At 37.7% G+C, this 264,733-nt stretch overlaps 17 protein-coding genes and 3 long non-coding RNA genes across 44 annotated transcripts; 9 read left to right on the top strand and 11 right to left on the bottom strand.

Annotated features, from left to right (window-relative positions):
• Positions 1–15,228: 15,228 nt before the first annotated feature.
• LOC127521577 (calpain-2 catalytic subunit-like) lies at positions 15,229–27,598 on the top strand. Its single transcript, XM_051910933.1, has 21 exons — positions 15,229–15,491; positions 17,455–17,524; positions 19,036–19,154; positions 20,222–20,355; positions 20,566–20,734; positions 21,811–21,894; positions 21,978–22,063; positions 22,142–22,216; positions 22,298–22,458; positions 22,539–22,708; positions 23,337–23,348; positions 24,122–24,333; positions 24,594–24,630; positions 25,707–25,772; positions 25,862–25,919; positions 26,049–26,113; positions 26,526–26,594; positions 26,774–26,852; positions 26,967–27,083; positions 27,205–27,263; positions 27,352–27,598. The coding sequence occupies exons 1-21, from the start codon at positions 15,255–15,257 to the stop codon at positions 27,373–27,375; spliced, it is 2,103 nt and encodes a 700-aa protein (XP_051766893.1). The 5' UTR covers positions 15,229–15,254; the 3' UTR covers positions 27,376–27,598.
• Positions 20,683–30,356, bottom strand: LOC127521578 (uncharacterized). The gene is made up of 3 exons (XR_007932404.1): positions 30,218–30,356; positions 27,388–27,443; positions 20,683–20,796 (listed from the first exon to the last, which is right to left on the bottom strand). It is a non-coding gene; the product is annotated as an uncharacterized LOC127521578 (long non-coding RNA).
• Positions 30,357–34,849: 4,493 nt separating this feature from the next.
• capn8 (calpain 8) lies at positions 34,850–46,735 on the top strand. The gene is made up of 21 exons (XM_051910932.1): positions 34,850–35,133; positions 36,285–36,354; positions 39,004–39,122; positions 39,288–39,421; positions 39,632–39,800; positions 41,149–41,232; positions 41,316–41,401; positions 41,480–41,554; positions 41,643–41,803; positions 41,897–42,066; positions 42,533–42,544; positions 44,207–44,418; positions 44,647–44,683; positions 44,819–44,884; positions 44,974–45,031; positions 45,161–45,225; positions 45,738–45,806; positions 45,927–46,005; positions 46,120–46,236; positions 46,360–46,418; positions 46,507–46,735. The coding sequence occupies exons 1-21, from the start codon at positions 34,897–34,899 to the stop codon at positions 46,528–46,530; spliced, it is 2,103 nt and encodes a 700-aa protein (XP_051766892.1). The 5' UTR covers positions 34,850–34,896; the 3' UTR covers positions 46,531–46,735.
• A 3,889-nt stretch (positions 46,736–50,624) lies between these two features.
• On the top strand, positions 50,625–64,247 carry capn2l (calpain 2, (m/II) large subunit, like). The gene is made up of 21 exons (XM_051909099.1): positions 50,625–50,889; positions 53,321–53,390; positions 54,306–54,424; positions 55,679–55,812; positions 55,901–56,069; positions 56,223–56,306; positions 56,387–56,472; positions 57,284–57,358; positions 57,481–57,641; positions 59,173–59,342; positions 59,509–59,520; positions 59,665–59,876; positions 59,969–60,005; positions 60,088–60,153; positions 60,243–60,300; positions 60,726–60,790; positions 60,918–60,986; positions 61,100–61,178; positions 61,266–61,382; positions 61,463–61,521; positions 63,416–64,247. Exons 1-21 carry the CDS (start codon positions 50,653–50,655, stop codon positions 63,437–63,439), a joined length of 2,103 nt encoding a protein of 700 aa, XP_051765059.1. The 5' UTR covers positions 50,625–50,652; the 3' UTR covers positions 63,440–64,247.
• Positions 64,248–68,054: 3,807 nt separating this feature from the next.
• On the bottom strand, positions 68,055–97,006 carry b3galt11 (beta-1,3-galactosyltransferase 11). 8 transcript variants are annotated; one of them, XM_051909085.1, is made up of 3 exons: positions 96,358–97,006; positions 72,453–72,489; positions 68,055–69,401 (listed from the first exon to the last, which is right to left on the bottom strand). In XM_051909085.1, the coding sequence occupies exon 3, from the start codon at positions 69,380–69,382 to the stop codon at positions 68,363–68,365; it is 1,020 nt and encodes a 339-aa protein (XP_051765045.1). In that variant the 5' UTR covers positions 69,383–69,401; positions 72,453–72,489; positions 96,358–97,006; the 3' UTR covers positions 68,055–68,362. The 8 variants fall into 8 exon arrangements, with proteins under 8 accessions (XP_051765045.1, XP_051765048.1, XP_051765041.1 ...); XM_051909088.1 differs by having other exon boundaries at positions 68,055–69,398; XM_051909081.1 differs by lacking the exon at positions 72,453–72,489 and adding an exon at positions 69,716–69,833 and having other exon boundaries at positions 96,320–97,005.
• LOC127520226 (beta-1,3-galactosyltransferase 1-like) lies at positions 73,213–75,462 on the bottom strand (the record flags this gene model as incomplete). The annotated part of the gene is made up of 1 exon (XM_051908167.1): positions 73,213–75,462. A coding segment is annotated over one exon (867 nt), but the record flags the coding sequence as incomplete, so codon positions are not given.
• On the bottom strand, positions 75,263–90,714 carry LOC127520676 (beta-1,3-galactosyltransferase 2-like). Of its 5 annotated transcripts, XM_051909073.1 has the most exons (4): positions 82,998–84,718; positions 75,873–78,130; positions 75,501–75,534; positions 75,263–75,397 (listed from the first exon to the last, which is right to left on the bottom strand). In XM_051909073.1, the coding sequence occupies exons 1-2, from the start codon at positions 83,105–83,107 to the stop codon at positions 76,993–76,995; spliced, it is 1,248 nt and encodes a 415-aa protein (XP_051765033.1). In that variant the 5' UTR covers positions 83,108–84,718; the 3' UTR covers positions 75,263–75,397; positions 75,501–75,534; positions 75,873–76,992. The 5 variants fall into 5 exon arrangements, with proteins under 5 accessions (XP_051765033.1, XP_051765034.1, XP_051765035.1 ...); XM_051909074.1 differs by lacking the exon at positions 82,998–84,718 and adding an exon at positions 88,739–90,714 and having other exon boundaries at positions 75,322–75,534; XM_051909075.1 differs by lacking the exon at positions 82,998–84,718 and adding an exon at positions 84,732–84,910 and having other exon boundaries at positions 75,322–75,534.
• On the top strand, positions 83,091–88,148 carry LOC127520686 (uncharacterized). 2 transcript variants are annotated; one of them, XR_007932179.1, is made up of 5 exons: positions 83,135–83,225; positions 83,691–83,745; positions 84,827–85,826; positions 85,915–85,994; positions 87,305–88,148. It is a non-coding gene; the product is annotated as an uncharacterized LOC127520686 (long non-coding RNA). The 2 variants fall into 2 exon arrangements; XR_007932178.1 differs by lacking the exon at positions 83,691–83,745 and having other exon boundaries at positions 83,091–83,225.
• Positions 97,007–98,522: 1,516 nt separating the features above from the next.
• Positions 98,523–100,480, bottom strand: LOC127520680 (beta-1,3-galactosyltransferase 1-like). The gene is made up of 2 exons (XM_051909092.1): positions 100,032–100,480; positions 98,523–99,685 (listed from the first exon to the last, which is right to left on the bottom strand). Exon 2 carries the CDS (start codon positions 99,673–99,675, stop codon positions 98,722–98,724), a length of 954 nt encoding a protein of 317 aa, XP_051765052.1. The 5' UTR covers positions 99,676–99,685; positions 100,032–100,480; the 3' UTR covers positions 98,523–98,721.
• Positions 100,481–100,678: 198 nt separating this feature from the next.
• On the bottom strand, positions 100,679–104,563 carry b3galt10.1 (beta-1,3-galactosyltransferase 10, tandem duplicate 1). The gene is made up of 2 exons (XM_051909079.1): positions 104,052–104,563; positions 100,679–102,266 (listed from the first exon to the last, which is right to left on the bottom strand). The coding sequence occupies exons 1-2, from the start codon at positions 104,105–104,107 to the stop codon at positions 101,129–101,131; spliced, it is 1,194 nt and encodes a 397-aa protein (XP_051765039.1). The 5' UTR covers positions 104,108–104,563; the 3' UTR covers positions 100,679–101,128.
• A 140-nt stretch (positions 104,564–104,703) lies between these two features.
• glis2a (GLIS family zinc finger 2a) lies at positions 104,704–124,339 on the bottom strand. 2 transcript variants are annotated; one of them, XM_051909071.1, is made up of 7 exons: positions 123,926–124,339; positions 115,085–115,230; positions 113,440–113,579; positions 112,368–112,538; positions 111,540–111,673; positions 109,104–109,222; positions 104,704–108,238 (listed from the first exon to the last, which is right to left on the bottom strand). In XM_051909071.1, exons 2-7 carry the CDS (start codon positions 115,218–115,220, stop codon positions 107,604–107,606), a joined length of 1,335 nt encoding a protein of 444 aa, XP_051765031.1. In that variant the 5' UTR covers positions 115,221–115,230; positions 123,926–124,339; the 3' UTR covers positions 104,704–107,603. The 2 variants fall into 2 exon arrangements, with proteins under 2 accessions (XP_051765031.1, XP_051765032.1); XM_051909072.1 differs by lacking the exon at positions 123,926–124,339 and adding an exon at positions 122,079–122,226.
• Positions 122,424–139,759, top strand: LOC127520674 (sarcalumenin-like). 6 transcript variants are annotated; one of them, XM_051909065.1, is made up of 8 exons: positions 122,424–123,366; positions 124,382–124,494; positions 125,204–125,465; positions 132,551–133,468; positions 134,748–134,846; positions 135,225–135,539; positions 135,660–135,893; positions 137,281–139,759. In XM_051909065.1, the coding sequence occupies exons 3-8, from the start codon at positions 125,408–125,410 to the stop codon at positions 138,084–138,086; spliced, it is 2,430 nt and encodes an 809-aa protein (XP_051765025.1). In that variant the 5' UTR covers positions 122,424–123,366; positions 124,382–124,494; positions 125,204–125,407; the 3' UTR covers positions 138,087–139,759. The 6 variants fall into 6 exon arrangements, with proteins under 6 accessions (XP_051765025.1, XP_051765028.1, XP_051765026.1 ...); XM_051909066.1 differs by having other exon boundaries at positions 122,740–122,758; XM_051909070.1 differs by lacking the exon at positions 122,424–123,366 and having other exon boundaries at positions 124,366–124,494; positions 135,225–135,320; positions 135,423–135,539.
• On the bottom strand, positions 135,224–142,721 carry LOC127520685 (uncharacterized). 2 transcript variants are annotated; one of them, XR_007932176.1, is made up of 4 exons: positions 141,200–142,721; positions 140,090–140,243; positions 135,629–135,857; positions 135,224–135,536 (listed from the first exon to the last, which is right to left on the bottom strand). It is a non-coding gene; the product is annotated as an uncharacterized LOC127520685 (long non-coding RNA). The 2 variants fall into 2 exon arrangements; XR_007932177.1 differs by lacking the exon at positions 140,090–140,243.
• A 7-nt stretch (positions 142,722–142,728) lies between these two features.
• Positions 142,729–182,260, top strand: adcy9 (adenylate cyclase 9). Its single transcript, XM_051909063.1, has 10 exons — positions 142,729–144,846; positions 167,434–167,597; positions 167,749–167,847; positions 168,950–169,191; positions 169,283–169,385; positions 172,827–173,035; positions 173,849–174,008; positions 174,826–174,974; positions 175,465–175,491; positions 177,844–182,260. The coding sequence occupies exons 1-10, from the start codon at positions 143,094–143,096 to the stop codon at positions 179,120–179,122; spliced, it is 4,185 nt and encodes a 1,394-aa protein (XP_051765023.1). The 5' UTR covers positions 142,729–143,093; the 3' UTR covers positions 179,123–182,260.
• A 726-nt stretch (positions 182,261–182,986) lies between these two features.
• On the top strand, positions 182,987–225,958 carry crebbpa (CREB binding protein a). Of its 3 annotated transcripts, none has more exons than XM_051909061.1 (31): positions 182,987–183,804; positions 195,225–195,871; positions 202,752–202,916; positions 202,993–203,236; positions 205,357–205,470; positions 207,573–207,827; positions 208,354–208,444; positions 208,554–208,691; positions 209,921–210,038; positions 210,159–210,330; positions 211,838–211,900; positions 212,018–212,127; positions 212,460–212,639; positions 212,750–213,001; positions 215,269–215,415; positions 215,793–215,973; positions 216,124–216,242; positions 216,382–216,621; positions 217,939–218,027; positions 218,819–218,899; positions 219,060–219,116; positions 219,558–219,635; positions 219,733–219,800; positions 220,148–220,298; positions 220,603–220,749; positions 220,867–220,980; positions 221,066–221,231; positions 221,366–221,533; positions 221,676–221,837; positions 222,012–222,293; positions 222,563–225,958. In XM_051909061.1, exons 1-31 carry the CDS (start codon positions 183,558–183,560, stop codon positions 224,816–224,818), a joined length of 7,302 nt encoding a protein of 2,433 aa, XP_051765021.1. In that variant the 5' UTR covers positions 182,987–183,557; the 3' UTR covers positions 224,819–225,958. The 3 variants fall into 3 exon arrangements, with proteins under 3 accessions (XP_051765021.1, XP_051765020.1, XP_051765022.1); XM_051909060.1 differs by having other exon boundaries at positions 212,747–213,001; XM_051909062.1 differs by lacking the exon at positions 212,750–213,001.
• A 272-nt stretch (positions 225,959–226,230) lies between these two features.
• Positions 226,231–231,522, top strand: slx4 (SLX4 structure-specific endonuclease subunit homolog (S. cerevisiae)). Its single transcript, XM_051908166.1, has 6 exons — positions 226,231–227,087; positions 227,917–228,082; positions 228,196–228,423; positions 229,191–229,423; positions 229,506–229,799; positions 231,512–231,522. The coding sequence occupies exons 1-6, from the start codon at positions 226,679–226,681 to the stop codon at positions 231,520–231,522; spliced, it is 1,341 nt and encodes a 446-aa protein (XP_051764126.1). The 5' UTR covers positions 226,231–226,678.
• Positions 231,523–237,186: 5,664 nt separating this feature from the next.
• On the bottom strand, positions 237,187–241,057 carry mcrip2 (MAPK regulated corepressor interacting protein 2). Its single transcript, XM_051909098.1, has 5 exons — positions 240,457–241,057; positions 240,214–240,283; positions 239,216–239,349; positions 237,880–237,981; positions 237,187–237,553 (listed from the first exon to the last, which is right to left on the bottom strand). Exons 1-5 carry the CDS (start codon positions 240,509–240,511, stop codon positions 237,483–237,485), a joined length of 432 nt encoding a protein of 143 aa, XP_051765058.1. The 5' UTR covers positions 240,512–241,057; the 3' UTR covers positions 237,187–237,482.
• Positions 241,058–241,540: 483 nt separating this feature from the next.
• Positions 241,541–248,457, bottom strand: gde1 (glycerophosphodiester phosphodiesterase 1). Of its 3 annotated transcripts, none has more exons than XM_051909091.1 (7): positions 248,021–248,457; positions 247,739–247,867; positions 246,085–246,312; positions 245,877–245,982; positions 245,661–245,753; positions 245,374–245,585; positions 241,541–242,445 (listed from the first exon to the last, which is right to left on the bottom strand). In XM_051909091.1, the coding sequence occupies exons 3-7, from the start codon at positions 246,189–246,191 to the stop codon at positions 242,298–242,300; spliced, it is 666 nt and encodes a 221-aa protein (XP_051765051.1). In that variant the 5' UTR covers positions 246,192–246,312; positions 247,739–247,867; positions 248,021–248,457; the 3' UTR covers positions 241,541–242,297. The 3 variants fall into 3 exon arrangements, with proteins under 3 accessions (XP_051765051.1, XP_051765050.1, XP_051765049.1); XM_051909090.1 differs by having other exon boundaries at positions 246,085–246,260; positions 248,021–248,456; XM_051909089.1 differs by having other exon boundaries at positions 246,085–246,260; positions 247,739–248,457.
• A 536-nt stretch (positions 248,458–248,993) lies between these two features.
• tmem186 (transmembrane protein 186) lies at positions 248,994–250,175 on the top strand. Its single transcript, XM_051909095.1, is given in 3 exon segments — positions 248,994–249,141; positions 249,433–249,745; positions 249,748–250,175. Coding segments are annotated over 3 exon segments (666 nt in total). The 5' UTR covers positions 248,994–249,138; the 3' UTR covers positions 250,098–250,175.
• Positions 250,176–251,212: 1,037 nt separating this feature from the next.
• hmox2a (heme oxygenase 2a) lies at positions 251,213–254,359 on the bottom strand. 2 transcript variants are annotated; one of them, XM_051909093.1, is made up of 6 exons: positions 254,237–254,359; positions 253,831–253,911; positions 253,125–253,242; positions 252,532–253,023; positions 252,273–252,396; positions 251,213–252,150 (listed from the first exon to the last, which is right to left on the bottom strand). In XM_051909093.1, the coding sequence occupies exons 2-6, from the start codon at positions 253,884–253,886 to the stop codon at positions 252,023–252,025; spliced, it is 918 nt and encodes a 305-aa protein (XP_051765053.1). In that variant the 5' UTR covers positions 253,887–253,911; positions 254,237–254,359; the 3' UTR covers positions 251,213–252,022. The 2 variants fall into 2 exon arrangements, with proteins under 2 accessions (XP_051765053.1, XP_051765054.1); XM_051909094.1 differs by having other exon boundaries at positions 253,831–253,914; positions 254,237–254,326.
• Positions 254,360–264,733: the final 10,374 nt, after the last annotated feature.

Here is a 264,733-nt window from a genome sequence, read left to right as displayed (position 1 = left end):
TCTATTAAGGCCCGTACACACCAAGAACGATAACTATAGCGATAACTATATTTGCGTCCACACCAACGAACGATAACGGTCTGTTTATTCTAAGCTCGCGCGCTGCGATTTCAAAATGTGTAGCCTACAACATGTGTTTGCTGTTTTTGTTGCATTTACACGGCTTTTACCAGCAGATGTCCTCAGCATGCTGTTTCGAGTGAATAGCCAGTGCAGGGGTACTCAAGTTCGGACACCAAGAAGGCCGTATTTAAACCACATAAAATGCAAAGGACCACAAATTACTACTTGCATCGTAAGATTTTTATTTAGGCCTATCTTAAGACAATATTTGTAGTTTTACCGAGTATTTACAAGTGCAGTTTATTATCTAGCTATGTCTTACCAGTTCTTTAGTGGTTTTCCTACTTAAAGTGTTACTGAACATTTAAAAAAAAATAGCATTAAAAAAGATTAAGATTAAGACAAACTATTCATAATGCAAACATGCGTTCATAAAAAGAGTATGAAAAAAATGCATTAAGTAAAACATTCTTGAGCAAATAAACTTAACAAGAATTGATGAAAAGAAGTCCTTCCTAGTGAAAAGTCTGCAGTTTTCACAAGTGAATTCAGGTCTGGCTGTTGCTCACTGGCTGATGAGACAGACTGTCAGTAAGACGAAAACCTTTTTTTATATATATACTTTTTATACTCCGTTGCACCTTTTTTTTTATAATCCGTTGCACCTTTTTAATACTTTTTATAGTGCATATTTATACCCCAGGGTCGCTTTGCAAAGGTTTCATTATTATTAAGCTATTTCTTCTTGCTTTCTGTTTATAATAATGCATTGACATTAAGAATAAAAGTTTTGTTTTTCATGCTGCTAAGAGGACCATTGGCCACTTACACACTGCAACTGTATTAAATGACGCAAAAATAAAGTTACATTGTTTTTAATGTACAAACCCGATTCCAAAAAAGTTGGGACACTGTACAAATTGTGAATAAAAAAGGAATGCAATAATTTACAAATCTCATAAACTTATATTTAATTCACAATAGAATATAGATAACATATCAAATGTTGAAAGTGAGACATTTTGAAATGTCATGCCAAATATTGGCCACACAGTGGTAAACATGGCCTTGTCCCAACTTTTTTGAGATGTGTTGATGCCATGAAATTTAAAATCAACTTATTTTTCCCTTAAAATGATACATTTTCTCAGTTTAAACATTTGATATGTCATCTATGTTGTATTCTGAATAAAATATTGAAAGTTGAAACTTCCACATCATTGCATTCCTTTTTTATTCACAATTTGTACAGTGTCCCAACTTTTTTGGAATTGGGTTTGTATGAGCAGCACTAGAAAGATTCATCCTTGTCCAGTCTCAGCGCTTTTTCGCTCAAAGTTATGATAAAAATGTCTTTGTACTCGTTTAAAATAGAGTTGCTGGTATTTTTTAAAAAATTTAAAAATTTTTTTTTTTTTTGGTATTTTAGAACGATTTTTAGAACTATCTTTATCAGTATCTTTATAGTTATCGTTCTTGGTGTGAACAGGCCTTTAGGTTTTGAATCTGCATAAATACATAAAATGCTTGGCCATGTCTATGCACACCCTTTTCATGGTTTTGCCCAGACCCCTTAATTCCAGTGAAGACAAATCTTGTTTCCTTCTCTGTCAATCCACAAATCAAGGTTTATATAGAAATGGTTACTGAGTCTGGAGTCAAGAAAAAACATTTTTGATAGACCTGCACAAAGTCCAGACCTGAATCCCACCAAATATCTTTAGTATGAGCTGCAAGTAGAAGCTGTTAGGAAGGACTAACTGTCATGCCTGTGGTTTTGACTTTAAATGCTTCACAAATATGGGTGTGATGTTTGGGTGTCTGGCTATAGTGTAGATCCAAACATAGTTCCATAATTTTTGCTAGTAATTGGGTAAACAAGGGAACACAGTGCTATTCGAGTTAACTATATAATGAAGGTTTTAATTCTAAAATGACAATGTTTTATTAAAGGCAATTTTACAGGTAACAACTCAATTACAATATCTGGTTTTATATTTTGATTGGCTATCATGAATTCTTGTGTTTCATATATTTTATTTTATGGTTTTAACTGGCATAGCCTATAAGAAAATATTTCACTATTTATCTTTAATGAATGAATGAATGAATAAATAAATCAATTTTAATACATCTATAATAAATAAGAATTCAAGTTACTTCTTCCGGTTCCAAAATATTGAAAAGCCTTTATTCAAACGTGGCTCATTCTTGAAACATTAAAAAATGACTAAAATACTGCACACTGATGCATTTCAGCCATCCAGCCTTCCTCAGAGTGCATCAGGTACAAAATTAGTCACAGGTTATAGTTTTATAATATGCTGTTAAAAGTCAAGCAAAAGCAGTTTGAACTTGGGGATAAACCAGACAAATTGCTTTCTCGCTAGCAGAGGAGGCTACAAACCACAAGAGCAATTCATAAAATCAAGAACAAGAATGGTGTTGTTTTAACAAATCCCAGTGAAATCAATAATACATTTAAAGAATTTTACGAAAAACTATACAAATCAAAGTGTTGTCAGATGACACGTTTTATTCATATCAGATACACATTGTGTAAGTAACTTTAAAGTTTACTATATTCTTCTCCCAGTTCACTGGCTCACTTACATTCATGTACTTCGGGAGAAGTGGATGAATTTGCATGTTGTAAATCCAACAGATCCGATTCTCTGTACTGCTGTATAATGTATATAGAATGTATATTTTAGACTTACGTGTGAAAGGGTTAAATAATTTGATATGGGTGATACCTTTGCCCCTTTTGTGAAGATGGTATACGCCCATCCCACGTCTTCAGTTCTTACTAATTTTAACAAGTCAGCTCAATTCCAGTTACACAGAGGCACTAGTCAGGGCTGTCCTCTCTCACCCTTGCTTTTGGCAATCGCAATTGAACGTCTTACCCTCGCAATTAAAAAGAACCCTCTAATTTCGCCCCTGAATTTAGGTCGAATTAATCACCAAATTTCCCTCTACGCAGATGATATTATTCTTTATCTCAGCAACCCAGAAAAGTCTATTCCACCCTTACTAAATCTATTGGAAATGTTTGGTAAACTCTCCGGTTACTCACTAAATTGGCAAAAAAGTGAATTTTTGCCTGTGACGCAATTTTTATGCGTACTCTACCTTTTAAAATAGCCATAAATAGTTTGAAATATCTTGGAGTTAATATATCTAAAAACCTTAAGGATATATATAAGCTTAATTATTTAACAATACTCGAAAATCTAAAGAACAGTATAAAATGCTGGAGGACCCTACCACTGTCAATGATGGGGCGTGTGAATGCTATTAAGATGGTGACGTTACCTAGATTCTTGTATCTTTTCCAGAATCTACCGATTTATTTGCCCAAAAAGTTTTTCAAAACTTTAGATTCTATTGTGCTGCCATTTGTCTGGGGCTTCAAAGCACACAGAATATCTAAAATACACGTGTACAAGCCTAGGTCGCTGGGTGGTTTGGGTTTGCCAGTTTTTCAACATTAAAAAATGCCAATTGTAGAGCCTTAACTTACTGGCAGGACCCACACCCGGACAGTCCTTCTGCTGATATCCCTTCATGGCTTATGATTGAGCGGGGCGCTTCAAATTGGTATTTTTTCTTATTGCTTTTTGCTGCCCCAGAGACATTTAAAGCTTTAGCAGGATCCCACTTTATGATTAACAACTCTCTTAGGATATGGCGTCAGATTGTTAAGACATTTAAATTGCCAAATACCTCCTTTTTCGCTCCTGTCGTAACCATGCCTTTAAACCTTCACTATTAGATCCAGTGTTCACAGGTTGGGCTAGAAAAGGAATCCTTACCTTGAGAGATTTATATTTTGACAATAATTTCGCCACATTCACTCAACTAACAGAGAAATATGACCTTCCAGCATCACACTTCTTCAGATACTTACAAATTAGAAATTATGTTCGTTCCACTGTGCCAAATTTCGAAATATTATCAGCCGATAATGAATTACATAAATTGCTCCCAACACCCCAAAGTTAGTTACAAAATGTGTTGACTTTTTCACGAGTCAGCTAGATATTTCTACTACCTGTCTGAAAAACGATTGGGAAGAGGAACTAGATGTTCAGATCTATGAGGAGGACTGGGGAAAATGTCTTAAAAATATATACACCTGTTCTATTAATGCTAGGGACTAGCTTATTCAGTATAAGGTGTTGGACAGATTGCATTACTCTAGGATTAAACTCAATACTTTCTATCCTACTATCTCTCCTCTCTGCAATGAGTGTGTATTTGCTGAGGGCTCACTTGGTCATCTTTTCTGGGCATGCCCAAAAATTGGTGAATTCTGGTCAGAAGTTCTTTCTGAAGCTTATACATGTGAGCTTCCAGTAGATCCTGCGACTGCCATTCTTGGCTGGTCAGCATCCCTGCGGCGCCTTAATCATGCTACCCGATTGCCTATACAGTATGGCATGATGATTGCCAAAAAAACTATACTCTGTGTGTGGAAGAAAAATTTGAAGCCACTATTCAAGATCTGGTTGTCAGAACTTTCCTCCACTCTGCATGTGGAAAGACTCAGATATAGTATCTCTGGTAATATAGATACATTTGAAGCTTTTTGGAGGCCTCTTTTCAATCACCTGTTAAAAACCAATAATAATGAAACAATTTAAAATTTCATTTTTTTTATTGGTATTTTTTTGTCATTTTCGTTAACTTCTGTCTTCAATTTGAAATCTAATTGTTCTCTTTTATTATTGTCACTCCCCTTATATTCCACCAGCGTTTTCCTGGTAAATTTGCCTATGCGTTTTTTTTTCTTTACATATTTTATGTCTCATTTGGTCCATTTGTACAACTTCACCTTATCCATGTCACGCTGGGCAAAAAATTGTTTTGACATCCCTTGCCTGTGTTTGCCGTTGTCAGTAACTGCAAACATGAATCTAAATGAAGGAGGGTTTTTTTGTGTGTATGTGTGTAGTTGTGTTAGTTTCTGTCATGTGATTGAACTGTCCATCTGTCTGTAAATCTGAAAATAGTACAATAAATATTATATAAATATATATATATATATATATATATATATAAAGAGACAACATCAGGGTTAGTGGGAAAAGCATATATGGCAGCAGGTCAGGCTGGTGCATGTCTGCATACTATGTCAATACTGCAGGCTTATCAGGCTGATCTGTTGAAGGATATGGATTTATCAGATTTATCGAGAACAGCCACAGATTTATCTCTTAGGTCCACCAAGGAGACCGCCAGAGCGATTGGGTAGTCTATGGAAGCCTTGGTGGCAACGGAGAGACATTTGTGGCTTAATCTGTCTGAAATAAACGATAAAGATAGGGCTTTTCTCCTTAACGCCCTGATTTCTCCCACTGGCCTCTTCAGCGACGCCGTTAACTCGGTCGTCGAGAGGTTTCAAAAGAGCAAGAAGCAAGCGGAGGGGTTCAAAAAATATCTACCATGCCGCCATCCATCTTCTGGGGCTTCTGGGTGTGAGCAGCCCCAGCCGTATGGCTCCTCATATTGAGCACAACAAAAAGAGAGTGTTGCATCTCATGCTCTACCACAGAGATACGGAGGGCCGGGACGACACTCTCAACCCAAGCCTTCTAAGCCGAAGACTGATCTGAGGATTGTGCTTCACGCTAAGAAGGCTTTGGGTCAAAAGAGGTCCTGACGCCAGTGGCAGCCCCCGCGGGGTAGAGCAGTGTTCACCTCAGTATACGGTGCCCGCACCACCTCGTTGTCCTCAGGGGACCGTTCTGCCAACCTCGCCACCTCTGGTGCCTCGGGACGCAGCGGTTTCCAGCGAGCTCGAGATGCAGTGTTCACAAGACACTGCATCACACTCACATCCTCTGAGGAGGCTAAAAATACAGTCAAATCGTTTGGTTCCTGTCAGTACGCTTCAGGTCATCGAGATGGCTGTTCTCAATACACCAGAGGCCAGCCTCGAGAGGCTGGTTCCCTTAGTAGATTTTCTGGCAGAATGGAAACGTCTACCAAGTGTGTCGCTATGGGTCCTGCAGACTATAGAAAAAGGCTACAAAATCCGGTTTGGGTTCCGACCACCTCTATACAACGGGGTGCTACTAACATTAGTGCGTCCCGAGCAGGCTCTGGTAATGGAGCAAGAAGTAAAAACCCTGTTAGCGAAGGAGGCTATAGAACGGGTCACTGTAACCGCAGAGAGTCAGGATTTTACAGCCGTTACTTCATAGTTCCAAAAAAGGATGGAGGGTTGCGCCCTATATTAGATCTAAGTCATCTGAATCGCGCAGTCAAGAGACTAAAATTCAAGATGTTGACATTAAGTCAAATCATGACTCAAATCAGATCCGAGGACTGGTTTGTCACGATAGATCTAAAGGACGCATACTTCCATGTCTCCATCCTTACACACCACAGGAAGTTCCTGAGGTTAGCTTTCGGGGGCAAAGCATACCAATATCGGGTTCTTCCTTTCGGCCTAGCTCTTTCACCCCGCACATTCACGAAGTGCGTAGATGCAGCGCTGGCCCCGCTCAGGCATACGCATTCTGAACTACATAGACGACTGGTTAATATTAGCACAGTCAGAAAAGATGGCGGTTCAGCATCGAGATGTCGTTCTCGTCCATATACAGAGATTGGGGTTGAGATTGAACGCCAGGAAGAGTGTGCTTTCTCCACTACAGAGGACCACCTTTCTTGGTGTGGTGTGGGATTCAGTGACGATGCGGGTCTGTCTTTCGCCCGCTCGCATCACTGTTATTCTCTCAGTCATGAAAGAAATTAAACTAGGCCAGTCACTCACTGTAAAACATTTTCAGAGACTGTTGGGTTTGATGGCAGCTGCGTCCAACATGATACCTTTTGGCCTGCTGTACATGAGACCCTTAAAGTGGTGGCTCAGGAGCAAAGGGTTTTCCCCGAGGGGGAATCCACTTCATATGATCAAGATTACGCGGCGGTGTCTCCGCGCCTTGGTTATATGGAGGAAAAATTGGTTCCTTTCCCAGGGCCCTGTGTTAGTAGCTCTATGTCATCGAGTTACCCTGACGACAGACACTTCTCTCACAGCGGTAATGGAAGGCCGCTCAGCTCAAGGGCTGTGGAGGAGTCATCATCTTTCGTGGCACATAAATTGCCTGGAGATGATGGCAGTTTTCAATGCGTTGAAATTCTTCCTCCCAGACCTGAGAGGTCATCATGTGCTTGTCCTGACAGACAACACATCAGTGGTCTCTTACATAAATCGACAGGGGGTCTGCGTTCACACCCACTATGCAAACTGGTGCACCAGATCCTCCTGTGGTCCCTGGGAAGATGCTCTCCTTGAGAGCAATCTATATTCCGGGGACCCAGAATATAGGAGCAGACAACCTGTCGAGACAGGGGCTGAGGCCAGGGGAATGGAGACTTCAGGAGTTCTGGAGATAAGTCTATTGCTAGTAGCTCCTTACTGGCCTAGCCGGATATGGTTCTTGAATCTTGTGTGTCTACTCGACGGCTCTCCCTCGGAGATTCCGATCAGGAGGGACCTTCTATCTCAGGCGGGAGGAATGATATTTCACCCCAGCCCAGAAATGTGTAACCTGTGGGTTTGGCCTCTGAGGGGGCTCAACTCATAGAATCTGGTCTCTCAACCGAGGTTGTAGAGACCATTCTTCACTCCAGAGCTCCTTCCACAAGGAAACTATATGCCCTGAAGTGGAAACTTTTCACTTCATGGTATGATGTCCGACAGCTAGATCCAGTGAACTGCCGATTGGTACAGTACTAGAGTTCTTACAAGATCGCTTTTCATCAGGGCTAACCCCATCTACACTAAAGGTCTACGTATCAGCTATTTCTGCATACCATGTCCATGTGGATGATACAACGGTGGGGAAAAACCCTTTAATGTCTAATTTCCTTTGTGGCCTGACCCTGAGGCTGAGGCCTGCAATACACACTAGGGTTCCTGCTTGGGATTTGGCCATTGTGTTGGAAGGCTTATCTACAGCTCCATTTGAGCTGCTTGATTCTGTCACAGAAAAATTTCTGACATTGAAAACTGTTTTCCTCCTGGCTATTTCTTACCTTAAAAGAGTAGGAGACCTTCATGCCCTATCTTTATCCCCTATGTGTCTTGAATTTGCACCAGGGATGGTCAAAGCTTTCCTTTACCCTAAACCGGGCTATATACCTAAGGTTCTGACCAATATTCCACTGCCTATAGTGCTGCAAGCTTTCTGTCCTCCTTGGTTCTCAGATCCAGACCAAGAAAAGTTGAATCTTGTGTGTCCAGTGCGAGCACCTATGTCCACAGAGCTGCCCTGTGGAGAACTTCAGATCAACTATTTGTTTGTTTTGGACCGCACAATAGAGGACGTCCTGCATCCAAACAGAAAGTGAGCAAGTTGATAGTTGAGGCTATATCACTTGCTTACGAGGTCTCTGGTCAGCAGTCTCCACTATCTGTCAGAGCTCACTCTACTAGGAGTATGGAGGCCTCCAAGGCTTTAAACTCGGGGGTTTCCCTCAAAGAGGTCTGTGATGCGGCAGGCTGGTCCTCGCTACTCACGTTTATGAGATATTATGATCTCGACCTGGAGGCAGCTCCAGGTTCTTCGGTGCTCTCGTCTTAGTGTGCCTCAGTTTCACATGGACAGGCATTTTGGAAGTACAGCGTTTTAGTATATAATTCCCAAAGCATCCTGACAGACGCAGCGCAAGTTCCCTCGAAAGGGAATGTCTCAGGTTATGACTATAACCATAGTTCCCTGAGAAGGGAACGAGACACTGCGTCACTTTACCATACTCCCTGCATCCCTGTGATCGATTTACTTCGGCTATTGAAGCTAAAGCCGGCCTTACCAGATGTGTTTTTATCCTTTCCTGGCCGTGACGTCACCAGACCTGTGACGCTCACTCTCGCCACTAGACTAGTTGACATACGTGCATCAGACGCAATCACGCTGAAGGCGTTCCCAAAGCGTCCTGACGGACGCAGCATCTCGTTTCCCTCTCAGGGAACTATGGTTATAGTCATAACCTGAGACAATTTCTCTGTCCAACCATGTTGTCCGTTTCATAGCAGGCAAATAACTTCTCACAACTCTGTCTTTAATTGTAAGAGCCTTTCTATAGCTCACAATTGGAGGCTCCTGAAAAATCTCACGTAGACTTGGATCACTTTGGATAATTCCCCAGTTCTTATTTATTATACGCTTGATCTCATGTGAGACAGTACTAAATTCCATAACAAAATACGGTCGTGTGGAGCTGTACTTCTTACTTTTCTTTTTGAGTAGGTCATCCTGTTGTAGTAGTGTCACTTTATTCAAAGCCTGATCGACCACTCTTTTTTGATAATCTCTCTGTTTAAAACGATATTTCATTTCCATAGCCAGATGATTAAAATCTGATCTTGAGAGTCTTGATCGCATATCCATCTTAATCTTTAGAATTGACCCAGTGGAATGCTTTCTGTCAGATGTTTGGGATGAAAGCTCTTTGTGTGAAGGATGGTGTTACGGTCTGTATACTTTGCATACAATGTATGCAATGCATGTATTTATGGAGTTCAAAAATGCATGAAAACTTTGTAGTTCGGTTTCATTTCCTTCAAAAATCATACAGATGTTATCAGTATATCTGGTCCACCATTTTATTTTCATAAAAATGAAAACAAAATGGTGGACCAGAAAATACCATAAAATGGTTTGTGAGTCTTGATGGATATGCCATCAAGACTCAGAATTTAATCGTCTGGCTACGGATATGAAATAATGTTTTAAACAGAGAGATTATCAAAAAAGAGTGGTCGATCAGGCTTTGAATAAAGTGACACTACTACAACAGGATGACCTACTCAAAAAGAAAAGTAAGAAGAACAATTAAATGGAGGTCCTTTCAGCAAGTAGTGCCCCAAGATTTTTTCCTTTAAATTTTAATACATATTTAAATAAAACATTAAATACATTTGTGTCATGACAACTCTTGAAGTATTTGGCATGGCAATGGGTATGACAGTGTTGATATGTTTGGTCTTGGTGGAATAGATCTGCTATGCTGCTGCTGTTGTACAATATACATGAATTACCCATAGCAGATCTATACAGGTGGAGCTGGGGAGGGTGGACGGTTTCTGAAAGCATGCTGCAACTGCTACAGCAACTGCTGACCAGTATTTGAAGGTTGAGCAGCAAGATCATTGGCTACTAATACAGCAGGAACCAATCAGCTGTGCCCTATAGACAGGGCCACGTTATCCTAATGGGCAACATTGGCTGCTGCCCAGGGCCCCGAACACTAGGGGGCCCCTGAGACAATTATCTTTTGCGTTTTAAAATGCATCGTTGTCACACACCCTAATCAAGAGTCACAGGAACAGCGGACACGCACGCAGGCATACAACCAGGACATTGTCGAAAATGTAAGAAAATATGACAGTGGCACAGCATTTGAAAGCCGAAAGTTTGTTAATCAAGACATCAAGAATCAGCATATGAACCTCAACAATGGTGATTAAAAAAACGTTTCACGCTGCAATGCATGCTGAGTATCACCATAGGACAAAACTCCCATCATGCACTGCAGTATGAATAATTATTGTCACCACTGTTGAGGATTGTATGCTATGTTTTCATGTATAAGCCTGAGGAGTAATAGTTGCTCATTTTTAGCACTGAAGCATTACGTTGGAATTTGTTTGATGGATTTTTTTTTTTTTTTTTTTTTTTTTTGTGCAATTTTGTAATAGCCAAATCTCAATGAAGAAACCAAAGAGAAAGAGACCTCTTTGTTATGTTCATTTGAAATGGCTTTCCAGCAGAAAAATTAAGCTGATCTGCTCCTTCAGTCTTTTGATTCAGCAATGTACATGTCACGATCACCGTCTGTTCCTGTCAGTTCCTGGACTCCATTTCCCATAATCCTCCCTGCCAATCACATGCACACTCCACACCAATCACCAATTGCCACACACACCTGTAGATCATTACCTGGACTATAAAGGACTTACACACACACCACCTCATTGCGAAGTCTTGTTAACCCTGTGTTGCAATTCTGAGCGTTTCTTATCCTGTCTGTTCCTGTTACCCGTTATCGACCCGTTGCTGCCTGCCTTTGATCCTTGCCTGGTATTCTGTTCTGTGAGTGATATCTGCCTGTCCTGACCATTGCCTGTATCCTGACTACGATTCTGCCTGTCCCTTGCTGTTCCTGTTTGTTCCCGTTTGACCCTGCCTGTACGACCACGCTCACTTATATTAAAGCTTTGCATATGGATCCCTGCCTGAGTCCTGCTTCGTTACAGTACAAGTGTTTGCTGTGAAACACTATTGCAATTGCTCAAACGCAAATTATTTTAAAGATAAAAGGGTCAAGAGCCCAACTAAAACAAACCCTGACCACCATGATGGGGGCATAATTTTTTGCCCAATAAAACACCAACATCTAAACCTCTTTTAATTCTCAATAAGAACTTCTGTAGATGTGTGACAGAAATAAAGTCAATCTGGTTAGTAATAAGTGAAGCTGGTAATGATGTTTCTGTGATCTTGAGATATTTAATGTCTTTTATCTTCAGTTGAATTTATCTAAGGCTGTGGCTGAAGTCAGTTGTAGTTCTTGTGTTTCTCTTTTCTTCAGTGATTCTGCTTGTTAACAGCAGGTGTTCATCATTAATGTTCAATAATCACTTAATTAATTGCTTAATTATCTCATTAACTTTAACTTTGCTTCAGTGTTACTTTAACACTATTTAGAGAGGGACCATATGTACTCTGAGCAGAGTTGATTTAACTCTGGGGATTTTACTGTGCATGTCCTGAAACCTCAGGTCATTCAGTACAACCGCTATAAAACATGGAAAATGTTGTAATATTTTAAAATTTTATTTTAAATGCTAGATATCAGCCTGTTAGCACTGTTTGAAAATATTGGCATTCGGTATAACCAAAAGTGTCATTTGGTAAAACCAAAATTTTGGTTAAACCGAATTGGTGACAAATTTTGTAAAAAATGACAAAAGCAGTGTTAATTGCTTTTGTCATTTTGTCAATAATCTCATTATTAACACTTAATAAAACTTCAAAATTAATTATAACTCGATTATGTTTTTCTTACAATTTAAAAAAAAAAAACTTATTTGTCAATGACCCATGTATAGAAACTGCATTTCCAAAAAAAAAAAAAAAAAAAAAAAAAACGAAATATTCACTGAACTAAAATTGTGAAAACCAGCTCTGGTCTCCCAACGAACAACGAAGAAGAGGCGTCCAACCAGAAGAGGTTCGAGGGGGAAAAAGACGTGTGAGGTAAACCACATTGATACCAACGACAGCCACGAGAGTAATGCACTAATCATTCTGTCTGATAAAGAACTTTTAAATGAACATATACAAGTTTTCAGCAAAGGTTTGTCCTTTGTTCCATCTTCAAGAACTGATCCTTTTTTGGTTAAGGCTGAATTATTTAAGTTTATGAGGAATATTAAATTAAAAAGTTTTTTTGGTCATAAAAACATCAGTGACACAGTTATCAACCGTTTTAAACCAAAAAGTACTTTTACACCTTTTGTTTCCAATTCCTCTGTGAATACATTTTGTCGGGTGGTGGAAAATGATATTGATAATATGTTAATTGAAAAATCTAAATTTAATATAAACAACTTGGATAAAAGATGGCTTTGGAGGATTTAAAGAGTGATAAATCAATTATTATTCAAAAAGCAGATAAAGGGGGAGCAATCGTTTTACAGAACACAGACAATTATATCGCTAAAGTAAAAGCAATGCTTAGCGACCATGTGTGCTATAAAAAATTAATATTCAATCCCACTATAGAATACAAATCCCAGCTAGACAGAATGTTGAACCGAGGTTTTGAAGAAAAATGGTTAACAGAAAAAGAATTCAGATGTTTAATTAATCGTCACCCAGTTTTTCCAGTGCTTTATGCATTACCAAAAATACATAAATCAACCTATTGTCTCTGGTATTGGTTCACTTACTGAAAAGCTATCTGAATTTATAGATTTTCATTTACAGCCATTGGTGAAATAATTACCGTCCTATCTAAAAGACACAACAGATTTTTTAAACAAATTACAATTACATTCAAATTTAGATAACCAAGATTGGTTAGTAACATTGGATGTGTCATCTTTATACACCTCGATTCCACACAAAGAAGGGTTGGAAGCTTTGGACTTTTTTCTAAAAACTCTTCAAAATTTGACTTTACCCATACAATTTATTTTGGATTTAACTGAATTCATATTAACCAAAAATTATTTTTTGTTTGAAAAAGCTTATTATCTTCAAACACAAGGTACTGCTATGGGCACCCCATTAGCACCAAGTTATGCAAATCTCTTTATGGGTAAATTCGAATTAGATTTCATTTATAATAGCAACCCTTTTGGGCACTGCATCTGGGCAAGGTATATCGATGATTGATTCCTCATTTGGAGGGGAAGTGAAGAGGAGTTGCATAATTTTGTTTTGTTTTTGAACTCCAGATTAGACTATCACATTTTCAGTTGAAAAAGATTTGTTTTCTATTCATTTTTTTTTTTTAGATGTTTTGATATCCAAAATCAACAATACTGTCTCCACCATGGTATTTCGAAAACCAACAGATAAGAATACTGTACTTTCCGCTGAAAGTTATCATCCGTTACCATTGAAAAAAGGTTTACCTTTGAGCCAACTTTATAGATTTAGATGCATTTGCACTTCAGAAGAATTTGATGAACAATCTGAAATTCTTAGCAATCGCTTTAGTTCAAGAGGATACCCACATACTTGGTTTAAATCAGCGTTTGATAAAGTTAAAAATTCCAAAAGAAGTCAATTATTAAATAAAGACCAAAGAAAACAAAAAAAAGCCATTTTCAGTAAATTATATCCTTACTTATACCAAACAAAGTTACCAGATAAAATCCATTGTTAATAAATATTGGTTCATTCTGGCTTCAGATCCGTCATTACAATCCTCCAATGTTCACTTATAAGAGATCTCAAAATTAGTGACTAAACATGTTAGTCAGATCAGATGTCATATGTGATGACAAAAAGCATACAAGGTTGTTTTCCATGTCGAAATTGTACATCATGTTCTTCAATTTTAAAATGCAAAAGTTTCACCTGCTCTTCCACACAAAGAGTATTTCATATAAAATCATGTATAACATGTTCAAGTAAGAATGTGAAAAACATCAAGACCTTTAAGGATTCAGGTAAGTGAACATAAATCAGCCATTCACAGATTGCTAGACATTTCATTGAATTTAATCACTGTATTGAACAACTCACTAGGTATAGAGAAAGTAATGAATTCCCGCCCCGTGGTGGTGACACTGATAATAAACTCTTGAGAAGAGAAGCTTTTTGGATGTTTAATTTAAAAACCATGTCTCCTGTAGGTTTCAATGAAGATTATGATCTTTCTTGTTTTTTATAACTTTTTTTTTTTTTTTTTTGGGTACAATGTTTATGAACGGCAATGTTGCCTAGTGTTATTGTTCCCAATTATCTATTAATTATTTATTGATCTTCTTTTTTTTTTTTTTTTTGATGGAGCTATTCTGGAGTCCTGGGAATTATTTGTCCTTTTTTCAGAGTTGTATCTTCTATATGGTCGTTGTTGTTGTGATTTTTTTTTTTTTTTTTTTTTTTTGCAAGATGTGTGATTATTTTTAGTATTCTCTTTAATTGTGATTTGTTGTTTCAGACTGACTTAAACTGGAGTCTGTGGACTGATTATCTGATTGCCTTATTATGATCATGATCACCTGAGGATTTGTAGAGCATTTTCTATATTATTCTTGAGAGTGAGTGAAATTGTTACACTGATGAAGGCGAAGAGCCGAAATGTTTGTCATCTTATCTCCTGTGTACCATGATTAAAGTGCTTCAGAGTGCAGACCTTTTTTGTATTCTTAAGTACTAAAGTAGTGAAATGAATATACTTTGAAAAACATATGAAGCAATAAAGTAATGAAAAGTATATACTTAAATTGCTTAAGTTTCCTTCGCAGGGTTACATGATGCTAAACCAGCGTGAAAAGCAACACCTGCCCCGATGCGCTGACAGGTGAGTGTGACTCCGCCCTCACGTTTATCATACAGCGGCTCTCAGTATAAAATCAGCATCAGTTACACACAAACACTCACACACTATAGACAAGCTTCAGACACACTTGAGGACGACTACGGGACAGCATGTCTAATATTGCAAAGGTTCTTTCTAGGAGGCAGGACAGAGGAGAAGGAGTGGGAACAAACGAGAATGCGATTCCCTACAACAAGCAGGACTATCAGAGCCTGAAGAAGGAATGTCTGGCGAAAAGAACCCTGTTCTGTGACCCGACCTTCCCTGCTGAATCTGACTCTCTGGGATACAACGAACTCGGGCAGTCCTCCTCCAAGGCCAGAGGAGTGCAGTGGAAGAGACCCAAGGTACTGTGATGTCCTCTGTATCTGTGTGTGTGGTTCTGGTAAAGCCTATGTTATAGGGGACAAAATGTCCCCACAAAGATGGCAATAGCTGAAATCCTTGTCCTTGTGGGGACATTTTTTTTTTTTTGTCATCCTTGTGTTTTATAGAATCTAACTGATTCACATTCACAAGGAACAATGGGAAGTGTTTTTATAATTAATAATACTAATAAATAAATAAAATCATTTTAAAAATGGTAAAATTGCATGTTTAATTGCTGCATTTAAATTTTAATAAACCCAAAGTGGAACAAAAATTCCAATAACTTAAAGTAAAAAGTTAATTGCACTTTTTTTAACTACTTAATAATAGAATAATAAAAAAGAAATATAGCTGCAAGCAGCAATGACGGGCCCAAGCCCGGTGGCACCGCCAACCCGTCATTTGAATACACCACATTTAGGTCACCGTCTCCTCTCAAGATCCATAAAGCTACTAAAAACATATTTAAAACAGTAATAAATAATTCATTTAAAGACATATTTCGTACATGATGTTCGCAAACACAGACATTCTGTAACGCCCATGTCTAGAAAACACACACTCTCCTCTGTAAAAAAAAAAAAAAAAAAATGTTCGTCTTGTATAAATCAGTACATGAAATCACAGGTGTCAGGTAATAATAATTGTAACTCAAACAACATTTAGAAAACTAGTCCTGTCTGAATAGTGATATAGTGTCATGGTTCAATTTCAAATCAGTGTGAAGTTATCATTTGCAGTTCAAAATTTTTTTTCAAAAAAATCCACATTCAAACCAAAATATCTGCCTTCCTTTTGGTCGGAGCTAATGACTGTAAATTAGAAAGTTGTCCGGCTTAATGAGAACAATATGTGTACCAAGTTTGGTGACTGTAGGTTAAACTAACCCCCCACTTTTGTCAAAAGGTGGCACTATAGAGGCCCTCCTCCCCACCCGTTTCTAAGGCTTTGCCCATGTCTACTGGATGACAATCCTGACATGTGTGTCTAATTTCATGCAATTTGAAGCATGCTAAGAGTCCAAAACAAATATTGAAGTTTGATCTGTTGCTATGGCAACAGTGTTTGAAAAATATCAAATCTTTTCACAGGTCTACATTCGCCATGTCTTGACATTATATTGATGAAGTTTGAAGCAAATCGGATAAAAATAAGAGGGTTATCTCAAAGCATTTTGAAAGTGACACACTTCCTGTTGCCAGTTGGTTGCACTATAACTTTGACTCACAGTAGTCACATCCATGTGATCAGCCTCGTACAACGAACACACAGCTGAAGTTTCATAAAAATCAATCAATGTATGCAGAAGTTATAACACACTTCCTGTTTCCCTTTTCTCACCATAAATTTGTTGCCTCGCCACGGCCAAACCTGTTCGAGATATCAAAAATCTGCTCACAATTTAGCATCATCAATGTCTTGACTTCATGCTGACCAAGTTTGGTGGTGATCGGATTAATCGCCTAGGAGGAGTATATCAAATTCCAGAGCATGCGTTTTTCAAACAACCCATAATAGCCGACTTCCTGTTGAGCTGGTGTATAACTTAGAGCACTAAAGTTGTTAGCCCGGATGAGGTCTATGTGTACGGAGTTTCATACTAATACATGCAAGTGTGTTTGATATACGGACCAAGATTTCGGACCCCGTTCAAGGGGGCACCGTAAAGCCCCTGTGCCACGCCCGGGTACCAGCCTCTGTGGCGTCCTAATGGCCGCAGATTCCAATGTGTGTGCCAATTTTCATGAGTTTGAGCATGTTTAGGCCCCCAAAAAGCCCCAGATGGTTGAAAAAAAATAATCACCCTTAGAAAAACAATAGGGCCCTGCGCCTTAGTGGCTTGGGCCCTAAAAATGTTGATGCGATATGAAACATTTTTATGAAACATTGCATAATGTAATAATATCAGCTCTAATTATGCTCAATTTTCTGTTTTTAAAGGAGCTGTTCTCAAACCCTGAGTTCATTGTGGACGGCGCCAAGCGGACGGACATCTGCCAGGGAGCTTTAGGTGAGAAAAGACCCTTTTGGTCACATTAGTGTTCGGGTGTGGCCTGTAGAGAAACACAATGAATCATTTATGATTTTTGTTAACATGATGGGCAGCATAGGTGAAGATATTATTACTGATTTCAGCGTCAAAAAACAAGCTGAATATGGCATTTCAGGATCAGTTTAATTATGCATTATGATATCAAATGAGGTGTTTAGTTACCTGTATCTGCTGGTGTGTCTGCTTTATGTTGACATGAGTACACTGTCTTCTACCCCGAACTCACACTCGTATTGTGCGAAGCTAACCACCATGACACACGAATATAAACACTATATCAAAAAAGATGTGACACATGAGCCATTAACACTATAGACCTATTTTGTTTGTCTATAAACAAATTGTAATTTGTACAGAGCCCCCATGAGGACATGGTCATGGAAGAAATCAATTATATTTCAATGCATTTGCATTCGCTCACAAAACTTTTTTGTTCCCCCAAAGAAATTCCCAGCGAATTAAGTTTCTCCAGGAAACACAACAGAACTCGTTTAGCTATAGATATCTTTTTGCAAGAGAACGCAAAAGTTGCGTCAGTGAATGCAACGTTTTTTCAGGGGAACACAGTACTTTTGCAAGAGAACACAAAAGTATGTAGCCCCTGAAGGGACATCATGGTGGATGAGAGGAAAAAATATATGTCAGTGCTTTTGCGTTCTCTTGCAAATGTTTGCATTCCCCCGAGAAAGAGCTCAAAAGTTTTGTGTGCAAACAAAGTTTCTTGGGGGAATGCAAACATAAAATTTTTCCTCCCATCTCATTTTTTTTTTTCCATTACCATGTGCCTTTAGGGACTTACAAAAGTTGCACGAGCAAATGAAAAGTTTCTCTGGGGAACATAATTGTTTTACAAGAGAACACAAAAGTTGAATGAAAAGCTTCTCCGGGGGAATGCAATTTTTTTTTTTTTTTCAAAAGAACGCAAAAGTTGTGCAAGCGAATTAAAAGTTACTTTGGAGAACGCAAAATTTTTGCAAGAGAACGCAAAAGTTGTGCGAGCGAATGAAAAGTTTCTTCGGAGAAAGCATTATTTTTGCAAAAGTTGTAAGAATGAATCAAAAGTTACAATATTTTTGGGCAAGAGAACACAAAAGTTGTGCGAACAAATGCAAAGTTTCTTGAGCGAACATAAAATCTGCAAGAGAATGCAAAAGTTGAAATACATGCTCAAGTTTTAGTGGTAAGTGGTTAACAACAAAGCATGAGCAACAATAAGAGTGATGCTAGCTTTAGTAACAGCTAATTAAAGTTACCTCACACTACAAGTGCTGTGGAAAAACATGGGAGTGGTCAAGTCTTAAGCTTGAAGGTTGTAGGTTCAAACCCCACAATGGTTGATCCATGAACCAACACCATTGAGCAAGACGCATACGCCCAGAATACTCATAAGTGTACTAGAAGTTAGTTTGCATAAAATCATCAGCTCAAGCCATAATAAATAATTATAATTATGTTTGATACATTGGCAGGTGACTGTTGGTTGATGGCAGCCATTGCATCTCTGACTCTGAATAATGAGATTCTGGAACGTGTAGTTCCACATGGACAGAGTTTTACGGAGGACTATGCCGGCATCTTCCACTTTCAGGTCAGAACATACAAACAGACTGACTCACACTGAAGATCTGGGATTTAATTTAAACCTGGGGGGAAAAGTCTTAATTTAAGGATTAAAAAAAACAAACAAAAAAAAACAAACATTCAAAGTGCTTTAAATCATTTTAATCACTAATTTTAAAGGATTAGTTCACTTCAGAATTAAAATTTCCTGATAATTTACTCACCCCAATCTCATCCAAGAAGTTCATGTCTTCATCAGTCGAAAAGAAATTATGGTTTTTGAGGAAAACATTCCAGGATTTTTCTCCATATAGTGGACTTCAATAGCTATCAACAGGTTGAAGGTCCAAATTACAGTTTCAGTGCAGCTTCAAAGGGCTCTACATGATCCCAGCCGAGGAATAAGGGTTTTGTCTACAGAAATGATCTGTCATTTTCTAAAAAAAAAAAAAAAAAAAAAAAAAAAGTTATATACCTTTTAACCACAAATGCTCGTCTTGAACTGCTCCGCGATGCGCCCCGCATTACGTAATCACGTTGGAAAGGTCATGCGTGACGTAGGCAGAAGTACCACGGTAGGGCGAAAATCTCATTTTCTCCTCCAACTTCAAAATCATCTGACATTGTTGTTTTACCTTTTTTTGTAAAGGCCGTTTGACTTAGTTTTGCACGTTCGCTTTGTAAACACTTGCTCGGTACTTCCGCCTACATCACATGTGATCTTTCCAACGTGATTACGCAATGCAGTCTTTTCGACTGAAAAAAGAAAGACATAAACATCTTGGATGACATGGGGGTGAGTAAATTATCAGGAAATTTTAATTCTAAAGTGAACTAATCCCTTAAATATAATTTTAGCTAATAATATATTAAATATAAAATGTTAGCTAATAATATATTGTAATAATTTTATTAAAATAAAAAATGTAATTCAATTTAAAAATTGTATAATTTAAATTTAGAAAACTGGTAGGCAAGTCTGGTTGCAGACTTTTGGACTTCATTCAAGTACTTACGATGCAAAATATGATCATATTATGATTTCAATGATAAAGCTACACTGTCAGACTGATGGTGTTGTTCTTGTCTCTTCAGTTCTGGCAGTACGGTGAATGGGTGGACGTGGTCATTGATGACCGTTTGCCCACCAGAGATGGGAAGCTGCTGTTTGTTCACTCCGCCGAGGGCTCTGAGTTTTGGAGCGCTCTGCTGGAGAAGGCCTATGCAAAGTGAGTGTGTGTGTTTATTCATCATAAATTACCTGCTACTACTTACCTGAACTGCATTGCTGAACAATATGATACTGAGTCATCCGAAACGCTTGGTAAACACTGTGCTTACTGTACAACCACAGCCTTCAAATCACACAATATTCATACAACATGTCACATATCCATGACATACTAACCGGTGACGCCGATTTCTACCGTATTTTGAAGGGTAAACGGCTCGTATGAAGCTCTGACAGGAGGTTGGACCACTGAGGGTTTTGAGGATTTCACCGGAGGCATCGCTGAGAACTATGATCTGAGCAAAGCTCCTCCGTACCTGTTTAAGCTCATGCAGAAAGCACTGACGCTGGGCTCATTACTGGGCTGCTCCATTAATGTGAGTCTTATTCCACTTCTGTTGGCTTTCATTTTGTTGCATTTTGAGCTGCAATAGCTTATCTATGGCAAGAAAAAATAGTGATTAATACATAATAATGCACAAGTCTTCAGATAAATGTTTTGTACTTAACAAACACACTTTAGAGACCTAAGCTATTTACAAATATCCAGATTAAAGGATACTAATTAGTTTATGAGACAGAACAATTTGCATGTGCTTCAAGGATGTTTTGCAGGCGACTTACTAAGAATACTTGCCACATATGCAAATAGGTTGGACTCACCCATATTTAAAGGAGGAATTTTTGTGTGGAAATATGAAATGTTAGCTTACTTGTGGCTCACACTAAATACCAGGAGTTTCAAGTGTGACTATTGATATCATTGCTGTAATACATAAGGATGCACTGATAATAATGAAGGATGCACTGATATGAACATTCGGGCCATGATGATAATACCAATATATTGTCTAGTATATGTACACACACACTGCTGTTCAAAAGTTTGGGGTCTGTCAGATTTTTTAATGTTCTTGAAAGAAGTCTCTTATGCTCATGAAGGCTGTATTTATTTGATCAAATTACAGTAAAACAGTCTTATAAGAAGTAGTCTTATAATTTAAAATAACTGTTTTCTATTTGAATATATGTTAATGTAATTTATGCAAAGCTGAATTTTCAGCATCATTACTCCAGTCTTCAGTGTCACGTGATCATTCAGAAACTATTCTAACATGGTGATTTGATGCTTAAGAAACATTTCTGATTATTATCAGAAACTGTTGTACGGCATAATATTTTTGTTTGGACATTTTTTTTGGACTTTTTTTCAGGATTCTTTGAATAAAAAGTTCAAAAGAATGACATTTATTTGAAACAGAACTATTTTGTAACTTTATAAATGTCTTTCTGTCACTTTTGATTCGTTTAATGCATCCTTGCTGAATAAAATTATTCATTTCTTTAAAAAAAAATCTTATGGTAGTGCCATTGCTCTCATGTGGGAAATACAGGTTTGAACCTGACTAGCTACAGTTTTTATCATTAAAATCATATTTTAATTATTGAGCAGAATACCAGTTCATGTGAGACGGAGGCGGTGACGAGTCTGAAGCTGGTGAAGGGTCATGCCTACTCCGTCACGGCCGCAGAGGAGGTCAGACATCGCCACTGATGCTGAAATATGGATTTGATGGGAATAATAAGAAGGAGCTCTAATTATTGTCACCTTACATGCAGGTTCACTTCAGAGGCAATCCGGTTCAACTGGTGCGTATCAGGAACCCGTGGGGTCGGGTGGAGTGGACGGGCGCTTGGAGTGATAAGTGAGTTCCCTAAACAGATCGTACTCCTTCAACATCGGTCTTAATAGCCCTGTAAAATGTTTCCCATCTCTTCCTCAGTTCCCAGGAATGGAACAGCGTCCAACCAGAGGAGAAAGCGAAACTGAATCATTCAGCTGAAGATGGAGAGTTCTGGTAAGAGAACTTGAGCTTTTTAACCTTTTTAACCCTCAAACTTGTAACAAATAACTTGACTAATCTTCCTCGTCCTGTCAGGATGGCGTATTCTGACTTCATACAGCAGTTCTCGAAGTTGGAGATCTGTAATCTGACTCCAGACACTCTTTCAAGTGACGATGTGAGCCACTGGAGCTACAACCAGTTTGAAGGAAACTGGAGGGTGGGCTCCACCGCAGGGGGCTGCAGGAACAACCCAGGTATATCGAATCAACATGAATGTGCTTGAAACCAAATTGTTTTAGTTCCATAATACAATCATTTGGTTTCTCCTCTCCAGCTACATTCTGCTCAAACCCTCAGTTTGTGATCAAGCTGGAGGATGCAGATGATGATCCCTATGATGGCGAAGATGGATGCACGTTTCTTGTGGGTCTGATGCAGAAAGATGGTCGTAAAGACAAGCGGTTTGGACGAGACCTGAACACCATTGGCTTTGCTATCTATAAGGTAACTGGTCACATACAATCAGTAATACCATTGAAACCAGAAACAACTTTACTCTCAACACCAAAAACAACTTCACAACCAACAGTACCACTAACCTTGCAAACACTTTTTCAGCAGTCTTGGATCTAGAAGTGTCTTTCAAAGTCATTTTCTCCATAAAGATTAAAAACAAGTTCAAGAAAGATTCATTAACCAAACCAACCTGTTAAGATTAATCGCAAAATTACAAAATTTGAAACTGTAAAATAGGCCTATTTGAAAAGCATGGGTAGTGCAGTTCTTCACCTGTTTGAGTACTAAAGATTTTTTTTCTTAAATGATGTTGAAATATTGATTAATAGCCTCTGAGCTCATGGTAGGTCTGTCTGGAAATATATATATATAAAAAAAAAATAAAAAAAAATCTCTATGGAGGATGTGATTTTTACTTCCAGAACCCGATTACTGTACAACACATTATACAACACATTTTTCTATTAACATAACCATCAACATTACAACATTACCACAGAATAATATATATATATATATATAATATATATCTCTATATCTCAAAATAATTTTTTTTTTTTTTGGTGAAAATGTCTGAATTTGAACATTGAATAATACAATATTCTTTGTTTTTCAGGTTCCAGATGAGGTGTGTATGAGCTCTATATGTTTTGTACATAAGAGTAGCTGGACAACACAAATGTAAGGCAAGGTGATGCTAAAAAAAAATGAGATTGGAGGAAAAAAAATTATATTACAGTGCCTTTGTATCTCAGTTCGTTCTTTTCAAAACTCTCTCCTTTTGGAGAGAATACAAAGTTTCTTGGGTGAATGCAATCCTTTGGAAGAGAATGCAAATTTTTTTGGAGGAACACAGTCCTTTGGGAGAGAATTCAAAGTTTCTCTGGGGAATGCAATCCTTTTTTCAAGAGAACGCAAAGTTTATCGGGGGAATGCAATTCTATTGAGAGAGAACGCAACGCTTCCCAGGGGAACGCAATTCCTTGGGAGAGTACTCAGAAGTTTCTTGAGGGAACACAATCCATTTTTCGAGAGAACGCAAAGTTTCTATGGGGAATGCAATCCTTCGGGAGAAAATGCAAACTTTCTCGGGGGTGTGCAATCCTTTGGGAGAGAACGCAAAATTTCTCGGGGAACGCAATTCCTTGGGATAGTACTCATAAGTTTCTTGGGGGAACACAATCCTTTTTCGAGAGAATACAAAGTTTCTAAGGGGAACGCAGTCCTTTAGGAGAGAACACATAAGTTTTGTGAGCAAACACAAAAGCACTGAAATATAATTGTTCATCCCATTTTATATTTTTCCATCACCATACATTTATAAGGAACAAGCTTTGCAATTTTTTTTTTTTTTTTTTTTAGATATTTCCAGAATTTTATCCATCTGTGTTTGTGTTGCAGTTAAAGGGTCGCAACAATATTCATCTCGGTCCTGACGTACTGCTGCATCAGCAGCCCGTTGCAAAGAGCAACACCTTCACCAAACTGCGAGAGACGAGCGAGCGCTTCAAACTGCCTCCTGGTGAATACGTCATCATCCCCTCCACTTTCAAGCCGGATTACAATGGAAGCTTCATACTCCGTGTGTTCACAGAGAAAGAGGCTGCTGCCAGGTTAGTTTCAAGTGTGTAAACAAACATGGGTTTAAATAGTTCTAGTTTTACACCACATGGTGGCGATGTTGCACAGGTTCTGTTTTGTCTACTCTACTTTGTCTACTTTTGTCGAGTTAATAGTAACACTAAAACATCTGTTTTCTCTGTGTTTGTGTCTGTGTTTAAATCATAACAAATAAATCATAATTGTTCCTTAAACATTCTTGTATTTGCACCCAAATGCATGATGGATGTAATTCTGACTCTCGTCCCTGCAGCCCAATGGATACAGAGATCAGTGCAGATATAAAAAAGGTGAAATTAATTTATCATTTACAAACATAGCATATTATATATATATATATATATATATATATATAAACATAAGTCTTACTGATTCCAAAATTATGAACGGCAGTTTTGGGATCAATAAGATTTTTAATGTTTTTAAAAGAAGTCTCTTGTGCTCATCAAGGCTTTATTTATTTCATTAAAAAAATAAAAAATAAAAAGTAATATTGTGAAATATTTTTACAATTTGATTTATTATTACATTTGAAAATATTTTAAAATGTAATTTATTCTTGTGATGGCAAAGCTGAATTTTTTAGCATCATTACTCCAGTCTTCAGTGTCACATGATCCTTCAGAAATCATTCTAATATGATGATTTGATGCTCAAGAAACATTTAATGTGTACAATTGTACATAATATTTGTGTATAATTTTTTTTTTCAGGATTCTTTGATGAATAGAAAGTTCAAAAGAACAGAGTTTATTTGAAATATAATCTTTTGTAACATTATAAATGTCTTTACTGTCACTTTTGATCGATTTAATGCATCCCTGCTGAATAAAAGTATTAATTTCTTTCATTTCTTTTCAAAAAAATAAAAATAAATATTCTTACTGACCCCAAACTTTTGAACGGTAGTGTATAATGTTACAAAAGCTTTGTATTTCAGATAAATGCTGTTCTTTTGAACTTTCTATTGATCAAGGAATCCTGAAAAAAAAAGTACACAACTGTTTTCAACAGTGATAGTAATTAGAAATGTTTCTTGAGCAGCAAATTGGAATATCAGAATGATTTCTGAAGGATCATGTGACACTGAAGACTGGAGTAATGATGCTGAAAATTCAGCTTTGCCATCACAGGAATTAATTACATTATGAAATATATTCAAATAGAAAACAGTTGTTTTAAATTGTAATAATATTTCACAATATTACTGTTTTACTGTATTTTTAATTAAAAAAATGTGAGCAGATGAAACTTCTTTTAAAAACATTAAAAATCTTACTGATCCCAAACTTTTGAATGGTAGTGTGTGTGTGTGTGTGTGTTTATTTATTTATTTAATTTAAAGAACACTTTTTTTCTTTTCCAGCAATACATATCTAAGAGTGATGTGGACCCTCATTTCAAACTCCTTTTCAATGAGGTTGCTGGAAACGTAAGTCACATGACATCATTTTCAGTTTTGGGTCATTATCAAAAATTATATATTTTCCCAGTATGCATGATCTTGTCTTTTCTCTGCAGGACTCAGAGGTATCTGTGACTGAACTACAGCAGATCCTGGACAGTGTTATCTCGAAACGTATGAAAACACTTTTTCACTTTTATTCACATAATTATATAGATATTTGCATTTAAAAACCCCTTGAAATAGTTTAACAATCTGTTCTGTGCCGGTCATGCTCACAATGTTTTGTGGTATTTCACACAGGAACTGATCTGAAGACCGATGGATTCAGTATGGAAACCTGTCGCCAGATTATCAGTCTGCTAGATGTATCCTTACCTCACTGGATGATATGAATAGATAGATACTACATGGATTCATGTTTTTATCAGCCAAACCTCTTTGTCCCTAAATATTTTCTTTAGGTACCCCCTGATATTTTAAGTTGTATTTCAATAATTCTTATATTCTTATATTTCAGCACATTCGCATGTTCACTTTTCTTTGATTTCGGATGACTATTTTCTTTCTTGATTATTTTCATATAAAATATTTTAAAAATATAGTTATTTTGATTGTTATTATTTAAAAAATGTTTATTCATTTTCATTGTACATTTTATGATTTTAATTATTAGCTTTTCATCAACTCACAATATGCCTGTGATTTGCAAACCTTATTTTGGAATTTAAAACACGGATTATCATCATAATCCTGCTATAACCTTTGACCTCAGTTCAGAGAGATGGCAGTGGCAAACTTGGCCTTGTGGAGTTTCACGCACTGTGGACAAAGATCCAGAAATATATGGTATAATATATATTTTGGTAAAATATTTCAGATCAATTAAAAAAAAATCTCAAATAACCGACAAGGTACAGATATATTGTGCATCCCTATTATGACAGAGCAACAATTTTGTTCTGATCAATTCTTAATTTTTAGTGATGCTTATTAATGAATGTGGATTTTCTGTCGTACCTCATCAGGAAATTTTTAAGAACCGTGATGCAGACAAATCAGGCACTATGAGTTCCCATGAGATGAGAGATGCCGTGAAAGAAGCAGGTAATGTGTCTATGGTTAGACAGTGAATAAAGAATACATTTCTTCTAAGTGTATAATAGTATATAGATCATAATATAGAGTGAGATAATGCTTGTATTGTATTTTCCTCTACAGGGTTCCAGCTGAACAACGAAGTACTTCAGGTGATAGTCTCACGTTATGCCAATCAGCAGTACGCCATTGACTTTGATTGCTTCGTCAGCTGCCTGATTCGCCTGGAGATGCTCTTCAGTAAGTTTTACTGGAGATTATCCAGAATGTTTTAAATTACCGGAAATAAATAGCTAGAAATGAAATTGACCGTTTGTTTATAAGTGGTTTACTGTAACGTTTTCACCTGTGCTCTACACAGAAATGTTTAAAACATTAGATAAGAAGAACACCGGGAAAATCGAGATGGATATCCTGCAGGTGATGCACAAGTGTGACCATGGATGTTGATTTCTGAATCTTCTCAATGTAGCGTTATCATTTACAGATGTGTTGTTTTGTGTTGCAGTGGCTCTGCTTGGCTCTCAATTGAAAATCCACTTACCATAATTACACCAGATGTCTATTTCCAGCAATTAAACTGAGGAGGACACAGCAGACCTGGAATAAAATAGTGTAAAGAGGTGTTGCTTGAGTAAAGTCAACTAAAGATGGTTATTAGCTAAACTTTAAATTGCTTTCAATATGCAATTTGTTTATGGTGCTTATCTGCTGAAAATAAAACCATTTGCAATAATAAAGATGACTAAATCACATTTTGCATATTCACAAAGTCTGATGATTTGATATCCTGTTTACAAATAATTACCATAGTTTCCACCAAAATAACATTGTTTTTAAACTAATAGGTATCACATTGAATTACAGGTGCTGGTCATATAATTAGAATATCATCAAAAAGTTGATTTATTTCACTAATTTCATTCAAAAAGTGAAACTTGTATATTATATTCATTCATTACACTCAGACTGATATATTTCAAATGTTTATTTCTTTTAATTTTGATGATTATAACTGACAACTAAGGAAAATCCCAAATTCAGTATCTCAGAAAATTAGAATATTGTGAAAAGGTTCAATATTGAAGACACCTGGTGCCACACTCTAATCAGCTAATTAACTCAAAACACCTGCAAAGGCCTTTAAATGGTCTCTCAGTCTAGTTCTGTAGGCTGCACAATCATGGGGAAGACTGCTGACTTGACAGTTGTCCAAAAGACAACCATTGACACCTTGCACAAGGAGGGCAAGACACAAAAGGTCATTGCAAAAGAGGCTGGCTCTTCACAGAGCTCTGTGTCCAAGCACATTAATAGAGAGGCGAAGGGAAGGAAAAGATGTGGTAGAAAAAAAGTGTACAAGCAATAGGGATAACTGCACCCTGGAGAGGATTGTGAAACAAAACCCATTCAAAAATGTGGGGGAGATTCACAAAGAGTGGACTGCAGCTGGAGTCAGTGCTTCAAGAACCACTACGCACAGACGTATGCAAGATATGGGTTTCAGCTGTCACATTCCTTGTGTCAAGCCACTCTTGAACAACAGACAGCGTCAGAAGCGTCTCGCCTGGGCTAAAGACAAAAAGGACTGGACTGCTGCTGAGTGGTCCAAAGTTATGTTCTCTGATGAAAGTAAATTTTGCATTTCCTTTGGAAATCAGGGTCCCAGAGTCTGGAGGAAGAGAGGAGAGGCACACAATCCACGTTGCTTGAGGTCCAGTGTAAAGTTTCCACAGTCAGTGATGGTTTGGGATGCCATGTCATCTGCTGGTGTTGGTCCACTGTGTTTTCTGAGGTCCAAGGTCAACGCAGCCGTATACCAGGAAGTTTTAGAGCACTTCATGATTCCTGCTGCTGACCAACTTTATGGAGATGCGGATTTCATTTTCCAACAGGACTTGGCACCTGCACACAGTGCCAAAGCTACCAGTACCTGGTTTAAGGACCATGGTATCCCTGTTCTTAATTGGCCAGCAAACTCGCCTGACCTTAACCCCATAGAAAATCTATGAGGTATTGTGAAGAGGAAGATGCAATATGCCAGACCCAACAATGCAGAAGAGCTGAAGGCCACTATCAGAGCAACCTGGGCTCTTATAACACCTGAGCAGTGCCACAGACTGATCGACTCCATGCCACGCCGCATTGCTGCAGTAATTCAGGCAAAAGGAGCCCCAACTAAGTATTGAGTGCTGTACATGCTCATACTTTTCATGTTCATACTTTTCAGTTGGCCAAGATTTCAAAAAATCCTTTCTTTGTATTGGTCTTAAGTAATATTTTAATTTTCTGAGATACTGAATTTGGGATTCTCCTTTGTTGTCAGTTATAATCATCAAAATTAAAAGAAACATTTGAAATATATCAGTCTGTGTGTAATGAATGAATATAATATACAAGTTTCACTTTTTGAATGAAATTAGTGAAATAATACTGTATACGATGGTATTTATTTACATGGTAGTACAATGGTACTTTATTGTTAGCGCATATAAACGGTAACTTAAATTCACAGATTAGCCTAATTTATGACAATTTTTTTTTTTATGGCCTGTGAATGTGCGACTTCCGATTCATTAGCCGCTATAGGTAGCCTAAATAAGAATAACAAAGTGCACTAAACACAAACTATTTGCGATACAAACCATGTTGTTATGATTACGACGATAAATTAAAATGATATAATAACAAAAACCAGTTTGCTACATCAAGCAGCATAACAAACTGTTTTTGTAGGCTAGCTTATAACTGAAGCGGCTGACGCCAGAAACTTCACATTCAAGCTTAAAATGGCCTAGTGGATAAAATGTTTACTTAAAAATACGTTTGACAATGGGGATTGCCGTACAGACCTGATAATCACTTTCTCTGCCTTCACAATAATATTTCAGCAATCATGTCGCATGCGCGTTCCTGTATTTTCTGTTGACTTACTTGGATGTTTATGCCCTGTCCAAATACCCACACTTGCAGTCTTTGCACTTGGCCACTTGTCTGCTTACATGATGTATTTCCTGTATTTGGCTCAAGTGTTCAAGTATGTGTGAAGACTGCAAGTGTGCATAGAACTTCTGATTACCCGATGGGACACACTTATAGTCTTGCAAAAAATGCAAGAGTTTACAGAACTTTTTTTTATTATTATTATTTTCAGTACTTCGCATTTTAAAATACACTTCTAAATGTCTGTTCAGTGGTCGCTATGTAACTAACAGAAGACACAATTTTAAAATTGTGGTGCTTCTTTAAGTGATAAAAATCAATTGCAATTGTTGTACAAAATACACAGCCTACTCATCTTTGCATCAATAAAATGTGCAACACTTTATATTTTACTACCAAATTATATGTAATATATAATTAATTTAACTTACAGTCGTATGTTTTCCTTTACATCTCGCGATTTCAGGGCATTTGAGTTCCCGAACATAATGCATGATGGGATACGCTTAGCCTAAAATACTGCTCCGAAGCAGTATTCAAGACAGTGTGGGTTTAGTGTGCATTAAGGGCACTGCACTTGGGCATTTTAAGACATGGGACAGTCTTGCGCACTTACTTCCTGTGATGGGATATCAACCATCTCATGCACTTCCTGTCCAAAAACTACAGTGAATCAGGATTGACTAAAGGTGGGCTACAAATAGATGGTATGACTCCGAGCTAAATTGTGGCTACGCACAGCCAACGCACAGAACATGTCAAAGATATGAAACCAAACACCTTGTAATCACTGTTGACTTTGCTTACATGATGGAATATCATACAAATCGCAAGTTATTTTGGCAAAAACGAAACATAACCAAATTAAACCTTTGTGAAAACTCGTTCAGCTACACAAAAGCGCCACCTGTCGGATTTTAAAGGCGGTGCAGACAGAGCGTTGAATTATACACATGATCAGACGTAACTGCACAAATGTTTTGATTAATGTTTATAAAATTACATGTCAATTAAGCAGTTTTATTTTATTGCTTGAGCACCGAATTATATTTTTTACATATAGCACTCCTGGATAGACCCATAGACTGTAAAAAAAAAAATAAAAAATAGGACAGACCATGAAAATTCTCAAATGAAGTTTTGCTTTCCCTTGGGTGGAGCTTGAAGTCCTGCCCCCCCCCCTCGCTGGATGCAATGGGTGGAGCTAGACAGTCCAACCACAACCTAACCCTACCCATAACCCTATAGCTAAACATAACTCCACCCATTAGGTCGACAGAGGTGGAGCTGGACATCATTTGGCTCTGCACTGAGTGAGCGCCACTTCACAATCCCAACAAGGAAATGAAATTAGACTATGACAACACTTTATGCATCTATGTGGGAGGGGAAGTTAGTGTCTCAGCTGTAAAAGTAGTTAACCTTATACCAACAAAAATGCAATATGCATAAAATAGACTATAAAATAATAAAACCCAATTGCAAAAACGTTTGGTGATGTAATTTAAGCATATGATTAAGTGTTTGGAATTTGTTAGGACAGCACAATTTGTAGTCTATTAGGTTTTGAATCTGCATAAACACATTAAACGCTTGGCCATGTCTATGTACGCCCTTTTCATGGTTTTGCCCAGACCCCTTAATTCCAATGAAGACAAATCTTGTTTCCTTCTCTGTCAATCCACAAATCAAGGTTTATATAGAAATGGTTACTGAATCCCACCAAATACCTTTAGGGTGAACTGCAAGTCAGTGTTGCGAACTAATTTTCAGGGGAAGTTGCTAAAGGAGGGTTGATTTGTTGCAAAATGACGTTGTGATGTCATTGCCTGATGACGTCAAACCACGACGCAAAACTGCGTTATTGCGTAGAATACACATAAAAATATGATTTGAAATATGTTAATATGGATTTGTTCATAAAAAATAATATTAACATATTTTATTTGTAAAAGTAATATAAACAGATCAGATATTTTTGTTTTTAAATAGAATGTTGACTTATTGAACAGTTACACGTTTTTTAACAATTACATTTTATGTGTAGGCCTATTTTCTTATTAATTAGTAAAACTACACATTTTTAAAAAAATATATAGTTTTAAGCAGTGTATTGGTAGTTAGTGTGCTACACTCTAAGAAAAGTCTGTAAAAATAGGGCACATTGTACTGTGTTAACATGAAGGAATTATCCGTATTGATTTTTCACAAGTGTTTTACCTGTGTTTTAAATTACACATTGCATTTTGTGTTTTAGGGTTACACAGGGTCACAACTTAATGGATAATGTCCTGGCAGAAAATTACCAGTAGCCTACATTTTCCGTTTTTCTGCAGTTTTTTTCTTAAAGTGTACCAAACTGAACAACAATTAGATACAACTTAATAACATGCTGTATCATAAACAATTATTATTGAACAATTGCAACTATCAACTTAATTCACGTTTGATGTGTGTACTGTTAGGCATCTTTCTTCAGCTCTCTCCAGGCTGATGTGCTGCTTGGCCTGCTATAGCTGTTCAGTGGTTTCCTCTTTTTGTTTAATTTAGATGAAAATATGTGCCTTTTTAATAGTTTGAGTCACAAGTTGCCAAATTTTAGAAATAACTAAATTTGTTGGTAGGTGCTTTTTGGGGAAAAAAAAAAAAAAAAAAAAAAAGTTGCTAGGGTAGTCTGAAAAGATGCTGAATCTAGCAACAAAATTGCTAAGTTGGCAACACTGCAGCAAGAAGAAGCTGTTAGGAAGGACTAACTGTCATGCCTGTGGTTTTGACTTTAAATGTTTCACAAACATTTATGGGTGTGATGTTTGGGTGTCTGGCTATAGTGTAGATCCAAACATAGTTTCATAACTTTTTGCTATAGTAGTTGGGTAAACAAGGGAACAACAGTGAAGCCATGGAGTCAACTATATGATGAAGGGTTTGATTCTAAAGTGACAATGTTTTATTAAAGGCAATTTGCATGTTACAACTCAATTACAATATCTGGTTTTAAAGGAATAGTTCACTTTCAAATAAAAATTTCCTGATAATTTACTCACCCCCATGTCATCCAAGATGTCCATGTCCTTATTTCTTCAGTCCAAAAGAAATTAAGGTTTTTAATGAAAACATTCCAGGATTATTCTCCTTATAGTGGACTTCAATGGTCTCCAAACGGTTGAAGGTCAAAATTACAGTTTCAGTGCAGCTTCAAAGGACTTTAAACGATACCAGACGAGGAATAAGGGTCTTATCTAGCGAAACGATCGGTCATTTTCTAAAAAAATAAATAAATAAATAAATAAATAAATAAATCAAAATGTATATGCTTTACAGGCACAAATGATCGCATCATAAGTGCTTCCACCAGAACGCGATTCCGTATTCTTCAAAAAGCTTACGCTAAATGTCCTACGCCTTCCCTATTCAACTTGCGGAAAAAACGGAACTGGCGCCGCGTTCGTTCCGTAAGTTGAATAGTTCACTGAAACTGTAATTATGACCTTCAACCGTCTGGAGACCATTGAAGTCCACTATAAGGAGAATAATAATTATGGAATGTTTTCATCAAAAACCTTAATTTCTTTTGGACTGAAGAAAGAAGGACATGGACATCTTGGATGACATGGGGGTGAGTAAATTATCAGGAAATTTTTATTTGAAAGTAGACTAATCCTTTAAATAAAACAAATACATTTCTATCATGACAACTCTTGAAGTATTTGGCATGGTAATGGGAAAGGCCGTAACCATGTCTTGAACATTGGAGGGGACCACAACAGAACAGTGAAGCAAATTCTAGGTCTAATTCTAGTTGGAAAATAATCAACTATTTGCAAATAAGATTTGCATTAAAATATGCAGACATGTACTTTCATTTTTTAGGCCAATGTCGAAGTCAAAAACGTTTCTTGTCTCGCCACACAACGGCCATATTTGAGAAAAAGTTGGAGTCGTTTGCATCACTGGATGTTTCTGTCAGTCCTTTAACATTTCTATCGCAAAACAGCTGACATGTATTAAATGTTTCGCTATTTACATCTTACCTCATTGTCTTTCAAAGTAACTGACGCTTCGTGCTGGAATTCACGCTCTGCTTCTGTGAACAGTAAACCCCGCCTTCTATGATTTGATTGGCCATCTCAATCATTTTGGCATTGATGAGCGCTGTTAGACTGCTGAGGCAGACCAGTCACCATACTAAAAATGCAACTTTTAAACCTTTTTGTCATCCTAACAACATACAGAGCGCTGCGTAATGAAGTTCAGCAGAGCAGTGCAAGAATTTCAGATATTGGGGGGATTGAATAATTTATAATTAGTATGACAATGTTGATATGATTACCCGTTGCAGATCAATACAGGTGGAGCTGGAAGGTGGAGGGTTTCTGAAAGAGCGCTACAAATGCTGACCATTTGAAGGTTGAGCAGCGAGCTCATTGGCTACGGATACAGCAGGAACCAATCAGCTGTGCTGTGCCCTATAGAGAATGATGTGATTGCAAGCAGGTCAAGGACCTATCAGCCAGCGCCATCTAGAGTTTCATGACAGAACTTTGTATTTATCTAAAAAATATTTATATAGCCTAATTAGTCACAAAAGGTCATTCAATAAACTGTATGTTTTAAGGAGGAAATAATGCTTTTTTTTGTAGCCAAGATTTTAAGGTATACATAGAAATTGCATTTCCAAAAGAAATCTATTCGCTAGACAAAAATTGTGAAAACCAGCTCTGGTCTCTCAAATAATAAAAAAAGAACAATAGAAACAAAAGAGGTCTGCATTTAGACTGTTGTAAGGGTGTATTGAGTCACACTTCAAAGGACTCATGTTACAGTGCAATTACATTGGTAAGTACTAAAGTAGTGAAATGAATATACTTTGAAAAGCATATGAAGGAATAAAGTAATGAAAAGCATATACTTAAACTGCTTAAGTTTCCTTCACAGGGTTACATGATGCTAAACCAGTGTGAAAACAACACCTGCCCCGATGCGCTGACAGGTGAGTGTGACTCCGCCCTCACGTTTATCATACAGCCGCATTAAAACCAGCATCAGTTTCACACAAACACTCACACACTCGACAAGCTTCAGACACACTTGAGGACGACTACGGGACAGCATGTCTAATATTGCAAAGGTTCTTTCTAGGAGGCAGGACAGAGGAGAAGGAGTGGGAACAAACGAGAATGCAATTCCCTACAACAAGCAGGACTATCAGAGCCTAAAGAAGGAATGTCTGGCGAAAAGAACCCTGTTCTGTGACCCGACCTTCCCTGCTGAATCCGACTCTCTGGGATACAACGAACTCGGGCGGTACTCCTTCAAGACCAGAGGAGTGCAGTGGAAGAGACCCAAGGTACTGTGATGTCCTCTGTGTCTGTGTGTGGTTCTGGTAAAGCCTACGTTATAATGGCAATTACAAAAATGGCAATATTCAAAATCCTTGTCCTCGTGGGGACATTTTTTGGTCCTCATGAGGAAAACAGCTTCTAAATCATACAGAATAATGTAAAATGCAGAAGGTTTTCTGTGAGGTTTAGGGTTAGGTTTAGGGGATAGAATATACAGTTTGTACAGTATAAAAATCATTATGTCTATGGAAAGTGTCCATAAAACATGGAAAACCAACGTGTGTGTGTGTGTGTGTGTGTGTGTGTGTGTGTGTGTGTGTGTGTGCTTTCTTTACACAGGTGGAGTTTAGGTAAATATAAAGGCGTGTAATCTTTGCTTGTTTTATAGAATCTTTTTTATAGAATCTTAAAAAATACTTTTGTCATATACCTAATTTTAAAAAAAGTTAAAAAAAATAAATAAATAAAAAAAAAAGTAGTCGGGTTAATTCAAGAGTATAAAGGTTAATTGAAAATATTAATATTAAATAACATTAAATATTAATAAGAATTTTCATATGGTTTTTGTCATCCTTGTGTTTTTTAGAATATACCTGATAGGACCTTTAAAAATTAATAATATTAACTAAAATCATTTTAAAAATGGTAAAATTGCATGTTTAATTGCTGCCTTTAAATTTTAATAAACCCAAAGTGGAACAAAAATTCCAATAAGTTAAAGTAAAAAGTTCATTGCACTTTATAATAGAATAATAAAAAGAAAAATGTTGATGCAACATGAAACATTTTTTCAAGTTTATGTGAGATACAAAACATGTATTGTTCTGTACATGTGCGTGCATAGATATGCTCACTATGGTAACTGACGGAAGCTCGGGTTACTCTCCAGGTGTGAAGAGGATCTTTGTGTGTGTTTCTGTGCGTTTCTGTGTGTGTGTGTGTGTGTGTGTGTTGATACTTACAACAAGCATACTCTCTGCTCATTGGTATCTGTATTTTTTCTTTTATGAATACACTAGCCACCACACAATTGTTCAAATGAACCGTTTACATGCGCTGTTTGCTAAGAGCAAATAAAACGTATTGTTACTCATGTGTATCATTGCATAATGTAATAATATCAGCTCTAATTGTGCTCAATTTTCTGTTTTTAAAGGAGCTGTGCTCAAACCCTGAGTTCATTGTGGACGGCGCCAAGCGGACAGACATCTGCCAGGGAGCTTTAGGTGAGAAAAGATCCTTTTGGTCACATTGGTGTACGGGTGTGGCCTGTAGAGAAACACAATGAATCATTTATGATTTTCGCTAACATGGTGGGCAGTATAGATGAAGACTTTATTACTGATAAAAAAAACATATATGGCATTTCAGGTTCGGTTTAATTCAAATATTAAATGAGGTGTACCTGTATATGCTGGTGTGTCTGCTTAATATTGACATGAGTACACTGTCCTCCACCCCAAACTCACACAGACTCGTATTGTGCAGAGCTAACCACCATGACACAAGAATATAAACACTATATCTGAAAAGATGTGACACATGCAGCTTCAATGATATTCAAAACTATTAATATGACAAATCAACACCATAGAGCCATTTTGTTTGTTCAAACAAAAAGAGACGTAAAATTGTACAGAGCCCCCAAGAGGGCACAGTCATGGAAGAAATATGAGGTGGGAAAAAAATTATATTTCAATGCGTTTGCATTTGCTCACAAAGCTTTTTTGTTTCCCCAAGAAATTCCCAGCGAATGAAGTTTCTCTAAGAAACGCAACAGAACTCTTTTCGTAACAGATCTCTTTTTGCAAAAGAATGTAAAAGTTGTGTAAGCGAATGCAACATCATTTTGCAAGAGAATACAAAAGTAGGGCTGAAACTAACAATTATGTTGAAAATCGATTAGTTGGCCGATTTTCTTTGATTAATCGATTAATAAAGAGCCCTGTTTTCTTTTTAAAAAAATTTATTGACAGAACACACATCCACACATATTCCACATCCTGCCCAATGTTGTCGTTCAAACAAACATGCAAAGTGAATGCTATGAAAACATATTGGCTACAGTGAATATATCTTTATCTATGCTATATGCAAAAGAGCTATAAAGCAAAAAGACCTACATTAAAAATGAAGATAATAATAAAGATAATAAAGAAAAATAAAAACACAAACTCAGTGTTAACAGATAAGAGGAATGTTCTGCAGAAACACACATTTACACTGGACACAGTACCTGTTACTGTCATTTCTTTATCCTGTAAATGTAAAAAACGTCTTACAATTATATTCAATTACACAGTTATCCCTTTACAGTTACCACTCTCAAAAAATACTTGAATTACGTATTGACTTCTAAACCTAAATTTAACATCCAACAACAGATATTGCAGCAAAATGTATTTCGCGCTGAATCAAAGACTATAGTATAGACAGAATAACACAAGACGGGTCACTGTTTTGATGGGAGAAAGTGCAACGCGCAATATGACGGAATAAGTCCCGCCTTCTAAATAAGAGCCAATCGCCGATTGGTAAAGTCATTGCGTCACTGCAGCGGCCGTTAGAAGCTCCGGTTTCTATAGAAACAGTCAGACGTGTGCCTCCGATTTTCGGGGTCCGAAATGAGTCACGAGACGCGCATTTAGCTTGATCCATCCTGAAAAAATGAATTTTTTTGTCGTGATTCGAGCATTTAGAAACAAAATGTATAAGACAGTTGTTGTCAGATTTCATTGGTGATTTGAAATATGAAATTTAATCGAAAGCTTGGCAAACAGCTTTGGAGAAGTTGATGTTTCCCCATTCAAAGAGATAGGAGCTGCACTTGAATGCCCGAGAGGCGTTTCAAAGATGGCCGCGTCCGGTCTGTTTGACGCACAAACACATTAAACAGCACACGTATCTGTCAAAGCGCCTGACAGGGCAAGCCATGTTTAACATTAAGCTCATGCATTAGCTTGAAACTTAAAAAGAATTCTCATGTTTTAAACAGCTTGGATCACGTACCTTTCCCACAGCAGCTCACTCCGTTTCCTCCACTATTTTTAGATGCATTTTATCCATAGAAATGCCTTATTCAGTGCTGTAATTTGACGCGACTGGCGGAAGTTTTCCGTGTACGGTGGGCAGACACAACCATAATGACATACGTTGTCGATGATTTTCATTATCGATTATTATTGCATTTAGGCTGGAGTTGCAGCCCTACACAAAAGTTGTGCGAGTGAATGAGAAGTTACTCTGGAGAACGCAAAATTTTTGCAAGAGAACGCAAAAGTTGTGCGAGCGAATGAAAAGTTTCTTCGGGGAAAGCAATATTTTTGCAAAAGAACACAAAAGTTGCGAGAACAAATGAAAAGTTTCTCCAGAAAACGCAATTTTTTTGCAAAAGAACCCAAAAGTTGTGCGAACAAATGCAGAGTTTCTTGGGCGAACGTAAAATCTGCGAGAGAACGCAAAATTTTTGCGAGTGAATGCAAAAGCATTGAAATATGGAGAATGTGATGTGGGAGGAAATACAGTTTTAGTGGTAAGTGGTTAACAACAAAGTATGAGCAACAATATGAGTGATGCTAGCTTTAGTAACGGCTAATTAAAGTTACCTCACACTACAAAGTGCACAACTCCTGCTGTGGAAAAACATGGGAGTGGTCAAGACTTAAGCTTGAAGGTTGTAGGTTCAAACCACACAATGGTTGATCCATGAACCATTACCATTGAGCAAGACACATACACCCAGGATACTCCTTGAGCAAAAAGCCCAGGTTGATCCTGCAAGACTATCACTGTAATAAGCGTACTAGAAGTTAGTTTGCATAAAATCATCAGCTCAAGGCATAATAAATATCTAATTATGTTTGATACATTGGCAGGTGACTGTTGGTTGCTGGCAGCCATTGCATCTCTGACTCTGGATAATGAGATTCTGGAACGTGTAGTTCCACCTGGACAGAGTTTTACAGAGGACTATGCCGGCATTTTCCACTTTCAGGTCAGAACATACATACAAACGGACTGACTCACACTGAAGATCTGGGATTTAAAATCAAATTTAAACTTGGGGGAAAAGTCTTAGTTTTAGGATTTAAAAACAAACATTCAAAGTACTTAAAGTAATTTTAATGTCAGACTGATGGTATTTTTCTCAACTCTTCAGTTCTGGCAGTATGGTGAATGGGTGGACGTGGTCATTGATGACCGTTTGCCCACCAGAGATGGGAAGCTGCTGTTTGTTCACTCCGCCGAGGGCTCTGAGTTTTGGAGCGCTCTGCTGGAGAAGGCCTATGCAAAGTGAGTGTGTGTGTTTATTCATCATAAATTACCTGCTACTACTTACAAGAACTGCATTGCTGAACAATATGATACTGAGTCATCCGAAACGCTTGGTAAACACTGTGCTTACTGTACAACCACAGCCTTCAAAACACACAATATTCATAGAACATGTCACATATCCATGACATACCAACCGGTGACGCAGATTTCTACCGTATTTTGAAGGGTAAACGGCTCATATGAAGCTCTGACAGGAGGTTCGACCACTGAGGGTTTTGAGGATTTCACCGGAGGCATCGCTGAGAACTATGATCTGAGCAAAGCTCCTCCGTACCTGTTTAAGCTCATGCAGAAAGCACTGACGCTGGGCTCATTACTGGGCTGCTCCATTGATGTGAGTCTTATTCCACTTCTGTTGGCTTTCATTTCCTTTCATTTTGAGCTGCTATAACTTCTCTATGGCAAGAATAAGTAGTGATCAATACATAATAATGTGCAAGTCTTCAGATAAATGTTTTGTTGGACCTGCGGTCTACTCAACAAACACACTTTAGAGACCTAAGCTCTTATTTATGAATATCAAGATTAAATATCATTGCTGTAATACATAATAATTAAGGATGCACTGATATGAACATTTTGGCTGATAATGATGATTATACTAATATATAGTGTAATATATGTACACACACTGCTGTTCAAAAGTTTAAGATGTAAGATTTTTTAATGTTTTTAAAAGAAGTCTCTTATGCTCATGAAGGCTGGTTTTATTTGTTCAAAATATTTAAATAGTATTACAATTTAAAATAACTGTTTTCTCTTTGAATATATGTTAAAGTCTCCCTGTGGTGAAAATCAAGTTTTTAATGTTGTTTATATGTCTATGTGGTGTTTTTAATATGCTTTAAGAAAAACCAATTCATAAGTCAACACCATTGCTTAGTATTTTGTCTTTAAAACTGCAGTGATCTAAAGACAGTTTCAAAAATGCGGTTTGAAATCGCTGGTGTTTCTGACGTCACAAACTCCCATGTAACCAGTCATGTCAACGTGATCATTAACTATGACCGCTCTGAGGCAAGGGAGTCGTGTAACATTAGCAACACATTATTATCTGTTTGATAACATAGTCAAGCAAATGATGTTACTTACCGTTATGTGTCCGACGTTGTAAAAAGCGATACCATTGTGCAGCGTTTACCTCAGTAAGTTGACCAAGTGGATCTCTGAGAGTGAGAGGAGGAGGGGCTAATTAGCATATTCATTTAAAAAACATTTAAATATGTCATTTTGGTGATCAAAGATGAGTTTTAAGGGATAAAATTATTGACTACAGGGGGACTTTAAAATGTTATTTTTACTCTAGTCTTCAGTGTCACATGATCCTTCACAAATCATTTTAATATGCTGATTTGATGCAAGAAACATTTCTGATTATTATTAATATTGAAACTATTGTACGGCATAATATTTTTGTTCAGACGTTTTTTAGATTATTTTTTCAGGATTCTTTGATGAATAGAAAGTTCAAAAGAATGACATTTGTTTGAAACAGAACACTTTTGTAACTTTATAAATGTCTTTCTGTCACTTGTTTAATGCATCCTTGCTGAATAAAAATATTCATTTCTTTAAAAAAAAAAATCTTATGGTAGTGCCATTGCTCTCATGTGGGAAATACAGGTTTGAACCTGACTAGCTACAGTTTTTATCATTAAAATCATATTTTAATTATTGTGCAGATTACCAGTTCATATGAGACGGAGGCGGTGACGAGTCTGAAGCTGGTGAAGGGTCATGCCTACTCCGTCACGGCCGCAGAGGAGGTCAGACATCGCCACTGATGCTGAAATATGGATTTGATGGGAATAATAAGAAGGAGCTCTAATTATTGTCACCTTACATGCAGGTTCACTTCAAAGGCAATCCAGTTGAACTGGTGCGTATCAGGAACCCGTGGGGTCAGGTGGAGTGGACGGGCGCTTGGAGTGATAAGTGAGTTCCCTAAACAGATCGTACTCCTTCAACATCGGTCTTGAGAGTCCTGTAAAATGTTTCCCATCTGTTCCTCAGTTCCAAAGAATGGGACAGCGTCCAACCAGAGGAGAAAGCAAAACTGGATTATTCAGCTGAAGATGGAGAGTTCTGGTAAGAGAACTTGAGCTTTTTAACCTTTTTAACCCTCAACATTTTAACCCGTAACAAATAACTTGACTAATCTTCCTCATCCTGTCAGGATGGCGTATTCTGACTTCATACAGCAGTTCTCGAAGTTGGAGATCTGTAATCTGACTCCAGACACTCTTTCAAGTGACGATGTGAGCCACTGGAGCTACAACCAGTTTGAAGGAAACTGGAGGGTGGGCTCCACCGCAGGGGGCTGCAGGAACAACCCAGGTATATCGAATCAACATGAATGTGCTTGAAACCAAATTTGGTTTTAAAGTTGTTTTTGTTCCACCACCCAATCATTTGGTTTCTCCTCTCCAGCTACATTCTGCTCAAACCCTCAGTTTGTGATCAAGCTGGAGGATGCAGATGATGATCCCTATGATGGCGAAGATGGATGCACGTTTCTTGTGGGTCTGATGCAGAAAGATGGTCGTAAAGACAAGCGGTTTGGACGAGACCTGAACACCATTGGCTTTGCTATCTATAAGGTAACTGGTTACATACAATCAGTAATACCATTGAAACCAGAAACAACTTTACTCTCAACACCAAAAACAACTTCACAACCAACAGTACCACTAACCTTGCAAACACTTTTTCAGCAGTCTTGGATCTAGAAGTGTCTTTCAAAGTCATTTTCTCCATAAAGATTAAAAACAACCTGTTAAGATTAATCGCAAAATTACAGAAATTGAAACCAGTAGTGCAGTTCTTTACCTGATTGATTACTAAAGATTTTTAGTAATTTTAAAGATTTTAGTGATGTTGAAATATGGATTAAAAGCCTCGTAGGTCTGTCTGGAAATGTAAAAAAATGGAGAATGTAATTTTGCTTCCAGACCCCGAACACACTATACAACACATTCCATCATTTATTTATTTATTTTATTTTTTTGGGGTGAAAATGTCTGAATTTGAACATTGAATAACACAATATTCTTTGATGTTTTTCAGGTTCCAGATGAGGTGTGTATGAGCTCTATATGTTTTGTACATAAGAGTAGCTGGACAACACAAATGTAACCGGTCGTTCTTTCATTTATCCATTACTACGGAGCCCCTGAAGGGGCAAGTTGATGCTAAAAAATGAGATTGAAGGAAAAAATTATATTTCAGTGCCTTTGCGTTCTTTGCAAAACTCTCTCCTTTTGGAAGAGAACACCAGTTTTCTTGGGGGTACGCAGTCCTTTGGAAGAGAATGCAAAGTTTCTTGGGGGAATTCAATCCTTTGGGAGAGAACGCAAAGTTTCTCTGGGCAATGCAAAGTTTCTCGGGGGAGTACAATCCTTTGGGAGAGAACGCAAAGTTTCTTGGGGGAGCGCAATCCATTGGGAGAGAACGCAAAGTTAATCTGGGGAGCGCAATCCATTGGGAGAGAACGCAAAGTTTCTCTGGGGAATGCAAAGCTTCTTGGGGGAATTCAATCCTTGGGAGAGAACGCAAAGTTTCTCTGGGCAATGCAAAGTTTCTCGGGGGAGTACAATCCTTTGGGAGAGAACGCAAAGTTTCTTGGGGGAATGCAATCCTTTGGGAGAGAACGCAAAGTTAATCTGGGGAGCGCAATCCATTGGGAGAGAACGCAAAGTTACTCTGGGGAATGCAAAGCTTCTTGGGGGAATTCAATCCTTTGGGAGAGAACGCAAAGTTTCTCTGGGGAATGCAAAGTTTCTCAGGGGAGCACAATCCTTTGGGAGAGAACGCAAAGTTTCTCTGGGGAATGCAAAGCTTCTTGGGGGAATTCAATCCTTTGGGAGAGAACGCAAAGTTTCTCTGGGGAATGCAAAGTTTTTCTGGGGAGTGCACTCCTTTGGGAGAGAACACAAAGTTTATCGGGGGAGCACAATCCTTTGGGAGAGAACGCAAAGTTTATCGGGGGAGCACAATCCTTTGGGAGAGAACGCAACATTTCTTTGGGGAATGCAAAGTTTCTCGGAGAAGCGCAATCCTTGGGAGAGAACGCAATGTTTCTCTGGGGAATGCAAAGTTTCTCGGGGGAGCACAATCCTTTGGGAGAGAATGCAGTGTTTCCTGGGGAATGCAATTCCTTGGGAGGGAATTTTCTCGCGGGAACACAATCCTTTTTTCGAGAGAATGCAAAGATTATCGGGGGAATGCAATCCTTTTGGAGAGAACGCAAAGTTTCTCGGGGGAGCACAATCCTTTGGGAGAGAACGCAAAGTTTTTCTGGGAAACACAAAGTTTACTGGGGAACGCAATTCCTTGGGAGAGTACTCAGAAGTTTTTTGTGGGAACACAATCCTTTTTTTTGAGAGAACGCAAAGTTTCTTGGGGGAGTGCAATCCTTTGGGAGAGAACGCAAAGTTTCTTAAGGGAGTGCAATCCTTTTTTCGAGAGAAACCAAAGTTTCTCGGAGGAGCGCAATCCTTTGGGAGAGAACGCAAAGTTTCTTAAGGGAGTGCAATCCTTTTTTCGAGAGAAACCAAAGTTTCTCTGGGGAACGCAATCCTTTGGGAGAGAATGCAAAAGTTTTGTGAGCAAACGCAAAAGCATTGAAATATAATTGTTCATTCCATCTTACATTTTTTCCATTACCATACATTTATATGGAACAACCTTTGCAAGTTTTCAGATATTTCAGAATTTTATCCATCTGTGTTTGTGTTGCAGTTAAAGGGTCGCAACAACATTCAACTCGGTCCTGACGTACTGCTGCGTCAGCGGTCCGTTGCAGGGAGCAACACCTTCATCAATCTGCGAGAGACGAGCGAGCGCTTCAAACTGCCTCCTGGTGAATACGTCATCATCCCCTCCACTTTCGAGCCGCATCGCAAGGGAAGCTTCGTACTCCGTGTGTTCACAGAGAAAGAGGCTGCTGCCAGGTTAGTTCCAAGTGTGTAAAAAAACATGGGTTTAAATAGTTCTAGTTTTAGACCACATGGTGGCGATGTTGCACAGGTTCTGTTTTGTCTACTCTAGAGTTGATAGTAACACTAAAACATCTGTTTGCTCTGTGTTTGTCTGACAAATAAATCATAATTGTTCTATAAGCATTCTTGTATTTGCACCCAAATGCATGATGGATGTAATTCTGACTCTCGTCCCTGCAGCCCGATGGATGCAGAGATCAGTGCAGATATAAAAAAGGTGAATTTAATTTATCATTTACAAACATAGCGTGTGTATATATATATATATATATATATATATATATATAAAATGTATATTTATTTATTTATTTATTGATTGATTTCATTTACAGAACACTTTTTTCTTTTCCAGCAATACATATCCGAGAGTGATGTGGACCCTCATTTCAAACACCTTTTCAATAAGGTTGCTGGAAACGTAAGTCACATGACATCATTTTCAATTTTGGGTCATTATTAAAAATTATATATTTTCCCAGTATGCATGATCTTGTCTTTTCTCTGCAGGACTCAGAGGTATCTGTGACTGAACTACAGCAGATCCTGGACAGTGTTATCTCGAAACGTACGAAAACACTTTTCCACTTTTATTCACATAATTATATAGATATTTGCATTTAAAAGCCCCTTGAAATAGTTTAACAATCTGTTCTGTTCTGGTCATTTTCACAATGTTTTGTGGTATTTCACACAGGAACTGATCTGAAGACAGATGGATTCAGAATGGAAACCTGTCGCCAGATTATCAGTCTGCTAGATGTATCCTTACCTCACTGGATGATATGAATAGATAGATACTACATGGATTCATGTTTTTATCAGCCAAACCTCTTTGTCCGTAAATATTTACTTGAAATACCCCCTGATATTTTAAGTTAAATTTCAATAATTCTTATATTCTTATATTTCAGCACATTCGCATGTTCACGTTTCTCTGATGTCGGATGACTATTTCCATTCCTTATTATTTTCATATATCTTATATATTATTTATTTATTTTTTTAATATAGTTTTTGTAAGTGTTATTTAGATTTTTTTTTTTTTAATATTTATTTATTTTGATTGTGCATTTTATCATTTTATTTATTAGCTTTTCATCAACTCACAATATGCCTGCGATTTGCAAACCTCATTTTGGAATTTAAAACACGGATTATCTAAATGTTTTAAGTGTGCTTTAAGATTCTCAACACTAGCGTTCTTCCATTGTACAACCGCAGCAAACAAACTAATCATCATAATCCTGCTATAACCTTTGACCTCAGTTCAGAGAGATGGCAGTGGCAAACTTGGCCTTGTGGAGTTTCATGCACTGTGGACAAAGATCCAGAAATATTTGGTATAATATATATATATTGGTATAATATTTCAGATCAATTTTGGTATAATATTTCAGATCAATTCCTCATTTTTAGTGATGTTTATTATTGAATGTGGATTTTCTGTCGTACCTCACCAGGAAATTTTTAAGAGCCGTGATACAGACAACTCGGGCACTATGAGTTCCCATGAGATGAGAGATGCTGTGAAAGAAGCAGGTAATGAGTCTATGGTTAGACAGTGAATTAAGAATACATTTCTTCTAAAAGTGTGTAATAGTATATAGATCATAATATAGAGTGAGATTGCTTGTATTGTATTTTCCTCTACAGGGTTCCAGCTGAACAACGAAGTACTTCAGGTGATAATCTCACGTTATGCCAATCAGCAGTACGCCATTGACTTTGACTGCTTTGTCAGCTGCCTGATTCGCCTGGAGATGCTCTTCAGTAAGTTTTACTGGAGATTATCCAGAATGTTTTAAATGACTGGAAATAAATAGCTAGAAATGAAATTATGACAGTTTGTTTATAAGTGGTTTACTGTAACGTTTTCACCTGTGCTCTACACAGAAATGTTTAAAACGTTCGATAAGAAGAACACCGGGAAAATCGAGCTGGATATCCTGCAGGTGATGCACAAGTGTGACCATGGACGTTGATTTCTGAATCTTCTCAATGTAGCGTTATCATTTACAGATGTGTTGTTTTGTGTTGCAGTGGCTCTGCTTGGCTCTCAGTTGAAAATCCACTTACCATAATTGCACCAGAAGTCCATTCATTTCCTGCAGTTAAACTGAGGAGGACACAGCAGACCAGGAATACACTAAAGCGGGGTTGCTTGAGTAAAATCAACTATACGGGTATTAGCTAAACTTTGAATTGCTTTCAAAATGCAATTTGTTTATGGTGCTTATCTGCTGAAAATAAAACCATTTGCAATAATAAAGATGACTAAATCACATTTTTCATATTTACAAAGTCCTGTTTACAAATAATTACCATAGTTTCCACCAAAATAACATAGTACATTGTTTCTAAACTAATAACTCAGCCATGGAGTGGCCCAGATCTGGATTAAAGACAAGGGGCCACACATGAGCCATAATTGGCCCGAGTCTCAGCCAACTACTAACCCATAACTGGCCCATAACAAAAGGTTTGATTATTGGTACTGATTCTAAGCCTTAAGTAAACCAGAACCCCCAAAACTGAGCCACACCTGAGCTTCATCTACTGTTAAAGGGGACCTATTATGCCCCTTTTTACAAGATCTAATATAAGTCTCTGGTGTCTCCTGAATGTATCTGTGAAGTTTCAGCTCAAAATACCCCACAGATCATTTATTATTGCTTGTCAAATTTGCCCCTATTTGGGTGTGAGCAAAAACACACCAATTTTGTGTGTGTCCCTTTAAATGCAAATGAGCTGCTGCTCCCAGCCTGCTTTCCAAAAGAGGGCGGAGCTTTAACAGCTCAAACTTTGGTTGCTCAACAACAACAAAGCTGGAGAATCTCATGCAGCCAAAATGAAGATTGTCAGTAACGGTGTTCAGCCTTACATTGTTCAAACCGGAGTCGGACACTGATGGAGAGACTCAGGAAGAAGGTACAACTTTTAGAATACATCTGGACATTTCTGAACGGTTAGTGGATACATGTATGTAGTTGCTGTGGAGTTGATTCAACTCATTGACTAGCATGTGCCGTCATGTTAATCTTTTGTGCAAATCCAGTGTTGAATTGACTCTCGTTTGTGAAGCAGTCTGGCGTAAAATGACAGCATGGCAACAACACTCTACTACAACAACTCTTCCTCTTGCAGCATAACATGGTCTCACCCCCTTTGCCGCATGTTTCCGGGGGCAGGGTTTATGTAAATTTTAGGGTTAGTGATGTCACAATTATTTAAAAGAAAATACCTCACATTGCATTGAACTTTGAGCGTCGTAACTTTGTAGTTGTTGTTTATGTTCTAACAGCAACATTACACACTAACTAAAGTTAAAAAAGTGAAATCATAATCAACCACCCCTTAAAAAAAACTCAGACAACAGAAATCCTTTAAATCCCAACAGAACATTAAACACTCTCTCAAGATCTCAGCATCTTCACTTATTACATTATTACATCTTCACTTATTACATTATTACAATTATTAATTACACTTATTACTTTATGTCTTTCATACAGAAGTTCTTATTGAGAAGTAACAGAGGTTTAGATGTTGATGTTTTATTGAAAATAATAAAGTTTGAAGTCATCGTTATGGTGGTCAGTGTTTGCTTTAGTTGGGCTCTTGACCCTTTAATATTAGGGTTTCTCTGGCTGCAATGGCAAAAAAATATCACTTTTTAGTGATGGTGTAGTCATCATTTAGTGGCATGATTCACTGATACTAGAGTCTAATCTCTAATTTCACATGCCAATACTACTGCAGAAATTCCTGCAGTGACAGATTGTCATAATAGTGATCCCACAATATCACAAAACTTCTGTAAATAATGTGAAATGAACTGCTAATGTACTTAGAGATTTGACTTTAAGTGATATCAGTGAATCAGGCCACGTAATGATGACGATGTCATTACCAGTACGTGACAGACATCATCTGATAAGATTTTCTCTTGCATTTTTTTATCATAACAAACGTGTATCAGAAACACCCACAGTTAAAGCAGGAAAAGAAAAACTTATGTTAAAAAGTCAAGAGTCAAGTGCTCAACTAAAGCAAACACTGATCACCATAACGATGACACAAACTTTACTTTTTTTCAATAAAACATCAATACCCACCTATCAGTAAGAACTTTTGTATAAAAAAGATTTAGTCAAACTGGATTGTAATAAGTAAAGATGCTATGATTTTGAGAGATCTGTTAGTGTGCTGTTGCTGCCAGTCATGAATTTATTTATTCAGGAAATATCTTTAACATAACATTGTTGTTCTGTAAAACTTTTAAGGAAAGGTTTCTCTTAAAGTTTTTTACACTTTATTTAAATTAGGATATTTTACTTTAATTTTATGTTTTTTTTTGTTTGGCAGTCACATTTGATTGTGACCAGTCATTTGATTTTTTTTTTTTTTTTTTTTTTTACAATCAGTAGCGAGGACGGAGATAAATATCCCAGAATAAAAGTTTGAATTTGGATCTGTTTCTGTAATAACTTAAGAGAGATAGGTCTGAAAATTAAGATTGATCGTTTATTGAGTGAGTTCAACAGCAAGCAGTACAATCAACCACATCACAGGTGGACTCCACATGCACAAACAACAGCTTCTTTTTTGTTGAACTGCATTAGACTCATAAATATTCACATACAACTTTTAAATCTCAAACAAAGCATCACATCCTGAAGATTTGGATTTCAGCACAGGAATAAAATATGGTGTATTTTATGACAGCATATGAATAAAATTATGCCCCGTAATAAACAAAATTAATAAACTATTGCATGATTATGGTTAAATGATCACAGAAATTTTAGTGAATTCAATATATTAAACTGTAGTATGGTTTAAAATTAATCTTTGAAATGCCAAGTCATAACAGATGAAACGTTTACATTTCAAATTAAGTAAATTGCAAGTCAACTGCATTAAAGTGCACTTAATTGGCCGCAAGGTCACAATCCAGATTTGGACCAGATGATCATTGATCTGGGCCACACTCCTTCCACCAACAGTCGGCCCTCATGTTTGCCGTGATCCATGTTGTGCCATCATTGCCACACATGGCCCAGCTCTGGCTGACAGGATACATGCCAGAGTGCCAGCTTGAGGCCACATTCAGGCCAAGATTGTTTGCTATATGCCATTTAATCGGCTCTTTTTAATTAACAGGCCAAATGAATGTGCAAATCCTAATTAATCGCAAATCAATTCAGACAGATTTCCAATTTGAACAGTCCACTTACACTCCAACTCGTTTAGAGCAGTTTCACAATAAAACAGGATAGTTTATAACACGTGGTAAACATTTAATATAGTAACATCTCAGTACCATAATAGGCCTATATCAAAATATTAGCATCCATAATGCCACCACAGCATATTTTTACAAGATTCTGAAGCTGGCTAAAGCCTGTGAAATGTATTTGGATAGATTCAGGGTTTTTTGAAGCCTATTAGCCTACAGTCACATTATTAACAACATTAGCTAACATTTTCAGTGCTTTTAAAACACCAGCCTCCGTGTTTTACAGTGATTTGCTTGTTTTTTTGTTTTTAGCTTGTTACAAAAAATTTATGTATTATTTAAAATAATTTATAAAAGACTTATGGTTTGCAAAAAGCCCACTTCTTCTTATGCTTTATGCTATTTCACTAATAAAATAAATAATTGCATAATGTAGGGATACTTATTTTTATTTTTTTTTTTACATCTCAAAATGTGATTCTAAAAATAAAAACACAACAAAACATTTTTTTTTTTTTACACATCAACTATCATCATAACCATATGATTTTTTTTTTTTTGTAGGATACATCTTTAATTTTGTTAGTGATACAAAATTTGTTTGCCATTTTCCATGGCTTTGTCCCAGTTATGTGTAAAAAGTTGTCATGACATCAAATGCTTTATTATTATGCGTTCATCAAAGTTAAGGTGACCTTTAGCTTGTAAATTATGTTTAGGTAGCTAATAGTTACGCCGAAATAAATAGATTTATCTAGTGAAATCATATAGGCAAATTCCATAGTTGGATTAATGCAAAACAATATAGGCTTTAATAAATATATTTTATATATTTTATATAATAAATTTAATACTGACAAAAGGCTAGTAACGCCCCCTGGCCACGCCCTCTACATTTAACGTGTTGTGAGCTAAGGTGTGCTGTTTGTTGTGAAGGACGTGCAGAGATGTCAGGAATTGCGGCAAAGCTCCAGCAAAACAGGGCGCGTGCAGCGGGCATCGGTACCAACGCTCAAGCGGTCAAATTCCTCAATCAGGACTATGAAGCGCTCAAGCGAGAGTGTCTGGAGAGCGGACGCTTATTTCAGGATGACATGTTTGAAGCCAATACATCTGCGCTCGGGTTCAAGGAACTGGGACCAAACTCTTCTAAAGTGCGCGGGGTTGAGTGGCTGAGACCAAAGGTGGGTGTAATGCAATCGTTTTATATTTAAAATATTTAATTAAGCATTATGGTCTAAACTTAAAGACTGAAATAGTATCTATCTAACTACTGAATTTTTATAAAAAATATATATATTTCCCTTATTTGCCTGTTTGAAGTATTCATACCCATAGTGACACATACTGTACATTCTTCTCAGTCCAAGTTCACTTTTTTTCTTACTCTTTTGCTCTAGGCCATCTTACCTTGCTCATCTTGTCTTAGATTAGTTGTTCTGTGTTCAGTAATTACTCTGAAGCTCCTAGATCTGGGCTCACCATCATTTGTTTTTGAGGCACTATGATCAGGAAGCTGCACTTGTCCGTAGTTATTATAGGCCAGTCAGATCATTGTAAGGTAAATCTGATTTCAGACAAACAAATGCACATCAGTGTTTTAGTGTGTTTTCAAACATCATCCAGGCAGCCAATAAAGAACAAAAAGTCTACACTAATGACTATGTAAAGCTATTGCATGTACTGTAAGTCTTAAATTGACAAACTGCTTCAGTGCCAGACTGACCAGGAAATTATGGGAACATATAGCTACTCCCCCAGGAGCATTATCACTTTAAATGCTGCATACTTATGCTTTGTGAGCGCCATTCTGCATTACTCCTTACCAGAAGACCTTTTAGAGTCAATTAGAGTGAATATGATCCTTACAGCTGGTATGATGAATGGTTATTGTTGTATTCAAGAATGGTGTCAGTTGGACTCACAGCTTTTTTCACAGGTATTCAAACAATTTTAGAACAAATATACTGTAGGGTATGAGTGATAGGAAAACCTTTGAGATTTCTTGAGCTCTCTGGCTATTAAGGGAACAAGATGTAATTGGCACTTTCCACAAATAGAGTACACTTTCGTGTCCATATAGGCTACTTAAGAAAACTCTCATATTTTTTTGTAAAAACTATTAACATTTATTAGACAAACTATTATATAACAAACCTAGCCTGAAAAGTAGCTTGTCCATCAAAGGTTTTGACCTTGATGGTATCCAACAGTTAAAATCAAACAAAAATATAATACATTTGACACATTGTTGGACTGGTATTCAATGATAGGACTGATATTCAATGAGTTGAATATCTCAAAGAAAAAAAAAATCTTACATTTTCCAACATTTTTCAACCCTGTTATCGCATGATTTGTCCAATTATAGAAAATGTAATATTCAGTAAAATCAAAACACTCAAGAATAAACATCATTTGGACCCTTCTCATGGTAGGAGGACAAAATAATCTAATTTTCATTGTCAATTTTTACACAAATTTCAGTGTTGACTGCTTAACCATTCAACCCTGTTACTCTGGTTATTGTAATAAAAACTATCAAGTAAATATCTTTCTTTAAGGTTAATCAATAACTATACACCAACAAAATAACCACAAAATTTCTTGCTCCTACTGAGTTATGTTTTGTTTAAGCTAATTTTGCAGCCCTGTTACTGCATTTGCCCCCGTAATAGATGTAACTTACTTGTAACCCCCAAGAAGAAATATCATTTGGACCCTTCCAGTGGCAGGAAGACAAAATAACTTCATTTTCATTGTCAATTTTTACACAAATTTCAGTGTTGACTGTTCAACCATTCAACCCTGTTTCTCAGGTTATTGTAATAACAATAATCAAGCAAATATGCTTCTTATGGTAAATATAGGTTAATCAGTAGCTACAAATCAATAAAATAACCACAAAATATTTAGCGCCTACTGAGTTATGTGTTATTTAAGCTAATTTTGCAGCCCTGTTACTGCATTTCCTCCGTTATAGAAAATGTAACTTAAAATTGTGACCCTGAAGAGGAAATATGTTTTGAACACTTCCAGTGGCTGGAAGACAAAATAACATCATTTTCAGTGTCAGTTTTTACACAAATTTCAGAGTTGACTGCTTAACTGCATTCATCCCTGTTACTCCCTAAAAAAAACCCCAAAAAAACAAAAAAAACAAGCAAATATATGTTTTTAATTTATGGTAAATAAAGGTTCAAACAGTAGCTACAAACCAATAAAATAACCACAAATTCTCTAGCTCCTACTGAGTTATGTGTTATTTAATCTAATTGTGCAACCGTGTACTGCATTTCCCCCCTGTTATGGATAACTTCATTTTCATTGTTAATTTTTACACAAATTTCAGAGTTGACTGCTAAACCATTCAACCCCATTACTCAGGTTATTGTAATAAAAATGAGCAAGAAAATATTAAAACAACCACAAAATATCTAGCTCCTACTGAGTTATATGTTATTTAAGCTAAATTTTCCAACCCCATTACTTGGCCCTATTTTGTATATTGTATGGAAAGAGCCATGTGTTTGATCATGTTGGTTCAGCAATTAACTCATCTCTTGTTAAGGTAAACCTGTGATTCATGTTTCTGGAATGTGTTTTGTCATCCAGCAACTGACGTCCAACCCAACGTTCATTAGTGGAGGAGCGACCAGAACTGACATCTGCCAGGGTGCTTTGGGTGAGTCTATTTACCTGTAATATTAGCCCATTGTTGAGCTGGTGAAACTTTAGAAATATTGATGACAAAAGATGTTGTATAGAACTGTCCCATATAAAATGGCCATCAGTTGTCAGCCATTGAAATACTGAGACACAATAGCAGTTTTTCTGGTTGAGGGAGTTTCTTTGAAGGGCGGATAGAGGACATTGAAAATCATTACATTTGTAAAGGGAAACACCCTGTTTGAACACACTAATTCATTCTGATCCCTTTTTTTATATTATTAGATTGTCCATTTTCTCATATCTGGGAATTTTATTAATTGCATATGTTCTTAAAGAACTATTCTGAAAATGACTACCAGGCTCATTAGAGTCTGTGGAATGGAATTCCTGTTGTAGAATATGGAAAAAGCAAAACCTGTCTAGGTTACAACTCTTAATCCCAAACAAACACGTATACACATCCTGTCAAACCTGCTTTGCTCCATACAACCCAAACACTGGTGTGCTTTTATCCTGTCCTGATTAAAACACAATTGTTTTCTCACATGCAAACATGTCCCAGGGGTCTACGGTTTTCCACTGTAGCTGAAAATGTTTGGTACAAGCCCTGATCAGAATCACAATCACTATTTGTTGAGTTTTGGATGCCATTGACTTGACTGGCTATAAAGGAAACGTCCGTGATGCAAATGAGTTTGCAAAGTAAGTAGGAGCAGGAAAAATAGGACAGGTGGTGTCCTGAAGCATGGCAGAGCAACTTAAAGCATAGGTTGATAGGTATTTATGTTTTACCCAATGATACAGTAGAATGTCATTGTTGAAGTTTTGCTTACAATAGTAAGTTGTAGGTAACATGATGTAGTGCAGTAAATCAGCTCATTTAGATTTGAAAACACAATTATACCACATTTTCTTACTGGTTTCCCAGGTGACTGTTGGCTTCTAGCTGCCATCGCTTCTCTTACCCTGAACCAGGACGTGTTCGCCCGTGTGGTCCCACCTGGTCAGAGCTTTGACGGTGACTACGCTGGAATATTTCATTTCCAGGTTAATAGCCTCTCATTTACATAAAAGCCAACCAACCAAAAATATTACAAATAGTATGAATGATATTGTGTTTTTATGGCCACTACCAAGACAGATTATTTTAATGTTTAAGTGCCTGCTAAAATTTATTTCTTTGCAGTATTACTATCGTTGTATTTTATGCAAAGTTGTCTTCCGATCTAAAAGTCAGGTTTATTTTAATTGTTATTTTGGGCTCATTATTAAGCTATAAATTTCTCTCTTAAAAATTAAATGTATTACCATACATTCAGAAACAGCATTGCTGTAATATCTAATTGGCATTTTGTCAAACATTAACCATTAAAGGGTTAGTTCAAACTTGTCATCAATTACTCTCATGTCATTCCAAACTCGTAAGACTTTCATTCATCTTCAAAACACAAATGAAGATATTTTAAATGAAATCTGAGAGATTTCTGTCCCTCAAATGACAGCCTACGCAACTACCACATTGTGGCTTTAAAAAGTTCATGTAGGCCCGGTTTCACAGACAGGGCTTAGCCTAAGCCAGGATTAGGCCTTAGTTCAATTAGGGCATTTAAGTAGCTTTTATAAATGTTCATTAGAAAAAAACATTAGTGCTGTGCATCTTGAGACAAAACAATGACACTGACATATTTTAAGATCTGTCAGTGCAAGTTACTTTCAGTTAAAACAGCTCAAACATGCATTTTAGTCCAGGACTAAAGCCTTGTCTGTGAAACTTGGGGAAAGAGATTGTAAAAGTAATCCATATGAATCAATTGGTTTAGTCCACATTTTCTGAAGAGACACGATCGCTTTATTTGATAATCAGATTGAATTTCGGCTTTTTTTTCACATATAAACATTGATTAGCGAACATAAACAGAAGCTCAACCGAACCTGCTTGACACTCAAGAGCAAACCTCTTGCAGAAGCTCAAACTTATGATGCGTAACACACAAGAACGAACCTCATTGGTTCTCGCACATCAAGCAAAGATGCTTGAGCTTCCGTTTACCAGATCTGATGTGTGCATGGATAAATGTTTGTGAACAAAAGGTGAAATTCAATCTGTTGAGTTGTATGATAGTTGGGTGGACTGACAGAAATCTCTCAGATTTCATCAAAAATATCTTGATCAATCCAAATCCAAAAATATCATTCCAAATATTGGTTTGGAATGACATGAGGGTGAGTAATTAATGACAGAATTTTCATTTTTGGGTGAATTAACTCTTTAATGTTTACATACATTGACTGTCTCTTCAGTTCTGGCAGTATGGTGAATGGGTGGATGTGGTCATTGACGACCGTCTGCCTGCAAGAAAAGGAGCGTTGCTGTTTGTCCACTCCGCCGAGGGCTCTGAGTTTTGGAGCGCTCTGCTGGAAAAAGCCTATGCAAAGTGAGTGTTTGCTTATCAGTTCTGTAGATTAAAAGACCTCAAACACTTCCTTGCAAATAATAGTGCAAAACTACTTCCTTGTCCTCAGGCTGAACGGCTCATATGAAGCTCTCTCTGGTGGCACCACCACAGAGGGTTTTGAAGATTTCACCGGAGGCATCGCTGAGGTCCATGAATTGGCGAAAGCAGGTCCACATCTCTTCAAAACCATCCAGAAGGCTTTGAGCTGGGGCTCACTGCTGGGCTGCTCAATTGATGTGAGAAACTTCATATTAATGTGTGTTCAATTGTTGCAGCTGTAATTACTAGCAGTTTGTAACCGGATCTGTTGTGCAACCGTCAGTGAACTATAAAAAATAGTCTTGTATAACCGGTTCTGTTGTGTAATGTTTTATTTTGGTTTGCATTAGATTACAAGCTCTGCTGATTCAGAGGCAATTACTAGTCAGAAACTGGTGAAAGGACACGCCTACTCGCTTACAGGAGCCGAAGAGGTCAGTGTTGACTAGTATTTTCAAGAATTTATATTTTATTGGTTTGCTTAGATCATAAATGTTACCTGGTGTTTGCACAGGTGGAGTACAGGGGCGAGTTAACCAAACTGGTCCGAATCAGGAACCCCTGGGGGCAGGTGGAGTGGACTGGACCCTGGAGCGATGGGTGGGTAAGCCTTTGTTGGCTTCAAAACACATGTCTGCAAATTGATTAAAGCTATAATTCTGAGATACATTTGAGGTTACACAGGTGGTGTTACAGAAAGTAACCACACCCACCTGTGGCTCCTTTCAAACATGTTGCCTGGGAGAGAGACCTGAGTTGCTATAGGAACTCTGTTTAAGCCCTTATGCCCTCAGGTGTAGGAAGAACAGGTTCAGTACCACCCATCCTCCTTGTCACGCAGTCTACGCCTAACAAACGCAATAAAGCTGTTCCTCGTTTCACAAAAAAATCAACAGATTTTTAACATACTTAACCTATTCACACTTAACCTATTCGTATTATAATAAATATATATATAATGTTGTATTATATATTGTAATATATATATAAGAAATTAAGCAAGGATGCATTAAATTAATCACAATTGACAGTAAAGATATTTTATATTTTAAAATAAATGCTGTTCTTTTGAACTTTCTGTTCATCAAATAATCTTGAATGTTTCTTGAGCAGCAAATCAACATATTTGATTTCTGAAGGATCATGTGACACTGAAGACTGGAGTAATGATGCTGAAAATTCAGCTTTGCATCACAGAATAAATTATATTTTAAAATATATTCAAAAAGAAAACAGTTATTTTAAATTGCAATGATATGTCACAATATTGCTGTTTTTACCGCATTTATGAAGAAAAAAAAAATATTACAGACCCCAAAACTTTTAACAGTAGTGTATATAAGAGCAAATTAAACAATTTAGCTATATAATGACCTGGAAATTCAGTGAATGTCATGTGATTGGTCTGTAGGTCTACAGAATGGCGTCAGATCAGTGACAGTGACCGTGAGAAACTGAGCTCAAAAGCAGAAGATGGAGAGTTCTGGTAATCTGCGAATGTTTTATTTATTCATTTTTTTTCTACATTTTTATTTAGCATTTTTCCTACATTGTAGTTTTGTGTTTTGCTTTCTAAGATCACTGACAAGATATTTCTCTGTATCCCAGGATGTCATACTCTGATTTCCTGCGTCATTACTCGCGGGTGGAGATCTGTAATCTGACCCCTGATGCTCTCACAGATGAAAGTGTCAATAAGTGGGCACTGTCCAAGTTTGATGGCAACTGGAGGAGTGGATCTACTGCTGGAGGCTGCAGGAACTTTCCAAGTAATTATCTAAATCGACTGCCTGATTATTATATTACATTATATTAAAGAAAAATGATTATATTAAAGTAAATATTTTACTAAGCATACAAAACAAGAAATAATCAAAACAACATCTAAAAACAAAATAATACTAAACAAAGACAACAAAAATGAAATAAAAAACACCAAACAAAAGCAACAGCACAAAACAAAAGTATACTAAACAAAAACAACAGCAAAAAAAAAGGATAGTAAAAAAAAAACAACAGCACAAAACAAAACAGAAGTATACTAAACAAAAACAACAGCACAAAACAAAAGTATACTAAACAAAAACAAAGCACAAAACAAAAGTATACTAAACAAAAACAAGAGCACAGAACAAAACAAAAGTATACTTAACAAAAATAACAGCACAAAACAAAAGTATACTAAACAAAAACAACCGCACAGAACAATAAAGTATACTAAAGAAAAACAACAGCACAAAACAGAAGTATACTAAACAAAAACAATAGCACAGAACAAAACAAAAGTATACTAAACAAAAATAACAGCACAAAACAAAACAGAAGTATACTAAACAAAAACAGCTGCACAGAACAAAACAGAAGTATACTAAAAAACAATAACAAAAACAAAAGTATACTAAACAAAAATAACAGCACAAAACAAAAGTATACTAAACAAAAACAACCACACAGAACAATAAAGTATACTAAAGAAAAACAACAGCACAAAACAGAAGTATACTAAACAAAAACAATAGCACAGCACAAAACAGAAGTATACTAAACAAAAACAATAGCACAGAACAAAACAAAAGTATACTAAACAAAAATAACAGCACAGAACAAAACAGAAGTATACTAAAAAACAATAACAAAAACAAAAGTATACTAAACAAAAATAACAGCACAAAACAAAAGTATACTAAACAAAAACAATAGCACAAAACAAAACAGAGTATACTAAACAAAAACAAAAGCACAAAACAAAAGTATACTAAACAAAAACAACAGCACAAAACAAAAGTATATTAAACAACAGCATAAAACACAAGTATACTAAACAAAAGCAGCACAGAACAAAACAAAAGTATACTAAACAAAAACAATAGCAAAAAACAAAACAAAAGTATACTAAACAAAAACAATAGCAAAAAACAAAACGAAAGTATACTAAACAAAAACGACAATACAAAACAAGAGGGTTACACTTTATTTTAAGGTGTTATTGTTACAGTGTAATTATATATTTAAGTACAGAGTAATATTAAGTAACAACATATATATAGGGTTAGGGTAGGAGAAGGGTTTGGTTGAGGGTTAGTAGCATGTAATTATGCATAATTTACTGTTATTACTATGGTAAGTACATGTAACATATGTAACAAGGACACCGTAAAATAAAGTGTTACCAACAAAAGGATAGTAAACAAAAGGATATCTAAACAAAATAATACTAAACAAAAACAGCATTTTTTGTTTAATATTACTATTTATTACAACAAAAGCCATGTTGTTTGACCTTCGTTTTGTTCCTGGCAGACTCGTTCTGGATGAACCCTCAGTTTTTGATCAAGCTGGAGGAGGAGGATGATGACCCGGCTGATAATGAAGCGGGATGCAGCTTCGTTGTGGGTCTGATCCAGAAGAACCGTCGCAAAATGAGAAAGATCGGAGAGGACATGCACACCATTGGCTTCGCCATCTATGAGGTAAGCAGCCTAATACTGTCTACACACTTGAAGTACACTCACATAGCCAGACTTTTGATTTTCATCATAATCTATCTCATTCTAAGAAGTGTCAGGAGTGATAAGAATTATGTTACAAATGTAAATAAATTATAAATATCTATATCTCTCTTATTGTCATCCACAGGTTCCTCAAGAGGTATGGACTGCTCATACTAAAGCACAAAATGTCCAGAAATACAGTGCAAATTCCACTAGTGTCTTCATCTGTTCCTCTTAAAGAGATATTTCACCTCAAAATTAACACTAATAATCAAATTCCTATTGAAACATTCTGTTGTAGTTTGTTGGGAAGAGGAATGTCCATCTGGATCGTAACTTCTTTGTGCGACATGGCTCAGCGGCCCGCTCCGAGACCTTCATCAACCTGCGGGAGGTGTGCTCTCGTTTCTGTCTGCCCCCCGGCGAGTATCTCATTGTACCATCCACCTTTGAGCCCAACAAAGATGGAGACTTCTGCGTGCGCGTCTTCTCTGAAAAACAGGCAGAGTTCCAGTGAGTTCCTGGATAGATTCTGGCCCACAATAAGTAGATTAGTCCTAATAAGAAGTTTATGTCTCCTCACTGAAATGTGTTTGTTTTTTTAGAGAGCTTGATGACCCTGTCGAGTGCAAGGTTCCAGAGGTATATTTCTCCACCATGTCCAATATGAATATAATATTGTATTATGACATAAACATGCATTATTTCAATTCTAATCTTGCAGATTGATGTGAAAGAGAGTGATATTGATAGCCGGTTTAAGAATCTGTTTGGACAGCTTGCTGGGGCTGTGAGTATTACAGGATAATGATTTAATTATGCTATTTTTGTTCATATTAATTTTAATAAACCATATGCAATCACTTTTCCTCCCACAAGGACTGTGAGATCTCACCATTTGAACTGCAAAATATCCTGAACAAAGTGATATCTAAACGTAAGGGGGCCATTTTTACATGCTTTTATATCACACACAGATTACATTTTTAAAATATATAGTAAATAATTTAATTAATATTTTAGAGATATTATCAATAAAAAACAATAAATATAACAATTTATAACAATAAATGTAAGTAAATAATAATAATTTACGTTAAATTGCTGCTGCTGCATGAATAGACATACATAAATCCTGTAGCAGATCTAGGCAGGTGGAGCTGGGGAGGTGGAGGGTTTCAGAGGAACTCTGATAGCGCTGCAGGACTAGCTTAAAGAAAACACTGAACCAGACTATTTAAATGTTGAGCAAGCAATCTCATTGGCTGCAGGATCAGCCAATCAGCTTGTGCCACACAGTAATGATGTGATTGCTTGCAGATTGTATGTAAACAACCTATCAACCTATCTTTTTTTTTAAAGGCAAAGACATTAAAACTGATGGATTTAGTTTGGACACTAGCCGCAACATGGTCAACTTACTGGATGTATCCTTTTGAAGAAATACACAAGACGTGATGGACCAAATGACTCAAAGAATATTTAAACTATGTATTTCTGCTCTATTCTGCTCTAGCCTTGTCTGTTCTATTCTTTCCTTTATTGATGTCTCAGAAAGACGGCAGTGGAAAACTGGGCCTGCTTGAATTTAAGATTCTCTGGACTAAAATTGAGATGTACCTGGTATGTTTTCATGCTTCTGTCATTTTCATTATTTGTACAATTCAACTTCAAAGGTGGTAGATAGTTATAAAATGTCATAACATTGCAGTCCTCCTGTGTTTGTGTTCTGTCAGGACATCTACTGTAAAATTGATAAGGACAAGTCAGGCACAATGAGCTCTATGGAGATGAGAGAAGCAGTAGAGAAAGCAGGTCAGATCTTGTGTCTTAAGTTCAACCAAAAATGACAATTCTGTTATCATTTAATCACCCTTATGTTTTGTTTTGTTTTTTGTACAGGCTTCTCTCTGAGCAATCCTCTACACCAGATCCTGGTAGCACGCTACAGCGACTCCAATCTCACCATCGACTTTGACAACTTTGTGGGCTGTATTATGCGTCTTGAATGCATGTTCAGTAAGTGTCCAAAAAAGCGCTATTTGAATAAAGACTGATATGTAAATTGTGCATTTACATATCTAAATTCTCATTTGCAGAAACATTTAAAATGCTGGACAAGGACAAGAATGGCACAGTAGAGCTGAACATGGCGGAGGTTAGTGTCTTAGTGAGAATGTTAGTCATGCGACCAACAGTGAAGCTTGAATCATGGCATGTTTATGAAGAAAAAACTTTTTTGTTCAGTTATCATCTTGGTGAATTTCTATTTTTGAATTGTACTTTGTGTAACAAAATGTAATTTCACCAAATGATCTCAAAAATAGTCAAAAAGGACAATTATTTTATAACTTTATGACTGCAATTCTGATTCACCACAATACACTCTTAGAAAAGAAGGTTCAACCCTAGGGTTCTTGACTCAGTTTTAAAGAACCCTTTATGCCAAAAAGGTTTTTCCTTTTCCATGCCAACGGGTTATTTCAATTTTCCTAGTTTTCAGGTATGTTTATAAGCGGCTTAATTTATCAAATTTAAGTTAAAATTGATTAATTAAAACCAAATCCTTACAATGATCCCATGATGGAACCCCTAAAAGGCTCTATATATGAAGTGCCTTACGGAACCCTTTAAGGTTCTATACAAAACCTTTTCTTCTAAAGGCCCTTTCACACCAAGGACGATAACTATAACGATAATGATTAAGATATAGTTCTAAAAATTGTTCTAAATATAAAAGAATAGCAGAGTCCACACAATAACTGTAACAATAACGGCACAGAGAAACAATATAATTGGAATCACTTTCAGAACTTTTTTTTTTTTTTTTTACAGCTGATGAGTGATAAAAACATTGACAGCCAACTAGAATCCATCCTGCTTTAAGAGCTCGAGCATGTAAAGCAGCAGACGACAAAACTGCAGCGCATGCTTATAATAAACAGAACGATGTCTTTCGCTGGTGTGGACGCTAATATAGTTATCATTATAGTTATCATTCTTGGTGTGATTAGGCCTTAAAGGGTTAGTTCACCCAAAAATGAAAATTCTGTCATTAATTACTCACCCTCATGTCGTTCCATACATGTAATAACTTTGTTCATCTTCGGAACACAAGATATTTTTAAGATATTAAGATATTTTTGATAAAATCCGATGGCTCAGTAAGGCCTGCATCACAAGCAATAACACTCCCTTTTTCAGTGCCCAGAAAGCTACTAAAAACATTTTTAAAACAGTTCATGTGACTACAGTGGTTCAACCTTTCAATTATAAAGCGACTAGAATACTTTTTGTGTGCCAAAAATAACAAAATAGCGACTTTATTCAACAATATCTAGTGATGGGTGATTTTAAAACACTGCTTCATGAAGCTTTGAAGCTTTACGAATCTTTTGTTTCGAATCAGTGGTTTGGAGCATGTATCAAACTGCCAGAGTCACGTGAACTATTGAAGTTTCAAAACACTTAAGATGTAACAAAGCCTCTTTCATCAAAATCATGGGATTTTGGCACTCTGAACCACTGATTCGAAACAAAAGATTTGTTAAGCTTATCACTAGATATTGTTGAATAAGGTCGCTATTTTGTTATTTTTGGTGCATAAAATATTCTCGTCGCTTTATAATAATAAAGTTGAACCACTGTAGTCACATGAACTGTTTTAAATATGTTTTTAGTAGCTTTCTGGGCATTGAAAAAGGGAGTGTTAGTGCTGGTGATGCAGGCCTCACTGAGCCATTGGATTTTATCAAAAATAGCTTAATTTGTATTCCGAAGATGAACGAAGGTCTTACGGGTTTGGAATGACATGAGGGTGAGTAATTAATGACAGAATTTTCATTTTTGTGTGAACTAACCCTTTAAGAGTTTAGAAATGGAAGGTCAAGTTGAGCACGCTGCATCATGGGATACAGTATTCCTACTGTTTATTGTCCATACAGAGACCAGAATACATACTATATACTGCAGCAACCATAAGAAAATTATGCTTTGCTCTTCCTTTCTTCACAGTCGATTGACTGTAAAAAATGTATTTTGTCTCCCTCTAGTGGCTGAATTTTTCCATGCTTTGAGGAAAATGAGCAGATTCCGGACTGCTGGGAGAAGATCTGATTAGTTTCTTATGCATTGCACTAACAATGACATTGAAAGACAGAAGGAAAAGGAAAACTGATGTCGCTATTTGTGTCATAATGTGAAACACATTAGCATGTCATGCTACATGTTCTCCAGACTCGGCCCTGCATCAAACTGATCGCCTATCTTTATATGCTAAATAAATAAATAAATAGGTTCCTGAGCAGTAAAAAGAATTCATATATTTGTGGTTTAGCTAGTTAGTTATTGCTTTTTTTGTTGTACAGTTCATAGAAGGGTATCATAAAACAGTACAACAGATGACAAAAATATGTTAGATACAAACAAACCATTTTATGTGGACAAAAATGAATTGTTTAATTTAAGGACACTGTTAATGACAGCAGTGGCAGGTGTGTGTTTTCTTTCTTTCTTTCTCTGTATGTCTACACTTCTTTAAAAAAAAAAAAAAACTTATTTATAATACTTATTTTTGAGAGATGAACTAAGGATTTTGAGTAAGTTACAGGCTTTTGCAGGTAAATATATTGTGTGGTGCTGTTTGTATGAATTGTTTCAAGAAATGCACTTACTGGTTTGCAAATCTTATGATTCAAGAAATATACCAAAGCGACTGAGGGAAAACTGTAAAATTTAAATGCCAATTACAGTTTCAACAGATTGTAACTGTAGTGACCTTTACTTGGTTTAAAAGGTTCGTTGGTCACTTCTCGGGTCCACTGGGGAAATTTTAGACACCTCTTTGTTGACTCCTTTATATCTATTAAAGTCCAGGAAAATGAAGTTGATCACAGTTCATTTATTAATCTTGAATATTACAAAAAAAAACTGACGCAACTTAACGTTGAAAGTAAAAGACAAAATAATTCAAGCTGTAAATTATAAGAGCACCAGAAAGCATGGGAAAAAAAGAAAGAGGGTCTAAAGACCGTGTGCTCCAGCAGACCACACTCTCATTACACCTGTGGCTTTATCCTGTGGTTCGTCCAGTAGAGGGCGCACACAGACTCCAGAAAACATTCAAGATAAAAGGTAAATCATAAAACAATATGGCAAAACCTATAAATGGCTCCTACAGTAACATTTTCAATCGATTGTAATTACAATCTAAAATCAAAAGCCATCCATCCAATCCTCTCTAGAGTCACAGGAGGCTGGAGAATATCTCAGCATCTCGCGCTGCAGGTGGGGAAACACCCTGGGCTGCGTTTCTCAAAAGCATTGTAAACCATTGGTGGCAATTGTTCTACGATCAACTTCGAGTACAGGTCTCTGCAGGACAGTAAATAGGAGTTACCAGATCAGTGGGCGAGGCCATAAACAGAGGGGCGCTTTTGAGAGCGTTACCTGATTTGTCCATGTCAGAGTGTGGGTAGGGTGAAGAGGATCATTTTCAATGCATGATTTATAAACACCCACCAGTTTAAAAACACCCACAAATTAAGAAACGCCCACATTTGTTCCGCAGATACCTAATTTTCATCAATTTGTTAATGAAAATAAACTTGGAAATTTTCCGCAGTTTTCTCTACGGGGGTGAGACGGCATTTAGAACTGCCATGAATGACCCGAGGAGATCCTGTACTTGTTTTTTTTGTTTGTTTTTTTTACCAGTTTTTATTGATCTGTCAGTGTAATGAAAACTAGTTTAAGCAACATGAGGCCACACCCACATCGGGGGGGAGCGCTGGATGTAAACAACGTATGAGAATGACACAGAAGGGAAGATATTGTTGAAGTCATTATTTTTGTTTTGTTTTTGTGCACAAAAAGTATTCTTGTCACTTCATAAACTTCTCTACATGTTCCAGGTCTGGTGATAGGTCTTTCTTACAAAACTAGTTCAGGCATGTTTGCTTTGTAGCTGCTCTCACAAAGAGGTAATTCCCGTTTTTTCTGTTGACAGTAACAGACATTTAGACATACCGATGTTTAAACACCACCGTCGGGCCAAACCATTCTCATTAATTATTTGGTATTTCCATGAATAATCGAGCTGATAACAATTTACTAACATACTCTAATTAGTCCACTGGAGGCGAGTTGTAGTTGAGAACCCATGTGCAGTTTATTTACAAACGTGAACAAATACAAAATAAACAGAACTAAACAATGACCTGAGCAAACTTGAAACTTGGCTTGAGCATGAACAAGAAAACTAACTAAACAGCAGTTACACAAAAGCTAGACAATGTTAACATGAGGGCTATATACACAAGAACTAACAAGATAACAAGAAAAACCTGAACACAACCAATCAAAACGCGACACATAAGACAAGAAACCAATCGGAATATAACATGACAGGATCACATAACAAACAGTAACCATGATTATGAAAACTACAAAATAAAAGACAGAAAAACATAAACGTAAACCAAAACCCAAAACCAAACGTGATGCATACAAACCTGAAATGGTAGAAAATTAAATCAGATTAATCAAAATCAATCAGTCCAGATAGCAAACATTTAGTTTCTTCATCAGTTAAATAACGGCCATGAAGTAATTTAAGTAGTTTAAACATCTTGAAGGTCATATTTTTAAAAAGTTTAATTATTTAGTAAAAATATTTCAGAGTCAGCTACTGTTCTAGGTGGATGAATGTCTGGTTATTTAAATCCTGTGGGAGTTTCCATGTAGGTTTATATGACACATGAGATGAAGGAAATTGAAATTAGCACAGGCTATTCAGACAGCGACTGTTCAGAAAAGATTTTATCATGTAAGTTAACACTTCATATTTAAAGTTACCATGAAATCAAAATAGACAATTCTCATTTTTGATGGAATATTGCAGAGTTTATAATAAATTATTTATCTTAAATGATTTATCTGTGCACTTCTTTTTTTTAAATTCATGCCTCTCAAGAGGGGCTGCATGAACTTTAATGATGACACTGCTTTCACGATTGGCCAGATTCACCGAATGACAATGATCATGTGGGTTTCGTGTTTCATGACACCTTCGCTGCATCCGAAATCGAACACTTCTCTACTATATAGTATGCGAAAAACAGTATGCGAACAGAGTAGTATGTCCGAATTCATAGTATTCGAAAAACAGTAGGCGAAAAGTACCCTGATGATTTACTACTACCGGCGAGATTCTGAAGTGCACATTCGATGGACACTTTACTATCCCATGAGGCCACGGGAGAGGATTTGTGAATGGAGTTGAAGGGACGCTGGTAGATCATGTGACAGTAACAACATGGCGGATGTAGTACGTCTGGATTTCATTCGTACTATATAGAATGTACTTTTTCAACGGTCGTGAAGTAAATTTAAATTCAAATGTAGTACCTACTCAGCTCTTCAGTTCCACTAATGCTCACAAATATTTTTATTTTTATAACAGTAAAAGCTCTTTTCATGTTGACGCAATGTTATATTGTGTCATGTTTATCAAAATAAAACGAATAAAAAACATAGACCGCACTTCTATGATATTTGCACTCACGAGCACCCTTCTTTAAGCTTAAATGACGAATGATACCCTACGGTCTTGTGGACTTAACAGACACGCGCACGCAGCGGCCACTGTAAGTCCACAAGACCAAAAGTGCACATGAAGTGTGCCATTTGGGACAGGGCCATAGCCGTCAGGTCGGACACTTCGTGCTTTCCGTATGTCGTTCATGGCAGACCGCGCAATTTTTGCGTTGATTCTAGCGAAGAAGTGGATGCGACTAAAATTCCCATGTTTTGAATATCAGATATTCAATATCAGGATTGCTTAAATACAGGAACTTGTCTAAGAAAAAACACGCAACACACGTCGTCCTTGTCATCACAGAATCCGACCAATGAGAATAAAGTGTGTCGTCATCAAGGCTTTCGCAGTCGATTTTGAGCAACTGCAGCGCCTGACCTAGGCGGTTGGTCACGTTTTGGTACTTTGATGGTACATGTGATCATAAGGTGGCTGCAGTGCCAATCAAAGTCAGACAAATTTTCTAACCAGAAAGCATTGGTTTAGTCAGGCGGCAGCCGATATTTGCAGCGCCGCATGAAGTCAAACAAGCCTACTATCTCATCCCTGATGACGTCTTTACTGCCGTGAGGGTGGGACAACCTCTCACTCACATGAGACTGACTAACAGCAAACCACAATCATTCAATCAATTCCAAACAATTAGACAAAATCAAGTCCTTTGTTCTTGTTCGACAAACATTTGTTCTTGTTCGACAAACATTTGTTCTTGTTCGACAAGCTGTTTCACTCAGATATACGTCACAGTTGGAAGAAAAGACTATCGCAACTTCCGACATTAATAGTGATTCAGTTTAATCTTTTTAACATTTATTCTAGTGCTTTCAATTGCGAGACCTCCATTGTAAAGTGCATTACTGTAAACTATAGTTTACAAGAAATAGTTGTTTTTTTGTTTGTTTTTACAAATGAAGAATGAGTCTAGAATATTGAAAAAATGTTTTACAGTTTTCAGTTAATGCTGATTTAAATAAAATTACATAATTTTTTTTTTTACTTAAGTAAAAATTATTGTATTACAGCAATGAAAATCTACTAACACTACCATTGAGAATAATGGGAATTACAAACAAACAAAAACCTCAAATGTTAAATAGACGTATTAGAGTAATTCATTTTTCTCTGTCAAGCATGACATGGGTGAGGTTGAAAATGCACATTTCTTTGCAGGAAATCCTTTTACATGTTTTTATATGTAATACTCATTACTCATTAATGTCATTGTTCCTAAGCAGGATATGTTCATGATGCAAATGGTTTCAATTGCAACAAATAAAATGCTCACATACACACACACAAAAAAGGAATAATTAAATTTTGTAAACTGATGTAAAGTGAACCCGTACACCAAATTAACAAGTCTTTTATTGAGGAATATTCTTTTAGTTGGGATGTTTCCACCTCAGCATGGTTGGCTGGATGAATGAATATCTAACCAATAAGAAGTCATCTGATTTGTGTTTTCTGTAAGTACTGCTATCAGTCCAGAATAGTAACAACGATTGTACTGCGGTGGTTTCACCACAAACTGTTCGATATTTGGTGGTTTGATAGGGACGATACCCAAACGCTCCAAACATATTCCAAGATATGCATCCTCAATATATATGGGCTTAATTTGCTTTGATTCCTGTAGGAACTTTTGTGGGAGGTCCACAGAAATAATGTAACACATGCCCAAAGGATATGGAGGATATGTGTTTTTGGAGTACACATCATATGGCAGGAAAAACTTGCTGGATGGGTCTCGTATGACAGGGCTTTCATACCACACTAACCCAGTCATATAGTTGCCTTGTACTGTGTTCAGACTCACAAGCATTTTTATTAGGTTGTTCATGTTGAGCAGCACATCAGCGTCCACTTTCATCGCGTAGGTTGCCTGTTGACACTTTCTGCTGAGCCATTCCATCATCACCATAGTTTTAATGGTCAGATTCCTGTAGGAATCCTGAAAGTTGCTCTGCAGAAGGTCTTGGTATTGTTGGCTCTCATTCCGGAGTCGCTCCTGCAACATTTCTTCATCGTTTCCACTGTGTAAGCCCAAAAGAAACAGAACCAGCACCATTTTGTCGCCAAAAACCTTTTGTTCACCCCACGTTTTCCTGATGCCATTGCGTGCATCAACATCCCAAGGGGGCACAGGGACAATAACCACCAAATAGGGCTTTTGTTGTTCACATATCTCTGGCTGATCAATGATGAATTTGTATTTTCTGGGGTAAGCAACATGGTACATCCCTGGTTCTTCCTGAAAAGGTTCCTCAGTTGGTGCTTCTGTACTTGGTCTTTTCGCAACAGGGTACCTTTGTGGTTCTTTCTCCACTTGGAACCACTTTGTCATAGGACTATAAGTGAGATAGAGTGCTAAAAAAACTCCTGAAACCAGGAGACAAACCAGTAACCACTTCTTACAGGACATCTGTGTGAACGAGGCACTGCTGAAAGAGCACAAAAAGAGACTGGGTCAATGACAGCTTTAACATTTAATGAAATAAAAGTTAAATTTAATGACTCGAAAATGTTATGTGGCGTAACCATCAAGTAAAAAGAAACAAGTTATTTGCATATTGCACCTTGAATACATGAGTGTCCACATTTTAAAATGAAAAAAAGTATTTGTTGCAAATATCATTAGAATTCATACATACCATTGCGTTTTGGGGAAGTGCCACATGATATTTTACAACCTGAACTAACCTTGCCTTGTCATAAAAAAAGTCAAATTATCTGATATTTTAAGAAACTAACTGACCTTGACACACAGTCATGAGGGTCTGCAGGCGTCACACCCCGAAACTTTATCTTCTGAAGGTAGACATAAGACTGCCAGGTGTTAAGCAGTAAACTTACTCCTGCATGTGAGATGATGGCTGAAATTCAATGCCTCTCATTAAAAACTCAAGGTTTCGAGTATGATGACATAGACCTTATTCACAGCAGTGCCATCTTTGAATTTAAATGTGAATGAAAGCGAGGCTGTGAAGGATAGACATACATCTCTTCAGTGGGTTGTACTGTTAATTTGTTTTTGGATTGTTCTGCAGACAAAAAATATATTTCCAAGAAATTTCAGTTGAGAAAAAACTCCAGACAATGTGAGCTGTGGAAAATTATAAGTGATCTAGGAAATTTATACAGCTTTACACAACTTTTTACACCGCTAAGTCTATCCCTCACAACCTTTCATACCTGCCATGGTGCTGCTCCAAATAAGGTATGTATGTTAAATACAGGAAAAGTGGGACATTTTCTCATACAGGGTTATTCCGTGTCAAATCAACCAAATTTCGGAAACTTCCCCAGCTCAAATTTTTGATTTTGTTAATATTTTTTCTGTTTAAATATAGTAATCCACTATTTTGTGTAAAAATGGGGGTGTAAAAATCACTTTATAAAGATGGCAGCATCATTATTTTTACATAGAGATCGGTAGGTCTATTACTAAACTACTAAAAACTAAAATCTCACTTTAGCCATCTTTGTTGCTTTATGTGAAAGAAAGTGAAAATGATGTGACATAGAATTTGTGCTCTGCATTTCACCCATCCAAGTGCGCGCACACACACACGCACACACACACACACACACACACACACACACACACACACACACACAGCAAGTACTGAACACACCCACAGGTTCATTTTCTTCTTCTTTTATAAAAATTGTTCACATCAGCCTCAAAACACAATTTTTCAAGCATTTCATGCAAATTAGGACACCTATAACCTTTACTGTCAAAGTGGGACATCTAGCTCTTTTAAATATTAGTTGTAGTCCAGGTGATATCACTTTTTCATAAAAGCATGAAATTTGGTACACTTGTACAGTTTGGGGCCCTGAACATTTTCAGAAATGGAGCCATCACAAAAATGACCTCATGGTTACCATGGCAACCATTTTACTTTCCGCCATAACCAAATTATGGCAGAAAGTAAAGTATTTTGTATCATTTCTGAATCAAACATTATAACACAGAAAAGGTGATGTCTACCCCGATGTTTTGATGGTCAGGGATTACAATGATACCATATAAAACATCATAAACTGTTCAGGTGAATAGTTAATGGTGAATTCAATGATGTGCGAAGGAAATCACAGTATCTGAGAACCTAGACACGACCTCACAATTTCACCAGCTGACTGAAAACTAGCTAGATCGCAAAATAATCATGACAGAAGTGAACGTTTGGCCTTAACTTAAAGACTTAAGATTCCAACATCAATATTTGACCAATGTTTTACAATAAAAAAATGTTACAGTAACAGTAATTTATTAATTTGTGTTCACATCAATCATGCTGAATCAAACTGGTTTTTACCATTTCACATAAAAAGAGAAAGCATACCTATTCGGTTGCACCTTCCATTTATTTACGAGCACAAGAATGCACAAAACAATTCCATTAAGGCTTTTAAATTCAAAGGTAAACTTGCTCATTTAAAAAAATACTGATAAAATATCATATGTTTATGTCACATTTATATTAATTTTTCTCAAAATTATGTGATGATTGCAATCCGAGGAGGTTTGAGCGATCTCTCTGTCGCTCTATACTGTTATCCTTTCAGCCAGAGCAACAGAGGGAGCTCATGAGAAGAAAACAGGATTTTTTTTGGTGAGGTCGTGTCTAGGTTCTCAGATACTGTGATTTCCTTCTCACATCACTGAATTCACCATTAACTATTCCCCTGAACAGTTTGTGGTGTTTTATATGGTATCATTTTAATCCTTGACCATCAAAACACAGGGGTAGACATCACCTTTTCTGTGTTATCATGTTCGATTCAGAAGATATGATACAAAATGCATAATTTGGTTATGGCGGAAAATAAAATGGTTGCCATGGCGACCACGAGGTGTTTTTGTGATGGCTCCATTTCTGAAAATGTTCAGGGCCCCAAACTGTACAAGTGTGCCAAATTTCATGCTTTTATGAAAAAGTGAACATTTCACCTCAAAATTTGCACATATCACCTGGACTATTGTAAATATATTAATCTTTTACAAATAAACATTGTATTTAGAAGAACAAATGTATAACACAAAAAAGTCAATTCTTTATAAAATATATTAATTTATCTTTTTAGACTTTAACATCTTGCTGCTATTGTCTTTATTACCTGGATTCTGAAATGGTTTATTATTAGCAGTAGTAGGCTAGTAGTAGGTGAATACAATAAGCGAAAAAGACATTTTAAGAGCAAATTACACATGCAATTAACCACGTAAACTAACTTAGACTGAAATCTTTTTCGTATTTTGACCAAAATTCTGGCGTAGGCTACATGTCCGCAAAATCCGCCATTTTCCCATAAATTCTCACATTTTTCGCGATATTAGTTCAAAGCGCTGTAATCCTGACAACCCCGCTACTTAAGCCAGACCACATGTTTCTTCATTACTAATGCACACTGTAAAGTAGGCCTACGGCAAAGTACATGTGAATCAAACTCTCGAAATGAGGAAAATAAACTTATCTGCTTACATCAGCTGCGGTGACGGCAGAAACACCTGGCGAACAGCTAGGAATCACGTATGATACCTGATGGCTGCGTTTCACTTTCCTGCCGTTTCGACAGCACAGCAGCACATCAACACAAATATCCAATAAAGTATAGCCTACCAATCGATTTTTACGCCAGAAAACAGGAGAGGCTCTATCTGTTTAAAACAACACAACAGGTGTCTGTCTCCTCACCCCTTGCCACACCCGCGATCGAATATCTCTTCCACCTCAGTCTCCTTTTCATTCAGCCTATGTCAAAGAAGGACTCCTGGCTAGTTCCTTCAAATGCGTCATTTAATTGTAAATATGAATCTCTTTAAATTAATATGGGATATGCTATCCTTCGATCACTTTATGCCTTTAAAAAATCGCCTGATTTTAATTAGCTAATTTTTCATTTAAATCATTTACTTTCTTTTTTCTTGACAGCTTGTAGGCTGTCACAATGTTTTGCAAAAAACGTCTAAAACTGCAGTATGTTATTTGAAATTATATTTGAGCATCAAATTATGATCATCATTATTAACACAATCTCTACATTAACAGAATCATCAGAGTTGTCAGTAAATATTTATTTTTCATTATCAACAACCACTTAAAGAGATTAGATAACGTCCTGTTTGTTTAGCAGAGCTTTGCTGCCTTCTAGTGGCTTTAGAGCAGCTGATAGAAAACGCTGTCAAGTGTGTGTGTGTGTGTGTGTGTGTACATTTTTATATTACATTTTAGGGACCAAACAAGGAAATCACCTACATTGTGGGGACCAGCCAGCAGTCCCCATGTGGGAAATGGATTAATAAACATACTAAATGATGTTTTTTTTGAAAATGTAATAATGCCAAAAGTTTTCTGTGATGGGTAGGTTTAGAGGCAGGGGTAGGGGATAGAATATAGGCTACAGTTTTTTTTACAGTATAAAAACCATTACGTCTATGGAGAGTTCTTACAAGGATAGTGAACCAGACGTGTGCGTGTGTTTAAAGGTTTAATAAACTGTACTATTTCAAATGATTAGCTACATTTCTGACTATTATTTCATATATCAGGCTTAACCAGGTTGAAGAGTTAGTTCACCCAAAAATGAAAAGTCTGTCATCAATTACTCACCTTAATGTCGTTTCAAACCCACAAGACTTTCGTTCATCTTCGGAACACAATTGACCCTTCGCAAAGACCCGCCCCCCTTAGTTACTGTTGCTTTGTCCGACAAGCCATGGCGCTCTCACGCCAAACGCAGTGAAAAATACATCACGGAGCAAAGAGGACACTGACAACACGTCGACAGACAAGACAGAGCTGGTTAATGATATTAAACAATGTCCCAGCTTTCAAATTGTGTATTTTTTTTTTTTTTTTTAGAAATTCGAACAATAAAAACCGTTTTGTGGCTCTTTAATGTGTCGTGACAGATTGCTGTAGTGCCTCAGCTCAACGGCTCGTGAACCAATCATCTCTTCCTACTAGTTAATTTATAGCATCAAATAAACATGAATGAACATGAGAAGGAATGTTGTTTAAAACGCGGAAAGACATAAATACACACACCATTTTTCAAGTTCAAGTCCACTGAGGTTAATCTTCTAACTCCTGACTGCTTTGTCGGACAAAATGGCAGATTCGGCGTTATGATTGGTTAGATCGCTTGTCAATCAAACTCCCGGCGAAGGGTCAATTGAAAATCATTTTAATGTCCCTCCATTGACAGTTTATGCAACTACCACTTTCAAGTCCCAGAAAGGTAGTAAAAACATCATTAATGTGACTCCAGTGGTTTAACCTCAATTTTATGAAGTGACGCGAGTGCTTTGTTTGCGCAAAAACATAATTTACCACTTTATTTACAAAACATTAATCTCCAATGCATGTTCATGAGAACATCACAACACGTGTTGTGTTGACACGAGAGTAGACGTTGTGTAAACGCATGTTGGAGATTAGATGTTGGAGATAAGATGTTTTAAAGACAGCCTTGTTTTACATTTCAAATTCATAGAAATAGTGTATCATTCAGGATGCAAATGTATCAAACAATTGTCACAAGCGTGCACACACAGCTATCAGGTAAAACAAACAGCTTTTGTAAAATTAATTAAACTAAACCTTTATGTAGATATTTTGCATCTCAGCAAGGTTTGCTGGATGAGTGGATATCCATCCAAAAGGAAATCAGCTGAGTCAGGCTTTCTGTAAGTATTGCTATCAGTTTAGAATAGTAACAGCGATTGAATTGTGGCGGTGGTCTGACTACAAACTGCCCCATATTTGGTAGTTTCTTAGGGGTAATTCCCAATCCCTTCAAGCACATGCCCAAATACGCATCCTCAATAAAAAAAGGTCTGATATGCATTGATATTTGTAGGATCTTCTCCGGCAAGTCCATAGAAAAGATATAACACATTCCCAGAGGATATGGAGGATATCTGGATTTAGGATACACATCGTGAGGGACATAAAACTTGTTGGATGGATCTCTCAAGACACTGTTTCCAGACAAAACTAGGCCGGTAATGTAGTTATGTTGTAGTTTTTTCAGATTCACAAGCATTTTTATTAGGTTGTTCATGCTGAGCAACACGTCACTGTCCACTTTCACCGCATAGGACGCCTGTTGACACTTTCTGCTGAGCCATTCCATCATCACCATGGTTTTAATGGTCAGATTCCTGTAGGAATCCTGGAAGCTGCTCTGCAGAAGGTCTTGGTACTGCTGGCTCTCATTCTGGAGTTGTTCCTGGAGTGTTTTGTTTCCACTTTGCGAGCCCAGAAGAAACAGAACCAGCACCACTCTGTCCCGGACGAGCTCCTCGCTGCCCCACGTTATCCTGATGGCATTATGTGCCTTGAAGTTCTCCGGAGCCACAGGAACGATAACCACCACAAAAGGCTTTTGTTTTTCACATTTGTCTGGTTGGTCGAGGATAAATCTATAATTTTGAGGGTAAGCAACATGGTAGTTCCCAGGTTTCTTTCGAGGGTAGTAGCAGTAAAATACAGCAATAAAACATTAAGTAGGATGAGGAGACTAACCAGTAGCCAACTCTTACAGAACATCTGAATGAGGCTGGGAAAAAAAAATTAAGTTTCAGAGTCAGTCAAGTTTCAAAAGACATGAGGGCGAGTACATGATGACAGAATGTTTTTACGTGAACTATCTTTTTAAATTTAAGTGGGTCCATTGTTGCACAGTTGATAAAATGCAAAAACGCTGTGCTTCTCTGAGGTAAACAAGCAAATGTCTTTGACCACTGTGCTTAGAGGCTCTAAGGCTTTTCAACAAAATCATATTAAATTTCCCTGATGCAAATTCAGTATACTTTCTCCCCTCTAAAAACCTGAGATGCCATTTATGCTTAAAGCCATTACAAATTCAAATCTGTAAAATGTTTGCACATAGCCTACCTTATCTTGTCTTGAGAGTAACAGCGATACTGAACATGTGTCCTCAGAGTCGCTCTATCCAGATTGCTCCTCCTCTTGTTTTTTTTCCTAACCTATTGGATCCTTTAAAAACCACCTGGTGAGGCTGTCAAGCATGTCACAGTGAGCTGGCAAAGAATCATTTTGCTACTCAAAAGGATCATGTTACCCCCATCTCTCAAACATTCTCCTCCATCAGAAAGAGTGTTTTCCAACTGGCACTGAAAAATACCAATAAGCATCTTAAGATAACTAGTGTTTTTTAATGTCTAAATGTCTTGAAGATCTATGGCATTATAATAGTCTGGAAGCTGCTATCTCACCTTACCAACGTTATTTGCATGACATGCAAAATACAAGCTGAAGGTTCCAATGCGACCTTGTCAACAATCGAGTTTTAAAGTACTGAAAGCAACAACCATCAAATAAGATTAACTTTTTTTGTCGCCGTATGTTGCTGTGTGATTTGTGGACTGGCAGATGGTCCTAAATAGTGACATCAGTATTATTTTATTTGAAACCTTTATTTTTAAAATTGTTTTCTAAATATTTATAGTCAACCATAAAAAATTAAAGTCTAATAAAATAAATCGAGATTCAGTTACAAATAAGTCTTGTATGAAACATAAGAGACATTCACAGATACCACAAAAAAACTGACATTTTTAGAAAATTATTTTATACTTTAATAAATCGAAATGTAAAATCGGAATGACAGCTTCTGTTATAAGGAAGTACACTACTGTATTTATATGCACCATATGGAATATTCTAGAATGTGTCTCTTGAAATTGAAAAAATAATCATTTAAAATATTTTATGCGTGTGATACACATGCACACACACAGACATACATCATTATATATATATATATATATATATACACACACACACACTTTATAAATATTTAATATGTATGTGTGTGTGTATATATATATATATATATATAACAATCTAAAAGGAAAAAATAAGTTAAAATATACATTTATAAATAACTATTTCATATAACTTCATAACTTCTATTTCAATAACTTCATGACCTATACATGCAAATAGTCCTTTAAAATTCAGGCAACCGATAAACACTCAGCTTTGATTCCTTTTATGTGGGCCTCTTTACGTCCTTCCAGATGTCTATTAGCTGCTGTGGGGATCCCAATATTGTTGTAATGACCCCAAAAAAATCCTCTCGTTTATATTGTCCCATGTAGATTTTAAACTGTGAAGGGTTTGGGGGGGATGAGGGTGCAATGCCCAACTGTTTCAGACAAGCACCAACATATGCGTCTTCTATATTGAAGGCCTTTATGACCTTGGAAGCCTCAACTATTTTTTCTGGCAGGTCATTGGAGAAAACATATCCCATTCCCAGCAGGTACGTGGGGTATTTCGGTTCGGGGTACAGCTCCTCTGACACGTACCATTTTGAGTTCTTGTCTCTAACGACAGGCCGGTCCCACATCACCACTCCAGTGATGTAGTTCTGTCTGGGTGTGTCGGGTGCCAATAGAAGGGTCATCAGGTTTTCCAGGTTTAAGTACATGTCAGAATCAACCTTCATACTGAAATTTGCTTGAGGGCAACGAGTGGCCAGCCAGTCCATGATTACCATCGTCTTTATAGTCAGGTTAAAGTACGAGTCCACAAAGTTGCTCTGCAGTAAGTCTCTGTGTTGTCGGCTCTCTTCCTCCAGCTGCTGTTGAGCTTTTTCAGAGTCGGATCCTCCAGTCAAAGCCACCAGGAACAGAGTAATCACTGCTTTTCCCTGGACTGTGCTCTCATTCCCCCACGTGCTCCGGATGGCGTTACGAGCTGCTACCTCATTGGGCGCCACAGGGACCATCAAGACCAGGAATGGATTCTGCTTACACTTATCAGGTTCATCCAGAATGAAATGATAGTTGCTTGGATGAGCTATGTGATAATGTACTGAAATGTCTGTGGTTTGTGTAGGCATTTGTGTAGTTGTTTGTTGGACTTGTTGATTAGCTTTGGGTGCAGGTGGAGGTGCTAAAAATATTGTTTGGTTATCACGGCCAGAAGGAAAATCAATACCCATGTAATAGGAGCGTATCCGATTTACCACATTTTTATACAAGGTGTGAGGAGGCACAGTGGACTTGAGAAAGAAATCAGAGAAGTAATTAATGGCAGACAATAAGAATGTCAATGTGAGCAGCAAAATGAACCCTTTTTTAATGTGACACCCGTGCGAAGCTCTATCCTGAGCCAAACTGCATCTAAGAGAGACAAAAAACAATAAAGGTATTCAATAAAATACATTTCAATGATTTAATTAAGGCTTATAATTTTATCAGAACCATATTGGCACAACATCAAAGAGGAGAGTTGAATGAATGAACAGACAATCAAAGAGTCTGTATCGAAATTGAACAGGTACAGTGCCTGTCAAAAATATTAGAATGATTTCTGAAGGATCATGTGACACTGAAGACTGGAGTAATGATGCTGAAAATTCAGCTTTGACATCACAGGAATAAATTACATTTTAAAATATATTCAAATAGAAAACAGTTCTTTTAATTTGTAATAATACTTCTTGATATTTGTTTTTACTGTATTTTTGATTAAATGCAGCCTTGGTGAGCATAAGACACTTCTTTCAAAAACATTAAAAAATGGTAATGTTTTCAAACTTTTGACAGGTAGGCTACTGTACATTTATACCAAGTATTAAAAATCATGCCCAAATATAAGCTACACATCCGAGCTGAGAACATAACATTAATTCGAATTGGTGAATCGTTTTTTTTTCAAACTGATCGCCCGAAACGAACCGATTCTCAAGAAATATATCTAATACTAAATACAATGTTATAAAAATATACCTACATTTAAAAAAAAAAAAAAAAAATGAAAATATAAAAAACTTTGCTGGATTTGCGATATTGCAATAGTTATGGAGCACACTAGCTGTAGATAACAACAAGACTATCATATTCATACTAAAAGCCAAAAAACTTACATTTTGATTTCATGGCGACGTTTGAAATCCAGTCATTTTAAAGGGAATCCACGCGTACAGGAATTTCGCGTGAGGGAAAAATATTTCCACGCAGAGTTGACAAGCAGAAAGTTACTTGGTTTTAAAGTGACTTCTGAGCTGTGCTTCTTGCTACACTATTGACAATAAACAATTAACCTTTTTGCCTCGAAATTTCAATGAATTTTTGGTAATGTACGTGATCTCTGTCATGTATAGCGTCTACCCAACAAACACAGAACGTTGGCACAACGTAGCCAACCTTCTAACAACGTTTTAACAACGTGGCCAAAAGGTTGCTATAACTACGTTGCGTTGTGAAGGTTGTTACAGCGTTGTCAAAATGTTGACATCTGACCACCGCTCAGTTCCCCAGCAACAGTATTAACATCAAGTGACATGGCATCTGACGCAGTGGCACTTCCGGTCTTCATTGGCATGTGTCACTTAAAAGGTGTGACACGTGCCAGTGGATAGTGGCATGTGTCAGTGGATAGTAGCATGTGCCACTGACATTGTCGCAAAACACTGACAATGACATTGTGTCGCGGTCTCGCGGACCATGTCGCCGTATGTTGTGACGCCTGCAGGAGTGACTGACAGATGAATTGAGCAGCTATACTGATGTAATTGCTCAAAATCCTAAATAAAAATAGTATAACTTAGAGACATATGTTTTTTTTTTTTAATCCAATTAAACGTATTAAAGTCGGTCATATTTTTTCAAACGTCAGGTTTGTGGAAAAAATACTATAGTAAATACTATAGTGTTTTTGAATCATAGTACTATAGTAAAGTACTTGAATTAATTTGTTGTGGTAATTCTATAGTTGCTGTGGTAATATAACAACTATAGTAATGTAAACAAATTACCCAATACTGTACTAACTTTTCTACAAATATAGGGTATATTATACTACAATACATTACAGTTAACTGTAGTAAAAACTAAAGTATACTACAGTATCTATTACAGTTTATCAGTTCACTATAGTTAATACTACAGTATGCTGTAGCATTCATTAACAAATTGTTGTAAATACTATAATATATACAGTATACAACAATTTACTATAGTATGGTTCAAAAACACTATAGTATTTACTATAAATTATTATAGTATTTTTTCACCGGGGGCGCCACAGGTTTGCCAACTCTCAGGTTCTGTCTCGCTCTCACTCTGCCCAAGTAAACCTCAGGCCAAACTGGCAAACCTGCTTTGATACGAAACAAAGTCTCAGCTTTCAAATTTTGTAATATTCTTCCAAACAAACCAGCGCTGTCCTGTCAATGTATTTGAATGGGCTTAAGCAAAATAGACGACAGCTTCACTATAATTGCAGAAATTTAATTGGTAAACATTACAGCATATGGTGCATTAATCATTCTGTTGACGACATTTAGCTACATTATCATTTTTGTTTCTAGAGTGATGGAGAGGCAACATTAATATGTTTTTCTTGTATTTAACCCTCAGGTATTCCTTACTTATGGGTCACATTTAATATTCCTTGGTGGGCAATGTGTCTGTACACCTTAGGTGTAACTATTTTTAATTAAATTTTCTGTATTTTACAGAAAATATTTCTCATATATTTTTTTATTTATATTACAATTAGTGCAGCATTTAAGGTTAAATAGAGAAAAGGTTTATAGATTCCAATGCGAAGAGGCAAATATTTTGTCTAGAAAAATAATTTTCATTTGTAATGCCATGGTTTACCCACTAGGTGCCTGTATGGCTATATATGTATCTAGTCTAGTTGCTCCTAGCTACCGTCCTAACCGATTACTTATTTTTAAGTTTTGCATTTGAATAAATATTTAGACATGATCAATCACTTGATTTTTTTAAATGTTAAATTGTGAAGTTTTACTGACTTGAAGTATGCTAATGCATATCTATTAAAAGAAAAAAGCCATTGCTTTAACTTACATATTTGTTGAGCCTCCTTTCTTTCTTTGCTTACTGAAAAAGGTTTATACATTTTTTCATGACTTCAGTTCATGACTTAACTGTGGGGATTACTCTACAATAACCACAAATTCATTTGAAATATAGATATAATTTAATATGTGGTAAGTAGTTCTCATCTATGGTTTTAATATTTCACAAATAATTTTATGGAATTATGGAATTAGACAAATGCATTTTTAACAATGTGAACATGCATTCCTTCTGGAGATAACCACATGCTTTGTAAAAAGATTTGACTTGCTGTAGCTAGTAGCCACATTGTAATATCCAGTTTCTGCAGTATCTACACACCTACATTACTCTGCAGTATAAGAGCCATTGTCAAGGCAGCACACTTCTTGAATGGTGCCAGTTTTCACAATTCATTTCACAATGGTAAGTGTCACTTTGTAATGGTTTGTGGCATTTTCTCTCATGCTAATTTAAAATTATATAAAATACCTGACTGATAGTGGTATAGTGTCAATTTGTGGTGGCACATATGACATACTTTTGCTGGTTGGTACCACTTTAATTAGAAAGATTATTATAAAAAAATACATATTTATAATATGTAGTTAAATACACTGTCAAAACTAAAAAAGTAAATATAAATACATATAACAGGCCACAGTTTTAAACATAAAACATATAACAACCTAATGGTTGATGTAAAAATTAATTGATATAAAAAAATCCCATGTATGCAGGACTATGCATAATGTATGCATTAAGACTATAAGGGGCCCCTGGGCATTACCTCTTGAGAGGGCCCTTCATCTACCAGAACCAGGGGCGCCTGCAGGATTTTAGCACAGAACTTCGGTGGGAAGTTGGTGGGAACGATCTAATGCTGTACAAATTGACTGACGTGGTTAATGAAAAACGAAGCTCATTTTCTTTCCAGTCACGTGAATGCTTCACTTTGGTTGTCGGCATGTTTGAACCCAGACCACTATATGGAAGTTCAACATTTTAAATATATAAGCCTGTAGACTATATTAGGCTACATTATCATATGTTCTGTCATATAAACAGTATAAAAACAGTAAAATAACAACACAATTTACTTGCCTCAAACAACTCAGAGGATATTAGTATTATTATAATTGTTTTTGTTGATCCATTTAATTTATTGCCACACTTTAATATGTTATTTATTTTGTCAGAAAAACTAAACACATTTAGCGTCGTCAGGCTTTTGTAATGGATAAAACAACAGAGCTGCTCACTCAGGTTTATGGCTGCTGTAAATTTTACCCGCCACAAGATGGCACTGTTTTCGACACTGGTCGGAAAAGTCTAAAATAAAATACACATTTTCGTTATTTTATGCCGCTTCAGATTTGGTTTCTGTGCTGGTTTTTTTTTTTTTTTTTTAGTGTAAAGATGCCCATTGAACGTTTTCAGAAACTGTAAGCGATTTGTATTTTTTTTTTTTTTTTGGGGCTGCGACCGAAAACCTAAGAAGCTGACTTGTTGCCTCACTACCTTCTCAGGCAATGACTTTTTTGGCAGCGTTTGTGCATGAAGGCACCTCACGAAAACGGATTTCAGACAGACTTCTGAGCCAGCGTAACAGTTTAATGATCTAACGCAAAATAGCGCGAGCTTTGTTGAGAACTAAACAAATATTTAATAACTACACTAGTAGCCTAATTTCTCGCTAGAAATGACATCAAAAGTGGAAAATGTTGGTCAAAAACGTACATTTACACAAACTGACCAGCAAACTCAACTTTCGGACGCCATTTTCGCCATTTCGTTCGGATTGTGGGATATCAAAGGCAACAAAGGATACATCTATGCTGCCTTCAAAGGTCGATCAGAAGAAGGGATCTCAGGAGACAGGAAGCGAAGCTAACATTGGATTCGGACGTGCCTTGATGCCTTCCTACCTTGAAATGTGTCCTCCGAAGGCAGCATTTTCCAGTTTTCGGACGCAGCCTTGGACTTCATACAGAACGTTAGGCTACTGAAGATTTGCAGGGTTCAGTGAGTGAAGGGTCGCACCTAGGTCGAGAAGCGCAGCGCCGCACCACGTCTTTAAAATTCGAACACATTGTTTTTTATGAAGCCGTCTTTTGCAGCGTCACTTTTTTTTTTTTTTTTTTTTTTTTTTTAAAGGTTCATGCAGATCACTCACCTCACATCAGGTATCACAGAGCCCGCCAGAAAGCTTGCCTGTGACAAGATGGCCGCCGGTGATGACGTTAGAGACTCCGCCGTAAGACATGTAGCCTTTATTATGTACATCTACGGTCTGGACTACCACTGGACGACGTGTACTCGTCACTGCTCCGATTCCTCTGGAGCGCGGATTTTAAATTTCCACGACGGTTGAACCGTCTCTTCATCGAGCAAGGAAGGATATGTGAGTATTGCTTTTATTTTATCCCTAAATAAGATATGCAAATATTCAAACACAGCATACACTTTCCGTGTCTAATGTGACATTTATTTGTCTACAAATTGAACGAAATAGAACAGAATAGTCGATAATTCCGGAGTGTTTGCGATCTAATGTAAAATTTACCAGTGTAATGCTACCTATTTCTTTTAAGTATGCAGATAAGAACGTTAAAACGTCTTCTGGTCAGGTAAATGACAAATATTTCAACATCACGCCAAAAGTTATAAGCCATAGTGAAGAAAAAATGACTTGAGTGATGAATGGTTGACATTTTAGCACTTTATGAACAGCGACTCCACTGTTAATGTTTAACGTTAGTCCTTTTTTGGGAAACGAACATAAACGTTTGTAACCTCGCACACAGAAACCATCTTAACTGCTATCCATCGAGAAACACGGTATTGTTTACCTTGTTTATTATTACAGAAGCTGCTCGTCAGGCCAACAGTGAGCATGTCACATTATCGATCAAAAGCTTGGGGTCAGTAAGATTATTTTTTTAATGAATGAATGCATGAATTTATACGTATATTAATAAATACATTAATCCAAGGAAGGACACATCAAATTGATCAAATATGACAGTAAAGATATGTAATCCAGGTCCGTAGCCAGCCTATTGAAAGGGGGGGGTTCTTTTTTTCAAAAAGTGGACCTTTTTGCAGTTTTTCTCCTCCTTTTGTATTTAATTATGAGGTTCAAATACTTCATTTTGGTGACCTTTTATGCACTAATTTGTGCTGGATTAGCTTGTCTGCTGGTATCTTAACGAGCACGCTTTTTGATGCACCGAATATCCCACTATGTTTTATTATTATAATTACGCTACGTTTATATGGCTATTATATTGTAGACTATTGAGTGGATAAAATATAGAAATCCTTTTAATTTAAAAAAAAAAAATATATATATATATACATCATTCAGAGGCGATGCTTCTTCACCGTTGCTTTGAAAAGTGTATTGCGAGAACTCTCTCTGAACTGCACGCGCGGCACACACACACGCGTCCAGCTACAATAATGTATTATATTAATTTGAAACAACAACCCAGAATATTTGTCACAAGCATTGATTAAAACAATGATGACAATAATCACATAAAAAAAAACGACTTAAATTCTGGACCTTTGGCAGTGAGGGGGGGCATGTAATCCACGTGAATATGCAGCAGCACAACTGTTTTCAACAGTGATAATAATTAGAAATGTTTCTTGAGCAGCAAATCATCATATTAGAATGATTTCTGAAGGATCATGTGACACTGAAGACTGGAGTAATGATGCTGAAAATTCAGCTTTGATCACAGAAATAAATTACAAATTGTAATACTAGTTATTTTAAATTGTAATAATTTAAGTATTACTGTTTATATTGTATTTTTGATAAAATACAATGAATGTACCCTTGGAAAGTAAGTGAAGTCCTTCAAAAACATAAAAAAAAATCTTACAGACCCAAACTTACGAACGGTAGTGTATGTTATGCATGTACATTTTTGCTAGGGTTGAAATCAAGCAATTATTCTTATATTGATTTTCTTTTATTTCTTTACTCAACAGGCTATTTTCTTACTCATAGCTTTCAGTCAGGCGACTGGAGGGCAAAACACCCACAGAACTGCAGGACAGGCCTGACAATTTTCCATCTCTTTCAAACAACAAATATTACATCGCGTCTCAAAAAAGGGTAAACAAAATATGTGAGTAAAATGCACGTCCATATACAGCACCTGCTGCAGTATTTCAACCACTAAACAATAGAGCTCACTTTAAGTACCTTAAAAGTAATAAAACAGTAAGATTAAAAGATAAAATTCTTTATACAGCTTATTTATGATGTATACTATATACAGACGAGCAGATGAGCCCAGAATATGAACGCCACACGCTGACTGGGCAAGCAGATGAGCCTAGAACATAAATGCAATGCCTAACAAAAAACTGTATGTTGCATTTATGTTCTAGACTCATCTGCTTGCCCCCCTGTATATATAGTATGCATCATCAATAAGGTGTATATTGAATTTGGCCTCGTTTTACCCTCCAGGTGGGTGTTATATAAAAACTAGCAATGAAGGTAAGCTTACACTATTTTAAGTATTTTCTTGTGAACAATCGAATGGGTCTATTAATGAATCTGTTAAATTTAATACAATTAAAGATTAAGTAACAATAAAAAAGTAAGTAACACTTTCAGAATGTTTACATTTGTGGAATTCACCTCAGATCAGTGTAGCTGTAGTTCCTGATGCATGGATGCAGCAGATAACGTAAGTACTGTGTGAAAGTGATGTTAGATACAAAAATCTCTCTCTTTTTTTTTTAGGCAATATCAACACCATACAACAGGCCCTGCTTTCCTCACCAAGAACAAGAATTTATCTAAAAAGATTTTTATTTTATTTTTTATTTTTTACTGTGAACTATAACTTTGTTGTCATTTGTCTATAACAGCAGATAGTAGTATTATTAACAATATGATTCTGAATACTATTTTCAGCACCCGAGCCATCACGGACATGGAAAGGACTTGACAACTTGCCAAGAACTGGATTTTTTGGTAAGCATAAATAGATAAGCAGATTTACACAATACACTATATATCATAAATGGTTGTAATTTACTAATACTGTATGTCATTGATCCAGAGATGCTAGGGAGGACTATGGAGCAACTATACATACATTCAGTGATGCCACAGCAACATTTAAGTAATTTCTCCTTTAAGGTAATCTTTCTTTTGATAACACTTTAAAGGGTTAGTTCACCCAAAAATGAAAATTATGTCATTAATTACTCACCCTCATGTCATTCCACACCCATAAGACCTTCGTTCATCTTCATAACACAAATTAACACACTTTTTATGAAATCTGAGGGTATCTGATCCACACATAGGCAGCAACGTCACTGGATCTTTTGACGTCCAGAAAGGTAGTTAAACATGGTTAAAATAGTCAACATGACTATAGTGGTTTAACCTTAATGTTATGAAGTGACGAGAATAACAAAACTAAAATAACTTTATTCTACAAATTTGTCTGTCCCGTCATCATGCTACGTTGTTTACATTCAGCGCTTCCGTGTTTACGTCCGAACGCGGGCTCAGTATTGGCCCGGCTCTGGTCACGTGAGCAGCACGATGCATGTGTGTGATGCTGATGTAGAAGCCTGCCAATAATGAGCCCACATTTGGACGTAAACACTGAAGCTCTGCAACGAAAATAATGCAGCAGAATGACAGGGCACAGACAAATTTGTTTAATAAAGTTTTTATTTTTGTTTTGTTTTTGCACACAAAAAGTGTTCTCGTCGCTTCATAACATTAAGGTTGAACCACTGCAGTCACGTTGACTTTTTTAACCATGTTTTCAACTACCTTTCTGGACCTCAAAAGATGCAATGACGTTGCTGCATTCGTGTGGATCAGATACCCTTGGATTTCATCAAAAATATCTTCATTTGTGTTCCAAAGACAAACGAAGGTCTTACAGGTGTGGAACGACATGAGGGTGAGTAATTAATGACAGAAATTTCATTTTTGAGTGAACTAACCCTTTAAAGTCTCATTTGTTAACATTAGTTTATGTAGAAGTAACTAACATAAACAATGAGCAATACATTTGATACAGTTTTTATTATTCATCTTTACAAATGTTAGTTAATAATATGTCTGTTCGTTGTTTTTTCTTATTTGTTCACAGTGCGTTAACTCATGTTAATAAGTACACCAATTGATTTTAAATATGAATTTGTAAATGTTGAACTTAACATTAACATAAAAATGTTGCAGAAGTATTGTTCATTGTTGCTTTATTTTAACTAATTTAGTTAATCAATGTTATCTAATGAAACATTAGATAATATTGGTTAACTAATTGGTTAACATTTTTTAAGAATGGTATACAATGGTGTACAATTTTACAAAGTCGTAATTTGTAAGCCATCTACTAGTCATTTAACATCTGGCTTTGACAGCTAGTAGAGTATAACCATTAGATGTAAAATTATGTTATTGACACAAAATAATTCTTTTAGATTTCTGCAACACACCAAACATGGATGACAAGAGTGAAGGACAAGGTTATGGCTCATCAATTTGAAGGTAAGATAAATTGAGCCTTTTACGAAAAATAATCAGAATTTTACCATTTTGAGATCACGCGCACAGGACCTTTTGAGAAGACTAATTTCTCCTGTCTTCTCACTAGTCACTCTGGTCAGTCCCGGTCTGTCATGTCAAGCTCCGATCTGCTCTGTTCTCTGCCCAGTTTACCTGTGCCTGCAGTTCAACTCTCTCTGGTCCCAGATGTCTACAGGTTTCGGACTCATGCTTCAAGGTTTCTGCGCTTGCATCTCTCCTGGATTTGTTGATCTTTCCTGGACTCATTCTGGTTACCAGTCTTTTCACCTGTCCTTCGACTATGCTCACTTGTCAGCCATGTACAGAGCCCACTTTTGTTCAATAAATGTTCTGAACTGCATTTGCTGTTTGTTTGTTTTTAATTTATTAAACTATATATATATGCTGTCACATATATTACATGCTTTTATAAATGCATACCTTTTGAAGGATAATTAGAATATCGTATGCAGTTTTAATAAAGTTGAATTATGTAACCTTGTATGTCATTTTTATGCTTCAAAGTGTACATTTGCAGGTGTTGGTTATAATTAATTTAGTGCCCATAAATAATAAGTATAAACAATATATATAAAAAAGTATTATATAGTGATCTAATATCGAGTGATTAAAAATTAACCACGAAATAAAATTAACGCGCAGAATGGGAAATATTTATAATCTAAATAAGTTGTCAGAACGTCGTGTCGCAGTTGCCCAATGTTGCGTAATAAAGTTGCTACAGCCCTGTGGCGTCTTACACTTGAGCCCCTGCCCCTTTGATCATGAAAGTGAAAGGCCCTTGCTAACCCCCCCCCCCCCCCCCCCCCCCCCCCTCCCATACCATTGGCTACGTTGTGCCAACGTTCTGTGTTTGTTGGGTTCAAGTTACACTCAATAACCATTTTTTATTGGCATCACTGGTGGAAAAAGATTCTTTTTATTATTATGTTCTTCACACTAAGAAAAAACTGGTTCTTTTAACTAAACTGTTTACTGAAATGCTCTTTTCAGTAAACAGGGAAAACATGGCTCTTTTATGGAATTGCTACAAAACCCCTTTTGGGAACCTTTATAGTTAATGTTAGTTAGTAACTTCTCAACACTGTTATCATAGCCCATTTTTTCTGAGGTTTAGGCTGTATGATTTAACTAAATTACATTTACACATTTAGGGTAGTATAGAGTTATCTTCAATTCAGCATATTTGTCATATCCATTCAGTTGAAGTTTACAAAATTACCACACCCAGTGCATTTTTAAATATCAGATGACCATAAACTGCCCACAATATTAAATAGACACAAGTTCATGGTTTAAATGAAAGACAAAGGCAAGAGTGAGCTTACCTCTTCCAGCCATATCTGTTGGAGAGTTTCACCTCCATGTCTTGGCGTGTGTGCATCTGGATTCAGGGAAATCAATGGCCCATTTAGCTGAAAACCTGAGAGTTAAAGCTGCCTTAGAATTATAGGTGGCTCCGCCCCTTCCCACCTCATACAGGTGTTCAGTGACACTGAGGAAGGGGGTTGGGCTAGTGGGCCAGTGTTTTATGATTATTTTCAAATAGGCTGCAATTCAAATATGCAATTCAATTCAGTTCTTTTTCAGGTGAAATATTAAAAATATATGCACAAATATGCTTCTGCTGATTGATGTATATAAACCTTACATTAAACTAACCAAACATTTACTTTTGTGACAATAAATGTAAAAGCCTTTAAACGGTTAGTTCGCCCCAAAATGAAAATTCTGTCATTAATTACCCCCCCTCTGGGGTAATCTCTGGGGTCTTTTAAGTTTTCATAATGTGACATACAAAAACATATGCTGTTGGCTCGAGAGTTGACAAATGTTGCATTATGTGTGTAGGTGAACATGGGTTCTGGGGGATAGAAGCATTGTTGTGTGTAACTGACAAAAATGAAGACAGTTAGGAAATAAATGTCTAGCAAGGTACAAATCTGATAAAAAAAAAAAAGTGTGTATTGCTTAAGCCATTGACACAAATAGGAAATGCATTGATGCAAGTAAAAAAAAAGGTGATAGACAAGTAACATAGCAATTGACACATGCAGGTAATATGTTAACGCATAAAATGAGAATGAGGACTGCCCTCAAACTCTGATAGTATTGTCTCAGTCTGTTTATTGTTGTAGAGTGAGAATCCATTTGGGGTATCAGAAGTGACTGTCTGAAAAAAGATAGATTTTTATAAAGATATCCCGACGGACTTTACAAAGTCAGTCAAGGTTGCCAACCAGTCGCAACAGAGTGGGCCGTGGGAGTGCATTAGCAGGCACAGCTGTCCTCTGAGGGCGAAAAGCCAACTGTGGTGCACTGAACGGAAGGCTAACCCACCCCACCCAGGTAGGCTTGGTTGTGTGGGATTACAAATTTAAGAATCTGTTTAAGATCTGCTGATCCTACATCCTGACATAACCTCACATGAAATATTAAGGTGAAGTATATTGTATTTAACATTTTGAGGTAAAGATAATGACAATTTAAGGAGATCAAGGCAGGCAGCCCAGGTGTCTGTAACATTAACCTTTTGTCTTCATGCACTTCCTAACCATTTGGCAGGACAAAGCTCAAGATACAGCGGTGCCTTTGTCTCTATGATAATGTAAAGGTATGGGCGATACTGTCAGACTGAGTGGATTAGCACCTATGCATTTGAATGACACCGTTATGCTGATTAGATCATGGCTGGGAAATGTAGGGAATGGGCTGATTCCTGCACTGCATTTGCATGCTTTGTTTAGATTGTCTCCACCTCTACTCTATGTATCCCTCCCCCTTGAATGTATATGAACTACCAAGTACACTGCCTTAGTTAGACTTGGATGACTACAGCGACCCACAGCACGTTTCTCAATAAAGAGTAACTTCTGCTTGAAAGATATCCCAACGTCTCCTGGTCTCTGCTTCGACGAGGAAAAAGTTTCCTACAGTTGATATCTGGACCGTAGGCCTAGGAGGTACAGTAGTAGTAGACCGTGAGATAATATAATCTAAGAAGAAAATATTATACGCCTACCTGACTCCTCCTGAATCTATGAAGGTAAATCTTTTACAGGAGTTGAGTAATATGAATAGAGGAAGTGGCTCGTGACCAAGATGGTGTTGCGAGGTCACGGTAGAAACCACCCAGGGGGTGACGTGGCACAATACATCCAAATGTACTTAATACATTGTATTTTGTCAATAACAACCTTACAATAGAAGGCACTTGGTACTGGTAAAAATATGTTCGATAAAATATCCTGTGCAAATACATTTCATTAAAATACTCACGCAGGCCGTGACAGGCCAGTCTTAGCATTTATCCATTGTGCATGGCAGATATCAAATCAGCGTTTGAAATGATCAAATTACATTTAAGTGAAAAAGGTCAGCCATGCATAAAGGTTTAACAATTGGTTAATGAATTGGTTCATTTTTGGATGAGAGAGACATACTGGTATCAAAATTTACGAATAAGACACACATCTGATTTCATCAACTAGTTGGTTTGATACACATTCTACAATAGGGACCATGTCCGTTTTAAGACATTCGTAATTTATATTAATTTATAAAATTAATCTTTTTAAAAGATATTTAATTGTGAATGCTCATTACACCCTAATTTTTCAGATTAGATTATATTTGTTTTCTTCTAACACTCATTTAACAGTTAATTAAATGTTAACAACACTAATAATTTAATAACACTTTTAGAAGTGATGAATATTTATTTTTCATATTGTACATTATAATGCCTAAAGTCACTTGATTGATTTTAATGTTTTATTTTGTATTTTTTAATTGAACACATCCGGCCTACTCATTGTACTAGTTGTGGAACAAAAGCGAGTGTAATGATGGGTCGACAGCATGGAGATCCATTTGCAGCTTTTATTAAGAATAGTGTATACACAGGTAAGGGCAGAGGCAGAGACGTAAACGGGGACAGGCAATGGTCGAGGCAGGCGGCAGACAAACGGTATCAGGAAGCAGGCAGAGATCAGGGCAGGCGGCAAACAAACACAGTCCAGTAAACAGGCAAGGATCAAGGCAGGCAGCAGAGAATCACAAGAGATAAACAGTCCAATCGGCAACAGTATAACAATCCACAGAAAACGCTTAGAAATGATCACCGGGGCAAATCAAGACTTCGCAGTGTGTGTGTGTGTGCGTGCTGCTTAAATAGTGTGAGTGTGATGTGGTGCAGGTGTGTGTGCAATCAGTCCCAGGAATGAGGGCCTATGGGAAATGTAGTCCGAATGATGGTATCAGTATTCCGGTGAAGGCTCCCTCCGGTGGTGCGGGGAAGGAAGTGCGGGAGCCTCACTTGTGACAGCGAGTGGTTTAGTACATACTGCATTGTTAGCTCACAGCAGTGTATATATGGCATAGTTCTATAGATGTGTGTGATTTAAAGATGTGTATGCTCTTTACATCACATCCTGTTCACTTTGTTTGTCCACTGTGAGTCAAAGCAGCTGTCAGTAGTCTCCAAGAGACTAATCTGGAAAATCAAGGTGCATATTATGAATTATGAAGCTCCGCCCACTAGGCATATCACAACAGACATCACATTACGTACATTCTGACGTCTTTGATGACATTAAGATTTATAATGTGAACAGATGGTTCATGAATATTAGTCACTGTGCCAGGAAGTACTGAAAAATCAATATTTGAATTTTGCCTGTAAGACTTTCGTTCATCTTCAGAACACAAATGAAGATTTTTTTTATGAAATCTGACAGCATTCTGTCCCTCCATAGACTGCCTTTGCAACTTGATCTTTGACACTTCAAAAAACTTCATAAAGACATCAGAAAACTTGAGCAGTTTAGTCCAAATTTTAACAGATGCAGATTTAACATGAATTTAACAACATGAGGGTTAGTGATTAATGATTACCTTTTCATTTGGCGTGAACTAAATTTATATACCTCATAAATAAATACACTGTACACACTTCGGTCATTGCACTCTTTATTGGACTTATGTGTCACAGTCCTCGATTTTATAAATCTCATTCCGGTCACATTGACAGACGTCCTGTTGTATGGTAAGACTTCATGAGACATAAGCCTCAACGTCAAGAAAACATGTAAAAAAAAACATTTACAATAGAAGCCTATTGAGCTAAATTTGGTAAAATACACATAAATGAACTGACAATATAATATACTGTCAAGAGAAATGGAGTGTTCTCTTCCAAACAATTTGATAAAGATTTTAAAAGATACAATAAAAAGCAGAAAATTGCTGAACTTGGAAAATCTCTGGGGTCTTTTAAGTTTTCATAATGTGACATACAAAAACATATGCTGTGGGCTCGAGAGTTAACAAATGTTGCATTATGTGTGTAGGTGAACATGGGTTCTGGGGGATAGAAGCATTGTTGTGTGTAACTGACAAAAATGAAGACAGTTAGGAAATAAATGTCTAGCAAGGTACAAATCTGATAAAAAAAAAAAAAGTGTGTATTGCTTAAGCCATTGACGCAAATAGGAAATGCATTGATGCAAGTAAAAATAAAGGTGATAGACAAGTAACATAGCAATTGACACATGCAGGTAATATGTTAACGCATAAAATGAGAATGAGGACTGCCCTCAAACTCTGATAGTATTGCCTCAGTCTGTTTATTGTTGTAGAGTGAGAATCCATTTGGGGTATCAGAAGTGACTGTCTGAAAAAAGATAGATTTTTATAAAGATATCCCGACGGACTTTACAAAGTCAGTCAAGGTTGCCAACCAGTCGCAACAGAGTGGGCCGTGGGAGTGCATTAGCAGGCACAGCTGTCCTCTGAGGGCGAAAAGCCAACTGTGGTGCACTGAACGGAAGGCTAACCCACCCCACCCAGGTAGGCTTGGTTGATATCTGGACCGTAGGCCTAGGAGGAACAGTAGTGATCAGAAGTAGACCGTGAGATAATATAATCTAAGAAGAAAATATTATACGCCTACCTGACTCCTCCTGAATCTATGAAAGTAAACCTTTTACAGGAGTTGAGTAATATGAATAGAGGAAGTGGCTCGTGACCAAGATGGTGTTGTGAGGTCACGGTAGAAACCACCCAGGGGGTGACGTGGCACAATACATCCAAATGTACTTAATACATTGTATTTCGTCAATAACATCCTTACAATAGAAGGCACTTGGTACTGGTAAAAATATGTTCGATAAAATATCCTGTGCAAATACATTTCATTAAAATACTCACGCAGGCCGTGACAGGCCAAAGTCTTAGCATTTATCCATTGTGCATGGCAGATATCAAATCAGCGTTTGAAATGATCAAATTACATTTAAGTGAAAAAGGTCAGCCATGCATAAAGGTTTAACAATCCACTAGCCACAGAACTTAATAATGGATAAAAATAGTGGAGTCCAAGTGGACTCATGTCATCATATGACACAGATTTGTCATAGTCAATGTCTCGTCTTCGAAAACGTACAAAACATAAACACAGTTGCACCATTAAATGGCTAATAATAAAAAATACAAGCTAATGATTACTTATAGCAATCACAGATTTTGGCTGACAAAATTATTCAAATGTAAATTTTCCTATTTGTCCTGAATTGGTTCAGAGAGACATACTGGTATCAAAATTTACGAATAAGACACACATCTGATTTCATCAACTAGTTGGTTTGATACACATTCTACAATAGGGACCATGTCCATTTTAAGACATTCGTAATTTATATTAATTTATAAAATTAATCTTTTTAAAAGATATTTAATTGTGAATGCTCATTACACTCTAATTTTTTCAGATTAGACTATATTTGCTTTCTTCTAACACTCATTTAACAGTTAATTAAATGTTAACAACACTAATAATTTAATAACACTTTTAGAAGTGATGAATATTTATTTTTCATATTGTACATTATAATGCCTAAAGTCACTTGATTGATTTTAATGTATTATATTGTTTTTTTTTAACTGAACACATCCGGCCTACTCATTGTACTAGTTGTGGAACAAAAGCGAGTGGTTTAGTACATACTGCATTGTTAGCTCACAGCAGTGTATATATGGCATAGTTCTATAGATGTGTGTGATTTAAAGATGTGTATGCTCTTTACATCACATCCTGTTCACTTTGTTTGTCCACTGTGAGTCAAAGCAGCTGTCAGTAGTCTCCAAGAGACTAATCTGGAAAATCAAGGTGCATATTATGAATTATGAAGCTCCGCCCACTAGGCATATCACAACAGACATCACATTACGTACATTCTGACGTCTTTGATGACATTAAGATTTATAATGTGAACAGATGGTTCATGAATATTAGTCACTGTGTCAGGAAATACTGAAAAATCAATATTTGAATTTTGCCACATAATAGTGTATTTAATCACTCCTTATGTAAACTCCCTCACAAGATTCTCCTAAAAAGCAGCATCTTAATGACTAACATCCAAATATTGCGTGTGACTGCCTAAATCTGTTTACACTAAGAACTGTATAAAGATCACTATAACTATATGTGTCCACACCATTGCACAATAAGTGTTTATTCTATGCGCGCTCCAGTTTGTCAACTGCCGCTTTAAAGGATTAGTTTACTTTAAAATGAAAATTACCCTATGATTTCCCACTCTTTAAGCCATCCTAGGTGTATATGACGTTCTTCTTTCAGACGAACACAATCTGAGATATATTAATAATAACCCTGATGCTCCTAAGCTTTATAATGGCAGTGCACGGAAACCACCTGTTTGAAATTCAAAAAAAGTGTATCCATCCATCATAAACGTACTCCACACATATTTAACATTATAAAGTACAATATCTAGCTTCCACCAGACCGTATTCAAATTAAGAAGAAAGTGTAACTGACGTCGCGTCAGTCACGCTAGTTTCATAAGTTGAATACGGAAGGTGTAGGAGACCTTCTTCTTAAGTTAAATACGGAAGGCGGTCTGGCGGAAGCTAGTCATTTTACTTTATAATGTGTTAAATATGGATATTTTTCTTACACAAACGCATCTCTTCTCTTTAGAAGGCATTTATTAACCCCCTGGAGCCGTGTGGAGTACGTTTATGATGGATGGATGCACTTTCTTGAGCTTCATACTCGTTGGTCCCGTTCACTGCCATTATAAAGGTTAGGAGCAACAGGGTGATTATTAATATAACTGTGATTGTGTTCATCTGAAAGAAGAACGTCATATACACCTAGGATGGCTTGAGGGTGAGTAAATAATGGGGTAATTTTCATTTCAAAGTAAACTAATCCTTTAAATGCTCCAGCTCTTTAAAGCAGGATGGATTCTGATTGGCAGTCAATGTTTTTATTATTTATCAGCTGGAAAAAATCGTTCTGAAAGTGATTCCAATGACATTGTTGCTCTGTCTCATGCTTTTATGAAAAAGTGAACATTTCACCTGGACTATTGTAAATATATTAATCTTTTACAAATAAACATTGTATTTAGAAGAACAAATGTATAACACAAAAAAGTCAATTCTTTATAAAATATTTTTATCTTTTTAGACTGATTTAAAATCTTTCCTAAATGCTGCTATTGTCTTTATTACCTGGATTCTGAAATGGTTTATTATTAGCAGTAGTAGGCTAGTAGTAGGTGAATACAATAAGCGAACAAGACATTTTAAGAGCAAATTACACATGCAATTAACCACGTAAACTAACTTAGACTTAAGACTTTTTCGTATTTTGACCAAAATTCTGACGTAGGCTACATGTCCGCAAAATCCGCCATTTTCCCATAAATTCTCACATTTTTCGCGATATTAGTTCAAAGCGCTGTAATCCTGACAACCCCGCTACTTAAGCCAGACCACATGTTTCTTCATTACTAATGCACACTGTAAAGTAGGCCTACGGCAAAGTACATGTGAATCAAACTCTCGAAATGAGGAAAATAAACTTATCTGCTTACATCAGCTGCGGTGACGGCAGAAACACCTGGCGAACAGCTAGGAATCACGTATGATACCTGATGGCTGCGTTTCACTTTCCTGCCGTTTCGACAGCACAGCAGCACATCAACACAAATATCCAATAAAGTATAGCCTACCAATCGATTTTTACGCCAGAAAACAGGAGAGGCTCTATCTGTTTAAAACAACACAACAGGTGTCTGTCTCCTCACCCCTTGCCACACCCGCGATCGAATATCTCTTCCACCTCAGTCTCCTTTTCATTCAGCCTATGTCAAAGAAGGACTCCTGGCTAGTTCCTTCAAATGCGTCATTTAATTGTAAATATGAATCTCTTTAAATTAATATGGGATATGCTATCCTTCGATCACTTTATGCCTTTAAAAAATCGCCTGATTTTAATTAGCTAATTTTTCATTTAAATCATTTACTTTCTTTTTTCTTGACAGCTTGTAGGCTGTCACAATGTTTTGCAAAAAACGTCTAAAACTGCAGTATGGTAGCCTATTTGAAATTATATTTGAGCATCAAATTATGATCATCATTATTAACACAATCTCTACATTAACAGAATCATCAGAGTTGTCAGTAAATATTTATTTTTCATTATCAACAACCACTTAAAGAGATTAGATAACGTCCTGTTTGTTTAGCAGAGCTTTGCTGCCTTCTAGTGGCTTTAGAGCAGCTGATAGAAAACGCTGTCAAGTGTAAGTGTGTGTGTGTGTGTGTGTGTGTGTGTGTACAGGTTTATATTACATTTTAGGGATCAAACAAGGATAAAACCTGAAATCACCTACATTGTGGGGACCAGCCAGCAGTCCCCATGTGGGAAATAGATTAATAAACATACTAAATGATGATTTTTTGTAAATGTAAGAATGGCAAAAGTTTTCTGTGATGGGTAGGTTTAGGGGCAGGGGTTAGAATATACAGTTTTTTATTACAGTATAAAAACCATTACGTCTATGGAGAGTTCTTACAAGGATGGTGAACCAGACGTGTGCGTGTGTTTAAAGGTTTAATAAACTGTACTATTTAAAATGATTAGCTACATTTCTGACTATTATTTCATATATCAGGCTTAACCAGGTTGAAGGGTTAGTTCACCCAAAAATGAAAAGTCTGTCATTAATTACTCACCTTAATGTCGTTTCAAACCCACAAGACTTTCGTTCATCTTCGGAACACAATTGACCCTTCGCAAAGACCCGCCCCCTCTTAGTTACTGTTGCTTTGTCCGACAACCCATGGCGCTCTCACGCCAAACTACATCGCGGAGCGAAGAGGACACTGACAACACGTCGACAGACAAGACAGAGCTGGTTACTTATGATATTAAACAATGTCCCAGCTTTCAAGTTGTGTATTTTTTAAAGAAATTCGAACAATAAAAACCGTTTTGTGGCTCTTTAATGTGTCGTGACAGATTGCTGTAGCTAGTGCCTCAGCTCAACGGCTCGTGAACCAATCATCTCTTCCTACTAGTTAATTTATAGCATCAAATAAACATTAATTAACATAAGAAGGAATGCTGTTTAAAACGCGGAAATACGTAAATACACACACCATTTTTCAAGTTCAAGTCCACTGAGGTTAATCTTCTAACTCCTGACTGCTTTGTCGGACAAAATGGCGGATTCGGCGTTATGATTGGTTAGATTGCTTGTCAATCAAACTCCCGGCGAAGGGTCAATTGAAAATCATTTTAACGTCCCTCCATTGACAGTTTACGCAACTACCACTTTCAAGTCCCAGAAAGGTAGTAAAAACATCATTAATGTGACTCCAGTGGTTTAACCTCAATTTTATGAAGTGACGTGAGTGCTTTGTTTGCGCAAAAACAAAATTTACCACTTTATTTACAAAACATTAATCTCCAGTGCGCGTTCATGAGATCATCACAACACGTGTTGTGTTGACACGAGAGTAGATGTTGTGTAAACGCATGTTGGAGATTAATAATTTGTAAATAAAGTGGTAAATTATGTTATTTGCGCATAAAGGTTAAACCACTGGAGTCACATGGATTACTTTAATGATGTCTTTACTACCTTTCTGGGGCTTGAAAGTGGTCAGCTGTTTTGATTTATTTTTATTTAATTTATTTTCTAGAAGAAATATTTGATCAGCTTTGAAGAAATTAGAATATTTACATTTTGAACATATATATTTTTATGCACTTAAAAAAAAAAGTCCTGAATTAAATAGTGTTTATTTACATAAGATGCTGTAAAGACAGCCTTGTTTTACATTTCAAATTCATAGAAATAGTGTATCATTCAGGATGCAAATGTATCAAACAGTTGTCACAAGCGTGCACACACAGCTATCAGGTAAAACAAACAGGTTGCTTTTGTAAAATTAATTCAACTGAACCTTTACGTAGATATTCTGCATCTCAGCAAGGTTTGCTGGATGAGTGGATATCCATCCAAAAGGAAATCAGCTGAGTCAGGCTTTCTGTAAGTATTGCTATCAGTTTAGAATAGTAACAGCGATTGAATTGTGGCGGTGGTCTGACTACAAACTGCCCCATATTTGGTGGTTTCTTAGGGGTAATTCCCAATCCCTTCAAGCACATGCCCAAATACGCATCCTCAATAAAAAAAGGTCTGATATGCATTGATATTTGTAGGATCTTCTCCGGCAAGTCCATAGAAAAGATATAACACATTCCCAGAGGATATGGAGGATATCTGGATTTAGGATACACATCGTGAGGGACATAAAACTTGTTGGATGGATCTCTCAAGACACTGTTTCCAGACACAACTAGGCCGGTAATGTAGTTATGTTGTAGTTTTTTCAGATTCACAAGCATTTTTATTAGGTTGTTCATGCTGAGCAACACGTCACTGTCCACTTTCACCGCATAGGACGCCTGTTGACACTTTCTGCTGAGCCATTCCATCATCACCATGGTTTTAATGGTCAGATTCCTGTAGGAATCCTGGAAGCTGCTCTGCAGAAGGTCTTGGTACTGCTGGCTCTCATTCTGGAGTTGTTCCTGGAGTGTTTTGTTTCCACTTCGCGAGCCCAGAAGAAACAGAACCAGCACCACTCTGTCCCGGACGAGCTCCTCGCTGCCCCACGTTATCCTGATGGCATTACGTGCCTCGAAGTTCTCCGGAGCCACAGGAACGATAACCACCACAAAAGGCTTTTGTTTTTCACATTTGTTTGGTTGGTCGAGGATAAATCTATAATTTTGAGGGTAAGCAACATGGTAGTTCCCAGGTTTTCTCGCCACCTTTCGCCACTTTCTTCTTTCGAGGGTAGTAGCAGTGAAATACAGCAATAAAACATTAAGTAGGATGAGGAGACTAACCAGTAGCCAACTCTTACAGAACATCTGAATGAGGCTGGGAAAAAAATGTTAAGTTTCAGAGTCAGTCAAGTTTCAAAAGACATGAGGGCGAGTACATGATGACAGAATGTTTTTAGGTTAACTATCTTTTTAAATTTAAGTGGGTCCATTGTTGCACAGTTGATAAAATGCAAAAACGCTGTGCTTCTCTGAGGTAAACAAGCAAATGTCTTTGACCACTGTGCTTAGAGGCTCTAAGGCTTTTCAGCAAAATCATATTAAATTTCCCTGATGCAAATTCAGTATACTTTCTCCCCTCTATAAACCTGAGATGCCATTTACTCTAAGATGCTTAAAGCCATTACAAATTCAAATCTGTAAAATGTTTGCACATAGCCTACCTTATATTGTCTTGAGAGTAACAGCGATACTAAACATGTGTCCTCAGAGTTGCTGTATCCGGATTGCTCTTCCTCTTGTTTTTTTTTCCTAACCTATTGGATCCTTTAAAAACCACCTGGTGAGGCTGTCAAGCATGTCACAGTGAGCTGGCAAAGAATCATTTTGCTACTCAAAAGGATCATGTTACCCCCGTCTCTCAAACATTCTCCTCCATCAGAAAGAGTGTTTTCCATTGTTTCTGATGCCAACTGGCACTGAAAAATACCAATAAGCATCTTAAGATAACTAGTGTTTTTTAATGTCTAAATGTCTTGAAGATCTATGGCATTATAATAGTCTGGAAGCTGCTATCTCACCTTACCAACGTTATTTGCATGACATGCAAAATACAAGCTGAAGGTTCCAATGCGACCTTGTCAACAATCGAGTTTTAAAGTACTGAAAGCAACAACCATCAAATAAGATTAACTTTTTTTGTCGCCGTATGTTGCTGTGTGATTTGTGGACTGGCAGATGGTCCTAAATAGTGACATCAGTATTGTTATTTTATTTGAAACATTTATTTTAAAAATTGTATTCTAAATATTTATAGTCAACCATAAAAAATTAAAGTCTAATAAAATAAATTGAGATTCAGTTACAAATAAGTCTTGTATGAAACATAAGAAACATTCACAGATACCACAAAAAATTGACAACATTTTTACAAAATTATTTTATACTTCAATGAATTGAAATGTAAAATCAGAATGACAGCCTCTGTTATAAGGAAGTACACTACTGTAAACACAATTTTGTACCTGGATGCCATTTTATATGCAACATATGGAATATTCTAGAATGTGTGTCTCTTGAAATAATAATTTAAATTATTTTATGTGTGTGTGATACACATGCACACACACACATAGACATACATCATACATCATATATATATATATGTATGTATGTATGATGCATGTCTATATATATATATATATATAACAATCTAAAAGGAAAAAATAAGTTAAAATATACATTTATAAATAACTATTTACTTCATGCAAATAGTCCTTTAAAATTCAGGCAACCAATAAACACTCAGATTTGATTCCTTTTATGTGGGCCTCTTTACGTCCTTCCAGATGTCTATTAGCTGCTGTGGGGATCCCAATATTGTTGTAATGACCCCAAAAAAATTCTCTCGTTTATATTGTCCCATGTAGATTTTAAACTGTGAAGGGTTTGGGGGGGATGAGGGTGCAATGCCCAACTGTTTCAGACAAGCACCAACATATGCGTCTTCTATATTGAAGGCCTTTATGACCTTGGAAGCCTCAACTATTTTTTCTGGCAGGTCATTGGAGAAAACATATCCCATTCCCAGCAGGTACGTGGGGTATTTCGGTTCGGGGTACAGCTCCTCTGACACGTACCATTTTGAGTTTTTGTTTCTGACAACAGACCGGTTCCGCATCACCACTCCAGTGATGTAGTTCTGTCTGGGTGTGTCGGGTGCCAATAGAAGGGTCATCAGGTTTTCCAGGTTTAAGTACATGTCAGAATCAACCTTCATACTGAAATTTGCTTGAGGGCAACGAGTGGCCAGCCAGTCCATGATCACCATCGTCTTTATAGTCAGGTTGAAGTACGAGTCCACAAAGTTGCTCTGCAGTAAGTCTCTGTGTTGTCGGCTCTCTTCCTCCAGCTGCTGTTGAGTTTTTTCAGAGTCGGATCCTCCAGTCAAAGCCACCAGGAACAGAGTAATCACTGCTTTTCCCTGGACTGTGCTCTCATTCCCCCACGTGCTCCGGATGGCGTTACGAGCTGCTACCTGATTGGGTGCCACAGGGACCATCAAGACCAGGAACGGATTCTGCTTACACTTATCAGGTTCATCCAGAATGAAATGATAGTTGCTTGGATGAGCTATGTGATAATGTACTGAAATGTCTGTGGTTTGTGTAGGCATTTGTGTAGTTGTTTGTTGGACTTGTTGATTAGCTTTGGGTGCAGATGGAGGTGCTAAAAATATTGTTTGGTTATCACGGCCAGAAGGAAAATCAATAACCATGTAATAGGAGCGTATCTGATTTACCACATTCTTATACAAGGTGTGAGGAGGCACAGTGGACTTGAGAGAAAAATCAGAGAAGTAATTAATGGCAGACAATAAGAATGTCAATGTGAGCAGCAAAATGAACCCTTTTTTAATGTGACACCCGTGCGAAGCTCTATCCTGAGCCAAACTGCATCTAAGAGAGACAAAAAACAGTAAAGGTATTCAATAAAATACATTTCAATGATTTAATTAAGGCTTATAATTTTATCAGAACCATACTGGCACAACATCAAAGAGGAGAGTTGAATGAATGAACAGACAATCAAAGAGTCTGTATCGAAATTGAACAGGTACAGTGCCTGTCAAAAATATTAGAATGATTTCTGAAGGATCATGTGACACTGAAGACTGGAGTAATGATGCTGAAAATTCAGCTTTGACATCACAGGAATAAATTACATTTTAAAATATATTCAAATAGAAAACAGTTCTTTTAATTTGTAATAATATTTCTTGATATTTGTTTTTACTGTATTTTCGATTAAATGCAGCCTTGGTGAGCATAAGAAACTTCTTTCAAAAACATTAAAAAATGGTAATGTTTTCAGACTTTTGACAGGTAGGCTACTGTACAATACCAAGTATTACTGTTTATACCAAGTATTAAAAATCATGCCCAAATATAAGCTACACATCCGAGCTGAGAACATAACATTAATTCGAATTGGTGAATCGTTTTTAAACTGATCGCCCGAAACGAACCGATTCTCAAGAATTATGTTTTTTAACGATACAACTGAGACAGAGGACCGTTTAGGTCAGAATGATGAAGTTGCTGTTAAAAAACGGCGATGTAAACTGGTCGCGTTCTACCGCTACTCATTATATAAACTAGGCCCACTGAAGTGCCTTGAAACGTTTTCACAACTTTCAAAACGAGGAAAAAACAGAGTGATTGATAACGGCTGTCAGAAGAGAGAAAGATGTAATTTTTACCGTCACTCCCATAGCCGCTATATATAATACTAAATAAAATGTTATAAAAAAAAACTACATTTTATAAAAAAAAAAAGAAAAAAAGAAAATATAAAAAACTTAGCTGGATTTGCGATATTGATGACCGTTAAAACGCGTCATCACAGTCTGTGAAAAAGGTCTTTTGGCGGAAGTAAGAGAAAGTAAGTTTTGAATGCGAATTTTGTCATAGTTTTGGAGCACACTAGCTGTAGATAACAATAAGACTATCATATTCATACTAAAAGCCAAAAAACTTACATTTTGATTTCATGGCGACGTTTGAAATCCAGTCATTTTAAAGGGAATCCACGCGTACAGGAATTTCGCGTGAGGGAAAAATATTTCCACGCAGAGTTGACAGAAAGTTACTTGGTTTTAAAGTGACTTCTGAGCTGTGCTTCTTGCTACAGTATTGACAATAAACAATTAACCTTTTTGCCTCGAAATTTCAATGACTTTTTGGTAATGTACGTGATCTCTGTCATGTACAGCGTCTACACTCTTAAAGTTACACTCAATAACCGTTTTTTATTGGCATCACTGGTGGAAAAAGGTTCTTTTTATTATTATGTTCTTCACACTAAGAAAAAACTGGTTCTTTTAACTAAACTGTTTACTGAAATGCTCTTTTGGGGAAAACATGGCTCTTTTATGGAATTGCTACAAAACCCCTTTTGGGAACCTTTATAGTTAATGTTAGTTAGTAACTTCTCAACACTGTTATCATAGCCCATTTTTTCTGAGGTTTAGGCTGTATGATTTAACTAAATTACATTTACACATTTAGGGTAGTATAGAGTTATCTTCAATTCAGCATATTTGTCATATCCATTCAGTTGAAGTTTACAAAATTACCACACCCAGTGCATTTTTAAATATCAGATGACCATAAACTGCCCACAATATTAAATAGACACAAGTTCATGGTTTAAATGAAAGACAAAGGCAAGAGTGAGCTCACCTCTTCCAGCCATATCTGTTGAAGAGTTTCACCTCCATGTCTTGGCGTGTGTGCATCTGGATTCAGGGAAATCAATGGCCCATTTAGCTGAAAACCTGAGAGTTAAAGCTGCCTTAGAATTATAGGTGGCTCCGCCCCTTCCCACCTCATACAGGTGTTCAGTGACACTGAGGAAGGGGGTTGGGCTAGTGGGCCAGTGTTTTATGATTATTTTCAAATAGGCTGCAATTTTTCCATACATAGTTAATGCAAAGTAGTTCTTTTTCAGTTGAAATATTAAAAGCAAATATGCTTCCGCTGATTGATGTATATAAACCTTACATTAAACTAACCAAACATTTACTTTTGTGATAATAAATGTAAAACCCAAACCCGTAAGACTTTCGTTCAATTTTAGAACACAAATGAAGATCTTTTTGATGAAATCTGACAGCATTCTGTCCCTCCATAGACTGCCTTTCCAACTTGAACTTTAACACTTCAAAAAATTTCATAAAGACATCAGAAAACTTGAGCAGTTTAGTCCAAATTTTAACAGATGCAGATTTAACATGAATTTAACAACATGAGGGTTAGTGATTAATGATTAACTTTTCATTTGGCGTGAACTAAACTTATATACCTCATAAATAAATACACTGTACACACTTCGGTCATTGCACTCTTTATTGGACTTATGTGTCACAGTCCTCGATTTTATAAATCTCATTCCGGTCACATTGACAGACGTCCTGTTGTATGGTAAGACTTCATGAGACATAAGCCTCAACGTCAAGAAAACATGTAAAAAAAAACATTTACGATAGAAGCCTATTGAGCTAAATTTGGTAAAATACACATAAATGAACTGACAATATAATATACATCCAAATGTATTTAATACATTGTATTTCGTCAATAACGACCTTACAATAGAAGGCACTTGGTACTGGTAAAAATATGTTCGATAAAATATCCTGTGCAAATACATTTCATTAAAATACTCACGCAGGCCGTGACAGGCCATAGTCTTAGCATTTATCCATTGTGCATGGCAGATATCAAATCAGCGTTTGAAATGATCAAATTACATTTAAGTGAAAAAGGTCAGCCATGCATAAAAGTTTAACAATCCACTAGCCACAGAACTTAATAATGGATAAAAATAGTGGAGTCCAAGTGGACTCATGTCATCATATGACACAGATTTGTCATAGTCAGTGTCTCGTCTTCGAAAACGTACAAAACATAAACACAGTTGCACCATTAAATGGCTAATAATGAAATACAAGCTGATGATTACTAATCACACATTTTGGCTGACAAAATTATTCAAATGTAAATTTTCCTATTTGTCCTGAATTGGTTCATTTTTGGATGAGAGAGACATACTGGTATCAAAATTTACGAATAAGACACACATCTGATTTCATCAACTAGTTGGTTTGATACACATTCTACAATAGGGACCATGTCCGTTTTAAGACGTTCGTAATTTATATTAATTTATAAAATTAATCTTTTTAAAAGATATTTAATTGTGAATGCTCATTACACTCTAATTTTTTCAGATTAGATTATATTTGCTTTCTTCTAACACTCATTTAACAGTTAATTAAATGTTAACAACACTAATAATTTAATAACACTTTTAGAAGTGATGAATATTTATTTTTCATGCTGTACATTATAATGCCTAAAGTCACTTGATTGATTTTAATGTTTTATTTTGTATTTTTTAATTGAACTCATCCGGCCTACTCATTGTACTAGTTGTGGAACAAAAGCGAGTGGTTTAGTACATACTGCATTGTTAGCTCACAGCAGTGTATATATGGCATAGTTCTATAGATGTGTGTGATTTAAAGATGTGTATGCTCTTTACATCACATCCTGTTCACTTTGTTTGTCCACTGTGAGTCAAAGCAGCTGTCAGTAGTCTCCAAGAGACTAATCTGGAAAATCAAGGTGCATATTATGAATTATGAAGCTCCGCCCACTAGGCATATCTCAACAGACATCACATTACGTACATTCTGACGTCTTTGATGACATTAAGATTTATAATGTGAACAGATGGTTCATGAATATTAGTCACTGTGTCAGGAAATACTGAAAAATCAATATTTGAATTTTGCCACATAATAGTGTATTTAATCACTCCTTATGTAAACTCCCTCACAAGATTCTCCTAAAAAGCAGCATCTTAATGACTAACATCCAAATATTGCGTGTGACTGCCTAAATCTGTTTACACTAAGAACTGTATAAAGATCACTATAACTATATGTGTCCACACCATTGCACAATAAGTGTTTATTCTATGCGCGCTCCAGTTTTGTCGACTGCCGTTTTAAAGGATTGGTTTACTTTAAAATGAAAATTACCCTATGATTTACTCACCCTTTAAGCCATCCTAGGTGTATATGACGTTCTTCTTTCAGACGAACACAATCTGAGATATATAAATAATCACCCTGATGCTCCTAAGCTTTATAATGGCAGTGCATGGAAACCACCTGTTGTAAAGTGTATCCATTCATCATAAACGTACTCCACACAGCTCCAGGGGGGTAATAAAGGCCTTCTGAAGAGAAGCGATGCGTTTGTGTAAGAAAAACATCCATATTTAACATTATAAAGTACAATATCTAGCTTCCACCAGACCGTATTCAAATTAAGAAGAAAGTGTAAATGACGTTGCGTCAGTCACGCTAGTTTCATAAGTTGAATACGGAAGGTGTAGGAGACCTTCTTCTCAAGTTAAATACGGAAGGCGGTCTGGCGGAAGCTAGTTGTTTTACTTTATAATGTGTTAAATATGGATATTTTTCTTACACAAACGCATCGCTTCTCTTTAGAAGGCATTTATTAACCCCCTGGAGCCGTGTGGAGTACGTTTATGATGGATGGATGCACTTTCTTGAGCTTCATACTCGTTGGTCCCGTTCACTGCCATTATAAAGGTTAGGAGCATCAGGGTGATTATTAATATAACTGTGATTGTGTTCATCTGAAAGAAGAACGTCATATAAACCTAGGATGGCTTAAGGGGGAGTAAATAATGGGGTAAACTAATCCTTTAAATGCTCCAGCTCTTTAAAGCAGGATGGATTCTGATTGGCAGTCAATGTTTTTATTATTTATCAGCTGGAAAAAATCGTTCTGAAAGTGAGTCCAATGACATTGTTGCTCTGTCATTATCGTTATAGTACAGCGATATTCTACATTTAGGACAATTTTTAAAACCTTTTACAGTTATCGTTATTTTCCTTGGTGTAAACAGCCCTTAAGGCCTTGTTCAGAAGCAAAAGAAGCATTTTTGGCGTATCTGACACAAACCAGTTTAGTTTTTGTAGTGTGAACAGAAAACAAACAAACCGGATTCACATCACATTCGAGAACAATTCAAAATCCAATTTAAATCTGAACTCTCAACAGTTATCATATTTCCAAGTAGTTTTTTAGCCTCATCCGGGATGAGATGTAACGGATCTGCTTTCATTCAGTTTGATCAGGTGTGAAATCCAAATCAGATTTGTGTGCAGTGTGAACAAGGCAATATGACTCTATTTAAGTGGTCGCCAACTGTTTCAAGAACAGCATTCCCGGAGGGATCACGATCCATGAGTGAGGGCCCCGTCCTGCTCCCATCCTGCCTTCATCTTCATCATCAACATCCTCCTCTTCCTCAACCCCTCTTTCAGACTGACCTCCACTGAGACCGAATGGCGGCAACAACAAGGGGTGCAAGATAGGCACCTTCCCAAGTCCCAGAGCACCAGAGCTGGGGTACAGAACCGGCCCTGCTCCTAAAAGCGGGCAGAGCCTGGACAGATCCAAGGGGTGACCGCCAAGGGGCCCGGTAAAGGCGTGAGCCCCAAATAAGGTTGATGCTGCACCCGGCAAGATGAAATGAGCCGCCCCTGGGTAAGATCGATCCATACGTCGGCCATCAGCTGATGATGCACCATCCGATTCCAGCCTGTTGATTCTGGGAGAGGTGGCACGTTCCTGCACCACAGCGTGGCCGTGTGCCTTGATGTGTTTGCGGAGAGAACTGGGGTCGGTGTAGCGCTTCAGACAGCCCACCATTTTACAGCAGTAGGGTTTGTCCACGTAGTGCGTGCGCGTGTGTTTAAAGCGGTCACTGGAGTTCGAGTAGCGCTTGTTGCAGCCTTCGTAAGGACAGATGTACGGCTTCTCTCCTGAGAGGGCAGAAAAGCAAGAGATAATCAAAGGCTGTACTGGAGGAATGCAGGGGTCGAGACAACTGAGGTCCGTCACTGACAACCAGACGGCGCAGGCCTGTAGAGACTTGTCATTTTATGTGGGAAAATGTTGATGTGTGTGAATGTTGGAGCTTTTTTGAGAGTGTGCGCATGAGGGATGTCAAAAATACTGATATTCTAGTATTAAGTCCACACTTAAATAAAAAAACATAAACAATACAATTCTACAATTAATTCCTCAGACTAAAAAAAGTGGTACCCAGAGTGCTGATTAAAATATTGGTGCACCTATTAAAAAAAATAAAAATCTGTTGTATGTGATGATAGTCTGATACGGTATAATTTAATTTAGTTTTTTATAAAATAAAGTCATATAGATTTATAAATATAAAATATATATTTTATAAAACAGTTTAATAAAATATAAAAATATATATTTATACAAATAATTATTGATTTAATTGTGATTATTACATAATTATTCATTACTAATATTATAATAACTAAGAATAATTCTTAAAATCACTTTTATTTAACATTGATTACTTTTGTATTATAATTTTTAATATTTGAATGTTTTCTTAAGTACTTAATGACTGAAAAACATCAAGTACCGTTTATTTGTATCTTTATTTGTTCTATATAGACTTGATTAACATGCTTGACTTCTTATTTGAAGCACTATTTACTTGCTTTAATCATTTAATATTTGCATTAATATGTTAAATTTTTAAATAAAGGAGTGTCTCAAATATTCAAATTATACTGATAATATCTGTGTGTCCTTTTTTGATGTTTCACACACAGAAGATGGTTCTTTTTGCAAATGCGTGGATCTCACCTGTGTGTGAGCGCGTGTGTATTTTCAGGTTTTCCAGGCGTGAGAAGCTCTTGTGGCAGGTAGGGCAGTGATGAGGTTTCTCGTTGGTATGGGTCCGGATATGAATCAGCATCTTGTACCTGCATTAAACAAATGGATCCTGGATTAGTGCTCACCTACTAAACACACACGATCAAGGAGCAAACATCCAATATGCTTTGTTTCTCAATATCTCGAAGTGACAGTGTGGCGAGGGGGGCGTGGTTCAGCGGAGTCGGCAGCGGGAGAGAGAGTCAGGAGACGAACGGTGAGTGAGTGGGTTAAATGCAAATGACGAACACCTGTCTCTTGTTTCAGTAATTGGTGTGGAGAGAGAGACGGACTACTGACTGCTGCCCCGCTGGTGATCTACGAGTGAGAGAATTGTGAATGATTTGTGACCGCTTTGTGCCTGTCTGCACCCCTTTTGTTTTGAATTGTGAGAATTAGTGCAAATAAAAAGCAGTCAGTAGTCAAGCCGACCCTGTCCTCTTCCTTCCTGAATACTGAACTTTGCTACAGACAGCTTTAGATGCAATTTCATAATCAAGAGAAGAATGAATCAATGTATATATATTAGTGCTGTCAAATTGATTAATCGTGATTAATTGCATCTAACATAAAAGTTTATAAATATTATATATATATATATATATATATATGTAAGCAATAAGGTATGAGGCTGTGCTGTATCGTGAATAAGTCACGACTGAAGGGCGTTGTTAGGCACGACCATAGCCCCTTCAGCCGTGACTTATTCACGATACAGCACTAGCCTCTTGTACCTTATTGCTTTTATAAAACGGTTACCACACAATACAAATATTAAAGCCAAAAATATGTATCAATGCAACTTTCATGAATTAAACTTTCACCAAAAGCCTTCCTTCCGCCTGAAAAAATAGTCCCTGACTGTGAACAGCAACAGAAGTTTCATGATTACGCCATTAGACTGTCTTTATGAGTGTGCCAGTCAGTAGCAAAGACTTTTACATTGAAAAGACTGAATTGTTGTGAAAACGGAACAAGACGCAACTGACAAATGCTTTGACTAGCGCTGTCAGTCACAGGAAAACTCCTTAACTGTTAAAAGGACAAGATAATACATCGGACATCGGACATGTAGTGATACACAGAACCGTTGGGTGAAGCGGTCATAGCCGTGTTTTATCATGAATAAAACACAGCTATTGACCAATCAGAATCAAGGACAGGAACTAACCATTTTATATATATATGTATACACACACACACACATTTACAAATACATATACAGTGCTGCTTGAAAGTTAGTAAACCCCTTGCAGAAATAAGAAATAAGAGGGATCATGCAAAATGCATGTTATTTTTTATTTAGTACTGTCCTGAATAAGATTTTTTACATAAAATATGTTTATATATAGTCCACAAGACAAAAAAATAGTTGAATTTATAAATATGACGACGTGGATGATCCACGACTGTTTTTTTGTTTTGGTTGTTCATGAGTCCCTTGTTCATGAGCAGTTAAACTGAGCTCTGTTCTTCAGAAAAATCCTCCAAGTCCTGCAGATTCTTAAGTTTTCCAGCATCTTATGCATATTTTAACCCTTTCCAGCATTGACAGTGTGAAAAGATGGATCTCAAAATAATACAGAGGACAACTGAGGGACTCAAACACAACTATTGAAAAAGGTTCAAACATTAACACATTAAGAACCAGGGGATGGAAACCTTTTGAATTTGAAGATCAAGGTAAACTGTACTTAATTTGTCTTCTGGGAAACATCTTCTGTTGCTTCCGAAGGGCAGTATTAAATGAAAAAAATTATATTTAAACAAAATAAAATTTTGGATATCTTCATCCTGTTCAAAAGTTTTCACCCCTGACTCTTAATGCGTTGTGTTTTCTTTTGGAGCATCAGTGAATGTTTGAACCTTTTTCAATAGTTGTGTTTGAGTCCCTCAGTTGTCCTCAGTGTGAAAAGATGGATCTCAGAATCATACACTCACTGCTGGAAAGGGTTCAAATATGCAAAAGATGCTGGAAAACTGAAGAATCTGGAGGATTTTTCTAAAGAACAGAGCTCAGTTTAACTGCTCAGTACAAACAAGGGAGTCATGAACAACCATCACAAAACAAAAAAACAGTCGTACACAGTGTTAAGAACCAATGGTTCATAAATTTTTGAACGGGGTTATTTTTTATAAATTCAGCAATTTTTTGTCTTGTGGACTATATGTAAACATCTTTTATGTAAAATATCTTATTCAGGACAGTACTAAATAAAAAATAACATGCATTTTTTTCTGAAGAATATATCTTGAATTCTTTTTTTTTTTTTACACTACATTTTTTCTTGTTTTAAGCATAAACCTCACAAAATTTTGTTAAGAAAAAAATGCTTAAATCCCATGAATGCGTGTATGTTGTCTGACCTGGCATTAAAGCCTCTTCCCTTGCGTGCGCAGCCCTCCCAGTGGCAGCAGTATCCGGAATTCTTCTCTGGTTTCACATGCGAGTCATTCACATGGTCCACCAGATCCTGCAGGCTCTCGAACAGCAGATGGCACTACAGAGTAAAGACAGGAGGAGCAGAGAGGAAGATAATGAGCACAGAATGCCTAGAATGTGTGAATCTTTTATTATATTTAATTATTATGTACTTAATATGTCAAGTGGGTTTAGGAATACTCAATTTCATTGAAGTCGATGCTGTTTACATACTGTGGATGATTCATCAGTACATTATATTATAAACAATGTTTGTTTTTATATTACATATTTATAAAGAATTTTTATGCATCTAAAAAATTGTCTTTTGGGTGGCTGTCAGGATGTTTTTATATCTAATATATATGGCTCGGCTCCTTCCTTCAGCGTAAAGGCCTGTTCAGACCAAGAGCGATAACTATAACAATAACTATATTAGTGCATCACTGTATTTAGCTGGAAAACACTGTTCTGAAAGTGATTCCAACAATATTGTTCCTCTGTGTCGTTATCATTATAGTTGTGGTGTGAACTTCACTATACTCATAGAATTAGAATGATTAAAACTTTATAGTAATTGTTGTTGTTATCGTCCTAGGTGTGAATGGCCCTTAAGACTATGGGATTTTTTATAAATTTTATCACGTGTCCATTATTTCCTGTTTTATAATACGTTTACATTGTTAATATGTTTCACTTGGAAACCTATTATGACTTTTTATTGATTTTATGATCATGGATCAAAACAGTAATACCAGCTCTCTGTCACTCACCTTTAGCCAGCGGCAGGCCAGCTGTTCGTCACTAGAGGGCTCAGGAGAGTGTCGACCAATCAGCATCGAGGAGGGCAGGCGCAGGGGACCTTCTGCACCAATCGGCAGAAAGAACTGGAAACCTGGAGGAGGAGAGGCGCTGTCCTCGTGATACATGGTACTCTCGGATTCCTGTGAGTAGAAAAGCGTATGTGTCAGTAAGTCATTTCTGAATCATGTCCGACTCATCTTGGTTGCGGAATAGGAGACCACCCCATGCCCGAACAAGCCTGAACATGTTCCCAAAAAAGGGTTCACATCAGGACACTGTGTGACACTGGACTGAAATGAATTAGTGCGTAGGTGAATTGAATTATGGGAGTGGTGTATAAGGCAGTCTTTCTTCCAGCAGAACGCAGAAGAAATGTTGTCTACTCTACACCGCAGGCTTTGATTCTTTCCAGTGATTTGAACCATTAGAATCAGTTTACCACAAAAACTCAAGACAAAAATTTTTTGATTCATTCAATGATTTGAGACAAAATATTGGGACAGCCTTTTTCGCAACACTGTGACGCAATCTGCCTTCGAAAGAGCAGCCTCTGAATTGGGACACAGCTTTTTTCTTATTATTGGGAAACTGTTGATTCATTAAAAGATAAGCTATTTCTTCACAAAAGCATTTTATTCAGCTTAGTGAAAAAAACAGCCTCATCTCTGCAGCGTTAGCAGTTTTTTTTTTTTAGCTAAGTTGCCCTGATACACCAAACTGACGCTCGACACCCGATGGCCAAGTAGCACGTCCGTACTGCGCCTGTTTAAGAAGAAATGCCTTTCCGTACCAGCAGGTGGCAGTAGCTGAACAGCCAATCAGAATGATCAGATGGCCCGAATGACCGACGAGCTCCGACGCTGATTCAACATGTCGAATCGGTCGAAAATAGCCGACGGGGATCAACTTCAGCCGACGGTGTGGAACACACTGAGAAAACTTAGTTGGCCAACGAACAAAAACTGCCCGACGACCGGGCTTAGTGTGTTCCTGGATTAACATTTTGTTCAAAAGCAATAAAGCTGTGGGAGAGTTACTCACTGAGGCCAGCAGAGGCGCTCTGGGGCTCCAGCTGGCGCCGCTGTCTATGGGAGAGGGTGGTGAGGGAGAGGAGGATGGAGACAGACTTAGATCCACAGCTGTGGATGATGAAGAGTCTGACATGTCCTTATCAGCTGCATCTGCAGAGAAGAAGAAAGGAGGTTAGTTTGTTACAGACTTTCTGCAGTTACATTTTTACACCAGTAGGAGGCCAAGAGACTATCTAATCGGCTGTGTCCGAAAATGTAGGCAGCTGAATTGTTTCCTCACTGCCCTGTCAGGCAATGACTTTGCAGGCAGCGTTTGCACATGAAGGTTCCTCACGAAACTGATTTCGGACAGACTTCTGAGGCAGAGTAACGGATTAATGATCTACAGCAAAATAGAGAGAGCTTTGGTGAAAACTAAGTGAATATTTAACTACTACAATAGTGATGCTGGTCAAAAACCAGACATTTACACACAAACTGACCACTAACCGCAACTTTCAGACGCCATCTTTCTTTTTTAGCGCAACTGTCACGGAATGGAAAGCACAGGATATTTATGCCTTCCTACCTTGCAATGCATCCTCCGAAGGCAGCATTTTTTAGGATTTTGGACACAGCCATTGAGTGACTGAATCATTCATCGAAGCAATTAGATCAAATACGCTAATTTGTTCAGAAACTAAACAAGGTACTGACTAGGGGTGTAAAGATTCACTCATTTTCTCGATGTATCGATTACAAATCCTGATGATCAATCTTAAACATAGACTTTTGAATCATGAACAGTGGTGGATACAGAAAGTGGATGATGGGTGGGCCTCTAAAAGTGTGGGTGGGCTGGAATAATCACCCCATGTTTTTCAATCGGCTTAATTTGGGAGAAAACAAATTGACGGAGCGGTCCCTGCACGGCACTATAAACTCCCATGACTGTCAGGTTCAGCAACAGAGGACCCAGAAGTGAAAAATTCAAATCAACAATGCTTTATTAATCAACTCAAACAGTCACGCCGCCAAGTCATGAGCCAGATCCACCAACAGGACTTTTATATGGATAAAAGTCTAAATTCAATCATATAAAGCGATTGAGTGTCTTCAGAAAATTTGGACTAAACCGACTGATTCACATGGATTATTTTACAATCTCTTTATGAACTTTTCAAAGTGGTAGTTGTGTGGACTCTCAATAGAGGGACAGAAATCTCTCAGAATATCTCCAATTTTGTTTCAAAGATGAACAAATGTATTACGGGTTTGGAACGACATGAGGGTGAGTAATTAATGACAACGTTTTCACTTTTGGGTGAACTAACCATTTAACATGAACTAACTTGTAAAGGCCTTTTAAATCTTGGCTTATTTAAATTTCTACATACAGTATACCAATTTTTAATAAGCTATTAAAATAAATTCATGTAGCATCATTAAGAACTAACATGATCTAACAATGGACAGAAGTTTTTTCCTTTGCTCCCACTCTCTGACCCCCTGAATCGTCTAGAATCGAATCATTTTGAATTTGCAAAAATAGTTCTTGAATGGAATCAAAAACCTATGAATTGTGAACCGAATCGATTCGCTGACTACCCAAAGATTTACACCCCTAGTTGGATCTACTTTGTCTGTTTATGTAGTGGTTTGTGTGTTTGACTAACCAGCGCTTGTGGACTTGTGCAGTGCCCGGGATATTCGGGCACGAGCAAAGTGCAGCGGGGCACAGATGGACGTTCTGAGCGTCCTGTCAGGGCCGGAGGGAATCTTCAAGTCCAGAGGCTCGTCCAGCGACAGCATGGCTTTAATCCTGAGAAAATCAAACCATATTATTATATGTTACTAACTTCACAGTGGCACCAACACTGACAGCAGTGATTTTGCAGGAAATACCCTCTCTCACACACACACACACACACACACACACACACACACACACATGCAGACACACTCCCACACACGTGCAGCTCCACTTCAGCAACTGTAAGTCATTTACATTTCTTTCTGCCAGACAGGTCACGCACACACACACTCACACAAGCAGTTCATCACACCAGCAGCCCCACTGCAGTCAAAACATGCAGAACGCATTACAGAGATATATAGATCTGAGTTCTTTGCTTTCCTTCATTCTTTTCCCCCCGTCTCAGTTTCTTTCTGTGATGCAGAGGAAAATTTGATGAAGAGTGGGCCTCTGGCTCCATATCCGTAGGCTACGTGTGTTTGTACAAGGGGGTCCAAAAGTCCAAGACCACTAGTTAAAATTAGGAATGTGTTGATATTAAAATTGTGGTCGATAATTATTTTCATGTTATGATCGATATTAAAATTCTGTAATATTTTGTGCAAATAAAATAAAATAAAATAAAAATTAAATCAATCATATTTTAAGACCACTAGTTAAAATTAGGAATGTGCCGATATTTATATATTTATATGTGCCGATGTTTATTAAAATTCTGTCCGATAATTATTTTCATTTTATTTTATTTATATTTTCAATTTATATATATATATAATTTAAAACTTAATTTTGACATCACATGGATATTAATTTTTAGATTTGCTAAAAATTAAATCTTAGTTAAAATAGGGTGAAGGGATAGAGTAAAAATGAAATATACAATACTGGCCAATATAAATGAAATTTATATAAATAATTTATAGATCACTTGGCCAATATAAATGATATTGTGCATCCCTAGGTTTTTTTATTATTTTATTTTTTTCCATTATAAAATATATGAATAATTTATGTGAGAAGTGAAAAAGTGACTTTCTATTGTTTATTTCCATATGAAATAATAAAAAAAAGAACTAAAATTTTTGGACCCTGCTGAACGACTTCTCTCCTGCCTTGATGAGCATTATATAAATATTCATCTAACCGTATAATTATTTTCTTCACTTGCACAGGAATGTGGAAATACAGAACCTTTAAATGTGACCTATTATAAAAAAAATCACTTTTATAAGATGTTTGAACACAGATGTATGTCCACAGTGTGTGTAAACAACCAGCCTAAAATGGTAAAAATCCATTTTTTTATAATCCGCATAAATCATAAACAGTTTCTCCAAATGAGCAGTTACAGATTTCCCCCTACTCCTATGTAAGCCCCGCCCATGACTGTCGATTATCTGCCCTATTAGCTTAGCTCCTCCCCTGAGTGAGCTGTACAGTGTCTGACATGTTTTTCTCCTCGCCAGAGCATTTAACTGCAGCATTCAAGTAAAAAAGTTTTTTTTTCATTTTCATTCAAAGTTAAATCATTAACTTTCACATGAACGTGGTCGCAATAGAAATAATAATCAAAACCAAACAGATGTTTTAGTTTTTGGCAGAGTATCTGAGCCACGAGCTGTACAGACTCCGCCCTCTTCTGGAAGTGGGGGTGGGGAGCAACAGCTCATTTGCATTTAAAGGTACATACACAAAAACAACATGTTTTTCCTATCACTCAAAAATGGGCATTTACAACATGGCATAATAAATGATCTGTGGGGTTAAACTTAACAGACACATTCTGGGGACAGCTGAGACTTATATTACATCTTGTAAAAAGGGGCATAATAGGTCCCCTTTAACAGACCCCCACATTCATCATTGCCCAAAGTTGCCTTTTTCTTGCAGGGAACATTTCCTTAACTGCTGAAATGTTGATCTCCCTGCAAACACTTCTGGCTTTTCACGAACTCCTGCAAGCTTTCTATTCCTCATTTCTCTGATTCGCTCACTCTCTGTGATATTATACAGCATTGCAAAAGGCTTGAGTGCTGAACACTTCCCCTTGTCTCCTCCCTCGCTCGCTTTCAGTCACTGGCATGAGGGTTTGTTTTCAATCTAACTTCTTCCTCGAGCTCCACCCTTACTTTCTGGGCTTTATATACACACTAACACTGACACATACTGTACAAACACCACAAATGTTGCATGCATTTCTGAATGTCGACCTCCTGGTAACATTCAGCAGTTTTTTTTGAGTAGCTGCCTTACAATAGCTATGTTTCCATCCACCTATTTTCTGTGTGCATTTTGAGATATTGCATAAAAACGCTGGATGGAAAGCCAAGATGTGCATAAATTCTAAAAATGTGCATAAAAAACTAAATGCACTCAACTGAGGCAGATACATTTTTTATTTTATCCGATAAGAAGACATAGGCATAAACTACAATGGAGAAACACATTTACAGAATAAATCTCTCAATGCGCAACAAAAAAACCTCACATGACTTTGCCTCAACAGTGGATGTGTTCGGATAACTGGACAAACCAGTGGACTAATTTCATTGCCCAGCATCTCAAATGTTGGTTTGTTCGCTCTGAAATGCCTGAGCCACAGTCTGCCATCAAAATGATTTGGTTTAATTTCCTCCCAGAAGCATCTCACATGATTGCATCTCTAAACACCAGGCAACCGAACACAAGAGAACATGACAGCGTTTATTACGTTTCGTCTCCTCGCTCCAAGTCATTTATGATGTAGGAAAAAAGAGCCACAGTTTCTTCCCTGATTGCAGCAACTTCCATTTTATTTGTAGGAAGTTTTTTTGATGGAGCACTTGGAATGGAAACGTTGCTATATTCGCAAATGTTTTATGTGATATTCCAATTTTGCACACAAGTTAAATTCACAACTTTAGATGAAACATAACTAATGTGCAACAACACAGTGAGGTGGAGGGTTTGTGAGGAAAAACAAAAATAAATGCATTTTAATATATTTAAAACTATTATTATTTTTTCTTTTAATCTTTTAATTTCTTGAATTTGAAATGCCACCCAGAAATGACTCTGACATGTCTCTCCAGACAGACACACTGAAGGTCTCTCTTTCTGTTCTGTTTCTCATTCCCCCACATCTGCAAGTGTCTGTAATTCTGGCCCTTTCCCTTCTTTTGTTGACTCACACTGAAAAGCAGTGGGTGATCATTCCTTTCCTACTTCTCTTTTTCACTCCCTCCTTCCAAATCTCAGTGATGCAATCCCATTATTTAGCCTGCAATCTCAGTTTCTGGCATGAGGAAGAGCGACAGAAAAAGAAAGAATGAGGTTGGAGGTTGGAGTTTCTAGGAGGGGTTTTTAAACTTTTTGATCATGGATCCCCAATATATATATATATATATATATATATATATTAGGGCTGACAATTTAACACGTTAATTTAATTAATTAAAGAGACCTAATGCCTCTTTTACAAGATGTAATATATGTCTCTGGTGTCCCCAGAATGTGTCTGTGAAGTTTCACCTCAAAATACCCCACAGATCATTTATTATAGCTTGTTAAATTTGCCCCTATTTGGGTGTGAGCAAAAACACTTCGTTTTTGTGTTTGTCCCTTTAAATGCAAATGAGCTGCTGCTCCCGGCCACTTTTCAGAAGAGGGCGGAGCTTTAACAGCCTTAGCTTTGGTTGCTCAACAACAACAAAGCTGGAGAATCTCACGCAGCCAAAATGACGATTGTCAGTAACGGTGTTCATCCTTAAAATGTTCAAACCGGAGTTGGACAATGATGGAGAGACTCAGGAAGAAGTTACAACTTTTAGAATGCATCTGGACATTTCTGAACGGTTAGTGGATAAGTTCATGTAGTTGCTGTGGAGTTGATTCAACACATCGACTAGCATGTGCCGTCATGTTAATCATTTGTGCAAATCCAGTGTTGAATTGACCCTCGTTTGTGAAGCAATCCGGCGTAAAATGACAGCATGGCAACAACACTCTACTACAACAACTCTTCCTCTTCTTAAAGCAGCCCAACATGGCCTCACCACCTTTGTCGCATGTTTCCGGGGGCAGGGTTTATGTAAATTTTAGGGTTAGTGATGTCACTAACCCGGGATGAAGCTCGTTGTAGTCCCTACCAGCCGTTTGTTGTAGTCCTTAAACAGCAAATTCTTTAAAAGAAAATATCACCCTTTGCATTTAACTTTGAGCGTCGTAACTTTGCAGATGTTGTTTATGTTCTAACAGCAACATTACACACTAACTAAAGTTAAAAAAGAGAAATCATAATAACCATCCCTTTAATTATGGAAAAAATAAAGCTAAAATGATCAACGCATTTAATGCACCCGCCCCACCCCAGACCTATGTACCTCATCTAACATTTCATATAGTTGATTGGTGATGAAAATTAACACGCTAAGTTTCAGTTTATTTTGTTGACGCGCTCCAGTTCACAGAGACAGAGATGGCAGAAAGCACATCCTATTTGTTTTCTTTTTTTACAAAAGCACAATGTTTTGTTGTTATTGTGCGTGTACACAAATAAAATGAGACAGTTTCGAATGATCCATTACTCTTATCTGTATGACTAAAAATGACGAGTTCTTTCCACTGTTATTAGGACAAAATGCAAGTGATTGCGCCGGCGCCACATGTTAAGTTAAACATGGCATGCAGTAAGTGCGCGATTAAGCCTAATAATAGCGCACATTCATCTAGGTTAATGTTGAAGCGGCCATGTAAATTGGCTACTTACATGTTTCAAATAAGCCATATCTGCATGACTTCCTGTGGAGCGACTAACCGACTAATAAAATTTTGGTCGACTAAGCCTCTTTTCATCGACTAACGTTTAGTGGACTATTAGGGGGCAGCCCTATATGATATATCGACATATTTTTTATAAACGATATAGGATGAGGCAATACCATTTATATCAATATACAGTAGTTTGATATTAAGAGCGCATCTGAAAAATGGACACAGATTGAGCTGATTATTCTGAAGACCCCTGTTTAAAAAAACACTCTCTGCCATTCATCCACAACAGGATAAGGGTGGAGAGCAAAACACAGCTAAATAATGAATCACTGATGAGGAAGAAACAACAACATCCTACAGAAGGCAATGAGCACCACATTGCTCCCTCTCTCTCTTTCTTCATCAATCCTTCTTCACTTTCCACCCCCTGCGTCTGGCAACAGGACAAGGTCAACATAGCCTCCCCTCCTCTAACATTCTCGTTCCTTCTTCTCTCCTTCTCCCTCTCTCCGTATAGTCTGTCATCCAGACACACACACACACACACACATTCCTCTGGCCACAGCAGATTCACCCAATTTGTTTCCACTGCGCTTTTAAGTGTACATTAGAAATGCAAAGAGAGAGCCAAGATCATAAACAATAACAAGAACCAGCTGCGGACCGAACGCGGCAATCGTGCGCAGCTTCTCCTGCGACTGAAGCAGAGAGGAAGTCTGGGACAACGACGCGGCTAAGAATCAAATGGACGGTGTGGATTAAGTGCAATTCGAAATTCTTCAGACATCATTTTCTCTCCTCTCGCGCTCTCATATTTCTCTCTCTCTTGCTCGCTCCGATTTTCCATGCCTTTCCTCCTCCCCTTGGATTGCTCATGATTCGTTTAGGCCTCCAGGAACTCTGTCCAACCTCAAACTCAAGCCAAAGGGGGGAGAGATTGAGAAAATAGAATGAGACATAAGGGTTGATGAAGAGAAAAGGGAGGGAGGGAGCTCAGGAATTCTCAGTGTTTCTTTTGGAAATGAACACATATTGCTCAATAGCGTGAGTTTACTGTGTGTACAATGCGTTCTTGTATAGGTAAAGTTTAGGACAATGTCATGAGGAACTACTGGAGACAAAGAATTTCAGAAGCAGCCATTAGTGGTTGGCGTTTCACAAGACAAAAATGTGTGGTTTCATCTCTCCTTTCTGCTTTCCTCACCCATTCTCTCCACTGAACCCAACGAACTCCAATGCAAGTGAAAACCACATTATAAGTCAAAACAGAAGTATTACAAACACATCCCTAAAAAATCACAGTGAACAATGTCTCACGACCCACTGAAACATTCATACACCCCCAGCCACACACATTGAGCCACAATCTGTCTCTCATTCCATTCCTCAGACTCTCTGTTAATGTTGCAGTTTGTTGCATCAGGACTGGGCTTGGCGTTGCACCGAGAGCCTCCCAAAGTACTGCCATATCCACCATAAACACTGAGCTGGACTCGAAAAACACCCACATATTCAGATTAGCAATCGTCAGTATGCGATTTTCAATAACTGATTCCTAGACGCACATTTGGTAGCCCCCAATCTTGAATATTTCCATACATCTGCGATAAATTTAAAAGTTGATGGACCTTAGAAAGGGTAGACACCATATAAAGTAGTATGTGAATGAAAAAGTGTATATATAAAAGCTCTAGTAAACATGGCTTGCAAAAAATAGATATGATATAGGACCTTCAAACAGTACAACCTATTGAACGGAATGGACATCTATCTCTCACATCCTTGTTTTTATTTAAGAAAAATAACCTGTTAAAGGTGCTGCATGTAATTTTTTTGACTGTACTATAGAACAAAATACTATAATATGTTTGCAGAGATTTAGGAAACAATGAGACAGACAGTTATTCTACTTTGAAATGTACGTTCCGTGTCAGAACGTCTGTTTTTGTTTTGGTCTGTGTGATTCCACCCGCTGCCAATTTACCCAATAGTATTTCAACACCCCGGGTTGCCAGTTGGCGGAAAACAATATTGTAGCCATGGAAGCCAGCAAACAAACTAGATCAGAGATCACAGATTCTACCCGACCTAAAAAGCCTGCACATAAAAGCTCTATGTCCAGAGGCTAATTAAAATGAGGATAAATCAACTCATCAACTTACAGTGAAAGGCTTGTCACCTTCCGTTGTCCATTGCACTCGTTCCTGTTGCGTGTTCTCAAACTGGCAACCAGCGTGAGCGTTGAGTCTGAGGAGGAGGGGGCGGGGGAAACAACCCTCTCCAATATTTTGAATTCGGCCTGCAGTACCCATTTCAACCACTAGCTGTCAATACCATTTCAACCGCACTTAACTTTAACTGCACTTAACTTAAATTGTTGTAGTTCATGAAGTAAAAGCTCTTCAAAAAGTAAAAGTCTAAAAATTTATAGAAGATTACGTTTACTGTAAAGCAAATGTACTTCACTAAATATAATTTTTATTTAATATCAAATATAGCCTATTTTACTACATAATTTGGACTCTAAAATTTCTAAAAACTCAAAGCCATGTTTAACCAAGTTGTGTTTCAAATTTGAAGTTGATATCACAAAAATTGAGCCCGCTAAATGGTTTTAAATACGGTTTCAATGGTAATGCAACATCCAATTTCAATCTTTTTTTCTAATTTATGATGATTACTAAAATATGTGAAAAAGGAAAAAGGCAATAAAAAAGCATGTCAAATGTCCTGCTATACCCCAAGTATTGGTAGGTTTAGGATTAGGTGTGGGGGAGGGGTTAGGATTAGGGGTGGGGTTAGAAGAATTCGGCACAACACCAGCACACTGACAGTTAAACAGGTAAAATATGTATTTTTTTGTAATCACAAAAATGTCTTTTAAATTAGCTAACAGCTTAGCCTACTAGCATAGCATAGCATGAAGTGGTTAAGAAAAGTTCTTCTGATTAGTTACAACAAGATATCACAATAACGCAGGATAAGATCTTTGTTGACCCTAACATAAAAATAAAATGAACATTAGGATTTTCAACAAAAAGTTATTGTATAATGTTGAGGGGTTTATTTCTTAATAACGAACTGAACTGCACTGTAAGTTGAATAGGGAAGGCGTAGGACGTAGCGTAAGCGTTTTGAACTGCAAGAGTGTTATACTTTCTTAAGTTAAATACAGAAGGCAGAAGCCAGATATTTTAACTTGTTAAATATGGACTTTTTTTTTTTTACACAAACGCATCGCTTCGCTTCAGAAGGACTTTATTAACCCCCCGTTGCTGTGTGAAGTACGTTTATGATGAATGGATGTGGATGGAAGCACTCTTCATCTCATACTCGTTGGTATCGCTCACTGCCATTAGAAAGCTTGAATGTGTCTGGATATTTATTAATATATCTCCGATTGTGTTCATCAGAAAGAAGAAAGTCATATACACCTAGTATGGCTTGAGGGTGAGTAAAGCTACCTAATTTTCATTTGAAAGTGAACTAATCCTTTAATATGTGCAAAGAAAGAAACCATAGGGTAATACAGGAAAAAAAAGTGTGAAACTAGCACAGCTAGAATATCTTTGCTTGAGACTGTCAAAAAAAAAAAAAAAAAAAAAAAACTCATTACACAAAAATATTTGACGTGGAATGTCACGACTGACCAATCAGAATCAAGTATTCTAGAGCGTTGTACAAAGTAACATGATATTACAGCATCTGGAACACAAATAGATTCCCACCCACGGCTCAGGTGTCCTCCGTTCACACCTGTAGCTGCCCTGACATGATTGTCACAAGTTATATAACACCAGGTGGTCTCTGTTTATGACGGAGTCTGTTTACCAAACCCATTTGAGCTTCAATATCTATTCAACATTTAAGAAACTGGGTCAGACTGTCTGGATAAAACTTGAGCAAAATAACACACACACACAGACACACAACCCTAATCTTATTCTAGAGGTGTGTCGAAACATATTGTGTCTGTCCAGATGCGCGCGACATGCACGCTTGGTTTTACCTCAGTAATGACGTTCCGTCGGATTCCGAAATACGTGACCCGCTGAGACGACTTGATGCGCGCGGTCCGTTTAACGCTTAGATTAAAACGCCAGATGTCTTCATCAAAAACACTCCTGGATCCAGTTGACCATTTCTAACTCACGCGCAATGTAAGACCGTTTAGACTAAAAAACGTAAACTGTTCTTTTAAGGTAAGAGCAGATACAATTGTAGGGGAATATTAGCTATGTCAAGTTACGATAAATCGTTCCTAAATAAATACATTTCAAAGGAGCATCGCTTGCTTACGACGCCTGTCTACTGTCTCCCTGCTTCTTCCTCAATCTGAAAAAGAGACGGAGGGAAAGGGAGGAGAATAAGACAGAGGGTGGAGGACATAAAATGATGATTCTTTATTTTCCTCCAGATGTGGTCTCTCTCTCTCTCTCTCTCTCTTTCTCTCTCTCTTTCGCAGATTACCGTATTATTCTCCCTCCATCCCGCCCTGCTGTGTGACCCCGCCCCCCACGGAGACGTACGCCTGTCTCGCGTCGCGTCGTGAAAACTGAACTCTCGACTTCGGTCGAGGTGTGTTGTCGTATCCTCAACTCAACTCTCATTTTGTTTGTGTAAAAGAAAAAAAGAAGAAGAAAAAGACATCCAGTTTGCTTACTTTAAAGCCATTAATTTTTGCAACATGTGTATAGCTGGATTTCTGCTTCGTCTCCGACAAATGTTAAAATGTTTCTGTGCTAATTATCACACAAAAAAGTATTTTAGGCTACATTCATATACTATAATGTAGGCTATATGAATGCTATAAACTACAACAATACCATGTTGTAGCCATGCCTTAAAGTATTACCATGACAAAAAGTCCAAAAACATGGCTTTTTTGTTAGTGTAAACGTCTGTCCTGCAGAGTTTAACTCCAGCCCTGATAAAACTCACCTAGTAATCCTGAAGACATTGATTAGCTTGTTGAGGTGTGTTCGATTAGGTTTGGAGCTAAACTCTGCAGGACAGTGGCCCAAGTTTGCCCATTCCTAGTCAATAAAAGCGCCATCTGGTGGTCACATGAGATACTGGCTAGAATTAAAGTCACCATGAAATCAAAATTGACCATTCTTTTTCTTTTCTTTTCTTTTTTTTTTTTAAAAAAAATATTGGAGTCTTTATTACCATGAAAAACTTGGTAAAACTTTTCAAGCTATTTTGTTATTTTATGTTTAAGTGACCAGTCACTGGATTTGGTCCCTCTAAGTGAACAACTGAATCTTCCTTTACAATTCCACAGATTATTAGTCCGGTAACCCAGAAAGTAGGCAAAGGTTAAAGGCCATCTGATTGGAGAAGGCAGCTGCTCTCAGTGCTGACGCTTGTGCAAATGCTTCGATGTCCATGAGCGCCGCCCCACCCCCAGAACCTACGCAGGCCCTCTTGCCTCTCTCCAGGGGTATATATAGACTGAGAAGGGAACTGGACAGTCCTGGTAGTCAAAATGAGGCTTTTCCTCCACTTCTGCTGCCTGCTGTCTCTACTGGCACTCACCACTGCAGGTAAGAAGTTTCAAAACTGGAATTTGAACACAGGTGGGCTGCTGAACTAAGAGCTGCAGTTGACTTCTGTTTATTAAGAGTGACTGGGTTTTTGTCTGGGAGAAATGGGCCTCAGTTTTAGCACAAGACAAAAAATGTAATCTGAACTGTAATCCTAGATCAGATTGCTTGTCCTTGGTGAAGATGAGAGCTGCATCGGTTGCATGCTCATATTCGCATATATAAAGTGTTTTATGGAATGTATAATACAATATGTGGTTTCTTGGTAGTGTAATTTCTTCTAATTTGTATCTTTATGAACTTTAAAGTATGTTGATGTAATTAAATTGTTCTTTGATCTCAAGTGCGAGTTATTCACTAAGAATCATCAAGTGCACTCAAGTACAGTATGTTCAGTGCGAGTGTGTTCTCAGATTCTGGATGTCATGTACTGCATGTGTAGTGCCGGCAAAAGTGTTTAGTGGACTCTCTGAGTTTAGCCCTGAAAAACAGATTCTTTTTACGCAGCTGAATTATGTAACTTATGAAAAAGTGGTGCTAAGACACAACATGCACTCTTATAGGAAAGGGGAGATTCATCTGTTGTGAGGCATGACAGCTGATGGAAAGCGTGAAGAACGCAAACACACTCTTTCAATTCATACATATTAAATATTACCACACTCTTCAATGACAGATCAGAGTGTCCAACTGTCCGTGATAAAGAAAGTAAAAATCTTTTAAAAATGCAGTTTAAAATCCATACTAAGATGAAATATACTAATCTTATTAATGTTAGGGTACATATGATTTTAAAAGTTTTTATATATGCTTTTAAAGAGAAAAAAAAAAGCAGTATTTTGGGAGTTGCACCACATGACAATTTATAACCTGAACTATCTTGCCTTGTTGTAAAAGTATTGGTTGCACTTTATTTTACAGTACGTGTACTTACAGTGTACTTACCTAGAAAGTACTGGGTAATATAAGATGGGTTAAGGTTAGGTTATTACCTTAACTAGTTATTACACGGTTTTTGTAATTACTATAGGGAACAGGTCAACAGGACTGTAAAATAAAGTGCTACCAAAATATTTTTTCAAGAAACGTATTCACTGATTTTTTTCTGCATGTTGGTTGCACCACATGACTTTTGATCACACGTAACTTTAAACAAATATTTTTCAGATATTAATAAGCAGTGAAGCAGAGAAGCTATTGGCACAAAGGCAGTCTGCAGTAACAAAACTAATTCTTATTTCTTATTCTTACAAATGTAAATATTTGGGGCCGTTTACACATCACTGATTTCAACTAAAAACGGATAATTTCTTGTACGTTTTGGCCGTTCATGTTTTGGGGGCCTGAAAACGCAAACTTCGGAAAATGAGTTTCAAATGATTGTTTCCGTGTAAACTGCAAAAACGTGAATTTGTGAAAATGGTGACGTCATGCGCATGTGTATTACGTGTGCAGTCTATAGGCACATAGTGTTTCTTTACACAGTCACATCGCCAACTACTGGCCTGGCATGAATAATACAGCGTTTTTAGTCATTTTCGCAGATCCCTGTGAACGTGGATCGTTTTGACAACATTGTCGTCTGTACGCTAAAAACGCAAAGGAAAAAATTTTCCGTTTTTAGTACATCGTTGTCGTGTAAATGTGCCCTAAGTTCTTATTTCTTGTTCTCTAAAATTCCTATTGAATTCATGATAGTTGGATGGTCAAAAATTGCAATCAACTGTAAGGGAAACAGTCGGCAGCTTTCTTGTCTTTAAGTAGTTTACTGTTGGTCAAATAATTTGAGGCTGTAGCTTCCCCTGGCTTGCTTTTAAGTATTATCCTTGTCTGTCCTTGCATTGTTCTTGTTCTCCTTCTGTGTCTGTACGGTCAGGTGGAAAGGCCTAGAGTGCCCTATGAAATCAGACACTCTTCCTCTGGCGGTTGCGTGGTCATGCTTCACAGCTCCACTTACACGCCCCCTTGTACTTTATATCCACATATACACTTGCAGTCCACAGCTGCTGTCACAACGGTACTGTCTCAATCAGACTTTATTTCTGTCTTGCAGGCCTTGTAGGGGCAATCATTATGGTAACAGTAGGACTTAAAGCCTCTGTCCTGCCTACTGTATGTGGCCTGTTTTAGCACCTGGGGTTTTCCCTGTACAGCCCACCCACAACAGCCAAGCATACGCAGACATTAGCAGAGTAAACAATGTTGCTATACAAACGCATACAATCAGCAAGCCGTACATACACACTTTAGGTATTTACACAGTATACAAATACATGAAACCAAATCAGCAGTTCGTAACTATTTCACGTTTTGGCAAACCGGTGGCTAATTCGCGTGAATTTGTATGATCACATTCATACATTTTCTGCTTACACAGGGGTGGAACTTCAAGCATAATCTTTTTCTAAGAATTGTATATTTACGTACAAATCACGTCATATTAATTTATATAAAATTGTCACCTCATAGGCTTGTACAGTAATGACTCAAGTGTTACCAAATCCTTCAGAAGGAATAACTATCTAAAACCTTACAAAAACTTCAAAAGCTTACAATGATTTCAGTCACTACTAGGGAGTTATCATATCATCTGCTGAAGGATTTGGTAATAACTGAGTCATTACTAGTGGGTTACCATTACCTTTACTCTAGAATTTATTATACATTATGCATTATTCACATTGATTATGAACCTGTACAGTGGTTCTTAGTAGTGATCTGGGAAATATAAAAAAAGTAGTATTGATTAGCTTACAGTTAAAGGGTAAGTTCACCCAAAAATGAAAATTCAGTCATTAATTACTCACTCTCATGTCGTTCCACACTCGTAAGATCTTCGTTCATCTTCAGAACACAAATTAAGATCTTTTTTGATAAAAACCGATGGCTCAGTGAGGCCTGCATTCCCGGCAAGATAATTAACACTTTCAGATGCCCAGAAAGCTACTAAAGACATATTTAAAACAGTTCATGTGACTACAGTGGTTCAACCTTAATGTTATGAAGCGACGAGAATACTTTTTGTGCGCCAAAAAAACAAAATAATGACTTTATTCAACAATATCTAGTGATGGGCGATTTCAAAACACTGCTTCATGAAGCTTCGAAGCTTTACGAATCGTTTGTTTCGAATCAGTGGTTCGGAGCATGTATCGAACTGCCAAAGTCATGTGATTCCAGTAAACAAGGCTTCATTATGTCATAAGTGTTTCGAAATTTCAATGGTTCACCACTGGGGAGCGTGACTTTGGCAGTTTAATACACGCTCCGAACCACTGATTCGAAACAAAAGATTCGTAAAGCTTCGAAGCTTCATGAAGCAGTGTTTTGAAATCGCCCATCACTAGATACTGTTGAATAAAGTCGATATTTTGTTTTTTTGGTCTTACGGCTGTGGAATGACATGAGGGTGTGTAATTAATGACAGAATTTTCATTTTTGGGTGAACTTAACCTTTAACTTACCTCATTCAACTGAGCGCTATTACTTACTAATTAGTTAATCAGTTAATATTGTGTTACTCATTTATTCCTAGTTATTCATTAATGATAGAACAGTATTCTAAAATGTTACTGACATTATCAATAAATTTAGCACTGATTTGTGGCTGTGCAACTTTTGAAACTTGCAGTTATTTGTTCATTTCTATTGGTCTTTAAGAACAATTTTGAACCTTAACTAGGGATGGGGTACATACAGAATTCATCTGGTTCAGATTCCTCTTAACAATTTAGGTTCTTTAATGGTTCCATTAATAATTATTTTGAAGAATAGAGAAAAAAAAAAAGAGAGAAATTAAAAATTTTATTGTCAAAAAAGTGCCAACATATTTTAGATTATTTAAGAAACTGCTCAACTATTTCACAAGTGTTTGTGATTCACTAAAAAGAACCAGATCATAAGATCTTTCGCTCACTGGTCGTGCTGTATTAATTCACTAAGAAGGACTGGATCATAAAGTCATTCATTTGTGAATCAGACTTCATTGATTGCACTTTATATTTTGGGCTTATTATTAATGCAGTGAACTCTCAAAGTGTTCGGTGAAACAAAAGCTATGTTTCCATCCACCTATTTTTATGCGCATTTTGGGATATTGCATAAAAAAAAGGTGGATGAAAACACGAAGATGGGTATAAAATCTAAAAATACACATTACGCGCTCAAGTGAGGTGGAAACATTTTTTATCCGATAAGAAGAAATGTGCATAAATTACAATGGAAACACATATACCGAATAAATCCTTCAATGCGAAACGAAAAAACTCACATGACTTTGCCTCAACATTGGATGTGATTGGATAACTGGACTAACCAGCAGACCAATTTCATTGTACAGCATCTCAAATGTTGGTTTGATCAGTCTGAAATGCCTGAGCCGGAGTCTGTCATCAGAATGAATCGGTATAATGACCTCTCAGAAGTGTTTCACATGATTGCGTTGGGTTTTGCCTAGTGACTACAGCTATCTTTGAAAAATCACTCCTGTAGATACACCCATAAATGTCTGGATGTAGAGTAGAATAGAGTAGTTTGGCAGGAGGAAGTCAATGGTATAAAAAAAGGAACTTGTAGCTCACATACCAGCTGAACCTCAATGTCATTTTAGCAGAGAATAACAGAGAAACTCTTTCTCAGCGTATAGGCTATTTGTGTCATGGTGAAGACCTGGGACTTGGGATTGAGCACCTGTCCATTTCTGTCCTCACCTCAGAACATGCTGTCGAAGGGGGATGGGCTGTCTCCGTCACTTACAACTTACTGGAAAAATGCAGATGATCTTGTATAAATATACAGTATGACTTAGTTGGTTTCATATTGGGGCGATTCATGATAGAGCTGCTCTTATTGTTGCTCCCCAGCCATTATCTGAAAAAAAAACTATACCTGTGTGGATTTAATTAAATCAACATGGCAGAATATGATACTGAGCTAGTCAACTCATATGCTAGTAACACACTTGTCAATTACAGTGACATTTATAATAAAGACCTCATTATGTGGTCAAATAAATCAAAGTAGTTATCATCCCCCTCATCTATTTTCTTATTAGTATTATTCCACATTATGTTAGCATTGTGACAATGATGAAACCAAAAACTTGGACTAGTAACTCTTACGACATAACATGGCCTCAGGCCTTCAAAATCATTAGCACACACTCATGATTGCGTTGATGACACTCTTACACTATGTCTATGGCCTAAATACAGCTCTCCTGGGTCTGTGAACATGTGTATAAGTGCGCAAAACATATCACATTTACACTGACCAGAGCCAATTCATTCAATTAGAGACTTCTAAGGAACAGACAAGTCTGTCAAGAGAGCATTTTTACAAGCAAGTGGTCAAATGCCAAAGGTGGAACATGTTTATCTGAACTAACTATAGCCAATCTGGTGCCCTCTGCTGTCAGCAGGATTTTAAAATGTTACTTAAGTGTATGGCTAAGACACTTTAGATGAATTTGAGGTTTGTCTTTTAAGGGTACACTCTTAGTTCAGTGGGTTTCTATAGAGAAACCTAGGGTTCTTGACTCAGTTGTAAAGAACTCTTTATGCCAAAAAGGTTCTATATAGGGAGAAATGTCTTAAGTGATTGCATAATACTTTCATGTTTAACAGTTTATTTTTTTCTTGTGATAAAGTATGTTTATGAGCTGTTTAATTCATAAAATTTAATAAAAAAACAAATAAAAAAACAAAACAAAACTAAATCCATACAATGATCCCATGATGGGAGCCCTTAAAAGGTCCTATATATGAAGCGCCTGACTGAACCCTTTAAGGTTCTATACGTAGAACCTTTTCTTCTACAAGTGTAATTTAAAAAGCCTTTTGAATATGCTTTTTTTTTTTTTACATTTTAATACTCTAAAGCAGTTGTAACATAGGCAATATAATTTAGCACAATAAAAAATCTCCATGTATTGCATTGTAGGCCACTGAAATGGCTGTGCACTGAAAAAAACTTAAGTCTGCAACAGATTATACCAGAAAATAATATTAATCTACAAATTAAATCACTAATATTTACAATATGATGACTGTTTGCACAAAAGCAGAGCTGTACTTTTCAGTGGAAGCATTTGACATTAAACCTAGAGGTGGAAATCTTGGTACAAAGCTACCATGCTAATACCCTTATCAGAGCCAGAGGACAGTATGAAAAATAAACTTTGCTCTGATGATCCACATGAACAGAAAAGACTTGGCGTTCTCTTCTCCTGCCAGATCGGCTCCCTATTTCAGGATGTGATTCACATGAAAAGCATTTAGCTCTCATCAAGAGCATTCATCGCCGCATGAATCACAGACATGGGTCATCACCACAGACACACATATTCACACCAAAGCAGCTCTGCCACCAAGTCATGCTGTTTAAATCCATAAACCATGGTATTACAACTATGACATTTTAAGATATCGTTTTTTTACATGCTTTAGGATAGTAACCATGGTTGTGTTTTGTTCACTTGAGTTACTGTGATGTAGATGATGCTGCCTCAAACACAGAATGCTAAATGCTAATGCTGATGTACCTACAGTACGGTGAGAGATATTTCTCTTCAGGGGAAGTGATGTTATGTATGTGGCGGGCAGTACTGGTGATGCAACAACATTTCGGCAACCAAAACTATTCTGGCGAACACAAAAAAACGGTATGCACTTCACTATGACCACAAATGATGCTTGAGCAGCAATCGTGAGGCGACTTGTTGCTAAAGAACTTTACTACAATTAGTTTATGACCTGTAAACATAACACCTTGAACAGAATACGAAATCAATTACCCAATTTTCAGCTAAATGAAAATTTTAATTTAGGTTTTAGTGTTTTAGTAAAAAATCCATTTTGGTGCATCAGTAGCTTGTAGATAGTCATTTTTGTTGCCATTATGTTGTAATAATTTAGATATATGCATTTGAAGATATTTTTTATCCAATGCAACTTGCATTTTATTCAAGATACTCGTTGTTATCATTTCTTGCTTTTCCCTGGGAATTGAACCCATGCTACTGTTTAAGCAACAGGAAGGCATGTATGCAAATATGATTTATTCTTCATAATGTTGTTTTTTCTTAGCAGATGCAGTGGGGTCTGAGACTGACCCGCTTGTGCCGCTCCAGCTGAAGTCTGAAGGTGCGCTGTTCAACTGCTGTGATGGCACAGAAGATATCAGCCAAAGCTCCTCTAATGACACACCTGCACCAAACAGACCTGTCTGCCAACCCTGTGGCACTGGTGCACATATTGACACTGCGGCAGAAGATGTCAGCTCTAATGAGAATGAAGAGGATGAGGTTGTTTCAGAAGAGAAATCTGAAGAGTTGAGTCAAGAGGAGGCCTCTTCTGAAGAGATATTTGAGGAGGAAGCACATGAAGTGGAGGCAGAAGTTGAGTTAGAGGCATCCAATGAAGTGGAGGAGGAGGAAGTTCTTGAGGAGGCACATGAGGACATCTCAGAGGATGACAGTGATGTAGAGGCACAAATGGCTGTTGAGGAATCTGTCAAAGAGGAGATTGAGGAGGAGGTGGTTGAGGAAGAGGAGGGTCTTCAGACTGAAGATAAAGCAGGTGAAGAGGAGGAACTTTCTCAGACTGAAGAAGAGGTAGTTGAGGAAGAGGAGGGTCTTCATATTCAGGATGAGGGAGATGAGAAACAGGTGGTTGAAAAAGAGGCAGAGGTGGTTCCTCAGCCTGAAGAGCTATTGGAACAAGTGGAAGTGGAAGAGGAGGAAGAAGAGGAAGCTGTAACAGAGGAAGAAGGCGCTCATGAGGTTGAATCAGAAGAACCAGAAGCCTTTGTAAAAATGGTGGAAACAGAAGAGGCTGAGGAACTCGCAGCAGAAGTTGTTGAATTGGCCCAAGAGGTAACCGAGGAGCTTGTAGAACCAACTCCAGAACAAATTATGATCCAAGAAGAAGTTCCTGCACCTGCTGAAGAAGTAAAGGTGGAAGAAGTGTCAGATGATATACCAGCACCCAAAGCATCTGTCAAAGGTACAGTGTAGTTCACTCAGCATGAATAATATTGAACATTTAATGTCAATATGAAATAAGAGAATGTCTAATTGTTGTATTGGAAGCAGTTTTCTAAAATGTTCTAAAATTTAGACAAACTAAAGCAGCTTTGTGTTGGTCAATGAAGCAAATCTGCATGACCAACTTGAACCCGTTTGTGTGGAAATCTTTTGCCCTCACGCTAATTTCTCAATTGCATGAATTCTTGTAGAAATTACTGGATTTCGCCTATGAAAATTCTCTGAACAACAGTAAATGTGACTGCACCTCTGCCGCTGTTTGGCGAAGCAAATTAACATATTTTTAGAAAATACTTTGACAATATACAGTGGACGATTTTTGTGAAATTTCACAGAATTGTTACTACAGTTACCTTTACTCTAATTTAAAATCTAATAATAAAGAGCTTCAGAGTCATCACAAAGCATCCGGTTAAACCCCATTATAGTGGAAATAACCCAAGAAGGAGCTATGTTGTTGTCCTGTCGTTAGGGGGCACTATTGTAAAAGTCAGTTCCTTGTGCTTCTCCACTTGATACTTTGGTCAAAGGTGGCACAAGAATAAACTCACCACCAAAATAACCTAACAGAAATAACCCTTGGCACAAGTCCATTGCCAATCATAACAATATGTTCTCTGGCCTGCATGGGGGACAGTTTTGTAATGGGGAAGAAATGTTTCAGATGCTTTTAATAGTAGTGATTGTGTTTAACTGGCTCCAAATAGATAGCTGATGTAGATGCTGCAGTAGATGGACCCAAAATGACAGTTGTATTCTGTTTTGGAGCTAGGTTTTATTGTCAACTAATATGAAAATAAATAAATCACTATCACTAGTATATCACTAACAATGGTCTAAACTGGTCAATTTTTATCTTTTAGCTGTGCACGTAAATCAACAAGCAACTCATTGAGCTGATACATTGTTTCCTGTGATTGTGATTCTAGTGTAAATACAGATGCAGCTTCTTTCCTCAGAGATCTTGTTTACTTCAGATATAAATTTAAACTGTGGCAATAATCTGTTGATTCCACAACAGATTCCTTAACTAGAAAAAATGCCACTGAAATGAAAATACATAACAACAAAATTGTCCCTAAAATAAAAAAGTGAATGTATTTTGAAAATAGCATTTAGAAAAAATTGAAAATGCAAACCAATAATAACCGTGTTTTGTGGGAGCCATCCACATGAAATAAAATGTTATGATGATATGAGATTCAGGTTTTATGATGGCTATATATTTCCTCTGGCAGTGGAGAAAAAAAACCCCTCAGGTCCTGCCGCAAGAGATCGGTCTCACATTGAAGAGACGCTGCGTCTGGCAACAGCTGAACCTTCACGGGAATTTGTTGGTGAGTCATATCATGAAAATATTATGTAAAAAAGTATTACTTCCTGGGCTGCACAGTATGTACCATATCAAGTCAGTTATTTCTACATTAATTACTTTTTAGCTTGACCAAAACAATTTAGTATGTGCTAATTTTTTGGGAACACCTATAGTGTGCAAAATCATAAGCAATTAATTGTTTGCTCAGCAATATCTTTCTTATTACTGTTTCAAGAATTTAACTTGAATTTTCATTGGACTGTTTATATAATTTATGTAGCAGTGTCTATAATGCATCCCCAAAATGATAAAATTATATAATATTGGTTCATTCTGCTATTATTATTATTTCTTTCTATATACCATCCTGTCATCATTCAATCAACTCTACCTCCCATAGATGCTCTGAAGAAGCTGCAGCATGTCTACAACTCTGCAATTAATCCCTTGGAGAAGGCCTACAGATACAATGAGCTCAGGCAGCATGAAGTGTCAGGTAAATGGATGTTTTACAACATCATTCCTTTACTTCCACAAAAAAGTGTCAAAATGAAGCCATATCCTCAGTTAAATGGTCTGCTTTCCTCACACTGTTCAGATGCAGAGATCAACTCTAAGCCCATGGTCCTGTTCCTTGGTCCTTGGAGTGTTGGCAAGTCTTCCATGATCAATTATCTTCTGGGTCTCGATGACACTTCACAACAGCTTTACACTGGTAACACATCAGTCATTAAATGGATGAATGTATAATGAAAGAGCCACAATAAATGAGCTGTTATATAAGAAAGTATTAGTTCAACATACAACTCCATCTTGCTCTCTTTTGTTTTCTCAGGGGCTGAGCCCACAACCTCAGAATACACTGTCCTAATGCATGGTGAGAAGTTTCGCACCATTGAGGGCATTGTTATGGCTGCGGACAGTTCCCGCTCTTTCTCGCCACTGGAGAAGTTTGGTCAGGGGTTCCTGGAAAAGCTGGTGGGAATCGAGATGCCGCACAAACTCCTGGAGCGTGTCACATTTGTGGACACACCTGGAATCATTGAGAATCGCAAACAACAAGAGAGAGGTGAAAAGACAGCATTGACAAAGACACGAGAAATATAAATAGAGATGATAATCAGGCAAAATACACCTCTGAACTGGAATTCAATATTGTTACAGTCTGGCTTATTAGAAATCGGGATAGTAATCATGAATAATTTAAACATTTCTGTTCCTTTATGGTTTTAAGACATTTATAATGTTATAATGTTTCACAGTATTACTGTTTTTACTATATATTTTTTGTTCAGCCTTGGTGAACAAAAACATGTCACAGACCCCAAACTTAAACAGTAGTGTATTTCTTTAACTGCACATTGTTATATGAACAACCAGTCAGTGAGTAGTTAGTTGTGCATGTTTGACTCACTAAAAAGGATCGACTCATTAAAGCAATTGTTTTGTGATGGAATGAGATCCAGGCAATCCAGGAATGATTATGTCAGAGATTACATTTGAATAAGGAATAATAAATGTATTAAGTAAAAATGTTGTCTTATAGAGACAAACAAATTAATCAAGTAAATAATAATTTATAATAAAATCCAGAGTATTGTATCTAACAGATGAAAGTTAAGATCAGAGTATAGAGAAAGGAAGAACAAAAGAAGTAAGATACTTGAAGAATGAAAGGAGAAGTAGAAGAAGTAGAAGCAGCCAGAAGTAGAAGTGAAGAGCAAAAATAAGAGCAATGAATATATATGCAGGAAACTTACACCATGTTTTGGTCTAATAAGAAAAGGTCAAACAGACTCATCCATTATGTCATAGTTGGTGTAACGGTTAGGTCAGAGTGACTGGTCAAATGTCAAAGATAGATAAAAATAGATATAGAAGGTGTTGTTTTAACACCTTTAAGACCTTTAAGAGAATGCTGCAGATCTTGCATTATCTCACGTCGGCAGAGATGGAAACGGACATATTTTGATACAAAGGTACATCACTTAATCAATTCTGATGGAAAATACACCTGATCAATCTTGCAGCACAGAAGAGACACCAAAGATCTTACATTTGGAAATATTCAAACATATCAGAGCATATAGGAAATATATAGGCCTAAATGATTCAAGAAATCAATAACATGTAAAAGAATAATAACGTATAAAGAATAATTAATAAAATAAATAATATAAATAAAGACATTATCATAAACATTGACCATTTTGAATACACCAACTTCACTGGTTGCGCTTTTAGTTTTCGCGCCAAAGATTCACTAGTGGCCACTGAATACCGTGCGGTTTTCCCTCAGCAGCTGCAGGACAGTGTTTTTTTTAAAAGAACCATTTCTGAATAAAAATCAGATTCAAAGATGAAAACATAAGTACAAATAGCCTAGCTACTTTATATTGATAAACTATAACATTCTGCCTTTGTACACGTTTACAAACTCTGTTGTTGTCCTCTAGGGTACCCCTATAGCGAAGTGTGCCAGTGGTTTATCGACCGTGCTGACCTCATCTTCCTGGTGTTTGACCCAACCAAACTGGATGTAGGATTAGAATTGGAAATGCTGTTCAGACAGATGAAGGGACGCGAGTCGCAGATCCGAATCATTCTCAACAAGGCTGACAGTCTGACAACCCAGGACTTAATGCGCGTATATGGTGCCCTCTTCTGGAGCATGGCACCCCTGATTAACGTGACAGAACCCCCACGCGTCTACGTGAGCTCCTTCTGGCCGCAGGACTACTCTCCTGACACCAACAGAGACCTTTTTAAACGTGAGGAGATCTCCTTGTTGGAGGACCTAAATCAGGTCATTGAGAACCGCCTGGAAAACAAAATCGCCTTCATCCGCCAGCACGGTATCCGTGTGCGCATCCACGCCCTCCTGGTTGACCGCTACTTGCAGACGTATTATGAGAAGTTGGGATGGTTTAGTGACCCACAGGAGGTTTTCCATGATATCGTCAGTGACCCTGACAAATTCTACATCTTCAAGTCCATTTTGGCCAAGACCAATGTGAGCAAGTTTGACTTGCCAGAACCGGAGGCATACCGGGACTTCTTTGGAGTGAATCCTCCCACCGGCTTCAAGCTCCTCTCCTCATACTGCAGCTGGACAGGAGGATGCCTGCTGGAGAAGATTGAGAAGGCCATCGCAGATGACCTGCCGGCTTTAATCAGCAGTTTGGCAAAGAGAAGGGAAGCCAAGGCAGAGGCAGCTGCAGAAACCAAGGAGAAACCCCAAAACCGCTGGCGGAGACAGTAGAAGAACGGAGTGAGGGTTTATTTTCTACCTGAGGCACAATCAGTCAGTCTGAGGGCACCAAAACGTTGAATGAATGGATGGATGAGAATACAGCTATGAATCAACGGTTATAAATAAAGCAAGGAAGGGAGAGAGTAAAAGAAGATTCACATCATTGGGAAGTTGTATGTGGGTCAATAACGTGACGGGTCATTTTTTTGTCCAAAAGCCTTAATAATAACAATAATAAAAAACAAAGATATGACATCCAAAGTATGTAAGGTAGTACAACTAGATCTTTTTTATTGAATCCAAAAGGTTTTAATTATATTTTGCTACAACTAAAAGGTATTTTAAAGATTTTAAAGTGTCAAAAGGTCATTTGGTTTAACCGTCCCAAGGCCAATACATTTCATTTGTGATTAAAATATCAAAAATTTAATAAAAGTATATATTTTTTTATTCTGGCATGATTTTATAACATCATATATCAACATAGTGCAAAATGGTATTAAAATTATGTGTAGAAGTCGTTGCTTTGTTATGAGAAAGAATGTCCAGAAAAATGAATTTCATTGATGTCATTTGGAGTAACCAATATAAAGGGACCATTTTGGTTCAAGTCATGCGGTCAATATTATGTGACAGGATGTGACATCATTCAGACACCTGCAGAGGCCCAAATGGTCATGATATAAAGTAACTCTCTTTTAACTATTTAAAAAATTCATGTTTTCACTTGCTCATATGCATGTCCCGAAACATCAGGTCATTCGGTACAACCGCTATAAAACATGGGAAAAAACTTGTACTAAATATAAAATGTTTGATTGTCCTTTTGCTATCTAGCTAACAAGCTAACTAGTTAGCTAGCTAGATATCAGCCTGTAAGCATTGTTTGAAAATATCATCATTTGGTAAAACTGAAATTTTGGTTAAACCGAATGACTTTTTTGGTGACAAATTTTGTCCATCTTGTAAAAAAATGACAAAAGCAGTGTTAATTGATTATTAAAACCCCCAAATAATCTCATTGTTAACACTTAATAAAACTTCAAAATTAATTATATCTGGTTTTTTTTTATTCTTTTAAAAACCGTATTCGTCAGTGACCCATGTACAGAGACTTAACCATTCTGTAGGCTATAAAACAGACTCGAACGAAGGGAATCAGTGTAGTCTTTCTAATATTCTTTTTCTTCCTTGTTCTAATTTAATCAGTTTGCAAAACATTGTTTTACTTATTTATACTATGTTCAGAATAAATAACATCATAATATTATTTATTTCTGGTTTGAATGTCGTTTTAAAAGTGTGAATATGCTACATGTGGTAGAAAGTTTATCTTGACTGCATTTCTTCAGTTTCACTTGTATATACTGATCATTTTCCTTTGTACAATTCACTGGTGTACGAGTTGTTGGTAAATGAGATGAGAAAATCTATTACATGTTGTGTTTGCTCGCATTACTGCATGTTAATACTATGGTGACATTAAATTGTTTTTTTTGTGGCTAATGATGAACACAATATTGAAATTAAACTTTAAGATGAATTGTGAGACAAATGATAATGATTTTGCAGCTGCAATTGATTCACTTCAAAATGTAGTTCATGAGAGGACCCCAAATGTCCACTAGATGGCGTACCATATCATTAAACTGACTGCAATAAAAATACTGATCACAGTTCAATGCAGGAATCATTGGTTTTATAAAAAGTACTGTTTTGCAGCAATCTATGCATTCATCTATATAAAAATAACATTTCAAGCAGGCAATTTGTGTAAAACATTTACACACACGAAAGCAAGTATTTATGATTCCAATGAAAGGGTTAGAATTGTGAATGTTGAAATATCTGCAATAAAGTTGTAGCTTGAGTATACAATTGATAAGAGTTTAATTGAGATTTGCACTAAATACTGTGTTGCTAGTTATACTCTTGTGTGTTTAACAATCTGCAGCTGTGTTTTCTCAATAAGAGGCCAGAAGTGACCACCAAGAAATAAAAGCTGTACATACCTGACAAGTCCACAGGCTAGTGTTAGTCAAATTCCTGAACACACTCGTGTCATAAACTTTCCTATCTGACACGACACAGCACGTCTCAGAAACTGGACATGATGAATGTCTGACACAGGAAGTGCGGGATGATTATCACTTGGTTGTAACTTATCTGATGGATCAAAGGTCAAGACACACCCAGAATCTCAGGTATGTTTCTAGGTGATGGAACATACAGGCACACACTCATGTTTACTAAATGGGAACATACCATTCATACTACTATTGTTTTTAAGTTAAGTGAATTATAAATACTACAGATTAGGAATAAACATTTTTTTTTTTTTTTTTACAGACAACTTTTTCATGACTTCAACAATCTTTCGTAATTACCGGATAATGATTTTCTTTAAATATAATTTGACACAATTTGCACTTACAAAGAGACATTTCGATTCAATAAAATATTTTAGAATTTGGAACAATAAAACAATAGCACCCAGCGGATGGGTTAAATGTTTGCCCAATGTGCTGGGCAGTTTTATTTAACCCAACTATTGATTAAAAATGACTATGCTGGCTTAAAATGAACCCAAAATAGGTTGGAAATTAAAAATCAGACAATTACTAGAGGCAAAAATAATAATCAAAAGGTGAACATTTATTAATAAGTAATGTAATAAATGTTTATTGTTTAATTATTATTCATTAAACATATTAATAAATGTTAATTTCCAACATACTTTGGGTTCATTTTAAGCAAGCAATGCAGTAATTTTAAACAATAATTGAGTTAAATAAAACTACCCAGCAGGTTGGGCAAACATATAACCCAAACGTTGGGTTAAAACAACCCAGTCACTGGGTATGTCCATTTTCAACCCAACTTGGGTTGTTTTTAACCCAGCATTTTTAGAGTTTGGGATATTATAATAGTTTTGATTACTTTTTAAAAGATTACTTTTTCCTAGATTTACTTTTCTAGGCCTGTAAATCACATTCATACTGTCTTTACTCATACTTGTTTACCACAGAGACAATTATGAATTACTCAAGGAACAGGCCAAAATCAGGTTCCAGCTAATCTAGGCTGTGAGAATAGATGTGTCATAATTATACTCAACGTACCTGTTCTTTTTTTGACTTCACATGGGCTTCATGCCAGTCAAATTTGAGTATGAAGAGCTCTCGTGCGTGCGCGCCGCCATTAAAGAGCCCTGCGTGCGCGCTCCCTTGCGACTCGCCCCCTCCCCTGTATTTCAACACTGTAGTTAAGTTGTCCACCCCACCGCACGCCCACAACCATCTTTTCCGAGTGTGCTCAGAACATGGTGGTGGAGCTCGTGAACGCAGCGCCCGGGTAAGCGCCAACCAGCAGTGTTCAACTCCTTACTGAGGCTGTTCGGCTCCCACGACAACGCCGTTCCCTTCAACAGGCTCGTGCAGACGGGGAGGAGAACCGAGGGCGAACGGAAGAGGACGCAACGCGACACAGCTGCGGTGCGTTCGGCTGGCATGAGCTTGCCTACGAAAACGGACTTGAACGGAGTTTTGGAGGAATGCTAAACAGACAAAGTGGGGATTAAAGAGACAGATGATGTTTGAGCATTGGCATGGGATTTTAAGCAGTGGGGTGTGAGATCTCATTCTTGGTCTGAACTCCACGAGTGTTGAGCTGCCAGCCCGATCAAACGACTTGAGGCCTGGGGAAAAAAACTTTCGTCTTCATTTTGAACACTTTGCATTGAAATTATTTGAGATTACCTCCAAGTAACTGGTTAAAAGGGATTACACACAAACAAGAACAAACTTTTCCTCAGCACTCTTTTTGACTTGTCAGAGTGCCTCGATGTCATCTGTATTTTCTTCTTCTTGGAAGTTGAAATCATAAGTATTATTCGTCTTCTGGAGTTGGCAGATATGCACAGCGGCGTTGCACTCTCACGCGAACGGCTGATGTCATTTGGAGTTGTCACGACGTCATCTTGAGCTTGGAAGTATTTTAAAGCGCTTTGAAAGCTGGAATATTCACGGTTGACATCCGGAGTGTGTGTTCAGGAAAGGACGGGGCTCCTCCATGGGAATAGGCCGTCTTCTGACCCTCTACAGGGGCAGAAGTGGGGCAGTAACAGGATCTGCGCCGAGTTTTGACGGAAAAAGACGGACAGCTTTAATGTCTTACCACCAGCCGTTTATTTTTCTCCGTTTACGAGAGATATAGGACAATTCTTGCTTCTTCGTGATGTCAGAACAAAAGGGAGTACGTTAGAGATTTTTGAATCAGTTTTCTGTGATTTTTGACACTATAAAGGGAAAAGCGGCGCGTTTTAAAAAAGTTTTCTCTCAGAAATTGGCGCCTTTTAACAGCTAACTCTTTCGACAAATAGCAACCGTTAAGTTTGGTATTTGCTGACTTAAAACTGACATTAGCCAAAAACCGAGTACAAGAAATGTGTAAAATCTGGCATTTGGAAATATGAGAGATAAACTTGTATTACCTTTGCATGTAATCTGGAAATGGAAAGTAAATTCAAACATTGTCGAGCATTGGAGAGGGTGTTTGAGGGACAGTGTTGACTGGATTAAAAAACTAATTTGAAAACCGTTTCAGAACACCCTATGTGAACCAACCTCCCACTTTTTAAACGATACTTACTTGCTCTTGTTGTATTGAATGCGGATTAAAAAACGATGTGCTCAAAAAAGGAGGCTCGAGTGGATGACACTGCGTCAGTCTCGCGGAGCAAAAGTACACACATGCGCGTTCACGCGCCCCTGAGCCATAGAATATAATGGAATCCGGGTGCTGACGTAATCCCAGCAAGGATAAGGAACTGCTCAAGAGTCCAAGACGGTCCATCCTCATAGTGAATGCACTTGGAATTCTGTTCCGGCTGGACTCTTTTCAAATACAAACTGTGTTTTTTGTACTCTTAAGAATCCATGTTCAAGTGCCACTTCCTCTGTACTGTCAGCAGTAGGTGATATGTGATAATTAAAAGTCAGTTGTTGTCTCATTGGCATGGCATTGCCAGAGCAGCACCAGCCGCTACACGAGACGGAGGTTAGGTGTGATAGTGAAGGGGGAGCTGTTACTGTGCGGATAACTGACAGCCGCAATCAACAGGTGGGTCCAGACCAAGAGGTTGACCCTGGTGACATGGGCTCCTCCAAACCCTGCAAATATAGTATCTCGTCAAGCTGCAGCTCAGGGGAGTTGGGTGTTCCTAGGGCCATGATGACTCGTCCCCGGAGAGTGCCGCAGCTGTTCGAGAGGTCTGCCGCGCAGTGCTGGGACCCCAAGTTTGACTCCTCCATACTAGAGGAGGCATGCAGGGAACGTTGCTTCCCGCAGATGCAGAGACGATTCCGCTACATCCTGTTTTACCTGGCCACTGCTGCGCTGCTGTGGGGGATTTACTTTGGGATCAATAGCAGCAGGTGTGACCCTACAAACTTCCTGGTCCCCACGATAGGGTTTCTTGTGCTGTGCCTTCTCCTTCTCTGGTTTACGTTCTCACGGCCGTATGTGCGATTCTACAACCACGCCTCTTTCCTCCTTACAGTGATCATGTTTGGCATCACCCTGGCGCCACAGACGCAAACCGCTCTCTTTGCTCTTTTTGATAGCCAGAAAGCAGACAATCAGTCACTACCTGCTTCTCAAAATGCTCCTTGTATATCACCAGTTGGGACATTTTCACTCTGTATGGAGGTGCTGCTTTTGCTGTACAGTGTGTTGCATTTGCCCCTGTATGTGTCGGTGATTCTTGGCCTGCTGTATTCTGTCCTCTATGAGGCTTTAGGTTGGCTGCACCTTGCTCAGTTGGATGGTAGTTACGCAGAGTCAGGAAATTCATTCTGGCATACTCTGAGCTGGCTCGGCCCAGGTAAAGTCCTGCTGCACCTGTGCGCACACGTTATTGGCATCCATATATTCATTATGTCCGAAGTGCGCTCTCGGAGTACCTTTCTCAAGGTAGGTCAGGCGATCATGCACGGGAAGGATCTGGAGGTCGAGAAGGCGCTGAAGGAGCGGATGATCCATTCTGTGATGCCGCGGCTTGTGGCGGACGAGCTGATGAAGCAGGGAGACGAGGAGAGCGAGAGCTCAGGGAAACGATACAGCGCAGGTACGTGCTCCGCTGCCACTGCAGCTGCCGCAACCACGTCCAGCCCCAAAAGCAACAAACGTAAGAAGAACTCTATTCCTCGTGGACAAATAATCTTCAGGCCCTTTAATATGAAGCGCATGGAGCCGGTCAGCATCCTCTTTGCTGACATTGTGGGCTTCACCAAAATGAGTGCCAACAAGTCCGCCCATGCACTGGTGGGACTGCTAAATGACCTCTTCGGTCGCTTCGACCGACTTTGTGAGTTGACCCGCTGCGAGAAGATCAGCACTCTAGGAGATTGCTACTATTGTGTGGCGGGCTGTCCCGAGCCACGCACCGATCACGCATACTGCTGTGTGGAAATGGGGCTTGGGATGATCCAGGCCATCGAGCAGTTCTGCCAGGAGACGTCGGAGACTGTGGACATGCGCGTCGGTGTGCACACTGGCACCGTGCTCTGTGGTATTCTGGGAATGAAGCGCTTTAAGTTTGACGTCTGGTCTAACGACGTCAACTTGGCCAATCTTATGGAACAGCTGGGTGTGGCGGGAAAGGTGCACTTGTCGGAGGTCACAGCAAGTTTTCTGGATGACTGTTATGAGAGGGAGGATGGACGAGTGATGGAACGTGTCGGACACAGTGTCACTGATCAGCTGAAAGGTAAGACACAAGAATAATGTTTTGTTTTGAACACATACATTGGGGTGCAAAAGTCTAGTGAAAATGCTTCTGGTTTGCATTTTCTTTGAGTGAAAAATTTAACTGAAGATGAACATGAATTTCAGAATTTAGTTTGTCCCCTTTTTGCTTTAGTGACAGCAGCACTACAGCTTCATGAGCTCCACAATACCTGATGATCATGTTATCCAGTGTGATTTGAGAATGATCAAATGAGCATCTTGTGCTTCAGTAAAAACAAAAACATCCAAATTTACTTAAATATCCCAAATATTTCTTTTACATTTTTCCTAAAATCCTAATACTACTTATTTTTCAGGTTTAAATTTAATTTTGAGTCACAGATTTGCAATGTCAGACTTTTGGATTCCAGTCTATGTCACTGTCTGGTATGTTGTTAAGCTGTGTGTATATGTGTTGTTCTCTACTTTTTTATTATTTATTTATTATTTTTTTTTATTGACTGCTGTTTCTCAGCTTTGCTGTGGTGGTGATGATGATGAAGATAAAGATGATAGCCTTTTATTGTGCACCTTGTAGTCATGTCCTCTTAGGACTCTGTACAAAGGGCTGCAAGTCTTCTCTAGTTTTATTGCACCCTCATATAATCTCTTTAGTAACTTAACTGTAGAGTAACTGTGTAAAAAGATGATTGTTTTTGACTGTTTCTGCAGTCTGTAGCCATGTCCCCTGAGGACCCTGTATAAAGGGCTCCAATCACAGTCCAGAATGACCACTTGCCTAGTGCCAAATGCTAAAAAAGCAGCCTTTGGGGCACAATTAAAACCAGTTGGTTGGTAACTTTTTATTAGCAGCTGTAGTGTAATAATTATTATATTATATTGTAAAAAGGGTAATATGTTTTATTTATCATAATAAAGTATTTTTTTTATTATTTAAAATGTAAAAATAATTAATTAGTGATAAAAAAAATAAATAATAACTTGTCATTGCCAGGTGTGGCAAAAAGCTGATTTTGGCTGCATATCTTTTTCACTTTTATTGTGCCCTCATATAATCTCTATTGTATCTTAATTGCAGATTCGCTGTCATCGAAGGCTTGTTCATCTGTAGCTCTATTGTATCGCTGTTGTAGCTCTTTTATTGTGGCCTCCCTTTGACACAGTCACCACGCATTCATGGTTCTGCTTTCTCAATAACATCAGTGTCTATATGAAGGCCTGCATCCAGCAGAGCTGTTGATTTAAAGTCGTAGTGACAGACACAAGCAGAGGTCTCTATTTTTTCTTTCTCCTTGTCCTGCACTCGGCCTCTCTCCCAACCCATGTCCTTAATCTGAACCCTGATGTTGTTCCCTAACTGAACCTTTCAGGATCTCCTCCCTCTTTATCAGCTACCTCCCTTCAGACATCCTCTTGTCAGTCAGAGAAGGATGGCGGCTATAGTGATAGACTCTTGGGAGTGAATCATGACAGTATACCAACTTTGTAAACCCAATCTTTATAGTTTAGAAAACTGGTGCTGTATTTCACCAGCAGTGTTGTTGCAGGCTGCAGCATCTTTATTAATTTAGTAAAATCAAATTAGTGATTGGTGGTCCAGGTTCCTAGAAGTCATTGAAGAATTAGCACACTTGTTTAAGTCCATTCCAGCTCAGCCCTCTATCTCAAGCTCAAAGTAGGCTCTGTACTCCCTCTGTAAGATGGAAGAAAGTGAAGCTTACATTTGTGGACGGGGTGGTCTCACAAATGGCTCTCTGCCTTGGTGCCAGTCATGTTACCCCATGTGACCGTCTGATTCCATTGGGTAGGTGGGTGCGAACAATGACACACGCTAGTAACCCAGCTGTGTGAGGGATGCGTCACTGTCTGTCTTGCCGCAAGCGATTCTATTTGCAGTATTTTCCCTGGACTTTACATGGCTGTGGTCTGACCCTGCTGTACACCTTTAAAGTGTGTGTGTGTGTGTGTGTGTGTGTGTGTGTGTGTGTGTGTGTGTGTTCTGTTTTCAGACAGGCTAGACACAAGCTATAAAACTATATTTATAAAAGTTAATCCTGGGGTTAGTTGCCTATGATACCAATAATAGTTACAATTAAATGAATAATTACAAATATTATTACCGTTGTACAAATCTCTGTGTGAATGTGCCTTAAGATGCCCAGTTCTGGCCCAAATTTAATAACCTACAAAAAATTATGGAGAATGTTATCTTTGTTATTTTTCTTTTAATATGTATATGTTTTTGAAAGAGGTCTCTTATGCTCACCAAGGCTGCATTTATTTGATTAAAATGTTACAATTTAAAATACTGTTTTCTCTTAGAGTATATTTTATAGGGCTGGGTATTGACACAATTTTCATGATTTGATTCGATTTCTATTCACATGCTTTCGATTTCAATTCAATATCGATTATTTTGGATGTAGTATATCAGTTACAGTACATGGCAAATTTGATAGAGGAAAAAAATCTCTCAACTAATGCTGTAAACTACACAGGGGAGTCAGTTGGTACTACTTTACTATAATATTGAAGGTTAAAATTAACTTATTTATATGCAAACACTTAAATTACACTCAATGTTTTTTTAAACATTTAAATCGTGGCTGTCATAACTGATTTATTCAAACATACATTAAATATTGAAGAACATTAAAAATTATAATATGTAACGGTGCATGTATTTATCAGAATGCTGCTTTCTAGAGTTCACTTTTCTAGCTGACTAACAAGTTTATGGTCACTGAATATGTTTTTCTGAGGTAAATGTGACGTTACTTGACATTGTTTACAAGCTGTTTTATTGACGTCTTTCCGAGGTTGAAACACTGATTGAGCTATTACACGAGACATGATACGGATTTCGGTAAGTTGTACTGTATATTTTAACATACCTTCAGATGTTTAGTCATGTTTATTTCGCGCTGTAACTGGTATTAAAGCGGAGAGGATGTTCACATGCGTTCCGTGCTGCCACTTCTCTTTTACTGAGGCGCTACAGCGATCTGTCACGCCACATTAAACAGCGCCAATACGGTATTTATTTTTTGAATCTCATAATAAGATGAACGTCATTTGAAATCTGAGACTTTGCTTCATATCAAAAGTAACAAAGCACAAAGATTATTGCGATTTATTGGATGGGAGGCGCGCTACATGTTCTGTTCATTCCTCAACTGAAAACAGACTAGACTAATCGATTCTTGGGATTTAAGAATTGATATCGGTTCGTAAAAATGAGAATCGATTAAAATCGAGAAATCGATATTTTTTTTTTTTACCCAGCCCTAATATTTTAAAATGTAATATATTCCTGTGATGTCATGTGATCCTTCAGAAATCATTTTTATATGTTGATTCCTTATTATTATCAATGTTGAAAACAGTATTTTTGAGGAAACCGGATTCTTTGATGAATAATTTGTTCAACAGAACGAAAATAGAAATCTTTTTTAAATTTTATGCATCCTTGCTGAACAAATGTATTAATTATTATTATTATTATTATTATTATTATTATTATTATTATTATTATTATTATTTTTAATATATTACTGACCCCAAACTTTTGAACTGTAGTGTATGTTTGGCTTTGTGTGCATGCTTGACAGGTTTGTGTGCAGGTGTACCAGTATATTTGCATGTGCGTAATTCAGATATAATCCATTCCACCGCTGTGCTCACACACTGTGAAACAAACAGACCTGTGAATTATCACTGCAGCACATTGAGTTTAATTAGAAACCAATTATATCTGTTTATTTCCTCCTGCCTGTTTCACTTTTGTATGAGGATCCTGTGGACCTCGGGCCCGTGCGCACACTGACCACTGGGACCCCAGACTACTGTTTTATTTATTTATTTTAAATAATGTTAATGTTAATCTAATGTACAGTTAGCCTACAAATTGTCGCGTGGTGGCGGTTGGAGGAGGGCTCCAAAAATGACTCTAGGGGCCTTGTGGGGCCGTGATCCAGCCCTGGTCAACAGATTCATAGTAGGTACTATTTATGTAAGTGTAAGCTGCATTTTGAGGGTGCTGATTGAGTCTGGTTTGAAATTGAACTTGAAGTAAGCGAATTTGGTTTCCAAATGCACAATCAGGGCTCTGCAACATTTTGAATAGGCTATTTAGTTTATTCACTTATATTAAATTAAACCTTGTGAATATGTGAATTTTAATGTACTTTTTATTTGGCTGTCAATTTAAAGACTATTCATTTAAAATATTTTTTACTTTGTTGTCTTGCAAGTATGAAAAAATTATGACAGATATTGTTTAGTTTTAAGATATTAACCCTGGTAAAGCCTGACATATAACATAATAGTCAGAAAAATCTAATATTTTGAAATGGAACAATTATTTTATTGAGCAAAATCTAAAAATAAAATTCTAAAAATTGGCCTATGTGTTTTGTTTTTTGGCTTTTATGTCTCCTATAGTCTGATATAGTGAGAATATGGAGGAAATATTCAATCAAGGAGGAAAAAATACCTAGATTTATTCAGAGGCTCAAACTGAGCAAAAACAAATTAAGTTACCATTTTAAATATTAGAATATATATCAAATATCCTGAAAGGCCCATACTGCAATTTGTATATATTTTTGTAAACCTATATGAGCCAGCCATAGTCCCAATGCAAGTTGTTTAGTTGGAGCAGATCGGAGTGTGTTCTTGCAGATAAGGAGCCCAACCCTGTTCACACACGGACACACTTGTGCTAGGAGATATAGACGAACTCTTTATTTGGGAAATAAATTTGCTTCCTCCATATGTCGTATAGACATGCGTATACACTCATATGTTTGTGTCATATACATATACATTCAGTAGTATATACATGAAGGGCACAGAGCTTGAGCAGGACACACATGGCGTGGAGAGTCTATGTTGTCTATTCTCATTCCTCTGTTTCTTATATTCCGTCACTCCAAGGTCATGAGTCTGGCCGAGCTGGACAGGTTTGTCCAGTCTGTCGAGGATCTTAAGCCACAAGACGCTTGTATGCAGGTACAAATACACACAGCTGTGAGGCTCTTTCTTTCTTTAGACTTCCCTTGTTTTTGACGTGAATTTGAAATCTCTGAAGAAGCGAACAAGTAAACAGCTGGCTCATCTATCCCAAAATGAGTTTGTTCTATATATAGGAGATGTTTGGAATGGAAAACTAGCTTGCTATATTTTTGGGGGCTTTTTTGCCTACTTAGACAGGGCAGTAAGAGGACTGGATGGAAACCATGGGAAAAGAGAGAAGGCAATTGGACTGGGAAAGGACCTTGAGCCGTGACTCAAACTCTGGTCACCTAAAGTGCAATCGCACCATTTATGCACTGCCCAGCCCAAACGGCTCTCTTCAACTACGTGACCTCATTACATTGCATGTTTAATTCAGCAAGTGACATCCCAATGTGATGTCTGTAAACCTTTTACTGCACTTCACACTGTTGTTGTTGTTGTTGTTGTTGTTATATAAATTTTGTGCAAAAAACAGCTGAATAATGTATTAGCTTCAGTGTTATTTTAGTCTTATTTATATACTATTGTAGTATTTTTTTTTTTTAAATTTTTTTTTATATTTTGAATTAACATTTGTTTTTTAAATTTTAGTAATTTTGTGCTGTTTTTCCATTTATTTCCATTTAGCATTAATTTTCAGTTTTAGTTTTAGTAATTTTCAGCTTGCCAATCTAATTTTCATTTTAAGTTTATATTTATATTTTTTATTATTGTATTTCAGATTTTTTAATTAAAAAAAAAAAAAACAGTTTTTAATAGTTTTAGTTAACAATAACAACACTGGTCTGATCAAATAATACAACAAGGAAAGTCAAAGCCCATTGCATCATGGTATACAGCATTTCTCTTGGTATTTTCTGCTGTAAACTGCTCATCTCTTGTTATGTACGGAGCCCCTAAGGGGACATGGTGGTGGAAAAAATATGAGATGGGAGGAAAAAACGTTCCCCTGAGAAACTTTGCCTTCGCTCTGAAAAAACTTTTGCATTCTCTCGCAAACTTTTGCGTTTCCCCCACGTAAACTTTGCGTTCACTTGCAAAGAACTCAAGTTTTGTGAGCAAACATAGTTTCTCAGGGAAAGCAAACATTTTGCAAGCGAAAACTTAGGATTTTCCATGCATGCAGAAAACTCAAAACACAGTGCTAGTGTTGTTTATTGCAGCAAATCTGCTCATTCAGCACCTTGTTTCAGTGAATCGGTGAAAAAAGCTACTCAGAGGAGTTCCCGGAAGTTATTTATTTTTTTAATTATGTTTTGTTTGATTTAAACATCAACCACCTCATAGATTTACGTCCAAAGGAAGTTGTTGCAGTTAAGAGATGCACAAACACTTTGCAAATCAATTCCAGCAATCAACATCAAAGAACCGGTTTAAAAGAATGATTCATTCACAGATAAATCATTATCACAGCGTGGCCTGACTCTGAACTCTCTTTAAGAAGTAGAATTTCAATTGTTTAAAATCATTCTTAGATAAACTGATTAATCAAATTGGATGCAGTTTATGCAAAAATTGTATTACGAATTACAGAAATTTCATGTTTTGCTTGTTTTGTGAATCAAGACCATTAGGTTTTATTCTGTGATAGTGTTTGTAAGACTAAAGGTGCGGCCACATTTACCATTGTTTACAGTTTACACAATTTACACATTGTTTACACATTTACAATTTTCGTCAGCAAAATCCAATTATTTTAATAGGAATCCACATGATTGTAAATTTTGCATGAGGGCGAAAGATTTTCCCACACAGGTCATCTTGTGAATTTGCCACGTTGACCAGCAGAAAGCTGTTTTGTTTGAAAGTGACTTTTGTGTGAGCTGTTCTTCAAACATCTCTGCATTATTGACAATAGACAATGAACCTTTTTTTGCTTGCAAATGTCAGTAATGCGACCACATCTAAAATCTGTCTTCTGTAGAAAATCATTGCTGTGAGTTTAGATTCAACTCCATGAACTTTCGTGTCCTCATCTCTCAGCCAGTAAACTTTAAGAGATACACACAGACACCCACCCACCTCATGTTTTAAGATTCCTCTCTGCCTTGAGCTGAAGCTCTTGACTACAATTTAGAGTAACAGTCTTGTCAGGTGATGTCATGACCTGTTCTTGACTAATCTAAAAAATCTTCCTCTTTTTCTGGAGAAACATGCCACGGCTTGTTCCCTAACTCATGCTCTGAAACTGACGGCATATTTAAGCTCCAGAGGTTTTTCATTTTTTTTCCCCCTTTTCTCTCTTTCTCTTTACACTCAGCTTTTACATCACCACACCACTGTGCATGTGGTGTTGACACAGCTGGTTGGTTTTGTGTGTTTGCCAGGCTTTGGCCTTGGCGTTGCTTGTGAACAGGTCAGGGAATTACTTTGATAAGACACCTTCCTGTAGCCAGAGGTCAGAGTCATGTTGGTTGTGTGTGTGTGTGTGTGTGTGTGTGTGCGTGTGAAAGTGTGCGTTACAGAGCATGCGCTGTGAGAGGCTTCTTATGTCTATGTTAGAGATATTTAGTAGTTAGTTTTTTTTTAAATAGACAAAAATATGTAAATACCTAGGGGGGTGTGTGTGTTTCCATTACTATTTTTGTAATTTTTCTACTACAAAAGGTCGACTCAGACTACAGGATCAATCCACACACATGCACTGTGACCTTCAGTGCAAGTTGCATGACATGCATTGCATGTTTCGCACGTCAACACACCTGCCCACATACACGGGGCTGTCGCGTCAGATCTAGTGCGTCACATTCCCAGTGGTGACACATAAAGCTGTGTGTGTGGATTTTTAAAAGCAACGATGCAAGCGAGCACTGAGGGATCATGCGCACATACATCTGCTCAGTGAGTGCACAGCCAGCACATGGGATGGGGATGTTTTCTACCACAGATGAGCTTTTGTAATGCAAGTTGGAGGGCAGAATTACATGCTGAAATCCGCAATATGCAATTTAAATTTAGTTGATTGTTACTTTTTGTTAGGTGAAGTAATGCTTTTTATGGTGTTGAATTAAATTAAGTTTTATTTGCACATAGTCCAGATTTTGTCTGAATTTTTGGGATTCTGCAAAATAATTCAACTAGGGCTGGATATTTCATGAATTTGGTCTCCATTCAATTTGATTCCAATCTCGATTTTGATATTGATTCATTTAGAAAAAATGTTAGGTACATTTCAATTTTTCTCAAGGATAAAAAGTCTGTCTCAACTAATGCTGTAAACTAATGCTGTTTAGTTGAGTTTTATTCATGCAACATCACACCAACCCGACTAGCGGCAACGAAAGCCGACAGTGTTTTCGCCTCACGTCGGCTGCGTCAGGGAAAAAATATGTGCTTGAACACATCGAAAGAACTTCAGCCGACTGTCAACTAGCACGCGCGTTCTGCGCCTGCGTATAAAGGAGATAACTGTATATTTAAGAAGATATATTTGTCTATATTCGTCATTCAAAAAGGGAAAGCGAAACTAAGACTGCATGTATACAAACCATAAACAAAGCAGCGCTTGCTTACCATTTTGAATATCAATCATACTGATCACATTCTTTATTCCACTCTACTCATGTTATTATGAAAATATTCGTGCATTCGAGCGCTCAGGTAAGATAACGTAAAATTAAAACAATCTTCTGTCTGTGCCATCATGACTTATTTGCTTGCTTTCATAACTTTTGCTTATATTCTTGTGAACTGACTCATTTGCTATATTGAACAGCCAATCAGAGTTCTCTCTCTCTGTCGAATCAGCCGGAAAAAAGCCGACGAGGACCAACTTCAGCTGACGGTGCGGAACACACTGAGAAAACTTAGTCGGCCGACGAACAAAAACTGCCCGACGGCTGACCGTCGGCTTGGTGTGTTCTGGGCTTAAGGGGGCATTTACACGACACATATACACAACTAAAAACAGAGAACTTTTTATGCGCTTTGGCCGTTCATTTACACGACACCAGCATTTTGGGGACCTGAAAATGCGAACTATTAAAAACAGGTGTCAAAGTGCATGTTTTTGAAAATGGTAGTTATCATCTCCGTGACCGTGTAAACTACAAAAACGCAAATGTTTGAAAACGGTGACATCATGCACATGCATATTACATGTTCAGATAGGCATGTAGTTTTTTTCTCTGTTTTTAGTACATCATTGTTGTATAAATCTTAGGGATGTGCAACAGCAATCGAGTACTCGATTGCGACAGTGATGATCGATCATGTAAATGATAATAGAAATGTTTTTTTTTTGGTTTTGTTTTTTTTCCCCCTCCTGATTGGTTATGGCAGTGCCCTGAGCTCTGATTGTTTAGCTTGCCACAGCAACGCCAAGCTTTTATCTTGTGCTGAAAATATCCTTTTTAAATTATATTCATAATTAAGCAATAAGCAGTGATTTTCATACAGTAAAATAACATTTTGGTTGTTCAGAAATTACAAATTGAATCCAAAATATTGCTGAAATATTAGAATCAATAAAAAAAATTACAATAGTGACAGTAATGTAGCCTAAAAATAGATCAAATTTGTTGTGCTTTCGTTTCATTGGCTGCTTTTTTTATAGCGCAATCGGAGTTACACTTTCGTTTAAGCTCACGTTTGCATTCGCCAACTTTTTGCAGATGAAAGTTGTAATAGCTACATCTGATTAATCTAATATAGGATGCGTTGGGATATCAACATTTATTAACATGCTGAATGCGCTGCATATCAGTGTTTGGTTTCGTGTTCAAATGCATTACCCGATATCTGAGTTATTTGAGACGGTCATATTGCTTTTAGATGTTTCTTTTAAAAATAAATAAATAAAAATACTGATGTTATAATAATGCAGCAGTGCTTTTTTCGTCATATTTGTTCAATGGCATAATGCATATAATTTGTGTGGCTTCGAAAAACGCGCTTTATGGAATCACTTAATAATGTAATATATCTATTAGGGTTGGGCCGATGGACGATGACATCGTCTATCGCCGATGCTGACAGACATCCCGATGTTGAGCCAGCATCGTGATTCCACCAGACCCCTGCATCCAGACCCCGGCATGTTTCCATCCTGACCGCGAGACGGAATGGTAGCACCATTTTACTGTTTCTAGCTAAAGTGAGCAGCACTTCAAAACAGTGGTGCGGATCACACCACAAGCACTCAGGATCGTTTGTGGTAATGATATTCCAGCGCTGTATCCTCTAGCAGTTTTATCTAAAGCCAAACATGCTTCATTCAAGCCCTTCCAGCACCAATGAATTAAATCCACCCACCCATCCATCGCAATGTTTCACTGTAGACATCGTCTGATGCCAATTTGGTAGCCCAACCCTTAATATCTATATTTAAATTAAAACCGGGGAATCGATATTTAAACCCAGTCCTAGGATCTATAAATGTAATTAAAACATGTTAAATAGAGCTGAGAGTACTGAACTCTTATTGGCATCTTAAAATGCATTCAAAATTGCCTAAATTTTGGATCAGAGATCATACAAGGGGTGAGAGGTGTGTAGAAGTTTGTGAATCATAGGTGTCTGCAATTTCAATTTCTTTTTTTAGAGTGGCTTCTTGGTGTTTATCAGGTACTGTATAGTGTGTGTGTGTGTGTGTGTGTGTGTGTGTGAGAGTGGAAAAGAGACACACAGCAGAATGCTCGATCATGCCATCGGATAATAATGTGCTCTTGGGACAGGATATGGTTTAATGTATCAATGATTCAGCAAACCGTTGTACCTTTGTGTGCTTGTCCGAGGGAGAGAAACTAAGAGAAAAGTATGCTCATCTCCTCTATCTTGGTCACTGTTCGACTGAGGGACATTGCTGTAGGTCCATGTGTGTCAGTATGACGCAGCTCACTCACCCTGTGCGTCATCCTGTGTGCTCAAGACCAGAGAGAAATAGAGAGCGTGATTGAGTGAGATAGAGGAGAGAGAGAGAGAGAGAGACTGACTCCCTTTGCATTCCCTGGCCTCATTTAAGTGTTGTAAGCAACAACAGAGTTTGGAATGGAGGGAGAGAGCAGGAGATACCTACAAACATTTGACCCCAACAAATTCTATACACCAAATCAAACAACTTGATCTTCACAGACGACAAAGAATGAAGGCATTGATGTACAGTCTGGGGATGGGTCATGATGGTCAGTTAATTGGCTTTTAATGACACAGACAGCAGCAGTTTTATATTAAAACATAACTGACTTTGTTTACATGAATACGTGCCAAGACTGAAATTTCTATATAATTCTTTGTATCTGATTGCAATATGCAGTGTTGGGTCAGTCAGTGCGAGTAACACGTTGAGATCTTTTTTGTGGCTTATTGCGCTTAATTTTAACATTAAGTATGTCTCACACTTTTTCTCATTCATGCATGTTCTTTTCGTAGAAAATAAAATTTTCTCAAATATCCTTTCAAGTAGTCAGGTACGTTATCTGCGAACATCAGATGCAAGTGCTTTGCTTCTGAAGGACATATGCAACTTTTTTTGAATGAATATATAATAAAGTACTTTATTTAGAATGAAGCAGTACATTAATATGTATGATATTTAATTACATTTAAAAAAAAAAAAAAAAAAAAAAGTTTTTGTTTTTATGCATTGATGCAGAATCATTCACATCAGCATCGCGATGCATCGTAAAAACGATTATATTCCACAGCTCTAAGAATAATAATTAGTTTCCGTAAATTTCTTTATCACAGATTTAAAGGTTAGTTCACCCAAAAATGAAACTTCTGTCATTTAAGCACCCTCATGTCGTCCCAAACTAGTAAGAACATCGTTCATCTTCGGAAGACATTAATTTAGTATGATTAATTATAAATGTAAATTGGAATTTAAAGGGTTAGTTAACCCAAAAATTTCTGTGATTAAGTACTCACCCTCATGTCGTGCAAAACCTGTGAGACCTTCGTTCATCTTCAGAACACGAATTAAGATATTTTTACCAATGAAATCCAAGGGTTTCTGAACCACATGTAGGCAGCAACATCATTACCCCTTTTGAGGTCCAGAAAGGTATTAAAGACATCGTTAAAATAGTCAACGTGACTGCAGTGGTTCAACCTTAATGTTATGAAGCGATGAGAATACTTTTTGTGCGCGAAAACAAAACAAAAATAACGACTTTATTTAACAATTTGAACTGTTGTCATACGCAGTTGACGTAGTGAACGCAGTGCAGGCTTCCAGGTTCTAAGCCAGAACGCCGACTCATTATTGGCCAGCTCCTTCATCAGCATCACACGCATGCGTCATGCTGCTCACGTGTACAGCGTCGGCCAATATTGAGCTGGCGTTCGGCGTAAACATGAAAGCGCTGTACTGCGTTCACTACGTCAACTACGTATGACAGTTCAAATTGTTAAAGTCGTTATTTTTGTTTTGTTTTCACGCACAAAAAGTATTCTCGTCGCTTCATAACATTAAGGTTGAACCACTGCAGTCACGTTGACTATTTTAACGATGTCTTTAATACCTTTCTGGACCTCAAAAGGTGTAATGATGTTGCTGCCGATGTGTGGTTCAGAAACCCTTGGATTTCATTGGTAAAAATATCTTAAATTGTGTTCCGAAGATGAACGAAGGTCTCACAGGTTTGGCATGACATGAGGGTGAGTACTTAATGACAGAAATTTTTAGGTTAACTAACCATTTAAATACCCATTTACATTTATAATTAATCATACTAAATTAATGCATTAATTCACCATCCTAGATTAAGTTTTAAATTATTTTATTCTGTACATTTTATTATGGTTTTCTGTACTTGTTCAGTTTCAAAGATTCTCTTTTGTCATTTATTTGGCAATAAAAAACAATTTTTCTCATTCCAATAAAGCTTTAAATTGAATTGAGAGAGAGAGAGAGAGAGAGAGAGCAAGTCAGGGGTGGGAGTTGTGCGTATCCTTGGGCTCATCACTGTATCCTAATATGGTGTCATCAGAAACCACACAGGACACACTCTTTTTCTCTGTCCTCTTCTACTCGTCTCTTTATTCCCCGCCCATCTCTGAGAAAGCAAGAGAAATGGAAACAGAATTATCAGCAAAACAGCAAGGACACATTTCACAGAAGACACACATGTGAAAAGAGAGTTGGAGACAGGAAGTCAGAAAGAAGAAAGAACGAGGCTATTGGATGAGTGGAAAAGACTGAGACATATTCATAAAGAGAAAACCAAAGATGAGCAAACAGGAAGCGGCTTGAAAACATCTGGCCTAGAGCAGACAAGCATCTTTCCATCCAGCTCAAAACGTGACGTGACCAGGTTTGGCAAAACAAACCTCATCTGATTGCACCCCAAACAAATTTCTGACAGAAATTTCTTTAAATTAATTTAATGTTTCACACACTGATTCTAGTCTGTTCAGTTTTATCACTTTATCACCTTTTTGCATCGTTCTTTCATCTTTGCTACCTTTCCCTCTGTTTTTGTCTGCACTACAAAGGTTGCCAAAACGAGTGGAAACATTGTGGTTAGCCAGGAGAGGAAGAGAGAGAGAGTGGGAGTAAGTTACTGCCATCTCTCAGAGGAAGAGACACATCGAAAGTTAGGGACAGGTCGTCCTTGCATCACGCTAATTAGCTTGTTAAATTTCCACTGGATCCTTTTGTCAGCCAAAAGATGTGTTTTGCGATAAACCCAGGCACTAGGTGCATAAAGTTGTCGTCTCTGGAGTTGCAGGGCACGTGACCCAGCAGGGCAAAGACCACAGTTGCTTGGGTCAAAGGTCATGTGACAGGAAGTGAATGCAGGGCAAGCTTGCTGCGGTCTGTTAACAGTACAGATCTCACTACTAAGATGCTCTGAAGTATTGCAGGAAAACCGCACAACAATCTGTGACATTTCAAAGGGTGTTTCCTAGGGCAAACTGTTGCTCGTACTTAACTTAGGGATTGGAGCAAATCCATAACCCTAATGTATTAAACTTTTGGGTAATCTGAATTGCCAGAAAATCCCGTAAGTTTGCGTTGAATCAGGAACCTCAGTCATATCTAGGTACCAAAATATCCTAGAGACTGAACTAATTGGACAAACTGCAGAATTTTATATTATTTTGACCTGGTAAGTTGAATTTTCTTGAGGGTTCCTGTTCTTCTTTCATTCCTTTACTTCTGCAATGAATGGAGTAATATGAAGGGATTGACTCTGGAGACTTTGGATGCTCATGAGGAATGTCACAGTCAGTCCATGTGAAGAGGCAGTCTCTCAATCTCTTTCACCTGACCTACCGTGGGCATCCTGCCCTGACAAGACGAGGCTTATATTTGGTTTTGTGTACACGGGAAAACATGCCAAAAACAAAGAGAGTGAGATGGTGAAACACTGATTGAATCAGCTTGGAAGTTAAAGTGCACTTGCAGGGAAACATTAAACTGATGTGTGAAGATTTTGTCAGAGTTAAAAAGTGTTATATTCTACACTTTTGTAGCATCTTTAGGAACAGGAAGTTGGGGGCCACTGAGGTAAGTAGTTCTCTTTTTCATGGTAAACCAAGGGTAGCCAACCCTGCTTTTGGAGAGTTTCAACTATACTCTAACACACCTGCCTGTTATTTATTTTTTATTTTTTTTAAGTAATCCTAAACATCTTTATTAGATGGTTCAGCTGTGCTTGATATAGGTTGGCACTCGACTCTGCTGTATGGTAGCAGGAGCAGGGTTTGATAAACTCTGTTCTTAAAGGGTTACAGTCCTACAGATTTTAGTTCCACTCTGTGCCAACACACCTGCCTGTAATCCTCAAGACCTTGATTATCTGGCTGTGTTTAATTGAGGTTCAAGCTAAACTCTGCAGCATAGTGGCCTTCCAGGAGCAGAGTTTGAAACTCCTGCTCAGTTGGGTTGCGATATCAAATTAGTTTAATCCACAAGAGACACCTCATGTGGGCCTAGCCTAGCTCAGACAGATGTGATGATGAACTCTTGTTAGCTTTCACATTTATTCCCCCATGTCTCAGGTTGTTCCTCCTTGACCTGTTGTCTAGGTCTTTGCTTTTTGATTGCCCATCTATATTAGTTTTAAGAATATCCACCTGTGCCTTCCACTAGGGTCGAGACGTCACTAGTCAAGACTTTGCCTCATCAACAAGTCCTTGACAGCTCTCAGCCTCTAGCCGTGTGATTTTTAGAGATTGTTGCCGAATTGCAACTGTTATCAACTCTATTTTTATAGAGGCAACATTTGCCTTCAAACTACTCACTGCTGCTTCAGTTTGTGGTTCAGATGCCAGCTTTGTGTTTGCTCGGTCAATCCGAACATGTCTACAGTGACTTCATTTCCATTAGCATGCAGCTTGCACTTGAGCTAGCCTTAATGTGCATAGGTCAAAACCTTTACATGCCTTTACTACTTGATTATTTTGTTTAAAAGCAGGGATGCACCGATATGAAAATTTTGGCCAATACGGATAACCAATAATTCTTTATATTTGAAAGCTAATATCCGATATTTTGGCCGATAAATCGAAATCCAAATTTTTATATAATTTTGAGAGCCTTATTACAAAAACGTCTCCCCGTTAAAAGCCATGTCCCAAGCACTTCAACATAAATCAAACATGGACCTTACAGTTTGAACCAGTGTAAGTTTTAAAATTAAAATTTTACACTCCTATGGCCAACTTTCTTTATCAAAAAAGTATAAAGTGTATAAAGTATAAAGAATCAAAATGCATGTGTCATAGATAAATAAAATGGAATAGCGCGGACAATAATGAAATTATTTTAAACCATATTGTTGATGAAAATAATACGTGAAAAATAAAAGTGCTATTAAAAATGCATCAATGTTTTTGAAAAAGAAACAATTAATATTACTGTTTATTAGTATATTACTGTATATTATTGTATTAATATTATTACTTTGTAATATTACTGAAAACCGAAGTGCTTTGTTAGCGAGTCAGAATGTGTAATTCCTGTTGTGGATGTGCTCTTCCCATAACAATGCACTGTACTGCAACTGAACCCAAAGAATTCACTATGTTTTATTACAACAGTGTACAAATTTTTAAAATATTACAACATTTCCCATGTTTTATATTGGTTGTACCGAATGACCTGATGTTTCAGGAGCAAGTGAAAACATGAATTTTTCAAATAGTTAAAGAGAGAATAAGTTACTTTACTTCATGGCCATGTGGTCCTTTGCAGGTATCTGAATGATGTCACATCCTGTCGCATGATATTGACCGCATGACTTCAAAATGGTCCCTTTATATTGGTTACTCTGAATGACATCAGTGAAAATTCATTTTTCCTGCCATTTTTTCTCATAACAAAGCAACAACGTCTACACATAATTTTAATACCATTTTGCACTATGTTGATATGATGTTATAAAATCATGCCGGAATAAATAATATATACATTTATTACATTTTAAGATATTTTAATCACAAATGAAATGGCTGTATTGGCCTTTGGACGGTTAAACCGAATGACCTTTTGACACTTTAAAATCTTTAAAATACCTTTTATATGTAGCAAAATATAATTAAAACCTTTTGGATTGAATAGAAGAGATCTAGTTTGCATTTATTTAAAAGACTTTTACATCTTTTTGTTTAAGATAGAAAATCCCAAGCTGAACTTTGTGCTGAGGCATGCTGGGTGGATGCTTCACTCTGTTAATGGCAATCAATAAGGTCCATCAGGAGATAATTCGCTCTCTCTATCCCTCTTACATGCAGATGGTTCATCCTCTTCTGATCAATGACCACCAATAGATAAATGTGCTCTAGATGGACACTGACCTGCATTTTATCAGATCTTTTATATTAATATTTAAAGTCTTATTTTATCTTTTTCTTCACCTGTTGTTTGCTGCAGTGCACAACTACTGATGAAAAATGCTTTCATTTATCCCTTTGAGTCATTTGAGGAATCAAGGTGCCAGTTCTGCTTGGTATAACACACACATTTTCTTATCTTATGATACTTATGTCAGTTGTTACTTTACAAGGTTCCCAACTGCAGCCATAATAAGCAGGTTCTATTGTAAATGCCTGAAGCAATAGATACTGCTAGAGAGGAAATGGCATATTGCAACTCTCAGAGTCAAAGCAGCTGCCTTTAGTTCTGCTTGCTTTTCCCCCCTGAATCCACTTTTTTTTGTCAGTGTTTCTTGTACAAAAAATTGTTACTACAAATCAGTAGCAAGTCAGTCACCCTCTTACAGACCCTTAGAATCAAATATGCTGTTTGTGCTACTGTATTTTTATTTACATAAAATTTCTATATGTAAATGACTTCAAAAAAAAAAAAAAAAAAGCTCAATGTGTCATAACTAGGCATATTGTAAATAAAGAAACAATCACTTAAATCCATTTGCTACAAATAAATACAGTTGGCAAAATATAATGGGGATACTATCATCAAGGGGCAACAATGACAGGAAGGTGCCACTTTGTTCCTATACTGTTACCAGAGATGCACCTTCTTGAACCTTTGCATGTGTCAGTATCTATGTGGCTGCATATGCTAATGTGCTGCAATGGAAATTCTAGTCTGGGGAACCTCACGGTTTAATCCCAGGCTGGGATTCCCAGCTATGTTGAATTATTTTGTGGCAGTTCCCTGGAAGAAGGCAGTGCCTCCGGGGTTGTGTGTACTGCAAGAATATCCCCTGATCCCAGCCTGCTTTCAGTTCCCATGTTTGAGAGGTCAAAGGACTATTTATGACTTCCTTGAGCCCAGATCTCTTGGGAGGAGCGGGCCCATATGGCCATCCAGCTCAGACAGGTTCTGACCCAGAAGCTCATTAGCTCTGCTCTGAATTGTGGCTCAGGTCTGCATTAATCTGTCTCTAGGCACAAAGAGGCTAAAAAGGGCTTGATGTTCATGAATGGCTCATTGATGTGGCCTCTGCAGCTCCATTGTGTTTGAACGATTGTCAATTTTGTGTACGGATCTGTATGTACTTTGGCACCAAGCTTGTTCGGAAGTGGCCCTGTGTTTGTAGCTGAGCACGAAACAGTGGCTGAATATCAATTTGCATGCTATGTGCTGGTGATGAGAAAGTACATACTTTTCTGAGAGGGACAACTTGCCACATCTTAAAGTTAGATCTTCAGGGTTTTTCCTGGGTCAAAACAGTGATCTTTGGTGGTGGAGGACAAACATGATCATCCACACTCCCAGTTCCCTACCCAAGCGCAGTACTGACAAAAAAATCCAAAAAATAAATGTTAATATTAACTTAATGTGTTACTCATGAAATAAAAAACAAGGCGCTTAGAACTATATTTAAAAATCTGTAAATTTATATGTAAAAAGTCGCTGAGTGACTGATTTTAAAAAGGAAGTTGTCAATAAAATGGACAACAAAATAACACATTACATCTAGGCATGGGCTGGTATGAGATTTTGACAGTATGATAACCTTAAGCAAAAATATCACGGTTTCGATTATAGCTCTAAAATTTTAAAATGTCTGGTTAAAAAACAAATTTTTTTCCATTGAACGCAATATATAGAATATTTGGAAAAGTAGTAAACATGTATGTCAAATAAATAAATTAATTCTTATTATTTAAATTAAAATTATATAAAATAAAATAAATGCAGTCATTTAAGTGAGTCAGGCATGTGATCAGCTGAAGACAAAAAATATATTAATTGTTATAATGAAAATATTAAAGTATTAATAGCTATTATATGATATAAATAATTATTATTTTTTTTTATATATATTACAGAACAACAGTAAAGTTACAGTACTAACATTTATGGATGTCTTTATTTCTTGCTTTCAAACGTTAAATCATTGAGCATTTATTTTGGATGAAAATCACAGGGAGATCCAGGAAGACATTTCTCTTTGACAACAGATTTATAAACGACACTCATTACAGATGGTTGGTGCACGTCGCGTTCCCAAATGCAAATTATAAGCGACTCAAACACACAGCGCTTGCAGAGCAGCATTTTCTGTGAATCAAAACTGAAAGCTGTTTTACACTATGCAGCGCGTCAGACTACATATTTAATTACATCACATCTGTTGCAATTTGATGATCGCACAAAGACACATCACATTCTCACATCTATGCATTGTCAAAATTCATAAAAGTTACCGGACAACTGGTGATTAACCGCTTCAACCCTGATTTTTACTCTCATTTGGCGCTTTGAACCCTGGTGAACATGCTAATAGTCTCCCGCAAATGGCGCTTCTTCGCCATCCTACACACAGGTGACTGACTGCTTGCACCAACAGGAGGGGGAGGGGTCGTGTTACTCTCTATGCTGCACACAGTCTGGAGGATTCCTGCACTTTCCGTCTTTAACGAGATAATAAAACAGCTCATACCACAGAAACGGAAAATCTTAGTGGTTTTGAAACAGTGACGTTTTCAAACCACGGTTTACCTTGAAACCGGTAACTGGCCCTTGCCTATTACCTTAGAATTAAGTGTTTTCATTTTCAACATATTCAGTCACGCATTTAACTATGGTTGTCAGTCCAGAAACTTTGCAGTGTGTAATTGGCAGCATGAAAAATATATACATTAAGCGAGCAAAGATCACTGCCATTATAACTGTGTACCTCGTGTTAAACTCAAGCAATTGACAGGCAGCTTTAAAGTTGCACTCTTGTAAAACCTCCCATTATAATCAATGAAGCTGTCTACGCTGTGCAATAAATCTTTTATTGACATTGTGTTAATACTTTGTTGGCTATAATGAAAGGATTCAAAAGCGTGCAGTAAAAGTATCGTTGCAAAGTATTGTTGCATTAAATTATCAAATAAATCTTTAGCAGGACAAAAATTCATTTTAGTGGCTGCCAAAATATTTTCAATGCAGGATCAAAACCCTGATCTTAATACCACAGATTCCTTTGTCATGAGCTGTTAGCATTTGCACATCAACATTAGCATCTAGCTAAATTAATTTTATTATATAAAGATGATATATCTTGGACCATTTTAATGCAATTAATAAGCCATTTATAGGTTGACTTTTTAAGAGTATAAAGTATAAAGTCTTGTTGCTTTAGTAGTCTTGTATGTCATTCTGCCTAGGGCTCTCATGATCATTACATTTTGATGATTAATTGTCAAACAAATAACTGTAATTTACAATTTAAAGAGTTAGTTCACCCAAAAATGAAAATTATGTCATTTATTACTCACCCTCATGTCGTTCTACACCCGTTAGACTTTCTTTCATCTTCGGAACACAAATTAAGATATTTTTGATGAAATCCGATAGCTCAGTGAGGCCTGCATTGCCAGCAATGTCACTGAACCTCTCAAGATCCAGAAAGGTACTAAAGACATATTTAAAACAGTTCATGTGACTACAGTGGTTCAACCTTAATATTATGAATCGACGAGAATACTTTGTGCGCCAAAAAAACAAAATAACGACTTTTCAAAAATATCTAGTGATGGCCGATTTCAAAACACTGCTTCGGAGCTTTGCGAATCTTTTTTTCGAATCAGTGGTTCGGATCGCGTATCAAACTGCCAAAGTCACGTAAAATATTGAAACACTTATGACGTAACGAAGCCTCGTTTACTGAAATCATGTGACTTTGGCACTTGAAACAATGAATTCGAAACAAAAGATTCATAAAGCTTCGAAGCTTCATGAAGCAGTGTTTTGAAACCGGCCATCACTAGATATTGTTGAAAAGTCATTATTTTGTTTTTTTGGTGCGCAAAAAGTATTCCTGTTGCTTTATCAAAAATATCTCAATTTGTGTTCCGAAGATGAACGAAGGTCTTAAGGGTGTAGAACGACATGAGGGCCAGTAATTAATGGCATTATCATTTTTGGGTGAACTAACCCTTTAATTGTTTAATAAAAAAGTTGAAAAAAACTAAATTGTCAATAAAATGTATTAATATTTACATTTATTTTTATGTAACCTAGTCAGCATTCAAATGAAATAGAAAATTAGAGAAATAATAATATGTAAAATATATTTTTAAAATATATTATATTTTATATTTTTTTTTTTTTTTATATATTATTTTTTTTTTTTTTGGCTGGCAACATGTGACAAGCCTTTCAAGTGCACAATAATGGTTATCACAATTACATGAACATATCAAATAATCGTGTAGAGTATTGTATGGTTGCTACTGTGTTGATGTGTATGAGAAACAGCAGAGCTGATCTTTATGAGGGTTTGTTAGGCTGGATGCTTACAACTCTGGTGAGTTATGGCAGAGAGTACAGACCTGTTTATTCTCAGACGTGTCTTTCATTTCTCACGGAAGCTGCTTGAGGAACTCTTTTGAGAAAATGTTCCTGGAGGCTACATGTAGTTTATGTACAAATATGCACAGACATTTCCCTGCAGAAGTGTTAGCACTGACACTTAGCCTGTGTGTGCTTTAGGAGATTATATACGCGTGTAACACGGTTAGCTTGTAAGCCTTATGTTTGAACAGGCTGATACTGCCCTGCTGTAATCGCTCTCTGTTTGCTTTTGCCTGTATTGGTGCAACAGAGCTTCTCCACCGGACACTGAAGTGTGTGTGAGTGTTGGTACAACAGAAGCGCTCATCCTCGTGCTTAGTATTGTTTAATGTAAACACCAGTGCTGAAACAAACCTGCTCAGGTGCTTTCAAGCACTTGATGTGTGTCTGCGTAGTATCAGCGGGGGATCAGGCCTTGTTTGCCCTCATAGGAAAAGTGGATTTGCGGAAATGAGATTATCCAATTACAGTTCATTTTACGGTAATAAATCATTACTCGTGTAGCCTAAAGCTAGATGTTTTATAAGAACCAGTATTATAATGACATCATGTGAGATTGTTAATGTTAACGACTATTCAAATCATGCAAGTCAATGGGAGACTTTTTTTTTTTTTTTTTTGGGTAAAATCCATCTTAATGGTTGTTACCTAGAACCACTACTGTGCTACTGTGGATTCTTTTTCAATTATTTAAAAAGAAATAATACTTTTATTATTCAACAAGGATGCATTAAATTGATCAAAAGTGACAGTAAAGACATTTATAATGTGTTAGAAAAAATTTCTATTTCAAATAAATGTTCATCTGAACTTTCTATTTATCAAAGGATCCTGAAAAATATATCACAGTTTCCACAAAAGTATTAAGAAGCACAACTGTTTTCAACGTTGATAATAATCATAAATGTTTCTTGAGCAGCAAATTAGCATATTAGAATGATTTCTGAAGGATCATGTGACACTTAAGACTAGAGTAATGATGCTGAAAATTCAGCTTTGAATCACAGGAATAAATTACATTTAACAATATATTCAAAAAAAACTGTTCTTTTAAATGGTAATAATATTTCTCAATATTACTGCTTTTATTGTGCTTTGGTCAAATAAAAGCCATGGTGAGCAAGACTTCTTTCAAAAATATTTAAAGATCTTACTGACCCCATACTTGAACAGTGGTGTACAAATAACCATATAGTCTAGGGTTTTATAAATTAGCCTCCGAAGAAAAATTACATGATTATTTTATTTGTAGCCAATGTTTGAACATTAAGGAATAACAAATCTGCATATAGATTTGTGAAAAATGTTCTAAGGACTGCTGGGAAATATGTAGAGGAAAATGTCATGAGGGATTTCAATACATATTTCTTTTGTTTGTAGGTTTAAAGACTTATCTGATCTCGGGCCGGAAGATGGGCTCACAGTGTGGCTGTTCTCAGCTCAGTTTGGGCCGAGATTTTGGCGAAATGTTAAGCCCATCCTCAAACACGCACACTCCAGATCTCGCGCACAGCGCCATCACAGAACCTCTCTCACACGGCAAGGTACGTCCCTCAACACGCACAGAAATGCTGTTTTAATTACACAAATGTGAAGTGAATAGCTCTAATAATTCTGTCATTATTTACTTACCCTCATGTCATTTCAAACCTTTATTTAATTTTTCTTTTTCTTACTGTCTCTTTCTCTCCATAGCCTGTGTGTAGCATCTCCATAGATGCCGTTGACAATCCGATAGCAGATGAGGCAACTCGAAATGGCTGCCAGGATGAACATAGAGCCAACAGCAACAAGGTACATAACAAAACTAAACTAACAGTTCTCAACAAAAAAACCTCAGTAGATTGCGCAATGGAAGCACACACCTTGGTGCAAGAACCCAACGTACTCAATTTCAGCAGGTGTTCATAAGCAGATAATGAATTTATTATATTTTAATATATTTATTCTGGGTAAATAAAATATTGTGCAGTATTAAAGTCGATGTAATTATTATGAGTATAACAATTGAGCTGAGAGGGTTTTATGTACCTTTAGTCTCAAATAAACTTAGAGATGGCAGATTTTTTTGATGTGGCCAAACGCTGCTCTTTTCCATACACACTACTGAAGTTCAATCATTTAGTCAACATTAGAATGGATTCCTGGACAAATGGTTCTTTTTGATCCGTCAAAAACCTACAGCACGACCAGTGCAGTCTGATTCCTGAACAAATGAATCTTTTAAACTGGTTCTTTTTAGTGAATCATAAACATACAATGTGGCTAATATAGTCTAATTCCCAAACCAGTGACTCTTTTGAGCTAGTTCTTGTTAATGATCTTCATTTGAACCAATGCCTGGATGAATGGCGCTTTTGAACTGGTTCTTTTTGATTAATCAAAAACCTACATCACAACCAGTGCAGTCCAGTTCCTGCACAAAAGTGTCTGGAGCTGGTTTCTTTTACTGAATCGAAAAAACTCCAAAATTTCCAAATGTATGACTCTTTTGCACTGGTTCTTTTTATTGACCTGCATTAGAACCGATTCCTGGATGACTGTCTTTTTTGAACCAGGTTTTTTGATCAATCAAAAACCTACAGCACGACCATTGCAGTCCAGTTCCCAAACAAATTAATCTTTTGAACTGGTTCCTTTTTAGTGAATGTTTTGAGCTGCTACTTTTTATTGATCTGCACTAGGACTGATTTTTGAAATGGTTCGTTTTAGTGATCTGCATTATAACTGATTCCTGGTTGAATGGCTCTTTTGAACTGGTTGATTTTGATGAATCAAAAGCCTACATTACCAGTGTGGTCCAATTCCTGAACGGATGAATGTTTTGAACCGGTCTAGTGTATTCACAATCTTAAAGAATGACTCTCTTGAGTTATGTTCTGTTTCTTTCACACAGTTTCCTGCTGGCCGCAGCCCTAAAACCCTGAACGGGCTGTTGAGTCCTCTGTGCGAGGAGCGGGTTGGAGTCAGCCAGTCGTCTCTGTGTGACAAACTCCAGGAGAAGGACAGGAGCTGGGCAGGAAGTCTGACCGCAGAAGGAGGCGGCAGCAAGGACCACTCAGCGATCCTCCCTCTACGCTCCAAAAACTTTCGAGAGAAAAGTGACGTACACTTTGTGGAAGTGATAAAGGAAGACAGGTGAGCGAGAGAAGATTTGTTTGGATGGTAGTTTTGTAATTCAGTGTTTCATTTCCATTCTTTCTCATTCTTTCCATACTGTTTGTGTTAGTCTGATGAAGGATTACTTCTTCAAGCCACCCATCAACAAGCTGAGTCTGAACTTCTTGGAAAAACCTCTGGAGTCAGCTTACCGCACCAGCTACCGTGAGGAGGTACACGCCACGGTTATTATAGTTAGCTAAAACCATACAAAACCTAACATAAAATATATTAAAGAGAACCTATTATGCCCTTTTACAAAGTCTTGTTTTTGGGGTCTACTAGAAGAGGTTTTCATGCTTGAACATTCAAAAACGTATAATTTTTTCATATTTGACATTGTTGCAGCACCTCTCTTCCCAGTCTGTCAGTAACGCTCTGGGGTGCGTTTCCTAAAAGCATTATTAGCCAACTATGTCATTACCAACATAGTTTAAAGATTTGCTGTTTCCCGAAACCATAGTTCCAATGAACATTCGGCACAATAATCAAGCTAATATTCAGTGCATTCTATATCTTTCACTCTATTTGTGATGCGATCTGGGAAAACCCGTCGGATGTCGCGATGGAACGTTTTCAGTAAAGTAAAAAAAAAATAGGTCTAATGTCTTTTTTTTTTTTTTTTTTTTTTTTTGTCAAAATTGGGTTTTCATTAAATTTATCATTCTATAACATCTTGTCTATCATCTCTGAAAATATCTTGGCAAAATTCGCCTGTTAAGTGCAGAAAAATAGCGATTTACAGTGGCAAGGCTGTCTTTCTCTAACGTTACTGTTTAAGAACACACCCAGTGGAGGTAAAAAAAAAAATGGCCATAGCTTTCCCTCTCTTAAAACTACAAACAGTTCACCTTTCAAAATAAACCACATAACATGTAGAATGAAGGTGTATTAATGCAAATTTTCCTCCAGTCCTGTATAAACTACGGCACACAAAGATTTTTTTTCTAATACAACGTAATCGTGAGAAGGCGGAGCACAAGAGAACAACGGAGCTATGAACACACATGTTCTAATTATGTGTTTATTAGAGGTTGAATTCAAATCAAATACTGCCAAACTGCCCTATACTACTTCTGAATAGGATGTCTACTTCATAAAATATATGAAAATATGGAAATATATGGTTAAGATCACTCAAATAAATGGAGGCGCCCTTAAATGGTCAGATATGGAGCTTGGGTGTCATCTAGTGAAAAAGTTTGGTACTGCGCCCAAATAAAATCTTACTGGAAGCTCATTTTTGAAATATTTAAACCTAAAATTTGGAATGTTGACATTTTTGGCTTTTATTTTCTTGCAGTTTAAGAGTAAAACATGCTTTGTAATATATTATTATAAAATAATTATATTTTTACATTTTCATAACTTAAACTTCTATAACTTTTTTTTTTTTTTTTTTATTTCACTTTCATAATTTATTTCACTTCTACAATAATCTGACTAATGTCTTCTTTAAAATAAGACCAACCTTAGGTCTATATTCCAAAGCATTCTTGAATTACAACCATTTATGTTTGGATAGTGCATTTTCATGTCTATGCGAAAAAGGAGTTATTTAAACCTGTTTTTCTCAGAATTCCATTCCTGAAAATCAGAGCGATCAGCCGACATCAGATAACTTTTTTTTTTTTACAGACAAGCTATGAAAGAAGTAAAAACAGATTTGGAATCCAGCTTTCATATGGTATTGAAACCTGTGATAGGTAAAATTTCACCATGTGATGGGTTTTTGCAGATCACATCACATTTAAATATACATACATTTTAATCTGTATATTTTAGTGTGTCAACAATCTGTGCATGTGCATAAAATGCTCAAGGGAACTTTAGAGTGTGACCTATGAAGGGAACCTGTGATGAATCAAACATCAAATAAAGCAAAATGACATGGAACAAAAAAGTGAAGTAATCATTAGGTGCCGTGTTCGTTACAGCAGCATTTCAGAGATCTTGAATAGATTAATCAGCAGAAGTTATTACTCCTCTACCTGCGTGTGATTTCATTAACATCAGTCCTATATTGTTGAACCAATGTGGTTAAAATGGTCGCACCTCTGTTATGTTACTAAAGTTTTGGGAAACAGTCATGACTATTTGGTTAGTTTTTCCAATGATGCATCGTACTGTGGTAGATAATCAGCGAGTTACATTGTTGTTCAGGCAACGCACCCCTGTTTAGTTCCTTTCTCTATGAAGCCCCTCTTTCCGAAATGCACAATGTGCTCTGATTGGTCAGATGCACTAGTGTGTTGTGATTGGTCAACTGCTTTGGGTGTGTCATGCCCTTTACCATAACCGCACGTTTCAACACACTTCTAACTAAATCAATCAGGCCTCGCAGCTTCATTTTGCATATGACTTGGGCTGGAATTATTTAAATGAGGAATATTTTGACATATTCGTTCCCAAAAGGAAACTGAAGACTATGGGTGTGTCTCAATCAGCTCCCTAGCTCCCGAGCTCGTGAATCAGTATATCGTGTACACAAATTAGGGCACTGGTAAGGACAGTAAAGGACGCTGGTTCACTACAAATTTTGGACACTTATGACACTATTTCCGGCGACGTGACAACGTCCTCATTGTACAACATCACTACGAACAACAGCAGAGCTGATATCTGTCTGACATTACTTGTAATGTTATTTAAAGTACATTATGATGAATTCTTTGCTTGTTACATATACGTGCAACATTTCAGCTGTAAATAAATTATAAATGTTAGCTAGATTATGTTCATTACCTGTCTAGCGATGTATGTTTATGCTGAAATATAATAAAATAATAGTTTGTAGTTTTAAAAACATCTATCAGGCGTCATTATGTGTAGTGAGTTGGGTCACGTGATTTAAGTTTCAGAACTTCCGTTAAAGGAGCATAGTGAGCGTCGATGCTCCCTGGTTTACACGGTGCATTGTGGGACTTTTTAGGGAACGTTTCAGTGCCCTGGAAGGATTCTGCTATTGAGACAGCCCTTAAAATGTCTGACTCCCTGATCAGTGCCCTGACTACTGAACTAGGGAGCTGATTGAGATGCACCCTGTAATCGAGGCGTTTCAAGGTGTTTAGAAACCGTGCGCACTGATATAGAGAATAACTCTCTCTGGACTGACTTTGTGCTTTGTAACTTTGAAGACCTTTTTCACGCTTAAGCTGAAACATTACACACTAAAGAAAGATGAACGTGTAAAAAAAAAAACAAAAAAAACATAATAGGTCTACAAAACTATTACCATTATTGCTTATTATAAATGTACTTATAAAATAAAATATAAGGCATATTTAAGGCAATATTTTTAATTTGATTTAACTTGCTTTACTAAAATAACTAATAAACTATAGCGATTTAAAAAAAAAAAAAAAACTGAAAAATGACAAAAACAACAAAACTACTGAAACTTTAACTAAAATTACAATGAAAACTGGAAATCTAAAAATAAAAACTAATTTAAAATATGAATAAAAACTATAATAGTATGTCAATGATGGTAAAATAAAACACTGTAGATCTTAAAACAATCATGCATAGACCTCTTCTGGTTATTCAGAGTACTGCAGTCTCATCCAGTCATTGTCCAAATGTGAATGTCTTCTGCTCTGCGTTTCCACCAGGTGGTGAATCACGTGCCGGTGCAGACGTTTGCGAGTCCAGTGTTCAGCTCTCTGCTTGATGTTTTGCTGTCTTGTGCCATTTTCCTCGCCCTGACCATCGCCTGCTTCCTGCATTCTCTTGTTTCCATGGAGACGCCCCTGGCAACCACGCTCGGACTGGCAATCACTGCTGCTCTGTTGGAACTGGTTTCTCTCGTGTTGTCCATTCGGTAAGTTGCACTGTCATGTAAAACGACTCGTAGAAAACATTTTAAAGGGGTCAAATCATGGAGAGTTTGAGGTACCGCCCATACAGTTTATGAAAAGGATAATTCAGAGATCCGTGAGCATTTTTAACACATGACAGCCCATGTTTACATATGATATATATGGTTATTGATTGATTTTGGATATAATGACTCATGCTCATTTCCCTTGTTTTTACAATTAAATTACCTTTACTGTCATTTAACATTCACTTAAATTATTGGTGTTTTTAAAAATGAACTTTAAGTTATAATTTATTATAATTAAACTGATCATTTAAATAATTTATAAATACATTATTAGTGTAAATTATTAACACCATTGATTAATAATTTATTACAGAGCCCTGCATATGTCATGTGGGAAAAAAATAATTATATTAGAGCAACGAATTAAGAACTCATTCCCTCATTTTACTAAATTGTGGCCACTTTGTACCAATTCATTCCCTAGTTTTGATTCAGCTAAAATTATATATGTATAATATTGTCTGCATGTCATGTGGGGTTCCGTAGTTTAACAGTGAAATGTAATCTTTAGCAAATCTCAATCACTATCCATTTTTCATACTGTACATTATAATGTTATGATGCCTAAATTAATTTGAAGCATTTGAAACAATGATAGTTTTTAGTGTATAATTTTGTATTAGACAAAATTGTGTAAAACTGCAATATTGGTCATTTTTCGGTTATCAGACATATATTGAAAATGATTTACACTTTATCGGTCATAATTTTAATATCAATGTAACTTTTATAATCCCTGTCTTGCAGTATGATCTTTTGCCTGGATGATATACAGAATTGTACCCGGTCTCTGTTGAAGCTGGTTTCTGGCTGGATCCCACGTCATGTGATCGGGGCTGTGCTTTTTTCACTTCCTGCTGTGTCTGTCTTCTCCCACCTGGTTTATAGTCTGCAGCTGAATATCCAGGTGAGCGAGAGCGAAGGAAAGTGACGTCCTCAACATCCCTCCTGTGCTGCTCTTTTTAACTTTCTATTCATCAAAGTATCCTGGAAGAAATAACACTTTTGAACATGTTTATGGTTCAAAATGCTGGAAGACCTAAGGATGAAATCATTTAACAAATTAAAACAAAGAAATATAATCTTTAACTTCTGCCTTCTACAGTCTCAACTTGAAGTTAAAGTTCTCAAATATAATGTAAACAGCCTTTTTTAACAAACATAACTTAATGCATCTAGAATAGAATATTATGAAATGTATTAAATGTTAAATAAATTAAAACAAACATGGGAATTTATTAAGGGGCTTATTTGCACTACATTTTAGCTTTATTATTATTATTTTAGCATTTAATTGGTACTCTTGGCATCCCTAGATCCCTTGGAGAGTTTTATTCTTCAAAAATCTGTATGTAAATCAAAGTAAACATTCTTCTGAACACAAATACACAGTTTACCATCAAAAGTTATCTCACAAGCCTAGTACAGTATACTTCATATTAAAGGGTGATACTTTTCCCCAGTTTCTTGAAGCCTGTTTGATCAAAGTGTATCCCTGAAGGCTTGGGTAATTAGAGGAAGAGTTTTAAAGCTTTGAGGATGTTGAGAACACTTACTCTACAGGATCAATGCATTGAGGCTTTTATATTTGAATGTATTGTATGCCGTCAAGCTCATTGCAGATCCAAGTACACAGACATTTGCACAGCCCTAGTTTGTAAATATGTGCATCTGTGATTGTTTCAGTGTTTAAACTTGCGTTCTTTCCTTTTCTGGGTGTGTAGGTGACCATGTTCCTGTGCTGTGCTCTCATTATTGCCATTATCCAGTACTGTAACTTCTGCCAGCTGAGTTTCTGGATGCGCTCTGTTTTGGCCACTGTAGCTGGTTTGTCTTTACTCATCTTGCTCTACAGCGCCACCACCAGGCCCAGGTCAGACATCCTCAGCTTTTGTTACCAGTTGAACTAGCTATTTTTTTTTTACCAATATCAACTTGGTGTTTGAATTAATTACATAAAAACAGTATTATAGTGTTAGAACATTGTATAGGTTTCTTTTTTTGGACTCTCATGACTGTTCATGATGGTACATGTCCACCAATGCTGAAGAAATATTCCCAATACTACCCAAACAACATGGGTATGTCTGTAAAATGTACAACGGTATGGGTGTTTTCACTGTGATCTATAATTGCTTTCATTACATGGTGAATAAAGTCATTTAATATTGAAAGCAATCACTGAAAGTCCTTTTTCAACTTTTTGATGCTCTCAGTGCTCTGCAGCCAATCCACACTACTGCCATTCAGCTTCCATACAGAATGAATGGAAAATGCCCGCTCATCTCCAGTGATCATGTACTGTCAAGTTGTACAGTTGCTGTAGAAAAATCAGATTTATGATAACTCTTTTCTTTTTGCAGCGCCACTGACATTTTTCCAACGTTTGGGTGAGTGTTTCTTTGACTGCTTCCTTTTAACATTTTGGGAGATCTTGAGATTATACTTTTTTATATGAATGTGTGTTGATCAACAGTCCCCACCCTACATTTTTTTTTTTTTTTCTTTGTCGATAATTTGTTACACTCAGATGGACATCACAATACAGAAGAAAAGATTTGTCGCTACTTTTAGTTTCATCACGACTTTAAAAGCCTGTTCACACCAAGGATAATAACTATAATGGTTACTATAACTATAAAGTTTTAATGATGGTTCTAATTCTATGAGAATGTCGGCTAGAATGTTAATGATGTATATATCATTGGAATCATTTTCAGAATGTTTTTTTTCCCAGCAGATGAACGATAAAAACATTGACCACCAATCAGAATCCACCGACCTTAAAGAGCTTGAGCATTTAAAGCAGAAGACAAAACTGCAGCTCAGGCTTATAATAAACAGATTATCACATGTAGTTGCTAATATAGTCATCTTTACAGTTATCATTCTTGGTGTGAACTTGCCTTTAGGCTGGAATATACTACACGACTTTTAAGACCTTAACAGATTTTAAAACACTAGGCATCATACACTTGTCGACTTTATAAATGGTTGAAGAGGAAAGCTAAGCATCATACACTAAACAACTGAAGATCACACACTAGACTTTGAAGTCGTTCTGAATGCAACAAACTCGTGCAGAAACACTACACAATTTTCTGTGTAATCTTTAAAGGGGTGGTTCATTGCGATTTCACTTTTTTAACTTTAGTTAGTGTGTAATGTTGCTGCTCGTACATAAACAGTATCTGCAAAGTTACAGCACTGAAAATTCAATGCAAACGGAGTTATTGTCTTTTAAAGTTATGGCAGTTTAATGCCTATAAAAACGACCGGTTTGGACTACAACGAGCTTCTTCCCGGGTTGGTGACATCATAAACCCTGCAAAACACTGCCCCCGGGAACACGCAACAAAGTGGGCGAGGCCATGTCGCGCGGCATATGGAAGCGGAAGAGTTGTCTACACTGGACGCGAGTGACGCGTCAAAAGATAATAGAACCAATTATAATAATCAGTGATATTGTCTACACCATAGACTGTAAAAAACACTGTCTACACTGGATGCGGCGCGGCAGACAGCTTACAGAATCTACACGAGTTCAATGCTGCTCCTTTGCTCAAAGGCTATTACTGAAAGATGAAGCAGTTCCCACTTTAAAAGCAGAAACTGCTGTTTATGGGCCCCTAACTGTAAGTACGTTTTACTGTTTGTACATGTTTTTTAAATGTATAGTTCTGTTGCTGTTTTTTGGTTGCATCAAGGACGTAAACAAAGACCAACGCGTTTTTGCTTCGCTAGCCAGTTAGCTAAATTCTATTGCATACTTCTCCAACAAACACCAACAAGCTTCTATGTTCATAGACAGTTGTTCATGCTATAAATTAAACGATACCTTTACAAAAATGCTACTACTCAGTCATGTATTCGGCTACAGTAAAGCTTTTGTCAGGATAAAACCATATATTAAAAGCTAACAAACAGCAGTAACATTTACAAGTGACAGCATCTAAACACTTTGACACAAATACAAACGGAAATAAACCATGCTTGCAGAGGTTCTGCTTGACCCTTTTCATCATTACTGCTATCTGGGTCTGATTCGGGCTCAATTTGATAATATAGAGGCCATTAATTACGTTTCCACTGAAGCACATATAACAACTAATGGTAAGGGGCGTGGCGTTTCCGGACGCTTCAGTGAATCACAATACACTGGGCCAGCTAACCAATCTGAGCACATTGCGTATTTCGGAGGGAGTGGTATCATAGAAGCAGGAAGTCAATCCGGCCGTTCAAATGACAATGGAAACAGCGGTGTAGAATAAAGGTAAAATATATGAAAAATACAGTGTGTTGTTGTTTTTTTTTTTTTTTTTTTTTTTTTTAAACGATGCATTAAGACATGTTAAACTGCACCCCATAAACACAATCAAGCCTAGAAAAAAAACAGTGAACCACCCCTTTAAGCTCTGACTACTGAAAATCCGCAGACTTGCTCTGACTTTCAGCAACAATTGTCGACTGACTCCAAGACTGCAAATTAGGGCAAAAAGCCTTTAATCTCAGCTTCATACATTCCCGAAAGTTTTAAGAACATATGGCATTTAAAATGTCATATGATAAGAAGATAGTGACAAAAACAAAAAACTCACCCCTAGCAGCCCATGGCTGAAAAGTAGAATTAAAACATCTTACAATTGAAAGGGCATTTTTGAGCATCTGTTATTGTTGGGGGTGTTATTCTGTAGAACTCTATCCATGCAATCAAATCTAAAATCTCTCTTCCTTGGCTCCAGGAACATGAGTAACCAGAGTGTTGAAGTAGATCACACAGATGACTCTGCGCCCACAGCTCTCGACCTGCTCGTCCTAGAGACTGTGCTCTCCTTCTTCCTTCTGCTGCTGCTGGTTTGGTTCCTCAATCGGGAATTCGAGGTCAGCTACCGTCTACATTACCATGGTAATGTGGAAGCCGACAAGCATCGCATCAAGATTCAGACCATGCGAGATCAAGCGGACTGGCTGCTGCGTAACATCATCCCCATCCATGTTGCCGAGCAGCTGAAGGTGAACCAGAGTTACTCTAAAAATCACGACAATGTCGGGGTCATCTTCGCAAGTATCGTCAACTTTAGCGAGTTCTACGAAGAGAGCTACGAGGGCGGGAAAGAGTGCTATCGAGTACTTAACGAACTCATTGGAGACTTTGACGAGCTGTTGCGCAAGCCTGCTTTCTCCAATGTAGAGAAGATTAAAACCATTGGTGCCACCTACATGGCAGCGTCTGGATTAAATGGGCAGCAGTGCCAGGAGCAGCTGCACCCGCACGCTCACCTACGTGCTCTCTTTGACTTCGCTCTTGAAATGATGCGCGTGGTGGATGATTTTAACAAGAACATGTTGGGCTTCAAGTTCAAGCTGCGAATTGGCTTCAACCACGGGCCCCTGACTGCCGGCGTCATCGGCACTACTAAGCTGCTTTACGACATATGGGGCGACACGGTCAACATCGCTAGCCGCATGGACAGCACAGGAGTGGAGTGCCGCATACAGGTTAGCGAAGAGAGCCACTGTGTGCTCAGCAGAATGAATTATGCCTTCGATTATCGCGGCACTGTAAACGTAAAAGGGAAAGGGCAGATGAGGACTTACCTGTTTCCCCAAATGAACGAGGGCAGATCGGGATCCACACAAAGCCTGGAACAAGGCCAGGTGGACGGTGCCATAGGGTATTTAGAGCCCAACAAACTCGTCAATACAACATCCGCTGCACCACTAAACCCTTCATCCACTTCTCCTAATGTTGCCTCTATCAGTGGCCACGGTGTGCCTCAGGGCCGTGTATTAGGCCCGTCTCAGATTACAGAGGAGTTGCACCAAGACACTAAGGACACTTTTCCTGTCCCTGAGCTCAAAGAAAAGGATTACGAGAGTCCTTATCAAGCACCATCGCTAAGTGGTACACAACCTCCGTCAATAGCACAACTGTATGCTCCATTGGCCAGACCAGAGACACCTTTACAAGGAGAAGATGATGAAGTAGATGAGCATACAAAGCTCAGGGCAGTGGAGTGATTAAAATTTCCTCCTCACCTCGGCTGACCAGCGGTCCTTCCTTAAGAGCCAATCAGCTGTTAATATCGAGGCTCTACATCCTTGAAGGGGCTTTTCCGACCACAACTGTTGGAGTTCCAATGAGTAGCATTAGCAGTCTGTATAGGGGCATATGTGTTGATAATATGACCTAAATAGAAAAATGGGTGCGCTAAGCATCTGCTGTGTGGATCACAGTGTAGCACAGAGGGGAAAATGGATTTAATATTTCTGATGTTCTCAAATTTGTTTTTTGTTTATAAAGTGCCTTTATGACATGTAAACCATATAGGATCAGTCAAATGAACAACTCAAAGAGATATTTGAACAAATATAACAGCATGGCTTTTTGAAAGATGTGGACAGTGAAAAATGCTGTTTTTCGTAACGTAAAAATGTAATGTATTACACCTCTTATGCCATATTAATTTTTTTTTTTTTTTTTTTTTTTTTTTTTTTTATATTTCAGTGTTTTTTCTCTCACTTTGAGACAAAAATCGAAAAGTGCCAGTTATTTAGAAACAGGATGACAGGCTAATGTATTATGGTTATTATAATGAATATACAGCATATTAGTTTCACTACTCATTGGGCAGTCACCTGCATCACATTAAAATGAAACCAAGGAAGACAAGGGTGGATAGATAAAGATGGGCTTCCGGCACTTATGTCCAAAATGCCCTTATTATTATCCAATATATCTGGCAGCAAATAATGTAGCTTTTATCAACAGGAGGTATAAGTGGCTCACGCACAATAGCACCCTGAACTCATGAAATGAGGAAAAACGGCACAATCAGCCTTATTTGTTTGAAATGCAATCAAGAAAGAGGGCAGACACCGTGCTGTGCGATCTCTCCGCTTCATTAGAGGACACAAGGGCCGGTGATTGTAATGCATTCAGAAATTCAGTGTATAATGTTCATTGTAAACATGTTGTGTTTTTTTTTTGTTTTGTTTTTTGCATACAAAAATGTTGGTCTCATAATTTAATGTTTCTCATTGCCTGACAGGGAGACAAGGGAATGTCCTACAGGATTGAAAGTGAAATTAATAAACTAATTTTTCAAATAAGCATGGCACTTAGAATATTTAGCAGAACGAGTGGCACTGTTTTTCCGCTAAATATATCCAGTGAACTCCTGCCAATGAGGCCTTCAATGAAGTATTCATTTGAACAAATTTTGTAGCTGACTTGTTTATCAGTGCATTTTAATTAATTTCGTTCAGTGCCTCAAACTTTTTCATATCAGAATCAGTTATTTTTCACTGTGATCATAGCAGGAGAGCTCGAGTTGGTTATCGCCATAGTGTTTGATCACTGTGCACTTGTGATACCTGTTCACTCCATGGCCTTGAGGAAGATGGTTTTTGTGTTGCCATCATTGGCAAGCAGCTTGAGTTGCAGTTTTGATATAATACATTTACTTTCTTAGTAGATTTGTATGTTATAGCCGGGTTTTTTTATTTTATTTTTGAGTGTCGATTCTGTGTTGGGATTTGACAGCAGCTTTGAGGGGTTTTCTTCCAACACGATTGTGCAGAGAAAATTAGATTTTCTTTGCTTCTCTTTACCTGATTTTTGTCTCAAATGCATTCAGAACACTAGAGAATAATCTGCAGTATATCTTTTAATGCGTCTTACATTTCAATCATCAATCAAGCAAAAATTTTTTGTTTCTCACAAGAAGCAGAGATGAGCAGCAAGTCCTCTATTAGTCCACACCGGTTGGATCAGTATCCTTTGCCATCATATATAATGAATAAGCTGGCCTCTGAGGTTGAGGAAAGTTTTTTTTTTTTTCTTTTTTTTTTTTTTTTACAGAGCAATCACTAATTAGTAAAAAAAAAAAAAATCCTTTTTGTTGAATTTTTTTTCCCTTAAATTGCAATACCAGGTTGTTTCAGTGTCAAAATATCAGCTTTCAGAACACCTGCAATATTATGTCATTGTATTATGTTGTTATTTCCTCTTTGATGTGAATTATAATTCCAGCCTTTTTTTTTTTTTTTTTTTTTTTAAAGAAAATGTACACTGTGTATCTTTAAATGGAACTTTTCGTGATGGAAAAGGGATTTGTTTTTGCTGTAAATTGTTTTATGGTGCACTGCTTTCCAGCCAACACATTCACCTTTGTGTTATTGTATCACTCCATTGGCTAAAGAAGCCCAGTGCTGACAGTATTGAATTATAATTACTTGTGGATAATGTATGTGGTTTTTTATTAAATGCATTCATATTTATTGGGGCTGTGCATGAATCGATGTGCAGCCACAGAGCCTAATATCAAAATGGCATATTTATGAAAGGGAGCCACTTAAAGCAGGGAGGGATCATGGGTCTTTACGACCAGTCCCACCTAACGTAACAAGCACCTATTTTAGTCCTCAAGGCCTGAACTCTAAAAAGTGCCTCAGATTTAATTCTACTCAAGTTTTATGATATTTTGAATGAACTAAAATGGAAAAGTGTGAAGTTAATCTTGATTTATGTGTGATTGTTTCCACTTTCTCACCACTGCCTGCATCCTTGTAGGTTTTCTGTATTTTAGTTTTAAAATGAGGCTTAATTTAATCTTTCAGTTTGGATGAATTATGTTGTTGTTTTTATTATTTTGCCAATTAACATGTCACATGGCTTTCACTGCTTAATTTTTTGTATGAAAATTGAACAAATCTTAATTGATTAGGAGACATGAGAGTGCAAATCAAATCTAAAGTACTGGTGCTCAAGAGTGTTAAAAATGTGCCCTTAAACATGATTTCACAGGCTTTTATTAACTGTGTATTAATAATTTGTGGCTTTTTTTGTGGGAATATGTGTATACCAAAGAATTTTAATAGTGTGGGCAGAAACTGCAAGACAGAGCTGTGCATTTTTGGCAAGATGCAGCACATGTTCTTCAATAATTTGTTCTTATGCACATGAGACACAGCAGGTATTGATTTATTAGCCATTGTATTCAGGCAAAAGCATAATCTGTATACATTTGCACAGTGCACTCACTTTGTATGTACATATCATGTATTGTTTTATTTGATTTTTATTTTTCAAAATTGATGATACATGTGCATGTGCCAGATTTCGAGAGTAGCGAAACAATGAAAAGATATCAGAAATGGTGTGTGTCTGTTTTATGTGTGGGCCAGATGAAAAAAAAAAAAAAAAAAGTGAATATGTAGCTGTAAAACTTAAATTTAGTTACCAGTGGTGCCATATTGAATTTTACATTGATGAAAATGAGGCATTGATGAAAATGAGTGGTATTTACAGTATAAAGGTACTAAATCATGTAATTTTCAAAACTTTCAAAATGGCTACTTATATCCCTCACAGCCTCATTTTCATTCGTGTCAAAAAATAAATCTGTTTTTACAATGATTGTTTTATAACTTTAAATTCACTTCACTATTATTAACCATTACATACGAACATGTTTTAAATGGGCATGTCTGGTATCAGAAGTGGCATTTGTACTATTTATGTGAGTCAGAAGACAGACAAAACATCAATGTTTATTCTTAAGTTTTATATATTTAAAAATTAATATAATTTGGGCTTTAAGAGTAAGTACAATTTGATTTGTTTTACTGCAAACTATTAGGGCTCTAATATTGGCTAAATTTAAAACTATTAATTTATTTCAAATTCCCAAATACAGTTTTGTCTACATGATTATTGACGCAATTAAGAATTCTTGAGCCAAAAATGACAGTCCAGTACTCATTTGTGATCGTCTGCTGCCTCCAGCGGCCGCTTTGCGCGTTCACAACAGGTTTGACGTAGGGCGTGATTGCGCTCTCGCTCCCCCTCCCCCTCGGCTCCGTCTATCTGGAAAAAGAAAAAAAAAACTTTTTGTATCGAAGGAATCAACAGCCGCCATCTTGTCGCGGCTCGGAATCAGGATTTCGATAGAGCACTATTTTTTATTTTTGAACACGGAGCATCCAAACCGAGGTTTGACGACACCGTTCAGCGGAAAATGACACCTTTATATCGCCGCGAAGGAATTTTTGGCGAAAAATCCTGGATTTAATCGGCGTTCGTCGCCCACAAAACCCTCGTATATCTGATTTCCCCTTCAGAGCGGCGCTTGCGTCCGTATTTCGCTGCGAGCGATTATTGTTTATCGGACGCTTTTGGAGGACTGACAGCGCCGAGGAGACTATTTTGCAAAAATATCTCATTTTTATGCAACCGTGCATTTTTACACGGAGCCAGGTTGTTTTTGCACGGAAAAAATTGACGTCAGAAAATGGATCGCATTCCGTTGCAAAATTAACGACGCTCGTGCGCGAGGATTCCTGTGGATATTTTAATTTGGATTTTACGTTGAATTCGCGGAAAGGAGGCGTTTTCTCTCGGTAATATAACGATGATAATGTGGGTGTTGGGTGTTGGATTATCATGGGGTGAATGGTGGTGGCGACGCGGGGCGCTGTTGCTGCTTTTTTGAGAAAATCCTCCGCCGAGCCGCTCCACACGTCTTTCAAAAGTAAGGTAACCTCTGTTCTTCTGACGAAAGGATCCTTCACTTTGCATTTCCCCCCCACAACATTCGGCCAGAAGCAAATCTTAATCGCAATGGCTGAAAATGTGCTCGATGTTGGCCCTTCAAGCGCGAAGCGAGCGAAGCTGACAGCACCTGCTCCAGACGCACCAGGTAAAAGTCCAGCAGGCCTGATCCCAAACCTGCAAAAGACTCTTCATACACTCTTACGAAGCACTATCATACACCTATTCATGCGCCATGTGGAACGCAGCTGTCAAATGAGCCCAGAAACAGTTCAGTCAGCTTCACTGCTCGCTTAAGGCACCCCAAAGTGAAGTTTGTGTCATTATCGTATACTCACACAGCTAACAAAAAAATGTGTTCTAAGAACGTTTTTGTAACGTTTCTATTACGTTATTTATGAACGTTCAAAACATCCAGTTTATTAAATGTTTTATTAGCGTTTTTACTTTGTTATCCGAACGTTGCGTTACTGGAAGAATGTTTGCTCATAACTTTGAGAGAACCTTGCCAGAACATTTGCTAAATTTCTGAGAATGTTTCCTGTTAGCTGGAAATCCTCATGTTGTCCAAAACTCGTATGACACTGAAGGAGAAACGAGCTTTCATAGCGTCGTTTTCCATACAATGAAAGTGAATGGTGACTGTCACTTTGTACTATGCATAAGAAAGTTAGTCCTACGTGTTTTGAAATGCAGGAGGGTGAATGTGTAGTACATGCATAGAGTTGCTTTGCAAATAAAGTTTAGGGAATGATGTTTGGTTAAGAAATGGTTACCAACCAAACTTGTGTGCATATATAAAAGCCCAAATGATCCCCAAGTTGCTCATCTAATAGGCCCAGGTGTCACTTTAATAGCGTATTGCATCAGTCTGGCAGTGAAAATCATCACATCCAAACTTCAGGCTTCTTTCAGATCTGCACATGGAAAGAGTTCCAGTTGAAAGTGTATGAAGGAAAGGGACATATCCATGAGACTGCCCCAGAAAGTGAGAGTTTTAGTTTGTGGTCACTATGATACAGTCACAAAGGTAGCTGCACGATTATGCAAAAATCATAATGGTCGATTTATTCCCTTGAAATTGTAATTGCGATTATCACAATTTACAGTAAATGATGTTTTCAATAGCTTTATACCATTGTTTGAAGCGACTACATGCCATATAGTTATATCAACATAAACAAGCTGAAAACACTCTTTCTGAAAAACGTTTATTTCTTTTCTATAGCATTAAGCCTCAAATGTCAAATATACCCAATGCATCTTGCTTTCTTCTTTAAATAAAAAAATAAAATAAAATAAAATTATGCATGGTACATTTAAATACGCAGAATAATCTAAGTGGACTTTTGAACGACTACATAAATTGTGACATCCGTAATTGTAATCACGATTACAAATTCGATTAATTGTGCAGCCCTACACTCAATACATTTTTGCTCATTAGAAAGTTTAAACATTAGTAAGTTGCATCATATTTAGTCATTTTTTTTCCAAAAGCGACTAATATGTTTTATCAGTTCATGCATTCCCTGGAATTGCATTATTATTATAATTGCATGAAGCTGGGATCACAGGACTAGCTGTGACTCAAGGTGCTTTACAAAGCTTAATCATAAATGCACATCTAAAGAGAACAATCAAAACTAAATTAGCGAAAAACCAAACTAGCTCTCTTGCGAGAAGAGCATAATTCAGAGAGAATTTTGTTAAGTTATTATGTTCAGAGACATGGCATGGGATCATACTGTTTATCTTGTTAGCCATGATAGTTGATAATAGTGTGCTTAGATTAATTAACATTTGTTGTATTGCCCAGTTAGAACAGTATGTTCTAACTGTTTCTCCATTACTTTGAAGTGTCTTATGACATCTTACCTCAGCTGTCATTAACTACAAAAATGGCTGTAGTGACTGTTGCAGTGTGCATGCTATAGATTTGCATCATGCATGCAATGACTAGCGCTCAAATGTGTTAAAAGCTGTCAGTTATCACACACAGGTGGCATAAAGTTCAGCATCCCCTCGTTTACACTGATCAGCATGTAATGTGTCAGATTATCTGTCCGCAGGCAGCTAGTGTATTTGTATGTAAACTTGAGCTCTAGCTTTATTAGCCAAGAAGTCTTGTTGCACCTGTAGAGACTTGTTTCTCTGGCTTCTCTGCTTGTTTATTCACAAAGTAGTGCTTGTTGGACAATCACACGCTTCAGCATCCATCTTGCCTACGTGTGTTCAGACTATACTACTTAATAATCCGACGATTTTACAGATGAAGTGTGTAATTTGTTTCAATAAGTGTTTTTCCACCATTAGTCCGAACTGTTCCAGTTGCTTTTGCACTTGAGCAGTGCTAACCGTGCTGGTACAATGCTCAGTCCAAATGAATCCAATCTGATTTCCAGCAGGGTTCCTTTGCAGTTTGAAAAAGTATGGAATTTGATTTAAGTGATTTCCAGATCTGGATAAGTATGGAAAAAATAAAACAGAGTATGGAAAAAAATATTTGAGTTTCCAGACTATTGCCCTTGTTCAGTTTTCTGATATATAAAATTAAGAATTTCTAAAATTAATTTATCATAGAAACAGAGGCAAAAGTTTAGTGATTGTCAAGCACGACTGAATGAATTAAAGGCGCACATTTTCATTACGCAAAACTCTGTTTTTACCATAAGTGAGTCTCTTTTGAACTTCACTAAATGAATGTGTGTGTGCGCCACTCAAACCAGAAACAGATTGAGCAAACGATCATCTAAATCAGACTGTACTTTGCTGTTTGTTGATCATGCAACATCAGACCACGATTACACTATTAAACTGATGTATCAGAGGTGAATATATGCAGGTTATCGCTTTGAGAAAACCAAAGAAAAAAAACAAAACAAACTAAAAGTGTCTTCAGATGACTGTACTATAAATATAATGCTATATGAACCATATATGTTAGTTATGGTCCGAAAAATCTAGAGAGGTTTGAAAATTTGAAAAGTATGGAAGTATGGTGTAGGAACCCTGGATTTCATATTCAGAAAGTCACTAAAGATGTAAAATGTAAGCTATTTAAACAGATTTTTATGAAAGGGCTCTGGTAAACATACACAAACTTGCGTGAGGTATTTTTTAATCTGATTGAGAAGAGAGTCATATTCAAGCACATACAGTATACAGTTTAGTTTTTTCCTACTGATTGGATTATATCAGGTCTACACCACCACACCCAAATCGAAGTTTTATTTGGATCGAGCTCAGTCGAATCGATTGAGGTGTTTACATGTGGCCGTTTCAATCCGATTACTAAGTGCAGATTATTTAAGTGCATGTAAATGTAGCTACTGAGGTAACTTACATAGGGATGTCAATTTACACATTCCCATGATCGATCGTTGTTTAAATTATCGATCGATTAATCGGTAGCCTTAATACTGCAATATGCATCTACTGCAGTGGCATATAGTCAACAGCATGACAGGGTCTGCAAATGCTGCTCAAAACGTCATGTGAATCAGAAGGGTTTTTAGTCTAAATAAAAGGCTAGAATGATTGTAAAATGAGTTGATGTGATTGATCATTTAGTTAAATTACTTATTTAATAATCAGATATTTTGACTAATACAACATGTCACCAACGCCGCCTCAGATGTGTGCTAGTCAGAATGTACTCCTGTTGTGGACCCAGGTGAAAAAAAGTACACTTCTATAATGTACTTAAAGTGCTCTATTTTCATGCACTAATTTTCTACTTAATATACTAAAAATTGTTCTTTAGTACTTCTTAAGATAATCTTAAGAACATCTAAGTGTACTCAACTGTGCTATTTTGAGGCACCATGAAATATGAACTAAAATGTGCTTTTAATATACTATCTCTGTATTTAAAAAATATGTTTAGTTACAACTTGTAGTACACTGTTTTCAAATGTACTATAAGTGGTAACTTATAGTTAACTTAACATTTTTTAAATACAGAGATAATATATTAAAAGCACATTTTAGTTCATATTTCATGGTGTCTCAAAATAGCACAGTTGAGTACACTTAGATGTTCTTAAGATTATCTTAAGAAGTACTAAAGAAGACTTTTTAGTATATTAAGTACAAAATTAGTGCACGAAAATAGAGCACTTTAAGTACATTATAGAAATGTACTTTTTTTTTCACCTGGGGATGCGCACTTCCTTTTTTGCGCTGAGACACGGCAACTAAACCCAAAAAATTCACATTTTTTTTATTGCAATGTGACCTTGCTTAATCGACGATCGATAAGTTTATTAAACGATTATTCGTCAGTTAATCACTAGAGGCCCAGAACTGCATGGTTTTGTATTCAGCATTGAAATATAGCTATTAAATCTATAACTATGCATGGCTTTGGTTGTTTTTGAAAATGTGTTGTCTCTCAAATGATGAACTCTACACTGTGACCATGCATGAAGTGTTCAACATTCCACACATTGTTTTTTCAGTGAATTAAATGCATCATCTGTGTATTTAAAGTGCACTTTTTCTTTTTGGAATTTTTATTGTGAAATCACTACTCGCACTATTTATACTGAAAAAAATGGCATAGAATAGTGCATGAGGTTGCAAATTTGGGATGCACCTATAGTTTTGCAAGGTTATAACTAGGCACAGAACCTGTAGAAAGTTTGACGTATTTCCCATCTTTTCCCATCTTCATTTAATGGAACTGGTGCTTTTGACTTTCTGGCTACCAGTACAACTGTAAAGTTCTAAGCTAAATTTTACAGATTTTCCCCACAATCAGTTCAGAGAATGTGGAAAGTGTGTAGATTCCATTTGGATCTTGTTATAATGAAACGACTAGTGTGCAGAAGAAAATCGCTTCTCAAATGGCTGTCATTTGCGGCTCAGCACGCCATTCTGGATCTGTTATGTTTTTTTTTTGTTTTTTTTTTTTTGCGTGCACTTCTTGACTGATGTGCAGTAGGGCTAGAAGTGAGTTTATGTTACCTTTTCTTAAATAAAAACCCTTTAAAAACCCATCACCCTTCCAAACTGACGTATAACCGGAGTCTGGCATAATCAAGAGGGTCGAAGTCAGTGCTGGAGATATTTTGCTAGAATAATTCTGAAACGGCACACCGGCCGCCCCATTGTGTGGAGTAATTCAGAGGCGTTTTAGACCGAGAGTGCAGACCTCTCAGTATCTCCTTATCTCAGTATTGATAACACATCACTGGACAGTCAGGCTTATTAAATCCACTGTCCTTAGAGAAAACACTAGTAAACCAACCAAACCAAATGTGACACAGGGAAGAGCACACCATGGTTTCATAAGTGACTTTCTAAGACCACAAAGACATTTTGTCATATTTCTGTGCTTGTTGTATGTAAAAAGGCTGTGCAAACAGGCCTTAACTCAGAATCCTATCCTATAATCTTACCATGGTAATTTCACTTAGGAACTTTTTCAAATCTAAAGTCAATACAAAGCCAAATTATTATTTTATAATTACATTATAATCACAATTTTATAATACACCCTTGTACAATTAGGCTAATTTATAGTTAAGTGCACTAAAAGATTTTTTTTGTGCAAATGCTGAATAGTCTTCACAACAGAGCACGGTGGATTAAAGTCTGTGAAATTTTCTGGAAATTTTTTGAAGATGTTCAGTTTGTTAATGGGGATTTTGAGACAGCTTCTTGGAGAGGGAATTGCATGCTAACAGTTACTGCTAAAGCACAACATGCTGTCAGCATGATAATATTATCAGTAAATTTACTTTTCTAAATTCATCTGTTGTAAAATAATTCATATAAAGCTAAAAATCATAAGAAATCGTAATGCACCAAAATTAAAATACTGAACTCTCTGGGGCGTATATGCTTATTGTAAATGAGCTGTTCTTTTGAATAACTGCTAATTCTGTTAATGCTATATTTGCAAATGATAGTAATTTTTTTTTTTTTTTATAAATTGACTGTGTAGAAAACATTTTTTTTTTAAATGTAATAATGATTTTAAATAAACTCTACTTCAGAAATCTTGCTTGACATATATGCAAATTTTGGGGAACTTTCTGTTTTAGTTGAAAACGAAACCTTTTTCTCCAAACTCCGAAATGTTCTGATTAAGTTGCTAAACCGAGTAACCTAAAGTGAACTTTGTTGGTTCAAACCAAAGCAGGGATTTAGACAGAATGCAGTGTTTGTGAACTGGGATGAAAGAAGGAAACATGACACTTTTACAAGATGCAATTCAGCCCAGTAAAAACTTTTAGTGGTAAGCCATGTGACCAAACCAGCCCTGTGTTAACCTTCCATCACGGAGCCAATAGTCTCCTCGCGTCTCTCCTTCAACTCCACTGCCGTCTATCAACGACAGGTCTGGTCTAAACAGCCTTGTGAAACCTGAACCCGTCTGCTGCTCAGATCCGGCACATGCTCGCAGTCTCTTGTGTGCAAACACTGCTAAACCCGAAAAGGAATTATAGGGATACATCCCTTAGATCTTCAAATCCTGATTCACACTTTGTTTTTCTGCTCTTCTTAGGCCAAAAAGTAGGGCTGGGTAAAAATATTGATTTAAAAGAATAAAAATTTCAATCTTCTTTTGAACATCTTCATATTGATATGGATCTTTTACTGTATGGCAATTTTACACATTGCTATAATTCGTTTTACACAAGAAATGCAATTTATAGGTTACGTCAGTTGGTATCCACAGAGATTTTGGTTATTGGTTATGTCTGCCTTGGGCCCTTTTGTTAATTTTAAGTCATATTTCAACCCTCTACAATGTGAGTAAAACGCTCTCATGTGCGACTAAATCTTCACTCTGGGCGACTAAGTTAGCTGTTGGCTAATTAATTCTTAGATTTTACTCACCAGTGTGTGTGTTACAGGCTAAATGTAAGTTTAGCATCGATATATTTTCACTCGCTGAACATGAGTGCTTGAGAGTTTCGCTCTCCGTCAAGCGATGTGTACTATTTCAGTTCAGCTCAATGGATGCGCAGCGTACATGTAGAATCGACGCGCTACATGTAAACGATATTCTTTGTTGTATTTTTCTGTCAGAATAAAGGGGTTCATTTGGAATTATTCAGCTTTTAAGAACAAGCAGAGGAGATGCCGGTTTCTCCGGTAGTGGGTGGAACTAATGCGCAAAAGCAATCTAATTGGCTGGCACTCATCTATTACCGTCCCTGTTTTGATTTCAGCAAATAGTATATCAGTCTGGCGAGTAAACTAAAAATATTACTAGCCAATGGCGATTCTGTTGCCAGGTTGTGTGTAGAGGGTTGTACTTTTGTAATGTGCCACTTTAGAAGGTTTGCTGTATCATTTGCTGAATTTAGCTTTGAGAGAATTTCTTCATGTGTACACTATCATTCAAAAGTTTGGGGTCAGTACCATTTTAACATTTTTGAAAAGTTGCAGTTTTGATAACTTTATTATCGAGCACATCCTTCAGTTAAGCAACATTAGACTGCATTTTACAACAATCACTTATTTAGCTGATTTGGACGTTAAGTTCGGGCTTTTAGGGTGGAATGAAAGCGCACCGCAGTGAAGGAAAGAGATGTACTAAAATCGCACAGCCCTTTTTTCTTGCTGTTATTGCTGCAGAGTTGCTGTCGTTGCAATGTCTCTGCAATGACTTTGTGAATTTATTGTCTTTTTGAGAAACCTAGACCGGGTGAATATAGTGAAGCAATGTTAACTGCGTACAGAAAAATTGTCTTGTGAATTTTGCGTTTTCTGGTGTGCTCTTCTGATCAGCCTTTATAGAGACCACTGATCAAACAATATAAAACGATTATCGACCGATAACCATTGGTGACCAATCGATCGGAGCACCTTTAATTCTAATATGCTGATTTGCTGCTTAAGAAATATTTATTATTATTAATATTGAAAACAGTTGTGCTACTTAAACTTTTTGCGGAAACCATGATATTTTTTAATGTTTAATTCATTAAATCTTGAAAAAAAAAAAAAAAACACAATTTTTATAAAATAGATGGAATTAAATTATAAATGTCTTTACTGTCACTTTTGATCAATTTAATGAATCCTTAATGGAAAAAAAGTAATAATTTTACTTACTGACCCTAAAGCATTGTATGGTAGTGTAAGCAAAATCAGTATTGTAACTGAAAAATGCCTGAATGAATCAGAATCGAATCGGAACAGATTTGGAATGACAAATTATGACGGATCTCTTTAGCAACCCATGGCTTAAACACTTGAATATGATTGTTTTAAGAAGACTGAGTTGTGGGCTTTAGGGAGAGACTGAAATTGATATAGATGGATAGCCAAGCTGAAAGTCTCCGTTCATGTGGATCTGTTGCCATCCTCCCCATCCGAGTGAAATCCCAGGCGAGATGCACCTGTCCCAGCTCAGACGGCCCGCTATCTTTTAGACTCCGTGAACGACAGCTGCGGTCTACTGCCGTGCGGAGACACTATTTATAACCCACTGCCGGAGCCACTATAACGAGCCTCAGCACGATGATGGAGGGAGAAATCTGGATCCCCATTGGGACTCGAGACTCCAAGGTGCTTCCAAACCCAAACGTTGCTTTGCATTTTGGCTCGGCTTCAAGCTCATAGAGGGCGGGTCGTTGGCACTACACAGCTGAGTGTGTAAGTGAGCACGTGCACGAGTCTGGCTTTGTGATGTGGGTCATTAAGCAAAAGCAAAAGAAAAGGGATGATCCCTACTCCTGCCTCGCTCATGTTTAGCACCTGCTGTGTCTGGCAGCGTGCTTGTCTGTGTTTACTCCTGGACCGGTGCAACCTCATTGCTACCCATGCTGCATCTCAATCAGAGCCGTGGATAGACTGCACAATGTTGCTCTGGGAAATACCACTCGCACATTGACCAAGTTTTTTTTCAAGGCTACTAATGGGTAACTAGTGTATGGCATATCGTGTAGTATGTACTGTGTTCTGCTTACTGTTTTATACAGTAAAAGACACGTGAAATGATATCACGTGTCTTTTTGATATCTTCGTTTATCTTCAGAACACAAATTAAGATATTTTTGATAAAATCCGATGGCTCATTGAGGCCTCCATTGTCAGCAAGATAATTAACACTTTCAGATGCCCAGAAAGGTACTAAAGACCTATTTAAAACAGTTCATGTGACTACAGTGGTTCAACTGTAATGTTATGAAGCGACGAGAATACTTTTTGTGCACCAAAAAAACAAATAACGACTTTATTCAACAATATCTATTGATGTGCGATTTCAAAACACTGCTTCATGAAGCTTCGAATCTTAACGAATCTTTTGTTTTCGAATCAGTGGTTCGGAACGTCTATCAAACTGCCAAAGTCACATGAACCATTAAAATTTCAAAACATTTCGAAACACTTATGACGTAATGAAGCCTCGTTTACTGAAATCACGTGACTTTGGCAGTTTGATACACGCTCCGAACCACTGATTCGAAACAAAAGATTTGTAAAGCTTCAAAGCTTTATTTATTTAATTTGTGTATTTGGCACACAAAAAGTATTCTTGTCGCTTTATAACATTAAGGTTGAACCACTGAAGTCAGATGAACTTTTTTAAATACATCTTTAGTAGCTTTCTGGGCATCTGAAAGTGTTTATTATCTTGCTGGCAATGCAGGCCTTACTGAGGATTTGATCAAAAATATCTTAGAGATGAACAAAGGTCTTATGGGTGTGGAACGACATGAGGGTGAGTAATTAATTTCATTTTTGGGTGAACTAACCCATTAATGAATTATTAAATTCCTTTATTTTAAAAAACACATATACACCAGACGCTTCGGCAATCAGCCTTCTTCAGTGAGTCATAAAAATAAAAAATAGTATAGCATACTATTCAGTTTGTACATGCACTGCCTAGGATTTTTTAAATAGCATGTAAAACAGTGGAAAATGTTGCAAACAGTGGAATGCTACATTGTTTCTTGTCCTTACTAGTGTTTGGCACGCTATGCCATATGTACTGTACAGACTTTTAAAAATAGCATGTAAAACAGTCTTCCATGGTAAACATTATAAATAGTTGTATGCAACATTGTCGCTTAAACCACACTAGTGTATGGCCTAGTATACAGTATGAACTGAATACTGCCAGTGCTTTAATAAGAATAGCATGTAAAATAGTCTTACAAACAGTAATATGCTACGTTGTCGCTTAAACCACACTAGTGTGTGGCATACTATGCAGTATTTACTGTATACTGCCTACAGTTTTATAAAAGTAATATATGAAACAGTACACCTTATTGTCATTTGACATCAGTAATGTACAGCATAGTATGCAGTATGCACTACAAATGATTAAGTGGGCTCATTCTCATTGGAATAAAAGGAGTGAATCATTATCAAGTCCATTATTTTATAGCCCTTCTTGCACCTGAATCAGTGGTGACATCATCTCTTAGCGTCCCTCCTGTAGTGTTGGTGGCATTTACTCTGCTAAACATGCAAACAGCTGTCTTTAGTCTCTCACAGTCACGGAGGTGATGGAGAACGTCTCTCTCTTCCCAGCTGTTCTGCTATATCATACGCAGTCCCGTGTGTATATAAAGCATCAGTTGTTCATTAGCAGATTTTAATAGATGAGGTGGATTTATTAGGGCTATTAGCAGACTCGGTTGCAGATCAAGCCTCATGCAGGCATATTGATTTAGACTGCTACTCTCTCTGCTGTTTTCCCTCACAATGTAGAGCTGCTAAAGCAATATTTTCATGGCGTCAAAACCACAGCTTAGATAAGACCCTTTAATAATATGAAAAGTAGACAGGATATTTATTTTGCAGAAATGCTGATTCATCTTACGGCAAAATTTGTTGTTAAATGAGACATTTGAGATTTCTACAATGTCATGCCAGATGTCGTTGCAGAAACAAGCTTGTGGTGTTGTCAATGTGCAGGTTGTGCAAAAAATTATAATATAATGGGTCAGCCTAGAAAGCACATATAGGAACAAAACCATTTGAACAGATTCTGTGAAAATTGGGGCAAGAGGGTTCAAGAGGTCGTCGAAAAATGAAAAACCTCAAAACTTTGAAAACTTTAAAAGTAGTCCAGCCCCTACTTGTTGTTTTTGGTGTAGGCCTTCGAACATAACGTCATTGTTTTTGATGAATGTATTTTTACAATACAAAGAGCAAAATGTAACATTTTACCAGATTTAGTGCTACACTTATTCACTTTTATTTGTTCCCCAATAAATAATGTTTTTCCACTAAATGTTTAGATTTTATACAATTATTGTGCCTCATGATTTTTCTATAGTAACTTTTCCTGCTGAATTATCCACTAACCTAGTTTATAATAGTATTTTTGTTGTAGATTATGATTATATATTTTCTCATTTGTTGTTTTTTTTTTATAATGTAGTTGTCTGTATTTAGTAGATTGTGTTTAACTCACAAATGAATGATTATCAGTTCAATACACAGAGATAGAGAAATTCTACATTGATTTAAAAATATCAGCCGAATTTATGGGATCGGATCGGTTCTGAAAAAATGGTATCGGTGCATCCCTAATAATCGGATTTGGACTGACAATTAAATTTCTCCCTCTCTTTCTTTACTTAGAGTTGGGTTCACTTTCCTGGGATGACTTAGAGAACGATCTTCCAGATGAGCTGATTCCTAACGGAGACCTGGGGCTGATGTCCATGCCCTCTAACGGTGGGGCTGCAGGTACAGGCGGTCATGGCCCCATGGTCCCCGATGCTGCTGCCAAGCACAAGCAGCTCTCTGAGCTCCTGCGGCCGGGAAGCAGCGCTGGGATGAACTCAGCCAGTCCGCAGCCTGGCGGCATCGGACCTCAACTGGGTGGGCTTGGAAAGAGTCCCCTGGGCCAGGGCTCCCCTTCTCACCCGTCGCAAACACAGAAACCAGGTGGTACCCCAGGGACGCAGGGCAATAATGCTGGCTCAGCTGGCATGGGACTCGGCACGGGATTTAACCAGGCCATGCTGAACAGCGGCATGATGGGACAGAATGCGGGCGCTCAGCCCGGTCAGGTGATCAATGGAACCCTTGGGTCTGTAGGCCGCGGTCGAGGTGCGCCGGGGATGCAGTACCAGGGTGCCACCATGCAGGTGGCAACTTCTGTAGGAGCGGGAGGAGCAGCGGGGGCGGCAGCACCAGGAGGAGCAGCGAGTGTCCTGGCAGAGACGCTCACGCAAGGGACACAGCAGATGGGCATCAACACCCAGCAAGGCAGCATCAACAAGGTGAGATGACCAGTTTCCTTTGCTGTGGTTTCACTTTCACCCATTTAGAGTTCATAGTCATGTTAAGACACAAAGAAAAAATTCTACTTTGCATCCTTATTCTCATTAGCCAGGTTTCCATTCAGTTATTTTTATGCACATTTGGATAAATAAGCTGATTGGCAAGAATGTAATAAAATTTCCAAAGTGCAAATAAAAAATTGAGGTCGATAAGGTAAGACGTGCACAATTATCATACAAATTCCTAGATGTGCATCACAAAAATCATGTAACTACCTCAGGTCATGTCACTAAATAATTTACCCAGATGAATGGCTATTATTACTTTCCAGGACATTCTGACGCAGAAATAAAGCTTCTGCTGCCAAGTGTTTTTTTTTTTTTTTTAAACACACTATAAAGCACGCTATAAACCACACATAATTTAATATATTTAATAAAATAGCTGTGGTGGTTTGCTCAGTGGCTACAATTTCCATTTCTATTCTTCTTCTGATTTATCCGTAACTAATGATTTTGTTCCCGATGGGATGGAAGTGCTGATTTATTCGCAAACAGTTTTGTGATATTCTGCTTTTTACTTATTTATTCTGCTTTTTATATATATATATATATATATTTATTTATTTTATTCTATTAAATCTAAAAAAGCTTAAACGAAAATTAGAAATGTTTACTTCTAACTGAAATAAAAGTTGAAGTACTAAAATTAACTAAAATAAAGCTAAATAGAAATTAAAAAACAAACAATATAACAACGTAATAAAGTTTCTACAGCTTAAACTAAAATTCAAATGAAAACTGTAAATATAAAATATGAAAATTAAAGCTAATTCAAAATTTTAAAAAAATACTGTAATAGTATATAATAAATACTAAAATAACACTGAATTTTGCAGCTCATTTCCTATTGGTAGATCATGTCACACTCATTCAGTGGAAATTAACAACAACAACAATAATTAATAAATGGTTCAAATTTCAAAAATCCACATGGGTACCATCAAGTCCCTGTTTCTTTCTGCAATAAGTTATGACAGTTATGTTTGGTGAAATTTGTTTCATGTCTGTTTTTAGAGCTCTAGCATGCTGCTGGAATCTGATTAGTGTGTAAATCAGGCTGTACATCTAGTTTCATCTGCCAGTGTAACAGACGGACTCACATTATCACTCTTTATCTGGAGCCGCTCTTTGCTGCCTCATTGTTTGATTGCATGACTCATCCCTGCACTTGTGTTTTTTATTAGGCTTAAATGCTTGCGTTACGAGAGCAGTTGCGTGCCAGAACACTCTTAAACTCTGCCATTTTGTTTGAAGGCCTCCGATAAAGGCAGCTGCAGAACTATGCTTGATAGGAAGGCAAATGAAAAGCTCTCGACGTAAAGTGCCATGTTACATGCATACGCATCTCATTTGTGCTCTATGCAAATTTGATGAATAGAACGTGTCTCTCTATGATAGATGGGTTATTGACTGATGGGGTCTAAAAGCAGCACTCGGGTGTCAAAATTGGCAGGTGTGTGCATTTGTATTACAAATTCAAATCCCAATGCGCAAATAGCTAGTGATTTATTGGGGTTAGAGCTGGAATATGCTTTTATTTTGCATTTTAAAAAAAAATTATTCATTATCACAAATAAAACAATTGGAGAGATACTTTGAATTAAAAAATTATCATGAATTTCAAAACGCCATTTGATAGCGTGTGTGAACGCAAGCGTTCGACATATGCACTGTCCAGTGTCTGTGCTATTTTTCTCCAGAATTTGACAAATTAAATGAAAAAATGTCTTTGTATTCTTTTAAACTAAAGTTTAAACTGGCTATCTCTTAACCCCCTCATGCTTCGGTACCTAGTCGGTAATGAAATGTAAAAAAAATGAGCGCTGTTGAGTGAATTTGTAAACACCTCTGATTGGCCATTGTGTTGATATACTCATCAGATATACAGTATCTCACAGAGGTGAGTACACCGTTCACATTTTTGTAAATATTTTATTATATCTTTTATATAAAAATATTTACAAATATTTAGAAAATATTTACACATGAAAAGAAAATATTTACAAAAATGTGCGGGGTGTACTCACTTCTGTGAGATACTGTATCTGTGATTGGCTTCAATGATCAACGCTTCAAAAATATTGTAAATAGATATCAATGACGCTCACCGAGCGCTTACACAGATACACACAGGAGCGTTTGAAAGCAGGCATCTATCGCGGACCAGTCCACTGATAGACACCTGCTTCCAAATGCTCCCGCTTTCAAAACGCTTTCAAATTCAAACACTTCCATGTGCTTTCAAACGGTCCCGTGCATTTGATCATTGTAGCCAATCACAGACATATCCGATGAGCACGTCAACACAATGGCCAATCAGACGTGTTTACTAATCCGCTCAACGGTGCTCAAAGCGTCACATTTTTTAAATTTCAGTACTGACTAGGTACCGAAGTTGGTACTTTTGACAACTCTAATGTGATCATAATCCATTGGGGGCAGGGAGGAGCAGTCGACCTCTGGTTTCGACCAGGCAATCGAACCAAGTGTGAACGCACCCTTTGTTTTTCGGTTTGGTCCTAGTATCGTGTTCTCCAGCATGATTTTGAGATTCAAAAAAAGACCATTGGACCATCTGTCACATGATCAGTGTGACCAATTAAAAATAAAAAATCTGCAAAAATTTAGCCATTCGTACTCATACTTGGATGCTGGTAGTGTCACATGGGAGGGAATGTTTTCTGGCCTGTGGTACCACCAGGAAGATGTTGTACCCTTTCGGTGTCATGAAGGTGGTTAAATGCTCTCACCGCACAAGAGGCTCATCTGGAGCGGCTTTCGACTGTACAGCTCACTCTTTTCAGCCACTTTTTATCTTGAGTAAATGATAAAGCAACAACTGTTCACTTTTATTGTTGCTCTGCTGTTACTGTTTGTAACATTGTTACAAAGTAACTGTTTGAAACAATGTAGTATTGCGTTCTGTCTGCGCTATTGTTGTCTCCAGTTGATAGGGATTCAAGACAAACTCAAGCTTTTGCTGCTTGTACAAGCACATCTGCTCAACTTATTGAAGCATCTGTGCTTCCCTTTAGGCCGTGTGTCCATTGCATCTTTGGCAGTTACATTGTCATACGCATTTTTTCAGCATCTTGTGCATGTCATTGTTTAAAAATACTTCAGCTTTTGTAATGGGCCACATCAGTGTCATTTTTAAAATAATGGGCCGTTTTAAAGAAGTCCGGGGCAGTGTATGAATCTTGAGCGAATGTAACATTTGTGTACGATAGAGTACCGTTATTAAGAAGCTTAATATGTTCATACCAATAATGATAACTATATTAGTATCCACACCAATGCATGATAACGTTCTGTTTTGTTTTGTTTTCTGCTGGTTTAAATGCTCAAGCTCTTTAAAGTCCCCCCGTAGTCAGTAATTTTATCCCTTAACTCATCTTTCATCACCAAAATGACACATTTAAACATTTTTTTTTTTTTTTCTGTGGGGAAAAAAAAAAAAAAAATGTCTTCATGCCTTAAAATACCATGCTTTATTTATGAATATGCTAATTAGCCCCGCCTCCACTCACACTCATGAGCTCAGAGATCCACTTGGTCAACTTACTAAGGTAAACACTGCACAACAGTATCGCTCTTTACCAACTTTTCTTCAGTGTTCGACTGAAAATGAACATGCCGTGTGTCCACCAAAGCATTTATAGTCGGCTAAAAAGCCAGTTGCTCTTCTGAAAACGTCTAGCTATGGGCACTTGAAAGCTCTTCAGTGGCTCAGTGTTTTTTTTGTTTTTTTTTCAGTTGTGGCACATCAGAGGAAGTGTTACTAGTATCTGATTTTGCAGATAGTTTGTTTCTGATTATAAAAATGTTGACACAATATAAAGTACTTGCTCTGGTTCTTGTTTTGGATGATTTTGTTCAGTTGATGTGCTTCTTGTCATTTGTTGCCATTGTACAAGCAGGATGTGACTGTTGGTCAATGTGGTGTTTTTCCCACCCTCCCCCACTGTGATTGGGCATCTGGTTAAAAAGTGACAGTGACGAGTGCTGCGTTTTACACGAAGTTGAACATTTTTAACTGTAGACGGCCATAAAGAAATGGCAAGCACGCAGTCTTAGGAAAAAATGCTTTGGTGGACACACGGCCTTAGAATGACATGAGTTAAATTGTTAAATTATTTTGGGTGAGCTATTTATAGAACATGATGTCACAAAGGTCATGATTGATTGGTTCAGAGTAGGGATGCACCGATAGGATTGTTTTGGACCGATACTAATTTTAACAAACAATTATTGGCCGATAGCGAAACGAATATTTGTCACTTGCTCTCTTATTTGAAGTTTTGTCATTTAAAATAGTGTTTTGATCATGTTTTAAATTATCAAAGTTAAAAAGTAAACAAATGTAAGAACGCTGCATATTCTTCACTGTATAAATTAAAAACATATGAATCCTTATTAAAGTTATAAAAGTTATTTTGCCAAGAGAAGTGAGTTTTTTTTTTATTTATTTATTTTTTTTTTTTTAAAAATTTATTAACATTAAAATGCAGACAGAAGCGCAGCAGGATTATTAGGCTGTTGTCACTTTAAGAGCTGCACGGATCCAATATACTGTTACACAAGTGTGTTTTATCTCAGCTGTTTACATTCATTTAAGACGTAACCGACTATGATTACAAGGATACTCACCAACGGCCATGTTGATATCATTTTGGGTGAATTAGAAGAAGCGAAAGACAACACTATTCGGTATTTGCGCGCTGTCTCGAGACGCTGCTGTCCAGGCTCATGCTATGGATGTGTGCGAACTTCACACAGTGAGTAGAATTGAGTTCTCTTTTGTGTTTTCTTGCACTTAAATATTTAAATTCACAAGGTTTAAAACCACATACAAAGTATAAACTTTCGCAAACATGTAGCACTGGCCTGATCGGGACAGTGACTGTGTTGCACAGTTCAGTTGTCCCGAGCGTTATTCACACTGCCCCTGGACGGTCCATAATGACGAGCACTGCTGTATTTTGTACAGATTTCATTTTGTTTTGGCAGCTGTTTAATTATTTTACACAGAGAAAAATGTTGGATTATGCAACAGACATTATATAGCTCAGTGCCTGCACGCAGTTAATTAATAAATCATCGGTTTGTTATATCTGCCTTTTTCATGCTATCGCCGATATGTCGATCAAAAATCGGCCGATAAATATCATCAGCCGATACATTGGTGCATCTCTAGTTCAGAGGGAGGAAATCCTGGGGACGATGCAGATCTGCTGGGAAAGAGAATCCTGGCTGCTCAGAGAGAGAGAGAGACAATGTGTGTGTGGATGAGTAAGCAGAGAGAGTAGTGTGAGAAGTGTGTTGGTGTGCATGAATGAGTGAGCAGAGAGGAGGGGCTGCTGGTGCGTGTGCCACTCCACTGGCCTCTTTCATCTGGTCTGCTGGAGCGATGTCAACAGGGGAGCATGGACGGCCGGCACACTGCTGGAGATCAGCACAGAGAAAGACAGGAAGAGGGAGGGGAGTTTGTCTGACGGGGGAAGCCCTTCTCTGCTCAAGATCATAGTGAGCTGCTAAAAATGTAGTAATGCTTAGATCAAAATTATTGTTTGGTGTTTCATTGATATGCGTGAGGGACAGTAATATTTAATTGGCTGTTTGCTGTTGAGCCATGAAGTTTTGCATAATCCAAATGCTCACGTTATATGAATATAATGGCAAAATAAGGTAAATGATTTTTTTCTATAGAAATGTGAATTGTAAGGGTTTTTAGTGCCGTCACTGAATAAAATGAAAGGGTTACTGTAGTTAACTAAAACCATAAACATTTTAGTTAATAGAAATAAAATGAAATGTTAACTGAAATGAAATAAAATATAAAAAATAAACTTATTTTATTTCAGCTAGTTGCCAAGGCAACATTTCTCATTTTCATTTAGTTTTAACCTGATGTAATAAAACAACTAAAACTGAAATAAAAATGAAAAGTTATATAAAGACTATTAAAAACACACTAAAATTACTAGAACTTTAAAATTAAAAATAATTAAAAACATTAAAAATATTAATATTATTATTAATAATAAAAACTATAATAGTATCTCAATGATGCCTGTCAACATATATTTTCATACCTCCTCGTGCACAGACATCACGCGTCATCAGCAAGCTCAGTAATAAGGCTATGCAGAGTTGTAGATAGACAGTAACCGAGCACCACAAACAAACAGCAGCCGCCTTTTACAGTTCCTCCTGAACCAAAACAACGAGCTTATGCTGCGTTCACGCCATGTTGTAACTGCAGTTACGAGATGGCAACCCGTGACCTATGTGATTTAAACATGAGGTAATTTAATGCCGTTTCTCGTGAGGCTTTGCAGACTCTGCTGTGTGCGTTCATGTGTTTTCGAGGAGGCATGGCTTTGGAGATGCTCTGAAGGGTGGGTGGGATCTCATGTTTTCAGAGCTAGCTTGCTATTGCTAGCCTCTCTGAAATTGCCTACCCTACCTTTAAGTGAAACATAGCACACACACAAGTCACTTTCAAACAAACTAGTTTTATGTTGGTTAACGTGTCATGTTTGCGTGACCAACTTGAAAATGTTGTGTTCTCTTGCAAAACTCTTGATAGCATTGATTCTCGTTGAAATTACTGGATTTTAACCATGAAAATGGTAAATGATCCCATACTACAGTAATGAAGATCTTTACAACGCACAAGGAATGTTGGCGGATCTTCCTTTAGAGAAATCAAATTTTGTTGTTTACCAGGTGTAAGTTTAGATATGAGATTCTGTGTCTGGATCTTTATGATGACTCATCTGAAATAATATTTCCATTTTTCTTCCTCTTGTAGATGGGCATGGCAGGTGGCAACAGTCCGTTTGGTCAGTACCAGGGTGGAGGGCAACAAATGGGCACGACTGGCGTGAACGCTCAGAATAAAGGCGGCCTTCCCAACAGCCTGCCCCCGTTTCCAACTGACCTAAAGGGAGCGACGGTCACCAGCGTGCCAAACATGGTGAGTTTCCCATCATGCACACAAACTGAATAGAGCTTGCAGGCAAAAGTTTATTCTGTGATGCCTTCTTTTGCAGCCCCAGCAGCAGCAGGTGTCGGTGGGTATGGTGGCAGGTCAGGGCGTGTCCGCAGGCCCCACGGCCGATCCGGAGAAGCGCAAGCTGATCCAGCAGCAGCTGGTTCTGCTGCTCCATGCCCACAAGTGCCAGCGGCGCGAGCAGGCCAACGGCGAGGTGCGAGCCTGTGCCCTGCCACACTGCAGGACCATGAAGAACGTCCTCAACCACATGACACACTGCCAGGCCGGCAAATCCTGCCAAGGTGAGTCGACATCGAATTTTCTTTTCCACATGACTCTCGTGTGGGCTTCAGTGCAGCTTCAACACCAGTGTCACACACTGCTTGACCACAACATGAAAAGTTGTGGAGATAGTGTTACAGAAAGCCGATATTACAAAGTTGATAAACAGAAGGTGGCAAGAATAGACAGTAAATAGTGAAAACAAGCAAAAGAGAATGGTTGTGATTCTTGTTCTAAAAAGTATGTTTTATGTTGCCTTACAAGATCTACTTCTTTCCAATTCCTAACATTTCTGGTTCTTTAATGATTCCATGAAGATTTTTTTTTAGTAATTGAAGTTCTTGAAGTAATATTTAAAAAAAAAAAAAAAAAAAAAAAAAAAAAAATACAATTCCATGGCCAAATGATAAGATATGTTTGAAAATGATCAGTGGTATTTTATACAAATTAATGAAGAATTATATGCATTAAAAAATTAATTACAAATTTTACTTATTTTCATGCATATATGTAATACAATATAATTTCCATACACTATGTAATGTTTATTAAAACATGTCTGCAAAAGTTTGGAACAAGTTGGGTTTTGGATTTGGGTTTGGAACAAGGGTTGCATGAAGAATGATTTTCGTGTATAGAGTGTGAGTGTGAGTGTGAGTGTGTGTGTGTGTGTGTGTGTGTGTGTGTGTGTGTGTGTGTAAATCCATTGAGGTGTGTCAGCTGTATTTTGTGGGGTGAGGCGTGTGGTAGCAGACCTGTTTAGTCTCAGCGAGAGCGGTAATGAGACGCTTTTGTCCTGATGTGGGGTTTAGAGCATTGTGTTCGTCACACAACTGCAGCACTATACTCAAGTTTACCACTAATTTATATACCTAGCTATTTGAATAACATCCGATGTAATGGCACGTTTGAAAGTTGCCCAATTGAGGTTTGTTACCGCCACAATAATGGATGTCAAATGTCACGTTTTTGCACTTGCATAGAGTATATTTTTGGCCTAACACCATTCGGTTCACAACCAGTAACGTTTCATTCGCAAACACAGGGAATTTCCCGAGCAAATGCTTTGCTCCGTCTCAAGTATAACAGTCCATTTATAGAGAAAATCATGCCTTTATGGTATAATGCAGTATTAAGGAGTTGGCAAACGGCAGGAGAGGGCTTGCGGCAGCCCGATGCTGCCCGGCTGCTTTGCTCTCAGTGCTGTAGTTGTTGTTGGACCCAGAGCACAGGGCTTCATTTCAACTCAAACGCAAGTGTGGTGCCAAGCGTGCCCTCCACGCTGCCAGCTCATTTCCTGTTGTTCCCTGCCCGCGGTGACACGCGTATCTCTCTCTCTTGGACTCCTGTGGAAAGACATGAACGTTTAGAGATCATTCTTAAAGTGTCATGTTCTTGCAGACTTTGATTTCTCCTGAAGGCTCTCTTGGCAGAACTCGCTTCCTTCTAGAACCATCAACATCAACCGCATTCAAATCAGGAGCAACACACAGAGCAGCAATAAATCATAATTGTGTCGAAACTGGAACCGAGCAGTGTGACAACTTGATCGCTCTGTATGATAAAACAGATATTTAAGTACAGTAACTAATTATATTTATCCAAACACTTGACACTACTGTCAAAATACGTAAGGAATAAATATAAATAAAGATGATAATTTTCCAAGCTGTTGCTGGAATTTCCTTGGTAATTGAGGTGTAGGTTTGTCTTCTGATTCGGGATCAGACTCTTGCTCAAACATGTATGGCGAACATCGGAAGTTTTCAGAACAATTCCATGTGTGTAGAGAGGATGTTGAAAATTATTTTGATATGCAAAACTATTACTCAATCATAGCAGTGGGCGTTTAAAGAACATTATAATTTTTAAAAAAATGCAGTTCATAACCCCTTTAAACATCAGTTATGATCTATTTGGCTGTAATATTTGTCATTTGTGGTAGTTTTTCACTTCCTGTGAGGACAGAAAAATGACTTATCACAGTAAAGACAGGGTTCTTGGCCCTGGGTTTAGCAGATGTGTGTGCGTCTGCTGCGTACAGTTCCTTGAAGACCTGCTTTCCCACAGGACCTTTTTGCTCCCAGTTTTGCAGTGTTTGTACTTTGGCTCAGGCTTTCTTCTCTCTCTGTCTCTGCAGTGGCTCACTGTGCTTCATCGAGGCAGATCATCTCGCACTGGAAGAACTGCACGAGGCACGACTGTCCTGTCTGCCTCCCGCTGAAGAACGCCAGTGACAAGCGCAACCAGCAACGTGAGTCTTTCCTGCGTCAAACATCCCAACAATACATTTTTATAATAATAAAAATAATATAAAATAATGCAAATTTAATATTTCTGTATTTTATATTAATAATTATTCATTAAATATATTTACAGTATATATTTATATTACATCTAAAATTATAACACTAATTGTCTAAGTGTCTATAAAATAACAAATGGAAGCATGAGAATCATAAATGATGAAATATAAACTGATGAAAACAGTTCAAAACTGCCTTACATTTGAGTTTCTTCAAATTAGATTTGTCTAGATTCCAGCTTTGCATTCTCTGGATGTTCTCTCAAAAAACTTCATGTGAACTTTATGTGATGCCCATGCGAAAAAGGACACTTTAGCATATTTTAAAAAAATAGTATTTATTACAGATGTGGTGTACTTTAAAAGAATATAAAAGGTTTTGTTCACCCAAAAGTGAAAATTCTGTCATTAATTATTCACCCTCATGTCGTTCCAAACCTGTAAGACATTCATTCATCTTTGGAACCCAAATTAAGATCTTTTTATTAATCTGAGAGATTTCTGTCCCTCCACTGACAGCCTACACAACTACCACTTTCAAGCCCCAGAAAGGTAGTAAAGACATCATTAAAGTACTCCATGTGGCTCCAGTGGTTTAACCTCAATTTTATGAACTGACGAAAGTTCTTTGTTTGCACAAAAACATAATTTACCACTTTATTTACAAAATATGAATCTCCAACATGCATTCACACAGCAACGTCTACTTTCGCATCAACACAACACGCATGTTTCGTGGTGCTCTTGTGAACACCCAGTGGAGATTGATATTTTGTAAATAAAATGGTAAATTATGGTTTTTTTTACACATAAAATTGAGGTTAAACCTCTGGAGTCACATGGATTACTTTAATGATGTCTTTACTACCTTTCCATGGCTTGAAAATGGTAGTTGTGTAAACTGTCAATGGAGGGACAGAAAGCTCTCAGATTTCATCAAAAAGATCTTCATTTGTGTTCCAAAGATGAACGAATGTCTTACGGGTATGGAACGACATGAGAGTGAGTAATTAATGAAAGAATTTTCATTTTTGGATGAACTAACCCTTTTTTTTTTTTAAATATTCTTTTAAGATTTACAGTACACTGCAAGAGCATATTCAATACAATTAGGTGCACTTCTTTTAAACAGTATCATTGAAAATAGAGCAACACTTTATTTTAGTGTACTTGTTACACCATACATGAAGTTACCATAGTAGTAGCTATATATTATGCATAATTACATGCAACTAATCCTAACCCTAACCCTATAGTAAGTACATATAGTTAATTAATGTTACTCAGTACTTAAATGTGTAGTTGCATTGTAACAAGGACACCTTAAAATAAACTGTAACCAAAAAAGTTAATATGTAATCACCGTTTATATTTGTCCACAAATCAGGCATTTAGTCATAAACCTTTAGATCAAAATGTTTTTAAAGTAAGAAACAAATTCAGTTGCATGTTATTTTCTGGATATGTAGTTATTCAGTTGGATTCTATAAGGAAAGGCATCATTGTAGTTCAGTAGCTGCGAGTGCATGAATGTTTTATGCGACCCGTGTATGTTTGCAGAGTCGTTCAGCTGAGGGGGAGGGGCTCGAAAGATGAGGAGAATCGTGCCGCCCCGCTGGCTGAGCGGTGACTCATTAAAATCTCACGCTGTTACAGCTCCAGCAAACCTGCAAACTGCCTCTCCCTTTGCCAAGCGTCTCTCATCATGACTCTGAGAGTGCGAGGCAGCTAAAGTGTTTGTTTTTGTGCTGGGGGATTTACATGTTAGAGACTCCGCGCTGTGATATTTCTTCCTCATGCAAATGGCGTCTCGAACCCCCTCCCCTTCCTTTCTACTTCCCCCGTTTTTTTTTTTTTTTTTTTTTCACAAATAATGTTTTCTTCCAGATGGCTGTTTGGCAGGTTTTGAACTTTTTTGCTTTTTGTTTTGATGAACAGATTCTGCCAAATGTTTAAGCAGAATCAGACACAAAATCTCATGCATATCTTGTTTGAAATAGGCAAATGTCGTCTTCCCAGAAGGCTTCTAACATCTCTTTCCTGCATTATAGCAATGTTGAGTCCCCCCAACGCTGGTCTGCAAACCCCCATCGGGTCGGTCGGCACGGGGCAGCAGACGGCGCCCACGCTACCTAGCTCCACGCCCTTCGACCCCAGCTCCATGAAGCGTGCATACGATGCCCTCGGCCTCCCCTACAGCAACCAGACCCCCACACAGACCCAGTCCCCTGCACAGACGCAGGGCCCCGGGCAGCCGACTGCGCAGACCCAGCACCAGCAGCAGATGAGATCCATCAATGCGCTCGGTAAAAACTTAATATAATAATAAGGATTGATATTTTAAATGATATTTATTAAACCATTAAATAAATGTTTATATATATATATATATATATATATATATATATATATATATATATAAAGAATATAAATAAACGTATTTATTTAATAATAAATACATTTTGTTTATATAAATTATGTATATAAGCTATGTATATGTTAGTGTGAGTTTATATTTTATGTATATTCATTTGTTAGTGTGTGTATGTATGTATATACGTGTGTGTGTGTGTGTGTGTGTGTATATATATATATATATATATATATAATAAACATGAAATTTTATAATAAATAAAAACAAGTAAATCCATATTAGTATGTATGAATTGTTTATAAAATATATATAAACTATATATAGTGTGAGTTTATATTATATTTATTTATATTTATTCTTTTTTTTAATTGTTAAATGTTTTTTTTGTGTATGTATATTTATAATTTTATTTATGTATTTTTATTTGTTTGTTGTTGTTTTTGTTTTTTTTTGTCCAGGTGGTCAGATGAACCCAATCGGCGTACCGACATCAGAACAGGCTAAGCTGCTCCCAGATGGCACCATGTCGTCAACCCTTAACCCTAACAAGTATGACATGGACGCACACCAACCAAAACACATGCCCAGCTCTTAATTGCTAAAATTGATGTTTTAAATCTGTTTGCTAACTAAGTTTCTCCTGATTTCCCTCATGCAGTCAGCTGATGCCGGACGGCTCTACGGTAGGCAGCATGGGTAACCTGCCCACAGCGGCCCCTCTGTCAGCCACCAGTGTGAGGAAAGCCTGGCACGAGCATGTCACTCAGGACCTCCGCAACCACCTTGTTCACAAACTGTTAGTAATACCTGCTTTTAAACTATATATATTTTATAAATATTTTAAATTGTTTTGCTCACCAAGGCTGCATTTATTTGATTAAAAATGCAGTAAAATTTTCAATTTAAAATAACAAGTTAAAGTTATATTTTAAGATGTAATTTATTCCTGTGATCAAAACTGAATTTTCAGTATCATTACTCCAGTCTTCAGTGTCACATGATCCTTCAGAAATCATTCTAATGTGCTGATTATCATCAATGTTGAAAACAGTTGTGCTGCAGTTTGAAAATGGAAAAATTTAGGAGCACATTAAGAACGTAATTGCACAATGACAATTTGTTTTTCTTAAAAAAAAAAATGGGATACAAGGAGACGTACAAGCAAAATGATTTAATTTATTTGAATACAAAAAGTATGCTAGGTTTTTAAATATTTTTGCTTCTATTTATTTAACAATTATGGAGTAATGTATATTCTAAACATTGGATTAAATGCAGGATATAGTTTATTTTGTAACCAAAATAACAATAATAACCAGAAAAAAATAGTTTCTTCGTAATATGGGACTTTCACACTGGGACACTTATTTTGCAGTGTTTATTACTTCCAGTTGCTCCTTCAAACATGATGATGGAGAATAAAATATGCACTCTTACAACCATCTAAAACATAATACAATACAAACACCATAAAAGTAAACAATGTCATAATTCATCAACAGTAGATCATAAGTGTGTTCTCTGAAACCTCTAGCCTGTAGAATGTGCAACAGCGCTGCGTTTTCACTTTGAAACGTTCAGCACTCATATTTATTTAATAAAATCCTTGCCTTTTGAAGTTTAATAATCACATTGAGCCGTATTGCAATTCCTGCTTTTTGGCACCAAATTTAAGACCTCTTAAAGTTAAAATATAAAATTAAGACTTCTGTTATATCAGGAGTGTCCAAACTCGGTCCTGGAGGGCCACTGTCCTGCTGAATTTAGCTCCAGTTTGCTTCAAAACGCCTGTCTGGAGGTTTCTGGCATGCTTAGTACGACCTTGATTAGCTGGTTCAGGTGTTTAATTGGGGTTGGAGCTGAAAACTGCAGGACAGTAGCCCTCCAGGAACAGGATTGGACACCCCTGTGTTATATCATTTAAGATATAATGTATATTTTGAATTTAATTAATGTCCAGTTGAGCCAGGGGGATTGTTCTTTGTAATAAGTAGCTTAAACGTAGTTTTGTTCTCTGTGTTTTAGTGTGCAGGCCATCTTTCCGACGCCAGACCCTGCCGCCCTGAAGGACCGCCGTATGGAGAACCTGGTGGCGTACGCACGTAAAGTGGAAGGAGATATGTACGAGTCTGCTAACAGCAGGGTGAGCACAAACCACAGTCAAGCTTACACCTCATCCTAAAGGCCGATTATGTGTGTAAAGTGAAATTCTTCAGTGCCAATTATGTTGATTTTAATAATGTAGTCTGTGTGTGTTGTATAGGATGAGTACTACCACTTTCTGGCTGAGAAGATCTATAAGATCCAGAAAGAACTGGAGGAGAAGAGAAGGTCTCGATTGCAGAAGCAGATTATTAATCAGACAACCATGACTGCAGCGGGACAACAGCCACCGGCCCTCAACCAGCCTAATGTCATGGGACCTCGGCCACAGAGTGAGTCGTGTAACCCTAAATCTCTCATTATGCTGTACTGTCACCAAATATATTGGATTCATCAGCTTGTTTTCTTTCAATAAGTGGTTTTTCTTTTTCTTTTTGGAAATGATTGATTTGAGCTTATAGAGTGCAACTGTTCCCGCCCAATTTTTTTTAGCGGCGCTGGTTCCGGAAGTAATTTTTCCATTCATTTCTCCCATAAGGATTTCAAAAAAGTCTTCATTAAGTCTTCATATAAGCCATGAACCAAGCCAATCAGCAACGAGGTGAATCATAACATTACAAACTTTAATTTGAAGCAAAAGAGTGTTTGAAAATCTGACAAAAATACAAAGGTACAAGACTGTGTACTTAACGGCTTTAGTGATGGAAAGAGCTACAATGCGACGAAGCATTGAGAACAACATAATCAAATTAAAAACAATGGAGAAATATAAAACTTCTGATTTAAAAATGTTGATTTATATAAAAACAATATATTTTAAGTTTATTGCAAAATATGCATATATATTCATATATATAAGTATTATTAAGTATGAGAGCGTTGGGAGACCAACACGATTACGTCATTCACAATGATTCATGGGAGTGGGCGGAACTAACTACATTTTGGTGCATTTTATATTGTTTCGACTCTGACTGGTGGAATTTTCAGTAACACTTTACAATAAGGTTTCATTAGTTAAGGTTAGTTAATGAATTAACTAATATTACCTAACAGTGAGCAATACATTAGTTACAGTACTTACTGATCTTTGTTAACATTAGTTATTAAAAATACAACTGTTTTTTGTTAGTTCAGGTTCATTAACTGTTATCTGATAAAACTTTTGATTTTAATAATGTATTAGTAAATCTTAAGATTAACATTAACTAAGATTAATAAATGCTTTAGAAATATTTTTCATTGTTCATGTTAACTAATGTAGTTAACTAATGTTACCAAAAACTTTTTAGGAAACACTGTTACCTAATTTTCTGTACAGCATCATGAGTAATGTAGTTTTTCATCACAAATTCTTCTGTTAAACTAAGTTGATTTAATACAGACTAAAAAAAAAAAAACCATTGATTAACAACCTCATAGGCTCACAGTAAGGCTGTCTTTAAAGGTTTATAAGTTATTGTTAAAAATCAATTTCTCTGGAAAAATTGGAGTTTTTACTTCCGTAACCGACTGTTGGGCTCTATTGATCTGAGTGTATGTGCCTCTGTATTTGAGTGATACAACTTCACTCAAGCTTATTCACCTCAAGAAAACTAAGGTGCATAAGCTCAGATTAATGAGACCTACGATCAATAAGTTCCAAAGTTAAAAAAGTACAAACAATTATTTGGGAAGTCATTATACCCTATGTGATCAAAGTCATTAAGTTTTGGGCCAATATGTTGACATTAATTAGTATTGTCAGGAGAAAAAAAACCTCTTCGGTTCAAAATAACCTGAACACACAAGTTAAAAAACACACACAAAACACTCATTTTGTCTCATCCCTCTCTTCAGATGGACCTGTGCCTATGCCTAATGTGCCAAATCAGATCATCAATCGCATGCAGGTGTCTCAAGGTACTTCGCCAGTCCCCTCGCCGCAAATCACGTCTGGGAAACACATTTGTTTTCTCAACTCTAAACAAAAATTTCTGTGTAATCAATCTTGTGTGATGTATTTCCTAATCCATTCAGTGAATCCATTCAGTGCAATGCCCAATGTGCCGATGTCTCAGGCTCCCATGGCAGCACGTGCCGCTTCTCCAATAAACCATCAACAGATCAACATGAACCAAGTCCCTACGGTTAGTCTTCATTTCTTGTTTCTCATTCCTTCTTCAATCAGTTAATTTTTATTTGTATGTCACAAACAAAATGCAGTTCAAAGTATTTTACAGGCTAGAACAAGCAATTGACACTAGGAATAAAATAACAAATTAAAAATAAGACCCAAAAAGAGATTATAACACTAGCATATTAAAAGTATAAAATGGAAAATCAGTGATGATAAAAATGATTAAAACTTTTAATATTTTCTGCACATCTCACTTCCTCCAGAAGGTTGTTCCAGAAGTGTGTTGTTTCTACCATCTGGACATACATCTCATTGCATCTTTCTTGCCATTTTCTTTTACAGATGAATATGTCTCCAACGCGAATGCCCCCAACGCAAGGCATGCTGGGAGCTCACGGTGGGAATATGGTGTCGCAGACGGCCAACCAGGCGCCGTTCATGGCTCAACCGCAGTTCCCTGCCAACACCAATGCCATGAACGCTAACATTGGTCAGCCCAACGCGCAGGCAGCCGTTTCCCAGGTGCGCGCATGCACTCATGTTCCTAAAGTAATCTCATTTCGCATGACAACGTCCCCTCTAAACATGTTTTGTCCCTGCTTGTGTGCGTGCGATCTCTCCTTCCCCAGCAGCAGCCGAACGCTAACCTCCCCCTGAATGCACTTGGCCCCTTGGGCCCCTCACTAGGCTGCCCTGCGCCCCCTCAGGCTCCACTCCGCGCCACACCACCCCCCAACGCCACCGCCAGCACCACTAACCTGCCAGCAGCACTGCAGCCCAGTCAGGCCTCCACACCCACTCCCGCCCCTGCTCAGGGCACCCCGCCTCACATGCAGCCCCAGACGGAGCTGCCCCTCCCTGCTCAGCAGCACCCTGGAACACCGGTGAGACCCCGCAGATCCATCTTCCAACCACTGTTCCAAAACCTAGTGAGCTGCCTACATAGGCAGCATCCTGAACCAAATTAAACTTTGTTATCTACTCATTCACGACATTGACAGCAATCTTTGGGCACCACACAAATTGCACTTCATAAGAAACTAGGGCTACGTGATTTGGGGGAAAAGTTGAATAGCAATTTTTTTTCCCTCTTTTTCTTCTTCTTTTTTTTTTTTTTTTTTTATTTAAATGGCAATTTTAAAATGTGTTTCGTTTCAGAGAGGCCAGGTTTGCGATGCTTGTTTGTAAGGCTGCACAATTTGTCAAAAAAAAAAGTGATTATATATATCAAAATAAAATATATATTAATATATTATTAATTATAATAATTATTGTTAATAAATTAAATATTAAAACAAAAGTAATATTACTATAGTGATATTTTTCTGTAAAATAAAGTAAAAATTTGCGAAATTTATTTACAAAAAATTTATATAATTTTATTTTACTGTATAACTGTAAAATTATAATAATCATTGTCTGTCCATTGGTTGTATTTTTTAAACTTTTAAACTGTTGATTCGAAAAGCAAACAGCTCTTACTGCATGCACCGCAACACTTTTAAAAATGGTGGTTGAAATAAAATGCTGCTTGGAGTCAACCAATCAAAATGCTGTGTGAACTCATCCAATCAGCATGTTCAGCACCCAAGTCCCACCCCCAAAAGTTCCTGAACTTTGAAAAAATATGACCTCATGAGCAGGGACTTTCTGAGGAGGAAATTTTTACCTGGAACTTAATTCAGACCCTGGTCCCTGTGGTCGAAACACACCGAGTACCACCACAAAGTCCCTAGTTCCTGCGGTGGAAACTCAGCTTTAGCTTCACATTACAAGTTTGGGAAGATGATTGGTAAGTTTTTGCGTTCCCAAATGCACATTATAAGCAACCAATAGACATTAAAACACGATGAGCTTGTCATGAGCCTCTCACGTGTAAATGAACACTTTGCCACGCTTAACTCTGAAACACGCAGCACATTTATTTAATTAAATAGCAGCCATTGTGAGTTGATAAAACCAAAATCACAATATGGCTTAGTAGGCTTATTTCAGCTAATTGTGCAGCCCTACAAGAAATGCACAGGAGACTCAAATCACAATTGATTCCAATAGTGTTTGAAATCAGCATTTTACTAAGCTAATAGCACAATGCTCTAACAAGTATAGAATGCACACATATTTTTTTTGTCAATTTATAGCACTCTTTGGTTACATTTTTCAATAAGCTTATTGCAATGCATTCTGGGATACATGAACTGCTGCATGACTTTGGCCTGGTTTACGAAAGCCGACTGTGGTTTCGCCTCACGTCACCTGCATCTAGGCCAAAAGTTGCTCTTGAACACTGCAAAGACTACAACCAATGGCCAACTAGCACGTACATTCTGTGCCTGCGTGATACGAAATAACTCCATATCAGCAGGTGGCAGTAGTTGTTATTCGTAATTAATTTTATTCCTTATTCAAAAAGGGAAACTGGAATAGCTAGGACTTTAAATATACAAACTGTACATGAAGCCATGCTGGTTTACCTCTTGACTACTTCGTTTGCTTGCTTCGTAACTTCTGTTTTTGTGTGTGTGGTGTGTGTGTGTGTGTGTGTGTGTGTGTGTGTGTGTGTGTGTGTGTGTGTGTGTGTACTAGTTCACTAAACCAGTCAGAACAGCCAGTCAGAGAGATCACTACAGGCTTCACTACAGATTCAACATGCTCATTTGGCCAAAAAGCTGCCGACAGCTGTCTGACTAGTGCTGATGATGCAGAACATGTTGCAAAAACTATTCCGACAGACACTCAACGACAGCCTGGCTTGGTTTGTAACAGCCTTTATTGTGTGCTAACATTTGCAGTTCATCAGCAAATTTTTGCGGCCCCGGTCATTTTAATAGTTATTCATGAAAACAAGATGGCAAAAGATTTCCCCATGCAAATTTCACAACGGGTTCAAGTCGTTCACACAGATTCGCCATGTAGACAAACAGAAAGCTGCTTCATGCATCACTGCACTATTGACAATTGACCATGGACCTTTTTGCCCGTGAAATTGTGCTACCTTTTTGGAAAAAGGCGCACCTTTGATCTCAGTAGGCCACTTACTAGGTTTTGGAACAATGTTACGGTATTGTTATCAAACTAAACGGTGCCATCTGCCAAATATGAGAGTAATTTTTCAGTTTTAAGACAGTAAATTGGATACTCTCTCTTTCAGAGTGGTGAAAACCGTGTTCCCACCCCAGCATCAGCAGCCAGTGCCGAGCTGCACTCCCAGCATGCCGTGCCTGATGTACCACCCAGTGACACTAAAACAGAAGAACAGGAATACGACATAAGCGTCAAAACAGAACCCAAGATGGAGGTGTGTTTTGTATGTGTGTGTATGTGTGTGTGTGTATATATATATATATATATATATATATATATATATATATATATATATATATATATATATATATATATATATTTTATGTATGTATTGTATTGTATATTCAGATTTCTGAAGGATCATGTGACACTGCAGACTGAAGTAATGATGCTTAAAATTCAGCTTTGACATCACAGGAATAAATTACAGTTGAAAACTTTTTAAAAAAAAAATAAGAATAATTCACAATATTTCTATTTTTGCTGCATTTTTTTTATCAAATAAGTGCAGCCTTGATGAGCATAAGAAACTCTTTCAAAAACTTGGCATTGAATGTGTCAGATTCTGATGATTGTTCTGGCCTCTGTTAGACGGAGGATGACACAGGCTCCCTATTGGTCAAAAAGGAGGAGCAAGAAGGGTTGGAGACCAAGCAGGAGCCAATGGAGACAGAAGACAAGAAGATGGACATGAAGACAGAGATCAAAGAGGAGGATGAAAGCAGAACAAACGGCACAACGTCCTCTTCACCGTCCCAGTCTCGCAGGAAAAGTATGAACCAATGTTTCTTTTTTTGTGTTCGTTCCTGGAAGAAAACTCAGGGAGTTCAGTGCTTACGAATATAGAGAATAACTCCCGAATAGGTCCTCATTAAACTTTTGTCTGTTCCTGTCTTTTGTGTTTCCTGCTCTCTCTCCTCAGTCTTTAAGCCAGAGGAGTTGCGGCAGGCATTGATGCCCACTCTGGAGTCTCTGTACAGGCAGGATCCAGAGTCTCTGCCCTTCCGACAGCCTGTGGACCCCATACTTCTTGGCATCCCTGTGAGTCTCACATGCATATGTGCTTTCATCATTGTAAAATTATGGAAATGACTGAAAAATATATCTAATACCAAAGTTTGAAAACTGTACGAGTACATTTTTGACTGAACTATGAAGGTGTTTTCTTTCCTGCTTTAAGGACTACTTCGATATCGTGAAGAATCCCATAGACCTGTCCACTATCAAACGCAAACTGGACACGGGTCAGTATCAGGAGCCCTGGCAGTATGTAGACGACGTGTGGCTGATGTTCAACAATGCGTGGCTGTACAACAGGAAGACATCGCGCGTGTACAAGTACTGCTCCAAACTGGCTGAGGTGTTCGAGCAGGAGATCGACCCGGTCATGCAGGGCCTCGGTTACTGCTGCGGTAGGAAGGTGAGATGATCGCTGGCTTTCAGTTCAGATTCTCTTGTCGTATTAATTCCACAAAGATAATAACAACAATGAGTATTAATAATGTGCAAATAAATGTTTTATTGAATACTGAACTGACTTCAGCTGAACAATAACACTATTGTCTTGTTAGAGAATTGAACTCTGTTTGCATGATTGATTCTGTTATTTTCCTGTTTATCACTGTAAATCTGCTTTGAAAGTATCTGTATTGTATAAAGTGCTATATAAATAAAAGTGACTTTGCTTTATTATTTTTTTAATAAATGGTACAGTTAAATTGCTCCACTATTATTATTAATAATAATAATAATAATAAATGTGCTAATAAATATATGTAATGTGTGTACATTGTTTAATAAATGTTTATACAGTAATCTCTCTCCACAAAAGTAATGATAATATGTGAAAAAATGTATATGAAATATATTAATGTTTAATAAATGGTTGCTGTATAATAAAAACTAGATTCATAAAAATGGTTATAAAATATCATTCCACAAAATAATAATATGTGAGTAAATGTGTGTTAAATATATCATTGTTTAATAAATGGTTATACAATAATATATTTCCACAATAATAATAACAATAAAAATAGTAATAACAATGTGAAAAATAATGTATATTAAATATATCATTGTATAATAAGTGGTTATACAATAATATTGCACCACAATAATAATAATAATAATAATAATAAATGTGAAGGCAAATTTGTATTAGATATTATTGTATAAATTGCATAATAAATGGTTATACAATATATCTCCACAAAAATATTTCATTTGTATTAAATATATTATCATATAGTAAATGATTGTACAACAATCTCTCCACAAAGATTATAACAATAATAATAATAATTAGTAATAATGTGAAAATAAATGTGTTATTGAACAATAACTACAAAAATGTTAAAAGGCAAAATATTTGGATTTATGGAAGTGTAAAAATCAAGTGAATATCTAACACATCCCATTTTTGACATGCCCTTGTTTTTTTAAGCATGTTATTCACATTGCACATTATGCAGTTGTCTTTTTTTTATTATGTTATATATTATATATTGAATTCATTATTTTTGCTAACATAACTTTGGTTCAGTTTTTGTGGTGCAAGTAATATTAAAACTAAACGGTAATGCCATTATTGTCATATTTTCACTACTACTGTTGAATAACCTCCAGTATTTTGATATTAGCTAGTCGACTGACTCCTGGTCATCATTACACAAACTTGACATGAACAGCATTTTCCAGTCATGTTTCTAAACTTTCGTTTCCTTTCCTCCCACAGTACGAGTTTTCTCCTCAGACGCTGTGCTGTTATGGCAAGCAACTGTGTACGATACCCCGAGATGGCACTTACTACAGTTATCAGAACAGGTGAGATGACACACTTCTTTGAGGTAACATTCATGTAGTCAACAGCCATGGGAAACGTTTAAGAGGACACTCGCATTGAAGCAGACGTGCTCCCTGTCATGTGGTGTGGTTTGGTTTTAGTTGTGTGTGTGTGTGTGGTTTGGCACGGAGCAATAGCTGCATTTGAGATTCAGGCAGATCAGACACTGGCATTAAACCTCTCTGTGTGGATATATGTATGCTGGCATAGTTTACTCTCAGGCCTGTTCGTATGTATTTGCTAAACATCAAACTGCATTCTCGCTCTCAACCCCCTCCCCCTTTTCTCTTTCTTCAAGGTTTCTCAGCTTGAAGTCTCCAGCCAGTCCTAATTTATTGGCAGTTGTAATATTTGCACTGGCACATTTATTAGGTTTTTTTTTTTTTTTTTTTTTTTTTTTTTTTTTTTTTTATAGAGAATTACGCATAACAGTCTCCCTTGCGCCCCCTGCATCACAGAGCATGTCACTGCAGCACCTCTTAATAAGCTGATTGGCAAACAGACACAGCCGCTCTCACTCGCTTATGCACTCACATCCACTCTGAATTTGGTCTCTTTTCTATGTCAGCATTTGGCAAAATTTCTCTTTATTCTTAGTTATAAACATCCTGGTATTAACGTTTTTCTTTTAACTCTTGGAAGTGTTAAACTCACGTTACATTTGATATTCCATCCATGTTAATAAATCAGTCACTCTTGTGTGTGTTTGTGCACCCCCATGTAATTCCTGAAGTGATCCATGACTCAACTTGTGTTTATTGTGACTGTATAGGTATCATTTCTGCGAAAAGTGCTTCAATGAGATTCAGGGTGACAGCGTGACGCTAGGAGATGATCCTGCTCAGCCACAGACGTAAGTGATTGTTCGCGAAGATTTTATGAATTATCAAATCATCTGAGTTCAAAATCATACAGAATTATTCTTTTTTTTCCCCATTCCATTATATACTTAATCCTTTGAAATATGTTTTAAATGTTCAACAAATCTGATATTTGATCTTCTTTGTATGCAGCATGATCTCTAAAGACCAGTTTGAAAGGAAGAAGAATGACACATTAGATCCTGAGCCGTGAGTAAATGCTAAACTTTGTTTCCCAGAATTCCACGTGGCAGCAATCAACGCACTATCAAGTAGCACATGCTCTAATAGTATGGCCATACTGGTCAGTATTGCCTCTGCTCTGGACTCGTAACACCACATGGTTTCTGCTAAGTGGCGCCCCCTGCTGTAACCAACGTAGGACATACAGACACTCCCACCACACAAATATAAGTGTCAGTATCAGTATTATCCTAAAGTTGTCCAAGTCCACACCTCCTACAAAGGCGCAGTTGCATTGGCCTGCTTGCAAATGCGTAAGAACTGGAGGAAAAGTAGCTGAATGATGTGTTTCATCTTAACGACCTGCGCTTGCAGTTAGTGACTACACATTCAGACAAGTAAAACCTGCCAGTATACAGAGCTTGTGAACATGTTATATCCCCCGTTAATCAATTTTCCTCTTTTCAGGTTTGTTGAATGTAAAGATTGTGGGCGGAAGATGCATCAGATATGTGTCCTGCATTATGATGTCATCTGGCCCTCTGGGTGAGTTTGAAAGCACTTCAGAGCGAACAGTGTTGCTTTGATAGCAATTCTGGACACGATGCGGGAAATCGGCACTAATGAGCGTTTCTCTCTGCAGTTTCATCTGTGATAACTGTTTGAAAAAAAGTGGAAAGTCGAGAAAAGAGAACAAGTTTTCAGCAAAAAGTAAGTAATGTGTCTGTTCATGTGATGCATTAATGTTAAATGGATGGTTCACCGTACGAAAAATGAAAATTCTGTCATCAATTACTCACCATTGTGTCGTTCCAAACCATAAGGCTTTCTTTCATCTTTGAAGCACAGATGTAGATATTTTTAATGAAACCTGAGAGATTACTATCCCTCCTTTTAAAGTCCATGCAACCAAAATGTTGACGATTTAAAAAGGTTATAAAAATATTGTAAAAGTAATCAAATGAATTGAGTCTTCTGAGGATGAAATCTTTCAGGTATCGTTAAAAACTATCTCTTTAAAATTGTTTTTGTGCTAAATGTTGCCATCTTCGATCCAGGGTTGCAGACAACGCGGTTAGGCACGTACATAGAAGATCGGGTGAACAAGTACTTGAAGAGACAGAACCATCCGGAAGCTGGAGAGGTGTTTGTGCGAGTTGTAGCCAGTTCAGACAAAACGGTGGAGGTCAAACCTGGCATGAAGACCAGGTAAACTTAACCTTGCTTACCTTTTAATTTACTGTAAGCCAATCTCATAATATGGTGTTTTAGCCTTCAGATGACCCTTCAGAGGGAAAGTTTGGATGTTGATCCAATAAGTTAGCTGGTCTGGTTGATGTGTTTATATGCCATGTTGTGAAAAGAAAAAAATCATTTGAAAGACTTATTTGCTTAATCAAAGTTTTACCTATTTCAATATTGGTTCATTACTCATAATCTTAATGCTATAGTGGCGTGTTAATGTTTGTTCTTTGAAAAGGTAAAGGTGGCTTAAACCCCTGCTTCATTTCAGGTTTGTAGACACAGGAGAGATGAGCGAGAGCTTCCCCTACAGAACCAAAGCACTTTTCGCCTTTGAGGAGATTGACGGAGTGGACGTGTGTTTCTTCGGCATGCACGTTCAAGAGTACAGCTCTGATTGCCCTTTCCCTAACACCAGGTACACTCTAACCAGAGTTCTTTAGCGAAAAACAGATGCTTATAGCGATGCTTATAGTGCTCAGCATGCAGTGAAGTTAAAAGTTTCTCTTTGTCTTCTTTTTTTTTACCTACCTAGACGGGTATACATATCGTACCTTGATAGTATTCACTTCTTCAGACCTCGCATGCTGAGAACGGCAGTCTATCATGAAATTCTCATTGGCTATTTGGAATACGTCAAGAAGCTTGGGTAAGTTTCAGCATAGACTTTTTTCTCAAATCCCATCAAATACAGTTGTCATTCATGCTCTGAACTTTGAACATTTCCACTGTAGATATGTTACGGCGCACATCTGGGCATGTCCGCCTAGTGAAGGTGATGACTATATCTTCCACTGTCACCCTGCCGACCAGAAAATCCCAAAACCCAAGCGCTTGCAAGAGTGGTACCGCAAAATGCTGGACAAGGCCTTTGCTGAGCGGATACTGCATGACTACAAGGTATGGCAGAGACCATATGATCTTTTAAAAACTTTAATAAATCTCTTTCTGTTTTACAAATCAGTGTTTGATTGTGTATATGCCATAAAATACCTGAGTATATGGTATAAATAAAAGGTGTTTGTATTTGATAGGACATCTTTAAGCAAGCCACAGAGGACCGTTTGACGAGTGCAAACGAACTTCCATATTTTGAGGGTGATTTTTGGCCCAATGTGCTGGAGGAGAGCATCAAGGAGTTGGAACAAGAGGAAGAGGAGAGGAAAAAAGAAGAAAACACGGCTGCTTGTGAAACTCCGGAGGTGAATGAGAGAAGCCTTTATTTATATATATATATATATATATATATATTATAGATACCCTGTTGATGTTTGTTATTCCTGTTGTTTTATAAACCCGAAACATTCTATTTAGACATCATGACATTTTCATCCTTTCTAACAGGGCACGCCAGGGGACAGTAAGAATGCGAAGAAGAAGAACAATAAGAAAACAAATAAGAATAAAAGTAGTGTGAGCCGAGCTAATAAAAAGAAACCTGGGATGCCGAATGTAGCCAATGACCTTTCTCAGAAACTCTACGCCACAATGGAGAAACACAAAGAGGTCTACTATATGTTCTTCATCTGACTGTTAACCTGCTCTCTGAGGCATTGCATGATTCATGTGCTTTGTTTAACTTCAAGTTCTTCACTGTTTTGAATGTCAGCTTTTATATGCATGTAAGCCAAGTGTTTTTCTTAGGAATAACCTCTTACCTGTTCCTACTTGTCCTCGCAGGTGTTTTTTGTAATCCATCTGCACTCTGGGCCCATGGTCAACTCATTACTACCCATCATTGACCCCGATCCCCCTCTGGCCTGCGACCTAATGGATGGAAGGGACGCCTTCTTGACGTTAGCACGAGATAAGCACTGGGAGTTCAGCTCTTTGCGGCGCTGCAAGTGGAGCACCATGTGCATGCTGGTGGAATTGCACAACCAGGGCCAGGACCGCTTTGTCTACACCTGCAATGAATGTAAACACCATGTCGAGACACGTTGGCACTGTACTGTCTGTGAGGTAAGATCCAGAGACTTTTTTAACACGCTACAGCTGTCCTTGATTATCAGTATTGGATGGGTGTGCTTATCAGTTTTATTTTGATTGGAGTACAAAAGAAAGAAACCTCTTGGGAGTATATCTGATAGCTACTATTCTACCTGTAGTGGAGAACACATCTTTTTTGTCCATTTGTTGTTAATGCATCTTAACTATTATTTGATTTCTTATAATGAGAAGACTTTTTATATTCCTGTCATCCCATTTATATTCCTGTCATCTTTCCTCAGGACTTTGACCTGTGCATTAGTTGCTACAACACTAAGGGCCATGAGCACCAGATGGTTAAGTGGGGTCTGGGTCTGGACGATGACAGCAACAGCCAAAGCGGCGAGGCATCCAAGAGTCCTCAGGAGAGTCGGCGTCTGAGCATCCAGCGTTGCATCCAGTCTCTGGTGCATGCCTGCCAGTGCCGCAATGCCAACTGCTCCCTGCCATCTTGCCAGAAGATGAAGCGTGTGGTGCAGCACACTAAGGGCTGCAAGCGCAAGACAAACGGTGGTTGTCCGGTGTGCAAGCAGCTCATTGCACTCTGCTGCTATCATGCCAAGCACTGCCAGGAGAACAAGTGCCCCGTGCCCTTCTGCCTCAATATCAAGCACAAACTGCGTCAGCAGCAGCTGCAACACAGGCTGCAGCAGGCACAGATGATGCGGAGACGCATGGCCACTATGCAGGGCCGAGCCATGCCTCAGAGCCTGCCGTCACCACCTGCATCAACAGCCCCCAGCACACCCACCTCGCATCAGCAACCCAACACCCCTCAAACGCCGCAGCCGCTGTCCAACCAGCCAGCTACACCCAATGCAGGCGTCATGTCTCCGACCTATCCCAGTGCACCCCGCAATGGACAACCCCCTCCTCCAGCCTCACAAGGCAAACCTGGCCCACAGGCTTCCCCACTACACCAGCAGCAGTCTCCGCTCCCGCAACCTCCCCAGCAGCAGCCACCTCCGCAACAGCCTCCTCAGCAACAGCCTCCGCCTATGGCGGTCAAAATGGCACGGCATATAGAGATGGTCGCACAGGCTCAACACAACCAGAACTATCGCATGACCATGAATGGCCTTCCCATAAACCACCAGCAGCCGCGCATGCCAGGCCCCATGCAGCCGCCCATGCAGCTTGTCGGACCACGCGGACAGCAGGTCATGCAGCCCATGCCGCAAGGACAGTGGACTGGAGGCCCTCAGCCAGGCATGCAAGTGGCTCAGCAGCAGGTTGCTCCGCAACCTGCACAGGGCCCTCAGCAGACTATGCCTATGCAGAGACCCACGATGCCCCAACAGCCGCGTATGATGGTGCCCACACAGGGTCCACGACCGCAAGCACCCCAGAGACCTGGAGCCATCGCCCCCAATGCCTTGCAGGACCTGCTACGCACCCTCAAATCACCCAGCTCGCCCCAACAACAGCAGCAGGTGTTAAACATCCTCAAATCGAACCCGCAACTCATGGCTGCCTTCATCAAACAGAGGACTGCGAAGTACCACGCCAACCAGCCGCAGCAACAACAACCGCAACAGGGCATGCATGCAGCACAGCCTACGATGCAGAACATGGCAGCCATGCAGGGAGTGCCACGACCTGGCATGGCACCCCAGCAGCAACAGCAGCAGCCTGCACCACAAGGCATGGCAGCTCTTGGACCGCAGAGTCAGCTTATGAACCCTGCGCACGCCAACAACCCGCAGCTGCAGGAAATGTACCGCCGCCAGCTTTTGCGTCACCAGCAGCAGCAGCAGCAGCAACAACAACAACAACAACAACAACAACAACAACAGCAGCAGCAGCAGCAGCAGCAGCAGGGAGTGATGCCGCAGGCACATGGCCAGTTCCCGCAGGCACAAGGGACTGCTACCAACTACACGCAACTTCGAATGCAGCAGCAGCAGCAGCAGTTGGTCATGCAGGGAGCAGGTGGACCCATGGGCCAGCTGCCCCCCATGGCCCAGATGGGGCAGGCAGGGCTGGGAATGGACGGCACACCCAACCTCCTGCACCAACGCATGCTCCAGCAACAGCAGCAGCTTCCGCAGCAGCAGGTCGTCCTCAAGCCTCCAATGGGCTCACCGGCGCAACCAAGTCCCATGAGCCCACAAGCTCACCTGCTTTCCGGTCAGCCGCAAGGTGCACACCTACCCGGCCAGCCCATGGCTAATGCACTCAGTAATCAGGTGTGCTCACCGGCTCCCGTACAGTCGCCTAGACCTCCATCGCGGCAACTTCCTCCACATTCCAGTCCTTCCCCACAGGTTCAGCCACAGCCATCACCGCAGCATGTGCCGCCTCACACAGGATCACCACACCCTGGTCTGACGACACCCATGCCTGGCTCCATGGAGCAGGGACACCTGGGCACACCCGAGCAGAGTGCAATGCTCCCGCAGCTTAACACGCCCAACCGCGGAGGGCTGCCCAGTGACTTAGGTATGGTGGGAGACACAACGGGAGACACGCTGGAGAAATTTGTGGAGGGATTGTAGCGTTTAATGGGAGACTCCACCCACCATAGTCTCCCCATTCCTCTTTTTTGTGGCTCTGTTGGTTTTTCTCTAATATTCTCAAATTTTTTGTACTGACATGTAAAAAGTTTGAAGAAATGTATGAAAAAAAATAAATTTATGTCGACAAGGATAGGGAATGTTGATGTTTCCTAAAAACAAAAGACTGATTTCTTCCTTTTAAGAGGGATTTGAAAATTGTTGTTTAAAAGAAATATAAATCACAAAGAATATATTTTTTGTTCAGTTTAGACCCATGTGTGGTCAATGTTTTGTTTTACAGGTTAATTTTTTTGTTTTGGGGCGGGGGTCTGGTTTCATGCCTTTTTCTTTTTTTTAAGAAAATTACGAAACTTCATTATAATATTCATACCTTTTGTTTTGTACCTTATCTAACTTTACAGCATTTTTGTGTTGGAAGACTGTAAAATTATTTGTCTGGGAGTTTAGGTCAGGGTTTCTCCGCTCTGTCTGTCATCCTTCCTGGCGATGGTATTCTAGTGTTGTACCATTTTTTTTTTTTTTTTTTTTTTTTTTTTTTTTTCTCAAGACATGCATTCGGAGGCGTTTCCTCCTTTCCTCATTGTGAAGTTTGTATGAGGAGACCTATATGTTTGTATTGATAGGAACTGTGCATACGCATGTATGCAGACACATTTGTGCATCGCTCAGACAATACAACACCGAATCCAAGAGGACATGTACACATTTACAACATCTCACTGGCCTGGATCCAGAGGTTCTGTCTTGCAGATGTAGAAAATTGTTGCTTTTTGTCCTAATTTTGTTATACAGATATATAAATGTAAAGAGAGCTAGAAAGTGAGAGAGAGAAAGAGAGAGAGAGAAGGAGGGAGAGAGAGGGGCCCCTAAGCTGAGTGGGAGGGAATGGGCGATCAAGCGCTTGTTGGAGCAGTATGAATTCTGGTATTGACCCTCATTCCTCTCAAACAAACTTGAACAGGGGCTCTACTTTTCCCCTTAATGTAAATCAAGCAAGTTATTAAGCAAAGTACTATAAATATAAGGAAGAGAGAATGAAATCACTGTATAAACTGGTTGAAAAACTTATTTCTTACTTATATACCATATTGTTAAATAAACTGTGTGCAACAGATCAAACCCATGTGTCTTTAATGTTATTTTTATATATTATATTATAAAGATACTTTGAGAAAGTCAACGTTGATTTCTTGAGAAAGACTGTTGCGTCGGTGGTCTTATTTAACTACGGTCAGGTTTAAAAGTATAAGATACATAAATACTTAATGTAAAATCGTGAATTAACTAATTTAATTTGCCATATTTAGTGTTATTTACAATCTTTTTAGCAATTTCATCATTTCGTAAGTAATATCACATGATTGTTTCGCAATCGACGCAGTCAAAGCGTCACCGCGTACTTTACGTCACCGGAAGTAGACGGCGGCGGTTGCGGGACAGTATTTTGAACAATATAAACCTCCACTGCAGCATATTTTACAAGAAAATCGTCGTTTTACGACATAAAATCATCTGTATTAAACACATAAAATGAAGAGCGTCTTGCCAACGGTCTGTATTTAAATAGTATGAAATAAATCGTGATAAAAGTACGTTAACCGACAAAACTAGCCTATAAGGTTCGAATAGTGGCAAAGTAAAATGTAAACAAAGGTAAATATGATGTATTTAATTACGTACAGCTATTTCTTGGACTTTTTCAAACCAAAGTTCTTATAAACGGACAAACCTGATATACATTTAATCCACAATATAAAGATTCAAATTATGTTTATTAATCCATAAACATGGATCCATATAGCAACTGATGTGACAGATCATGTGTGTGATTGGCTCATCATGGACGACTCGGATCAGGACTTCACCGACCTCTGCTCTCGTCTCCTTAAAAGAGTGAGGAGGAAAGGAGCAGGAGGATCTGGAGATGAGAAAAGATCAGCAACCAAGGATGAGGAGCCATCCTCCCCCTCTTCTAGAAGAAACCCCCCTAAGAGGAGAAAGAAGAAGGATGCTGCTAAGACTGAAATAAAGAGTAACATCAACAGGACTCAGGCTGTAGTGTCTGACGATGTTTCCCAGCCCGTCGCTAATGTATCTGGCACAGGGAAGGTCAAAGATGCCGTGATCCGCAGAATGCAACAGTTTAAGAGAGCCAGTCCAGAGAAACTCCTACGTGCAGAGACCAACCAACCCACATCCACAGAGTCTGAAGGAAACTATCCCACCACTGCCGGGATCCAGCACACAGGTATGGGTGTTGAGCAGGGGTTTTCAATCTTTATAGACTCAGGGATCACCCACCCAAGCCTCCCAATTTTCATTAACACAAAACTTATTTTGACACATCATATTATGTAGTGCAGATCATTAGGTATGAAGTTAAAATTCAGTTAATAGCTTTGTGTGTATTACCGGCCTCAGCAATATGTATTTTTTATATATTTAATTAAAAGTCCATAACAGCTATAAATTCATACTTCTATTGGAAAATAATGGCATATGGTGCAAAACATGACTAATTGCTTTACGACTTTCATCCAAAATTGACACAATTTGTAAATTTTAGTTTAAATTGTAATCAAAATTAGTTTTTATGGTTTGAAATTTTTATAATATGTGACCCTGGACCACAAAATCAGTCATAAGGGTCAATTTTTTGAAATTGAGAATTATACATCATCTGAAAGCTGAATAAATAAGCTTGGATAGGACAATATTTGGCCGAGATACAACTATTTGAAAATCTAGAATCTGAGGGTGCAAAAAAAATCAAAATATTGAGAAAATCATCTTTAAAGTTGTCCAAATGAAGTCCTTAGCAATACATATCCACTCACAAAAATAATTTTTTGATATATTTACGGTAGGAAATTTATAAAATGTCTTCATGAAACATGATCTTTACTTAATACCCTAATGATTTTTTGGCATAAAAGAAAAATCGATGATTTTGACCCATATAATGTATTGTTGGCTATTGCAACAAATATACCCGTGCGACTGGTTTTGTGGTCCAGGGTCACATATGATCATAAAAGACATTTTTTTCAAAAGTGTGTGTGCATGTTGTCCTACAGAAGATGTGAGTGGAGATGAAGCCCTGGCTCTTCAGCTCCAGCAGGAGATGGATCGTGAGGCTCGGGCTGCTGGGGACGTGGAAGAGGCGGGATTGTTCTTCTGCCAGCTCTGTCAGAAAGATCTGTCTAGCATGAGTCCCCCTCTACGCACTCAGCACATCAACAGGTGCATTACCACCACAACACACACTAGATTATTTGGCATCATTCATATCTGTTTCACAAACAATGTAGGGTGAGCTTCACATTTGGCTTCTGCCTCTTTCTCCTGCTCTGCAGATGTTTGGATGCCAATGAGAGCAGCGCTCCCTCGGCGTCCCATCATTCCCACCCTAGACAGCGGGTCCCAGAGTGTCCCATTTGCGGGAAGAGTTTTAAATCAGAAAAAAGCCGGTCTGTCCACCTGAAGCGTTGCTCGACTGATATGGGTGTGAAGCCCAATGATCTTCTCCAGGCTCTGAGGAGACAGGCTGCTGAGACAGTGAGCCACAACACCACCGACCAATCGTAAGTCAGCTGCTGTGCACTTGTTGACTTTGTAACATATTCTTAACCTTTTTTCTTTATTGTGAGATTTAAAAAAAAAAAAAAAAAAAAAAAATGTATTTAAAAATAAAATGAAAAATAACAAAATTAATCTTTGTTAACGTTGGTTAATAAAAAATACAACTGTTAATTGTTAGTTCATTTTATCTCAGGTCCATTAAATAATATTAACAGATACAACTTTTGACTTTAATAATGCATTAGTTAATATTGAAATTAACTAAGATTAATAAATGTTTTAGATTTATTTTTCATTGTTAGTTCATAGTTAATGTCGTTAACTAATGTTAACAAATGAAACCTTTTTATAAAAAGGGTTACCAATTTTTCTATGTGTATTTTTATATATATATATATATATATGTATACTGGTTAAAAGTTTGGACACATTACTACTTTTAATGTTTTAATATATATATATAATTGGTCAAGTTTAATGACAAAATGAACCATACAAAAGAACAGCAGTGCCGATTGCCACCAATAACATAATAAAACAACAACTTAAAATGTCCCAGGCCCCTGTCCTCTCTCACCCTTCATTGTCATCCCTACATCCTTTCGGAGCCCCTTCCATGGGACTCGAGAGCGGTTTGTCACACATTTGTCTCTCATTATCATTCGATCCACTCCCACGGCTCTCGGCCCTGCCCTGCTTCACTCACAACAATCAAAAAATTGTCCCCAGGAGAACTACAAATTTATATTACATGTTCTGTGTTCTTCAGACGACAAGTAAGTGGCACAACAAGGAGAGATGGTGTGCCTGTGAAAAAGAGAATCAGGAGGAAAGCCCAGAAGATGGACGAGGACACCATGATGGCGCTGGCTCTGTCCCGCTCTCTAATTGAGCAGGAAATGGAAAAGGTGCGAGAGGTGGAGGAGGAGAGGGAGATACTGGCTCAGCTCTCCAGCCCTCCTGCAATGACAGCTCCTGTATTACAGTGGAGACCTGGTGCAGGTAAACTCACTTTTTCAGTTAAACATATGCAAAAAAAATGGCATGTTATTACAAATAGCACATAATTCCTGTTTTCTTTCAGGTAAGGGCCGTGGAAAGAGAAGGAAGGGAGCGTCTCCTGTCCACCCACCCCTACTCCTCATTCAGGACCCTCAGACAGCACTGAATCGTCTACAGGAGCGGGTTTCATCTCTCCTGGCTCCTTTCCAGACCCCCCTCTCCACCCACACCCACCCTATCCCCCTCCGCACTGCCTCTCCATCCTCACGCCCCCCTCTGGGACAAAAGTGCTCTTCACGGAGGAGGACCAGACTCAGTTTTAGAGTTTTACACATCAGAATTAAGCAACTTCATACAGCCATGGGTTGCACCAGAGGTCAGACATTTACTCTAAGAAATTCCCCTTGTCTTATTGTGCACAATTTTTAGTGTGCATTATTCCAATGAAAATGTTTGTTCATAAAAAATATGTAATTTTTTTTAATCAAAATGTAGTAACTATAAAAATTGCATTTTTATAAACAAAAATCAACATTATATATATGTGTGTTTCAGAACAACAAATTTATATAATTATAATTTACAATAATAGCCTTAAATTTAAAAGTATAACTTCATGACAGCTATAAGTTCATTATTTTACTGGAAAATTTATTTAAAATTCCCTTTGTCTTATTGTGCACAGTTCACCAGTGTGCAGTATATCAAAGAAAAAAAAAGGATCATGAAAAAACCCTCTATTTTTTAAATGCATTTCTGCAAATTGGAATTACTAAAAATATGAACATTACTACATTATGAAATGTAGTACAAATCATTAGTTAGAAATTTAGAAACTAATTTATTGTTAGAGATTTCACAAAAACTTCTGTATGTTTTACAGGCCCCAATAGTAAGGATTTTTTTATGCTGGTCGGATAGGGCCAGTAGTTCAGATTTTTACATTCCTTACCAACATTTTCATTTTTCATTAAAATCCCAACGGATAAAATCACATTCTACATTATTTCTCACTGAATATTTTGTTTGTTAAATATGTGGATGCTATTTCTTAAAGTTTCTTTATAATACTTCAGAGGGAAAAAGTCAAGTCTCTTGAAGTTACTCCAGTCAAGAAACCTCCAGCTGTGACTACAGAAGCCGATTTGGTCCAGGAAAAGCCTTCGGATCAGAGCCCAACACAACAAAGGACTACCTGTCCTCTCACTCCCTGTTCGGGTACACCAGGCACCCAGGCTCTGCAGGACCTGATGGAGCTTGCAGAGGAAGGCATGACCCTCACCCAGTATGGATACACAAAGCACACAGCCGCAGGGGACAAGTCAGGTAATACTGGTATTGTGTCACGAAAAGGCACAATTGTTTATTACACTTGGCTCACACTGTCCCATGTTCTTTAGAAAAAGACGACGCCAAGAATGAACTTCCCTCTAGTGGGTTTGTTCCAGAGACAAATAACAAGAAGACACCCAAAAAAGTCTCAGTAAGAATTTCCTTCAATTTTAACCTCCTAATACTGTACTCTATCATGATTGGCTCGATGTTCTATAGTACTTTTCTATGTCCGTTTTTGTGTCTTTCAGGTGTACGTTTCAAAGCTATCATCAGATCTGAGCAGTATGGTCAACAACCCTCAACTCAGTGATGTACAGTTACAGGTGGACAGTGGGGACGTCTTCTTCACGCACTCATTTATGCTGTACACACGATGCCCCCTGCTGGCCAACATGGTTAGTGCATTTCTACTCTGACGCCATAAACATTAACCATTAAGAAGTGCGGATAAATAACCAAGCAGTTACCATGTGTTTGTAGGTTCATGACTCAGGTTTTGGTGTTCAGGAGGAGGGTATGCCTGTTGCTCAGAGGGTGTTGTTGGGTGATGTGGTTGGGGAGGCAGTACTGGCCCTCCTGCAGTATCTTTACACAGCCCACTGTCCTCTGACACACACACTGCTACCACACGTACAGGAGCTTGCTGATAGGTCAGCATGACAGCCCCAATCATGTGGTTCAATTTTTTGAGTACATAAATTGCTTCTAGATAACAATATATTGTGGATAGTAAATCTGTGTGGTTTGTTTCAGGTTTGGCTTGACTGAGCTGCAACAGCAGTGTGAGGAATATTCCGGAAGCGCGGAGGAAAACCCAAGAGGAGAGTCTAAAATGTTTCCAGCACCTGAGCCTCATCTCAGGAACCAAGAAGACCAAAACTTGGCAGAAAGCAACTTCTTGGAGCTCCTCCAATCAATGTGGCAGCATGGGGACAGCGAAGAAGAGGATGATTTTAAAGAGATTGGTGGAGAGGAAAGAAACATGGAAGAGGAGCGAGAAAGAGGAGATGGAGAGAAAGAGGACCAGGTGGATGAGGAAGAGCTTGACGAGATATATGAGTTTGCAGCGACGCAAAGGAAGATGGAGACGATGTTGGATGCTGCGACAGAGGCTGAGGAAGAGGAGGGAGATGCAAATGCATCCCTCGAAAATGAAAAGAAGGATGAAGGGATAGAGAAAAATGAGTCAGAATCCCTCTTAGAAAAGTCTGCCAGCAGTTGCCATAGTAACAAACAAGGCGTGGATGGGACAGATGCTGCCATGGTAACAAGTCCAACAGAAACCCTTAAAAAGCCCAGTCCAGAGACTGAGAGAGTTAGTTTGATTCCAGAATTAGATGCTGGCACAAATGAAAACAGAGACCCAGATGCCAGTCTAGACAAGAGATATGACCGTTTATTCTCCCAGTCTGTAGGTGAATACATGGAACCATCACAGACGCCAGCATCCTGCTCTCAGCAACAACATTACAAGCCACCATGCACATTACAGCGAAACACGCCTGCTCCATTTCGCCCTTCATGTGTCAGTGAGGTGATTGACCTGTCTATAAGCCCTCCACTAAGCTTAAGTTTGTCAGGTGAGACTTCCTTTCCCATGCCTGGTGTGTCTCCTGTTCCACATAAGGGTGAAGATACAGTAGGGGAAGGTAAGCCTCTCCTAAGAAAAGACAATTCAAGCTGCCAAGGAATAGAAAACCCTCCTTCCCCTCCAAATTCACACAACAAAGAAGTTGAGCTCATTGTACTCTCAGATGATTCCGGTGAGGAAATGGATGTGGACAGTGACAACAATAATGCAGCTACCAATAAATGTGCTTTGTCCCCTCAGTCTCCTTTCAAATCTTTCTCAGAACCTCCTCAAATGTCCACAAGCTATGCTTGCAAAGTTAAACTCACAGAGAACAGTTTCAAAGAATCAGGATCCCAAGGCCATGCCGGAAAACAGGTAAATGCTTCCAAGAAGGTGACGACTGATACAGAAGCCAAGTCTGACCGATCAGAGCAATATAGTCCTGGGGTTCCAAATGAAAGTGTGTTTGATGGCTCTGCCGAGGTTTCCTGGCTGATTCCAGCCACTCCGGTACCATCCACACGCTGTAGCTCTGCCCAGACCTGCATTAGCATGCGCCGAACCCAACTCTTCCCCAAATCTTGCTCTACATCATCTTCTTCTTCCTCTTCCTCCGTCTTGGACAGTTTGAAACCTGCTAGTTTAGCTTCTTCAAGCAGTAACTGCCTTAAAGAGAAACCGGTACCATTGTCCAATCTGTTCAAATCAGATTCTGAGAGTCTCCTTAAAGAACGTCCCAGCACTGATACAGATCAATCTCCAGGTTACCAGAGACCACTTCAACTTCTAAGACTGTCTCGAGCATCTGATGGCTCCCACACTGGCACCATCATGGGACGTCCAACCCAGGGTATCCCACAGCCTTCAAGTAGCACTCCTCTCCATTCCGACTCTTCTTTACAACGTCAGATCCCGTTTGGCTCCCCTATGGCTGGTGACTGTGAGGTTCAGCCCGGGGATAGCAGAGGTAATAGCGGATCTTTTGGTAGTCAGGGGAAAGTTGGCGTAGTGTCTCTACAACTGAGTTCTCCTTCCCCTAGTAAAACACCTGAGAAGAAGCAGAGTAGCTCTCTTCATCATGGATGCTCCAGTCCGTCTCCAAACTCTCTGAGTTACAGTTATCCTAAAAGAGCGAGAGAGAGCGAGAATGATGGCATAGAACAAATGGAAGTGGGAGAAGAACATCCAAATCAAAGTGTTGAAGTGGTGGATATTGCAGGAAACTCATTCTGTGACAAGGAGGAGCTTGGAAGAAGAGTGGGAGAAGACCATGCAAATCAAAGTGTTGAAGTGGTGGATATTGCGGGAAACTCATTCTGTGACATGGATGAGCCTCCTATTGCATTTGACGACTCCTGGGGCTTGGATGGAGGGGTTGGAAGCCATAAGCCCCACTTTAGTCTAAAACTTGACAGCAGTGAAAGTACAGTTAGTCCACCAGATCTCAAGGGTAAGGGACAAATGACAAATCTACATGCCACATCTCCTCTTGCATCTGGAGCTTGTAACAAAACTCCTGATCCAAGTCCAGGTCCGTTCAATCACAGCCTACCTGACCCTGACATGTGGGACGATTGGGAGGTGGAAGAGGTTGCTCCCTTTCCTCTTTCTCAGAGACTGGCAGCTCCCTCTGCCAAGAGAGTTGCCGAACTAAAGACTCCAGGTAAAACATGTTGTCCTCCTTTTTGTCATGTTAATTGTGTTTCCCTGGAGCTCTTTTTTTTTTTTCTGACATGGCTGCACAGATCTGTTAATTATGCATTCAGAAAGCTCTGTAAGATTGATTTTGTTTTTAGAAAACCTTCTTAAAATCAATTTTAACTTTCTGCACAGTTGCTTGCAGAAAGACAAATAAAGGACCGCTGGTACCCATCACCCCCATGCCAGGCTTCTCCGATATGGACACACCTGAGCTCAAAAACAGACTCAATAGGTGAGCGTAAAAGGAGTATTTAGACACTGTCATGCTTAAAAATGTATTCATGTCTTTGCAATAGTTAGCAAAATATCAAACCAAGTGGAAAACATTACTCTGAAACTTTTTATTTTCAGAACTTTAGGAACTTTTAAAATGGACTTTTAACTAACTGGTTCCAGGGTCATTTTTTTAGTGCAAGTATGAAGTCAGTTCCCCTCAGGGTGTTCACACAGGTGTCCAAGTAGAGTAATTCATCACAGAAGCAATGGGTGTGATTTTTTTTTTTTTTTTTTTTTTTTTTTTAATCCAAGTACTTTGTCTTAATTTTGAATAGTGTGTTTATTGTTTTATAATGTAAAAACAAACTTTCTTACATGCCATTTCTTAAAGGGTTAGTTCACCCAAAAATGAAAAATCTGTCATTAATTACTCACTCTCATGTCGTTCCAAACCTGTAAGATTTTCGTTCAACTTCAGAGCACAAATGAAGATCTTTTTGATGAAATCTGAGAGCTTTCCATCCCTCCATAGACAGCCTACACAATTGATACTTTGACACTTCAAAAAGTTAATAAAGAGATTGTAAAACTATGAATTGAGAGGTTTAGTTCAAATTTTCTGAAGAGAAACGATAGCTTTTATATGATGAACAGATTTAATTTAGGATTTATTCACATATAAACAATGATCAGCGAACACAAACAGAAGCTTAACCAAACCTGTTTGACGCGTGAGAAAAACCTATTCTGGAAGCTCAAACATGCTGCGTAACACACGAGAATGAACCTCATTGGTTCTCGCACGTCAAGCAAACATGGTTGAGCTTCTGTTTACCACAACTGATGTGCGAGTTGATCAATGTTTACATGTGAATAAAAGCCTAAATTCAATCTGTTCATCATATAAAGTGATCGTATCTCTTCAGAAAATTTGGACTAAACCTCTCAATTCGTATGGATTAGTTTTACGATCTCTTTATGAACTTTTTGAAGCGTCAAAGTGGTAGTTGTGTAGCTGTCTATGGAGGGACAGAAAGCACTCAGATTTCATCAAAAAGATCTTAATTTGTGTTCTGAAGATGAACGAAAGTCTGACGGGTTTGGAACAACATGAGGGTGAGTAATTAATGACAGAATTTTCATTTTTGGGTTGACTACCCCCTTCAATTGACAGTGGTCGTCACATTAGGAAACCAGTTTAGACCAAATCAACATCATGTACATCCTAAGAATCGTTTTTTAAAGTATTAAAATATTCAACATTCTAATGAGAATCAAATGCAGATGTTGTGGAACTTTGCCCTCACAAAGCCAAAGCAACATGTTCAAAAACACAGAGCTGCATAATGTTGTTTTTTTCTCTAGGTTTGGTGTGCGTCCGCTGCCAAAGAAACAGATGGTTCTGAAGCTGAAAGAAATCCATCAGTACACCCACCAGCTGCAGAGCTCCGAGTCTGAGGAGGAGACCTCTGGACCCCAACGCCCCCCGACTGCCTCCAACTCCCAGTCTGCGCTGCTCTCCTTTAAGCAACCTACAGCGCCCCCTGCTGTCTCCCCTATGAAACTGCCACCAAGTGAAGAAGATGAGCTTTTATCAGCCTCTCAAAACTCTAACACGTCCTCCACTGCGGAGTCCGAGAGGTACAGCTCCTATATGGCTATAGACACAATTAATACTACAAAGAAACTTCGTTCAACTCTTTTCTTCTATCCAGGTCGAACCCTGAACTATGTGTGTCTGAAGACGATGACTCGGACAGCGAGGGCATCACAGCGTCTCAGGCTGTTGTGCGTGAGAAGGACAAACTCCTCGCAGTTCGTCAGTTCATCCTATCCGACCCAAAACTGTACGGACGCGTGCTGCAGTACCAGCCTCTCTCCCTGGCGGAGCTGCGGTCCAGCTTGAAAGCAGCAGGCATCAGGTTAGGTGCTGCAAAGCTACTAGACTTCCTGGACTCCCAGTGCATCACTTTCAGTACGGCCAAACAAGGCCAGAATGCTTTTTCCCGTAGGAAGCGAGGTGGGAAAACGAAAACTAATGGTGTTGCAGCCGGAAGAGGGAGGAAAAAAGCAGCTAAGCCCAATGGAGGAGTTGCTTGAGGGCTGAAATAAAATAATGTGGTAAAACTACATCATTGTCAGAATAAATTGTTAAATGACAATAATGTTCATCTTTTCAACAAAACAGTAGCTGATAAACATCTAACGCACACTCAGGGGCTTAAGCCTTCCAGTGAAGGGATTTAAATTTAAATAAATTTAAAAGTTTTGTATTTTTTTTTTTTTTAAATCAGCTTCATATTGATGTTTATTTTTGTACAGTGTATGAAGTGAAAATATTATTTTTAAATGAATTTAATTTAATGTCTGGATAATGTAATTAAAATACATTTCTTTGTGTCATGTTTTTATACAATAATTAGTTCATTTCAACTATGTTGTTGTAATTAAATTTCATCCAGCAGCTTTATATATTCATTCTTTTATATATACACATTCTTTTTATATATTCATTCAAAATGTGCCTCTCTCAATCAAACTCCTTGCCAAAAATAAGTCATGAAAACGGTCATGAAATGTGCGGGTCATATTTTAACAAATTTTGCATTGTGACAATATTTTCATGACAAACAAGCACATTTAACTGCACTCACTACATTACAGGCTAAAGCCAATGGGAAGAAAAAAAATTGTAAACTACATATGTAAGTATATGTAAAATAATGTGTCCAGAAATTATCAATTTCATTATTGTATCACAAATTTTTGTTTTTCACTTGTAATTATAAAAAACAATGCAAAAAAATAGAAATTAAAAGAAATAATTATATTTAAAAAATATGACCCATAAATACCATAAAATTCATCCCATGATTTCAGAATATAACCAACAGTGGAAAAAAATAAGAAAAGAAAAAAAGATCACAGAACTAAGATGTCTTGAAAAATTTTTACTGGAATTTTTTTGTTTGTTTTATAACATCACTTTTTTTGCAAAGATCTGTGGAGAAAAACAGACATCTCACATTCTAACAAAGAAAGAAAAATCTCTGATCATCTTCCGTGTGCACGAGAGAGAATCTGTGTCCGGCTGGGCAAACAGTTCCACAGGAAGGGCTGAATTCACACAGCGTGCGAATCTCTCACATTATCACCTGAGCTCATCAGGAGAGTCAGGCTGCACTGCCTCAGTCAGGACCACTCAGCCACATCTCATGCCCCATCATGCACCTGTCATGACAGGTTAACAATGTTGGCCAGGAAACGCTGGGCCCACCACTCCTCAAGATCAATAGGCACAAAATCTGTCAAAAGAGAAACTAGGTAAGTTCTTTAAAATTGCACCCTATTTGAGTTAAACAATACCACACAAAATAGACATTTTTTCTTTCATAGTGTGGAAGCAACATGAACATTCTTCAAAGTATATCCTTTTGAGTTCCTGAAAGGCAGTCATGCATGTTTGGAATGACATAAGGGTGAGTAAATGACAGAATTTTTATTTTTACTTGAATACGTGAATATGTCCTACTGACAGCGAAGGCCTTCACAAGGGGCTGAGCAGAGAGAACAAGTCGGCAGAGTAGAGACTGTTTAAAGAAAGTAAATAGGACAGAAGCCATAGACTGACTTTTCATGCCGGGATTGGGGCTTCTTTCAGCGTACTGCACCGGGCCTTTCCCGTTCTCCGGCTGGGATCCCTCTCCAAGCTTCTGTTCCACCTCTTGCCAAGCTGCAATCAAAAAAAAATAAATAAAAAAATTCTAGCGGCAAACAAGTAAAAATTATAGCATGCATACCATAAATTGTATTAGGTAAATGATATCATTTATAATTGACCATCAAGTATATATAATATATATATATATAAATATAAGTAAAAATACGTATATAAAATTAAAAATGAATACTTTGTTTCTGTTAACTTAATAAAGGATTTTAAAATCCAATTTGAATCTGTTTCAATAATTTATTGAAAATAATTGACTCATAAATTAGACATCAATATGGTTTGCCAGCAAGTTTGTAAAACTTGTCAAATATTATATATATATATATTTTTATTTTTTTTTTAAATCAGCTATATATTGCTCTTATGCAGTGTAAAACTTTCCAGCAAACCATACTGATGTCTAATTTAGGAGTCAGTTATTGTTTTTAGTTGATTCTTTTCAATAAATTTTGAAACAAATTCACAAAATAAACTGATTCAGTGATTCATTGATTTGTTCATTTGTCAGTCAGTCAGAATCTGAATGGCTTTTAAAATCCTTTATTCAGTAAGCAAAAACCAAAGTACGGGGTCACTGTAAATAGCATATTATTTAGGAATACATGTTTTATGTCATAACACAGTAGTTCTGAAAACAGTGTCATGTACTCCACCAAAGAACAATTTATAGCTGGTAAAGCATGCTCTTATTGGGAACTTGGTAGAAAAAAAAAATAGGTGGACACATTTTACCAGTTCTGATCACTTCCTTTACACTCCCTAAACCGTTGTGAGATTTTACCAGATTATACAACTCTTTTCTATTGACTGTAAAGCAGTTTTAGAAAACATTAAGCCTCAGCTTGTACAAAAGTGCATAAAACCTGCCCTTGAGGGGCTGTTGCATCAGCCTGTGGAGGTGGAGTCTGGCCTCCAGACAAAAACCCTCCTCTTGAAGATAACAACTGCCCTTCTTCACACAAACTCTAGTGAACTTACCTCTCAAAGTACAATCCTAGTCATTCAGAATTGTGGTAATAGCTCAACATCTAATATGCACTATTAAACTCTTGTGACAAGCCGCAAATTAGTAACAACTTAATTGTACAGCAATTGTAATTGTACAGCCTTGAATCCAGTTGGTCTCTCTTCAAAGTTCATTATGGTTTTGGCAAATACTACCCAACCTTGGCCCTCCTCAAGGTCTTAAACGTCAAGGTAACCAAAATACTGGTGTTCTGGAAAATTCACTCACCCTCATAAACAAATCGAACATTCTCCTCGTGTGCTGGGGTGAATCCTTCAGTAGTACTGGCAGCTTTTGGAGAGGTGGATCTGTGGTACCGCTTTCCGTTCAGCCGGTTAAATACAATCTTCGGTGCTGGTGAACTACACAAACAAAGGGAAATTAAAAGATATACAATAATTACATTGATCAATATGTTTTTTTTTTTTAACATTGCATTAATTTATCATACTTTTCATTTAAATAAAAGAATAGTTTATTAATTTAAAAAGCCAACCCAATGACTTTCATTATGAGAGCGTGTACATTCTTCAACATATTCATACATGTTTGTAAAGACTTGAGGGTGAGAAAACGAAGAAGAATTTTGGGGTGAACTGTTCCTTTAAGGCCAAATACTTCCTTCCTTACACAATGTCGTTTCTATAGTGACAGCTACACGTTATGAAACCCAGCTGCTGATTATATCAACAAAGCTACCGACATAATTTGATCGTTATTGAAATATCAAACACACAAACGCGAATGTGTCGTAAAATTTGCTGCGACTCTCTCTAGGCTTAGAAAGCAGCACGCGGAGCTGGACAACGTCCTTGTGGGAATAAAAGGGGGGTGTGACAAGCACGTGTTCGCATGATAAAAACTCCAAAAGATTAGTTATTAAACCCTCTACAGAAATGAATACGAATAGTATCGCGACAGACTCTTCAAACACGCCGTCATTCCACGCGCTCACGCGCACGCGCTACACTTGCAAGGTCACACGGCGTAAGAAAAAAAAACAAGGGACTTTGGGAAAGGCGTAAAAAAGGACGTTCTGATTTATAAATGAGGGCAATTTGCTCGGTACGGATAGTTTTAAGAGTGCTAAGCTTATAAACGAGACATGGGCGCTGGGGCATTTTTAAAGGTGCAGTTAAACCATTCTTAAGTTCCCCTCAGCGACTAAATTCACGTGAAGGAGAGCATCGCAAGCTCAGGTATTGCATGTAAATTGTATTACTCACTCCGATGCAAGCCAGGGGCTTTGCTTCTGTTTCAGGTCGTTGGCTTTGCTCTCAATCTGTTGCGTAGGGCCTGCAAGAAATAATATTTGTTAATACGTCTCTAAAGTAATGCCAGCAACCAGAATAAAGGGTCATTCGTGGTTTATTCTTAAAATATCTACTATAATAGCGTTAAATTACCTTTCAATGATGGCGATTGCGCTGATATGTATTATAGACTGTGCATGCTGTTCAAAACTATACCTGTTCTCCGTTGTGTAACAAGTTTGCTGGGACCTCTGGTTATTGTGTACATCATGTGAGAGACGGTTTCTGAAGAACCTCTGCGGCACGATAGATCCACGCGAGGTCTACGGATCGGTCAGTGCGAATGTCACGATTATATGCACGCCAGAAAACGTCACGCGATCCCCCTTCAGGACGGAGCTCTCTTGACGCAGCCACCTTGGAAATAAACAGCGTCGATCCGGTTCGCAAATCTGTCGTTCAGTCGCCTGCAGCCAACATATGCGACTGGACTTAAGCGCCGTGTGTTTACTTACAGCAGGCGTAAGGTCAATCAAGGTTAAGAGCGTTTATCACCCTAATTACGCGTCGGGTTAATTCGCTGAGTGTCCGGTGTGCGATGTCTCGCAGCTGAGAAACTTTCTGAGTTCTGGTTCAGTCTGGACTCTACTGTAAAATTCGGATGTTCAGATCGCAACCTTCCTCCATGACGTCACGACACGCCCCCCGCGACGTACAACCGGGGTCACCTTTCACCTACTCACCTTGTGGACCATCAAGCGGGCGCTGTGTTCGGTCTAAACACGGGTTTCATCATGCCGACACACGTACTACTAATAAACGCGCATAAAAAGCGACTGCGTGATAATAACTTTAGGCCGCGCACATGTGCGCTGCAATGAGGCGCTTCACGCACCACGTGGGAACCATGCAAGCAACGGGCACTTGTGTAAAATCTAAACATTATTTTCTTCGTGCCTTCAAACATACAACTGATGAAACTGTGCAATATGACGAGCACGTAATTTAGGCAAGGGTTTGCGCAAATGTGCGCAGCTATGAGGCGCTCCGCGCACCATGTGGGAGCCAGACAGGCTTTACCTGATACACATTAACAGTCCTGAACCTTGCCGTGTTTGTGTTAATTAAACCATATCGAAAATCTCACTGAGCTGCGATGCAGGTACTGAAGTTACACCTTTCACTCATTAAACACTTATGATTGAATATAAGAGAGGAAGACCGTCTGATGCAATTGTTACACAACAACTGTTGTACAAAAGTCCTTGAAAAGCAACTTATGGGACAAAATGACTCTTAATTAAGAATTTATTCATTTTATTTTATTGTAATCACCAGAGAAGATAAACAGATAAACATGCCACGTTCAAATAATCCTGAATTAGTATTTATGTGTCCAACATAAGGTTGGCATTTAGTAGCTGCCTGAGAACTGACCTCAGATCAAGACCACTGTTATTGCTTATAAATTTCTTGCCCCCTATTTGGAAGATATAATTATAGACATGTTATTTTAAATGTAACCTTTTTGTTAGCTATTAATACCAGACTTTCAAACATAAAGCAAACCCAAATACCAAGGTATGCACAACTAATGTCATGAATGAGAGAGAAGCCGTACATTAGACTGAACATTCTGTAGCGCAGCAATTTTTTCAGTGCCGTTTCCACTCAAATAAAAACTTACTAAACAAATAAAGGCTTACTAAATGGATTTCCTTCACTTTCTTTCAAAAAATGACCTCCTTCAATGAATAATAGCATTCAATTGTAATTGTATCAAATTAATTATGTAATAAAATCTATATAGTCATAATTTGGCTCACCTGAGTGGGTGTGTACAGTACATTCGAACACTAATATTTACATCTCCCATATTGTAAATTGCACACAAAGAAAACACTTTGTTACCCTGTAAATTTAAGTCTCTAATACATGCTGCCTAAATCAAAGCAATTCAATACAGATACATATTGTGATATTTAGAGTAAAGGACAACAGAGATTAGTTGGTCGAATTATAAAAGGCCTAATCTAATGATTGTACATAGTGGAGTTTCAGTAGTGAGGTTCACAGTCTTCTACGAGACTGTCAGTGATGTAGTTGATCCTCAGTAGCTGCTGGTAGTACTGCTTCTCTACAGCCGTGTTCACCGTCCAGCTCACCACCTCCACACCTCGGGCTGCCCAGTATTGCACATAGTCCCTGATGAAAGAAAACACAGTGACCATCTTAAAGCGCAATACACACTCACACACTGTAGACGGCGCTGACGCTTAGATAAACTTTGAATGTTACTTCTTACACAGATTCATTTTCAGATTTACTTCCATGTTCTTGATTTTTGGTTAAAGTCCTGAAATAAGGGCTGTGGTGAACACAAGCTCAAGATATTTTCACATTTATTCTACAGCATAAATACATCAGTACTTACTTTTTTAGCTTTTAACCTCAAACAGATAAACTCATCTCCACACTAGTTGCTTTCACAGCCTCGTGTTTATAATTGCACTCTTGCAAACTATTCTAACTCAAATTTTCCAACTTGTAGACTGTGTTTTGCACAGTGGCTCATTCAATTCCTTTGTGTATGTGTGAGTGACTTTTTTATTTGACAAAATTAAAAATAAAAAAAAGCTCTGTTATAGGCTCATTCAGTGGCTCTCAATGCAATGCTTTTGTGTGTGTGTGAGAGTGTGAGTGTTTGCCATATTGAGAATGTAGTATCCACTTGTTAAGTCGTGACGTAAGGAACGGCGGTTCCGGGTCCAAGCCTCGACTCGTTTCACTTGAGAATGCTATCTCGACGGCCGTTTATGAGCGCTATCTATTCATAATAAACATTTAACATTAAGTTAAACATTTAAAATACTTACAGTCTACACAACAGTCTCCATGCTCACAGCGTTACAGATATTAATATTTTAACGATTTATAAAAGATGAATCACTGTCTGGCCATCTGGGATTTTGGTATGGAGATAAAGGTTATGATTATAATTTTTTGGTAGTATCGTGTGTGTATATTAGCACTGTTTGTTGTTTTCTTGTGGTATGAGATAGAGCATTTGGACTCGGAAGCGCTGCTGCGTCAGACTTAACAACCGAATAAGCTCACCCTTTCATTTATGTGTATGTATGGTCTGCATTGTGCTGGATTTATTGATTTTTTTTATTTATTTTTTATTGGACAAATAAAAAAAAATTCCTCTGAATTATAGCCTTTCCCATTCATTTCCTATGGGTGCCCATTTTTGTCCATGAAGGACAAACTCCATGAAGGAGTTTTCTTTTTCCCCAACCACTTAAATGAATTAAGCCAATTTTTTTTGTGTTCAGGTAGCAAACTTAGGAAAAAATTGCCAAGTCTTGTACCAGATTTTGGAACCTATTTTTAAAAAAAAAAAAAAAAATTATTATTTTGCCCAAATTTGTCCCAAAGGACTCTTTAGGGTTAATGTAGTATTTATTGTCTCTGAATGTTATTTTAAAATATTACAAGTTGTGGAGGAATTTCAGTAAGGATGGAAAGTAATTTCTATTCACAGAACAAATATAAAATAAACACAACAGAAGTATATAAAGGCTATTCACACAAGCATGTTTAAACTAAAGGATTTATAGTTTACTTAATTTGATACGCTACTCCACATATAGGAAGAACAGACATGCTAACTAGTTACTGACCTGATGCAGACTAATATACAAATAGTTGAAGCAGACTGATATCATCTTGGTCTGAAGCAAGGTTTACATAAGGTAATATGAAAATAAACAGGGCAGTCTTAAATCTGGCTCTCAATTTAAGCGTGATGCAGTTCTATTTTTCACCACAGATTTACATGGGAAAATTGTGGGGCACTGTAGAGCTGGGGAGGACACAGGCACCCGCTGCCCTGCTTAGTCTCATAATCAGGGCCTAAATATTTTATTTTTTATTTTACTGGCCATTAACTGTTTTTGCAACAACAGCCAGTTATGACAATTTTAGATTCCAGTGAAAATTCACACTTATTCATTTCACTTTTGATACCACAGCTAAAACAACTAGCTTAACTAATATAAATTTAAAACATTATTAAAGTAACAGTAGTTTTCAGGTAGAGACAGTGAATAATTGAAATGTCAAACTCACGGTATAAATTAAACATAGATTAATACTTATTAAAGTTTCAAAAGTTAAGTCGAGCAGTGAGTGAATTTTTTATTCTTTGTCCTTTTTGTTTGATTAACATTAAAAACACAGACAGCATCAGAATTATTAGGCTGCTGTCACTTCAAGACCTAATGCACGGATCCATTTTACTGATTCTTTCTTGACTGCTTATATTCACTCAAGCTACGTTCACTGTGTTTACTAAGATACTCGCTGAGGCTATTTTTTTTTTTTTTTTTTGACAATTTTGTGTGAATATGTCTATTCAAGCACAAGAAGACGTGAAACAGAGCTCATTTCAGTATTTGCGTGCTGTGAGACGCGGCTTTCTTGGGCACACATTCTGATGTGCGCACACAAAACTTTCCAGACAGCAAGTTCACTTTTGTGTCTTCTTGCACTTTAATATTTAAATTAGCAAGGCTTAAACATTTTCGTGACAAGGGCAGTATCACGTTTGTTCATGTTCTCACAAAATTACATTGTTAGAAGTCATAAAAATGTTACCGGCCAACTGCTGATTGACATTGTTTCATATACTCGCTAACAAGTATTTACTCATTTACTCGCATTTGGTGCTTGCAGAGTGTTAATTTTAGGCTCTGATCATATTAATAATAAGTCATACATTCAATTTTAACAATCCTGCTTACTTTATGACTTAAAATAGTCTAGAAAATCTAAAAAATATTTGTTGCAGAATTCTGAAGACATTTACAATTTATTATTGATTCAGTTTATATAGAGGTCTATGTTTTGGATGTATATTTTGGTGGGGCTCTGCCACACCTGCCTTTACAGACGAGCCATGGCTGGGTTACATACAGTGGTTGCTTTACTGTGAATGGTGCAATTTATTTTAGGACTTGTGGTAGGTGTGTTAAAGACCTTACAGTAATGTAATGCACATAATGACATGGCTTCACAGTAATTATATAAAATGAAATGACCAGTTTTGGAAATGAGATAATGACTCACGGCGAGATGAAGTTCTTCTGCACCAGGAAGGCAGAGACTCCGCACAGGTTCCACAGCAGGTGATGATGGGCCCAGTCGAGGAGCACGTCCAACACCTGCATCCAGTGTTGTTTCCACGCGGATGAGAACCGCGGCGTCCCGTCGCCAAAATAACTCAGACTCCATGGCCGATGGGTCAGTGCAGTCACCACATTAGGATCCGCCTGCCGCATCTGGAAAAGAGGTGATCTCAGTTTAAAAGAGGAAATTCAAGCCCCATCAGAAGCAAATAAACTGAATTATGTTACCCTATAGATGACTTTGGGCTCAAATGAGCAGACGATACTTGTGTTGTAGAGCACTGGATACTTCCGAAATAATTCCTTCAGTGCTGCAGCTGCCTATGGACAACAGATAACACACATGAAAGCATTACCATTCTGGTCTCCTGATGCAGGAATCATTAAATCAATAAGCTCCACTAACAATGGACTCATGCAGAGCAATGTAAGTTGCGACAGTACCTCATCTGGATGACCTTTGACATCAAAGTAGATGGTCAACTGGCGCTTGATGCATTCCTCTACAGCCTCCTGCAGCGTTGGAACTTTCTCACCTCGGAAACGGTCACTGCTCGGCAACCAAGAAAAACATACCACCTGCTGTCTTCAAGTTGGTCTTGCTCATTTATACTCTATGTTTGAAACAAGTCTGTCGTTCTTCCCAGCTAACCTGAATCGGTGTTTGGCGGCTGCGTCTAGTTTGCGGAGTTCAGAGAAGAGTATCTTGCTCAGTGGTCCCGATCCGTTTGTGGTTCGGTCCAGAGTGTCGTCGTGCATCAGTATGGGAACCCCATCAACGGTGAACTCCAGGTCCAGCTCCACACCTGTGGCTCCATTCTCACTTGCCTTTCAGTTAGAAATTAGAGTCATTTAAAGAGGAAGAAACCAGTGCTTAGATCTGTAGATTGAGGAAAACCACAGTTAACGCAATGCTTTCACAATGTGTAATACAAGAAATGAGCTTCTGAGGTTGAGCATGTGATGCTGATTACATGTGCATGTATCTCTAAAAATGATATGAAAGCAGACATTTATATAATAGTCAAAGTGCAGTAAAAGAATATAAAAATACTAACAATTGGTTAAGAGAGTCAACTTCAAGTTATCTGATTGGCTAAGGGGCCATTCACACAGAACGCGTTTTTGCGTTTGAAAACGCAAGACGCAGGTTTGTTGAATAGTAAAAATCTGCATTTTTTCTACATCTGCTCTAGCTTGTTTTCTAATATAGCTTTCTAATAAATGTGACATTGTATACTGCAAATATTGTTTGCTGGCTCTGCTCCTCTATTGTAATTCACTTTTGATAAAAGCATCTGCTAAATGCATAAATGTAACTTCAGTTTTAATCACGAGTCGGACATGTTCAAAAAAGACGAACAAGATTTTCTGTTTTCTGTCAATGAACCACTTTAAAGGTAGGTTAGGCAATTTTTTTATAAACTCTTGTTATACTGGTTGAAACTGATAGCATCCTGATAGCAATCAATAATGGTAGTGGTTACACAGACATCACGTGTGATGTCACAGGGCGTTCAATAAAGCTGTGCAGAGTTGTAGACAGACAGTCACCGAGTGCTGCAAACAAATAGCAGCTGCCTTTTACAGTTCCTCCTGAAACAAGACAACGAGCTTATGCTGTGTTCACGCCATGTCATAATTACCATAATTAAGAGATGGCAACCCGTGACGTTCTACCCGGAGCTATTCACGTCCTCAGACTCGGATATATGCATTTCTATGACAACACTATCAAATGAATCTGCAGCAGTCAGATGGTACAAGTAGTTTACGTTAACGTTACGCCTGTGAACACTTTATATAAATACAATATAGGTAGGTCTAAATCTGGATGATCACTTATATCAATGTTATATATATCGTCCAGCCCTAAAACTTGTATAGTTTTTGTCAGTGTTTATTTAAAAACACCCATTTATGCAGAATAAAAGATGATAAATATTTAATTGATGAATTGTCAACTCAGTCTTTTTGCCACTCAGTGGGCGTAACCGCAGTCACAACGGCCGACTGTGACGTCACGTGCATACCCTCTATTGCTAGCCTCTCCGAAATTGCCTACCCTACCTTTAATTCATTCGTTAAATAACATTTGTTTGAACTAATACATTAAAAAATTCCGACTCAAAAGAATGATTCCTTCACGCTGTCGATGATGTGACACAGGTATTTTCTTAGGACATCAGTGATAGCTTACCTGTAAAATATCACTTTATGTATGGCCTTTAAAAATAAGTATACAGGCTTCAAATTAAATGGGGGAAAACATAAGCATTAAACAGAAATTAACATAATGTGCTCACCGTCCGTATAGCAGCTATGGTGTTCTCGGGAGCGTCGTGTCCACCACCGCGGTGAGCCACCGCTGACACGCCGTTCGAAGACGCTCTAGCCCCGGGCCGCAGCACCTGTCTGGCCCGGCTGGAGGGCACCTGGGGAAACCGAAACATCACCAGAAAGAGGTAGAGAGAGGCCGTGAGCACCGTGGGCCAGACGGCGCTTCTGGTTCCCACCAGAACCACGATGAAGACAGTAGAGAATAGTGTGAGCCCATCTCCTAACTGAAGCATGATGAGGAAACGAACCTACAAACCCAAACCCAAGAGCTATTTCTGCAACTAATCAATCGGTGATCAATAAACATAGGACTCTGCTCGAACGATAAGCGTCGTTGCTTTCAGATAAAATCCGCATAGCGAGTGTCTTCAAAATGTTGGCACAGGAGTGTTCAGTCTTGAGTCATCCATTGCCACACAACTGTGTCAGAAACCTGCTTGCATTAATGAACTGACATGAAAATGAATTGATGACATCACGAATACATCGCGAAATTGTGCGCGTGACACGAATGACTCCTGACCTCATCACAATAAAGAGCATCAAATGATATTAAAGACATGCTAAATAAATGCATTTACACTGCGTGTCGATAACCTGTTTAACCTGCTTTACGAGTAAAGATATCTAATATAATAACTGTCTATGCGTTGCCGTGGTGGACACTTCCTACAATAGAAAATGATAACTCGACTAAGACATAAAAGTCCCTGTGCGTAAATGATTTTTGGTTGACGAGTATAAATTTAGCAAAAACATAAAGCGTCAAAACATCAAGACAACAGTTTATGTTATTATTCGTTTTAATATAATATTATTAGGGTTTTTTTTTTTTTTTTTTTTTTGCATTTGACAAGTTTATATACAATTATTTTATTGCGATAAAAACCTAAGGACTTTTATTTTGAAGTGCATATGTTCACAGCAGCACTGTGCGATGAAATGAACTTTTGTGGAGATAAGTGATATCAAAACTGCACAAATTGTTAATGTAATACATTTTGTTGTATTATTTTGACTATTTGTGTGGTGTATTTTCTTTGTCATTATTATGTCTCAGCTGCCTAGAATACAAATGTCCTCCAAAGTGACTCAAGGATTGCCCTTGACATACTTTTATTATCTTGAGTAAGACATAAACGTCCCTGTACGTACAGGATTTTTGTTTATATAAGAAAATGTCAAAGCAATAAGAAACGTTTATTATTTGCTCTATTTTGTATTTTACCAGTTTTAAATTTGACAAGTTAATATAAAATTATTGTATAGCAATAAAAACTCAAGGACTTTTATTTTGAAGTGGCATGACTTTCTATTATGTCCAGCTTCACAGAAGCACCGCGCGATGCACTGAACTTGTGTAGAGATGGTAAGTGCGTTCAAAACAGCACAAATTGTTACTAATAATACATTTTATTGAATTATTTTGGCCGTTTTTGGTGTACTTTCTCTGTCATTATCATATATTAGCAGCCTAAAACACCAATCTGAGTTCACAGGATTTTACTTGACAAATGTCTTTAATTTTATCAACAGAACAGAATAAAGGTGTTAAAAGTATTTTTAAGTAGGCTAAGTGAGCTGTATTAACAAATTACCAAGTTAATTTTAGTCGTTGTACTAATAACAACTATTGTTGCCATGGTTACTGTCTCCTCAGACGATGTCAGCACGCTTAATCCGCATTTCCCGTCTTCCTCTATATGTGTGCCGGTGTCATCATGCAGGGCTCATTTCACAAGCTCACGTGCAATACAGCGGAGACCTGGCACACGCGGGTCGACGGATGCCCATTACAGTCTCACGCACCCTGCAAATTCAACCTGTTTCATTCTGCTCTGACTTTGCATCAAGGAAATACGATCTAATTTATGCTTTTCCGGCTATCAAAGGTCTGCGAGCTCTTTCAAGACTCAAACTGATGCAGACGGGCATCACTGTCGTCTTACTGCCCACTGTGTATTACCTCTACCTGCAGGACAGGCCTCAGGAATGCTGATGAGTTACACCACAGGTATAGCAGTGTTTGCTGGCGTCATGCTGTACTCCATAAGCCACTATGTCAGAAGAGTGGTTGGCATGATGTATCTGGATTCAACGCAGACCGTCTTAAAGGTGTCACACCTGACCTTCTGGGGTCACAGACGGGACATATACATGCCTGTGTCTGATGTCGTGACTCTGGGAGATTCAGGGGACACCAAAGGAGAACCGATCCTTCGTTTAAAGCGCTACAGCAGTTCTGATACAATGTACTTCTCTACCAGACTGGGGCGAGTGGTGGACAAAAACGCCTTTGAGAAGGTTTTTGGGAGTTTGTCATGAATTCATGTTTATTTAACGTCATGTTATACGCCACTGGATCTCATTGAAAAGTGACAAATAAAGATGTGTTAAAGTATATATTGATTTTATCTCGCATAATTAATGAAAAATGATAAGAGTGCTGCAGCAATGACATATGTTTGTAGGCCAACCCAAAAGTTCACATCACCCTGGATTTCTTGACAAAAAGCCAATAGGATTACTGCAGAAAATAAGCTCTGTGACCAATAAAAGTTTATGATTTTTATCAAGAAATGAACATAACTTGAACACAAAGTCTAAATACAATCACCACTCCAGAATTAAAAATGCTAGTTATGCTAAAAACAAACTACACCACAGTCACATGACTTCAATGTCACAATCACTAAACTTCCCACAACTCTTCCAATCTGTATTTAAAACCTACAAGTTGGAAAGTTTGAGTTGGAATAGTTTGCAAGAGTGTGAGTACAAACACAAAGAGGCTGTGACAGCAACTAGTGAGTAGATCAGTTTACCTGTTTGGCGTGATGACATTTAAATATGTAATGTTAACTGTTCAGCAACTGGCTTTTTCAAGACACAAAAAAGCTTTAAAAAAAATCACAACTGGGGTATTTGTCTTTATGTTGTAGAATAAATCATGAAAATATCTTGAGCTTGTGTTAAGAATAGACCTTATTTCAGGCATTTAACATAAAAATAACATTCAGAAGTTTCAGAACTGGAACTTAATTTAGTTCAAAAATGCGAACATGTTTCTGGGTTTTAGGATCTGTGGCCCCACATAGAGCTTGTAGATGAAACCCAGATGGGCTTTGCATACGTTGCCTAGTTGGGCCCCAAATGAAATCTTGTATAAAACCCATATGGGTGATTGGCATGGGGCCAACATGGAAGCCATGGACAAACCCACTTATAACACCTATTTCAGCCCATGTAGTCACCTTGTAGTGCCTACATAAAACTTAAAGCTGGAACCAAGATGGGTCTTATGCATGTTACCCAGTTGGGGCCCACCTAGTGGCACTAAAGATTCATTTGTGACTGTGGCCATTAAGCTACTAAACTGTTCTGGCCTGGAGGAGCGTACTTAGTATACAAAATGTTTGAATTAAGAATTGAGTCTGGTATTTTAATGTGCATTTTGGACAATTTTATTGTTTATAATTATGATTTTGTAGATGAAATAGTTTATTTGATATGTACATGGATGTGGTTAGTGTTCTTGCTGCAATCGTAGTTTCCCTAAATGGGACAACAAAGCCGAGTCTAAGTCTCCTCTGTATTTCCATGATTTGGGAAAACACGGACCTAGAAATCTGGTCAGACAACATTCTTATGGATCATTCACTGCACCACAGCGATGTACCTGAATATATTTTCAATGAAAATGTGTACTACAATGTGCAAAGATACAGTTCTTACATTAAAATGTTTCATTTTAAGCAACTCCAATGTCTTTACTTTTTGCATGCCCTTAAAAGTGTGCTTACACTCTTGACTAAGAGTGAAAACAGGATAAAGAACATAATTTTCCTTCTCTCAGTATGACTAAAAACTTGCATTGTATTTAATACAAATATGTTGTACAGACTGAGGGTCTAGTTAAAGGGTTAGTTCACTCAAAAATGAAAATTCTGTCATTAATTACTCACCCTCATGTCGTTCCACACCCGTAAGACCTTCGTTCATCTTCAGAACACAAATTAAGATATTTTTGATCAAATCTGATGGCTCAATTTGTGTTCCGATGATGAACGAAGGTCTTACGGGTGTGGAACGACATGAGGGTGAGTAATTAATGACAGAATTTTCATTTTTGGGTGAACTTACCCTTTAAGGTCTTTAAACATTTATATCCCAGCGAGTGAAAGATTTTCACTTTGAAGTCGAGCAGTTTCCTATTTTCATTTCTGATTGGATGACTCGGGCAAAGGTGATCACATGAGGTACCAGGCAGCCAATCCGGCAACAGCAGCAACCCATGTGGCCAGAATCACCTGTACTGTTGATTGTCGAAGCAGCATCTTGGCAAACTGACATGCGTAGGCTGTGTTTCCACTAACCGCTAGACAGACAAGAAGGTAAGCATTACAGTAAAAATAACAAAACATTTCTAAATATAATACATAATATAAAACTATACATTCAGAAATAGAAATAACTTTTTGCCGCCAACAACTTCCTTACCCATTTTGGCTGCATAGTAGGGACATTTACTGATGTCTCCACCCATATCCCCATGTGCAGGGAAGCCAATGTCCTGCACTTCCTCCTTTATGTCTTTCCCAATCTCCTGCAACTCTGTGAATACCTGACGGAAAAGCAAAGAAAATGGACTGATGTATAAAATTTACCAATATTTATGTATTTATTTACTTAAATGCACATCACTTAACCTAAATGATCTGGACCAATAAAATGAAACAGTATGTGATAATCCTCTTACGTCCAAATTAAATTTAAAAGCCAGGTTGGCTTCGTCTAGCAGCTTCTCTTTGGTCTCAGCATCCACTTCCAGCTCGTTCATCCGACTGCGGTACAGCCTCTTGAAGGCCGTGGGGTTGTGGATGCCCTCAAAATGGTAGAAGTTCAATCCCTCACCAGTAGGGGGCAGTTTCAGGGCCCGCTGAGCCACTTTCTTTAGAATCTGGCCTCCTGATAGGTCACCCATGTAGCGGGTCCAAGCGTGTGCAACCAAAAGAACTGGGTCGTTGCGACCCACCTCGTGAATGCGGTCTACGTAGGGCCTCGTGGCCGCCGAGCAGGAGATCTTGCTCTCCCAGTCTTCACCGTAGAGATACTCCAGGTCTTTGGCCAAGGCATCTTGCCGGTGAAGCTCAGAGGGGAAATATAGTGGAGCAAACATGGGATGGTCCTTATTCTTCTCAATCTCTTCCTCAATGGCAGAATAAACGTAGTACAGGGCAGTTGTGCCGAGCTGAAGTTGATAAAATGACAAAATAGCACAAGCATGAAGGTCAGAACAAGATAGGCTCTTTTTTATCAAACCCAAAAAGAGTCCATGGTCAATAGAATCACCTTAAAAAGTTCTCGTTTGATTCGGCCCCTCAGGAAGTCCTTGACAAATGGCGAGTTCTCTGCTTTGTCGTGAGATTCCTTGGTTCCAGCCGTCAACACTTCTGACAGGTCATTAGGACTGAGAAACAGATTTATCAAGATAATCATCTTTTACACTCTATATTGACATCTTTTGGCTTGGATGCTTGTAATAGCCAGTTTGAGTTTTGAATTTGTCGACAATGATTAACTTACTGAGATAAATTGTGTAGTTTTGGTAGGTCATGTGATACCAACACTGTTGCCACCCCAAGATAGTGAGCAGTATATAGTATATACTTTAGTATATACAGACATGTTTGATATTTAAATATATAGAATATACAAACATATTTTGACATTTGAGCCAATTTTAGAGCACACATTGTTTTCATTTGTCACATGTCTACAAGAAAGAAAAGCATGTTTCTGCAAGATTTTGTTGTGTTCTGAACAAGCCTGTCAAGTTTTGACAAAGCCAATATGAAAGCTTTCTTGTCGGTTTCATGTTTTTTGTCAAAAGTAGGACTACTATTTATTTCTTTGGGTGTAAAACGTTTTTTTTTTTTTTAACATGGAGAAATTTAATGCACCCTCAAAAACAAGTATATTCAAAGTCAATTTTACATGTTTTCTAGATAGTTACTTAAGATACATTTTTTAATAACACTGTAAGGGAATAGAGTACCTGAGAATATCATCATCGCTTTCAGTGAGGATGTCCTCTGTTGAATCTGCAGCCATTGTGTTATTTATGTCTGGTTCTCCTCTGCTTGATAAATAAAGACAAGTGCTGAAAATGAGCTGTATCGTTTAAAAGCAAACATATTTAGATACTGTTCTGTCCATAGTGATAAACCATATAATCATTGTCTAGTGTTAGTCTTCATATCATAGTCTTCATAAAATTCATATCCATTGAGACATGAGCGTCCAACAACAACGAACACTCTCGTGACATTGACTTGTGTAAGAAAGACAGTCAGTTGTGTAAGTTTATCCAAAGAAATGACTGTAATTACATTAATTTGGATGCAGTTAAAATCGGATTACGCTTTCTTCAGCTATGTAAAACAGGACCACCGTTATTTTACCTGATATGCAGTGTTTACGGTCTGCTGTAGTTCACATCATATTGTATGCGTGTTTACAAAACTAATCCCGCCTCAAACAGGAAGTAGAATGGCGTCTGAATTCGCTCAAATGAGTGACACAATACTTCGTTTATATAAACCTCTTTAACATCAATTATTTGTCTTTTTTATTGAACGCTTTTGACAATTACTAACCTGTAAGAGCTGTGAGAATTTTTTTTTTTTTGTCTATATCAAAAATCTCACTGTCATAGGCTACAATATCCTCCTGATACCCAGAAAAAAAAAAGTTTTTTGAATTTAGAATTTTTTCACGTCATTACATTGTTTAGAGCATAAGAAACAAATGGAAAAAAAAAAAAATTGAAAAATTATATTTTATTCATATGTTATGCTATGTCCTCTGTAGTGGACACCAGGACTAAATTGTTTAAAAAATAAAATGACATGAAATGACAAAAACAATAATGGGATTGTTTTTAATCACCAATCAATTTTTAGGCTTCAGGATTTTTTTTTTAACCATACTTTGTATAAAGATGATTCTCAACTATGTTATGAAAGATAGAACGGAATGAATCGATATACCATTTTACTTTATGCAATATGTGGGTAAAATAGTCATACATGGGTTTTCCCATTTAATACAATGCATCTATACACTGTATCTAATTTGCATATTAATGTGTCCTTGGAGCAACATGCAATGAAAAAAAGAAGTGTAATAATGGGAGTAATAATTGGCAACATTTTCATAATAATATCTAATAATTAATAGGAATATTGATATATAATTTCTTTCCCTATTCACTTGTTGTGTCTCCTACAATGCCTGATAAACATGATTTAAGTCCTGGTGTCCTCTACAGAGGTCATGTATGAAATCAATGCCCTGTTTCATAACAGAAAGTCATATTTTGATTATAAACCCCATAACATTTTCCTGAGATGTTGATTTATAACAAACAATTTGAAAATTAATCCAATTTAAATGATAATTACAAAATATTATCATATTTCCATAAGAGTGCTAATTTTGATCTTGAGTAATAAGGACCAAGGAGGTGTTGTTGTCATAAGGAAACCTCTAAAAATTTGGTTTCTCTGCAAAGCCCTGAATGTGCTCTTTACAGGACATCCAGACTTAAAACTGTGACATGTAGGATGTCAGAGAAAATCACTAAAATATAATGTCCACTACAGAGGACAAAAGTCTATTCCTCGGTCCCAGGAGGATATGAGCCTGAACTGACAAAAAAAAAAAAAAAAAAAAAAGGAACTGAGGAAAAATGTATAGCTTGAATACAATGTATGTCATTATGGATAAAAACATCTGCTAAATTATAAATTAAATACATTATAATATTGTTGTCTATAATATCAGGACTCTGACAATGTCAATCTATAATAATATAATATAATATAATATAATATAATATAATATAATATAATATAATATAATATAATATAATATAATATAATATAATATAATATAATATAATATAATAAAGTTTCATTTTGACCTATGATAACTTAAACTGGTTTAAATCCAGTCGCGATTTGAACCTTCACCAGTAGATGTCAGTAGAAACTAGATAATCTCTGAAAAAACGCGGCGGACGGTAAAACGGGAGGGGGAAAAAATCACCTGTAGCCCACATTTACAGTGCATTTAAAAGGGGCCACACACATATTTAGGCACTGGAACGCTACTGAGACTTGGTAGTTGGGTTTTTTAATTCAGGGTGGTAAGCAATCATCCAGAACAAGAGCTTTAGCATATTCTGGTAAAGTTGTAGGTGCAACTCCAACGTCGTGACGGTGAGTTTTGTCCTAGCAAGCAGCACTGACATGTTTAGAAAACACACAAATCTATTTCTTTTCCTATTGGCTGTGAGGCAGAAATGCCGCTTTTGACCACGATATCTACTGTTAAAAACCTCTCAGAACTCACAGAGGCCCGTGGCGTAGCCTATATTATCTTTGCATGAGCCTTGTATATTGTTATAATAACAATGAAAAGGATTTTAGTCATACTTAAAATTCGATAGGATGTTGGAAGCACATGTGTCAAACACATTTATCATATTTTATCAGCGTATAGGCCTACTACATAATCAGGAAGTCATGTTTTCCTAAAGCATATAGTGATTTGAAGTACTTCCCCCTATTTATGGAGAATGTCAATGTGTTCTTAGGAATATGGGAGCAGCCTGCCATGTGTTTGATTGGGCATGTATGACCTGCACATAAGGATACAATACTATTATAATGCACCTTAGATCGGACCACAAGACAAGCCGCTCCACTTAAACAAAGGAACAAAGACGTTTTCCCTCAGCAAAACGTCCGAGTATTGAAAAGACCTTTGGCACCTTTAGCTCTTTTATGTCTTCAAGAGCTCCCGAAGCCCAATTTGACTTCTTTATTTTGTGCTCTGTGTGATGACCGCCCACCTCTGTGTTTATTAGGGACGAGCTTCCTAAGATCAACAATATTGCTTTGGCCTTGACTTCACTGCTGTGCTATTTCATATTCATTGTGAGTTCCTTTGTTTATGTGCATATTTCGGACTCCAGAGTGATTATCACCGTGGGCTGAATTCCTGTACACGTATCACAAGAGTATACTTTGAGTCGTTAATAGTGGCGGTGACATCATTCTGATCAATTGTTAGTCGTTTAGGCTCAAATTTGTCATCCAGATATTTTGCCCTCGCATTGTTTTGTAGCCTGAATATTTTTGGCACTGCAATTTTGAGTCTCGTTTTATAAAAGGGGAACCTTCCTGTCTGTTAGGATTTCCCCTTGTTTTCTCCAATGAACAGTTTAAGTAAAATAATCAACAAGGGTGTGACAAATCTGTAGAACATTTACTCTCAGAAAAACAGGCGGAAACTATTTCAAGAACTGATCCTGTTGAAAAAGAATTAGGTTTTAGCTGGTTTAACCTGGTTTAGATGGTCTACCAGTCTGCTCAAGCTGATGTTCAGTTTAGTTAGCTGGCCTAACCAAGCTGACAGCGGCCCCTAACCCCTTTACAAATGGCAAACTAGACCTGCTAACTATAGCTTAGGATGGTTTAAGCTGCGTTTTCAACAGGGCATAAATGTGAACATTTTTAGAAAGCCCTATGCATCATAAATATGTAATTATTAGAACTGTGAAATTAAAAATATATTTTATTAAAGGAGTAGTGTGTACATTTTTGCAGCGTCTTGTGGTAAGGTCTGGCCGACATGTCGTCGTCTGAGAGAGCAGAGAGTAGCTTGTGTGAAGCAATGAGGTTTCTTCTTTCTTTTAACAATAAATGGTCTCTGCTTCTAATAAACGAGACAACTACTACTACTACTTCTACTTTGTGTGTATTCAACGTAGTGATGATGCAAGCTGCCTTTAAAAACACGAAAGATTTAGAAGAACAACATAGTGATGAAACGCGCTATGTAGAGTGTTTGTCCGTTTAGGGCTGCTGTAGAAACATGCGGCGTGTAATCTGTGTTAAAACTACAAAAGTGATTTTTCTCTTTGTCTTTTGTTGTTTGATTAACATTCATGACACAGAAAGCAGCAGAAATATTAGGCTGTTGTCACTTTAAGACCGAATGCGCGGATCAAAAATACTGTTACACATCCGGTTATCTTTCTCAATTGTTTAGTTCGCCTAAGCCATAAGCAACTGTATGTTTTACATCATTTTTTTTGCATGTATGTGTGTGTTTTCAGGCACAAATAGACACGGAAGAGAACAGAAGAGAACTGTGTGTGCGCACAGAAAACAGCCACTCATTCAGAATTGAGTTCTCTTTTGCGTCTTTGTGCGATCAAATAGTTTAAAATCGCTTGAATGTTTAAACTGACAGGACCTAAAATGCATTCAAATGATAAACTTTCATTGTATGATGGTCAAACTTTGCAATTAATCTGAGAATCGCGTGCGTTTTGAACTGTGGTGTCTGGTCCATATGGATTAACGATATATCGTTTTAGCATTGATATCGCGATGTGCGCATCCGTGATAGTCACATCGCGATATCAATGCTAAAACGATATATCGTGTAGCCCTAATTCCAAGTCATAGTCATTCATGTCTGTAGCACTAGTGCAGGATGAGTTACATGCCAAAAATGGCTGAGTGGTTTGTTTGAATCTGTAAGTATTAGCAAAAGTAATAGTGACTTTGCAAACACCACTAAATAGGTGATATGGCATAATATATAGTTTACAGTAGTACCTTTAGTGCTGCATTGATTTAGCACAGCAGAGTCTGAGTGAGTCTCTGTGACTGTAAATCCAGCAAGTCCTTCTCCTCCAGACTTTCAAGGGAAGAGTCTCTGGGTCACCTGCATCATGAATCACATGTTGGCGGAAGCCTGCTGCGTCTCTCCGCTGGACTATAATTAGAAACATGCCTCGCGCTGCATGGAGAAAACAGTTTGGATAACAAAGAAAGGAAAGTGTTTGCATCAGGCAGGCATGTACTGTGATTGCAGCTTGGCATTTCTTCTCGGACTTCTCCCGTTCCCTCATTACCACACACAGGTTGAGGAGCATTGAATGGAGGCCTCGAGGGGCACACAAACCCCGGTTCCTAGTTGACTAACGATGAATAATCCTTGACTACAAGACTTGCACACCAAGACGCCATTCATGTATTGTGTAGCAGACGATTGAGTAGCCATTAATAATATGTACTAGACATTTGAAGGGTTTCTAAACATTTATGTTGGCTTGACTGCATGCTTTACTTAAATATACAAGGCCCATAATCACAGGTGGGACATGGAAATGGTTCTTAGATAGGATTTTACAGTTTCCCCTAAGATACAGAGATTGCATTGTGACACGCATGCACGGCAATGAATGACTCTCAAGGGTGGTTCGGGTTATGGACTGGGTAAAAAACAGCTCCTGCTGACAGGTTTCATGTAGAAGCCTTTCCCTGAGCCCCACTGAACACCAGATGCACTGTATGGATATATATCAACCACGAGTAATAGAATATGCCACGAAAGAAAATAAATGTTTCCGAACTGTCATAGACACCTGCACACAGTAATGTTTCTGTCCACAGTCATTCTTGAAGAAGATCCGGTCTCTAGTTGATAGGTGTCACCAGTGTTGGGGATAACTCATTACAAGTAACTTGAATTACGTAATCAGATTACTTTTCCAAGTAACTAGTAAAGTAATGCATTACTTTTACAATTTACAACAAAATATCCAAGTTACTTTTTCAAATAAGTAACTCAAGTTACTTTTTCACATTTATTGACGGCTCTCCTGTCCTCATGTTGAGAGAAATAAAGTGCAGAGGTGTTGTGTGCGCTGTGTGAACATGATGGTTATTGTAGTTCTAGACTAAATGTGAACATGCATTTACTCATCTCACTTGCACAAAAACATTCAATATTCCTCAAAGTGAATAAAAACAGTGAAATGCAATCTCAGAATTTTACGCAAACCTGTAATAATTAACTATACTAAATTACACAAATATACTTTATGTATTTAATCTCACTTTATTAACCAATGTCTTTTCTGCTGACCTTCAATGATCTAATTCCACCATACTAATAAGCAAAAATTACTTTAGATTAGATTTTGAAATAAAAGTGTTGAGCTTCCTTCTCTGGTATCCTATTCTTCTTTAATCCAGAATGGCAGCACGGCTAAAAGTTTTGTTTGAGCTGCACCCTCTACTGTACAGGCATAAATATGCATTTTCTTCCGTTTTAGGGTCACTTTTGGTGTAAAAGAGCCTTAACATTTGCCAAAAAATATAACTTTTTTTGTTGTTATTAAAAAACAAACAAGCAAGCCCAGCCCAGGTGAGAAAAAGTAACGCAAAAGTAATGTAACACATTACTTTTCATAAAAAGTAATGTGATTAGTTACTTTTTTAAGAAGTAACACAATATTGTAATGCATTATTTTTACAAGTAAATTGTCACAGTATAAATGGATATAGGTTATAAATCCATCCATCCATCCTAAAGACCTGCATTTGAACACACCGCAAAGACTACAGGGGACTGTTAACTAGCATGTTCTGTGCCTGCGTGTCTATAACTGTCGACATCAGCAGGTATCAATAGTCTATATTTGTCATTCAAAAAGGAAATCTAAAACTAGGACTGCAGATATACAAACCATATTGGAAGGCTCAGGTAAGATGACGTAAAATTAGAAAAGCCTTCAGTCTGTGCCATCTTGACTAGCCCAACAGACGCTCCCCACTGGCCCAATGTTGGCCGATCCTCAGCTTGGTGTATCAAACCTTAGGTCAGCTACTTCATCTTCTGTTTAATACCAATTAGTTTAATATATTTCTTTCATCAGAATGGCATCGCTAATCCATACAGCCGCCCCAGTCCCATCAAAGGGAAATGTGTGACCAACTGCACAAACACAAAAACCCTAAACTTTGGGTTGATACTACTTCCCTCAGCGCACTGTCGAGTGGTGCACAGGTGTGTGTCACACAGTCCAAATATATTAAAAACTACAATGACTGGGGACAAGCAGGACCTGTTTTTCAGGAGGGGTACCAAATACTGTAAGGGATGGTAGCAAATGTGAGTCAATTTAAGCTTGTCAAGTCAATTTATCTTCATTTATATAACGCTTTTCACAATGCAGATTGTTTCAAAGCAGCTTCACAGTGATAATAGGAAAATTAATTGACAGAGATTGTTTTGGCTTTACAGCAGCTCTAGGAAAAAGTTATTATCGAGCTGAAGTAGGTTTCTGATTGAATCACTTCTGTTGTAAAAATTAATTATTAACTTAGGGGCCGCTTAAACGATACCTGAAAACAGAAGACTTTTAATGCGTTCTTGCCGTTCATTTACCTGTTTAGTCTATAGGTATGTGCATTTGAATGTGCATGTGCGCAGATGCTTAGTCTTTTTTACAAAGTGACATTGCCAGATTACTTGTCTGGCTCGCATAAAACAGAAACATTTGTTGTTTCCGCGGATCTATGCGAACTGGAATCATTTTGATAATGTTTTATCTATACATAGGGAAAGGAAAGGGAAGGAGGCCTTCGCAGGGGATAGTTTAGTTGACACTTCAGGGCTGCGTTTTTGTCATGTCTAGGCGCAGGTCCTTCATCTCATCTGGATACGGTCTGGATCTGGCAGGCTACAGCAAACCTCAGGATAAACAGAGAGAGACTAGTATTAGCGTAGACGCCATTCTTCTTATGATGTAGCGAGTACATCAGGTGTTATGGGAAGTGTTCCCGGTTCCGGCTGACCTAATTTATGCAGCCTAACAATTTACATGATTTGAATTATAGAAGTAGATAATATGTTATGTGTATGCCAGGTTAAAGAGATGTGTTTTTAGTCTAGATTTAAACTGACAGAGTGTGTCTGCTTCCCGAACAATGCTAGGAAGACTGTTCCAAAGTTTAGGTGCTAAAAAGGAAAAGGATCTACCGCCTGCGGTTGATTGTGATATTCTAGGTATTATCAACTGTCCTGAATTCTGAGATTGCAATAGATGTGAAGGACTATAATGCGTTAAGAGCTCACTCAGGTACTGGGGCGCTAAACCATTTAGTGCTTTTTAAGTAATTAGCAAGATTTTAAAATCTATATGATGTTTAACAGGGAGCCAATGCAGTGTTGACAGAACTGGGCTAATATGGTCATACTTCCTGGTTCTAGTAAGAACTCTAGTTGCTGCGTTTTGGACCAGCTGTAGTTTGTTTATCAAGCGAGCAGGGCAACCACCCAGTAGAGCGTTGAGGTCATGAACACACGGACTAACTGTTGTACATTTGTCATTGAGAGCATATGTCGCAGTTTAGATATATTGTCACAACTTGTCATAACTGAACTTACCAGAAGTCCCAATCCTGGATTTTGGTCTCAAATGTGGTTACAAAATCATTGAGTTATCTTTATGGCATGACCAGGCCCTAACTGAGCTCCACCTTAATGACAAACTGGAAATAACTCATTTCAAGACCAATATCAGGACTGCCGGCCACTCCGCAGTCTACATAAATGTTGAGGTACGCAACATACACATTAGAGGTTGGGCAACTCCATCCTGAAGAGTTTAGCTACAAGCCTACTCAAACAGACCTGCTTCAGAAGATTCATTATTAGTTACCCTAAATGTGCTTTTTTTAATGTTGAAATTCAGGTCATCAACCAAGGACCACCGGTGAAAGAAATCTTCATCATTGGCCTGTCTGATGTCAACAGTGAAATGCTCACCAAAGACTTCAGTGAATTCACGGCATCTCCTGACCTGTTTGATGAGACCGTGGACTCAACTTCATTTGGAGGTCAAACACAGCTACAGAAAAATTGATAACCTACATTAAATTAATGCAAATTAATGAAATTTAAGTTATCCATTCTAAGTCAATAACATGCTTTAGTGTTAGTTGTCTTAGATTTTTTTTCTTATATGTTTTCATGAGATTCTATCAAAGCTATTTAGTTTTGATATATTCTAAGTGTCTTACACGTATTGTGTTGGACATAAGACATAACACATAGGATTGTTAGAAGATAACAAGCTGAGTGTCCATTCTCTGAGTGAATGTTTTTTCCAGTAATAGTGCTCTTTGCGCTGATATTTTCACTAAATGAGCAAAGCTAGACATCTCCATACAATAGACAATAGACAGTTTTCATTTGGGGAGTTATTGTTTAGCATGCCAAATGTCTGTTAAATTGATTTTTGGAGTTCATATAGTCTCCTGTTTGAACTGTTACTATTTTTCCTTCCATTTTCACTTGGGAGTCATCCTTTAAGAATCCAAAGCTGCTATTTTTGAGAATCCTCAGCAGAATTTTTTTTCCCTCTATATTTTTCTATTTTTTTTTTTTTTTTTACATTTTGTATGTACCTCTCTCATTCTTTTTCATGGAAGAATGGTCTTAAAGATAGAAACATTGCCCTATTTGGTCTGGTTTAATTATATTTCATATACTTACTCAGAACTTAATTCACCCTTATATGGACAATTAAGTGCCTTATATTGGTTTGATTATATAGGAACATTCAGAAGTCTCACAGAAATGTTATAAGAACGCCAGTCCTAAATGTTGATGCCTGTACAGAGAGATAGAATTGCACTAAAGCTTGAGATACAATATACTGTATGTTGTCTGATAACATGCGCTAATTAGCTAGGAATTATGACCTAATAATGATTTTTTTTTTTTTTTTTTTACTGAATTTAAATAATTTATAAATATTTAATTTTTTTTCATAATGCATTAAATAATGTACAGATATTTCTTAATTTAATGCATCATTGTTAAAATATTGAATAGTTTTATGCATTAAATTATATTAATGTAAACTATTAACCAATGTTATAAAAAGATATTAGTATATCCAGAACTTATATGCAGCAATCCAGATGTCAATCCTGGTTTGAAACACTTGGACATTCTGCAAAATTTCCACTTATACAAGTTGTACAATGGGAAAAAAAATGTTAGATATAGAAAACAGAAGAATGTTAGAAACCAGTGGGTAATTGATGACTTTTTAAAAAATATTCCTTTAAGCTTGCAGATCATCAGATGTATGGTGACCACAAGTCTGTTCTCAAGGCCGGACAAAGGGATTGAGTTGTATGTCTGAATAGCTCTATCCCAGGCCTCTGTCTCAGCAGGGGGTTCATATAGTGAATACACCCAGGCTGGCTCAGATTGTTCTATATACATATGTACACACACGCACACACACACACATACATATGACAATCCCTCTCTCACAATTTACATGGTTCCTGTTACCCCTTTCCCTGACTCCCTCGATCTGTTTCTCAAAGTCTATAATCTGAAGTGAACATGGTTTATGGCTGATAAGTTGATTTGTTGTGTTATGTTTGGCGGCTGATTTCAGATAGCAGGTCTCTGGGAGTAGGTGATCCTGCTTCCCTGCACAGAAATGGCCCACAGAGGGCCAGTTATAGACCATTATAAGAACTGTATGGGACCGAGGACAAAGCCTTGGGGGATTCCTGCTACACATACCGTTAGTACAATATACAGCCGTGGAAACAATTGTTTATTCATAGATGGTCTGTCTGCAGACTCAAACATAAATTATGACACGGATCCATTGTGTGGTCCGTTGATGGTGTTGCCAGTAATGCACAACTGCTGCTAAATACGTTTCTCAAAAGTGCAGTGAATGTGTGTTCAGGTTTGAATGCACATATTTGTGTGCTGACTGACATTTCGGCATATATAATTGTTGCCAAACTTGAGTGTGCATGCAAGCATGTTTGCCGTCATGTGTGAGGGTGTGTGCTGCCATGTGTTTGGCATTTGTGGATATATTTGTTGCCGTGTGCTGATGATGTTAACTAACAATTTGAAAACAAATTATAACAATAATAATAATTTGCATGGTTTGACGTGATCCGAGCTAAGCGATCGTTAGATTTAATCACCATTGGTAGCACGATTTATTGTAATACTTTTTTTTTCTCAGTTGGTCAGAACAAAAG

This window comes from Ctenopharyngodon idella, chromosome 10, assembly GCF_019924925.1.
Source record: "Ctenopharyngodon idella isolate HZGC_01 chromosome 10, HZGC01, whole genome shotgun sequence".
Taxonomy (NCBI): Eukaryota; Metazoa; Chordata; class Actinopteri; order Cypriniformes; family Xenocyprididae; genus Ctenopharyngodon; species Ctenopharyngodon idella.
Note: the sequence above shows the minus strand (reverse complement) of the source record. Positions and strands in the feature narration are given on the sequence as shown.

Excerpts from the sequence above, each read along its gene's own strand:
- LOC127520680 (XM_051909092.1), bottom strand. The coding sequence starts at position 99,675 with ATGTTCTGTAAGAGTTGGCTACTGGTTAGTCTCCTCATCCTACTTAAT.
- LOC127521577 (XM_051910933.1), top strand. The coding sequence starts at position 15,255 with ATGTCTAATATTGCAAAGGTTCTTTCTAGGAGGCAGGACAGAGGAGAA. Across the intron at positions 22,217-22,297 it reads GCTGAAGATGGAGAGTTCTG|GATGGCGTATTCTGACTTCA; the intron begins GTAAGAGAACTT and ends TCGTCCTGTCAG. Across the intron at positions 27,084-27,204 it reads TCGCCTGGAGATGCTCTTCA|AAATGTTTAAAACATTAGAT; the intron begins GTAAGTTTTACT and ends TGCTCTACACAG.
- capn2l (XM_051909099.1), top strand. The coding sequence starts at position 50,653 with ATGTCAGGAATTGCGGCAAAGCTCCAGCAAAACAGGGCGCGTGCAGCG. Across the intron at positions 56,070-56,222 it reads TGCTGGGCTGCTCAATTGAT|ATTACAAGCTCTGCTGATTC; the intron begins GTGAGAAACTTC and ends GGTTTGCATTAG. Across the intron at positions 57,359-57,480 it reads GCAGAAGATGGAGAGTTCTG|GATGTCATACTCTGATTTCC; the intron begins GTAATCTGCGAA and ends TCTGTATCCCAG.
- hmox2a (XM_051909093.1), bottom strand. The coding sequence starts at position 253,886 with ATGGCTGCAGATTCAACAGAGGACATCCTCACTGAAAGCGATGATGAT. Across the intron at positions 252,397-252,531 it reads CTTTTAAATTTAATTTGGAC|GTATTCACAGAGTTGCAGGA; the intron begins GTAAGAGGATTA and ends CTTTTCCGTCAG. Across the intron at positions 252,151-252,272 it reads CTACTATGCAGCCAAAATGG|CGGTTAGTGGAAACACAGCC; the intron begins GTAAGGAAGTTG and ends TTGTCTGTCTAG.
- crebbpa (XM_051909060.1), top strand. The coding sequence starts at position 183,558 with ATGGTGGTGGCGACGCGGGGCGCTGTTGCTGCTTTTTTGAGAAAATCC. Across the intron at positions 219,117-219,557 it reads GACACATTAGATCCTGAGCC|GTTTGTTGAATGTAAAGATT; the intron begins GTGAGTAAATGC and ends TCCTCTTTTCAG. Across the intron at positions 219,636-219,732 it reads GATGTCATCTGGCCCTCTGG|TTTCATCTGTGATAACTGTT; the intron begins GTGAGTTTGAAA and ends TTCTCTCTGCAG.
- b3galt11 (XM_051909083.1), bottom strand. The coding sequence starts at position 69,382 with ATGTCCTGTAAGAAGTGGTTACTGGTTTGTCTCCTGGTTTCAGGAGTT.
- capn8 (XM_051910932.1), top strand. The coding sequence starts at position 34,897 with ATGTCTAATATTGCAAAGGTTCTTTCTAGGAGGCAGGACAGAGGAGAA. Across the intron at positions 45,032-45,160 it reads GGACAGTGTTATCTCGAAAC|GAACTGATCTGAAGACAGAT; the intron begins GTACGAAAACAC and ends TATTTCACACAG. Across the intron at positions 45,226-45,737 it reads AGATTATCAGTCTGCTAGAT|AGAGATGGCAGTGGCAAACT; the intron begins GTATCCTTACCT and ends ACCTCAGTTCAG.
- LOC127520674 (XM_051909065.1), top strand. The coding sequence starts at position 125,408 with ATGAGGCTTTTCCTCCACTTCTGCTGCCTGCTGTCTCTACTGGCACTC. Across the intron at positions 133,469-134,747 it reads ACCCAAAGCATCTGTCAAAG|TGGAGAAAAAAAACCCCTCA; the intron begins GTACAGTGTAGT and ends TTCCTCTGGCAG. Across the intron at positions 135,540-135,659 it reads TTCACAACAGCTTTACACTG|GGGCTGAGCCCACAACCTCA; the intron begins GTAACACATCAG and ends TTGTTTTCTCAG.
- b3galt10.1 (XM_051909079.1), bottom strand. The coding sequence starts at position 104,107 with ATGCACACACGCCAAGACATGGAGGTGAAACTCTTCAACAGATATGGC. Across the intron at positions 102,267-104,051 it reads AACAGATATGGCTGGAAGAG|ATGCAGTTTGGCTCAGGATA; the intron begins GTGAGCTCACTC and ends TGTCTCTCTTAG.
- gde1 (XM_051909089.1), bottom strand. The coding sequence starts at position 248,005 with ATGCTTCAGTTAGGAGATGGGCTCACACTATTCTCTACTGTCTTCATC. Across the intron at positions 245,754-245,876 it reads TCAAAGGTCATCCAGATGAG|GCAGCTGCAGCACTGAAGGA; the intron begins GTACTGTCGCAA and ends TGTTGTCCATAG. Across the intron at positions 245,586-245,660 it reads AGCCCAAAGTCATCTATAGG|ATGCGGCAGGCGGATCCTAA; the intron begins GTAACATAATTC and ends CCTCTTTTCCAG.
- slx4 (XM_051908166.1), top strand. The coding sequence starts at position 226,679 with ATGGACGACTCGGATCAGGACTTCACCGACCTCTGCTCTCGTCTCCTT. Across the intron at positions 228,083-228,195 it reads CGCACTCAGCACATCAACAG|ATGTTTGGATGCCAATGAGA; the intron begins GTGCATTACCAC and ends CCTGCTCTGCAG. Across the intron at positions 228,424-229,190 it reads CACAACACCACCGACCAATC|ACGACAAGTAAGTGGCACAA; the intron begins GTAAGTCAGCTG and ends TGTGTTCTTCAG.
- adcy9 (XM_051909063.1), top strand. The coding sequence starts at position 143,094 with ATGGCATTGCCAGAGCAGCACCAGCCGCTACACGAGACGGAGGTTAGG. Across the intron at positions 174,009-174,825 it reads GTCTGCAGCTGAATATCCAG|GTGACCATGTTCCTGTGCTG; the intron begins GTGAGCGAGAGC and ends CTGGGTGTGTAG. Across the intron at positions 175,492-177,843 it reads GACATTTTTCCAACGTTTGG|GAACATGAGTAACCAGAGTG; the intron begins GTGAGTGTTTCT and ends CCTTGGCTCCAG.
- LOC127520676 (XM_051909073.1), bottom strand. The coding sequence starts at position 83,107 with ATGTACATAATAAAGGCTACATGTCTTACGGCGGAGTCTCTAACGTCA. Across the intron at positions 78,131-82,997 it reads TCTGTGATACCTGATGTGAG|ATGCAGTTTGGCTCAGGATA; the intron begins GTGAGTGATCTG and ends TGTCTCTCTTAG.
- glis2a (XM_051909071.1), bottom strand. The coding sequence starts at position 115,220 with ATGCTGTCGCTGGACGAGCCTCTGGACTTGAAGATTCCCTCCGGCCCT. Across the intron at positions 113,580-115,084 it reads GCACAAGTCCACAAGCGCTG|ATGCAGCTGATAAGGACATG; the intron begins GTTAGTCAAACA and ends TCTTCTCTGCAG. Across the intron at positions 112,539-113,439 it reads GAGCGCCTCTGCTGGCCTCA|GAATCCGAGAGTACCATGTA; the intron begins GTGAGTAACTCT and ends TTCTACTCACAG.
- mcrip2 (XM_051909098.1), bottom strand. The coding sequence starts at position 240,511 with ATGATGTACACAATAACCAGAGGTCCCAGCAAACTTGTTACACAACGG. Across the intron at positions 237,982-239,215 it reads TGTTCGATTTGTTTATGAGG|CTTGGCAAGAGGTGGAACAG; the intron begins GTGAGTGAATTT and ends TTTTGATTGCAG. Across the intron at positions 237,554-237,879 it reads CCCCAATCCCGGCATGAAAA|ATTTTGTGCCTATTGATCTT; the intron begins GTCAGTCTATGG and ends CTCTTTTGACAG.